Genomic DNA, 240,140 nt, shown 5'->3' with positions numbered 1-240,140 from the left:
CCAAACATTAAAGGGTCACTAAAGGAAACATTTTTTTTTTTGCTGAAATGACTGTTTACAGGGTATAGAGACATAACAGTTAACTGATTCCTTTTAAAAATGAAGAAAAATAGATTAAATTCTATCATATAATGTGCCTCTAGTTTCCCTTTCGCTTTTAAACTGATTTCATGTTTATGTGAAGTAAAGAGACCCACAGAACAAGAACAAACAAATCCAGGGCAGTGTTTTGTTTTTAAAATGAATCTGATTGGTTCTGAGGAGTTTTAGACACACAGCTTAGACCACAGTGAGAAGCTCCCATGAGAAATTTACTATGGAGCCAGAGAACCAGGAAGTGAGGATTTCAGCAAAGGATTACAGCTGCTTCAAAGCAAAAACAGACAATGAGGACATGAAATCAAGACTGCTATAAGGTAAAGCAAGCTATTTAGCCCCAAATTTTTTTTTTTGTTTAGTGATCCTTTAAGGACCGGTTCCCACTGGTGCGATGTCGGACATTGGAGTTGATTCGCACTGCAGTGCAAGTCACATGCGGCCTCTGTGTGATGCGATTTCAGCCATACCGATAGTATTGCTGAATTTGCATCGCATTTGAACCAAACTCACACAGGACCCTTTTTTTGGTCCGCAACCGAATCTGATCGCATTGGGGTTAACACCCATGCGATCCGATTTTCTGTCTGAATTTGCAGTTCGAACTGCATTGTGCAAACTGATTTGGGGATGTCATTACCTTTCAATTGGCACTCCCAACAGTAGTGTGAACTGCTGGCAGACTGCCATCGGGAGACATGCGATGCGGAACCCGCAGTGGATTTGCACAGATTTCCCACATCGCTGCAGTGTGAACCGAGCCTAAAAGCACTTTACTTCAGCTCTCACACTTGTACAGCCCCTATAGAGCAGAGCAGTGCCTTTTGTGAACCTGTTTGTTCGGCAGTACAGCTCATAACAAGCTAATACATTTTTTAAAGCCAACTTATGCCTCTCACACATGGGAGTAAAAAAATGCTGAGTTTTTTTTTTTTTTACTGATCTGAAATGAGATGCATTGTTGTCTATGGGTCATTGCACACAGCTGAGTAAAGATCAGTAATGCAGTGTTGAGTACAGAGCAGTAAAACAAAAAATAGAAAGTTTAGTTTAAATGCAGTAATTTACTCATCTGTAAGCATGTTTACGTGAGTGTATTACAATACTGGCAATAAAGAAGAATTTTACTCGTCTGTACGCTTACACACTTTAACTTGCCTAAACTTGAAATTTCTTTACACTTTTTGGCCCCTTGCACACGGGCGTCACGAGTTCCTGGGTAAACATCTGTAAATTATGACGCATGTGTGTGTTAATGTGAGTATTAGGACCCTTGCACACGGGTGTCAAAATTTATGGATGTTTACTCAAACTTGTGACGCTCGTGTGCAAGGGGCAAAAAAACTGCATAAAGACCTAAATGTTGAGTATAAGTGAGTAAAGGTGTGCAGGCATATAGACAAGTAAAATTCTTCTTCATTGCTAGTATTGTAATGTACTCAGGCCTCATGCATACTGGACTTTATAAAAACAATGGTAGCATTAGCTGTAGAATGAGTTTTTTGTGCGTTTTTTTTTTTTTTTTTTTTTCAGAAAAACTATACTCCCACAAATGCTTATTGCCATTTTTCAGAGAGCTTTTTTACAGCTGAAAAACTCTTCAAAGCCACTAGTAGTTCTAGACAGAAAATGCCCCTGTCTAAATAAAGGCCTACAGTTGTGCCCATTTTGCATACCCTGGCAGAATTTGATTTTGTGCCCATTTTTCAGAGAATATGAAACAACATTTCTTTCACTCATTGTTAGGGCTCTTTCACACGTCAGATCAGTTTTTTTTTTCATCAGTTGATCCGTTTTTCCATCAGTTTTTTGTCAGTTTTTCAATAAGTTTTTCCATCCGTTTTTTTTTTGGGGGGGGCTTTTTACATACAGTGCCTGCCGCCGAGAATGTGGTTTTAGCACGACGGCATCGCGCTGATTCTCGGCGACAGGGTGCCGACATCTCGCACTCGCTGGAATAGTAAAAGCACATTCCAGCAAGCACGTCATAGAAGCGACGGGAGATCCGACTTGGATTCCCGCCAATTCTACACGTGTGCGGCGTTTTTTATGAATCCTGAGGGGGAAGTCCCCGCCGGATTTTAAATAAAAATCCGGCATGGGTTCCCCCCTCGGGAGCATACCGGGCCCTTAGGTCTGGTATGGGTTGTTAGGAGAAAAAACGGCGTAGGGGGTCCCCCTACAATCCATACCAGACCCGTATCCAAAGCACGCTACACGGCGGGCCAGGAAAGGAGTGGGGACGAGCGAGTGGCCCCCCCCTCCTGAGCCGTACCGGGCTGCATGCCCTCAACATGGGGGTGTTGGGTGCTCTGGGGCAGGGGGGGGCGCACTGCGGCCCCCCCCCCACCCCAGAGCACCCTGTCCCCATGTTGATGAGGACAGGGCCCCTTCCCGACAACCCTGGCCGTTGGTTGTCGGGGTATGCGGGCGGGAAGCTTATCGGAATCTGGGAGCCCCCTTTAATAAGGGGGCCCCCAGATACCGGCCCCCCACCCTAAGTGAATGGATATGGGGTACATCGTACCCCTACCCATTCACCTGGAGGCAAAAAGTTAAAGTTAATAAACACGACACAAGGGTTTTTAAAATAATTTATTAGTCTGCTCCGGAGGCCTCCCCTGTCTTCTTTATTAGCTCTTTCACCTATGGGGGGCTTCTTCTTTGACGTCTTCGGGTGGGGGCCGCTCTTCTTCGCCGCCGTCTGGTTCTCTTCCACCGCCGGGGGGGGGGGGTCGCTTTTATAAAAGCGCCCCTTCCCCGGCGGGTTTCCTCCGACGTCTTCGGCGGGGGGTGGTGTGCTTCTTCCGCTATCCGGGGGGTCTTCTCCGCTATCCGGGGGGTCTTCTCCACTCTCCGGGGGCCTTCTTCTATGTTCGCCGCTCTCCGCTGTTGACTCTGCGCACCCCGGTCCTTCCTCCCGCTGTCCGGTGCCTTCTCCTTCAGCGCTGAACGTCTTCTTCTTCTGTGCTGTGACGTCGTCTTCTTCTTCTTCTCTTCTCCCGATGATGACACGTCGCCTCTTCTCGCTGCAATGACGGGTGCGCGGCTTGCATCTTACTTATATAGGCCTCACAGTCCCATCATGCTCCGTACCTACCCATGTGATACCTACCCACGTGGGTAGGTACCGGAGCATGATGGGACTGTGAGGCCTCTATAAGTCCGATGCAAGCCGCGCACCCGTCATTGCAGCGAGAAGAGGCGACGTGTCAACATCGGGAGAAGAAGAAGAAGAAGACGACGACGTCACAGCACAGAAGACTACGTTCAGCGCTGAAGGAGAAGGCACCGGACAGCGGGAGGAAGAACCGGGGTGCGCCGAGTCAACAGCGGAGAGCGGCGAACATAGAAGAAGGCCCCTGGAGAGTGGAGAAGACCCCCCCGGATAGCGGAAGAAGAAGCACACCACCCCCCGCCAAAGACGTCGGAGGAAACCCGCCGGGGAAGGGGCGCTTTTATAAAAGCGACCCCCCCCCCCCGGCGGTGGAAGAGAACCAGACGGCGGCGAAGAAGAGCGGCCCCCACCCGAAGACGTCAAAGAAGAAGCCCCCCCTGGTGAAAGAGCTAATAAAGAAGACAGGGGAGGCCTTCCGGAGCAGACTAATAAATTATTTTAAAAACCCTTGTGTCGTGTCTATTAACTTTAACTTTTTGCCTCCAGGTGAATGGGTAGGGGTACCATGTTACCCCATATCCATTCACTTAGGGTGGGGGGCCGGTATCTGGGAGCCCCCCTTCTTAAAGGGGGCTCCCAGATTCCGATAAGCCTCCCGCCCGCATACCCCGACAACCAACGGCCAGGGTTCTCGGGAAGGGGCCCTGTCCTCATCAACATGGGGACAGGGTGCTCTGGGGTGGGGGGGCCCGCAGTGTGCCCCCCCTGCCCCAGAGCACCCAACCCCCCCATGTTGAGGGCATGCAGCCCGGTACGGCTCAGGAGGGGGGGGGCGCTCGCTCGTCCCCACTCCTTTCCTGGCCGGCCGGGTAGCGTGCTTTGGATACGGGTCTGGTATGGATTGTAGGGGCCGGTATGGTATGGGTCTGGTATGGATTGTAGGGCCCGAGGGGGGAACCCATGCCGGATTTTTATTTAAAATCCGGCGGGGACTTCCCCCTCAGGATTCATACCAAACGCCGCACATGGTGTTAGCGGATCGGATGGTAAACGGATCATCCGTTTTTCGTCCGTTCCGTTTTTTTGACGGAAGAAAAATAGGGTTTTCTTCCGTCCAAAAAAACGGAACTTAACGCAGACGGATGCTAACGGACGTTAACCCATAGGGAAGCATTGCGGTCCATTAACGGACGTCCAAAAAACGGACGAACGGAACGGACGTGTGAAAGAGCCCAAATCAGTGTGTATAATTTAGTCCAAGTGGAAGTTAGAGTCCACAAACTATGGTATATACAGTTAGGTCCATAGATATTTGGAGACAGGCACAATTGTAATACTTGTGGCTCTATATGCCACCAGAATAAAATGAAAACGAAACAATCCAAATGAATGTGAAGTGCCATTACCCAAGACTGGGTTTCCTCCTTTCTGATGCTTTGCTCTAAATATATATGGACTAAACTGTATCTGAAAATTTATCAATCCTGATGTATTGACAGCCTCTCATTTCTTGAGGCCCTAAAATGCCAGGACAGCAGAAATGCCACCAACATTATCCCTTTTTGGAAAGTAGACAGTCCAATGTATTTAGGAGGCATGGTGAGTTTTTTTTATTTTTTTAAGATGTATATATTTTTTTATTTTATTTGGAAAAAGTGTTCATACCATCACCTGTGCAGTACAAATGTCATCATATAAATGGTGTGACGGTGATCAGTGACACTGGTGACAGTATGTATTTTTTTTTTTTTATATATACCGTATTTATCGGCGTATAACATGCACTTTTTTCCCTCTGAAAACATAGGATAAACAGTGCCTGCGTGTTATACGCTGATATCATGTTTTACCAATAGGGGGTGGGGATTGAGCAGTCCGCCCCAGGAGCCACCCATTGGGGGGGGTTGTCAGGCTGGCTGTCCCGCATTCCCCTTGCCCTGGAACAATGCTCCCTGTATAGTCTGAAGTTAAGAAAAAAAAAAGTCACTTGCCAGCCCCTTCTACACTGCTCCTTCTGTGTCAGTGTCATTGTAAAACAAAGCTTGTAAATATCTTTATAGCTCCGTTTTTTCTGGCTGCATGCCTCCTCCTCCGAGTGTAGATTTGATTGGAGGAGGAGAGCAGTCACATGACCTACTGTTTAACATCAGAGGAGAGCAGTCATGTGACCAGTTCAGTGGAAAAAAAACTTGGCTATTGAGGTAGATGGAAGCATCAGCTTGCAATAGGAGTGACACAGGAGGAGCAGTGTGGAAGGGGCTGACAGTGATTTTTTTTTTTTTTTTTTTTTTTAACCTAACTGTAGAGAATGCTGGCAGCACTGTCCCAGGAGACTGGGGGTCTCATGGGAGTGCAGTGTGGCTGTGTACTGGATGGGGAGGCTGTGTACTGGGGGGGCATATAGTGGATGTGTACTGGATGAGGGGCTGTGTATAATGGACGGGCTGTATACTGGGGAAGGGAGGTATATCATTTTTTATTTTATTTTTTTAACGCACACTGACCAGCACAATATAATGTTACCATACCATATCACTGGGGAAGTGATCAGGAATTTTATTTTAATTTTTTTCAATACACATCATGATTGCTTATACAAGTGAATTTCACTGTTCTAAGCAACAATTTTTACTGAATGAAATTAATTTATTCATTGTTTACTATTGTGGTTAGCCGTGATTGGCCACAGCTAATCACATAGAACCAAACGGGCTGTGATTGGTCACAATGATCATATGGTACCGATAGGGCCAATCTCAGAGATCAACAAAATAGTACACAATAATTGGTAATTTGGTATTCATCAAGGCCATTCATTGTGTGCACGAGTCATGTAATCTGCTGTGACTGGTCAGAGTGATCACATGGTACCAGCAGCGACCGGGACACTGACCAATCATCTGCTTTGTCACAGCATTTTACTGAATGAAACGCATTTATTCTGTCTGTTTTTTTGTGATTAGTCAAAGCTAATCGCTTTACAGATGGGCTGTGATTGGCCCAGTCTGTACCATGTGATCAAACGCAATCACAGCTAGCAACAGTTGTACACATTGGATGGCATGAAAGAAAGCCATCCATTGTGTACAATCATCTTGTGACCTGCTGTGATTCGTCACAGCGATCACGTGGTACTGGCAGCGGCTGGTACACTGATCAGAAACAGATCGTGAAGTAGTGCGTACTGTTCCGGGGGGGTTATATGACATCCACCCAGAGTGTCGCGTGTCCCACCGAGCTAATAGACAAATGACGGTTGAAGACAACTATCACTTTAAAATTCACAGGTTTAGTTTGTTTTGTTTTTTATCTTCCATTACAGCACATGACAAATGCAACCGGATCAGCAAGCAAATCAACAATACTTTAAAAGGACGTTTTTCTGCTGCAATGGGCAGGTTTGGTCCATTTGGAGGAGACCCATCGCTTGGAACCTGGTGGGAGGATGCTTTGCTCAGGATTCTTTCTATAGTCCAGATCGTGAGCCCCCCCCCCCCCCCCCCCACTTGCCTTACAATACTTAATGGTGGGCTTTTAGTCATCCTCAACTCCCAGTGGCCTGCCCTTTAAGGACAGAAAAGGTTGGTTTACTCCCTTTTTTAGTGCATGGAGAAGACCATTCACTACTGGAAGCTGACGTCACCTCCTTGGTGGACTGACCTGGGCTTGGGCCTGGTGTGGTTCCTTTCTGGGTATGGGATAGCTGATTTCATGTGACCAGTGGTGCCAGACGCCAAGTCCGGATGGGCTATTTCCGCTTTAACTTCCGATTCTGGGGTTTCGCAAGGGAAAGTGGGCAGGACCTTCTGGTGACTCTTTTGACCAAGTCTTCTAAGGAAGAATTCTGGAAAACAGTTTTGGGAGCTTTACTCCTTTGTACCCCCTGCTAGATACGTTATCCCAGTGCTATCTTAACTCGGGGTAAAAACTTGAGGCACCATCGAAATGCATGCAAGCTTGTAGTCAGTGCCTTGTCGCTCTGCTTGTTTGTGTATGCTATCTAGGATTGGCTTCCTGTGTCCTGGCATGGTTTGTTGTATTTAACCCTTCTCTTTTGAACGGTTATCTTGAGTTTCAGTTTTCATGTGAAACCTGGCTGTTTTCAATATCCAAGGCCTGCCACCAGCTGAGCAAAATTGTAGGCCGCCTGCTAATTCTAAAAAGTAAATGTGTAATAATGCCAAGTTGCCCTTGTGTTGACTTCTAATAATTGATTAAGGGTCGTTCTGCATGAACGTCTTTTACAGAGTTGGAAAGAGCTGTCATCTAGAATTGTATCTCTTGGCTAACCAAAAACCCTCAGGCCTACCTTAACTCATGCCACTATCCCTCTGTCTCTCAGGAGGTTTGTGCGGGATAAATCTGATTTCCAGGTTTTCCTTTAACTACTTCCGGACCATCCACAATAGATTTATTGTGGGAGGTGACACAGGCAGGCAGGACCATGTACATGCAGTCTGTATAAACTATATGTAGCCTTAACTACATACAGCGTACAGCATTGTATTCCAGCAATGGAACGAGAACTTCCCATCCCACTTCCTACACCTAATCTAGTCGGCCTTGCTCGGCCATTCAGTGGAAGCTTTGTATTTTATAAATGAATGCAAAGCTTCCTCTGATTGTGATGTCATCACCCACCTCTCCTCGGCCAATCAGGGGAAGCTTTGTATTCATTCATATAATTCAAAGCTTCCTGTGAGTGGCTGAGCAATGCCCAGCCCAACTTGATCAGAAGCAGGACAGGAAGTTCTTGTCCTGCAGCCTGAATAAAGCACTGTTTGCTGCTGAAGCTACATACTGTTTATACAGCACTCTCAGCCACTGCAACTGTTAGGGCAGACTTTGTTTTGTTCAGCAGGGGATCTGTCCACTGAGCAGAGCAGGCGGATGACAGGTATATGTCCGCCCAGTTTCTGCAGAGCAGACACAGCCCGCTTTGCTCTATGGGCAGCTGGGTGTTAAATGACTCTGCTGTTCATTTATACCTGACTGCCATGTGATCTGATCCTCTACCTTTTTTTAAAAGCAGACTGATCGTATCAGAGGTAGCCAGGTGTAGATGCACACAAGTCAGATTCCACCCGTTGGTCCATAGGGGGTGAATATACTGTCCGATCAGGTCTGTCCTATTACAGACCCTTTGTGTGAAAGGAGCCTTAGTAAAGTAAATAGTTTTGTTTGGACCAGCTTATTATTATAAGTCATTGCTATGTTTGCTGTTATTTTGGACATGTGGAATGAGCCAGATCTGTTTGTAGTGCTTACAGAGACCATACACACCTTTCCTTTAGATTTGCCAAAACCATGTAATGCCTGATTGCATACAAATTGAAATTCTTAAGGTTTGATCTCATATTATATGGTTTTTGTGACTCTGAATGAAAAAAAAACAGAAAATTGTGTAGTGTGTATCCAGCTTTAGACTGTTGTCTGATATGAATGACCATTATTGGATGTTGAGGTAGAAGTAGTCTGTAAGGGAACAGACTGTGAGCCTGAGAAGGCGGTCTGAGGGTAATAACCAGTCCAGCTAGGGCTTGGCATGGTTAAGCCTAGTACACACTAGTAGTTTTTTCTTTTCACCTGGAATAGTTGGGTCTGGTCCTGGACATATTCATATCCATGCTTCCAGAAAAAAAATTAAGTTTTCTCAGAGCACTACAGGTATTTGCTCCCACTTCTGGGCATAGATAGCCGCGTTGTCTGCGGGTATCTACGCCCCCCTGTCTTCTGGGAGACACACAGGTCTCAGAAGACAACAGGGACCATTCGGATCACGCAGCACGACTTGCACATGCGCAGTAGGAAACCAGGATGTGAAGCCGCAAGGCTTCACTTCCTGATTCCCTTACCGAAGATGGAGGCGGCAGCACCCAAGAGCCTAGCGATAGCTCAGCTTCAGGGTGCCGACATCGCGGGCACCCTGGACAGTTAAGTGTCCTTATTTTAAAAGTCAGCAGCTGCAGTATTTGTAGCTGCTGACTTAAAAAAAAATGTTGGCGGACCTCCGTTTTAAGGGCCGGATTTAATGTAAATGAATGCATGTAGGGCCGCATTCACCTGCTAATAAATGAAGATAATAATAATGCTAACATAGTAATAATAACAGTACAGGTTTACTTCACTTTAAGGTGCTTCACTAATACAGAGCACATTCACCGGGAAGGAGCATGTGGCTGGTAATTTGGATTTTACTGCCCCTTCCCCCATCCTGGCACCCAAGGGTGACTGAAGCCAGCCCTGCCAACCAGCATGGTCTGGAGATGGGGTTCCTGTCCCTAGGGGTAATGGGGTCCTTGTCCCTAGGTGAGAAGGGGTCCCTGTCCCCATCACTCCCATAGTGTTCTCTGCCCCATCCCCCCATAGTAAGTTTCCTGTGCCCCCCCAAAGCAGTGTCCTCTGTCCCCTGCACCCCCCCATTGTAGTGTCCTCTGTCCCCCCCCCCCCATAGTGTCCTCTGTATCCTCGATAGTGTCCTCTGTCCCCACCATAGTGTCCTCTGCCCCCCCCCCCATAGTGTCCTCTGTATCCTGGATAGTGTCCTCTGTCCCCGCCATAGTGTCCTCTGTCCCCCCCCCTCCATAGTACCCCCCAGAGAAACGTCAGCCGAGAGCAGGCTTTAGCCCACTGTCAGCTGAAAAGGGGCTACAGGAGTGCAGAACGAACTGCACTCCTGTGATCCGTAGGAGAAGTATACCCAAAAAAGCTTTGGCCATACTTCTCCAATAAGGAGCAGTGCTTCCCTCAGTGTAAAACTGTAAATGTTTATCCATGTTACCTGCATCAGATTTTTTGCTACGCTCCCTGCTCTCACTAGGGCAGGGTCACCTTCCTCCCATTTTAAATGCCCCTATCCATTGTAAATGGAACTACTGTCCCCCTGTAAGAAAAGAAAGAAAAGCGGGCAGCCAGCCTGACTTTTTGTCATTCATTTTTTTATTTTATTTTTGCATCTGAACATTGATGATTTCCTGTAGTCTCCAATTCCTATCTACACACACTTACTCCAGAGAGGCAGCTGTACATCATTGCTCAGTGTGGGCTGCCTACTAGTGATAACTGTAGAATATTCCTATGCAAGGGTATGTGACAGGGTGACAACACAGGCACATACATGGGAGAGGAGGACATAGCAGTGTCACTCCAGAACAGGAAGTGATTGGATAAGGAATTTCATTGCAGGATCACCACGCTGTAGATTTAAAGAGACTGAATATGGCTTTTGAAATGTCATTAAAGCCTAAGTTTACCTAAAAAAAAAAAAAAAAAAAAAAAACAGCACAAGAGACATTACTTACCTTCAGTAAGATGTCTCTTCTGCTGCTGTGTCCTCCTTTAGCTGAAATCTTCCTCCTCCGATGCCCCAACCCCCAACCCCACAGTCGTAATCTTCAGGTGTGGTATGGGTTAAAAGAACTATGGGGCTGTGACAGGCACTCCACATGAGTGCCCAACTATGCCCGTCCCTTCCTTCACCCAGATCCTCTATTTATAGAAACTGGGACTTTAGCTTCTATGAATGAAACACGATCTATGAATGGACGGGAGGTGGAGATTTCCATCATCGCCCATCCTTCATTCATAGACCATTTTTCATTTATGGAAGCTGTAGTAATAACTTCTATGACCCTAGCATCTGGGTAGAATCTGTCTGCTGCAATGTCGCAGTACCGCTAAAAATCGCAGATCACTGCTATTACTAGTAAAAATATATATGTATAGAAAATGCAACATAACTTTTGCACAAACCAATCAATATACGCTTGTGGGGCCGCATCAGCATTATGATTGCCTTCAAAAGGGCCGGTTGTATTTGCAAGATTAGATGTCCAGCGCATCCCCTTCCCATATATTAGATGTCAAGAGCCACCCCACCATCAGAAGTTGAGTCCCCCACTCTCCCTTACATCACAGTGCACCCCTCTTTCCTTATGCTGCTGCTAGGAAGAAGCTGGATGCATTGCTTGAAACCAGAAATTAGGGGTCTGGAGGAGGACCAGAGGAGGTCTGGAGCTCTCCTGCAGCTAGAGAGGTGCGAGGGCCACATGAAATGGCCTGGAGGGCCGGATTTGGCCCACGGGCCTTGTGTTTGACACCTGTGGTCTAAACTGATGAAGAAGTTTGTTTTTTTAAAAACATTTTTGGGGATATTTATCATAGCAAAAAATAGTTTTTTATTTTTTCAAAACTGTCGCTCTATTTATTTGTTTATAGCGCAAAAAATTAAAACCGCAGAGGTGATCATATACCACCAAAAGAAAGCTCTATTTATGTGAACATCAATTTTGTTTGGGTACAGTGTCACATGACCACGCAATTATCAGTTAAAGCGACGCAGTGCAGTTTCGCAAAAAATGGCCTGGTCATTAACCGGTTAACGCCCGCCGCATGTACATATACATCCACAGAATGGCACGTACAGGCATATGGGCGTACATGTACGTCCCCGCCTTTCCGCGGTTCGGGGGTCCGATCGGGACCCCCCCCCCTCGGTACATGCGGCGGTCGGTAACCTGCGGGGAGCGACCCGGGACGAGGGCACGGCTATTCGTTTCTAGCCGCCCCCTCGCGATCGCTCCCTGGAGCTGAAGAACGGGAAGAGCCGTATGTAAACAGGTGCTTCACTGTGGCGGCTGCATCGATCGAGTGATCCCTTTTATAGGGAGACTCGATCGATGACGTCAGACCTACAGCCACACCCCCCTACAGTTGTAAACACACACTAGGTGAACCCTAACTCCTTCAGCGCCCCCTGTGGTTAAGTCCGAAACTGCAACTGTCATTTTCACAATAAACAATGCAATTTAAATGCATTTTTTGCTGTGAAAATGACAATGGTCCCAAAAATTGTCCAAAGTGTCCGCCATAATGTCGCAGTCACAAAAAAAATCGCTGATCGCCGCCATTAGTAGTAAAAAAAAAAATAATAATAATAAAACTATCCCCTATTTTGTAAACGCTATAAATTTTGCGCAAACCAATCGATAAATGCTTATTGCGATTTTTTTTTTTTTACTAAAAATAGGTAGAAGAATACGTATCGGCCTAAACTGAGGGAAAAACATTTTTTATATATGTTTTGGTGGATATTTATTATAGCAAAAAGTAAAAAATATTGAATTTTTTTCAAAATTGTCGCTCTATTTTTGTTTATAGCGCAAAAAATAAAAACCGCAGAGGTGATCAAATACCACCAAAAAAAAAGCTCTATTTGTGGGGAAAAAAGGACGCCAATTTTGTTTGGGAGCCACGTCGCACGACCGCGCAATTGTCTGTTAAAGCGACGCAGTGCTGAATCGCAAAACCTGGCCTGGGCATTTAGCTGCCTAAAGGTCCGGGGCTTAAGTGGTTAAGCAGGAAAATCTTCCGGGGCTGAAGTGGTTAAACACGTTCAAGGCTCGGTTCACGTATGTTAAATCGGATGCGTTTTGACCCACATTGCATGTGAACAGGTTTTCAGTGGAGTCGGTTCACACATGACCAGGGCAGCCGCAGTCAAATTTTTGAAAAAAGTCTTATTGCGATTTTAGGTCCGGTTCAGGTGCATTTTCAAGTTAAAATTTGCACCTGAACCAATGAACAAAGCTGCACCAAACTCCTTTTAAAAACTGACTGCGAACCGCAGCCACCATGTGAGAACCTAGCCTAAATTATGAGACTTGAGTTCCCATTCACACCTGTGTGATTTTACGTGTACTGGCTGATGCATGACAATGCAGGATAGGAAGCTTGCCATTCATTTTTATGAGGCTCATTCACACCTGTGCAATTCTCTTACTTGTATCTTGGGGGAAAAAAAAGACAGGTGTTTTTTTTTTTGTGCGACAATGTTTGTTTTTTGTCCCATATATTTCAATAGGAGCGCATGAAAAACACATAAAGGGCTCATGTACACTACAGCTTTTGTATGTTTTTTATGCCAAAGATCCTAAACTCAACTCCATGTACACAAAGGCTTTTACTAGAGTTTAGAAGCTGCTGTGGTTAGGGGAGGTTCCCTCTCAGGAACATAGAAGAATCGCATTCAGGATAGGAACGCTTTGACCGCTGGCCACAAAATTGCAACACGGTTTTGCAGCGTTTTCACATGCCCAGTGGTCAACATAGTCTATGTGTAGATGAGCCCTAGACTCGTCTAAACTTTGTACAAAGAACCCTCTATTTAAAGCTTTTTTTTTCTTCCAAGGGAACTGCCATTTTTTTTATGCCCAGTGTGCATGAAGCCAAAAAAGTAGACACTAAACTATGTACCTAGCCTTAGTCGTTGGGTTTTAATGTAGATTAATATAACAAAGTGCAAATTAGAATTAAGAATGAAAACATGACGTCAGTAAACAAAACAAACACAAGAGGGCGCTTCAATCTAGGTATAGCAATTCACTAATGTAGCACTTACTAGTTAAAGTGATTGTAAAGTCTCGTTATTTTTTGCAGTGGTTTTGCACAGTGACTTGGATTCTCCTCTTCTCAGGTCCCTCTTCTGTGATCCTGGCCCCTCCCTCCTGCTGAGTGCCCCCTACAGCAAGCAGCTTGCTATGGGGGGCACCCGAGCCGAGTTGCAGCTTCCAGTGTCAATTCAGACACAGAGCTGTGGCCCGGTCTCATCCCCTTTTCTCTCCTCATCAGCTGACTGACTTTGAGAGCAGCGGGAGCCAATGGTGCTGCACTGCTGTCTCAGCTAATGAGAAGGGGAGTCCCAGGCAGCCGAGACACTCCTGCAACATTTCTGGATAGAGAGAGACCTCAGGTAGGTGTTAGGGGGGCTGCTGCACACAGAAGGCTTTTTATCTTGATGCATAGAATGCATTCGGATAAAAAAAACCTTCTGCCTTTACAATCACTTTAAAGCTGTTGCGCTGATATCCAGGCATTGGAAATCGCCCAATCTCCCTACTATTACTGTCCTATGAGGCTGCATGACCCTAAATCTGGACAGTGTTGATTAGCGCTGTGCTGATCACAGGGAAAAAAAAACTCTCTATCAATATACACCAAACTGAGCATGTGCAGAGTGCCCCCAAGGCTCTGTGCTTTCAGATGGATTGGAGACAGTAGAAGGGAGGAATCAGAGCAGGCAGTATCAAACACAATGCAGAGGATTAACCCCTTAGGTTCCACAGCAAGTACAACAAGCATGCTTTAGCGCATATAGAGACTGATATTACTGGTTTAGTAACACTTTAATCACATGGACGGCTTAGTCTCTGACCCAACTATAATTCTTCCTTTTTGTGTATGGGAGTAAAATGATGATAATCTGTTTGCTGTGTTCGGAGCCATGGAACATGTTCTGTATTATTGACACAATATATGAGGTTTCATGACTTCGCTAGCACACTGTATTGATGTCTTTGTTTTCGTTAGAACGTTTTATTGCATTTTCAATTTTAAAAAGATATGTTGGGCTGGTAGCCCTTAGTGAATATAGTGGGACCTGCAGTCAGTTATACATCCTGGGCGTTATATAGTTACAGTATCCGTTCCTCCTTTATTCCTACAATCACAGCATCTGGCAAAGAGAAGTTCTCAAAAACCAACTTCCTTTGCACCTCTGAGATGAAACTGATTACTAAGAAATACAAAGGAAGCAGATGTTGGAAGATGTGAAAAAGCAAGTCACCATAAATCCATGTTTTTTTTTTAGGAACACCTATGTTTTACCATGCTCACCAATCAATGCTGTACTATGATAGCCTCTCTTTATCCCACTGAAATCTGTCCCTATCCTCAAAGGGCTTATTGGTTGCATTAGCCTTCCAGGTAAAAGCTTTCCACTCTTGCCTGTAGCGCTGTAACTTATTTAGATCCGTTTAAGGATCTGTTCATTTTTCTTTTATCAACTAGATGCGATTTTTTTTATAGTGATTGTAAATGAAAATATTTTTTAAATAGTAAAAAAATTAACAAACGTGTCATATTTACCTGCTCTGTGCAGTGGTTTTGCACATAGCAGCCCTGATTCTCCTCTTCTCAGGCCCCTTCCCCCTGTAGAGTGCCCCCAAAGCAAACCACCTGCTGTGGTGGCACTTGTGCGTGCTTGCTCTCAAGCTGGCTCTCTGCTTGGCCCCACCTTACTGGTTGTGATTGCCAGCAGCGGGAGCCAATGGCTCTTGCTGCTGCATCTCAGCCAATTAGGAGGGAGAGCCTCGGGTACCGTGCATATCCCTGGATCAAAATCAGGCTTAGGTAAGTATTAGAGAGGGGGGAAAGGGGGGTTGCACACTGAAGATTTTCTACCTTCATACATAGAATGCATGAAGGTAAAAAAAAAAAAATTCAGCCTTTACAACCACTTTGAGCTCTTGCTTTTTTATTCCATATGACTTCCTTTTCCTTTTGGAGCAATGTCCTTACCAGTTCATAGATGCAATGGCTGCATTTGTTTGTTTTTTAGGCTTTCTTTCCTTTATTTTCATCTGGTGAGTCTGTTTTTCAAAAGAACAAGCTCTTTTGTGGATGTGGGTGACCACACACAAAAATCAACACAATAGTACACAATTAATTGTGTACAATTGCCATGTGATCTGCTGATTGGCCACAGTGATCAGTGGCCCAGGACACTGATCTGTCATCCACCGGACAAAGTGTGTGACAGATCACGCTGCAGCATGGCACAATCTTGGGAGGAAATAATAATATGACGTGTGTAGCAGAGGGAGCTTGGAAAAGTCCTGTTGAGGGTTTACCCATCTCCTAGGCTCCTCTCATACACATTTAGAGGATTTATTAATCCACATTCAAGTTCGGGTTTTGCTCCTCTCCCCTGGAGCAATTTATACTCACCTGGAACCTGCAGTCAGTGCTCTCAAACCTGGGAAACAGACAAGTTGTGTCTGGAAGAGCCGAAAGGTTGGTGTAAGCTGTAAGGCTGGATTCCCACCTATGCATTTTTAGTGCATTTTGCAAATTTGCACTACAGAACGTGTTCTATAGGAAACTATGTTAAATGGACTGTAGTACAAATCTGCAAAATGCGAAAAGCACTAAAACTGCATCCGTGGAGACTGACAAGCATTAGGTTTGCTCAGCCCGATAGTCAGGATTCCGGTTTGTGTAGTTAATTCTGGGACATGGCTAGGATTTTGGCTTTGACATTTTGCCCTGTTACTTTGTGGAACACTGTACAGCACCTGTAAATAGACTTGTAAATCGCACGAATAAACACAGCACTGTTTGTCACTACGTCACTGGACTAGTATCTGTGCCTGAAAGTCATAGCTATGACTAAGCATTGTATTTCAATGTGAAACGCGTCAGCTGTTTATTTCCCACTGTATGCTGTTTTTTTTTTGTAGTGCTTTTTCTTTTACCCAATAAAGGGCACGTCTTTTTTAGATTTACGGCTGTCCATATACATTCTCTTTCCTTCCATGCTTCGTGCATTGCCAGCACCCGTTGGTTCTTGAGTGGACACTGATTGCCTTAGGAGAGACTGCCGCTCCAGGTGAGCACACCTATCCACTGGCCCTTTGGTAGCTTCTTGCTAAAGCTACCCGCAGGCCTCCACCATATGTGAGCTTGAGATAGGTGGCCGGTACGAAGCGCCCTGGGGTGAGCACACTTTCAGGCACAGATACTAGTCCAGTGACGTAGTGACAAACAGTGCTGCGTTTATTCGTGCGATTTACAAGTCTTGGAGGATGTCCTAAAAACAGTTGATGTCTAACGCTGCACAACAGCAAACAAACACTGTAGAACAAGTCAGTGCAGGACCAAACACAGGTGCTGATTTAGCAGAATCAACAGCAGATCAAGGCTGTTCAGGAACAGCCACAGATGCGGTTTGAAAAATGAGCTGCAGAACCTTCTGGTTACCCTCGAAAGAACCGTTTTAGGCTGGCCTAAAACCCAGTGGGCAGGACTGGTCTCCCCCTTACTGACTGGAGAATCACAGAAGGCCTATTATGATTTGGAAGCTACGGGATTATGAAAAAGTCAAGAAGGAAATTGACTAGGTGTACAATACACAACAAAAGATTCCAGCGCTCAATGGGTTAGAAAAGAGTCTTTCAGTAGCAGTAATGAAATAACGTAAACAGTTTATTCAATGTTGTTCATGTGGAATCAATGATCCTAATGTCAATGCAATAAGGATAATGAGAGGGATGGGAGAGGAATTTAAAAAAGGCTTACGGTATCGCTGAAGGTCCCCAGAGCAGCAGGGCGCCAACAGCATCCATGGATGGAAGGAACCTGGCAGTAAGGGTGGCGCCAATATCCCTGCTGTGCTAAAGCCTTGTACACACTCTTAGATTATCGGACGACCGATCGTCTGTTTTTTGTGACATGCTCGTCTCATGTCAAAGTGAAGAGGTTACTCAGAATAGGAACATTTCCATACGACGGAATACAACATCAGAAGTGACATAACATGTTGAATAGATATGTATTATTTCATTTGAGCATGTCATGTTGTACAAAAAACATACTAATGAAACGAAAATCAGACGTTGAGCTTTGTCTGCCGAAAAAACTAAATCAGCTGTCGAAAGCACCGTACTAACAATCCGAAAATCGGCAGACAGCTTGTTGTACAAATTATTCCATCAGATTTTCATAGTGTGTATGGGCTTTAAACCGGGCGAAGGGCCCGCTCACTGGCGTGCTGAGGGTAGCCGGGCGTGCTAATGATTGAGAAGGGGGAGGCAGTGGTCTGCGGAAAGATGGAACTCTATTCTCCATGTGTCAGGGCCCCGAGCCAGCTGGCGGGGAATGGGGTGAAACTGCGGTCCACAAATAGATGTCAAGATTAATTTAAAAAAGGCTTACGGTATCGCTGAAGGTCCCCAGAGCAGCAGGGAGCCAACGGCCTCCCTGGATGGAATTAACCTGGCAGTAATGGAGGCGCCAATATCCCTGCTGTGCTAAATTGAACCAGGTGCCCGGCGCACTGAAGGTAGCTAGGCATGCTGGTGATGGAGGAGGGGGAGGCAGCGGTCCGCCGAAAGATGGAACTCTATTCTCCACGTGTCAGGGCGCCGAGCCGGCTAGCGTGCTGATGGGGGATGTGGTGAAGCCACGGTCCACAAGTGGATGTCATGCCGCTCTCTCCTGATGGTACCAGGCAGGTATGTGGCTGCTCCCAGGTGTGGGTAGGAGTACCCTGTGCCAGATGTGGAAGCTGAGAGGAGGGATTCAAAGCCAGGCAGGCTGGCGTGGATGGCGTGCAGTGCTGGTAGGAGCTGTAGTAGCTGGATGGGCTTGGGGACCAGCATGACCTGCAAGGTTCTCGGTTGACGCGACGACGCGCACATGCACTTTGTCAAAGTCCGAAACGCGTCATCACAGCAACCAAGTAGCTTGCGGGTCATGCTTGTCCCCAAACCCATCCAGTTACTACAACTCCTACCAGCGCTGCACGCCATCCACGCCAGCCTGCTCGGCTTTGGTTCCACACCTGGGAGAAGCCACACGCCTGCCTGGTACCATCAGGAGAGAGCGGCTTGACACCAATTTGCGGACCGCGGCTTCACCACATCCCCCCGTCAGCCGGCTCGGCACCCTGACACGTGGAGAATAGCGTTCCATCTTTCAGCTGACCGCTGCCTCCCCCTCCTCCAACACCAGCATGCCTAGCTACCCTCAGCGCGCTGGGCCCCTCGTCCGGTTTAGCACAGCAGGGATATTGGTGCCTCCCTTATTCCATCCAGGGAGGCTGTTCGCTCCCTGCTGCTCTGGGGACCTTTAGCGATACCGTAAGCCTTTTTTAAACTAATCTCTCATCCCTCCCATTATCCATATTGCATCGACATTAGGATCGTTGATTCCACATGAACAACATTGAATAAACCGTTTACGTTATTGCATTACTGCTACTGAGAGACCCATTGAGCGCTGGAATCTTTTGTTGTGTATTGTCCTCATCCATATCTTTCAGTTATGGTCGTTGTCCAGCTGCACTGGGTTCAGTTCCCACTGCACCAAATGTGATTCTTTTCACATACATATATGAAAACAGTTTAGCGCTGGTGACATTTGCTACTTTGGTGGTACAAGGACAGCAGGCCAGCAGCTGATCCTTCTAAGTGGAGAGGCCTTCACAATCGCAGATGTTCAACTTTATCCACCTGGTGCAAAAGTGGCTACAACCGGAGTCTCTGCCTGGGCCACAAATAGTAGAGTGTGTGGTCATAGATAGTTACCGGAGGTCTTTACCTATTCCACTGCAGAAGTGGGTGAGCCAAGGGGACTCCAAGTCAGCTAATAATCTGGTGGAGCTCATTGAGAGGTACTTTGCTGCTGAGAGCCTGGTCGCCATCTCTACAGCCTCACAGACTTTCCACCCAAAGCCTTGGTCTCTCCAGGCAACAGGTAAGACTGTTCCAGGGCAAGTGGGTGATAAGCATGGCAAGGAGACAGTGAAGAGGAGCAAAACCCGAGCTGGACCGAGGATTAGAAAGCTCTAAAATTGTACGAGAGGAGCCTGGGAGATATATAAACCCTGAGCTTTTCCAAGCTCCCTCTGAGACACTCTGCTACAGATAACAGTGCTCCCGCCTGGCCGTCATTTGTCTATAGGCCGAGAGGGAGGTGGTTAATAAACATTTGTGGTCATTATTATTAGGATTATGGTAGCTTGCCTATATTTTGTGTTTTATTTATAGAACCCAGCTCTTTCTGAACACCTTTTAGGTGCACTTAGTTTACACTGATAAGCCATAACATGTCCACTCACAGGTAAAGAGAATAAGATTGATTATCTTTTTACAATAGCACCTGAAAATGGGCGGGATATATTAGGCAGCAGGTGAACGTGTCCCTCAAGTTGATGTGTTGAAAGCACAAAAAAAAATAGGTAAGTGGAAAGATTTGAGTGACTTGGACAAGGGTTAGAGCATTCTACAAAATTACAGCTCCTGCTCTGCAGTAGTCAGGACCTACTAAAAGCGGTCCAAGGAAGGAAAACCAGTGAATCAACGACATGGGGGACCAATTGATGCACATAGGGAGTGAAGGCTGGCCCATGTAGTCCGATCCTAAAGAGCTATGGTAGCTTAAATTGCCGACAAAGTTATGGCTGGTTTCCGATAGGTGTCAAAACATACAGTTTATCACAGTTTATTGTGTATGGGGCTGCATAGTGGCAGGCTGGTGAGGGTGCCCATGCTGATCTGTATTCATGATAAAAAGCACCTATAATGGGCAATTGAGCATCAGAATTGGGCCATGGAGCACTGGAAGAAAGTGGCCTGGTCTGAGGAACACGAAGAGTCCAAGGTGTTGACTTAGCCTCCAAATTCTCCAGATCTCAATTAAATCGAGCAACTGTGAGATGTGCTCGAAAAACAAGTCTGATCCATGGTGGTCCCACCTCGCAACTTATGGGACTTAAAGAATATGCTACTGATGGCTTGGTGCCAGATAACACAGCATACCTTTAGAGGTCTAATGGAGTCCATGTCTTGGTGGGTTGTCATAATGTTATACTGATCGGTGTATCAAGCCCCTTTGTTGATTAGGACTGATCTGCTCTGTGTGCTTTAGATTCCTGTTCGTCCCCGCCCTCCACTTAAGCGAGTGTGTGTTTTACCTACAGGGTTCCCTTTGTCAATTTGTCTTAGAACCCGCACCAGTTTCTATTTTACCCTGAAATAGAAACTGGCATTGGTGGCACAGTTTTCTGGGTCAGGAAGTTTAGTTAATTCCCCAGTATGTGTTTATCACAGAGTTTTTTTTTTTTTACTAATCATACTTGCCACAGCAGATGGAGCATCAGACCGATGCTGCAGCTGTCCCCCGGCATCTCTGAGAACTAAGCCACCGAACACCGCCGATGGCTCGGTTCTCACTCCTCCCCATGCAGAACCATGCTGACTGTCAGCATCGCTTCTGCTTTCTGCGATCATTGGAGCGGCCGTCTTAGCGTGCCATCAATCAAGGCAGCTGGCGGATCCAGACTTGAAAGTCGGGATGACGCACTGCCTCGATTTATTGCAGTGACATCAGCAAAGAGCGGACTTCAGACCACTCTCTGCTGAAAACGGGTCACAGGAGTGCAAAATGATATGTACTCATGTGACCCATAGGAGAAGCCCAGCCTAAAAAGCTCAGGCTGGACTTCTCCTTTAAGGTTCTATTGGACAGGACAGGCACTGTAATAAAAGGAATACAAGAATATTTTAAAGCAGAGTCTTGCCTGCAAAAATAAAATAAAAGTCAGCAGCTACAAATACTGCAGCTGCTGACTTTTAAAAAAAGGACACTTACCTGTTCAGGGCACCCACGACATCCTCACCTGAAGCTGACCCGTCCCTTGGCTCTGGCATCTTCAATAAGGGAATTAGGAAGTGAAGCCTTGCTGCTTCACAGCCCGTTTCCTACCGAGCATGCACGAGTCGCGCGGCGTGTTCTGAATGGCCTCTGCTGTCTTCTGGGACAGGTGTCTACCAAAATACAGCAGGGGGGGATGGAAGAGGGGCCAGACAGACATGACGTAGATTCTTCAGCGCTCTTTTTTTCGGAAGTGGGAGCATACTGCAGTAACCCATACAAATGCAACTTTTCTTGTTTTTCTCCAAACTAAAAGTTTAATTTATCATACTTGTGTCAAAAAGACAAAACGTATGGGCTGTGGGTCTCACAACCATTTTTGGTTATAAAGTAACTTGGTAAAATTATGCCAAAATATGTAAAGTTTATTATCCTTATGTATTAGAAAACACTAAACAGGAGGGTGAAATAAGATGAATTAGGTCGTCATTTACTATTTTATTAAGTGACAGAAACCTCAATAGAGCTTTAAATGTCCAGTCACTTTATCAACTAAATCACTAGGACCAGGTCCCACACCAAGGACAGTTCTAGATCCTGGTGCGATTTGTGTGCGACCTGCATCCTGAATCAGACTGACAGCCAGTCCCAGCTGTTTTGCCTGGGTGAGAAGCTCAACCAAAGTATCTTCATCCGGAGCTTTCAGTACCACCTTGGGTTGCCCACAATATTCCCATTGCTTAAGTAATTCAGGATTTCTCTTAAGGAGCTGCTTGTAAGCGGATACCGCAGCATGTGAGCACTGTGCAGAAACTTTTCCCTTTCCCATTTTCAAATCGTTTCGGACAACTAGTACCATCTTGAACTCTCCGCCTTCTCCCATCACACTTGCTTCACTTCCTGCATCACTTCCTGATAATTTTGTTACATTCTTTGAACGGCCAACTCGACCACGCAGGCTCCAACCTAGTAAAACACCACAGGCTATTCCTGCTGCCAGCGACAGAGTTCCAGGGTTAGTGATGTAATCCATCTTTAATCACCTACAACAAAGCACACAAAACGTATTACTGAAAAGCTTTTAAATATTAGGATTTTTTCGGGATTTTGACTTAATTGGTCTAAAATGCGATCTGATCTTTATCTACGTCATAATATTAAAACAGACAGATGTTGATCGTCCACCTGCGGACACTGACAGATGTTTTGTGCACTGGTACAGATGTGATGGGGCACTGTGTCAGATGTTCATGGGACAGGGACAGTGGCGCTTGGTATACTGTGTGTGGGGATCTGTGACAGCTCTGTGTGAAAAATCATCCCTTACACACAGAGGCTGCAGATTCCCCCGTGCCCCCCTCCCCGCACTGAGCTCAGCGGGGAAAACGGTCACTGAGACACGTGTCTCCGTTTACACTGTGAAGGCTGTGATTGGACAAAGCCATCGGGCAAATCACAGCACCCATAGCCTGTTCTTAGCTGTGTGATCACTGCAGTGTGCGAAAACGCTTTTGGAGCGATGTATAGGTACATCAGCTCAGAACGACAAAGCTCCCACCCTACCATATATGTATTGTGGGTGGGTGGGAAGCGGGTTAAAGTAGAACTAAAGGCAATTTTTTTCCCCATTTTGGATAGTGAAAGGGTCAGATTTATTTTTTGCCATCTGTGTCCCATTGTGGAGATTTCTCTTCACTTCCTGTCCTATAGCCAAACAGGAAGTGAGAGGAAATCTCTGCACATTAAGGGAAATCCTTGGGGGATCCCCCGGGTCACCAGAACTAGTGTTCCACAGGGGAACATTTTCCCTCTATTACTTTTCTAGGGACAATGCAAAATTTGGGTATTTTTTTTTTTACTTTTATTAATGTTAAATAGGACAAATAGAAATAAAAACTGACAGGTGTTCTAATACTCTATCCAAAACAAAAAAAACAAAAAAAAAAGTGGGGGAGAGCTTTGCCTTTAGTTACAGTTATCCTTGAAATGACCCAGCCCTGCAGCAAGCCCCGATGTCTTATATTGACTTGTCCTCATTCTTAGAGATCTTTTTTTTCTGCAACCTTTTGGGAGCCAAAAGTGAGCATGTCTGCTGGGTCACACATTTCACAGAGCCTGCGTTCCATCAGATTAGGCGACCCGTCAGATTTTGTAACGGAAGTGACGTACCGTTACGGCCACCTTGGTACACCCAGCACTCGGGCACACTTGGCCTACAGTCTGAAGGCAGCAAAGCAGACATCTTTTTACACCCACCGAAGTATTGCATTTCACACTTATTCTTACCAGTGAACTCCACTTATATAGTGAAATTGAGTATTTAGAACGGCGTGACACTGTTTTGATGTTGAACATTAAAAGCAGTGGCAAGCCTGCTCATCTCACAGGTTTGCTAATCTCACAGAACACCGCTGATTTTAAAATTCAACATCAAAACAGTCTAATAAATTTCTAAATACTCAATTTCACTATTCAAGCTAAGTTTACTGGTAAAAATAAGTGTGAAATGCAAGACTTCGGTGGGTATAAAAAGATGTCCGCTTGGTGGACTTCAGACTGTAGGCGAGTGCTGGGTGTACCAAGGATTGCCGTGACAGGATGTCACTTCCATTACAAAATCTGACAGAACACATACCTTCTGAACTGCTTCAGTGATGTGAGGAGTTTAAGGAGGTACAGTCAGTACAGGAATCACTGCTTGCAGGTGTTCTGTCAGATTTGGCGACCCGTCAGAATTGGTAACGGAAGTGATGTTCCGTTGCTGCCATCTTGCTACACCCCGCACTCCTCCACAGTTACGATACACTGAGAAGGCGGCCAGCGGACATCTTGTTACACCCACCAAAGTTTCGCATTTGACAGTTATTTTTAAGAGGAAAACGGAGCTTATATGGTAAAATACAGTATTTGGAAATCCATCGGACTGTTTACTGTTGAATTATAAAAGCAGAGCTGTTCTGTCACATTAGCAAACCTGTGAGATCCGCAGGTTTGCCACTGCTTTTCAAATTCAACATCTAAACAGTCCGTTGGATTTCTAAATACTGTATTTCACTTTATAAGCTCCGTTTACTGTTAAGAACTGTAAAATGCAAAACCCCGGTGGGTGTAACAAGATTTCCACTTGCCCCCTTCTCTGTGTATCGTCACTGTGGAGGAGTGCGAGGTGTAGCAAGTGAACGTCACTGCCATTATCAATTCTGACGGGTCGCCATGTCCGACAGAACACAGGCAGCAAGGTACCATGGGACATGTAGTCCTTAGGAAATAGAACGTAAACGGCAGAGGAGAAGCTGCAAAGCATACTGGGAATCCAGGAAGTTGTGGGAATAGATGATCAGGCAGAACTCACAACAACATCTTGGGGATTTAGACTTTCGGATTGTCAAATACAGTTTGTATTATTAGAACACTGATGTTAGGTCTAGGCTGTGAATAAGATCTCCTTTAAGCCTTTCGTCCCCCCCCCCCCCCAATAATCCCAGCAGCTGTCAGTTAAAGACTGAATGTGAATGATAAGGTCTTAGCTAGCACATCCTCAATGAGTACCTTTTATCAGTGACAGGACGAGCATACAAGTAACTAACAGGACAAATAGCATAGCCTGCTCTATTGTACCATAACGTGTTTATATATGTTTCACCAGTGGCGTGCATACACTGGAGTACGCGAATTACACCGGTCAGGGACAGGCAGTGTGGGAAGATACACTCACCGGTAACTATCCGAACACACGTTGGTCTCCTCTCGCAGCTTCCTGGTACGCCGTCGCCTTCCAATGACGTCACGCCCGCTCATCGCCCTCGCTTTGTGTCCTTTCCTGGCACTGCCCGCCCGTCTATCGCTGCGCTCTGCTCCGTACAGCACGGTCCGGACACCGCTCGGTTATTCAGATTCCACTCGGAGGATTCCGACCACTCCGAGCCAGGCCGGTGGATAAGTGTCGGCCGCTGATGACATCATCGGGGAGGTGTTTGACAGCGCTGACGATAGTTCCGGTGGAGTGTGACCCGGTGAGTGTGACAGATCGAGAGTGAGAGGCTGCCGGTGGGAGGTGAGTGCGGATCGGGATGTGTGGGGACATGTCTGCCGTAGCAGGGACCCTGTGTGTGTGACAGTGATGTCTATTGGGGCTGCGTCATTCAGATGTCACCTCTGTCTACATGTGTGATTCTTATCGCTGCACGATGTCATCGCTCGTCCTCTGAGCACTGCGATCAGGATAAGGATGCCCATTCATCACCATTGTCCATAGACATCACATGATGAGGGAGGGGGTGACTGACACCCTCTGCACTGGTCACCAGACACTGGGTCTGTGAACAATGGGGGATCCGATGGACCCCTCCAACCCTAGAGTCTAGACACTTTATTGTGATTCGATTGCCCACAAATCCTGATGTTTCTGCTCTGCACACTGTCTAAGGGTCCATTCACATTCCTCACCTGGTTTTGCACATTGTGGCATGTATGGTTCTTATGACAATCATGTTGAATGAGCTGTCACCACATCACGGTACATGAAAATACTCACCTGTACGGTTTTCACTAACGCAGCTCATCATAGTACATAGAGTGTTCACATCAGTGCAATTTCACTGCCTATAGATGTGCATTAGGGTGCCAGTCACTCTGAATGAGCACACATATACCAGAGTGTCATTGTGCGGTGTGATCACAGCCTAAAAGTAAAGGATGTGCTGTCATTCATTCGAATGAACCCTTCAGGCGGTGGGGTGGTATAATAGGGGCAGAATGGGCACCAGCCCAGGGGCCCTGACTTCAGGCTCATAGGACTTGTTTGTTTAAGTTGCCCTTTAATTGTAGAATGCGATCACTGCGTTATGGTGCTGATTGGTTCTCTGTGATGATCTCATTCTGTGTTTGGTAATCCTTATGCCCCGTACACATGATCCAAAAATCGTACAAAAAAAAAATAGCGCTTTCGAATCGATCGTACGATAATTTGATCGTTTGTGCACTGCTTTCGATAGCCAATCACGACAGTTCATCCGATATTATCCAATGGTGCAAGCACGAAAATTTTCCTTGTGTGATACCAGATTGTGCGATTTTCATTTAATCAGTATTAGGGATGTTCGCACAGTCCACGTGCAGAGCCCACCAGGAAGTCGGCACGGTTTTGCGCTAATCACAGCCAGGCAGACATTGTCCCGATGCTCGGCTGCAGAGATCAGGAAATGTCTTGCTGCCTGTGATTAAGGATGAGCTCCGGCGTGTTCGCATAGAACACGTGCAGAGCCCGCCAGGAAGTCTGCACGGTGCTGCGCTAATCACAGCCAGGGAGACATTTCACGATCCCTGCAGCCGAGCATCGGGAAAATGTCTCCCTGGCTGTGATTAGCACAGCGCCGTGCTCACTTCCTGGCGGGCTCTGCACGTGTTCTATGCGAACACGCCGGAGCTCATCCTTACCTGTGATTAGCGCAGCGCAGTGCCGACTTCCTGGCGGGTACTGCACATGGACTGTGCAAACACACCGGAGCTCATCGCTAATCAGTACAGTTGTCATCTGAAAATATACAATACAAAAACATGACATAATTTACCATTTTTTTTTTTTTTTTTTATTCTGTCGTACGAGAATTTTCGTAACTTTAGTACCTCTTCAATATGAGATTGGCATGCAAAAAAAAAAAGGACAATCCTTCGTCTAATAATCTCATTGTGTGTACCAGGCATAAGGCTGGGCATAGATGGCTAAAAATTGCAGCAATTCAGCATGTAAGAGACTGAATGAAAATCACTGCAATCCACTGTATGGGGGGATCTTTTTCTTGGTTGCTGGTGCTGCTGTACTAACATCTGATAGGATCCAGTCACTGTTCAGGCAATCATTTTCAACAGTTTTTTGTTAAGCTGGGCGTTGCATCCAGCACCACCCGCAGTGGCTGGTTTAACAGGAATTTAGTAAATTGTAAGCCATCTATAGGGACCTTAGGACACGTACTTGGTACACTGCAAAGTAGATAAAATCACAAAAATTTCATTGATGGCGTTGACCAGTTAATCAAGTTTTTATATTATGTGTGACACATTGTAAAGCCATTCAGGCTTGTTTCCTTTCTTTGTGTTTATGTGAAGGAGTAGAAAGACCTACTAACCTTGTTGGCCTCTCTCATCAAACTCCATCCTAAAAGCCTCATACACACGATCAGAAAATCGTACAAAAAAGTCCGCTTTTCGAGGCGATCGTACGATAATCTGATCGTTAGTACACAGTTTTTGTCGGAAAGGGACAAACATGAAAATGTTTCTCGTATGATTTTCATTTAATTTGTATTGTTTTTGCCCAAAAATACAATGCAAATAGAATATATCACTTCCAAATTTTTTTTATTTATTTTTTTTGTCCGAGAATTTTCGTACTTTAGTAATCTGTTCGCTTTCGATATGAGATTAGCATGCAAAAAAAAAAATGGATGATCATTGGTCCGATAATCTCATGTGTGTACAAGGCTTAAAACTCTGGATAAGCAGCGAAATACTCCAAGGATTTGAATCCTGTACAGCCACACTCATGACAAACTGTAATTTCACATCCCTCATCTCCACTGAAGCAGCACAGCTTGGTCAAGAATACACCCCCAGCTGGTTGTTTTCCACATTAAGAGCTAACTCACATTCTGTGCGGTGAAATGGCGATCACCGCTAGGATACACAAAAAACAATTGTATTCTATGTGTCCAATTCACACTGCCGCAGCGATAAAATGCAGACGTGTTGTATCTAATCACAGCTCACTGTACAGCAGTGCAACGCATCACACTGCTGTACAGCGACTTGAATGGAGTGTCACTTTGACGCTTTAAATAAAGTTCCTACAAAAAAAAAAAAGGAGCTTTGTGGTGCGCTGAATGCACTAAACCACCCTCTGCCGTAGTCCGAACAGTCAACTGCCAGAGAGATAAACCGCTGCAATTTAAGTCTCTGCCACTGTCCATTTCGTTTGAATTCCACCTAGTGTGCTGCATGTGATTCGCACATAAACCCCCCTGAATTCCTGTGCAAATCACATGCGATGTCTATGTGGTGCGATTTGAGCCATTCATTGTAAGGGTCAACCGATATTGTTTTTTCAGTGCCGATGCCGATTTTTTCCGCTGCCTTTAAGGCCGATAGCTGATATCGGGTGCCGATATTGTATAGATTTGACAGTAGTCGGCAGTGACGGGTACTCTTTATGGAGGGTCGGGGCTCTATAAGACCACAGACCTCTCCTCTGCACTTGAAAGTATTCAAAACATCAAGCTCTGCATTTTTGAATACATTCTTTTTTTTTTTTTTTTTTTTTTTTTAAACTGGCGCCTTTAGGGTGAGAGTAATGTGGAAGTGATGTCGTGAAATCGCTTCCGGGTTACTAGATCTGAGACCCGATCGGCTTTGTTTGGGAGCCTGGCCAGCTGACAGGCGTGCCGACCGGTCACTCGGGCCTCCCGATGGCACAGGAGACCCAGGCTGAGCGGCGGGAATGGGGGGGTTGGGAGTAGTCCGGGGGAGGTCAATGCGGTGTGGGAAATGCACAGGATCCGCTGCGTTCCTCGCATCGCATTAGTGTGAACCTAGGCTAAAAAAAAAAAACCTAAGGATCGGTAAGCTGCAATATATTATATTTTAGGCTTTGTGTTTTATACCGCTTTAACATTGGTGTGTTTTTTTTATAAAAATTTGCCCTTGATAAAATGTTGCACTAGTATCGTGTGACATACAAATTTGGAACTACCAACATTTTATTCTCCAGGGTCTCTGCTTTCATAAAATATATAATGTTTAGAGTTTTAAGTAATCTTTAGGCTTAAAACTATTTTTTTTATAAAAAAAATGGCAAACCGGCTCTGGCAGATAGTAAAGTAACTTCACTTTAAAAAGTTTGATAATGTAATTATATTGATAGTGCCATTCAACATCTTGTTTCCTCTTGCTTGTACAGGCTTTGAGGAAGAATATATTGTACCCAGTTAAAACAATGACATTATGGAAGCGTCCTTAATTCTGTGTCATGTTTTTTTGTATGTGTGTGTGTGTATAGGTATGTAAACACAGCTGCTAAGGTGTACACAGTTTCTTTTTACAATAGGCAATTTGAGCTTTTTTCATTGCTCGCTTTACTCGCATTTCATAAGCCTCTATTAGCTTAAGGAACTAGATGCTTGTTATGTCTTAACAGAATGATACCTTTGTGTATGTGTATACCTTTTCCATACCTCCTTTTTCTGTATGCTTCGGAATTATTCCTTATTTCAATTTTTTATGTTATGCTTTGGATGTCAATTTTATGATGTACACTGTTACAAGATTGTATGATTTTTTTTACTTTACCTTCTTAAACAAATAAAAACGTTTGTAAACAGGAACTAGATGCTAAATAAGTACAAAGTAGTCCATTGTTTTCGCTCTGCTTTCCACCATCAGTTTCATAAGAAAGGTATATTTGGGCTTTATATAGTTATAGGATTTTCTAACATCCAATAGTAAAAACTCCATAATTTGCTGAGGGTTCAGGATAAACAATAGTTGACTGTAAAGCTGCATGCCATACTGAGCTGATGGCGGCCATATGGTGGTAATCAGATTGCGTCTGCTTACTGTGTCTATAAAGAACAATAGTGGTCAGTTAAAGGAACCCAGCTTTTCCAGCTGACTACTTCCATGAAAACAAATGGCCAGGAGTATCTGATTGATGTCCCTAATGGCAGGATGTTGTGTTCATCATCAATTATCTATAGGTGCCTTTGCTGTACAGTGAAAGCATTACTCTGCCATTATCCTCAGGTTTTTGAAGGCCAGACATCTGCCACCACACTCCAAGGGCTTGTTTAGTCTAGCGGTTGTGGGGTGGTAAAAACACACGAGTGAGACACATTTTTACACCCCTTCTTTACAGCCCAAAGGCAACAAATGGGTTATATGCATGCTGTGGCCATGATGCTTTGACCTGCCAGGTTCGACGGGTGGTACTGCTGCTGTATGTGACCCATTCAACTGACGCTCCCCTCAATGCATGTGGTTGTGCCATGGTGGTGCAGCATGTATTGGGTTAAACCAGGTGATGAGGCAGCGATATGTCTGTCAGACGTCTCTGAAAAGTGATCCGACTTGTTTTCGAGAGGTGCTGCAATCTTGCCGCATTTCTAAACCTAGCCTATAGCTGGCCATACATTGATAGGTATTTTTATTCGGCCTGTAAGCTGAAAAAAAAACTATCAGATTCCTCCATCCACGCTAACAGCACAGGTGGATGAATCTGACGCTGGTGGCTGTTCGAATGTCCAAATACTGGCAGCACTGTGGTGTAGTGGTTAGCACTTCTGCCGGGCAGCACTAGGGTCGTTGGTTCGAATCCCAACCACGGCACTACCTGCTTGGAGTCTGCGTGGGTTTCCTTCGGGTACTCCGGTTTCCTTCCACACTCCAAAGACATGCTGGTGGGTACGTTGGCTCCTGTCTAAATTAGTATGTGTATGTATGATGTGAGCTAGGGACCTTGGATTGTAAGCGCCTTGAGGGTAGGGACTCACGTGAATGTACAATATATATGAATAAAGCGCTGTGTAAATTGACAGTGCTATGTAAGTACCTAAAATAAATAATACATAAATACATGCCTGAATTGGTGTTATGCCGCTTACACACGACCGTTTTTCATGACGTGAAAAATGCAATTTTTTAAATTGGTCATTAAAAACGATCGTGTGTAGGCTCCAGAGCATTTTTCTCGACGTGAAAAATGGCCATTAAAAATGTAGAACATGCTCTGTTTTTTCATGAAAAAATTCCTGAAAAACGGCTTTAACGATGGGGAAAAAAATGCGCATGCTCAGAAGCAAGTTAGGAGACGGGAGCACTCGTTCTGGTAAAACTAGCGTTTGTAATGGAGATAGCACATTCGTCACGCTGTAGCAGACAGAAAAGCACGAAGACTGAAAAGTCTCTCACCAAACTTTTACTAACACAAAATCAGCAAAAGCAGCGCAAAGGGTGGCGTCATACGTGTTGTACGTCACCATGCTTTGCTCAAGCATTTTTTCGTTGACATGAAAAACGGTCGTGTGTACGCGACTTAAGGCCCATTTCACACAGGCGTCTCCACTAAGCGAGGATCTCTCTGCTAAACAGGCAGATAACAGGTCCGTGTCTGCTCCGCTATGCAGAATGGACTCAGTCACACTCTCCTCTATGGGGAAGTCAGATGGAAACGGACCGCCTGTCCGTTTCCATCTGATCTGCCAGACTGATGGGGAATTGGACCACCATCCGTCTGTTTTTGGTGGCAGGATCGATTTAGATGGCGGCAGATGTCGTTGCACATGTGTCCGCTGGAATCCGCCACTCCACAGAAGAGACTGACTAGCCTTAGGGCCGTGTGAATGGGCCTAAGGCTAGATTAAGACTTTTTTTTTTTTCCTGAAATTTTTTATGTTGCAGAAACACTTGTTTCCCTTTCAGTACACTCAATAAATATTGAAAGAGACCTTAAGTCCCGGTACACACAGTGGCGACCTGTCAGACAACTTATGCCCTGTACACACGATCGGTTCATCCGATGAAAACGGTCTGATGGATTTTTTCATCAGATATCCGATGAAGCTGGCTTTCATCAGTCTTGCCTACACACCATCAGTTAAAAAAAACGATTGTGTCAGAACGCGGTGACGTAAAACACAAGACGTGCCGAGAAAAATTAAGTTCAATGCTTCCGAGCATGCGTCGACTTGATTCTGAGCATGCGTGCCCACAGACGATCATTTTTTTCTATCGTTTTTTTAACCATCAAATAATTTTAAAACAAGTTCCTAGTTTTTTCACCGATGGATAAAAAAAACGATGGAGCCCACACACGATCGGTTCGTCTGATGAAAACGGTCCGTTTTCATCAGACGACACGATCGTGTGTACGCGGCATTAGCCACCTGACAAGTCCATGCAGTGCAATGGAACCATTCTAATAGGAGCAACTCAAGTCGCTCCGATTTAGAAAAAGGTTTCTATACTACTTTGGGGCGACTTACAGGTCACGCTGTGCGGGGCGCCATCAGAGTCGGACGACTTTGAAGCCGCCCCTGTGCGAACCGGCACTAAAGCCCACTTGTTGTGAAGATCAACAACATTAGAATCGGGTCCCCATTCATAATAAATATTGGACTTTGAATAGCTAACAAGTTTATGTATTTGAGTTTCTTTTCTCCAGTGATGAGTAGTAATAGTAGATGGAAATGATTTGACCCTTCACTCCCTTCAGCTAAATGTGCTGCCAGATGATTGTATTTATTGATTGTGAGCCTTTGTACGGGTTATGGAGCACAGCCTGAGATAGTATTATGGGAGATGGAGAGATTGTGCTCATTAGGGAGATTGTGTGAGTGCAACCCATAACAATATCATTTATTTGCTGCCTTGACTTGATGGCTGTCTTCTTTGTTAGCTTGCCTGTGTAATCATAAACCTGTGCAAAGTGCATGCTTTGTGAACACGGGTCAGGGTTTAGTGTTTAATGTCTTGCAAGAAGTCATTGATTAGGTGGACAAAGGTAGCCTGTGAATAGCAGTATAATTCATGTCTTTTATGCTCCAAGTAACTCAGGGCCAGATTCAGGTAGATCTGCGGCGGCGTAACGTATCGCATTTACGTTACGCCTCCGCAAGTTTTACGGGCATGTGCTCGATTCACAAAGCACTTGCCTGTAAAGTTGCGGCGGCGTAGCGTAAATCCCCCGGCGCAAGCCCGCCTAATTCAAATGATCCGGGTAGGGGGCGTGGATCATTTAAATTAGGCGCGTTCCCGCGCTGACCGTACTGCGCATGCGCCGTCCCTAAAATTTCCCGACGTGCATTGCGGAAAATGATGTCGCAAGGACGTCATTGGTTTCGACGTGAGTGTAAATGGCGTCCAGCCCCATTCACGGACGACTTACGCAAACTACGTAAAATTTTCAAATTGCGACGCAGGAACGACGGCCATACTTAACATTGGATACACCACCTAGGGGGCAGCTTTATCTTTACGCCGCGTATCTCTTACGGAAACGGCATAAATTTACTGCGACGGGCAAGCGTACGTTCGTGAATCGGCATAACGACTCATTTGCATATTCTACACCGACCGCAATGGAAGCGCCACCTAGCGGGCAGCGTAAATATTGCACCCTAAGATACGACGGCGCAGGCATGTTTAAGTGTATCTCAGTTTGAGAATACATTTAGACATACGATGGGCTTAGATTCGGAGTTACGTCAGCGTATCTGCTGATACGCCGGCGTAATTCTTTGAGAATCTGGCCCTCAGTGTTTTGATAAATGCAGAAATAATCAAGAAATTGCGCCACTTTTTTTTTATTTATTTTTTTGCTATAGGGGAGAATTTTTTATTTATTTATTTCAAGTACTTATAAAGCAACGTCACTTTACGCAGCTCTTTATATATACATAGTACATTCACATCAGTCCCTACCCTCAAGGAGCTTAGAATCTCTAAGGTCCCTAACACACATTCATACATATACATACCAGGGCCAATTTTTACACAGGATCCGATTAACCTACCAGCATGTTTTTAGAGGGTAGAAGGAAACCGGTGTACCAGGAGGAAACCCATGCAGGCACATGCAAACTCCAGGTAGATGGTGTCGTGGTCGGGATTCAAAAGTGCTAACCACCACTTTGCCACTGGTGCTGCCTATTATACTAGAGCAGATATGAAAGTTTTTACTTTCTCCCAGCTTTTATATTTTAACTCCAAAAACTGTAATGAGCAAAGCCCTAAAGAAAGTCCTAATTAAAGTAAAACTATAGGCACAACTTTTTTTTTTCTTAATTTTGGATAGAGCAAGGGAGGGTTATAACCCCTGTCAGATTGTTTTCGTCATCTGCGACCCATTGCGGAGATTTCCCTTCACTTTCTGTCACCTATCCAAAATGGGAAGTGAGAGGAAACCCCTGCAAATTAAAGTGATTGTAAAGGTTTTTTTTCTAGGGGTGCCCCAGTGTCTCTCCTGGCTCCTCTAAATCGAGTGCCCCCTCTGAGAGCCGCTTTCCCTGGCGGCACCCGTGGGGGCATGCTCACAAGTCCCACTGCTGCGTCCATTGACACAGAGAGCTGGACTTGGCCTCGCCCCCCGCTCCCATGTCACTGTATGTGATTGATAGCAGCGGGAGCCAATGGCTCCCGCTGCTATCAATCTATCCAATGAGGACCTGAGAGCTGGGCTCATGCTCGTCGCTGAAACAATCGGGTTCAGGTAAGAAAAGGAGGGTGGCTTTGGGGGCTGCAGCACAGAAGATTATCCACCTTAATGCCTAAAATCCATGAGACATTACAACCCCTTTATGGGAATTTCTTTGGGCCTTCCAGGTCACCAGAAGTCATATGTATACCTACTTAAATATTGGTGTGCTTTGTGTATGCCTTCCAGGTCTGTGCAGTCGGCTGGTTACACACGGATCCATTGCAGTTTCCCCACATTACAGGTGCAGCGCAGTGTATCCACAGTTTTCATGCGGGTTACCTGCACTTTGCCATAGACTTCCATTAGACCAGGCGGTTTCCTGAAATTGCACCAAACTTGTGCATGCTCGCTCCGAGGCCCCACTCTACGTATCCATAAGACACACAGAGCCGTGGCCGCTCTCTCCTCATTGGCTCGCTGGCTGCCATTGACAGCAGTGGGAGCCAGTGGCTTCTGCTGCTGTCTCAGCCAATGAAGAGAGAGAGAGTCCCGGGACAGCCGAGGCGCTCGTGCACATCGCTACATTGAGATGGAGCTTGTGGGTATTGGGGGGGGGGGGGCTGTGGAGAGGTAGGTGGGGAGCAGCACACAGATTTTTTTAAAGTTAATGTATAGAATCTTCAGCCTTTACAACCAAGGCCAATTTTTAGCTTTCAGTGCTGTCGCACTTTGAATGACAATTGCACGGTCAAGTAACACTGCACCCTAATGACATTTTTATCATTTTTGTTCACACAAATAGAGCTTTGTTTTAGTGGTATTTAATCACCATTAGGTTTTTTTTTTTTTGCTAAATAAACAAAAATTTTAAAAAAATAACACATTTATTCTTTCCTTTTTTTTCTTTTTTTTTTTTATAAAGCTTTGCAAATAAATAATTGTTCTTCATAGATTTAGGTCAAAGTGTATTCTGCAACATTTATTTGGTGAAAATTACCCAAATAAGTTTATATTATTTAGTCTGTGTGACAGTTATAGAGTCCATAAACTATGGTATATATCTGAAAATCAATCATTTCTTAAGGCCTGACAGTACAAATACCCCCCCCCCCCCCCCCCCCCCCCCAAAATTACCCCTTTTTGGAAAATGGACAGTCCAAGGTATTTAGTAAGACGCATGGCAAGTTTTTTTTGTTTTTGTTTTTTGTCATCGTTTTTTGGAAAATTAAAAAATAAATAAAAAATGCACTATCACCAGTACAGTGTCATCATATAACTGACGTGGCAGTGATTATGAACACTAACTGGTGACAGTATGAAAAAAAAAAAAAAATTGTATTTAAAAAGCTTTTTTTTTTTATTTACATTTGTTTTCTTTTTTTTAAGATTGTTTTTAACACACTGTGACTGTTTTGGTTTTTACACATTTGTGATTGCTTATAGCAGTGCATTTCATTGCTATAAGCAAGCATTTTACTGAATCAGTTTGTTTTGATTAGCTGTGATTGGCCAGAGTTAATCACATAGTACAGAAGGGCTGTGAATGGCCCTGTCTGCACCATGTGATCACACTGATCAATCACAGCTAGCAACACAATTATACACAATGGATAGTATGAAAGAAGCCATCAGCTGTTTACAACTGTCATGTGACCTGCTGTGATTGGTCACACAGCGAGCTGATACGCTGATCAGTCATCGACAGCCGGTGAAAGATCATGCCAAAGCATAGCCCTGCGATCCAGGAGGATGTCATATGAAATCCAGTCGTCATTTTGTTATAGGCTGAACAGGAACTAGTTAAAGTGTTACTAAAACCACAACAGTAAAATCAGACTGCATATGCAGTAAGGCATGCTTGTTATACTTACTGTGGAAGCTAAGGGGTTAATCCTAAGTGGCTGATGTTTGTACTATACAAGCCAGAGTGAAGCACCAGTAGAACTTATAGAGGTGATATTAAAGGTCATTTAAAAAAAATAACAAATTTGTTATACTAACCTGCTGCGTTCAGTTGGTTTTGTACAGAGCAGCCCCGATCCTCCTCTTCTCAGGTCCCATGTTGGTACTCCTGACTTCTCCTCTCCTATGAGTGCCCCCATTGCAAGCCATTTTCTATGGGGGCACAGATGCATGCACGCCCCAAAACACCGATCTGTGTGTTCATATGCCCTCCTCATTGGCTGTGATTGACAGCAGCTAAGCCAATAGCTCCTGCTGCTTTCGTTCAGCCAATGAGGACTCTTGTGCACATCGTTGGATCTAGATCAGGCTCAGGTAAGTACTGGGGCACTACGGGGGGGGGGGGGGGGGCTGCATAATGGAGCTGTATAATGAAAGTTTACCTTCATGCATAGAATATATGAAGGTAAAGTCCTGGATTCTCATTTCAATTATTCTTTAAAACAATCTTCTTCAATGCTTCTTTAAACAAGTCATACATTTTGAGGACGCTGGCTGCATTTTTTTATTGCAGATTTAATGTACTTTTTGCAAGTTTTGCCTACAGTAATAGTTTCCTGTTAAGATCCACATTTCTTAGTGCAGATGGAAAATGTAGCCATGTGATTGTGTGGTTTGGTTATTAGCTGATGGTCAGAAGGATCATATTCCTTGTGACTTGCAGACCTCTCTAGCTTTAAATATAGACTTCTCTAGCTGAGGGTAGGATGTCAGTTTGTAATACAGCTAGTTTTGTAATTTGTGTATGTAAAGCAGGTAGGCATTCTTGAGGACTTGCTTTAGGCTGCTTGTGCCTTTACGGTATTTTGATCTTTTGATCCTAGCGCCACTTTTAACTGTGTGTTGGGTACTCTTATTTACCCTAAATGCAAAATAAGCACAAGGGACATTACTAACATTCAGTGTGATATGTCCCTTCTGTCTCCTAGTTTGTCTGGGTTGAAACTTGGCCAGTCCCTTCTGAACCAGCCAAATCTCACTTTATGGATGGTTTATCGCCTCATCCTAAAGCCTGGTACACACTGTCACGTTCAACCCAGCGGGTTAGTACTACGATATCCCCACTGAGCTATTGTAGTCTGACAGGAGTGGCGCTTAGCCATTGGCTGCCAGTGCTGATCGGATACTAATTTCTCTTCCGTTCATGGACGGACACAGCAGCCTTTGACCTTAGGGTTATATCCGCTGGTGTACACACAGGCCGAATGTCGGCCTGTTTCTGTTGAACTAGCCGGTATTCAGCGTTTGTGTACCAGCCATCCTGCAGTGTAAATGAATCGGTTATAGATTCCTCTCTGAGCCAATCTAATTTCTTGGTCACTGGTCCCCTTGGCTCACCTGTGAGTTCTCCTGCCTCAACCCTTCAGGAAGTGTCCACCAATAGAAGATGTCCACATCATGCAGGCAGTGATGTGGACACTCGAAGAAGGACCCCAGGAAGTAAACCGAAGAAGAGAGGATGATGATCACATGACTGTGACTTTAGGCAAGTAAAATAGGCATTAGATCAAGGGACTCAAACTGGCGGCCCTGTGGGTGTCATTCTTGTAACTGTCAGCCTTGCAATGCCTCATGGGACTTGTAGTTTTGCAACAGTTGGAGGGCTGCCAGTTTGAGACCAGCAGTTAGTTACAAGGGGGTGGGAAGGAGGTTGTTTAGATCTTGGAGTTAGGGCCCTTTCAGACGCGCGGACCGTATGTCCGCATTTTCATCCATCCGTTGCGGATGAAAACGGGGCATACATTGGTCCCTATGTGATTGCGGGTGTCAGCGGATGACCATCCGCCCTGTCAGCTGCCAGCTCAGCAGGGATTTTACGGAGGATCCCCACTGAGCAAAAGCAGACTCACGGAGCGGATCATTACTGATCCGCCCGTGTGAAAGGGCCCTTAGGCTCGAGGTCGAATTCACACAAGAATGGACAGCTGCCAGATTGCTTTACCTCTCCAGCAGCTGTCCATTCTTGTCTGTGGTAGGGGGCAGTGTGGTCACATACAGCAATTTTTTTTTGTATTACAAACTTTATTTGAAGCATACAAAAAAACACTGCATATATGTCGCTGTACAGCAGCGCGATATGCTGTGCGGTGCGATTCTGTACAGCACATTGTGATAGAATGCAGCGTGTCTGTTTTTTTGGCAGCACATTGTAATGCAGCTCCAGGCTGCAGTGTAGTGTGTTGGGGACACACAGAAAACATTTTGTTTTCTGTGTGTCCTTGCAGTGGCAGGTGTTTTACTGCAGGGACACTGCACTGTGTGTGAATTCACCCTTAAAGTGGTTGTAAAAAACAAAACTAAAACAAACTTCTGTATACAGTTCCTCCTTAAAGCCCCATCACGATCCAGTGCTGTGTATGAGAGCAATGGCTCTCTCTTTTCTGTCCTTCCCCACATGGCAGATCCATAACAGTGGGAGCCATTGGCTAATCAAACTCTGTAATGAGGAAGCAGGGGTCTATGGAAGCAGGCAGCGAGCCCACACAAGTGCCCCCATAGGAAGTGGCTTACTATGGGGGCACTGGATGAAAAAGAGGAGCCAAGAGTGCTGGCAGGGGACCCGAGAAGAGGAGGATCGGGGCCTCTCTGTGCAAAACAATTACATGTATTTGTGTGGAACACAATTGGTGAAAGCAGCAAGCTGAGTTGATATATAAATATTAGGTGGCAGCACACTAGTTTTGTTTCTCTTTCTTTTTCACTTTCTTTTTCACCATAACATTGCCTTGAATCTTTGACTAGCCAATAAAAAAAATGTTCTTATTATAACCCTAATTGGTCATTGTTTATCTGTCAGTCAGCATGTACAAAGTATGTATGGTACAGTATAGGTCTGTTAGATTAATAATACATGATATGAAAGTCGAGCAATTGACACTTCACGATGAGCTGGGTCAGACAGGAATGTCTTGCCTTCATGTGGTTGTTTTCATCACAAACCAAATACCAGCTTAGCAGGATCTTCCTGTTCCTGTTATTTGTTGCCTGCTTCATCATTCGCTGCAGGGTCACAGCAAAATCCTATACTGAGTGACAGGTTTGCATGTAAGTATTCTGGAAAATGCATCCAAGCCTCATGTACATGAGATAATGGCTTGCATTCAGTATAAATTGCTCATAAATATGGGGTGTATATAGATAGTTAACTTTTTTCTATGAAAAATCCTGGAGCAGTGGGTTAAAATCTGGATGATTTTCACTGTACAGTAAAACCTTGGTTTGCGAGCATAATTTGTTCCAGAAACACACTTGTAATCTAAAGCACTTGTATATCAAAGCATACAGGGTATTAAAGAGAAGAGGTATGATTTTTTTTTTCCTAACTAGCTTCCTTTACCTTAGTGCAGTCCTCCCTTACTTACCTCATCCTTCCATTTTGCTTTTAAATGTCCTTATTTCTTCTGAGAAATCCTCACTTCCTGTTCTTTTGTCGGTAACTCCACACAGTAATGCAAGGCTTTCTCCCTGGTGTGGAGTGTCGTGCTCGACCCCTCCTCTGCAATACAGGAGAGTCAGGATGCCCACTAACACACAGCTCCTTTCTCTATCTGCAACGTAGAGAGTGTCCTGACTCTCCTGTAGCCCAAGGGAGGGGGCGAGCACGATACTCCACACCAGGGAGAAAGCCTTGCATTACTGTGTGGAGTTATAGACAGAAGAACAGGAAGTGAGGATTTCTCAGAAGAAATAAGGACATTTAAAAGCAAAATCGAAGCATGAGGTAAGTGAAGGAGGACTGCACTAAGGTAAAGGAAGCTATTTTAGGGGAAAAAAAATTACCTTTACAACCCCTTTAAAGTAGATGTAAACCATAACTTTATTATGCTTCTTGACCTTTTGGCTTAGATCAAGTGTAGTATCTGTTCTTGTCAGTCATTGGGAAAAGAACACTGACCCCCTTTCGCCAATTAGGGGGCCAGTTAGTACTTCCTTCAGGTAATTAGGAGGAGGTGGCTGGGAGCCTTTTCCTCCCGGGTTGAATCTGGCTTTGGCTTGTCCCCAATTGTAGGTAGGGCTCTCCCTACGCTTTCTAAGTTCTGATGTCTTCCTGGTAGGGATAGGGCTGTACTTGTCTGGCTGAGGGCCGGGCTCCGAAAAGAAGCACGTGGTGTATGTGCCCCTGAAAATGGCAGTCCAGGGGTGCCTTAAAGCGGGAGTTCCGCGGCAAAACAGTTTTTTTTAAATAGCATTTTGAAACGCTGGTGGTACAAAGAAATTGGTACTCACCAGTCTAATCCTCATAGCCGCAGGCATGGCGATATCCCTCCGAAAGATATTTTATAAAATATTGTGATGGACATTGCCATCTTTAGTCAGGGCACTCTGAAGCCCTCCTGCAGTATCTTCCGGGATGCGGTGAATGCTGTCCCAGCATTCACCGCTCTATCCCGCGCATGCGCAGTGTGACGGCGAGGCGCGCCGTCAACACTGCAGAGTTGCTAGGACAACGGCTGGCAGCGTCCTGAAAAGGACACTCCCCGCTGTGCCTAGCATATAAATGACCGTCACATGACCGGGTGCAGTCAGGTGACGTTCGAAATATCGCGAGATTGCTCCTCTGGCTGCTGTGTCTCGTCACCGTCCAGAGACACACGTGTTAGCTCCCAAAATCCTTTGCGGAGCTAACTGACACGCCCATTCCCGAACCCCTACAACCCGGATGTGCCTGCTCGAGATGCTGCAAAGGGGGTATGTAGATTTTTATATTTTTTAGGAACGGCCAAATCGTCAGGTACATCGGGGGTACTATTAAATTCAACAAAGTGACCTAATAGGGTGAACCTCCGCTTTAATTCTCACTGAGGGATTGGGTGGTTTGAGTTTCGGCACCAAGGCCACTGCACTACACACACTTTTTGTTACACCTGCCTCTAGGGCTGAGCCTTTTGGCTAGGACCAGAGGATTTTTTTTTTATTCCTGGATGGAGGGCCGGCCATTGTATTGCACAATGGTACTCTTGCACTTCTCCACTTTACTTCCACCTGCTTTATTGTGTGTTTGTTATGTTTTGTCCTTATTTTTGGTTGCACTGTACATGTCTTTTTCACCTTTAATTAGTAGGGTGTAGGTCCTGGGGGCCTGCCCTGAAAGTATTGGTAGGGGGTGGATATGGCCTTCGTCTTAGTTCACCCTTACTCATGGGGTCTCCCTTCAGGGGAGACCCACCCAGTACTTCGGTTGCTCTTTTTTGGCAGACCTCCCAGAGAACGCGATCCGCCTGGCTTCGGCCAGGTGGACCAGTGTACACCCTGTGCACTTTTTGTGTGCACTTTTTTTTTTTGTATAGGGTGGAGTCTGAGTGTGTTCACACACCACAGGCTTTAAAAGACAAAAAAAAACATAACTTTATTATGATTCCTTTCCTAAAGCACTGTCTATACTGATGCAAAAAATTTGTCGATCCCTGTTGTAATGTATTTGCATTGTTTTTTCGGATGACAACTGTACGATCTGGTATTGTACGAGGAAAATTTTCGTGCATGTCCGATAAAATAATATTGGATTAACTGTCATGATTGGCTCTCGAAAGCTCTGTACTAACGATCCGATTATAGTCCATTCTTCCTCGGACGACATTTTTTTCGTACGATATTCAGATCATGTGTACGGGTCATAAGAGCCGGTTCACACAGGGGCGACACGACTCTGGCCACGATTTTGCGAGGCGACCTGAACACGACCTGAGCTTGCACCACAGCGTGACTTGGGGCGACTTACAAGGCGACTACAAGTCGTCTCCAGGACAGGAGGCTTTCTGGTGGCCAATCAAAAAACAATCGGCTCTGTGTGAGGGAGGGGGTTGCATGGGAAAACTATTTTCTCTTCCTGTATTGTTGCTTCAGTTAAGACACTATCCGACTTTGGAGGCGACTTTCATTGAAATCAATGGGTACAAGTTGCCTACAAGTCGGATTGAAGTAGTACAGGAACCTCTTCTGAAGACGGAGCGACTTCAGTAGTGTGTATTAAGACGGCTCCCATTCACTTCCATTCATTTTCTCAACTGCGCGGCTTGGGACGACTTCAAGTCGGATCCCAGGTCGCCCCTGTGTGAACCAGCTCTTATACAACCTCTTAAAAAAAATCTGTTACAAAATCAAAACACCTGTGTGATTAGACAGTGAGGGAAGCAGCCATTCCCTGACTCATATGCCACTTACTCCTCCTGGGGCAGTGAAGTGAAGCCCATTTCTTGAGTCACTTTACTGGAACTGGCACGACTGCTTGGATGAGAGACTAACTTGACAGTTGCTTTAATTTGATAACAGTGGCTTCTCTCAAAGTGATTTTAAATAACCGACTTAGATTTTATCTTTATTTCCTAGACAAGGGCTGAAGATCTCCAAAACTTACACTGTGTTTGAGTTAATGTATCTGATGTGAAGGATCCAATCTCATCATTTTTGCAACTGGAAGTCATTAGCGAAATAAACTTTACTGGAGAATGTAAGTAAAATGCTGTTTTACATTGTTCAAGTGTTTTGGTTTTCTTGCTCCTCTTGTTTTTTTTATTTTTTTTTCCTTGTCTGTAATCTGTTGGTGTTTTTTCAGACAAACCTTTGTGTAAAAAATCAGAACCTCTCTCAGTGCTTACTTTTTTCTGTGGTCCCATTGGGGAGATTTTTTCTCACTTCCTGTCCCAGCGACAGCATAACATGAGGACAGGAAGTGAAGGGAAATTACCATAAGGGATACAGACAGCGATTAAAATATCACTTGTTATATTAGGCTAGAATTGGGGTTGCACCAATAGCGATAACGGTATAGTCGGCAATACTAAGCATTTGAACGAGTGTCAGTACTTGTGAAAATGTTCCCATACCTGAAACCTATTATTTTAGGTTCGGTTCTTTCAGGTGTCAGTGGGATTCCCCCACTGACAGCTGAAATGTAAAAGAAAAAAAGACTGCAATCATCGGTTGTTAGGGAGTGGGGCCACCGCGTCCTTAAAGCGGAGTTCCACCCAAAAATCGAACTTCCGCTTTAAAGGAAGGTGACCCCCTGACATGCCACATTTGGCATGTCATTTTTTAGGGGGGGGGGGGAGCGGAGCAGTGTGCAGCGTGGCTCGCACACCCGCAATGCGTGCCCGGCTGTGAAGCCACATACGGGCGCCCACAGTGACAATGCTTGCGCTGCGTAGAGGAGCGGGGCTTCGTTCCCCCGCATCGCTGGACCCTGGGACAGGTAAGTGTCCGATTATTAAAAGTCAGTAGCTGCAGTATTTGTAGCTGCTGACTTTTAATATATATATATTTTTTTAGTAGGAACTCCGCTTTAACAACCGATGAGCCATTGAGCTGTCAGTGATGTTCCCCCGTTAGCAGCTGAAGTGTTAAAAGTCCCAGCAATTGGAGTTGTCAAAAAAGCAAAAAAAAAAAGCAGCTGGGCGATGTTTATCAACAACAATGCTCAGCCACTGAAACAGAAAGATAAAAAGAAACACTGTTTCTTTTTGTATCTCTCTGTTTATTTGTCTACAGATCAAAGGGGCAAGCTTCCCTCTGCAGGTGAAGTCTGTTTTGAAGCAACCTGTCAAGTTAGTTTTTGTTTTTTTATTTAATGTTCCTCTGTTTACCTTAAGTTACTATAATCAGCCTTAATTAGCTTCCTCTTTTTCTCCATATAATTATTATTTTCTTGCTGATTTTTTCTTTTGTTGACTTCTATTTTATAAACTATAAAAATGTAAAACTTATTTTTTTTGTTTGCTTTGTTTTTACACCTTCACATTTCACATTGAAAAAGGCGCAAAATTAATTATAAACCCCCCCCCCCCTTTAAAAAAAGAGGGTTACGAAAAATGTGGTTCTGAAAAAACATGGTTTAAAAAAAAAACAGATAATATGCAACCAGGAAAAAACTGGCTTAATCACAAAGGACACATTCATTGGTTGTAAGTAATGCCCCTGTGCTTTTTTTTTTTAAAACCGAAACTTTGCTTTAAAACAAAGAAAAAAAGCTCAGTTCAAATAAATAAATGCATGTGAAAATAAAAACCTGACATGGTGATATGTATACCCCTCGAGAGTAAGCAATTTTTTAAAATACATTCATACACATTTATGAATCATTTAACAATAAATTACTCAACGTAGGGGATACTTTAGCGGTGCTGACACACCAATGTATAGATAATAAATATTTCCCGTTAAAAGGGGTAGAACATATATTGAATCAAATAAAAATGTTGGTCTTTTTACAAGTTTTTTTATTTTAGAAATGTGTAATGGTTGTTGTATACACATTAAGGGCCAGATTCTCAAAATAATTACGCCGGTGTATCTACAGATACACCGGCGTAATTCGAAAATCCCGCCGGCGTATCATTGTTTTGTATTCTCAAAACAAGATACGCCAGAATTAGGCTAGGATCCGACTGGTGTAAGTCACTTACACCGTCGGATCCTAAATGCAATACTACGCTGGCCGCTAGGTGGCTTTTACTTCGATTTCAGCGTCGCATATGCAAATGAGCCGAATACGCAGATTCCCGAACGTTTTTGCGCCGCTTCGCCGTAGTTTACGTCGTTTCCGTAAGCGTAAGGTTACTCCTGCTATATGAGGGGTAACCTTACGTCGGTCCGCTGTATGCCATGTTAAGTATGGCCGTCGGGACAGCGTCTGGTTTTTCCGTTGTTTACTTAACTCGTCGCGAACAGGGCTATGCGTTCATTACGTTCACGTCGCAACCAATGTATTTGCGGCGTACTACGGAGCATGCGCAGAGGCCTACGTTTAAGGCCGGCGCATGCGCAGTTCGTTCCGCACGGGGGCACGCTTAATTTAAATACAAGCCGCCCCCTTTGATTTACGCGGGGATACGCCGGCCCATTTAGACTACGCCGCTGCAAATTAAGTGCTTGGAGAATACGGCACTTGCTCCAGTAAATTACGGCGGCGTAGTGTTAATGGCATATGCTACGCCCCGCTCGTAGATGCGCTGATCTACGAGAATCTGGCCCAAAGGGTTTGCAGTGTTGGACGGTAATCTGCTTTACTAAGTATGTTTTTCTATGTTAGTTTTATTTGTAATCTACAATTACATTTATTTTTATTTTTACTACTTTATATTGTTTTTTACTCACATTTTTTTTAAAGACGTGCAATAAGAGAAGCAATGCTTGTCTGGCCATGTAGTTGGCTTCTGCCTGTTATGCTGGGAAGGTTGACTCCTGACCGGTGAAGCATAAATATGCGTAGTGTTCTGTGATTATAACAGCTGGTTTCAGATCTGAATATTGGAGCACACTGCAGGGATTTACACACCCTTCCTGTAAAGAGTATTAACCGTATGATATTTCAAGTTGCTTTCCACACATCCAGGAATAAATCCCACTCGATGTGTTCCAACATTTGCTGTGTTGTAATGAAGCGATTGCACAATGTGTTTTCATAGCTGATTGCTATCCCGTCTGCTTGGCTGGAGTGTAGCCAGCTTAGTCTTTCATTTATGGTGCCTCGTACTCTGAAATGCATATGTTTCTCTTTGCTTAAAGCTGATTTTTTTTAGCAAAAGGATAATTTCATTGTAAACAAAATGTATGCATGCAGGGCTAGTGTGTGATGTGTGCAGCCATGACTTTTGTGTTCTTTTTTTCTTTGTAAGATTCTCAACCTCAGCTGACCTATGAAATGGCAGAGAATGGCACTGATTGTGAGCAGCGGCGTGTTGGCGTCTCTAAAGAACAACACAATGGAAGCTTTACAGGTATGTTGTCCAACTGTAAATAACTGCTTATGTTTTTTGTCTCGTAAAGGTATATACCCTACAGCTTTGCTGGCGCTTGGAGCAAAATGATTTGCTTAGACAAGGCCACACAATCCTTTTTCAATGTGTTGTGACACAAAACTTGAAATATGTATTTTTATACGTATATAATGTTATTATTATTATTCATAATAATAGTAGTAGTAGTCGTCTTACACCTATATTTTCTGTGCTCTGCATATTTATTTACTAAATCTGGAAAATGACAAGAGGGGACATACATAAGTGTGTGCAGGGGGTGTGCCTGGCCACTAATCACTCCGTGCAGCACAGATCTCTCCTGCTGATATTACTAAAAAGCCCCCAAATGGGCCCCTTTAAAAAATTGTAAAAAAAAAAAAAAAAAATTATGAAAATAAAAAATGACTGACACTATCCACTGCTCTACTGAAAAGTCCACTGCTCTACTGACACCACCCCGCTGCCCTACTAACACCATCCATGTGTTAATATGTTTGGGGTGCGCACCCTAATGCAATGTGCCGCGCACACCTATGGTAACATAGTGAGACCAATAATGGACTGTACTTATAAGCATCTCTGAGGGACGGAGCCGTCTTGGGCAGCATGCAAAAAGCAACTATATTTTTGCTTTGTTAAACCTGCTGCTATTTTTGGTGAAATTAACACACAGTTCCACTCATTTTGTGGGAAGTTCTATCTGCTGTGATCACATGATCAGTCCCGGTGTTGGAATAGGGCAAGTACAACTGGGAAAAGTCAATCATACAAGCAGTAGAATTACATTTCTTGGAGTGTTAACCCATCGTGTGTACGAGGCCTAACCAGAGGACAACGGTCTGATGGAACGTTTTCATCGGTCCAAACCGATCCTGTGTGGGCCCCATAGGTTAAAAAAAAAGCCAACTTGCTTTAAATTTAACCTATGGATTCCTAACCGATAGAAAAAAAATGATCGTTAGTAGGCACAACCATCGGTTAAAAATCCACGCATGCTCAGAATCAAGTCGACGCATGCTTGGAAGCATTGAACTTTGTTTTTTTTTCAGCACGTCGTTGTGTTTTATGTCACCGCGTTCTGACACGATCGTTTTTTTAACCGATGGTGTGTAGGCACGACGGACCATCAGTCGGCTTCATTGGTTAACCTATGACAACGATCCATCAGACCATTCTCATCGGATGGATCGTGTGTACGAGGCTTAAGTATACAAACATACTGCTGTGGGCACAAAATAGCCATACTTAAAGAGGAAGTAAACACACTTTTTCTTTTTTTTTTTTTTCTTTTTTTAACTCCCTGCAAGACAAAGGCATAATGAGCTAGTATGCCTAGCATACTAGCTCATTATGAAGTACTTGCCTGAGACCAAAGCCCCCACAGCAGTGCTTGTTGCCCTCCTCCGTCGGCGCCATTTCTCCACGAGTTACTTTTGCATATCACGGGTCTGGCGCTGTGACTGGTCGGAGCCGCGATGACGTCGCTCCTGCGCATGCATGCGGGTGCCGCCACTAACAGCATGATCTCTGTTGGAAGCGGCATGCTCAGTGCGTCTGCACGCCGTTGTCTACTGCGCCGTAGACATCGGTGCCTTTCTTTTGCAAATATCTTCTAAACCGTGTAGGTTTAGAAGATATTTGTTGCACCTACAAGTAAGCCTTAATCTAGGCTTACATGCAGGTTAAAGTTGTCTGTAAGGGTTTACAACCACTTTAATATTTTTTATTAGTTTGCGGGCTGCAGATTTAAACTGATTGTAAAGGGAAAAAAAATTCTAAAAATAAATAACAAACATGTCATACTTGCATGCTCTGTGCAATGGTTTCTGCCTCTTCTCGGGTCCCCCGGTGGCGCTCTGGTCCCCTCCCCCTTTGCCCAGTGCCCCCATAGCAAGCCGCTTGCTGTGGGAACACTCATTCGTGGCTCGCTCCAGAGCCGACTCCATGCATGCATAAGACAGAGAGCAAGGCTCAGCCAATGACTCCTGCTGCTGCATCTTGGCCAATCGGGGGGGGGGGGGGGGGGGGGGAGACCTGGGAGAGCCTTGGGTCTTGTGCATATCACTGAATCAAGATCGGGCTTGAGTAAGTATTAGGGGGGCTGAGGGGGGAGCTGCACACTGAAGGTTTGTTTACCTTCATGCATAAAATGCATGAAGGTAAAAAACCTTCAGCCGTTACAACCACTATAACCACTTCCCTACCGCGCATAGTGATATGACGGCGGCAGGAACCCTTTGTCCCTCCGGGCTGCCCGATACACGTGCCCGGTGGCCGCGATGTACGCCAGGCACCCGCAATTGCCCGTGAACACAGCAGGTAAACACACAGATCCACGTCCTGTCAGAGAATGGGATATTTATTGTAGCAAAAAGTAAAAAAAGAGTGTTTTTTTTTTTTTTCAAAATGTTTGCTCCTTTTTTTTGTTTATAGCGCAAAAAATAAAGACTGCAGAGGTGATCAAATACCACCAAACGAAAGCTCTATTTGTGGGGGAAAAAATGATCAAAATTTCACATGGGTACAGTGTTTCATGACCATGCAATTGTCATTCAAATTATAACAGCGCTGAAAATTGGTCTGGGCAAGAAGGGGGTGAAAATGCCCTGTATGGAAGTGGTTAAATATAAAAGTAATTTTAAATAAAATAAATTACACATATATGTGTAAAATTAAATAGGTTTTATATACCTAGCATAATTTCCCAGCACTTACCTGTGCCCACGGATGATGTTTTGATCAGGGCTCTGTGGGAGCCAAACCGTCATTTCCAGGACTCCTTGTTCTTCCTTACACTGAAGATAGTTCTTGATGACATTGGTTGTATGTATGTAGTTTGCTGTAGAATACATTTGTGGCCTACCACACACCGCCCTGATGGTATGGCACGATGGATAAATGTCTGCCTGTATTTCTCAGCAGAAAGGAGACAAATTTGTGATTGACAGCTCTGGCCTCTGGCAGCAGGGGCCTCCCTGGAAACCGGAGCTGTCATTCACATAAAGATTACACAGCCTGCAGCACTGTGTAGGGCCTGGTTCACAGGAATACGCTGCTGGCTGCAGACGCGCAAGGTGCCAATATTCCATAATGGCAACCCCATGCATCTTGCAAACGCAGGTGCATTTACAGCCACCAAAATGCATGGTACTGGTGCTGCGCCTGCCTGCTGTACTATTTGAAACCAATGGGCTGCCAAAAACACACCATGCTGGAACGTGCAAAAAACGTGCAACAACCTGCATCAAGATGATGTGAACTGTCCCTAAATAATGTACCTTGTGCTGATTTTTTTTTTTTTCATTTGTGCCTTAACTTTGGCTTAAAAATTAGGTAATACAATAAAGCAAGAAGTTTGTTTTATAATTATGTTTGGATGTATCTCAGGGGTTAAAGATCTATATCAACACTAATTTCTGTAGAAGTTCTTCTGAATTTTTCATTTTTTTTTTTTTTTTTAAATGTGACTGAAAGAGGAAGCTGTGTGCAGATGACTTTGCACAAAGTGAAATAAATAAATATATATAATGCTGTCTTTGGATGAGTGGTCTATGCCAGCAAAAATCTCTTGATACCATCGTTTATTGCACTTAATTTTCAAGGATTTCATGTCCCTGAAACTCTAATGCAGGCTGTCCCTGCTATACAAATATTCCATCGGACCCAAATAGAGGATGTAACACTTCATTCTCAAGTACATGAATTTGTTATTTTGCAAGAGTCTTGGTGGTTGATTTATCAAAGGCTAATAATAGGCTGTGCACTCGGCAAGTGCAGTTGCACTTATGTCCCCCAGAAGTGAATGTGGTGAAGCTATGTTCATTTCTACCATACAATCATGTGCAAGCAAAAACATTTTTTATTTTTTATTTTTTCCTTGCACCTGTTTGGGTATTTTTTAAAAAGTAAAGCTTCACCACATGCACTAAGCTCTGGGGAGAATGAGACAGATGCACAACAAGGAGCTGATAGGAGGAGGGGATGAAGGGGAGAGATGAAAGTAGAGCAGGGCTGCGGATGACGCAGGGACGTACTCTGACCACGGTGATCAGGGCTCAGCAGCCCTGATTTTCGTGGTCGGAGCAGAGAGGGGATACAGAAAGTGGCAGGTTCAAGTCGTGTTTTTTTTTTTTTTTGGGGGGGGGGTTAACAAACACTTTAAGTCTAGTACACGCTATCTGTTTTTTCTTTGCTCAACTCAGCGGGCTGAGCGAAAAAACAACTGAAGAGCTTGGGAAGAGATCCTGTACTAACAATGTAAGTACAGTGATCTCCCCACTGAGCTTATGTGCTCTGACCGAAGAACTGCCCCCTCCAGAACAGATTAGCGCCCTGAGATATTGGCTGAAAGATCTGATCCAATGTTGATTGGCAGACCTATTTTGGTAATGCCCCTTCGGCAGAAGTCGGGCGTTCAGCTGGCTTCTGTCGGACCGACTGATGTATGCACAGGCTGAATGTTGGGCGGTTTCTATTAAACCAGCCGCTACTGCGCAATAGTAAAGTAAAATTTGCAGGCTTTACCACAAAATAAGTGGCATTTTGCTTTGTTTAGAATACAATGCATGTGTGCAAAGTTGATACTTATTTATTCTGTATTAAAACATTATTTTGGGTTTATGAAACAGAATGCTATGAGTCAATAAAGTATAAAATTAGATACTACAAGTTATTGACATTGTTGAGGTAATTTGATGACCATATTTATCAGTCTCTGTGGTCTCTATTGTTTTCAGCATAAATGTTTATTTTGTCTTGGCATGAACCTTAGCCAATAAAAGCAAGGCCTAATACTAATCTAACCCCTAAAGTAAAGCCTATGACCAATTGACCCTTGTTTTGCACACTCTCTCCTGTCTGCACGAAAATCATTCAGATCCCATACCTGGGCTCGGTTCAGGTATATGCGAATCGGATGCTTTCTTAACATACGAATCGAACTAGCTTTAAATGGAGCCGGTTCACACATGTCTGTTGCGGGGCGTTGTCCGTTTCTGAAAAGGGTCCTGTGCGATTTTTGGGTCAATTTGTAGGTGCAAATTCAAGTAAAAATTTGCATCTGTGAACAAAACCACACCAGGCTCCAGACTGCAAACTGCAGCCAGACATGTGTGAACCTAGCCTAAGTCATAGATTGCTGAGATCCTGAAACCAGCACTAACTGTTTAGAAATATCTATTGCTCTACCTTCCTTTTCCTATCATGATAAAACACACACACACTCAAAGTTCAATATTTTTTTTTGCAATGCATGGTTGTGATATGAACATCTCTCTTGACAGATTCCTCCTTTTTGAATGAGAAGAAGAGGAGGGACCGTGAGGAACGGCAGAGTATTGTTCTCTGGAGGAAGCCATTCATTACCTTGCAGTATTTTTTCCTTGAAACCCTGATAAACTTGAAGGAATGGAGCTTAAAGTATGTATCGCAGTGTTTATCAAATATCAAAAGTAGCTTGTTGACAGGCCCACCATTTTACATAACATGATGAATATTTATTGCTGTTCCCAGAGTTTTTAGATTTGTGCTTTTTTATGCCTGCAAACGACCCTTAAGGGGCCTTGCAGATGAGGCAGACTCCGCCAAGCAGATCCGTGACAGGTCCGTGTCCACTCCACTATGCAGAGCAGACATGTACACAGCCCGATCTTCTCTATGGGGGGGTCGGATGGAAACAGACTGCCTGTCTTTTTCCATCTGACTGTTATCCAGTCTGACCTGCCGGACAGATGGGGAACAGATCCCCATTTGTCCGTTTTTAGCAGATCAGGTGCCTGCGGGTGTCAGTGTCGGCTGACATCTGCTGCTCCATAGAGCGCTATGGATGGTCAGTTTGGGTCCAACCAGGCGGACCTGATCAGTCTGTCAGTGTAAAAGGGGCCTTCTTCAAAGATAAAAAAATTCATAAGGGCACTAGCATTAAATCAGTTTTCTTCTGGTTTTTATAACGTTTTTAATCCAGAAGAAATGCTGTACACCAGAGCAAAGCGTAGAAATGTAGCCTTTGGTATGTGCGGGTCTTGTGTTGGAATGGGTCACAGTAGATCAAGTTCTAAGTGCAGAAACTGAATAAACCACATTCTATCGGAAAAGGTACAATTTGTTCCTTCAGTGTCCATGGTACTTCTCTTCTTCCAACTGCTCTGTGGCTCTCATTTCCCCATTTAATTATAAAATCAGGGATAACTTGCATATAACGTTTCAGTTGACAGATGGAAAGGAGAAACATTTGAATCCAAGAGGAGTACCCTAAAATGTTTCACTCCAGATAAATAGCTAAACACAATTGGGGTTATTTACGAAAGGCAAATCCATTTTGCACTACAAGTGCAAAATGTACTTGAAATTACACTGAAAGTGCATTTGGAAGTGCAGTCGCTGTAAATCTGAGGGGTAGATCTGAAATGAGGGGAATCTCTGCTGATTTTATTATCCAATCATGTGCAAGATAAAATGCTGTTTTTTATTTTCCTTGCATGTCCCCCTCGGATCTACAGCGACTGCACTTCCAAGTACACTTTCAGTGGAATTTCCAGTGCACTTTGCACTTGTAGTGCAAAGTGGATTTGCCTTTAGTAAATAACCCCCAATGTTTACCATGATATACATAATTTTTTTAGCTCGAGGGTGGTTGGATTGCATTTGTACATTTTATGATTTTCTTAAGTATATTGCTAGCTTTGTACTGTACACAGTTTCCATATAAATGATGCAAGGGGGGCAGGCTCAAGTGGTTTTAGCAGCAGTAAAGCATTCACGGCACAGGGACACCCAGAAACAGGCTTAGAAGGTTTGTCCTGCACTTTTATTCAGCAAGGCAGCAAACATGGCATCACATCAGGAAGGCTTTGTATGATAAGCAAAAAACAACACAACATTTCTGATCATCTAGGCCTGGTTAATACAATTCCCACTGAAGCCTCGTACACACGTACCGGATTCCCGGCGGTAAAAAGTCCGCCGGGAAAACCGAAAACCGGCTCAGTAACTTTTTCCCCCTACACACGATCAGGTTTCCCGACAGGAAAACTGCCAGGAGAGCTTTGGTCGGGAATCCCGGCCATGTGTATGCGTATTGAGAATTTTGGCTTTTTGCAATATCACAGGCACATATCATTTTAAGACTTGTCGTGTTTGGTATTTATTTGCTCAACACATCCCCTTCTTTTATATTTTAGCAAATAATGGGTATTCTATTTTTTTTATACTAAAATAAATTTTAGTGTAATTTTTGCTGTTAAACAGTTGCACAAATACGGTGCAGCAAAAAATGTCAGCAACCATCTTTTTATTCAAGCATGCCTCTGACTTCTCCAGGTCAGAATGGGCTGTCAACCAATAACTGTGTTTTAATGTTCTCTCAGTTTTGAGTTGTATCATTGTTGGAAAATCTCCCCATATACAGTAAAGCAGGGCTCGAAAAAATCCGGGCGCCAGGTCGCCATGGCGACTAGAAATGGTGTCCTGGCGACTTGGCTTGGAAGGTGGCTTGTGAGCTGGCGCCATCTGGTGGTGAGCCGTTGGTATTACAAGTTAAGCATTACAAGTTAAAGCGGGAGTTCACCCATTTATGAAATTTTTTTTTTTCTCCCATAAGGTTCCTGCTCGTTCGGTCTAGGGGAATCGGCTATTTGTAGTAAAATATGAGCTGTACTTACCCGTTTTCGAGCTGCATCTTCTTCCGTCGCTTCCGGGTATGGGTCTTCGGGAGCGGGCGTTCCTTCTTGATTGACAGTCTTCCGAGAGGCTTCCGACGGTCGCATCCATCGCGTCACTCGTAGCCGAAAGAAGCCGAACGTCGGTGCGGCTCTATACTGCGCCTGCGCACCGACGTTCGGCTTCTTTCGGAAAATCGTGACGCGATGGATGCGACCGTCGGAAGCCTCTCGGAAGACTGTCAATCAAGAAGGAACGCCCATTCCCGAAGCCCATACCCGGAAGCGACGGAGAGGATGCGTCTCGTAAACGGGTAAGTACTGCACATATTTTAAAATAAATAGCCGATTCCCCTAGTAAAAACGAGCAGGAATCTAAGGGGGAAAAGTGCCCTCTAAGGGTGAACCTCCGCTTTAAACAGCAATTCTAATGTAATTTTTCACTATTTTTCACTGCCATCTTCTTCCCTCTAATTAGAACCCCCAAACATTATATATATTTTTTATCCTAACACCCTAGAGAATAAAATGGCGATCGTTGCAATACTTTCTGTCACGCCGTATTTGCGCAGCGGTCTTACAAGCGCACGTTTTTGGGAAAAAATTACACTTTTTTTAATTAAAAAATAAGACAACAGTAAAGTTATCCCCATTTTTTTTAATATTATGAAAGATAATGTTACGCCAAGTGAATTTATACCCAACATTCAAAAGCTTCAAAATTGCGTCCGCTCGTGGAATGCCGACAAACTTTTACCCTTTAAAATCTTCATAGACGACGTTTAAAAAAATCTACAGGTTGCATGTTTTGAGTTACAGAGGAGGTCTAGGGCTAGAATTATTGCTCTCGCTCTACCAATTGCGACGATACCTCACATGTGTGGTTTGAACACTGTTTACTGCTCACGTATGTGTTCGCTTCTGCGCGCAAGCTCGTCGGGACGGGGTACGTTTTCTGGCTCCTAACTTTTTTAGCTGGCTCCTAGATTCCAAGCAAATTTGTCAAACCCTGCAGTAAAGTTATGTCAGCAGCAAAAATAGTTTCTGGCCTAAAATGCACATAAATGTTCACGCACAAGATGGAAACCGATTGTATGTCTGCCTTTTGAAATGATTTATGATTGTGCTGAAATGGTTGGTTTCGATTTGTGATCATATTAAACATTCACTTTCCATATGCGTGGCAGACAGTGGATTTTATTTAACAGTTTGAGGAGAAGTATAGTGCATTGCTACATCTTATGATAACTGACACTCAGAAAATGAAGTCACACTGTTTAAGATTTGTTTGGCTTTTAAAGGTCAACTGGATTAAATAAGATTTTAATGGTACAGGCCCTTTGGAAGATCTACCAAGCTTTCATGATTTGTAACTGAATACCGAGTAGTGATTTGTAAAGTGAGCGTGTTTGTCTTTATTTCTGTGTCAGTTTTGTACTTGCTTTTTCATTCTAAAGTCCTGGGGCTTAAAGCCTTTTGTAAACAACATGGTAAACTTGCAATGAAATAAGATGCGTTTAGAATCTATCCTTTGGACTAGCACATACCCTGGTCTAATTTGTTGTAATCTGGAAGCAAAACGTGTTGCTGTAGTTGTCTTTCTAATAAAACAGTCTACACTGTATATTGGGAATTAATATAAAAATACTGTGCTATACACATAAATAATAGCAGCCAGCACTACATTCTTAACAAAAATTGTGTGAATGAGTAAAGTAAAAACAGTGCAGCGCTAAGAATCAAATGTTGAGTATGGACATATCAACATACCGTGATATACAAAATAAATTGTGATTAGCATATACAAAAAAACTCATCATCTGATAGTGTCTCTAAATAAACTGCACTGTGCAAATACCCCAGTTGAAGTCTTTGTAGACGAAACGCGTCGGGGTTGAGTCCTTTCCATTCCATGCGCCTTTTTGAATTTTATGCTTTTGTGATCAGAGGAGATTTTTTTTACTTGATGCAATACATCTTGGAATCTATGTAAAGCTTTATTCCAATTAAACCTTTCTGTTTTTTTATGGATGCTGTTAACCATAAACCTACTAAACGGTTCTGTGGTGGGTGAAAGGAGTTTTTTTTTTTCCCATCTGGGACATTGCCATCCTTATCCATATTCTCACATGCCCGAGGTTGCCTGAGGTGGCTCAGCTGAGGAGGAAGAATTGTACCACTGGCTATCCAGAGCTTTTTTATCGCATGCCTGATTTGATGCTACCTTCTGGTAAGCGTATTTAAAGGGGTTGTAAAGGTAAATGTTTTTTCACCTTAATGCATCCTATGCATTAAGGTGAAAATACATCCGACGGTACCGGCCCCCCGAACCCCTGTTTTACTTACCTGACCCCTCGAATGTCCTGCGCGCGTCCACATGATGCTCTTCGGTTCCCAGCCTGGCCGTTGATTGGCTAGGCTGGACGGATTAATAGCAGCGCAGCCATTGGATGGAGCTGCTGTCAATCACAGTGGATAACGCGGCACGCCGGGGGGCGGGGCCAAGTGATACAGTCGGCGGCTATGCCGGCCGCTGTATCACGGGAGCGCGCTCGCAAAAGCTTTCCACCATGCGAGCTCGCTCGCATGAAGGTGGAAAGCTTTTGCGAGGAGGAGACAGCCGCCAAGGGACCCCAGAAGACAGGGTTGGGAGACACTCTGTGCAAAACGAGCTGCACAGTGGAGGTAAGTATAACATGTTTGTTATTTAAAAAAAAAAAAGTTTGCCTTTAGTGTTGCTTTAATCTTCTCCCCTGGGTGGTGGATGCACACACAGAGATGACTCCTTTAGTCCTACACTCCTGGATTCCTTCCCATCAATATATAATAATGGATTAATGTTTTAATCACCAATGGGACTATATGTTGATTTACAATTTGCTCAGTGCACTTTATTTACATCATCATCTGATTGATGGTGTCTCTGGAGTTTTTTGTATATGCTAATCACAATTTATTCTATATATCACGGTATGTTGATAAGTCAATACTCAACATTTGATACCTAGCGCTGCACTGTTTTCACTTTATACTGTATATTTGTAAGATGGTAACTCCTGTTAAGATTCTATAAACAATTAATAATAAAAAAAAATTCTTTACTAGATTGTGGCACCGTCGTGGGATGGTGGGGTCATTACTGCTCCTGCTTACACTTCTTACAGTAGCGTATTATATTGAAGGAACACATCAACAGGTATGGCCTTATTTTCATTTTTTTAATCTATAATACATTATTTTAGTTGTGCTATTTTTGTAGCGTTGGAATGCCTAAATCACCCAAATCACAATTGCCCGTCCTGGCAGCATGGATCGCTAATCTCATGACAATAAGTTCCATGTTCAACTGAAGGACCCCTACCCTGTGGAATAAACAAATATACAGGTTTTAAAATCTGCCAGGATTGGGATTGGCTACCCCGAGATAAGTGGAATTAACTGCTTCTACCTGCAACATTGTTCCCCTCTTCAAGTAGAAATAAGTGCTCAAATGTGTGAGCCTACTAGCAGACTAGTGTCCAAGTACACTAGTAAAGTAGTATTAAAACCCAGATTTATTTTTAGCTTAACACATTAAGCCAAATACATTAAACATTCCCCAGTAAACTGTTAAACTTCTTACCCCCCACTTGCAGTTTACAACTTTCAATGCTGCTGGCTTCTGCTGTCTTAGTGCTGCTTCCCTGAATTTCCTGTCTTCACAGAAAAGAGTTAAAGAAGCATAGTTATTTTGGCTGTACTTTTCCTATGGATCATAGGAGTGCCATTCTTTATGCACTCCTGTGATCCGTTTTTAACAAGCAGCGGGCTCAAGCCCACTGTCGACTGAAATTCACAGTCCCAATTCAGGCTTTGAAAAGATCCCCAACATGTGGTTGGGATCTGCCCAGAAGCCTGGACTGACAGCTGTCTCAGCCTCGGTGATCTGCTAAGAGCCTGAGCCAGCCTCTCCTGCCCCTCCACAGTCCAGTGCTCCAGTGAGCGCTGGAGGGGCAGAGCAGAGAGCCGAAGACTGGCAGTCCATGGCTCTCAGAATGCAGAGAACTGAGCGATCAGCGGTCTTTGATCGCTCAAATCTCAGTTCAGAGCTAGCGGGGGACAGACGCAGCATCAGAGTATACTTTTTTTTTTTTTCCCCCAAATCCCATACTTTTCTTTTAACAGTAGACAGTGCAGTCTTGAGCCAGTCTGATAATTGTGAGGCTAAGCCTTGCTTTGTCAGTATTCAATAGAAAGGGCAGGGTCTCCAGGTAAGAAACTTTGCAACAGATTTACAATAAATGATTTGTTTATGAAATTTTGTATACAGATAAGCATGATGTCAAACATACAGAAAAAATTATTTAAGGTGTGTGTGTATGTGTGTGTGTATATACACATATACTTTTAAGAAATGAAAGTTCTGTATTGCTGTCATCAGTTTGTTAGGTTATCTTTATTTTTTCTTATGTTAGTTATAGTGCTTGTTTTTATCCGGCTTTTAACCAAATCCGTTTCACCCCAAACCTAAGCGTTATGAATCGGGTAAAAGTTCTGTGATATTTACTGTTTGCTTTCTCTTGCAGTATGTACAGTATATTGAGAAGAGATTTTTATGGTGTGCCTACTGGGTAGGCTTAGGAATTCTGTCCTCTGTGGGACTTGGAACAGGTCTTCATACTTTTCTTCTATATTTGGTAAGTTTTACGCTATTGTAATATTGTAATCAAACCATCCGCCTATACTTTTAAGTGAACCTGTGACCAGTTTATGGACATTCAAGTACAGTAGTATCTTGGATTACGAGTTCCAGAAGAATGTTTGTAATCCAAAGCACTCGTATATCAAATCGAGTTTCCCCATAGGAATCAATGGAAACTGAGATTCGTTCCAGTGTCACTGCTAGTGTATGCAGTACCGCATGTGGCCAGAGGTGGTGGGGTGCTGGAGACATACGGAAACACTTGGAGAAGCTCGGAGACCACTCGACGCTCGGAGACACTTGGGAAACAAGTGTTTCTGAGTGTCTCCGAGCGTCACCGACACACCCTACCTCTGGCCAAATGCGGCACTGCACACCCCAGAGGCTTGAATCCTGCTCGTTTCGCGAGACAATACTCGCAAACCGAGTCGGGATTAAAAAAAAAAAAAAAACAGCTTGTATTGCGAAACACTCGTAAACAGTGTTGCTCGCAATCCGAGGTTATTCTGTATTTACATATTCTTAAGAAGCCATCACTGACATCTGTAACTGAAGATACTGTGGAGTTCTTCATCCTCATATTTATAACAGCAGCACCTTTTTACTTGCACATTTTCTGCTGCTCAGCTCACAGCTAACCTCCATTACCATTAGCCTTTAAGTTTATTTAGTGCTTGTTAAGAATTTGTAAACATTTGACTGTTTTATAGTCTAGCGATAGGATCACTTTAAGGCATCTGGACATGAAAAATGAAAAAGGTTTATGCTGTATAATGGCGATGTAAATGTGGGAATGCAAGGAGAAGGATAACATCACAGGAGATTAACGTCTTTTAAAAGCCAAATTGGCAATGGCAGCTCCCTCCTTTCAACCCTGTCAGGTTTCCCTCCATAAAAGCTGTCACATGTCAGGTACTGAAGATGCACTTTGTTATTAATATGCAAGCGATAATAATCGGCAACTGAATGTAGTCTGCATATTGTTAATTACAGAAATATCTTGCCCTATTACTGCCTCTTGAAGACTAGATTTTGACTCTAAGTATATTTTGTTGTTATTGAATGAATAGTTGCTGGAATATGTCTAGCACTGCCTGGCAGCTTGGAGCTGTCTCCCAAGGGAGCTGTGTCAGTCCTATTGCATCATGAAGAGTTTCTGCAGAATACACTATTAATAATCTACTCTCTGATAGTTCACTCAGGCAAAGTTATTTTTTTTTCCCCTCCAGATATGTGTGTGTGTGTGTGTAGAAACACAAATAGGATTATGACATTTCTTTTTAAATTGTACCTTTGCCTAAATAATCAATTTTCCTTAGCACAGCACTAAACAGCCTCCCTTTATCACCATATATTACAACTGCCTGTCCTGGAGAAAATACTGTTCTGGGCTCCCACAGAGGTTAGTCAGGTGTAGTGGTGCACCTAGCCTCTAGCACCCATACTTCTCTTTTCTTTTTTTTTTTTTTTAACCCCGCTTCTCTTATCCAAATAAACTATCATGAACTTAATAGTTTTATGCATGCTGGGCTTGGGAGTAGAAATAGCTGGAGGAGAGCAGATAGCAGCAGCTGTAAAATGAAGTGTTCAATGGCAGCCTATAAAAATACCCCCTTCCGTCCCAGCATTAGTGGTCAATGGCTGTAAATCTCCACAACCCCCCCAAAATTGGAGGTCAGTAGCTGGCTGTAAATATAATCTTCCCCATCTTTTTTCCAGGTGGTCAGTGGCTGGCTGTAACAACACCTTTCCCCCCGTCCTTCTTCAGCATTGGTGGTCCGTAGCTGGCTGTAACAATAATCTTCCCCCGTTCTTCTCCAGCATTGGTGGTCCATAGCTGGGTATAACAATAATCTTCCCCTATCCTTTTCCAGCATTGGTGGTCCATAGCTGGCTGTAACAATAATCTTCCCCCGTTCTTCACCAGCATTGGTGGTCAGTAGCTGGGTATAACAATAATCTCCCCCCATCCTTTTTCAGCATTGGTGGTCCGTAGCTGGCTCTAACAGTAATTCCCCCCCCCCCCTGTCCTCCACCATTAGTGGTCCGTAGCTGGCTGTTACAATAATCTTCCCTCATCCTTCTCCACCATTGGTGGTCGGTAGCTGGCTGTAACAATCCCCCCCCCCGCCGTCCTTTTCCACCGTTAGTGGTTTGTAGCTGGCTGTTGCAATAATCTTCCCCCGTCCTTCTCCACCATTGGCTGTAACAATAATCTTCCCCCCCGTCCTTCTCCACCGTTAGTGGTCCGTAGCTGGCTGTAGCAATAATCTTTCCCCCGCCCTTCTTCACCATTGGACATCAGTGTCTGGCTGTAAAAATAATTCCCTCCTCCCTATGCATTAGTGGTCAGTCTTTGTGACAGTACCCCCAAGCCCCTTACCCAAACCCCCCCCACCCTTAGCATTGATGTTCAGTGATTACTTACCCAAGCACATGCTCCTGGTCTAATCATGCTCTCTCACACTTGGGCTGGTACTTTACACTAGTTCCCAAAATTGTAAACAGTTGTTTAGTAAATGGCATTAATTACATAGTAAGCCAGTAAAAGCCATCTAGAGATTGTGTTGTTTTCAAGTGAATCTTTGAGTCTCAACTAGCCATGACACACCATTTACCTATAAGCAGCTTGGATGATAGACTATCTCTGTGTCAGTGCCTTCAGTGGTAGAAACACGAAGACCCCTTTCACACTGAGGCGCCTTTCAGACATTTTAGCGCTAAAAATAGCATCTGTAAATCTTCTGAAAAGTTCCCCTCAAGCCTCCCTATTGTAAAAGCCCAAGTACTTTCACACTGGGGCGGTGCAACATCTTTGGGGTAGTTTGGAAGCAGTGTATACACCGCTCCCAAAACGCCCTGCCCATTGAAATGGGCAGCGCTGCTGAAGCGCCTGCAAAGTGCTTTGGCAGTGCCGCAACACAGGCGCTTTCAAACGTTTGGCTGCTAGCACGCAAACAGGAAGGAGTGAAGCCAAAGGCAATGAGACTGTGTATTTCCCATTGGTTGAGCAGGCTCTACGTGCTCCAAGCAGTCCATACAGGACAACCAACCCTGCCCCAAGCGGTGATAAAGGAAATTGATGAAGAAAAAATAAGAATGTGTCGATCAGGTCTAACAACATCGGAGGGAGAAATGGTGCCACCCAGTGGTCCAAGGTGATCAGCTCAGGCATGTGAACCATATCATTGCATCGCCGGTTAATTTCTGGATGAATCTAGAAGCAAACAGAATAATTAAGTACAATTAATAAAATGATGGCCAAAAATTGTTCAAAAGAAAAAAGAGAGAAATTGCATACATAATAAACATACATTATGTGATTTTGTACAAGGCCTTATTGGGCACAATAAGAAAGCATTGATAGATAACATACATTATGTGGTTTTTGTACAAAACCTAATTAATTTTTTTGTGTATACCAGTAGGCAAGTAGGTCATATATTTAGGCACTTGGTATACACGTATATATATATATTTTTTTTTTTTTGCACATCTTTAAATATTTTTCCCAAAATTACAGGCAGACCAAGTTGGTCATAAATGTGACAATGACTGGATGTGCATGCTTGTTCAAGGGTCATGACATAAGGAAGCCCTTGGATTGACTTTACAGACAGGAAACTAGTATGTAGAGAAGGGGAATTGAGCAGGGCCATGTCCACGTCATCCTGTGGTTAGTGGCAACTAACCAGCAACGCGTCGGAGACCTCTCACCTACTCCTCTTTTACAGTTTACCATTATCTCTGAAAGTGCAAAGAAATCCCAAATTTTGGGTTGTCCCCAGAACATGAGTAGAGGGGAAATCTTCCTTTTGGGTACACCAATTCTGCTGATACCCCAGGATTCCCTCACTTTGGAGGGATTTTCTTTCACTTCCTGTTTTGGTTTTGGGACAGGAAGTGAAGGAAGATCTCCCAAATGGGACAGCTGACAAAAAACAACAACCTGACGGGTTATAACCCTCTTAGTTTATCCCCCCCAAAAAAAGTTTTGCTTTTAGTTTGACTTACCTTGTTGGTTGTGAATTGCTGCAAATCCTTGTCTGGCTTTAAATGAAAGAATCATAATAGTTTGAGATTAGCCATCTAACAGAGGAGACATCCGGTTGGTCATGTCATGTTTTTGCTGCACCATGTGGGGAAAATTGGCACCTAAATCATGCTGTTGCGGAGGGAGCCAAGAGTCGGCACCATTAGGAGCCAGGAAACATGTGATTCTATTACATCAGTAGAGAATGCTCAAATAGTACCAAGGTGCTAGCTGTATATTTTTTAAGGTATTTACTTTGATTCGTTTTGTTGGCTCTATAACCTATAAAACCGGACGCAAAATGTACTCAAAAGCAATAGACAGCAGTCATCCTTTTAGATGTATAAAAGCTCTCATCTCTCTTGCAGTGACCATATAATAACTGAACACTGTCATAACTCTAACAGGCTAGGATCACATAGGAGCATTTCATACATTTGATGTGTTCTTGTCAGATAAGAACTCTGTTTGGCCAATAGGATTAGCGCCTTTTCTGTTTGCATCTTTACTTGGATGAGTTGAGCATGTTACCTGCTCAGCAAGGTTTTTTTGCATTGTCATGTTTACTATAAAAACCATGGATTAAAACTTTCACGTGACTTTGACCAAGCTCTAGAGCAAGGGTAGGCAACCTCGGTCCTCCAGCTGTGCTGAAACTACAAATCCCATCATGCCTCTGCCTCTGGGAGTCATGACTGTGATTGTCAGGGTCTTGTAATGTCTCATGGGACTTGTAGTTTCAAAACTGCTGGAGGTCCGAAGTTGCCTGTGGCCTTCCAGCTGTTGTGGAACTACAAATCTCATGAGGCTTTGCAAGCCTCTGACAGTTACAAGCATGATTCCCAAAGGCAGGGGCATGATGGGACTTGTAGTTCTGCAACAGCTGGAGGGCCACGGTTGAGCACCCATGCTTTAGAGAATAGAAATGTCTCATGCACATTGGGCATTTGCCCTGCTTTCCTAAATGCCGTTTGGCAGAAAAAAAAACTTTAATGCTTGTAAATGCATATAAGACATGTTTTAGACGTGTCAATCGCTTGGGCGTTCATTCATTTCATTGGCCAGAATCATTTATTATGGTGCATCCTTACCACGATAGTGCAGGTCCCTTTTCACCCATGCAGTCTGAATATGTTTTGCGAACCGATTTTGGAATGCAGTTCACTTAACATACATCGCCTGCAGCGGTTCACATGAACAGAGTGCAATTTTGATGTGGTGCGGAAAACGCACAGAAATCGCTACAAATGCCACATCGCACCTGTGTGAACGGGGCCTTTAGTGAACTACTTTCAGGCTTTTTTTTCCTTTTAATTTCTCTAGTGATCCTCCCCGTAACAGGTTCTGTTGTAGCTCGACAATTCTCATTCGCTGTACTCTATCTATGGAGAAGCAGATTGGTTATCCTAGGTTACAACGTGTTAGGACTACAGAACAGGTTTTCCTTTCATTGATGATGAGAACGCTTGAGATAACACTGAAAAGTGCATAGAACACAGGACAGTGATAGATCTGTGGTAGGATCAATGTGTGTGTTTTTTTTCTACTTATTGAACATATATAACAAAATAGGCCCGTATTCACATACATCGGCGCATACTTATGCCGGCGTAGCGTATCTAATATACACTACGCCGACGCAGCGCACAGAGGCAAGCACTGGATTCACAAAGCACTTGCTCCAACTCGCTCTTAAAGATACACTGGGTTTCCTCTGCGTAAGCCGGCGTAGGTGGAAGTGGGCGTGAGCCATGCTAATGAGGCGTGACCCCATGCAAATGATTGCCCAAGCGTCATAGAAGTACTTAAAACGAACGGCGCATGCGCCGTCCCGTGGACGTATCCCAGTGCACATGCTCAGAATCACGTCGGAACTACTCCCTAAGATACGACGGATCACTGCCTACGACGTGAACGTAACCTACACCCAGCCCTATTCACGTACTACGTAAACTACGTAAAATACAACGACTGTGTTCCCTGGTCCATACCTTAGCATGAGTTGCGCCTCCTATATGGGGAATAACTTTACGCCGGACGTGCGACTTGCGCAAACCGCGTATATTATGCGCCGGGCGCAAGTACTTCGTGAATCGGCATATCTCGCTCATTTGCATATGTGTATAGAAAATCAATGGGAGCGGCAAATGCACCCAGCGTAAATATGCGCCCACGATACGACGGCGTAGGCAAGTTGCGTCGGTCGTAGGAAGCCTATTTTTAGGCGTATCTCAGATTGTGGGCACGGTGCATAGATATGACGGCGCATAGTTCTACTTACGCGGCGTATCTCGAGATACGTTGGCGTAAGTGCTTTGTGAATCTGGGCCATAGTGTCCACTATTTTTAATGGTCTAAAATGGAGCGAAATAATATAAGTTTATTGTTAGAGTTTTCATACACTTTAAGCCTGATGACTACATTCAAGAAAATGATAACTACTACCTTATTGCCTTTTAGATATACTGGAGATTAGGGCATAGTTGTAAAGCAGTGAATGTGTTATCTACCAATCATTAATAGCCCTTTCACACTGGGGCGGTGAATGACACTTTCATATACCTATAACAAATAACAATATATAATGACAGAGTATTTTGTAAGCATCCTTCTGGTTAGTTTACCTTTTTTTTTTTTTTTAAGTAATCTTTATTTAATTTTTATATTTTTACCATACCGACAAAAATAAAATAGGAGACATTAGACCAGGGATATGCAATTAGCGGACCTCCCAGAGGTTGCAAAACTACAATTCCCATCATGCCTCTGCCTTTGGGTGTCATGCTTGTGGCTGTCAGAGTCTTGCTATGCCTCATGGGACTTGTAGTTCTGCAACAGCTGGAGGTCCGCTAATTGCATATCCCTACATTAGACCAATCCAGACAGTAACCAAGTTCAATTAGGTGGTTAGTTTATGTTTTGAGTTGGAATTGTGAACCAACAGACCAAAATGACTTTGGAGCCCGTAAATGTATTATTCAAATAATGCCATGTTTTTTTTTGTTTTGTTTTTTTAGATCAGTGTTTGGTGATTAGCTATTCATTCATCTTTTGTCTTCTAAGTAACTGTAAATAAAAAATGCTAGTAGTTGTACATTGCACAGTATTTTACATTCTGTAATATAACTCAAGTGGAACAAGTATTTACCACCACTGTGTAGCTTCTTTTAATGCAACACTGCCACCCAGTGTGATAATTTGGTATTGCTGCAATTACATTGATCCTTGTTCAGTGGTTATAAATAGGTAGATTCAGGTAGAGTTAGGCCGGCGTATCAGTAGATACGCCGACCTAACTCAGAATCTGCGCCGACCTATGTTTAAGTGTATTCTCAAACAGAGATACACTTAAACATATCTAAGATACGACGGCTTGCGCCATCCTATCTTAGGTTGCAATATTGAGGCTGGCCGCTAGGTGGCGTTTCCATTGCGGTCGGCGTAGAATATGTAAATCAGTAGATACGCCTATTCACGAACGTACGCCCGGCCACCCCGGGACATTTACGCCGTTTACGTAATGCATTACAGGCCTAAAGTTATTCCATCAAATAGATGGAATAGTAATGTTAAGTATGGCCGCCGTTCCCGCTTCGAAATTCGAAATTTTTACGTAAGTCGTCCGTGAATAGGGATTTACGTAGTTTACGTCCACGTCAAAATCAATAGGCCCGTGCGGCGGATGTAGCCGCAATGCACACTGGGAAATGTAGGCGCCCGGCGCATGCGCAGTTTAAAAATAACGTCAATCACGTCGGGTCAAAGCATATTAACATAAAACACACCCCCTCAGACAAATTTGAATTAGGCGCCCTTACGCCCGCCCGCTTTAGGCTACGCCGCCGTAACTTAGCAGGCAAGTACATTGTGAATCATGTACTTGTCTCGCTAACTTACGGCGGCGTAGCCTAAACACGCTAAGCTACGCCGCCGCAAAGTTGGGCCAATCTCTCTGAATCTACCTAAATGTCTTCCTGTCATTACTTTCAATAAAGGGTAACTCCACTCCACTGGGGGGGGGGGGATTGGCAAATCCCTTTTTTTTTTATAATATATACGTATACAATTGTGACACAAGTCCTATTTTAATTGAATGTTATTAAAAATGTACTTTCCTTTTCACTCTATATTGCATATGAAAAATGCAATGCAGTATGGCTATCTGGAGGAGCTCTGGCCTATTCCAGTTCTTTGAAATTATTTGATACATCTAACGTCAATGTATAAATTAAAGCACTGAATACACTTGTTGGAACGGCTGTTTCTTAATATAAGTGAATTACTCTGCAGTGCCACCTGGTGGCGTCACACTCCATGCTATTATGCCATGTAGTCTTTGGTTAGTGGTTTAATATGATCAGAAAGTTCCTATTATTAAACTACGTAGGGGATTTTTAATAGTTTGGTGGCTTGAGAGTATCAATTTGTAACACGTGTGTTGTTTGAAATGAATATGTTACATGTGGCAACTGCCAGCAAGAGTTATCTCAAGCCACTGAGTAAATAAAAATCTCCTGAATAGAATAGACTGTTGTGACAATGTTTAATTATAGCATACATAGTAAGCCAAATACTTTTCACTTTGTGTCTGTGTAAAAAGTTCATAAGTGTTCCAGACCAGGGTTGTTGTGTGGCTCTCTGGTAAAATGAGTATGACTAGTTGCACCCAGCTGCGTTTTATTTTCAGATTAATGAAGCTGTGGGGTCATAATTTCGTTTTTTTGTTTTTTATCCCTCCCCATGATTTGTCATCATGAGATATTCGTCTCTGGCAGCTGTGTAGTCTGCAAATAAAAATGCTTACACGGCTGTCTTTCTATCGCTCTCAGACCACTAGCACTCAATCATAGCTGGGGCCTTGTTTTTCAGCAGTTCCTATCCTTTTGCTCCAGCATGTTTTTTTTCCTTTACCAACTTTACCAAGCTTCTTTGCGAATATGCTAGAGGTCTGTTTCTTTTCTCTTTTTATTTGGTATATTTGTAAGGTGTGTGATGGCCATCAATAGTGACTACTGATTGGCTAGTGAATTATGCATACATTTGTCAGTACCTAGTAGCTATACATAAGCCCATGCTGGACGGATCCTCAGGAATAAGGAAGACAGTGCACCAGATCTACAGCTTCTCTCCCAGTTTGTTTTATTCTTTTCCTTTAAGGTCAATGAAAGCCCTTGTTGACTGCTGATCCCTGCACTGGCTTCCTATTTATTACCTAGCTATGACTAAGCACCAACAATTTATGCACTACTTTACATACTGTACATTCATATCAATCTCTGCTCTCAGAGAGCTTACAATCTAAGGTCCCGATCTAGCATACATGCACATAATAGGACAATTTAGACAGGAGTCCATTAAAGCGGGGTTCCAACCACAATTAGCATTTTTTAAATGTATGTCCTTTCATCATGCGTTTTTATAATATAAATCCGGTCACTTACTATTTTACAATCCGCCGCCGCTCTGCATAGTTATTAAAAAAAAGAGTTTTTAAAACTATGTCCACACCGTTGTCATTTTGCTTGTGGGCATTGTGAAGCCAACAAGCACTTCCTGGATTGGGGAGTGATAATTGGGTAGCGCACTGCATCCTGGGAAATGATGACACACATTTCCCAGGAGCATTAGAGGGAGATGATGTCAGGATCCTAGGTGATTCCAAAGGCATACCGTATTTATCGGCATATACCGCGCACTATTTTGCCCTGAAAATCAGGGCAAAATCGTGGGTGTGCGGTATACGCCAATACCCGCTTTCCCGCGCTGAATTTGAATACTGCGCCGGCATATACCGAGCGCAGTACACTTGTGTATCTTCGGGCAGTTTCGGCACCTCTCGCGCTGACGTCCTGGACGTACAGGACGTCAGCGCGAGAGTAGCCGAGCCTGCCCGATGATACACGAGTGTACTGTGCTCGGTATATGTCGGCGCAGTATTCAAACTCGGTGCGGGAAATGAGCGGGGAGGACGCCGTAGAAGGACGCCGGACCCGACGAAGAGGACACCCGAAGCCGCAGACGGACGCCGGACCCGACGAGGCCGCCGATGGACGCCGCGGAAGACACCAAAACTGTAAGTACAAAAAATCTTTTTTTCACAGGAATTCGGGGCAAGTTTAGGGGTGCGCGCTATACGCGGGAGCGCGCTATACCCCGATAAATACGGTATTTCGTGGGACTGCATAGCAACAGGCATTTCCAGATGAGTAAAACAATTTTTTTTTATTTTTTAGGTCTAATGAGCACAATAATGAAAAAAAAATTTGGGATGGAAACTCCACTTTAATGTGATTGTAAGGGCTCTTTCACACGGGCGGACCGTATGTCCGCTTTTTCATCTATCCGTGTACGGATGAAAAAGGGACATACATTGGTCCCTATGAGATGAACACCCGCTGACACCCGATCTCACCCGGTTCCACAATCCTCCGATTCTGCAGACGGAAGAAAACCCCATTTTTCCATCCGTCTGCGGATCGGATCAGATGAACACGGACAGACGGTCCGTGTTCATCCGATCCCCCCCATAGGGGAGAGTGGAGATCTGACAGGGCGGTCCCTGCACAGTGTGCAAGGACCGCCCTGTCATCCGGCGGCTCAGCAGGGATCAACGGAGGGATCCCCGCTGAGCAAGCGGAGGTCCACGGGGCGGATGATCACGGATCCGTCCCGTGTGAAAGAGCCCTTAAGGTACATTTTTTTTTATTTTAAATAACGGACATGTCTATACTTGCCTGCTCTGTGCAATGGAATTGCCACCCCTGTGCATCTGGCCCCTTTCAGGGCGTCGGGCGCATGAATTACAGCGGCGTTTTTTTTTTTTTTAAAGCATCTGATTGGAGCCAAAGGCTCTAATAGGCTTCAGAGTAAGGTGGGCTCGTGGTGCAGAGCACTGTGCTAGGTGTTACAACAGTGAATGAATATTCGTTATTGAAACACTGATCCTCATTCCGGCCAATCAAAAGCAGGTCTGAGACCCGTTTTTCCCGATTGGCTGAAAAGAGAAGAGTCCCAATTGGCCACCGAGGAGGAGGGAGGAAACAGAGCCACCACGATGCCCGTGGAGAGCAGGGAAAGGGAAAGCCTCTGCCAAGCAATAGAAGCTATAGAGAAGAGGTGCCCACTATAGGGTAAGTGCACCCGACCGGGTTGGGGTGGAGGGTTCTGGTACTGTTTGCCCGCCCCCTCCAAAAAAATTACCACCGGCCACCACTGATCGGTGGTGATATTTCGATGTATATGTCTGTGTATGTTATTCTTACAGCTGGTGGAGGTACACAAAATTGTATGCAGTATAAAGCCCGACCATACGTGGGTCGAATCGAGAACAAATTTTCTTTCGAAAATTGTAACTAAGAATTTTCGTTCCCATTCTGCCCCTTTAGTGGACTACAGCAACAGGCAATTTTCGTGCGGCCATCAAATTTGTGTGATCAGACGTGTCGCTGCTAGTCTAGTTTCCCATCGCAAAGTTAGTCGTCGTTTTTGGGGCCCTAACTTTACACAGCACACGTATGTGCTGTATAAAGTATGGCCGTCGTTCCCGCGTCGAAATTTGAAAATTTTTCCTTCTTGCGTAAGACGTCCGGGAATACGGAAGTACGCTACGCACGTCGTCGTTCGAAAAAATGACGTCACTTTGCGCAAAGCACGGCGGGAATTTCGAAACGGAGCATACGCAGTAGGTCCGGCGCGGGAGCGCGCCTAATTTAAATGGCACACGCCCATTTAAATTACGCGGGCTTACGCCGGAGGCCGCCAGCGTAGGTTTTCATTGCAAGTGCTTTGTGAATCAGGCACTTGCGATGAAAACTTGCGGCGGTGTAACGTATCTACGATACGTTACGCCGCCACACTTCTACGTGAATCTGGCCCCAAGTGCCTATGATATACGTATATCTATTTGGGAAAATGTTTTAAACAGCATGATAGCATTTAGAATAATGGAAGCCTGCCCCAGTTTGCCATACAATCATTTTCTAATTATAGAACATTATGAATCGTACTGTAATGGATTAAACATCTGCTGGGGTCAGATTAAGTGGAAAATAAGAATGTATAGGCAGCAGTATGCTAATGTGTCCAAACACATGAGTCAGTCACAGTACAGGAAATGAGCGTGTCATCGGTCTAGAATAGCTACAAAGCATGGGAACAAGCTCTGGTTCAGGAAATTCACTACAGTTTTACTTTTTAGTGATTTATTTTTTGTTTACATTTCAATAAAGTATTTGCTATAATTAAAAGTAGCAATTTCTAGTCCTGAGATATAGACTTGTAGTGTATGCTGCTTCCTCATATAGGAAACTTGCTCTTTCCCCCTTGATTCACTTTGTCCCCTCAGCACTGGCCCAACTTTCCGATTTCAGGGTAACTCCTTTCCCTTGCATGGTCCTGTGGAGCCTCACCAGCCAGGACTGGAACTGTGCATCAACGCAAGCACACAGCCCTGTAAAGCATACAGTATATTTGTGTTTAAATCTTTGAGAGTTCTAAGTGCACTCCTGTAGCCAACATGGGAAGTCAGGCCAAAAGAGCTTAGCCCTACTGCTCCCTTAATGCTGTCTGTGTCCTTGTTGCATATTTCTCATCACTACCTGTATGCTGAAACCATGGCCACTATGACAGTAAGTATGTGGGTGAAAATCTCTCTAAAGAAACCCCCAAATAGCATTCAAAACCTGACCTATGAATAAGCACTGAAGCACAGTGCGAAACGCGTTAGTCTTTTCCTGATTGTTTGCTGTGGCGTGTGATGTTCTGTGACCAGTTTTAATAAAAAGGAACGTTTTTGGAGTGCGGCTGTCCCAGCTTCTTCGCTTCAATTTTGCAAAACCTGACCGGGGTTCTGATCTTTCCAGCTAACCGTAAAAAAATTTTAATAAAAGTTCAGGCCGGACAATTTGTGGCAACGGTAAATCTATCTGCCATACTTTATTTAAATGTGAACTTTGGGTAAAGATGGCAGTTTATTTATAACTAGAATTTGCACATCACTTCTCCACCCCTGCCTGATATATTTTGGCATGTCTTTACCTAATAATTCAGTTAAAATTCAGCTCCGGAAGGTTTTACCCCCTTCCTCACCAGGCCATTTTTTTTGCGATACGGCACTGCATGACCTAAAATAAAAAAAAAAAAAAAATATATATATATATATATATATATATATATATATATTTATTTATTTATTTATTTATTTTACTTTCTGCTGTAAAACATATCCAATAAAAAAAATGTAAAAAAAAAATCGAATTTCTTCTTCATCAATTTAGTATTTAATTTAATTTATTTTTCATTTATTTAATATGTATTCTGCTACATGTCTTTGGTAAAAAAAAAATTCCCAATAAGCGTATATTAATATTATTATTATTATTATTATTATTATTATCATTATTGTTATTATTATTATGGTACTTATACAGCGCTGTCAATTTACGCAGCGCTTTACATATACAATGTACATTCACATCGGTCCCTACCCTCGAGGAGCTTACAATCTAAGGTCCCTAACTCACATTCATATACTAGGGCCAATTTTTTTTTTTTTAGGCAGAAGCCAATTAACCTACCAGCATGTCTTTGAAGTATATATTGATTGGTTTGCGCAAAAGTTATAGCATCTTCAAACTACGGGATATGTTTATTTATTTATCTTCTACTGTGATATTGCGGCGTACAAGTCGAACACCTAATTGATGCTTTTTGGGAACCAGTGACACTAATACAGTGATCAGTGCTAAACAATATGCACTGTTACTGTACTAATGAAACTGTCTGGAAAGGTGTTAACTTTCGGGCGATCAAAGGGTTAACTGTGTGCCTAGGTTGTGCTTACTCACTGTGGGGGAGGTGCTTTGCCTAGGTAAAGGCAAATATCTCTGTTCCTGCTTAACAGAAACACAGGATCTGTCCCTTCCCTTCTGACAGAACGACAATCTGCCTTGTTTACATAGCCATATTGTCATTCTGCCTGTGACCTGTGTATTTGGTGGGTGCTGGCAGACATCAAGTCCAAGGTACCCGCTGCTGGGCTCCCGGTGTGTAGAATTCTACACGCCGGGTGCAGGTTGCTGACGGCGTGCGCCCCAGAAGTGTCAGATCACATACTAAGTACGTGATCTGTCGCAAAGCAGGCGGTCCGCAATTGGTTAATGCATATATCTCCGGCAATGGATGCTAGATTCTTCATATCATTGAAGGAGTATGTACAGTAGGTGTGGAGTTATGTGTTTGATTTATGCACTTGAGAAAGAAATGGCTTTGCTCTGTCAAAAATGCAGTCCATGTACTTTGGAAACTGTAGATAGAAGATATGGTAACATTTTATAAAAATCACAGTCCGAGTTATTTACTTCATTTGAATACACACGCCAATGTTCCTGGTGGATGAACTGTATATACATAGGTGTAACCGCCTACAGATTTCTCTTGCCTATACCTGAAACGTTCCATTGTTGCTTGTAATATTGCATTGTTCCTAGGCATCGCTTGATCAGATGAATACCTGGTTACTTTTATCATTATAAACACTGCTTCTTACACATTCGCTAACAAAAGAACCAGGAAACATCTGAAAACAACTTAAGACTCTCAGGCCTGATAGGATTATATGCCTCTACAAAGAGCAGTCAACACTCATTAGTACCATACAAAGTGACTAAGAGTCCATTCATCATTGATAGGACCGTGTATGTGCGTGTGCTGAAAGACATCGCACTGCAAATCATGATTCAGCATCAGGGCTTTATGTATATTCTTAGAACAATGAAAGTTCTTTTGATAGCTGGCTCATTATGGAAGCAAAGCAATAGTATAACCCTCTGGTCTTTTGTCTTTGGGGGCTGATGGCACAATGACTGCAGAGATGAGTATGCCGTGAGTCACCCATTTCCTGGCAGTGGGATGCCTGGGGGCTGGGGGTTGTGTTACACTCTTTTTACCTCCTATGGACATGATTCTTTATTTTATTCTTTCATTTGCCATTAGGTTGGGAGACTGGCTTTTAACTGGTTTTACCTTTCATTTGAATTGTGCGGTATCCTTCTGATTTTATAGATAAGATATAATATGTTTAGATCAGTAGAAGTGTCCTATTTTCTTCACCCTACAGACGTATCTGAATTCTTGGTCTTTATAGGGATACTGCTGGTCCAGGCTTTTTATAGGATCCCCCTTTTTTCTTTTTCTTTTTTTAAACGCATAGGCCCGGATTCACATACATCGGCGCATATTTATGCCGCCGTAGCATATCGAATATACGCTACGCCAAAGTAGCACAGAGCGGCGAGCACAGTATTCACAAAGCAAATGCTCCCAACGTTGCGCCGGCATAATGTAAATTCGTAGGCGTAAGCCGGCCTAATTCAAAGTAGGTGGAAGTGGGCGTGATCCATTTAAATGAAGCGTGACCCCATGCAAATGATGGGCTGAACGAAGGGCGCATGCGCCGTCCCGTGGACGCAAACAAGTGCGAATGCTCTGAATCACGTCGGAAAAATCCCTAAGATACGTTGAATCACTGCCTACGACGTGAACGTAACCTACGCCCATCCCTATTCACGTACTACTACGTAAACAACGTAAAATACGACGGCTGTTCCCTGGTCCATACCTTTGCATGAGTTGCGCCTCATAGATGGGGAATAACTATACGCCGGACGTAAGCCTTAAGTAAACCGCGTATATTAATGTGCCGGGCGCAAGTACGTTCGTGAATCAGCGTATCTCACTCATTTGCATATTCGAATCGTAAATCAATGGGTGCGGAAAATGCGCCCAGCGTAAATATGCGCCAAGGATACGACGGCGTAGAATAGTTACATCGTTCGTAGGAAGCCTATTTTCAGGCGTATCTAGTTCTGTGGGTACGGCGCACAGATACGACGGCGCACATTTACACTTACGCGGCGTATCTCGAGATACGTCGGCGTAAGTGCTACGTGAATCCGGGCCATATACATTACTGTATAGTTGGTTTGCAATGCTTTTTGTGACATGTTGCTGTTTTATAAACTGTAGGACCTTATGTGTAGACTTTAGGCTTTAATGCAGCCGGAAAGCTTAAAGGCATCAAAAATAGGTCTTTGGTTAATTTTGTGGTTCTGTCTGCAATAAAGGAAACCTGTACTGAGAGAACTGCATTCTAGTTAGTCAAAAAAATCAAAGTGAGTGCAGAACTGCATACTTGTCCTGGATCAGTGATTTGGCAAGACAGCCAAGCAACTAGCATTTTTGCAAATAAACCAGGACAATCCAGCAATGCTATCATCGATGCTTCCTCTTTTCCTTCCTTTTATTTTAATTAGCTTTATTAGTGTGCACAGATACTGTTTTTTTTTTTTTTTCCTTTCTTTTTTTTTTCCGATTTAGTCTATCAGAATACATAACAAAAAATAGCCAGATCAGTCAACACAAGCAAATGTCCTGCCTAGCAACGTCACAGGAACTGCCCAAAATGATTGAGTGACCTCAAGTTAAAATAAAGTGCAGTACAAACATAGTATAATAGCATTACATCTTTTTTATAATTAATTACATTAAACATTACAACCATTAACCATATATTTGTCTGCAGTATATAGTGGGGTTTAATTTTTTTTTTTTTTTTTTTTTTAATCTCGGTACTACCTATGTTTGCACATTCTCTAGCATTGGTTTGCACATCACTGCCCTGTTCTAACTTTCTAAGGCCCCTTTCAGATGTCCGCTCCGCCTGTCCGTTATTACAAGTCCGTTAACGGACTTGTAATACATCCCTATGGGATCGCGTCCGTTAGTGGATGGAGCATCCGCTAGCGTCCGCGTCCGTCGGGATCCGGTTTTCGGACGGAAGAAAACCCTATTTTTCTTCCGTCCGGCGGAACGGAACGGATGCAGACGGTCTGTCTGCATCCGGTTCCCCATAGGGCAGAGCGGAGCTGAGACAGGGTGGTCCCTGCACTGTGTGCGGGGACCGCCCTATCCGCCGACAGCTCAGCGGGGATTCCCGCTGAGCCGACGGAGACACACGGAGCGGACCCAGAAACGATCCGCTCCGTGTGAAAGAGCCCTTACAGTAACATCTGTTAACTGTGTCTGTGCAAAGTGGATTGCACGACCACTCCAGTGTCCAGGAGGGGCTTGTGTGACCGAGTGATAATGCAGGAGCACAACCTGGGGACAATTGTCCCCCATTATAACAGGTAGTGCCTGAAAATGGCAGGATCATCATGGATTTAATATTTTTTTTATTAAATGCTGCAAATTTAAAAGGACTAAAAACAGATTTTGAATTTACATTTTATTATGATTTATATATTCTTTTTTATTTACCGTATTTATCGGCGTATAACACGCACAGGCATATAACACGCACCCTAACTTTAAGAGGGAAGTTTCAGGAAAAAAACGTTCCACAGCCCCCTGCGTATAACACGCAGGCACAGTTTACCCTCTATTTTCAGGGTAAAAAAGTGAGTGTTGTACGCCAATAAATACAGTATTTCAGGTACTTGTATTTACGCAGTACTTTACATATACATTGTACATTCACATCAGACCCTACGCCAGGGGTGTCAAGCTGGCGGTCCTCCAGCTGTTCCGAAACTACAAGTCCCATCATGCCTCTGCCTGTGAGAGTCATGCTTGTAACTGTTAGCCTTGCAATGCCTCATGGGACTTGTAGTTTTGCAACAGCTGGAGGGCCGCCAGTTTGACACCCCTGCCCTACGCTCAAGGAGCTTACACTCTAAGGTTCCTAACTCACATTTATACATACACATACTAGGCAGGATCAAATTAACCTACAATCATGTCTATGGAGATTTATTAGATCTATTAGATTTTATTAGTTTGAGTTTGGATCTTTAAAAAAAAAAAAAAAATATATATATATATATATATATATATATATATATATATATATGTGTTCTCATACCACAGTTTGGAATTTTAGTGTAAATACTTTTTTAATGCCAAATATATTTGAATTAGTAAGATCTGCTTTGCTCTTAACAGATAAGCACAGTGCAATTTAACACAATTATAGTAAAAATCCGTCGATGAGCTTGAAATGTATCATTTGATGTAATTTGTTCATATTTGGCTTACTTTACTTTCAAAGTGGTAAAAAAATGAAAGCGACAATGTATAACAGCTGTAATTTCCATCAAGGCAAACAGGATTACAAAAAATAAAATAAAAAATAAACTTGCACCACAATCAATGTGTATATTTTTGACTATGCCCTGTCCTCAGGGTCTCCAACAACTGAAAATCTTAAATACATTATGACTAGTCTCCATATGAATAGAATGTGTACTGCCGTAATCACTGTCTGATATGACTTTATGTGCCTTATACTGTTTTTCTTATTCATGGTCGCCCTGTTTTGTATTATAATAAAAATTATAAAAGAAAAAAGTCACTTGGCTGAAGTGACAGTTATAAGCAAATTACACACTTTTTATATCTTAGTGAATTAGGCTTTCTGCTGTTTATCCATTGTTCCACTACAATGCCATACATACCATATTAACATATAAAAAAAGTAATTCTCCAACAGTTTTACAGCAATTGTAGCATACTTTTACCAAAAATCATAAGCCTCATCTTTATTTTCAACATCTTCCTAAGTGTTGCATTTGTAGGACCTGTTTGGATACAAGAGTGGAACATGAAGCAAGCTGTAACAACTAGGCTACAATCATATCTAGCAGTTGATCTGTGTTCTCTTATTTGTGTGTGTGTGTGTGTGCATATGTATGTGTGTGTGTGTGTATGTATATATATATATATATATGTGTGTATATATATATATATATATATATATATATATATATATATATATATATATATATATATATATATATAAAAAATAAAATACACACCTGGTCACCACTATTTGTGAACAGTGCCCCCCCTAAACCAGTATCTAACTTGTCTTTTCTTTTTTTGCCTCGTATAATGTTTGGTTAGGCTAACTTCCTTTCTGCTCAGTTTTTTCCATTTGTTAGGTGGTCGAAATGGTTCTCTATTTGACTAAACAGTGTAACAGAAAAAGTCTTAAGAAGGGAAGTCAACAGCTCAAGCATTCATTGATCTGGGTGTTGAGAGTAGGCAGTTTTTCTCCGTTATCGGCATGTTTTCCATTCAGGTCTAGTGCACCTATATTATCACTTAGGTCATGCATTTGCCTATGGTGGTTTTTGTTTTTGCATTTATGTTTTATATTAAGTAGGTCGAGAATAGTATGAGGGTGAATAGCTTTATTTGGTGCGCCATTGGCATATCATTCTAGTTATTGGAGCTATGTATTGGTTTCAGTATTTCTTTCAACTGTCCTCTTTTATTTGATTACTATTTAATGTTGAGTTGTTCTCTTGACGACATGTCACTTCCAATATTAAGAGTGTTCTCGTACGTTTGGAATGCTAACAGACTAAACCATGTGTAATACAACTTACTATTTAGTCTAAGCATGTAAGCTTTGCGGGCGAGTCAGACAGCCTGACTTATGCCAGTCCTCCTAATGATCAGTCATTGCCTGATTCCATTTCTAACTAACTGTGGAATTTGTAGCAAATCACATTCCAGGCTAACCACAGGCTCCAGTGGGTCTCCAGTCCCAGTGTGGCGAGTAAATTTTTCTCAGGTGAGTCAGTATCGTAACTAGGATGCGTCCTTTTTGTTTAAACATGTCTACATAATATCTAATTGATTCACACATTTTGACTAATATGGGAAAAAGGGTAGAGATCTGTATGGTCGGTCTAGCCCATGTATGGCTAGCTTTGTATCTTCGAAATGCCAATGGGAAAAAAGCAATTCTATTAGGCATCTAAAAGCGGTAAGAGTGGTTTCTACAAATATTATGTTTAAGTCGTTTTTCATCACCCTGTAAATACAGTATATATTTATTTTAGTATTTTCAATAAAGGAAACCTATATTGGGATATACAGAAGTCCAAAGTTACTGACCACTTTTGGAAAATGCTACTTGCCTGACTGTCATTGGGGTCAGTGGCCAAATCAAGCATACAACTATTAAAGTCAGAAAATCTACTTGGTAGTTATAGGTCTGTGATTAAAAGTGCTACAGCCAAAAGATTAGTATAACAGCAAGGCAACCAGCATTTTCAAAACTAGAGCTCAGCAAAGCCAACCTACATAGTCTCTCTGTACAGGTTTCCTATAAAAGAAATGGGTATATAGGAATTCACCACACCACAAATTTAACCTAAGGCCCCTTTCACATTGGGACGTTTTTCATGCGGTACAGCGCTAAAAATAGCGCTGCTATACCGCATGAAAAATCATGCCCTGTACTCTTCAATGTGAAAGCCCGAAGGCTTTCACATTGAAGCGATGCGCTAGCAGGAGCGCTCCAAAAGTCCTGCTAGCCGCATCTTTACAGCGGTATAGGAGCGGTGTGTTCACCGCTCCTATACCGCGCCCTCCCATTGAAATCAATGGGAAAGCGCGGTGATACCGCGGTAATACCGCCGCAACGCGAGCGGTATTAACCCTTTTTCGGCCGCTAGCGGGGGTTAAAACTTCACCGCTAGCGTCCGAATATCGCGGTAAATACGACGGTATAGCGCGGCTATACCGTCACCGCGGGTCCGCGCCTCAGTGTGAAACCGGCCTAAATCAAAGTCAATAGTGAAATGTTGCTGGAGTCAACACCATCTTTGAAAAATCGTAGAACTCTAATGCCGCGTACAGACGATCGGACATTCCGACATCAAAACCGTGGATTTTTTTCCGACGGATGTTCGCTCAAACTTGTCTTGCATACACACTGTCACACAAATGTTTTCGGAAATTGCGAATGTCAAGAACGCAGTGACGTACAACACTACGACGAGCCGAGAAAAATGAAGTTCAATGATTCCGAGCATGCGTCAAATTGATTCCGAGCATGCGTAGAATTTTTGTGCATTGAATTGTGTACACACGGTCGGAATTTCCGACAACTTTTGTTGTCGGAAAATTTGAGAACCAGCTCTTAAATTTTTTTTTTTCGGAAATATGTTTGGGGGTTCTAATTGGAGGGAAGGAGATGGCAGCTCTATTAGCATTGCTGGTTGTCTTGTTTTGCCAACGGCCACCACAAGATGGCACCAGATCACAGAAGGAAGCATAGGCCTGCAGGAGGCCGCAAAGCTGTGGCCTCAATTGCTGGCCGACGCTATCGCGTGGCGGGGGAGGTGGGGGCGCACGGAGACACAGGATGGGGTATGCCGTGTCTCCGTGCGCCCCCACCTCTCCCACCGCACGACCACGCCGGCCGGTAATTGAGGCCAGTTGCATTCGGCTGCGGCACCTTAGGACTTGTTTACATTTTACTTTCTATTTTTGCTTTTGTTGTAGTTATTGGGATATATTATCTCACTTAATGGGACAAATCATTTGTTCTATGTGAATCTATTCATTTGCACTATATCACTATGTGTCAAATTTATTGGATTGTTCACCTTAGTTGCGCAGCTTGTTTTTTCATATATATATATATATATATATATATATATATATATATATATATATATATATATATATATATATATATATATATATATATATATATATATATATATATAAAATGTATTTTACTGTACCATTTGTGTGGTTACTTGTATTTGCTTAATCGGTAATGTGTCCAACAATCTTTGTTTTAAAGCCAATTAGCATATGAACCGACAACACATACCAGTAAAAACAAAACTATATGTATTTTTTAAATGTAGGAGCAAATACCTAGGGGGTCTATTTGTAAATGTTTACACATGTTTCACACATTTTTTTAATTGCATTAATTTGGAAAATAATGTTGATCCTAGGTGAAAATTGTGGGAATCTTCTGTGAGAACATTTAAAAATAGACCCCATAATGTAATATGGATGATTAGTACTTAGATTTTCATTACATATCTCTGTAGCATGTAGACAAAGATTTAGACTTTATACAGCATATTTCTACACTGTTACTTCCTCCTTGGGTATATTTATGGCATGTAAGTGTCAGCCTTCTTACTAGTCATATGATATATAAAAATCATGAATTACCCACAAATTGTCAAAATAAGACTTTATTTGGTCAAACAGTTGTCTATACAGGCTTTGGCAACTGGTACTTAAAGCTGACTCCGTGAGGACGAAACTGTGGCTTTTTAACTATGAACATTAGCAGAAGAAAATGTCCTAAAGCATATTCTGCTCAGTCTGCCAAAACCATAGGATGACGTTGCTCTGACTTCATTTTGGACAGCTGGTAAAAGTTGTCAAAAAGCAGGCACATGATCTCTTGACTCGTAGTAGTCTTTGTATGTGTTCACCACCAGTAAGCACCGCACATTTTTATTTTATATTTAGCAGAACGTTTCACAACTTAATAAGTTAGTCTTAGATTTTCATAATCTTGCTTGCTTACCTAAAAAAATATATTGGGCACCTTATTTAGGTTTATTTATTCTTTCTTAAGAATACCTCTACTCTATGGCCCAGATTCACAGAAAGCAAGGCACACATTATGCCGCCGTAGGGTAACCACTGTACGCTATGCCAACGCAGCGCAGAGAGGCAAGCATTGCATTTAACAAGCCAGTGCTCCCAACGCTGTGCCAGCGTGGCTTGGATTTCGAAGGCGTAAGCTGGCGTAGGTGGAAGTGGGCGTGACCCCCATGCAAATGATGGGCCGAGCGACAGACAGGTACGTATCACGGACTGCGCTGTGACGTGGACGCACCCCCCTGCGCCTGCTCATAACCTTGCCGGCACAACTGCCTAAGCTACGCCGGATCACTGCGTACGGCGTGAACATAACGTACGCCCAGCCAGACACGCGTCCAACGCACAATACGCCGGCTTGTGTTCCCTGGTGCAGACCTGAGCATGTCTGTTGCTGGGTTGCACCTCCTTTATGGGGAATAACTTTACGCCGGACGCACAACTTACGCGCATCTCGCGTAGCATCCCCCGGGCACACGCACGTTCGTGAATCGCCATATTTCCCTCATTTGCATGTTTGAATGGCTAATCAATGGGAGCGGCACCATGCTCCCAGCCTAAATGTGCGCCCACCCCTACGCCGGCGTAAGCAAGATACGTCGGCGGGGTGTAGCCTGTTTTTAGGCGCATATTAGTTTGTGGGTCTGGCGCACAGATACGACGGCGCACATTTGCACTTACGTCGGCGTAAGTTCTTTTTGAATCTGGGCCTATGGGAGTTGGAGACAGCTCTGCTCATTGTCTTAAGCCCAGTGCACACAGACCAAATGGAAAATAACATTGGGTGGTTCAATAAAAACCATCCGACATTCGGCCCCTGTGTATGGCAGCCAGTCTGACAGAAGCCGGACAGTTAGCCAGCTTCTGTCTGACAAGCATGCTGGAAAACCAACAGCCGACTGGCTCCCAATCGGCGCTTTTAGCAAATGACTGAGAGCGCTAACCAGAGTGTTCTGGCAGAAGAGGAGAGTTAAGTTTTTTTGGGGGGGGGGGGTTCCCCCATATAAGAGCACAATAGCTCATTGGGGGGAATCGCTGTACGAACATCTGATTCTTAGTATAGCGGCTCTAAGTTGAGCTGTACTCAACTAAAAAAAATTATAGTGTATATTAGACTTTAGGCTTGACATAAACTAGTAGATTTTCGAACAACTGCATGAAAGATTGAAAGAAAAGCAAGGCATCTATGGCCAATCTAAGAGGGGAGAAACAATCCTTCCTAAGCCTTACTGCTGTGTACAAGCCCTGATGTGTGGTCCTCTTTCGGAGTTGACATGGGTTTGTTGGATTGCCATAATTGTAACTTTATTCCAGTCATTTCTTTCCCTAATGTCTGTGTTATCACTGCAAACTTCAGTTTATATAGTTGGCTTGTACAGCTGCATTTGTGAAATACACAAACGTGTTTTTTTGTTTCTATCTTCTATTTTGCACTGTAAGTCTTCTGGTCTTATGACTTGCTGTTTTTCACATTCTGTTTTTACTGGCTCTGGCTCAGCTGGAATAATAGCCACCAAGACCTGTTACTGGAAGTAGAGCTGGGACTTGTAATAGGCACATTATGATCCCCTACCGGAGGCTAAAATAACCTTGTAAGACTGCTGATACATTACATTCACAATTACTTATGTTTTAGCAACAGTCTCATTCCTTTTTGAGTCTTGACTGTTTTATGTGAAGTTTTTTTTTCTTCGCATTTTGTACTACTTTTTCTTGTGCTTTGTGTTGTCGGTGTCTGTTTTGTACATTTGAATATTAACAGTCAATTCCATTGGCTGAAAATTGGTGGTTGTGCTTGGAATTTATTAGATGTTTGGCCAAAAAGTGAATTCATATAGATGACGACATCTAATCACATTTTACTCAGAGTAGCTCTTCAAGGTTCATTATTTACATATATCTATGAATTATTCCAGCTATCTGTTGGACCTCTTAATTCTGGCTATATTTTTGCCCATGTTGGCAAAGATTTAAATAACTCAGTTATGTTTTCAGAAATAACTCAATTGTGGTTGGAAGGTGACCAATAATGGCTTATTTGTACAAATTAATATAGAGAAAACAGTTAAAACGGAAATGTATCGACATGTATCTAAAAAAAAAAAAAAGCTATAGGTCATGGTGTCCTCACTTCATATCACTTCACAACGAGATTTACACATCTGGAAAACCGCGGTACGCGAATGTGATTAGTCTTTTATTAGTGCACTACAAAATAGTATATGGGTTTGGCTGGATCGACCTGGTTAAAGTTACTTAAGTAGCTCTATTTACATTGTTGTATATAAAGTGACCATTTAATATAACCGCAGTGGTACTTAAATAGGAAGGTAAACCCTGATGTGTTTTACTTTATCTATATTCCCCAGCAAAGTAAAAGCTTAATGGGTTAGTATGCATCACATACTAGCCCATTATGTGCCACTTACCTTGCAAACGAAGCCCGCAAAGCTTCCATCTTCATCCCTCTTCCTTCCGGTGGCTGCGGACTCCGGCTCGGTTCTCTCACCTCCCCAAGTGGAGAGCAGCATCTCTCCTGTTCTGCTCCTCCATGCTCATTGGAGTGCTGATTTGTGGAAGGGGGGGCAGCCATCTCAGCGGCCATTACTCTGGGTCTTAAAGGCGAATTACCTTTTTATTGGAGATGAGAGGCTAGAGAGCCCTTTTTTTTTTTTTTTGGGACATCAAGATTACGTTGCACTGCATGGTGGCCACTGTGAACATATAGCAGTCCGTTTTTTTTTTTTTTTTTTCTGCATTTTCGGACACTTCACATGCACAGCATTTATGTGTGATTTCAGATAATTCACCAGATGAACTTTGGACACTTTTTTTTCTACTTTTCTCTATTTTATAAACATGTGCACTTTATACACATTTGCACTTTACTTTATCCACATAGTGGATATTCTAGGTACTACATTCATGTTTTTGGACTTTTTCGCTAGATCACTTTATTTTTATTTGTATTTTTTTTGTACTGTAAACACTTATAGGTTTTGCTGCATTTTCAATCACGTTTATGAGTTTTAGAGGTTTACATTTATTCCTGTAGCGCAAGAGACTTTTATTATATATATATATATATATATATATATATATATATATATATATATATATATATATATATATATAATAAATCTCTTAGCGGCTTGCTGAGAGGCTGAGACTGCCATCAGTCCAGGCAGCTGGGGGATCCAGACTTCTGGGAGGACGTGGTGCCTGGACTGATCCTGGTGACGTCAGTGGAGAGCAGGCTTCAGACCACTCTCTGCTGAAAATGGGTCACAGGAGTGCAAAACGAATTGCACTCCTGTGACCCTTAGGAGAAGCCCAGCCTAAAAAGCTCAGGCTGGACTTCTCCTTTAACCCCGTCCCAGCCAGTGTCATTAGTACAGTGACAGTGTTTATTTTTAGCTGATCACCACCATTACAAGTATAAATAAATAAAAGTTCCAATATACAGTATATCCCACAGTTTGTAGACACTATAACTTTTGCGCAAACCAATCAATATACGCTTATTGTGATGTTTTTTTTTTCTCCAAAAATATGTAGCAGAATACATATTGGCTTAAATTTATGAAGAACTTATATATATTTTTTTAATGGATGTTTTATAGCAGAAAGTAAAAAATATTGTATTTTTTATTTTATTTGTTTTCAAAAGTTATAATTTTTTTTTAGTTTATAACGCAAAAGATAAAAATCACAGTAGTGATCAAATACCACCAAAAAAAAAATCTCTATTTGTGGGAAGAAATTATATAAATTTTATCTGGGTACAGCGTTGCAGGACTACGCAATTGTCAGTTAAAATAACACTGTGCCGTATCTTAAAAAATGTACTGGTCATGAAGGGAGCTAATTTTCCGGAGGTCAAGTGCTTAAGGAATATTTTATTTTATTCTGCTTTTTTGGATACCTTACTCTTGGCTTAGTCATAAACTATTGTAAGGGCTGAAAAGTCACGTGATAATTTTTGTGATCTGAATTGAGGCCGGGTTCATATATGTGCGAATTAGATGCAGTTTTCACCGCATCCAATTTGCATGACATGCGAGTGTGACCGGCTCTCAGTGGAGCCTGTTCACACAAGTGCGGAGTGGCCGCGGTGCGAATTCCAAAAGGGTCCTGTGTGTTTTTGTGTCTGGTTCAATTGCAAATTTAGGACCTGAACCCGTGAACAGGAATGCATCGGACCCCAGGCTGGAAACGACGGCCACACATACTTGGAAAATACTATAAAGCACAAAGAATAGTGAAAATGCTGGATGCATTATGTTTAGTAGTTTACCCTTTAGTGTTAGTGATGCTCCCATGATTCTGCCACCCACAAGCCCAGAAGTTTGAAAGCTTGTTTAACCACTCTTCAAAGCATTTAATAGCTCATTTAAAATCATTGAAAAAATAAGGTCAATTCCTATTGAGAAGTGTGTTCACTGTTCTAATATTGGGGTTGATTTACTAAAATTGGAGAGTGCAAAATCTGGTGTAGCTGTGCATGGTACCCAATAGGCTTCTAACTTCAGCTTGTTCAGTTGACAAAAAAAAAAAATGGAAGCTGATTGGTTTCTTTGCAGAGCTGCACCAGATTTTACACTCTCAAGTTTTAGTAAATCAACCCCAACATGTGTGCTTCGTGTCAGTCTATTTAGTTAATGGAAGTTGGAAAAGAGTGGTTAACCACTTCTGGACCAGCGATGTACCTGTACTTGTCACATGCCTATTGCTGCCACAAGGATGTTTACATTCCTTGTAACAGCAATTAAAGCAAAAAAATTTATAAAATTAAAGTGTAAAAATAAAATAAGTGAATCATAAAAAAAAACTTATTGAAGTGCCCCTGTCGAACCCCTGTGCTCGTGCGCAAAGGCAAACGTGCACGTTGGTCACGTACGCACGCAAACGGCGATCGTCTGTACATCTAAAGTGGTAACCTGTAAAGGCTTTTGAAGCGTCACCTGTGCATAGTAAAATTTACGTTGTTTGTCTTTGCACTGGTGTGCACAGTTTTAAAGCATGACATGTTTGGTATCTATTTATTTGGTGAAACATCATCTTTTATATTTTACAAAAAATATTGGGTTATGTATTTTTTTTTTTGCATTAAAAAAAAAAAAAATTAAAAATTCTCAAAATTTGCATTTGTGACTCAAACAATTTGACTGACAATTTATTCTCTAGGGCCTCTGCTTTAAAAAAATATATATATATACAAAGGGCCAAATTCCCAAAAGAGATACGCAGGCGGAACTGCTGTTCAGTCTGTGCCTAACTTTGGAAACGATCCTCAAAAGGCTTTTTCCAAAGTTAGGCAGAAAATCTGACATGTGTAAGACACTTACACGGTCAGATCTTAGGATGCAGTACCGCATCCACCGCTGGGGGCATTTCTCATTGAAATGCCGCTTTGAGTATGCAAATGAGGACTTAAGCAGATCCACAACGCTTTTCAGCATTGTGATTTCTGCGTAAGTTCCGTTTTTTGCGCAAAACTAGGGCTGGTTTTACAATGTGGAAAATTAGTCACACCTTGTAAAGGCCCATTCAAGCGACGGCATTTGGTATGCATTCCTGAGGGAGAACTCCACGGCAATTTGTAAAATCAAAACCGGCATGGGTTCCCCCCCCAGGAGCATACCAGGCCCTTAGGTCTGGTATGGGTTGTAAGGAGACCCCCCCCTACGCCGAAAATTCGACGTAGGGGGTCCCCCTACAATCCATACCAGACCCGTATCCAAAGCACGCTACCCGGCCGGTCAGGAATGGGAGTGGGGACGAGCGAGCGCCCCCCCCCTCCTGAGCCGTGCCAGGCCGCATGCCCTCAACATGGGGGGGTTGGGTGCTCTGGGGCAGGGGGGCGCACTGCGGGCCCCCCCACCCCAGAGCACCCTGTCCCCATGTTGATGAGGACAGGACCTCTTCCCGACAACCCTTGCCGTTGGTTGTCTGGGTCTGCGGGCGGGGGCTTATCGGAATCTGGGAGTCCCCTTTAATAAGGGGGCCCCCAGATACCGGCCCCCCACCCTAAGTGAATGGATATGGGGTACATCGTACCCCTACCCATTCACCTGGAGGCAAAAAGTTAAAGTTATTAAACACACAACACAAGGGTTTTTAAAATAATTTATTAGTCTGCTCCGGAGGCCCCCCCTGTCTTCTTTATTAGCTCTAATACCAGGGGGGGCTTCTTCTTCCACTCTCCGGGGGTCTTCTCCGCTCTCCGGGGGGGGTTTCTTCTTCCGCTCTCCGGGGGGGTTTCTTCTTCCGCTCTCCGGGGGGGGGGGGGGGTCTTCTCCGCTCTCCGGGGGTCTTCTCCGCTCTCCGGGGGTCTTCTTCTATCTTCGCCGCTCTCCGCTGTTGACTCGGCGCACCCCGGTTCTTCTGCAGCTGTCTGGTGCCTTCTTCTTCAGCGCTGGCTGCCTGCTATCTTCGTGTGTTAGCTCAATTACTAACAGGCAGCCAGCGCGGTCTTCTGTGACGTCATGTTCTTCTTCTCCCTTCTTCCGATGTTGACACGTCGCCTCTTCTCACTGCAATGATGGAAGCGCGCCTTGCATCCTATTTATATAGGCATCACCGTCCCATCATGCTCCGGTAGGTACCCACGTGGTGGGTGCACGTGGGTAGGCAGTGTAACTTAATTGCTGAAAGTTAAGTTAGGCAGCTTTTTTGGGAATTTGACCCAAATTTTCTAGCAAAAAATACAGATATTTACATGTTAACAATAAGTGCCAGTAAAGGCCTGGAGCTGAAATGGTTAAAGAGATGTACAAATGGTGTAGGGTACAAGGTTTAAATATTAACTTCTCTTTTATGGCGAGTAAAGGAAAATAACATCTTTGCTCAGTGTTAGGTTTATGTGATCAGTGTATTCATTGAGTTCTTTAAGTAAGTAATTATTAAATCGATTTGATTCACAGAAAATTAAACACTTCAAGGGCTGATTTTTAAGAGCCAGAGAAAACGTTCTTTTAGTGATAACCGTAGTAAAAAATGCTGAAAATTTGTTATCTGCTGTAAAATTTTAGGTACATTGGCTGCCACTCAACTGAATATATATATATTTTTTTTTACTAACCATGTTATGCCAGGAATCGGCTTGGCATTTCTTTAACATTGTTTTCATCAAACTGTCAAATGTTTTGATATCCCTTGGAAGTCATAGAGTAGACTTATATATAAAATCCATCAATTCTTTATGTAAGTGTAATCTTGAGATTTCTAAAGGAGGACTCCACCTAATTGTCAGGGATGGGTTAGCTTGGGAATGTGTAAATATATATTTAGCTTTTTTTGCCCCCTTTTGCCACAATCTGAGAAAACTAAAGCCAAGAGCTCTTAAGCCCTGTAGACACGAGCGGAATTTCCGCCAGCAAAAGTCTGATGTGAGCTTTTCATCAGAAATTTCCGACCATGTGTATGCTCCATCAGACTTTTGTTGGCGGAATTTCCACCAGCAAAAGTTTGAGAGCAGCTTCTCAATTTTTCCGACGGAAAATATTCTTATTGCAAAATCCATTCGTCTGTATGCAGTTCCGACTGGAAAAAACCCACACATGCTCAGAAACAATTCGACGCATGCTCGAAAGCATTGAACTTCTTTTTCTCGCCTCAACGTAGTGTTGTACGTCACCGCGCTCTTAACGCTCGAAAGTTCAGAGAACTTTTGTGTGACCGTGTGTATGCAAGCCAAGCTTGAGCGGAATTCCATTGGAAAAACCATCCAACTTTTTTCCGACGAACATTCCACTCCTGTGTACAGGGCATAAGCATCCATCCTGCTGTTGTGCAGAGCGTTTTGGGAGATTGTCCCATTGGCTTGAATGGGTGGATGTATTATTTTTTTACTGTGTCTTAGTATTGTTTAAAAGCATTGACTCACCAGGAAATGATTTAAGAATGCTGGCAATACTACTGCTTTGTTATGTTTTTTTAAACCGTCCAAGCTTGTGATCCATAAAACTGTGTAGGAGACTTTGTAGAGGGGGGAGACTGTCATCTGAAATGGAAAATCATTTAAGTTTTAACAAAAATCTACTTTACAAAACAATTATTTCACTTATGTTTTTCTTTTATAAACTTTTATTTACTACAGGTTTACTTGCGAATTACTGTGCATGAACTAGTAATTTCCTTCCTGGTTGTATGTATTTTTAATTCTGTGTTATTAGCCACTTTCACAACTGTCATTATCGTTAAAGTGGAGGTTCACCCGAAAAGTAAATTTTTAACATTAGATTGATGCTCATTTTGTCAAGGGGAATCGGGTATTTTTTTTTAAAACTAAGCAGTACTTACCGTTTTAGAGAGCGATCTTCTCCGCCGCTTCCGGGTATGGGCTGCGGGACTGGGCGTTCCTGTTTGATTGACAGGCTTCCGACGGTCGCATACATCACGTCACGATTTTCCGAAAGTAGCCGAACCTCGGTGCGCAGGCGCCGTATAGAGCCGCACCGACGTTCGGCTTCTTTCGGCTACTCGTGGCGCGATGTATGCGACCGTCGGAAGCCTGTCAATCAAATAGGAACGCCCAGTCCCGCAGCCCATACACGGAAGTGGCGGAGAAGATCGCTCTCTAAAACGGTAAGTACTGCTTCGATTTTAAAAAAACTACCCGATTCCCCTAGACAAAATGAGCATCAATCTAAGGTTAAAAAAAATGTTTCGGGTGAACTCCTGCTTTAAGAGAAAGTCTGACACCATTCTGATGCGTTCTATACTACTGTGATAACGTGGATTGTCCGGAGAAAGCTCCTAATGCAAAATAAATTGATATTGTAGCTTTATTAAAAAAAAAAAAAATTATATATATATATATATATATAATTTTTTTTTTGATACTTACATTGGGGAAAACTTAAATAAACCAGAAGATGGAGCTCTAGAAAAGAAGGTACTTGTAGATTTCTCACCACAAATGAATATAGAGAACTGTGATAGAAGCCCATAGGGAAGGGGTCCGTCTCCTCCCCCCCACCCTCCTTTTTTAACCTCCTTATCTTTTTTTTCTTTTTCCGTTTTCTTTCATTTTTCTTCTTTCTATTTTCTTTTTTTTTTATCTTTGTTATTTATTTTAATGGTTGATGGTATGATGATAGAAGGGTCTGTGCATGAATATAAAATTGAATGACAAACAGGCTCAAATTGAGTTTTTGTGTTTGCTTACAAAGCCAAATTAGAATTTGTGATGTTAGCATTTTATATGTGACTAAGTGTATTATAAAAAAAAAATGGTTCAATAAAGCTTAAAGCAGAGGTCCTCAGAAGAATGGAACCTCCGCTGTCCGGATTCCTTCCCACCTCTGGTGTCGCATTCGGCACCTTTCAGGGGGGGGGGGGAGCAGATACCTGTCTAAGCCCAGCATTATCTGCGGGAGTCTACACCACGTCCGGTCCCCCCCCCGCTGTCTTCTGGGAGACACACGGGTCCCAGAAGACAGCAGGGACCAGTGGCATTGCGCAAAGCAAGTCGCACAAGGCTTCATTTCCTGATTCCCTTCCCGAAATGATGGCGGCAGCAGCATCCGAGGACCGATGGAAGGTTCGGACTATGGTTCTGACATCGCAGGCACGCAGGACAGGTAAGTGTCCTTATTTTAAAAGTCAGCAGCTGCAGTATTTGTAGCTGCTGACTTAAAAAAAAAAAAAAAGACGGACCTCTGCTTTAAAGATTAAAAAAAAATGTAATAAAATTGTGAAATACCTAAGCCCCTTCTTTTCCAGAGGTCTATCTTCTGGTTTATTACATTTTATTTAATTTTTTTGGTTTGGTACAGAGATCCATGCCTGTATATAGATGAATCAGTGAATTTATTTAACCACTTCCATACAGGGCACTTATACACCTTCCCGCCGAGACCAATTTTTAGCTTTCAGCGCTGTTTCACTTTGAATGACAATTGCGCGGTCATACAACACTGTACCCAAACTACATTTTTATCATTTTGTTCCCACAAATAGAGCTTTCTTTTGGTGGTATTTGATCACCTCTGGGATTTTTTTTTCCTGCAAAACAAAAAAAAATGACTGAAAATTTTGAAAAAAATATGTTTTTTTTTGTTTCAGTTATAAAATATTGTAAATAAGTACGTTTTCTCCTTCATGGATGGGCACTGATGGTACTGCACTGACGGGCACTGATAAGGCGGCACTGATGGGCACCGATGAGGTGGCACTGATGTGGTGGCATTGATGGGCACTAATATGCGGCACTGATAGGCGGCATGGATGGGCACGGATAGGCGGCATGGATGGGCACGGATAGGCGACACGGATGGGCACGGATAGGCGACATGGATGGGCACGGATAGGCGACATAGATGGGCACGGATAGGCGACACGGATGGTCACGGATAGGCGGCATGGATGGGCACTGATAGGCGGCACAGATGGGCATTGATGGGCACTGATAGGTGGCACTAATGTATGTGTTGTACTAATGGATGCCAATCAGTGCCCAACAATGCCTGCCAATCAGTGACTCTTTACCTAGATCGGTGTTGCGGGGTGTCAGACTGACATCCTGCAACAACGATCGCTGCGATGCATGCCCCCAGGGGCGTGCAGCGGCTCAATATCCTGAGGATGTCATATGACGTCCACTCAGGATATTGAAACCACTTTGCTGACGTCTTTTTGCATAAGGCGGGCGGCAAGTGGTTAACATATATCTCCTGATTATTAGGGTTATTAGTTGCTGTGATCCAGCAACAGCCCCTTTTAATCTATAGGCAGTCTAGTTTATATGGCACACTAAAAATGACACTTCTAACTCACAACTTCAGTACATTAGTAAAGAAAAGTAGGGAAGAGCCCGTTGTATCACTCTAGCTCAGGGGTGGGCAATTATTTTTTCGAGGGGGCCACATGAGAAACTAAAAATATTTTGGAGGGCCGGGCCAAAAGGCTAAACTCAATACTGCATAAAATCAATTGTATTTCTTTATAAAAAGCAGTAAATATCATTGTTGGACAACTGGTACGAGTACTTGTTATAGACATGGCACAGGAGGGGGACAGAGGCTGGGGACATGGCACAGGAGGGGGACAGAGGCTGGGGACATGGCACAGGAGGGGGACAGAGGCTGGGGACATGGCACAGGAGGGGGACAGAGGCTGGGGACATGGCACAGGAGGGGGACAGAGGCTGGGGACATGACACAGGAGGGGGACAGAGGCTGGGGACATGACACAGGAGGGGGACAGAGGCTGGGGACATGACACAGGAGGGGGACAGAGGCTGGGGACATGACACAGGAGGGGGACAGAGGCTGGGGACATGACACAGGAGGGGGACAGAGGCTGGGGACATGGCACAGGAGGGGGACAGAGGCTGGGGACAGGCAGCCACTGTTTAATCAATAACAATTGATTAAACAGTGGCTGCATGTGATGGCACAGTGGCTGCGTGTGATGGCACAGTGGCTGCGTGTGATGGGCACAGTGGCAACAATTGATGGCACAGTGACTGCGTGTGTTGGCACAGTGACTGCGTGTGTTGGCACAGTGGCTGCATGTGATGGCACAGTGGCTGCGTTTGATGGGCACAGTGGCTGCGTGTGATTGGCACAGTGGCTGCGTTTGATGGGCAGAGTGGCTGCGTGTTATTGGCACACTGGCTGCGTGTTATTGGCACAGTGGCTGCGTGTGATGGGCACAGTGGCTGCGTTTGATGGGCACAGTGGCTGCGTGTGATTGGCACAGTGGCTGCGTGTGATTGGCACAGTGGCTGCGTTTGGGAACAGTGGCGACAATTGATTGCACAGTGGCTGTGTGTGATTGGCACAGTGGCTGCGTTTGATGGGAACAGTGGCTGCGTGTGATTGGCACAGTGGCTGCGTTTGATGGGCACAGTGGCGACAATTTATGGTGGCACAGACTCATGGGCGTCCGCTGAAACTTTTTCAGGGGGGGGCGCTTCAGCAGCTGCGATACACAGTCGCATTTTACCCTTTCATCGACCGCTAGCGGGGGTTAAAAGCTACCCCCCCACGTTAAAATTTAAAAACACCCCACTGTGCCCCCTGCATCTTTCAATATCTCTTTGTCCTACTGTGTACCCCGTCTCCACAACTGCACCTCTGGACCCCTTTACATTACACAGCATCCTGCATCACTGGACCTATTTCTATTATTACATAGTTATACAAAATTAAATGGTTCAACTCACCATAATGCAGAAACAGTTGGAGACCCGAGTGTGTCACTTGCCACCATCGCCTGCCACGCGTTGCGGATTGTCACTTGCCACGTCGCCTGCCACATGCTTATCACTTGCCACGTTGCCTGTCACATGTTGTGGATTGTCACTTGCCACGTTGCCTGCTGTCACATGTTGTGGATTGTCACTTGCCACGTCGCCTGTCACATGTTGTGGATTGTCACTTGCCACGTTGCCTGCTGTCACATGTTGTGGATTGTCACTTGCCACGTTGCCTGCTGTCACATGTTGTGGATTGTCACTTGCCACGTCGCCTGCTGTCACATGTTGTGGATTGTCACCTGCCACGTCGCCTGCTGTCACATGTTGTGGATTGTCACCTGCCACGTCGCCTGTCACATGTTGTGGATTGTCACTTGCCACGTTGCCTGCTGTCACATGTTGTGGATTGTCACTTGCCACGTTGCCTGCTGTCACATGTTGTGGATTGTCACTTGCCACAGCGCCTGTCGCACATTGTGGATTGTCACTCGCCACATCGCCTGTCACATGTTTATCACTTGCCACGTTGCCTGTCACATGTTGTGGATTGTCACTTGCCACATCGCCTGTCACATGTTGTGGATTGTCACTTGCCACGTCACCTGTCACATGTTGTGGATTGTCACTTGCCACGTCGCCTGTCACACATTGTGGATTGTCACTTGCCACGTTGCCTGTCACACATTGTGGATTGTCACATCGCCTGTCACATGTTGCGGTCCGGATTGTCACTTGCCTGCTCCAATTGTCCCTTGCTGTGTCCCAGAGTCAGGACCAGGGTTGTCAGCAATGTCAGGCAGCAGAGAAATTATTTAAACTCTCTAAATTCCCGCGGTGCCTACACAGAGAGGAAGGGGGCTGCTGGGCGGGCAGTGAGAGATGATGTAATCTCTCTGCTCCCTCCCGCTTAACAGCTCGCTGATTGGCCAGCACTAGCTCAGGCATAGACACTCACCAAGCCAATCCGCCCAGCCCACAAGCTCTCTCACCTGACACCCGTCAGCGGAGCCGCCTGCACTTTTGGCTGTCACTCGCCCGCACACTATGTCACTCGCTCCCTCACCAGCCCACCCAGCTGCCCACAGCCTGGCCTGCTAGCTCTCACCCATCCACGGCACTCACCGGCCATCCGCTGTTAGATTTCAGGGGGGGCCGTCCCGCTGACAGGGAGGGGGAGGGGGGGGCGATCGGGGGAGATATACAGTGCAGACAGCTCACGGCTCTCCTCTCCCTGTCACAGCGCCACGGCTCTATTTACCAGAGAACTCTGCAGCGGCGCTGTGACAGGGAGAGGAGAGCCGTGAGCTGTCTGCACTGTATATCTCCCCCGATCGCCCCTGTCTGTCAGTGGAACTAGCTCTAATTTCATTCGCCGTGATGCCGCCTTGTTTCCTGCCGAGAATCATGACATTGGCACTGGTTTCTAGGGGGGGGCGAGAGCCCTCCCTTGCCCTGTAGACACTCCCCCTTGGACGGATCTGTCCAATCGCGAGCAAGGGGGAGTGTCTATGCGACTCCCCCTTGCTCACGATTGGACAGATCCGTCCAAGGGGGAGTGTCTATGCGCGGCGGGGAAAACAGCTGTTCAAACGAACGCTGTCTGTAATGTTCCCCGCCGCGGTGATTAACGTGGCGGCGGCGATTTCGGCGGCGGCGGCGGGGGGGGGCCGGATTAAAAGGCCCGCCGGGCCGTATACGGCCCGCGGGCCGTAGTTTGCCCAGGTCTGCTCTAGCTGAACTTTCTTTCCTGCTTCGGATCTCCTTCAGTCCATCTAAAGAGGTGTGGCCAACCAACAAGTCTTTAGCCAGCCATACATGGATCGAAAGTCGGCCAGTTCAGCAGGAACTCCCCTATCTACATAGAGTGTGTGGATGGGGAAATTTAGTCATTTTCTTTCATGCAATCCACTGGTTGAACAAAAAAAAATTACTTGTGTATGGGTTGCCCTTATTTTTTTTATGCTTTAATTCAGATTTTTCATAAAAAAATAAAATAACAAGCTGAACCAAGCCCCCAAATTAATGCCCAGTTGGCCCATTTTCTGTACTTGAGTATTCATGTTCTGTCCAGGGTTGACAATTTTATCAAATGTGGTCCTCACTTTTTTCAGGCTTTGCTTGTGGCCTGATGGTAAAGCGGTTGTAAACGGCTGGACATTTTTCTTTTGTAATGTCGTACTTATACAGGTTGAACTGGATGGACTATTGTCTTTATTCAACCTTACCTCTTATGATACTATGTCATAATGTGCTAGTATGCATCGCATACTCCGGCTCTGTGACTGGCCGGAGCTGCAATGACATCACTCCCATGTATGCGCATGTCAGCCGCCATTTGCGGCACAGGGCTCTGAAGAAACGGCACGGGTTGCCGTTCCTTCAGAGCGCACGGTTAAGAGATCTTTACACTATCTATAGGTAAGCCTTATTATAGGCTTACCTATAGGTAAAAGCAAGAGATGGAAGTTTACTTCCACTATAAAGGCATGGAGAGCACAAAGAGCTATGTTTAATTCAGAAATGTGTTTTTCTGAAAATGCATATGTTCTTTTTCCAGATATTGTACTAAACTCTATATTCATGTTAACACAAATCCCAGAAGTCAAGTATTCCATGTACCTAAAAATATTGCTGTCAACTAACACAAGACCATTATCTTTGGCTCCCTTAACTGTGGCTGTTGGCTTCTAGTTTTGGCAAGCGTCCTCCAAAGTTGTTTGCGTTTTCACTCCTATGTTGGCTCCAGTTTAGGACATGTTGATGGCTATTATTTGCATGTTTGTATGTGAGCAATTTACATTGCTAACTCCGAGCCAGATTCACAAAAGAGATACGACGGCGTATCTCCTGATACGCCGTCGTATCTCTATGTTAGGGCTGTCCTAACTATGCGACCGATTTGTAGAATCAGTTACGCATAGCTAGCCCTAAGAGCCGACAGTGTAGTTGTCCTAAGCCATGTTAAGTATGGCCGTCGTTCCCGCGTCGAAATTTAAAAAACAGCGTCGTTTGCGTAAGTCGTCCGTGAATGGCGCTGGACGCCATTTACGTTAACGTCTAAACAAATGACGTCCGTGCGACGTCATTTAGCACAATGCACGTCGGGTAATTTACCCGACGGAGCATGCGCACTACGTTCGGCGCGGGAACGCGCCTAATTTAAATGGTGCCCGCCCCATTTGAATTGGGCGGGCTTGCGCCGAGCGCATTTACGTTACACCGCCGCAAGTTTACAGGTAAGAGTTCTGAGAATCAGGCACTTACGCTGTAAACCTGCGGCGGTGTAACGTAAATCACATACGTTACGCTGCCGTGGAGCAACGTAATTCTACGAGAATCTGGCCCTCCATCTTTATGTGGCCTATGTGAATGGTCCACACTGCAGTTAATTTGAGCAAAGCTATCTGTTTTCTTCTGAAATCATGGATTCAATTCTTTCCTGTTCAGTTTAAACCTCTATGTTAACTGGTAAATGTAATAAGCCAGCAGTTTCCACTCAAAGTAAAAGGTTTTAACTCTCCTGTCCCTCCCTTTCTTACTAGAAGCATGTGCTATAATAATTCCAATTTGTATCTACTAGCCAAATCCGATAATGTCATCTATAAACTATGGGGGCTTCTGGCTTCAAAAATGTAGCTGTAGGTAGATTTTGAACATATATATATATATTTTTTTTCTTCTTTTTTTTATTTTTTTTGCATCTGCCTTCATTCGGTTCACACTATGAACAACTTGTGAATCGCACAGGAACTGCACTGCGTTCCTGTTCAATTCTCATGCTATTCAGTGTGGTGCAGTTTGAGCCCAGTCATTTTGAATGGGCTCAAGTTGCAGCCCATCACACTAAAGTCACACATGCACCAATTTTGGAACCATGCTGTGCAACTGGATCTCATAGTACAAAAGTACCATGTGATCCAGTTGCAGCGTGGTTGCACTGCATTTGTGACCTGTGTTTGGATTGACGTTAAGATTGCACTGACGCCTGCTGCCAATCGCAAGGGCAGTGCGATTTGAATGCGGTGTTGGAAATGCGCACTGATTGTGGGATTTCCCACACCGCATTAGTGTGAACCTAGGCTTAATTGGTTGGCTGTCCATGTTGAGCTGGTACAATAATTGTTAAAGATTAGTGCACTATTAGTGTAATACTATTTTATTTTCTTATAACACCAAACATCTAGTAAATGGACAGTGTTTGTTGCTTAAAGAACAACTCCACTAAAAACATTTTTTTTTTTTTTTTCAATGTAAACTGGTAACCTAACATACTCCAAGTATTAAGTCAGAAAAACGACAACCCTTATTGGGAAAACAAGGGATTTCCCTTGGCGATAAACATACTTATGTTTATGGGGTTGTCATGGCTCCAGTAGTCATACTCATTGAATTGTGAATACAGAATTGTGTGTGGTCAGTTTTCCTCAGCTGTTAATGGTGGGGGCTGATACCCAGCAATACTAGAACAGGACAGAAACGCACGCTAAATAATTCTAGACGTCTGGTTTAGTTGATCAGCTAGTTTGCATATTAGAAACTGAGTTGGGTTACATTTAGAGATGAGAAAGGTTAGGACATTGTAGTCCATCTTTAAAGCAATTTATTTTCTTCACCAGCATTGGACAAAAGCCATGAGCAGTGAATGAATGCTATGAATCATTCAGCCTGTACATGGTTCACCAATGCTTAATCGGTGAATAAAAGTCTACTTCCGTTTGTTTTAAAAAAACCCAGTTATTACCCCACTTTCTTATCACACAGCATACAGAAGGTGAAACCAATGAATTATTATGGGCCACGTTTCAGAGACCCCCTTAGCCTGTCATGTGCTACTGCTTTCCATATACATAAGTAGTCTGGGGGGGAGTGGCTAGTGATGGAGGTCAGGACTTGGCTATTGACTTTTCAGAAAAGGACTCTATTTGCTTATCGTGAAACTTTTTTATCTTCTTAGACTGCATGTTTTAGCAGAATTTGTGGTTTTTCAAACGGCTGATGGCTTGGATTAAGTAGGTACCACGATGTTGACATGCATGGGAATGGAATGGTTTACTTCAATGGGGTTGTAAAGGTTCTGTTTTTTATTTTCTAAATAGGTTCCTTTAACCACTTAAGACCCGGACCAAAATGCAGGTAAAGGACCTGGCCCCTTTTTGCGATTCGGCACTGCGTCGCTTTAACTGGCAATTGCGCAGTCGTGCGACATGGCTCCCAAACAAAATTGGCGTCCTTTTTTCCCCCTTTTTTTCTTTTGGTGGTATTTGATCACCTCTGCGTTTTTTTTATTTTTTGCGCTATAAACAAAAATAGAGTGACAATTTAAAAAAAAATGCAACATTTTTTACTTTTTGCTATAATAAATATCCCCCAAAAACATATAAAAAAATTTTTTTCCTCAGTTTAGGCCGATACGTATTCTTCTACCTATTTTTGGTAAAAAAAATCGCAATAAGCGTTTATCGATTGGTTTGCACAAAATGTATAGTGTTTACAAAATAGGGGGTAGTTTTATTGCATTTTTATAAAAAAAAAATTTTTTTTACTACTAATGGCGGCGATCAGCGATTTTTTTTCGTGACTGCGACATTATGGCGGACACTTCGGACAATTTTGACACATTTTTGGGACCATTGTCATTTTCACGGCAAAAAATGCATTTAAAATGCATTGTTTACTATGGAAATGACAGTTGCAGTTTGGGAGTTAACCACAGGGGGCGCTGTTGGGGTTATGTGTTCCCTGAAGTGTGTTTACAACTGTAGGGGGGGTGTGGCTGTAGGTCTGACGTCATTGATTGTGCGTCCCTATATTAGGGAACACACAATCAATGACAGCGCCACAGTGAAGAGCTCTGGGGACTGATCGCGGGACTCCAGCGGTGATCGGGTCCGCGAGTCCCGCGGTCCCGGAGCATCGGACCGGGTCGCGGAAACGCGCGCCCGCCACCCACCGCTGGGCTTTATACAATCACGTACAGGTACGTGATTGTGCCTAGCGGTGCCATTCTGCCAACGTATATAGGCGTTAGGCGGTCCTTAAGTGGTTAAGCTAGTGCATTGTTGGTTCACTTACCCTTTCCTTTGATTTCCCTTCTAAATGTTTTTTTTCTCACTTCCTGTTCCTCCTCAGTAAGCTGTTCTGGCTGACTAACCCCCTACCAGATTATGGGGGCAAGCTTACTGAGGAAGAACAGGAAGTGAGAAATTCAGACAAAGAAAAAAAACATTTAGAAGGGAAATAAAGGGTAAGTGAACCAACAATGCACTAGCTTAAAGGAACAAAGCTTTACAACCCCTTTAAAGCATAAGTTAATTCAATGCTTTACAGGCTGCAGTGTAAACAAATAATAAATGCACATTATTTTACAAATTACCTGCAAAAAGATGTGCATTTATTATTATGATTTTTTACAAAAGGTCACACCCTGTATAATTTCAGCATCGTAATATAATCTTTTTGGCAATCCAATGTAAGCTTACTTGAGAAAACGCCTGTTAGGTTGTAAGCGCTGCCTGTCTGCTGTCTTTCCACAACTTCTTGGATTCCCTGCATGTTTTGCTGCTTCTCCTCTGCTGTTTACTTTTCACTTCTTTGAACTATATATCCTGTGGTACCTTTCTGCCTGCATGCAGTGATTCCTGTACTGACTCTACTTCCTAAAACAACTCCTTCTCAGCACCTTTGTAGTTCAGAAGGCAGGCTCTGTGAATACTGTGGCACAGCAGTGCCTACTTTCAGGGCAAAGTGAATATGTGTTACAGAATTCAAGAAGTAGAAGTCTTGTGTAAACTTATCAATGATTAAACCTACTCCTACCTCCATTCTGTACCCTTTACTAACTGTAAAGATGTAAATACCTACCTAATCTACGTTCGCTCCTTTCTCTTTACGTATTTTCTCCCCATCCGCCGGCTGCAGGGCAGAGGAGAGGGCAGCGACACCGGCTACAGTGCCTGGGTGGCGACGTCACCCATAGACTTACTATGGGGCACCCATTGTCCACTGTCTCTACACTCCCCTGAAGCCGGTGCTAGGAGTCAATCACGTGATCAGACCAGAGCACCCTTAGATTAGATACGTAGGTACATCTTACTTTTACAAGGTAGTTAGTATAGAACTTACAATAGGGGGGTTTGCAGGTTTAAATGTAGCTAGGTTTAGACCAGATTTCAAGATTGTTCAAATCAATAGGAGTTTAAGCTAGAAATATTTTAAACACAATATTTTAAACACAATATAGAAATTTAATATAATGATTTTGAAATGTGACCATAGCTACACTTTTTAAAGCAAGGTTTATGTAGATCCCATCATAATTTTTTGTGATCATATTTTGTAGAACATATCCTTTTGTTATACAGTGTTATAGGGTTGTGTATATAAAAATTCTAAATTTGCTTTGTTTCTTATCTTATCAGGGTCCACACATAGCTTCAGTGACACTTGCTGCTTATGAATGTAACTCGGTCAACTTTCCTGAACCTCCTTATCCAGATGAAATTATATGTCCAGAAGAGGAATCGGTAGAAGGTGCCATTTCATTATGGACCATCATATCTAAAGTCAGGCTAGAGGCCTGTATGTGGGTAAGTGTAGTCAAAATAAAGCTGTAGAGGATATATCAGAAAAAATAAAAACTCCCCGTCTGTACACGACATCTCTGCTTGGTACAAACAGTGTGAAATCTGGTATACTAGCACATTATGACATTACTTTGCAGGGTACAAAAAAAAAACATCCAGCGGTTTTCTACCACTTTAATGGAAAACTGACAGCAAAATGTATGGATATGATGCAAAAGTTTTTTTATAAAACATGGCACAATGGGCCTTCCACTTTTTGCCATCAGATTTTGATCAAAATCTAACAGAACAGTCGCTCACAAGATCCTGAATTGGGTTTTCGACGTAATATTCTATGTGTTCCGGGGTGCTCATTCCCTCCCCTCCCCTCCCATTCTTATTCTATTCTCCTATCTTGTTTTCTTTTTCTCCTTTTGTCTTCTATGTAGCAACTAATGCTGCTTATTACTTGGTGGATTAGACTTTGATTTATGGATACAATCATAACCTTGTAGTTATTTGTGGATGCCTCCCAGCTTATAATTATGTTGCAATATCTGTGACTCTACCTATGCTACTTGCATACGAACAAGTTGTAATTTTTGGAGTTTGTCTACCCTGATTCTTCTAGACCAGGGGTCTCAAAACTATCTAAACAAAGGGCCAGTTTACCGTCCTTCAGCGTTTAGGGGGACTGGACTGTGGCCAGTGGGAGTAGAAAGTGCCCCAGCGTCAGATGCCCCATCAATGCCACATGATTGGTTTTAGTTTGAGAAATAGCGCTCTATTGTTGGTATCGGTGGAGGTAATAATGCTGTATTGTTGGTATCAGTGGAAGAAATAGTGTAACATTGTTGGTATCAGTGGGAGGAATAGTACCCCATTATTAGGGCTCATGTACACTGTATCTCAAAGAAGCTCACAGAAGCTGCTTTTACAGGCTTTTGATCTTTTTTTAGTTCTCATATTCTCTGCCTGGAAACTCCCCTTAATGTTAGCCAATGTGTCCATGCACACTTTGGCTTTTTTCAAAGTTTACAGGCATAGGCTCCCCGAAAAAGTGCAAAAACACACACACAAAAAAGGAAAAATTAGCTGAGGGGCGGGTTTGTGATAAAACATATGGTCAAAAAAGCTCAATAAAAACCTGCAAAAGAGCACAAAAAAACATAAGCTTCTTCAAGCTTTTAGGCAGCAAAATAAAAGCTCAAATGCCCGTAAAAGCAGCTTTTTCTTTTTTTTTTTTGAGCTGCAGTGTGCATAAGCCCTTATGCCTCGTACACATGATCTGAATTTCCGATGGAAAAAGTCAGACGGAATTTTTTTTATCAGATATTCCGACTGTTTGCCCCATCTGACTTTTTCCTTCGGAAATTCCGTTTGTCTGTATGGAACTGTGATGGAGGAAAAAACACGCATTCTCGGAAACAATTAGACGCATGTTCGGAAGCATTGAACTTAATTTTTCTAGGCTTGTCATAGTGTTGTACGTCACCGCGTTTTTTGACGGTCGGAATTTGGTGTGTCCGTGTGTATGCAAGACAGCTTGAGCGGAATTCCGTCGGAAAAACCTGTCTGAGTTTATTCCGACAGAAACTCAAATCGTGTGTACAAGGCATAAGTGTCAGTTGTGGATAGAATAGTGCCCCAGGGGCCAGATAGAGGCATGCAAAGGGCCTCATCCCCGTCCACAGGGCCGCAGTTTGGAGACCACTGTTCTAGACAAGAAAAAAACAAATGAGAAAAAGTTGTCGTCTGTATATTGCTTTTGAGGGATTTACTACTTTTCCCTTCTTGTAGGTTCCAACTACCCACCAGCATCATTCCATTTGTTCAGTTATTTTAATAACTGTGCATCCATTATCTCAATTGGATATCCATAATCATTAAATATAATGCTGATAGAAAAGTTTTGTTATTGTGTTTTTTTGATTCTTTTGGAGTAATCCTTTAGTTTTTTGCTGTAGTCTTCTTTTTCTTATATAGAGTGTATATAGATTGTATATTGAAAGTACCGTATTTTCCGGCGTATAAGACGACTTTCTGGATGCAAAAAAATGCATCCAAAGTTGGGGGTCGTCTTATACGCCGGGGACGATCTCCGTGCTGCGAGAGCGTCAATGATTTAAAAGCCGCTCCTTCTCCTCAGAGTGTTCTGTGATAGGCGAAACACAAATCTTCCCAGCAGCGCCTCTGTTCTGTGTTCCTCCGATTACAGATGCCTTCTCATCCTCAGACGAGTTGAGAAGACGTCCGTGATAGGCGGAACACAGACCAGAGGCGCTGCTGGGAAGATTTGTGTACCGCCTATCACAGAACACTCTGAAGAGAAGGCGCGGCTTTCAAATCATTGACGCTCGCAGCACGGAGACTGTCACCGCCTGCAAGTCTATTGAGAAAAAAAGTGAGTGATTGCACTGTTTGCAGTGATTGCACTTGGGGGCAAGTGATGGCACAGTGGGGGGTAAGTGATGGTAAAGTGAGGGGCAAGTGATGGCACAGTGGGGGGTAAGTGATGGTAAAGTGAGGGGCAAGTGATGGCACAGTGAGGGGCATGTGATGGTACAGTGTGGGGCAAGTGATGGCATAGTGAGGGGCAAGTGATGGCACAGTGGGTGCATGTAATGTAATGGCACAGTGAGGAATGTAATGTAATGGCACAGTGAGATTTGAAAAAGCCTGTTTCTGTCAGCGGTTCAGGCTACCCCTCAGCTTCCAGAAAGACTAGTAAGAAGGGGGTAGTCTTATACAGTGAGTATATCCCAAAACCAAAATTTTTCCTGGAAAATTAGGGGGTTGTCTTATACGCCCAGTCGTCTTATACGCCGGAAAATACGGTATACCTGTATGCATAAATAAAGTGTTAAAGTACCTTTTTAGACTGGTATAGATAGATGTATGTCTCATTGTGATTCTTTTCATGTATCTATTGCAATTTTGGTTTATGTTTTGTATCACTTTGGCTTTTTATTATAACTCTAGGGTGCTGGCACTGCCATTGGAGAGCTGCCACCATACTTTATGGCTAGAGCTGCCCGCCTTTCAGGAGCAGAACCTGATGATGAGGAATATGAGGAATTTGAGGAGATGCTGGAACATGCTCAGACAGCACAGGTGGGGAATGGCAATCATTTATCTAATTCTCTAATCCTACATATTTTTTTGTGCATGAATGGCAGAACATTCCTAAAGATGTCAAGTGTATATGCTCACCCATGTTTGCGGTCTTTTTTAAAAATATATGTTTCGCAATGTTCTACCCTGTTATAATTGATTTCATTACTCATTTTCTAAGGCATGCAAGTTACCATAATATGTGTTTTTGTCAACACGCATACATCAATTTTAGCATCTTTGAAGCATCCATGGGCCATGGTGCAACACCTAAATCTTCAATGTCAAGGAAGAACAGATGTGGATCAGTGGAGTGCAGTAAAATGTACGGTTTACTGCACACTTCTGTAACGCACAATAATGCACAGTGTTTGTATGTTGAGATACCATTTATTTAGAATTGCATTTGCACCACAACATACTTGCTAGGCATTGAGGTGTGCTGTGTTTATATATATATATATATATATATATATATATATATATATATATATATATATATATATATAAAATTAGTCTTGTAAGTTTTTTTTAAAGTTCTTTGTCACATGTTGGGTCATCAAAGTGGAACAATGCTCACCTCAACTTCCAGCATCTGGCTTCTGGCTCTTGATCACCAGCCGCTGTCATTGGGCGGGTGGGGATGACATCACTCTCGCACACGCTTGGAAGTTCAGACAGATTTGGCATTGCCGAATTTGCGCAGTAAGCTGCTTGTCCATAAAGACATGGATGAGAGAGTTTGGGGTGGAGGAACATGACTGGCCTGCACACAGTCCTGACCTCAACCCGATGGAACACCTTTGGGATGATTTAAGAGTGGAGCCAAGCCTTCTTGTCCAAAATTAATGCCTAACCTCGCAAAATGCACTTCTGGAAGAATGGTCAAACATTCCCATAGACACACTCCTAAACCTTGTGGACAGCCTACCCAGAAGAGTTGAAGCTGTTATAGCTGCGAAGGGTGGGGCAACACAATATTGAACCCTATGGACTAAGACTGGGATGCCATTTAAGTTAATGTGTGTAAAGGCAGATGTCCCAATACTTTTGACAATATAGGGAATGTAATGTAAACATTTCAAAGAAATATATTCTGGCATTAATACTGGTTTTGTAATTCATATTTCATTACTTTTGGAAATCAACATCTTCTGTATTAGTAATGTTATTATTACAGGTTAAATTGCAGTTACTTTTTTTCCTAAGCCAGTCATGAAGACATGTAAAGTGGCCATTAAACCCTAATTTATGACCGCTTTTATAGGGCTGTAACTGACTTTAGGTCTTTAGTTTTGACACAAGTGTCTTTTGAAAAGCTTATGAAAGTGTTCCAAGCAGTCTTTAGAGACTCTGCTCCTGCAGCTTTAAGGAGGTACTGACCTTGTGTTGGCTTTTTGGTATAATCACACTTACTTTATACATATGGAATTATTCTCTCTTCTCATATGCATTGTCTTTGTTCATGGTTTTGTTTTTCAACTTTTTTTTTTCATCCTTCCGTGCATTTCTGCTTCCCTGCCAAGTGCTTTAGCACTGTGCATGCTACTGCATTACATCTGCCAAATGTAAAATGACCTGATACTTGCATCTCTCTGCCAACATGATATGTGTTAGTGGCTACATGCACTGGGCCAGTGCCAGCTTTGTCTGCAATATCCCTTTTGTCCTGTTTACTTCCACACTAGATTACAGGATCACCATGACACAATGTCTTTTGTCTGTGTTTTACATTTTAAAATGGGCCTTTTGGGAAGAAAAGCAACCGTGTTTAAGAACGCATCCTGTCTGATTCTTAATGTTTTTCTTAGCCAGTCATAAATTATACTTTAGTAAAAGTCTATTGAACAGTAATTCTTAGGCCCCTTTCACATGGACGGATAGAATGATGCTTTTAGCTGCGGATTTTCAAGTTATCTGCCGCAGCTAAAAGCATGCAATGCTTTCCTATGGCCCCATTCACACACTGCGTTTAGCTGCGGTTTGGTGCAGATAGAAAAAATAAAATTGACTGCGTCCAGGAACGATTTGGCGCAGCTATCTGCACATAACTGCGGGTAATCGCAGTGCACTGTGTCAGCTGCGTTTGGTATGAATCTTTGGGGGGTAACTCCATGCTAAATTTTAAATAACAAAACCGGCATGTGTTCCCCCTCCAAGAGCATACCAGGCCCTTGGGTCTGGTATGGATTTAAAGGGGAACCCCTACGCCGAAAAAAACGGTGTGGGGGTCCCCCCAAAAGCCACACCAGACCCTTATCCGAGCACGCAGCCCGGCTGGTCAGGAAAGGGGGTGGGGACGGGCAAAAGCCCCCCCCCTCCTGAACCGTACCAGGCCGCATGCCCTCAACATGGGGGGGGGGTGCTTTAGGGCAGGGGGAGCGCCCTGCGGCCCCCCACCCCAAAGCACCTTGTCCTTATGTTGATGAGGACAAGGGCCTCTTCCCAACAGCCCTGGTTGTTGGAGTCTGCGGGTGGGGGGCTTATTGAAATCTGGGAGCCCTCTTTAATAAGGGGGCCCCCAGATCCCGTCCTCCCACCCTATGTGAATAAGTGTGGGGTACATTGTACCCCTACCCATTCATCTGGAGGAAAAAGTGTCAAGAAAAAAAAGTAATTTATTAGGCAGCTCCGGGAGTCTTCTTCCAACTTCTCTGGTTCTTTTTGCCTTCTGTCGAGCTCCGCCGCTTTCTTCTTCCAGCTCTTTTACTAGCGGTGGCCCGGTCTTCTCCCTTCTTCCGACTTCGGGGGTCTTCTTCTGACTTCTCCGCTCTCTTTTCCCACTCTCCGGTTCTTTCTGCCTTTTGCCGGGCACCTCCGCTATCTTCTTTCAGCTCTTTTACTAGCGGCGGCCCGGTCTTCTGCGTCGTCTTCTTCCATCTTCTCTTCTTCCAATGTTGACTCGACGATCTCTCCCGCTGTAATGCCGTGTGCGCACCGATTTATATAGGCCTCTTATGACGTCACAGTCCCATCATGCTCCGGGTGGTAATGACATAAAGGGGCGGGGTCACCGGGTGATATCACCCGGCGACCACGCCCCATGCCTATATAAATCGTTGCGCGCCGCGCACCCGGCATTACAGCGGGAGGAAGCGTTGTGTCAACATCAAAGAAGAGAAGAGGAAAGAGGATTACGGAGAAGACTGGGCCGGAGCTGCCTAATAAATTACTTTTAAAAACTGTGTAGTGTGTTTTTTTTTTCTTGACACTTTTTCCCCCCATACTCATTCACATAGGGTGGGGGACCGGGATCTGGGAGCCCCCTTATTAAAGGGGGCTCCCGGATTCCAATAAGCCCCCCGCCCGCAGACCCCGACAACCAACAGCCAGGGTTGTCAGGAAGAGGCCCTTGTCCTCATCAACATGGGGACAAGGTGCTTTGGGGGGGGGGCGCAGGGCACCCATTTGCTCTGGAGCCTACACATGATCGTTTTTAATGACCAATTTAAAAAATTGCATTTTTCTCGTCATGAAAAACGATCGTGTGTACGTGGCATAAGATGCTGGCCTAGAGATGACACACTCATGGTAATCTTGGTGCCTTCACAATAGTTTCATGTTCTTGGCTTTGGGAACACGTGTTGTCACACAGATCTGCCTCCTGCTGTTGCATCTTATTTTCAGACCTGCCCGAAAATCAGTTCCACAACAGTCCTAATGAGTGACCTTTAGGACCAATGAGTGCTTGTTTAATGCAATTTGGTAAAAAAAATGTGTCAAAATTGCACATCACTAAACTCGCATGAGAATCGCAAAGCACTCACACAAAAATCACACTTGAAATTGCATTTAAAACTCATCACACTAATGTGAACCAGGCCTAACTTGGAAGCTAGATTTTGGATTGAGCTTCGGTTTTGTGTGCACATACAATATCCCCCAAAAGTGAGCACACCCCTCACATTTTTGTAAATATTTTATTATATCTTTTCATGTAATAACACTGAAGAAGAGTGTACAGCTTGTATAACAGTGTAAATTTGCTGTCCCCTCAAAATAACTCAACACACATGCATTAATGTCTAAACCGCTGGCAACAAAAGTGAGTACACCCCCTAAGTAACAATGTCCAAATTGGGCCCAAAGTGTCAATATTTTGTGTGGCCACCTTTATTTTCCAGCACTGCCTTAACTCTCTTGGGCATGAGAGTTAAGGCATATATTTCCTTTCTATTAATGCTGTCTCCAGCAAATTGCTGTTAACTACAGTGTCTCTCTTGTGTGCTCTGGATTTTAATCCGGTCATAGAATGAATAAAATGTGTCCGGTTTGGCAGGAACCAGGTGAATTTTGATCCATCTATAGGCAGGCTGGTTGTATCAAAGTTGATCTATTGATTAAATCTGTACAACCAGCCATTTTTTTTTTCTTGCCTGATCACTGCCGGTGGCTATAGTCGCTAGCAGTGACCATTGTATTCTGCCAGAGGGGAGGGGGGGGGGGATTTACAACACAATAACACTGCAGGAGGGATTCCCCCAGGAAAACTGACTGTGTTGCTGGGGAATCTAGACATTTTCTTTCTGGTTGAAGGAAAGAAAATGACGTATTGTATGGCCTGCCTTAGTCTATTGGTGATTAAATAAAAAAGAGGAAATACCCCCCCCCCCCCAAATAAGGGACACAAAATGTAATTAAACAGATTTTATAGTAGAGTGCAAAGTTTAGAACCTATGCCAGGATTTTTGGGAATTAATATATACTATCTGTGTGAGTGTCAGACGGGACAGAAAGTGACGGTAAAGCTCTTCCACCAAGTCACAGCATTTATAAGCGGAGAAAAATCTACTCAAGGCGTTCGACAGCATGTAAAGCATGGCAGAGGTTCTAACCCTTCCTAACTTTAGCAATTTAAAAAAAGTATCCTTTCTTCATGGCAGGGCTCAACAATCACTTAGCCACTGGGTGGTAGCAGAACATTGACTGTGTTTTTGAAACGGTCATTAGGTATTTTCTTATGTTATTGATAATGGTAGTAACTTTTTTTTTACATTATACAATGACACTGTGTTTTTTCCTGAGCTATGAGTAAGCATCTCAAGATGTGAAACGCGTTAGCCATTTTTGTCGTTGTTTTGTCCACTTTTTGACTGTATTATGCTGGATTGCGTTTGATTTCATACAATAAAGACGCCATTTAACAGAGTGCGGCAGTCCAGGATGTGTTCTTACCATGTGTTTTTTTCTTTATTGAGAAATGTAACAGTATATCCAAATGAAAGCAGAACTCGAGACGAATATCAATATTTTTACCTTCTGTATGCCACCCATATTGTATATCTACTGCTTATCTATAGGACTGTAATCATCCACAAAGTTCCATAGAACGTGTCTTCCCCGGACACCATGGTAATGATAATAGTCCATGTGGTAGATGAGTTGAGGAAAATATGACTGCTGAAGTTGTGTGCCCTTGTTCACCTCTCTTCCCCCAGCCTGCTGATTAAACAATGAAGGAGCAATAGCACACTAATGAGGTCATCCCCATGCTTTCTCCTTCTGTAACAATTTTGGAGCTGAAGAGCCTTGACTAGTTCAGAGCGCTGACCCTCCCTGCCCAGTGTAAGTGGGGCTGTGGAGATTACAGCATGGTGAAATAATACACATTCTGTTTTTTTTTACTAGCAGCTATTTCAAATACGTTGGTTTTACATGCATACATATATAACTAGATTGAGTTTGTTTCTTTCTGCGGTTCCACTAGTACATATTGAAGTCATAAAGTGCTTCAGCTGTATGTAAACTGTAACAATACATTTCAATTATTTGCTTCCTTTTGGGATGTTAAATATAGAGTCGAAGGCATATTATTACTGTATTTGTCGGCATATACCGCGCACCACAAGCTGAGAAGGGAAGTTTAGGGAAAAAACGTACATTTTGGATGTCTTGCCCGGCGTCCATCTGCGGCCTTGCGCGGGGTCCGTCCAGCCTTGTCGGTGTCCGTCTGGCGTCCATCGGCGGCCCTGTCCGGCGTCCGTCTGCGGTGTTGCGCGGGGTCCGTTGAGTGTTGCGCGGGGTCCGTCGAGTATTGTGGGTGTGCATCCGCACCTTGCCCGGGGTTGCGTTCCGTTTTGTGTTTGAATTTGGCGCGCTGTGCAGAGACGGATTTCCTGCGCACTCGGCTTCTCTCGGCTTCTCTCGGCTCCTCTCACGTGGCTGCGGGCGGAGCCGAGCCTAGCCGAGTGCGCAGTACACTCGACTCGGACAATGTCGGAGACAGCGGGGATCGACGTATATCGCGCACCCACGATTTTCCCCTGATTGTAAGGGGGAAAAATTGCGCAGTATACGCCGATAAATACGGTATATCTTTTGGACAAGTGCAAAAAAAAAAAAACTATTTATTCAGCCAAAATTCTTGTGAGCTGATAACTTCCTGTGCTCTATGCTTTGTAGTATAATGTAGATTTGTCCCTGTTATCCCTGTGGACTACAAAACACCTCCCCTATTATGGACTACAGAGAGAGGTTTTATATAGTTCTAACAATTAGGACAGGAAGTGTGTTAATGGCACGATTACCGGGTTAAAATAAAGGTAAAAGAGTGAAAAAAAAGAAATCAAATGCAGCCAGCACATATAAATACAGGTAAGTATCATTTTTTGTTCTTGGGTTTAGATGGGCTTTAGGCCTCATGTACACTGCTGCTGGTAAATGGACATTTAGGAGCAGTTGGGCATTTTTTCAACTGCTCCTGAACTCTCGTCTGTTATCTTATTAGTACATGTACACTGGGTCGTTTACAGTCATTTAGAGGCTTTTTTTTTTTTTAAATGAGTTCAGAAGCTGAGTTTAGATGCATTTCCAGCGCCAAACGCTTCTAAACACGGTAACTCGCATTTAGCCGCGTTTCGTTTACAGGCGTTTATTTTTGGCTATTTAAAAAAAAAAAAATATATATATATATATATATATATATATAATATTTGTTTTTCTTTTCCAAAAACTGTTTTAAACGCAAATGCAGCAAAATGCCGCTAATTGTTGCATGTAAACGTGGAAAAACTGACGTTTTAATTTTCAGTCCATATATGACTGGCTTAAAACAATAATAAAGGCTCATGTGTTTTATAAAACAAACAAACATGTCATACTTTCCTGCTCTGTGCAGCCCCAATCCTCCTTTTCTCGGGGTCTCCCGCCGGCGCTCCTGGCCACCCCACCCTCACCAAGTGCCCCCATAGCCACATGCAAGCTTACTTCTGAGCCCCCTTTCTGTGTCCATAATACACATCCGAGTCCCCACAACCTCCTTACTGGCTGTGTCTAAGCCAATGATGAGGAAGAGACCCGGGAGAGCCACTGCTCTTGTGCACATCGCTTAAAGTGGTTGTAAAGCCTAAACATTGTTTTACCTTTTAATGCGTTCTTTGCATCAGGGTAAAAAAAATATATATATTTAGGTGCCCCCCCACTTTTTTTACTTGAGCCCTCATTCGATCCACTGCTGTGCGTCGTGCAGGTCTGCAGCTCTTCTTTTTTTTTTCACAAGAAACTGCAGCTCTTCTTTACCCTTATTTCCGGGGCACACGAGTGCCCCCATGGGAATGGGCACAAATCTTAAATATAATGTCCATGGAGACCCTGGTTTTTACTGATAGGAACAACCCTAAAGTGACCCACCAAGCCTGGACTTGCTAGGTTGCTCATAGAGATTCTGACTCCTTCCGGGCCCTCACATGAATAAATTAATTCTCATCCTCTCATATAGGGAAGGCATATACTTCCAATTTCCCTATCTTTTATGGCTCCACCATTGTAGAAGAGACCCCATCTTTAATGAATTCCCTCTGGGATTGTCTGGCATATTAAGGCTTGACCATTGTCCTAATAAACCCGTTATTGCTTAACCCCTCCCTTTTGATTTTTTCTTCCCCCCCCTCCCTTTCTGGTCCCCTCTCCCTTTTTTCTTTCCCCCTACAAATAAGTGTAAATATAATATAAGAATGATCACACTTAAAGTGGTTGTAAAGGTTTGTTTTTTATTTTTTAAATAGGTTCCTTTAAGCTAGTGCATTGTTGGTTCACTTACCTTTTTCTTCCATTTCCCTTCCAAGTGTTATTTTTCTTTGTCAGAATTTCTCACTTCCTGTTCCTCCTCAGTAAGCTTGCCCCATTAACCGAGGCGTTCTGGCTGGGGATTAGTCAGCGTGCTCGCCCCCTCCCTTGGGACTACATCCCTGCGGGGAGACACTGTACACACAACGTCTCCCTGCAGGGATGTAGTCCAAAGGGAGGGGCGAGCACGCCGACTAACCCCCAGCCAGAACTCCTCGGATGATGGGGGGGGCAAGCTTACTGAGGAGGAACAGGAAGTGAAAAATTCAGACAAAGAAAAAAAGCACTTGGAAGGAAATTGAAGAAAAAGGGTAAGTGAACCAACAATGCACCAGCTTAAAGGAACTTATTTAAAAAAATAAAAAATAAACCTTTACAACCCCTTTAAAGCTGGTTTGCAGAAAAAGGTGTTAGGATTAAGTACTTATGCAAACTGTACATTTTCTTCAACAAAAAATAAATAAATAATGTTATGTGTTTAAATAAAAATAGAACAATTTCAGTATGGCTGAAAGATTTGGTCCGTGATCTGAATACTTTTAGGAGGTGTTTTTTTATGTTTTTATGTTTTTTTTTTTTTTTTTAAAGCTTCATTCTGTCTAAATATTTTTTTTTTAAAGATATTGACTTTTCTTATCTGCTGTTCCCAGTGAAATGGAAGCTGCTCCCCTTGTTAAATCTTACATTTGTGATACAATAATAAAAAATTGCAGCAGATGGAGAAGGTGTGCATGATGGGAATCATGGCAAAGCCAGGTTTCAATTGAGTTAACCACATTGTTGGTGATCACAAGAGATATAACAGGGCAGCGACTGTTAAGTAGCGTCCACCCATAACGGGGAAAGCCGTTTTAGTGGGTTGACCATTATATAATATACACATGTATTGAAGAAGAAAAGCTTTTTGTATGGAGACTAGGTTCAGATACTGGCCTCTGTGGAAAATGGTGTAGGACTGCCACACCTCAAGCCTTGCTACGCACTTTGTCATGGTTGTCCTGGAAAAAGCTAACAAATAAACAGCACATGACGAATAAGTACACTATACATTACGCACAGCTACCGTGTACCAAGAGAAAAGTGCCTTTGAATGGAGTGTGCACAGTGAATCATTAAATAAGTAAACATACTTTCCTTAAAGGGAAATGTTGGGTGAAACACATTTATTTCCTTTTACCACCTATTTTTTGCATTAAAAAGAAAAGAAAGAAAATTAAATCAGTGTTGGATTAGAAATGGATAAACCAGGGAGGGCAAATTTAATGCCAGTGACCAGACAATAGAATAGACCATGCTTGTACCTAAAGGGCAACTATTGCAAAAAAAATATATATTTTTATAGCTGAATATGGTTAATACATATAATGGGAGTATTCACTATATGAGCTCATTTGTTATTTCACGTGTCTTTATTTATATTTTTTCAACATTTTCATGAAGACCAAGCTGTCCAGCAAAAGTGATGGGCTTGGACAAACTATAGCACGGTCAGAGGTGGTTACTATATTACATTTTTTTTCGATATGATTATAATATTCTTCTACAAATGGCTTTTATAGGGCTGACCAGGCTGCAGGCCTCTGAGACAAAGTTTAATAAGTAGTACATGTAAACCTGTATGGAGTTGTTGTTTATCCTTAAAGGGGTTGTAAAGGAAAAAATGTTTTTTCATAATAAGCATCCTTTACCTGCAGACGTTCCTCTTTTCACTTCCTCATTGTTCGTTTTTGCTCAGAAGTTGCTCTTTTTCTTCTCTGTTCTGTTTACTTCCAGCTTGTCTGATTGTTACTCACCACCGTGATGGGAGGCTTTACTGCGGTGGTCAGTGACGTGCTCGCCCCCTCCTGGGAACTACATCTGTGCGGCAGGACGCTCTCTACATGTTAGAGACCTCAAGGAGGTGTGAATTACTGGGCGTGCCGCAATGCATACTGGGAAATGTAGTTCTTACATGAACGAGCGATGCAAAATTTTTTTCCTTTACAACTCCTTTAACCACTTAAGGACTGCCTAACGCCGATATACGTTGGCAGAAAGGCACGGCTGGGCACAATCGCGTACCTGTACTTGTTTGTTAAATGCCCAGCCGTGGGCCACGTGCCCGCGGCGCTCGCCCACGACCCGGTCCGAAGCTCGGCGGCTGCAGGACCCACGGACCCGATCGCCGCCGGAGTCCCGCAATCGGTCCCCTGTGTGTAAACACCCCTTCCCAGTTCACAGTGGCGCTGTCATTGATCGTGTGTTCCCTGATATAGGGAAACACGATCAATGATGTCACACGTCCAGCCCCGCCCCCTACAGTTAGAAACACATATGAGGTCACACTTAACCCCTTCAGCGCCCCCCAGTGGTTAAATCCCAAACTGCAATTGTCATTTTCACAGTAAACAATGCATTTTTATAGCATTTTTTGCCCATTTTTTGGTCCCAAAAATGTGTCAAAATTGTCCGATGTGTCCGCCATAATGTCGCAGTCACGACAAAAATCGCTGATCGCCACCATTTGTAGTAAAAAAAATGTTTTTTTTATAAAAATGCAATAAAACTATCCCCTATTTTGTAAACGCTATAAATTTTGCGCAAACCAATCGATAAATGCTTATTGTTTTTTTTTTTATACCAAAAATAGGTAGAAGAATACGTATCTGCCTAAACTGAGGGAAAAAAATGTTTTTTTTTATATATTTTTGGGGGATTATAGCGCAAAAAAAAATATATAGATATTTTTTTTCAAAATTGTCGTTATATTTTTGTTTATAGCGCAAAAAATAAAAACCACAGAGGTGATCAAATACCCCCAAAAGAAAGCTCTATTTGTGGGAACAAAAGGATGCCAATTTTGTTTGGGAGCCACGTCACACGACCGCGCAATTGTCAGTTAAAGCGACGCAGTGCCGAATCGCAAAAAGGGGCCTGGTCCTTTACCTGCATTTTGGTCCGGGTCTTAAGTGGTTAAAGCCGAACTCTGGCAGAAATCTTTATGACAAGAAAAGTGCAAAGCCCAGACAGTTTCCCCATAGAGGTGGATTAACGGTGCTCCTGCTCAGAGAGTCTTCCCAACACTAATGGAACATGGAGTTATAAGGTGAGGAGCCGGAAACTCATTCTTACGAAATAGTCGCTTTATTACATCGAGTGGACTGTACAAAGTAGCCACTGTACTTTGTAGACTCCACTCAATGTAATTAAAGGGGTTGTAAACCCCCTTGTGTTTTTTCACCTTAATACATCCTATGCATTAAGGTGAAACAACACCTTGCAGTGTCTGGCAGCCCAGCCACCCCCCCTCCCGGTTTACTTGCCTGAGCCCCGAATTTCCATGTGCGTGATCCCGCGTCGCTCTCTTCACGGCTTCTCGGCTCTTCATTGGATAGATTGATAGCAGCGCAGCCATTGGCTCCTGCTGCTGTCAATAAAATCCAATGACGTGGCCGCTGGGGGGCGGGGCCGAGTCATACACTCCACGTCTATGGACGCCACGTGTATTAAACAGGAGCGCGCCCGCAAGGTAACCCCCTTTGGGAGAAAGCTTCCCAGAGGGGGTTATCTAATGCGGGGAGGAGCCGCGAGAGCCGCCATGGGACGCCAGAAGGGGAGGATCAGGGTCACTCTGTGCAAAACGAACTGCTCAGTGGAGGAAAGTATGTTTATTTAAAAAATAAATAAAAAATGTAACCTTTTAATATCACTTCAAGTCACTTTTTTGAAAAGATGAGTTTCCTGCTCTCCACCTTATACTTCCACTTATTTTTTATGTTTTACATAGCTATACCTGCAAAAGCAGCCAGCCTGAAGTCATCTAGCAGAACTTAATTTTGTGACTAAAGTTCCACTAAAAAAAGTAAAAAAAAAAAAAAGTAAAAAAGGAAATGTATTCAAATTAAATAGATTTCGCTACACATCACATAACAGTTATGGTTATCCCAGCTTCTGACATTTTTGATGACAGCATGGCCTAAATGCTTTTGTTACATGTAATAACCACTTACAGTAGGGTTATGAGTAGCCTTTTTAATTACTTCATGATAACTTACAGCTAGTATACATGGGGCATTTGTGTTTGGTTCTGACATTACTTTTTTGGGACATTTTTAAAGGCTGTAGAATGCAGTGGCTTTTGTTTGAACTGTATTTTTTGTGTCAGGGCACATGTGCATGTATTGTAGATTTTGCCATACATATGCCGTACATCTTACTATACAATGCGTACATTCTTTTATTTAGTCATACAAGTCAATCTGCATTCATCCCAAATACCTGGCAAGCTGATCTCTAATGCCGCGTACACGCCATCAGTTTTCTCATTGGGAAAACTGTCATGTTTTGGACGAGAAAACCGGCCGTGTGTAGGCTCACCAGCAGTTTTCCCGACGAGAAAACCACAGAGAATCGCGACAGGAAAATTTAGAACATGTTCTAAATTTTATCGTCGCTAATCGCAGCGTTTTTTTTTCTCGGCAGGTTTTCCATAGGAAAAGACTGCTAGGGAGCCTACACACGGCTGGTTTTCTCGACCAAGAGAAAACCTGTCAGGAAAACCGGCCATGTGTACACGGGGAAAAGGGACCAAGCCGATCCTCGGTTTTCCTGTCGGGTTTCTCGGCTGTGTTTTCACCGCCGAGAGACCCTATCGTGTGTACGTGGCATAAGGCTCGGTTCACACTGCCGCGACTTGGTGCCTGAATTGTGAGTCAATGAGAGCTGTCTTAATCAGCATTACTGAAGTTGCTCCGACTTTAGAAAAGGTTCCTGTACTACTTCAAGGAGACTTCTATCCGACTTATGCCTATAGACTTCAATGGAAGTCGCCTCCCAAGTCGGACCCTCATCTATATTTATGTGATTTGGATCCGACCTTACAGGAAGATTACCCAGGCATTTCCTGAAAGTCCAATCAAGTCACTAGCAAATTGCCAGTAAGTCGCCTGGCAAAGACGCACCGTAAGTCGTGTGACTTTCAGGTAGCGGCAGTATGAACCTAGCATAATGCATCCTTTTTTTTGTGTGTGTTCAGAGTCTGAAGCCTCTGTTTACATGCCCTAAAATGTTCAGTTTATTGTATAGTTATAGTTATTATTATACATGATTAATATAGTGCCAACAGTTTGCACAGCGCTTTACAACATGAGCTAGTTTATTACAGAAATCTCCCAGTTAGCCAGTTTATTGGAAGGGATCACCAAATTCTAATTTCTTGATTTCTGTGTCATCTAGAACATGGAAAAATGTACGTTGTTAAAACTTTTTTAAAACTGGAAAGTGCAAAATATGATGCAGCTGTGTATGGTAGCCAATCCGTTTTTAACCCCAGCTTGTTCAATTAAAGGGGCTGTAAAGGTTCGTTTTTTATTTTCTAAATAGGTTCCTCTAAGCTAGTGCATTGTTGGTTCACCTACCTTTTCCTTCAATTTCCCTTCTAAATGTTTTTTTTTTCTTTGTCTGAATTTCTCACTTCCTGTTTCTCTTCAGTAAGCTTGCCCCCCGTCATCTAGAACAGCTTACTGAGGAGAAACCTGATGTGAGAGATTCAGACAAAGAAAAAAAGCATTTAGAAGGGAAATTGAAGGAAAAGGTAAGTGAACCGACAATGCACTAGCTTAAAGAGGATGTCCGCTGAAAAAAAAAATATTAAAAGTCAGCAGCTACAAATACTGCAGCTGCTGACTTTTAATATCGGCACACTTACCTGTCCTGGAGTTCAGCGCCGCCCTCAGCAGAGGACGAGTGATCGCTCGTCACTCTGCTGCCCCCCCCCCCCCCCCCGCCATCCTCGGTGAGTGAACCAGGAAGTGAGGCGCTCCGGCTTCACTTCCCGGTTCCCTACGGCGCATGTGCGAGTTGCGCTGCGCCTGCTGATTGGCTCCCGCTGTTCTCTGGAAGCCGAGTGTTCCCAGAGCACAATGGGGGGGAGGACAGGAGGTGACGTCCTGCCCGCAATCTGCCTGTAGACTGTGGCCGGAAGTGGATGCAAATACCTGTCTTTAGACAGGTATCTGCACCCCCCTCCCCCCTGAAAGGTGTCAAATGTGACACCGGAGGGGGGGAGGGTTCCGATCAGCGGGAGTTCCACTTTAGGGTGGAGCTCCGCTTTAAAGGAACCTATTTAGAAAATAAATTACGAACCTTTACAACCGTTTTAAGCTTTGACAATAAAAACTGGAAGCTGCACCAGATTTTGCACTCTCTAGTTTTAGTAAATCAACCCAATGAGATTTTTATTTTTTTATCCCATCTCTGAAACTGTAAAATGTTACATGGGAAATTTGTTTTTTTACAATATGTTACCTCTTTTATTAATGCTTTGTATAATGTGATAACATGTGCAATTTATGTATTTCCATGTGTGTCATTTTTATTGGTGGTTTAGTTATTGCTACAGATTTCAGGTAATCGGTTTGTTTCATTATGTATAGTGAACAGTTAAGTGTTTTCTCATATTTTTGTTAGTCTGTTCAGTTCTCATTGCGGAAACATTATTTCTGATTGGTTACCATAGGTTTTAACACGTTATTGTACCATATTATGAAATCCGTTCATGTATGCTTAAATTGTCAGCCCATCTAAATCTGTTTGAAATAGATGGTTATTCAGCTTTATTGTGAAGGAGCACAAATAACGGAAGTAATATTAAGTCGTATGGATTAGTTGGTGGAATTATCTGGTACATTTAACATTTTCAGGTAACTGATTTTTCATGGCAAGGAATTGGATTACACATTTTATCTCTTTGATAATATCTGCTAAGGTTCCAGCTGTAACCAATGCACAGGGCGAGTTAATCCTTCTGTCTGCCCTAGTTCCTTTTGTAACCCTGTTCTCCAAATGAAATTGTAGTGATCTTAATGACTAAGAGGCCATGCACTCCCTGGGTGTCAGTTGCTGTCAGGACCTGTTTTTGACTCTGCTGAACCTATTCTGGTTATGGTTTGTCTGGCCCATCACATGACTTCTCTGAAAATTCCCCCTCCTCTCTATTTCCAGTAAACTGTTTGAACAGGAGTGACTCAGAGTGAAACCATCTTTCCTTGTAACCACAAAGCTTGTTAAAGAATTTGTCAACGTGGACTCTAGAGGGCTGATGTTGACGTGAGCTGGAGCTGCTGTGGCTTACACTTTGTTAGGAGTCCCATCTTGTGATCTGTAATCGGACGAGCGTTACATGTCTGGAGAGCCTCAGCTCCCTGTAGGCCAACTGGCTACACAGCTCATAAGCACACATCCTTCTAGTGTTTCCTAAAGGTAGTGTGTAGTCAGCTCATCTTTCCCATCGTTTGTTTTACAGTTAGGACATTATAAACCAAACGGCAGAAAGCCTGCCTCATCACCACCACACCCAGCTTCAGCTTACTACAGGCTACATCTTTTACTTTTCCCACCCATCTCCTCAGCAGAGTGAGATGTAACCATTACGTAATGGTGTAACGTTCGGTCAGAGAGAATAAATTGCTCCGACTTCTTCATTCAGTGGTAGAATTACTTGTAGAAGTCTCATTGTAAATGTTCAAGTACTGCATCTCTGTATATAAAGTACTGTTGAGTACAGATTTTGAATTCATCTGCACCCGAGCCATACTCATAACGTGCTTTGTTAGTAAAGGAGATGAGGAAAGGGCAAACAATGAAACTGGCATGAGAGCATTGCACATAAATACTTTAATGCTAAGTTTGCAGGGCAGCTTACACTCAGCCAGCTTTCTTTAGAGAGAATCTAGGTGGCGCTACATCACAGAATATAGTAAATTAAGTCAAACTATATGCCAGTTTGAGATGATAATCATGCCAGTGTATTATAGAAAAAGTATAGATTTAAAAAATATATACAGTAAAACCTTGGTTTGAGAGTAACTTGGTTTGAGAGCGTTTTGCAAGACAAGCAAAATGTTTTAATACATTTTGCCTTGATATACAAGCGATGTCTTGATATAAGAGTAGCGTCATGTCACAACTGAGTATAAAAAAAAAAAGAGGAGCCTCTAGGTGTAGCAATATGGTTACATTTAATGAAGGTACAACATTTAGCAACTTATTGCTACACTTAGAGGTGCCTCTCTTCTCTTTTATACCCTGTAAAAAATGCTTTGATATACAAGTGCTTTGGATTACAAGCATGTTTCTAGAACAAATTGTGCTCGCAAACCAAGGCTTTACTTTAAGTAAAAATAGCATAAAATAGTACTAGTAGTAATAGTACAGACCCCCCCATTCTCCACAGACCCCTCAATTCAGCACAGATGGACCCCCCTTCAGTGCAGATCCCCCCTTCAGCACAGATTGACCCCCTTTAAGCACAGACCTCCCCTTCAGCACAGATGGACCCCCCTTCAGCACATACCCCCTTCAGTACAGACCCCCCTTCAGCACAGATGGACCCCCCTCCTCCCATCCGATTCAGTACCTCAGATCAGCCATCAGTGCGGCACAGGCAGCAGGTTCCCTCCCCCTGTGTACACATAAACACTGGAGGGGGAGGCGGCTTCACTCTGCTCGCTGTGCCTGTGTGACATCCGGCCCGGGACTGCTCAGACAGCCCTGCAGCCGCGAGACTCTTCAACACCTTCTAGATTTTCCAGCGGGGGGTCAATTGCCCCCCCCCTTGGCCTATGGAGCGGATGCCCATGCCACAACATGATGCTACCACTACCATGTTTTACAGTGGGACGGTGTGTTTAGAGTGATGTGCAGTGTTAGTTTCCTGCCATACATAGCGTTTTGCTTTTAGGCCAAAAAGTTCAATTTTGGCCTCATCTGACAAGAGCACCTTCTTCCACATGTTTGCTGTGTCCCCCACATAGCTTCTCGCAAACTACAAATGGGACTTCTTATGGTTTTCTTTCAACCATGACTTTCTTCTTGCTACTCTTCCATATAGGCCAGATTTGTGGAGTTCATGACTAATAGTTGTCCTGTGGACAGATTCTCCCACCTGATGTTGTTGCTCTAAATAAAGATGGCCTAGGCTATAAGAAGATTGCCAAGACCTTGAAACTGACCTGCAGCACGGTGGCCAAGACCATACAGCGGTTTAACAAGCCAGGTTCCATTTAGAACAGGCTTCGACATAGTCAAACAAAGAAATTGAGTGCACATGCTCAGCGTCATATGCAGAGGTTGTCTTTTTGGGAAATGGACGTACAAGTGCTGCCAGCATTGCTGCAGAGGTTGAAGGGGGGAGGGTCAGCCTGTCGGTGCTCAGACCATACGCCACACACTGAAGCAAACAGTTTTCCGAAGACAAGCACACTAAGGACATGAATTATTGGAACCATGTCCTGTGGTCTGATGAGACCAAGATAAACTTAATTGGTTCAGATGGTGTCAAGCGTGTGGCTTGGCAACCAGGTGAGGAGTACAAAGACAAGTGTGTCTTGTCTACAGTCAAGCATGGTGGAGGGAGTGTCATGGTCTGGGGCCGCATGAGTGCTGTTGGCACTGGGAGCTACAGTTCGTTGAGGGAACCATGAATGCCAACATGTACTGTCACATACTGAAGCAGAGCATGATCCCCTCCCTTCGGTGACTGGGTCACAGGCTAGCATTCCAACATGATAACGACCCTAAATACACCTCCAAGACGACCTCTGCCTTGCTTAAGAAGCTGAGGGTAAAGCATGTCTCCAGACCTAAACCCTTTTGAGGGGCTTCCTCAAACGGATGGTGGGGGAGCGCAAGGTCTCTAACATCATGGAGGAGTGGAAGAGGACTCCAGTGGTAACATGTGAAGCTCTGGTGAACTCCATGCTCAAGTGGTTTTAGGCAGTGCTGGAAAATAATGGTGGCCACACAAAATATAGACACTTTGGGCCCAATTTGGACATTTTCACTTAGGGGTGTACTCACTTCTGTTGCCAGAGGTTTAGACATTAATGGCTGTGTGTTGAGTTATTTTGAGGGGACAGCAAATTTACACTGTTATACAAGCTGTACACTCACTACGTTACGTTGTAGAAAAGTGTAATTTCTTCAGTGTCACATGAAAAGATGTAATAAAATATTTTCAAAAATGTGAGGGGTGTACTCACTTTTGTAAGATACTGTATTTAGTTTGGAGAAATATGACCCGATATAAGTGCACATTCAGAATGCTCCCCTGCTCAACACTTTTGTAGAGGACTGCAGAGAAAGGTACACAAGGTGGTGCGCTCATTAACATTTCATTAGATTAGTTCCAGGATATGAAAAGCTTAGAATGAGTCAGCAAGAGTTAAATGCATTCATCTGTCTCCAGTGACAATAGAAATTATGAGTTACTGACAGGCTGTCGTTTGTTAAACCTCTGTATGTTGGCTTTGGAGTGAATGCCGTTTTATTGGCATTGTTCTGGTGGCCTGTGCACCTGTTATGTTTTTCATTGAGAGGTGCTGACCTACAAAAAGCTGCTTTGAACTTACTGAGAATTATTTTGTCATCTATCTGTTGCATTCCATAACTTCAGTAGCTTCATAATGGTTTGGATATTTTAATTTTCTTCATACTTTTAGATAAAACTGTGATAAAATCATGTGACAAGCCAACCTTTATTTTAGACATTATTATTATTATTATTATTATTATACATGATTTATAGTTTGCACAGGGCTTTACAATATAAAGGGAGGCGATACAATTACAATACAATTTCAAAACAAGAGGGCTAGGAATATCCTGCCCATGAGAGCTTACAATCTACAAGTAGGTTAGGAAGTAAGCTTTGACTCCCCTGGAAGTGCAGCCCTACTCACTTGTACTACATTGTGTGTGACAGCTAATAAATAAAGTGGTTGTAAGGGGAGAAAGTTGTTTTTGTCTTAATTCATTCTGTGTGCAGCAGCCCCCCTAATACTTACCTGAGCCCCATCTATCCAGCGATGTCCACAAGTGCCTCGGCCATCCAGGACTCTCCCTCCTGATTGGCTGAGACACGGCAGCAGCGCCATTAGCTTTTGCTGCTGTCAGTCAAAATTTTGTTAGCCAAAAAGGAGAGGGGGGTGGGACTGAACCACAGCTTCGTGTCTGAATGAACACTGCAGTTCGCAGCTCAACTCGGGTGCCCCCATAGCAAGCTGCTGGCTTTGAGGGCACTCAACAGAAGGGAGGGGCCAGGAGCTCCAGCCAGGGACCCAAGAAGAGGAGGCTCTGGGCTTCCCTGTGCAAAACCACTGCACAGAGCAGGTAGGTATGACATTTTTGTTATTTTAATAGAAAAAAATTAAATGAGAATTTACAATCACTTTAGGTTTTGGATGTCTGAGATGCAGTTGACAGCTACATCTGTCACAATTAAACATACATCCTTGTTCTCTTATTAAAGGGTTGGTATTGGACAAACGGCTACAGTGCTTTCTATCAAACAATTTTGTGATTGTAAAAAATAACAAATATGTTATACTTACCTGCTGTGTGCAGTGGTTTTGCACAGAGCAGCCCCTCCTCTTCTCTGGTGCCTATTCTGTGCACCTGGTCCCTCCCTCTTGTTGATTGCCCCCACAGCAAGCTGCTTGCTATGGGGGCACCTAAGCTGGGCTGCAGCTCTGTGTGTCCATTCAGACATGGAGCTGTGGTTTGGCCCCGTCCCCTCTCTCTCCTGATTAGATAACACTTTGACAGCAGAGGGAGCCAATGGTGCCTCTGCCAATCAGAAGTAAGAAACGGCCGAGACACTCGTGGACATTGCTGAATAGATAGGGCTCAGGTAAGAATTAGGGGCTGAGGGGGGCTTCTTAAAACAGAAGGATATTTACCTTAATGCATAGAATGAATTAAAATAAAGAACCTTCTGACTTTACAACTCCTTTTAAATTTTAGCATGCAAAAAAAAAAAAAAAAACAGACCATCATTTGTCCGATAATCTCATAAGAAATGTAATTAAGTATGGGATCTCTGGATTAATTCTACTGACACTACTGACTCTTATATGAGATGTAATATCTCCATGTGTTTTTTTTTTTTGTTTTGTTTTTTTACTGTCTGTTGTCATGTTGCTGCTCTTTTCCTTATTTATATTCTGCTGGACTCATCATTATCCTGGTTGTTGTTTTTTTTCATACTTTTGCAATGGGTAGTCTACTTGTCCCAAAGTGCTTTTTCCTAGTTTGTCCCCCGATGTACTTCTCCTTGTCAAATTTTACCAAGAGTGAGAAGCTGTAGCTGTACTTTTACTTTTAGCTGTCTGTTCTTGTGGTTTGTGCTACTATGTACTCTTTGGGCCTGGGAATGCCCAATAGGCCCTGTACCTACTTCTTATATACCTTATTAAAGAGAAGTTATAAAAATGGTAAAAAGTTTGTGGTCAGGGGGTAGAAAAATCGTGAATCGATTGGCTGTATGGCCAAACAGGATTTTTTTTCATCGGAAAAAAAATAAAACATGTTCCATTTCTAAACTCCTATGGAAAAAAGTCAGATAGGGCTCACACATGGTCGGAATATCCGATGAAAAAAATGTCTGACTTTTTTCATCAGATATTCCGATCGTGTGTACAAGGCATGAGTCTCTCCAGTGGCTGCATAAAGAGAAATAACAACCCGACAGGGGTTCAAATCCTTCCAAACTATTCAAAACGGGGGGGGGGGGGGGGGGATTGTCTATAAAAACATGTTGTAGAAGATTTTAGTTATGATTTACATATACTTTAAACATGACATTTGCAAATAACATTAAATCTTTTCAAAGTACACGGAAGCATTCATGGTATTTAACAACCAAGAACTGTGTGTATCTCACCTAACCTCATCCTCCACCTTTTCCTGATGGTTAGGTAATTGGTTTGTTCAACCAGGTTCAACATTTTTGCGACCTCTTACTGATGAACAGGGTCTAGTATTAAGCCACAAAGCTAATTGTTTTACATCTAGGTTTCTTGTTATGCCACAGAGCACTCACAAGAATTTTTCTGCAGCAGATTGCTACAGCAGGAGACATGCTCATGGCATATATGACTATAAATGTGATCATTTACTTACTTATTACACTATTACAAGTGATGGGTTGCTGCACATGTGCATGGGTCTGGGTTGGGTCTAGTCTCCCTTGACTTGTCCATGCCTTACAATGAAGAAAAATTTGGAAAACGTTTCTAAACTAAAAGAAATACACTTATTAACACTTATTTCCAATGTCCCTACAATGCACATTACCACATAGGCTGGATGGATGACACTAGCACCTAGATCAGAGGTGTCAAACACAAGGCCGTGGGCCGAATCCGGCCCTCTAGGCCATTTCATGTGGCCCTCGCACCTCTCCAGCAGCTGCAGGAGAGCTCCAGCCCTCCTCTGGTCCTACTCCAGACCCTTACTTTCTGCTTTCAAGAAATGCATCCAGCTTCTTCCCAGCAGCAGCATAAGGAAAGGGGGATGCACTGTGATATAAGAGAGCGTGGGGGACTCAACTTCTGATGGTGGGGTGGCTCTTGACATCTAGTCTAAGGGGAGGGGATGCGCTGGACATCTAATCTTACAGATACAACCGGCCCTTTTGAGGACAATCATAATGCTGATGCGGCCCACAATGAAATGGAGTTTGACACACCTGACCTAGATCATTGTGTAATTGGGGCCAGCCATAGATGGAGTGATGGTCAATTAATTCCCCAATTGACACAGACAGTGTTGACAGGGAAATCCCTCCCACAGAGCTATTGTGTTCTCCCTGTGGTGAAGCTGTCCCCACTGGGAGAACACAGTGATTATTGATAGGAGCTATAACAGCCACTAGCAATCATCGCATATAAAATCCGGCAGACTGGTTGTATCCTGAATGGAAGCAAAAAGGTATGGACAGCCACACTCCGATAAATGTAAAAAACAATACACAAACAGACAGAGAAACAGACAAACAGAGAAACAGCAAACGGTGGGATGATATAGCTGACACGTTTCACATTGTTATACAATGCTTAGTCGTAGCTAGTAACAACATAAAAAACAATCTCATTTATAGTACTCCAAAGAATAAAAGTCATGTGGTAAGTCCAGTCTATGATTGGTCCAAACTGATTGCAGTAATCCCATACATCTGTGGGTAGGCACAGCGGAGAGAGACTACACCCATTGAAACCAGATAAAAAGGTATTCAAAGATCAGCTGACAAAAGGCAATTTTTTTTATGATAAATGAAAAAAAGTAAAAAACGTAAAAAATGTTTTTTACTTTTTTTCATTTATCATAAAAAAAATTGTATAACAATGTGAAACGCGTCATCTATATTATCCCACCGTTTGCTGTTTCTCTGTTTGTGCAGTGTTTTTTTACTGGATTAAAGGCTTTTATTGTTTTTTACATTTATCGGAGTGCGGCTGCCCATACCTTTTTGCTTCCATTTATGCTTCGTGCATTGCCTGCACCCATTGGATCTCTCTGAGTTCAGACTCGCCACCGAAGTGCACTCATCTGGAGCGGCAGTTTCTTTCCCCTACTGGTTGTATCCTGGTTGATCGATTTTAACTTGGGCACATTCAGCCTGCCCACACATAGTTCAAATCTCAGGCAGTAATCGGATGAGATTTGAACCATCTATGGCTGGCTTAAGTGATGGTGTGTCTTCCATTCATTTCAAGCGATTTTAGTTGTACAAGAGCGTAAGTGGATTTTGCATGTGCTGTTTTGACTGTGTTATGACTATATGGCATGTAGAGCACAAAAAAGGTTGTCATTTGAAATGGTCTTTATTTTCCTAACGGATGCAAGAAAATTGGCTTTTTACCGTGGCATGTTTCTTATGGTGCCTGGTGTCTTGCCTGGAAATGTATTTTAAAAGTATTTAAATATACAACAGATAACAACAGATATAAAGAACGAAAACGGGATGAAAATCGCAAGGAGGGACGTTTATCCTTGTGAACTACCATATTTATCGGTGTATAACACAGTGCGTGTGTGTTATACGCCAATATGTTTTTACCAGCGGGGGGGGGGGTGGAGATCGGGCGGTCCTCCCCGGGTGCCACACAATGGGGGGTGTCAGGCCAGCCACCCGCCTCTCCTGACCCTTGGACAGAACTCCCAGCATAGTCTAAAGTTAGGAAAAAATCACTGCCAGCCCCTTCTTCTACACCTCTCCTCTTGCGTCACTCTCGTTGTAAAACAAAGCTTCTAAATACCTTAATAGCTCTGTTCTTGTCGCCCGCTCTACTCCTCTGAGTGTTGCTTTAGATTGAAGGAGGAGAGCGGTCACATGGCCATCCATGAAACGTCAGAGGAGAGCAGTCATGTGACCGGGTCAATGAAAGAACGTAAATATTGAGGTATTTAGAGACTTTGACTTACAATAACGCTGACACAGGAGGAGCAGTGTATGAGAGGGTGGGGGATGTGTATTGTGGGGGGCTGTGTAGTGTGCAGAGGGTGGGGGGCTGTGTAGTGTGCAGAGGGTGGGGGCTGTTTAGTGTGCAGAGGGTGGGGGGGCTGTGTAATTTTAGTCAACTAAAACTAGTCAAAAGTCTATGACTAGAACTAAAACATTTGCAGAAGGCTAAAATTGGACTAAAACTAAATTGAAATTTCCTGCAAAAATTAACACTGCTGTGAACAGTCTGGTTTTTGGGGATCTGTCAGAAAGGGTGACAAAGGTGTGACCTTCACCATCAGACTATACAGTTAAACCTTGGATTGAGAGCGTTTTGCAAGACAAGCAACATTTTAAAATAAATTTGGACTTGATATACAAGCAATGTCTTGATATAAGAGTAGCGTCATGTCACAACCGAGTATAAAAGAGAAGAGAGGCGCCTCTGTTCTCTTTTATACTCGGTAGCCCCTGCAATTTATCACATTGCTATAATCTTTTTACATGGACTATAAACTGAAGGACCTATGAATAACTGGTTGTGGAATGAATCATTCGAGTTTCCATTATTTCTTATGGGGAAATTTGCTTTGATATACAAGTGCTTTGGATTACAAGCATGTTTCTGGAACAAATTATTCTCACAATCCAAAGTTTTACTGTATAATGAAAGCACCAGATTATTTTCTGCTTAATGGTAGACAGGCCAGATATTAAAGTGTAAAAAAAACCTATTCAGTACATCTTTCTTATACTGCATATTTCCCAATGGTTTTTTTTCTCTTTAGAAACACTGAAATTATAGGAAAATACCCATTGATCTGGCAGACATCAAGTGAGCTCATAACGTGCTGTACATCTGCTAAACTGAAATGCCCACCAACATTATTAGCCCTGCCTAGATCTATTGAGTGTACAATACTGCAGAACATCTTACCTTATGTTATGAAGATAATAAGAGGGGCAGGTTTTCTGTAGTCCAAATCAGGAGAGCAGTCGGGGATGACAGCACTCTTCTTCCATAGATACAGAACAGTGAGTGTTATCACCTTAGGACAGGAAGTATGTTATTGGCAGGATCGCCAGGTGATAAAGCAAAAAAAAGCGAATGCCGCCACATCTAAGAATTGGTAAGCTGTAGTGTATTCGATTTTTTTTTTTTTTTTTTTTTTATGCTTGATTTAGGTATGCTTTACATATTTTGTGGGTTTTGTATGGCAAGTACATGTAAAGATTTGACTCCAGTCTTCCAAACACCAGGATATTGAGATAATTAACCCATGTTTCTGTGTTCTCCAGACTCATAAAACCCACTGAGGTCTATAAGACATTTACAGGATGTCTAAGAAACATTGAGTCATCTCATTCAATAAGAAAACATTAAACGCTTCAACCTCAGTTTTTACAGCTTAATTGATGCCTAGTACAGAGGGATGCATATGCTAGACATGATTTTATGTTCTCCATCTGTGCAGGCTGTAAGCAAGTTGTTTGCTGCATCACTGTCTGCACTGTCATAGTTTCAATAGTATGGCTGTGATCTCACTTGATAGTATTCTCAGCCCTTAAACTATTCCGTCTAGTCTGCGTCCCAGACTGTGTGTTGTGGGAAAATAATCCGACTTAAATAAGATTGACAGAAGAATTCTAGGACAACCTGAATGTATGCTTTACAATAGTTTATTTGGTATAACTTTAACATCATGCATGCAATTATTTCTAAAGCATTGTAAAATACATCATTACAGGTTTATTCCTAGTTTGTAAATAAATATATAACGTGAAGCAGTGCAGCGCAAACATTAAATAATGATATAAAACAGAAAAAAGTCCATAAGTGAAGGTGTAGAAGAGAAATCCATATAAATTTCATGTAGTGCGGGTTCAAAACAGGTGACCAGACAGAGATCCTCCACCAAGAAGTAAAGATGGCCTCTCACCTCATAAATTCGACCTTCAAGTGGTCACAAAGCATAGTAATCAATCTCAGGTCCTAATGTTAATGGTCAGAAGGTCGCTTGACAACTCCAGATAACAATGGAAGGCCCATAGATAACAGCAATGTGATGTATATGGAATAAAAAGAGGAGAGAGATCTAATGCTCTCAGTAGCAAAAACGGTATTTATTTTAAAAGATAATAGCAGTACACTCACATGTAATGGCACTCTCAGCCGAGTGCAGGCACACAGTTGGATAACACTAACAAGCGTGTACAGCATACAGCGGCAATCGCGGGTGACGTCATACGCAGCTCCTCCCCCTTGTACGCGTTACGTCCCGTGGGCGGGACTTCCTCATTGTAGGGCAAAGAGATATTTTGTTTTTGTTTATTCCTAGTTTGAGTAGAGCAGACATAGCCTTGTTAATTATATTGGTTTATATTATTGAACCATATAGCTATATCTAGCTCACATATATTAGTTCCAAGCTTATTAGCCCTTATTGTAAGACCTAGAAACCATTGTTTCTATGAGATAGGGCTTTGACTTAATTATCTGATATAAAGATGTGGATTTCATGATCCCCCAGTAAAATACAGTTTATTTTTGGATTGAGCTATTCGGTCCAACTCTGAACAGTTTTATTTTTATTTTTTTCGTTTCTTAGCAGGGGTTTATCCGCTTGCTATCTGAGGCAGTCTTTTACATGTTTCACATACATGTTCAAATCAGCATTTTTTTGCTATAAAATAACTTGGAAGCCCCAAACAATATATATTTTCTGAAAGCGGAGGCACTGGAGAATAAAATGGTGTATCTTGCAATTTTTTTTTTATGTTGCATAATATTAGTGCAGCCATTTATCAAATGCAAATTTTAGGGAGAACGACACTTAGGCCCCATACACACGATAGAATTTATCCGCGAATACGGTCCAGTGGACCGTTTCCGCGGATAAATCCTCTCGAGGATTTCAGCAGATTTTAATGCGATGGAGTGTACTCACCATCGCATTGAAATCCGCGCCGAAATCCTCTGGCAATGACGTGTCGCGCCGTCGCCGCGATTATGACGCGGCGACGTGCGCGACGCTGTCATATAAGGAATTCCACGCATTCGTCGAATCATTATGACGCATGCGGGGGATCCCTTCGGACGGATGGATCCGGTGAGTCTGTACAGACCAGCGGATCCATCCGTTGGGATGGACTCCAGCAGATGGATATGTTCTGCATGTCAGCAAATATTCGATCTGCTGGAATCCATCCCAGGGGAGATATATCCGCGGAAACAGATCCGCTGGCGTGTACACACCATAGGATCTATCCGCTGAAACCCATTTGCTGGGATTTATCTGCGGATGGATTCTATGGTGTGTACGGGGCCTAAAACAAAACACAAACACAATATAATGCCCAATTTTTGGTAAAAATCTAAAAGATGAGGTTGTGTTGAGTAACTCAATACCAAATAAGTCAAGACTCAAAGTTACACACACCTGTGATTTGGTACCTAAAATTCTTTACTGGTTATTGGTCTAAAGTTAACCTAGAATTATTGCTCTCACTGATGTTCCCGGGCAATAGCCCATATGTGTAGTGCAATCACTGTTTACATACACGTGCTGGATCTACACTTGCATTTGCGTGTATGTCTCCCGGGGACAGGAACCGGAGTGTTTTTATTTATTTTTTACATTTATTTTATTAAAATTTATATTTTTACACTTTCAATTTTTTTTTCTTTTAATTTTATTGCTATTACAAGGGGGCTAACAAGCCTTCTATGTGATAGCATTGCACAGGGGGCAAGTCCCTTTTCTGGAGACATCAAGGATCTATTCGACCCTGCCCTCCAAAGTAGCTAGTCAACAACAGACTGTAGTAACCAGGGAATGACAGCTTTGACATTAGAAGGGACGAAAACCTTATAGTTTCAAAACCTTATAGTTCTTAGGTTCATTAGTCACAGATGAGATTGGGGACCGGATGACCCTTGAGTTTCTCTGTATTTAGCTATCCTGTCCAGCTAAGCAGTCCCAGTATTCGCGGAGGAATGGGAGAGCCCAGGAACTACCGTGGACGATGACAGATGGGAAGCTCCACTTGTAACTATGGTAAATGTGATCAGGTGGCCGTAGAGCCCCCCCCCCCCCCCCCCAGATCACTTTTACTGAACAGCAAATCGCCAAGCTCATGGTTGCAGTTGTAGCCATGAGCTTGTTTTAACCTCTTCCAGGACATTTTTATAAATTCTATGGACATCAAGTGGTTAAAACGAAAAAGCTCTGGTAACAAAACTCCCCTTGTCTCTGGAGCTGTCCCTCAAAGTAATTCCTTATTACAAGATATCTTGGAGCTTCTAGGCTGAGTGACATCCAGTGGCATTTAACGTGAAAGAATGAAGACCTGGCTGTAAATGCAGGGCATCATGGGCAATACTTAGGGGTTAATATGATGACCTACACTCAAATGATATGACGAAAAGAAGTGTAGATGTCTAGAAATGTTAAACATAATTTTAAAAATGCATAACATACTCCTTGGTGAAAGGCGAATGGACAGTAGCAGCTGAATATGAAGTATGAGCATACTCAAGGTGTATTTTTAGCCAAAACTTTCTTTTCGTTTTGGATAGGAAAGTATTAGAAGCTGTCAGGTTTATTGCTATTTGGGCTCCCTAAGGGTCACCATACACTATAAATCTGATTTGTACAATCTTCTTTAGATCTACCATCAACTATGTAGTGCAAGAGCCTGCTTGATTTGATACAAAGTGAATTGATTGTTTTGATGTGTCCTCCAATTACATAATTTTGGTATATCTAAAAATACTGTACAGAGAATTTTATTGAATTGTGTAGGGTCACCCCTCACTTTCAGTTTCCCCAGGGGGGAAGTAGGGAAAATCTGCAACAGGGACAGCGACAACAAAGCTGACAGAGATTCTAGCTTTCTTCTACTGTGTGTGTTGCTGTTGAAAGCTTTCACTGCGAAAGAAAGTAAGGGGAAATCTAGCTGGCATTGCATTGGAAAATAGTAAAAACATGTCCATAATTGACTGTTGCTAAAAAGATTAAACATAAAAATTTCACCAAATTCATTAAGCCAAGTAAAAATTCACCTAGAGATAAAAACAATAAGCAAAATTATTGGTTTGCACTATCAAGCAAAGTACTAATACACAAGTAATACAACTTAATAATATAAGAATATTACACTTAAATCACAATGTGAAAATCAATTAATCAAAAGTGTCCAAAGATGATAATTTAAAGCGGAGTTCCAGCCTTTTAATGTTTATTAAAAGTCAGCAGCTACAAAAAGTGTAGCTGCTGACTTTTAATAAACAGACACTTGCCTGTTCCACGGTCCAGCTCCTCTCTTCGGCGCCTCCATCCACACTTGAGTCACGCAGTGCTCCCGGAGTGGACAGGCGATCTCCTGGGACCCGTTGCATGTCCCAGCAGATCGCCTATAGGGAGGGGCCACTTAGGGGCAGAGGAGGAGTTGCCTAGGCAGTCCCTGGGTGGAGGTAGGAAGTGGGACAGGAAGTCCCACTTCTATCGAAGCCCCCACTCCCCCCAAAAAAATTACATGCCAAATGTGGCATGTAAGGGGGCGAGGAGTGCTCAAAGTGTAAGTTCCACTTTTGGGTGTAACTTCCGCTTTAATAAAGTGCACAAAATCAGTCCAAATAAAAGGTGATTGGTGCAAGACATTTTTTGAAATACATGTGTGTGTGTGTGTGTGTGTATATATCTTTTATACCCCTGGATGATGTCCTATTGGACGAAACGTGTTGGGTTGAGCGGTGATGGAATCACACATGCTAGGGTGATGACTGTGCTGATTTATTTACATGCCTGATTTTATCTACCTTGTATGAGTAGCATTTTTTTTCATACATTGGTGAAGTTTTACACTACTACACCATGGGTTCCTTCCTTATCTCTCTATTCCCCTGAGCTGCTTCTGTGGAGTGTTCTGGGAGCCCTTATTCTGTGTCCTGGAGTCTGCCATCCATCCATCCATCCATCCCAGCAGGGATCTCCCCTAAAAAGAGCAGCCAGGCCTCCCAGGCCTTACCATCAGGTCTTACCTAATGGTAAGCAATTTGTGAGTTGGGTGTGCACCCGGGTGTGGAGTGGCAAATGGTTACATAAGAAGATTGGGGTGATATATACACATTTATTTCAGGAATTCTCTTGTAATGATCACCTTTTATTTGGACTGATTTTGACCAAATACTTAATTAAATGATCATCTTTGGACACTTTTCATTAATTGCTTTTCACAGTAATTTTTTTGCAATATTCTTATGTCATTAAGTTGTATTAATAGTTTATTGGTACTCTGCAACACACATATTTTTCTTATCTGTATGTGGGAGTTCAGTAAGTGCTGCTGTCACTATCTTGGTTGACGTCTATTAGTTTAATATGGTTGTTAGTTTTCTGACACTGAGTACAATCAATATTTATTTTTCAAAAATTAACTTATTTACTTGAATGAGGTGAAATTTTGGTGATTTTAATTATCCAAAAGTGTACAAACTAAAATCCTTTTTTTATTTTTATTTTCAATTTTCACGTTGTTTTAACTCATTCACTTTGAAAGTGAAAATGTTCTACTTTTTACGTAAATCTAGGCCTAAATGATACATATGGGGTTGTTTAATAAAGGCAAATCCACTTTTCATTACAAGTGCAAAGTGCACTTGAAATTGCACTAGAAGTGCACTTGGAAGTGCAGTCGCTGTAGATCCGAGGGGACGTGCAAGGAAAATAAAAAACAGCATTTTAGCTTGCACATGATTGGATAATAAAACGGGCAGAGCTTCCCCTCATTTCAGATCTACCCCTCAGATTTACAGCGAATGCACTTCCAAGTGCAATTTCAAGTGCACTTGCAGTGCGCTTGTAGTGCAAAGTGGATTTGCCTTTCGGAAATAACCCCCATATTGATATGCTTACCGCTTGTGGGGCCACCGTATGTGTTTTTTGGACATTGCCGTTACAAGAAATCGAATTGACTTAAGCGTCAATCTGTGGGTCAGGGCACTCAAAATGTAGAATGCCAGATTATTCCCTTTAAACACACCATTTTTTTCCCTGAGGTCTTCTTCCTAGTCACATGGCATCCTTAGGTCTCCTTCCTCTTCTCCTCATGTTGATAGTGGGTGGTCTTTAATACTAAATTGAGCATTGACGCCATTATGACTATGCCTGGTATGCTATGAAATTAGTAACGTTCCTTTAGCACATTATAATGTGGCAGAGTGGGAATGAGGTGATGTGCTTATAAATATTCAGATGCTTGTTCGATTCTGATTTCATTACTCATTAAAAAAAGGAAAATGACAGACCTCTTTGTCTTGTTGAACTGAAATGTCACATTTGTGGAAAACCCACTTGAACTCATGCTTCAGCTTTTTCATAAAGAACTAACGGTTCACAATTCACTAGTTTGTTTCTTACAATTTGCTTTGCAAGACAATGGACATTCAGTAGCTTTGAAGTCGCAATTTAAAACATGGACATATGACGTTGTCTCTAAATCGGCACACATTAACAATAATATTAGTCATAATATGAACATTTCAGAAATGTTTAAATGCAGCGGGGACCATTCTTGTCTGTCTCATTTAATTGCAACAGCTCTTGCACTTTGCTGCATGAAAATGCACATCAAGTAAAAATCTCATTCTTTTCTATGTGACTGTGGTTTAGTGTAAAAGATCCTCTAAGGTAACTCATTCACACTTATATGTACGCACTACCATGTGTGCTGCATGCACACGGAAAAGTATGGAATGTTAAAATTACCATTGGAAAGATTCTTAACATTAAGAGATCTATTTATAAAAAAAAAATGTCTAGCTGTTGGGCAAAAAAAAATGTCCTGTGGGCTATTTTCTCTTCTGAACGAATATTCTTTTTTATTGGCAGTGGTAAAATACTGCAAAGTTACCAATGGTTACATTTGTTTATTCCCTCTGGCGTTCATTAGAACTGTTATATTGTATCTCTTGTTACAAGGTGGTTGTATTTCCTGTGCCTCTCAGTTCCTTCTAATGGCCATATTGCATTAGCATGGCACTTCTAACAAGTTTTCCTGATGCCAAGAGAAAAATGGCGATGGGAGGGACCTCCAGCTGATTGACAGCCTCAGCTCTGTGCCTGTGTGCTGTGTGGAGGGGGTGTGCCTTTTCCCTCCAATCGGCTCTCAGAGTTCTTCTTACTGAGCTCCACAGATTATAACTTTGGCTCTCTGCCCCCCTTTTCTGACAGCTCAGACAAACTTTATAAATTTTGCATTGTTTCATCTCTGTGTAACACCTGAATCCGGTCACTCCACTGGGTGTAAGTGAGGGTTTACACCCACTTTAAGAACAGTGTAAATAACACTCATAAATGAAATTGAAAGTAATATAGTAGGACTTTTAGACACACCTCTGCCTATATAATCCTGCAGTTTGACCTTGATTTGGCTGACATAAGTGCAGAACAATGTAATGTTTCATATTTCCATCACACACGTTCCTGGTATAAGCTCTCAGAAACAGGGTGCTGTCGCAACAACCAGCTGGATACTGGTTCAAGTCACAAGTTAGATATTTGCCAGCACACCAAGGATCAGCACAGAGTGGCGTCCAAACGGGTAGTTTATTGCATGATTACAACACAAGAAGAGTGCAACGTTTCAAAGTTACGTCAGTCATGTGATAAGTGTGGGGTAAAAGTGAAATTAATTTAAATAACCATCAACCAATCAGAAAAAGAAAACCACAGCTCCTCCCACCCCCAGATAGGTATGACATCACAAATCCCGCCAAAAGACAAAACAATTAGCATAGTTACACAGATCAAAGAAAGCTCCATATTAAAGAATAAGTTCACCTTTTGGAACATGTTGCATGCTCCACCTGTTTTAAGGGTGGAATATGTAACCTGTTCCAGGATCTGCACCCGCACACCCAATACCCTTCCCGGCTCTTGCTGTCGCAATTTAAAAAACAGCGTGGCTATTCCATCAGTCATCATCCAGATATCGTTTTTTAGAGCCGTCAATTCTGAGCACAATATTAATGATCATAGTGGCTGTTCAGCCTCTTTATTGTTCTTAGTGGCGACTGGAGGGGACGTTCCCCCTGCCACTCTCTGGTGCTTCTCTGGGGCTCTTGATTGGGGACCCAGATAAAGACTCTGCTGGCATCGGAAGAGCGGCATAGAGATTTCCGAGGGACAGATGGTCCCCGTGATCTCTATGATCCTCGGAGGCCCGGGCGTGACGTTATGACGTCACATCCGGGTCGCACAAGTAAACAAAGATGAGATCTCGGCTAGAAAAGCATCGGATCGTCAATTTTCTTTTCTTTTAAACCCCACATTTCTCTATAACGAGGACCTGTCACACACCATTCTATTACAAGGGATGTTTACATTCCTTGTAATTGTAATAAAAGTGATCAAAAAATATATATATATTTTTTCAAAAAAATTGCCCTGAAAAATTACTGTGACATAAAAAGTTGCAATGACCGCCATTTTATTCCCCTGGGTGTCTGCTAAAAAAAAATATATGTAATGTTTGGGGGTTCTGAGTAATTTTCTAGAAAAACAATTATGATTTTTACATGCAGGAGAGAAGTGACAGAATTTGCGTGGTATGGAAGTGGTTAATATTCAAAGCAAACTCACCAATCCAGCCATGTCTCTAAGCTTTATTTTGTTGAGAAATATCCTCCCCCCCAGCATTTTTGGCCATGGCCATCTTGAGTAAGGGCAAATTATTCATGTAGCATTTACTTTCTGGGATCCATCTGCCCTTAGTTCAAGAATGCATGCAGGAGAGTGTGCTTAGCTGAGAAGACCGCTCCTCCTCTCCTTCCCTCCTGGGATGTATGACATCATTTGTCTAGGCAAGGAACCAGGAAGTAACTGAAGAAATGTTAAAAAAAAAAAAAAGTTTAAAACAAGTAAATGTGACATACTTTCCTATTTACTAATGCTAGCAGTATGAGGATTAACAAGAATTAATGGTGATTGTTAGCATGAACTTCTACTTTAATATGAAATTACAGGCTAGTTCATTTTCACACTCTCTAGACTTTCTAGACCTACAAGTTCACTGATTGTTAGAATGGGATTCTGGCCAGGGAATTTTTTTTTTTCTAAACAAAACCTATAATGGTGTTTAATCACCTTTTTGTTCTGAGGAATGAATATAGAAATCAGTGATTTAAGTATTATAAAATGTATATTTTGGTTAAATTGTCTTGGTTGTACTTTCACACTTCTTCCCTATCATGTATATTCTCATTTTTATCTATATATGAGTCATGCTTTATATTTTATTCATACAGTCTTTGTATTGTTTCTATTACTGGGTTATCCTTAAAAAGACAAAAAGGGCCTTCCAGCTGCTCTTCCGCCTCTGTGACCTTTGCAGCCTATCACTGCTGTAGAAGAAATATTGTACAGTTTGGCTGAAGCCCAAAAATTCTTTCCTGTTATGGTGCCCAAATCCCTTCCTTCATCCTGAATATTTTATTGCGTCTGGGCAGTTGGTCACTTGTACAGGAACAGGTGTGCGATGTTTGCTGTACTTTCCTTAATGACCATTATTTTTTCAGATTATTGTTGTTGAATTTCATCCATATTTACTTCATCTAAAGACGGTTTATTTTTGAAACCTTTCCTTTTTGACAATGATGTAGTTCCAGAAGAGGACTTTTTGTTTTCTAGTTTTACACTGAATCTTTTTTTGGGAGTGTACTGGTAAAGTTAGTCACAGGAAAATGTGGTTTTGTGAATGGATTAAAGGTCCATCCATGCCTTATTATGATATACCTGGTTCACTTAGGTATTCCAGGAGTAGATTCTCCTGACTCTCACTTTGCAGCCATTATATCCTAACTGGGTACCAGGGGATCTTGAGTCTTATCGAGTTGTATCATCTAGGGTTTTGGTGTTATTTGTTCTCTTTAGTGCCTCCATCTAAAGAGGTCAGAAAGGTAAAGAAGGTGAAAAAGGGGCTCCACCAAAAAGGGGAAGCTCCACTTGTCTGCCTCCCCCTCCACTGCCCCATTTAGCACCTTTTGAGGTGGAGCGGGTACCTGTCCTGGTTTTGGCAGGTACCCGCTCCCGCTTCCGGCTGAGATTGCCATTGCAAACTCAGCTTGAATTTCAGCCCCCCTCCTCTTTCCCCTGCAGCCTGCCCAATCAGTGAGCGCAGCACGCTTTGCACATGCACTGTAGGGAACTGGCTGTGAAGCCGCAAGGCTTCATTGCCAGATTATCTTGGTGGAGATGGCGGCGGCAGCACCCGACTGCCGATTGAAAGACTCTGGTGAAGACGTTGTTGAATTTCTGGACAGGTAAGTGTCCTAATATTAAAAGTCAGCAGCTAAAGCATTTGTAGCTCCTCTTGAAATAGCCAAAACTTACATTGGGCTTCTGTAGCTACTTGGCTAGAAATCACTGGGTGAGTCTCCGTATCCAGGAGCATCTCCCAGAACTTCTTCTGGATTGCAGCAGCCACAAAACAATTATATGGTGATGTAATTGTGTTCTAGTGATAATGTTAGCAAAAAATCTTTGGCCTTCAGGCACACTGCCGGGTTACACAAAGAAAAGGAAAACACACCAAGGCAATTTTTTTAGATGTGGTTCATGGAATACCATTTCAAAAACTACCATTTCTTGCTAACACTTGGGCCAACCATAGATGGTTGCAGGAAAGAAAATTGTTGATCCCCTCATCAGCACACTCAGCGTTAATGGACGAATTCTTCCCGCTGAGCCATTGTGTTCTCCTGGTAGGGGGGAGAACACAGTAATTATTGCTTGCGGCTATAAGAGCATGTAAAATCCGACAGGCTGGTTGTACCCAATTTGATCAATCAGTCAACTTGGTTACACTCAACCTGCCCATACATGGTTTGAATTTCGTCTGGTTGCTGCTGAACCACGCCGAGATTCGAGCCGTCTATGGCCGGCTTTACTCGATGTTGTGCAGGATGGGCAAAGTAGTGCATTTTTTTTTTCATCTGTAAATTGGTTCGAGGAAAGCAGATTTTCACCTTTCATTGTTCTAGGGCAGTGATGGCGAACCTTTTTGAGCCCGAGTGCCCAAACCGCGATGCAAACCCACTTATTTCTTTCAAAGTGCCAATACAGAATTAAAACTGTAAATTATGCTTTCGGTTACTATACATTACTGCCCACCATTCAGTTACTATACATTACTGCCCACCATTCAGTTACTATACATTACTGCCCACCATTCAGATACTATACATTACTGCCCACCATTCATTTGCTATCGGTTACCATACATAACTGCCCACCATTCGGTTACTATACATTACTGCCCACCATTCAATTGCTATCGGTTACCATACATTACTGCCCACCATTCGGTTACTATACATTACTGCCCAACGTTTCAAAGTCACGTCAGTCATGTGATAAGTGTGGGGTAAAAGTGAAATTAATTTAAATAACCATCAACCAATCGGAAAAGAAAGAAAACCACAGCTCCTCCCACCCCCAGATAGGTATGACGTCTCAAATCCCGCCAAAAGACAAAACAATTAGCATAGTTACACAGATCAAAGAAAATGTATGAGAAGAAGGGGTTAACAAAATAATGCTCCAACACTACCTGTTTGTTGACATGTAAGATTTGAAATTGTGTATTATGGGTCACTGTACAAACAGACACCACTCTGTGCGGATTCTTGGTGTGCTGGCAAATGTCTACCTTATAAGTGCAGAACAGACTTGTCTAATATCTATACATCTCTAGTTATTTTTCCATGCACTCCCGAAACAGTGGCGGCCCGTCCATTGAGGCGCCGCCCCCCCCCCCCCCCAAAGTCAATGGAAAAAAAATTATTTAAACATGTCCCTTTAAATAAAAAAATCGAAAAAAGGTCCTTCCGTGCACTGTGTCTGGGCGCCGGGCACAGTGCGGTATGAGTAGCACCACGTCTGTGCAATCACGAGATTGCAGACGTGGCGCTACATTGGCAGCAAAAAAATGCCTTTGTGGCTATGCCCATCACGCCACAGCTTCCGGTGCAATGGACTTGCACTTTGGCCGTGCGGGTGCACGGCACCCAGTATATTTCTGTGCCGTTGCCGACATCAGGAAGTGACGTCGGCACTTTCTAGCCCAAAGGGACGCACCTCCGTGAGCCAAGCATGGAGGTAGGTAAAACATCTCAGAAGCAGTTTCCCCCTGTTCGACTCTGCGCCGGCATCCCCCATCCACCCACCCGCTCATTAAGTTGTTTTTTAAGGTTTGGTGGGTCGTCAGAAATAGCGTCCGCGGCACCACTCCCCCCCTTATTCTCTTCTTTTAGGCTGCGGAGGAAATAACGTCCGGAATCCCCCATTGAATCACCCCCCCCCCCCCCTGCGCTTATTAGCTTGTTTTTTTTACAGATCGCGGAAATAGCAGCCGGATTAGACACCCAACCCCCCCTGCTTATTACAGTTCTTTGATTATTGTTTAGAGCATGGAAACCAAATGTCCCCCCACCCCTGCTTATTAACTTTTTTTTTCCTAAGGTTCGGCGGAACTAGCTGGGACACTTGCATTGGTCCCAGCTAGAGCAATACCTAAATTTTAGCTTTAGGGCTCAGTCAAACCATACATGCATTTTTTTTAATGTTCAGCTACAAACAGCCCCATAATAAGTGGGGGGATGCATTATGGGGCTGTTTGTAGCTGAACATTAAAAAAAATGAATGTATGGTTTGACTGAGCCCTAAAGCTAAAATGTAGGTATTGCTCTAGCTTGGGACCAATGCAAGTGTCCCAGCTAGTTCCGCCGAACCTTAGAATTTTTTTTTAATAAGCAGGGGAACGGACGGACGACATTTTGGTTTCCATGCTGCCATTTTTGGCGAACATGAAATAAAAAACTGTTAATAAGTGGGGGAGGATGCGTTATTTTTTTTTTTAATGTCTGACGAAAATAGCGCCCTTATTCCCCCCCCCCCCCAGTGCAGTCTGTTAATCTCATGCAGTCAAAATGTCCCCAGTATGGTAATATTGTGCAGTATGTCCGCAGTCTCTGGTAATATCGTGCAGTATGTCCGCAGTCTCTGGTAATATCATGCAGTATGTCCGCAGTCTCTGGTAATTTTGTGCATTATGTCCGCAGTCTCTGGTAATATTGTGCAGTATGTCCGCAGTCTCTGGTAATCTTGTGCAGCATGTCCGCAGTCTCTGGTAATCTTGTGCAGTATGTCTGCAGTCTCTGGTAATCTTGTGCAGTATGTCCGCAGTCTCTGGTAATCTTGTGCAGTATGTCCGCAGTCTCTGGTAATCTTGTGCAGTATGTCCGCAGTCTCTGGTAATCTTGTGCAGTATGTCCGCAGTCTCTGGTAATCTTGTGCAGTATGTCCGCAGTCTCTGGTAATCTTGTGCAGTATGTCCGCAGTCTCTGGTAATCTTGTGCAGTATGTCCACAATCTCTGGTAATCTTGTGCAGTATGTCCACAGTCTCTGGTAATATTGTGTAGTATGTCCGCAGTCTCTGGTAATATTGTGCAGTATGTCCGCAGTCTCTGGTAATCTTGTGCAGCATGTCTGCAGTCTCTGGTAATCTTGTGCAGTATGTCCACAGTCTCTGGTAATCTAATGCCCATTTAGAGTCCTTCATTACTAACAGTGTAATTTTTTAGTTTGTTTGCACCGATCTATAAGGCTGCGCTATATACCATGATTTGTGATGCTGGGGCTATATAATCTGTCCTGTGATGCTAAGATGTATACTCCTGACACTATTGGTAGAAGCAAGTGGAATACAGGGGACGGAGTGGGTGGATTCTATAAGAGGTGTGGCTAATGAAAAGTGGGAGGGGCCAAATGTGGAGGGGCGGGGTCTTGCACCCCCCCCCCCATCCTAAAACTTCACCACCTGCCACTGCTCCCGAAATATGTATCAGATTTTAGCTCAGATTTTAGCTCCATAATAAAGAATAAGTTCACCTTTTGGAACATGTTGCATGCTCCACCTGTTTTAAGGGTGAAATATGTAACCTGTTCCAGCATCTGCACCCGCACACCCAATACCCTTCCCGCCCTTGCTGTCGCAATTTAAAAAACAGCGTGGCTATTCCATCAGTCATCATCCAGATATCGTTTTTTAGAGCCGTCAATTCTGAGCACAATATTAATGATCCTAGTGGCTGTCACAGCAGCTCCGGTCCTGACAGAGGAGAAGAAGGCTCTGGAACATGGTAAGTGCAGGGAACAGCCGAGCAGAGCACACTCCCGCTCGCCTCAATACAGCTCAGCCACGCTTTCATCTCTGCCTGCATCTTCTTGTCAAATGTGGCGGGCTGCAAGAGGAGGGCAGGTTACAGCGATACTGATTGGCTGAGAGGCGGTGGTGGGCGGAGCAGTTATTAGAAGTGTGGACGAGACGGCTTCTATGATTGTGCTCGTCCCCCCGGGCGCTTATTGTTTGTCACTCCCACTCGGGCACGTCACCGCTAGCCCACAGAACTATGGGAGATGTAGTTTTTGCGGTGCGGTGTGGACGATTCGGCGCTTCACTGTGTGATTTCCTCATTTCATGGCTTGCTCACAGAAAGGGCTCGCCGTGCCGGCAGCGGCACACGTGCCACGGGTTCGCCATCACTGTTCTAGGGACATGCCAAAAGCCACAAGCCAATTTGACCTATTTTTCACAGCATATATGGCATATGAAAAAGAATGATCTATCTTTAGCAGTGGATTCAATTTATTTCTTGATTTGCTCAGTACTGGAGTTCACGGCTGCTGCAGTACTTTGTAACCTATAAACCTGAAGTGATCTCTAGTAATTTAAGTCTGTTTCATGCTCACATCCTGCAATCAGGAACATTTTATTCCACTGAGCTAATCATTCTCTATGCAATGGAGGCAGCAGACAACATTTTACTGCTTGACCACAGACAGCTTTTATCCAGCAGGCATGTTTGATTCCATTGTGCTGTCTTGGGGAAGGCAGTAGAAATGAAATATTGTCCATTTCATTTTTTGAATACTTGGAGCATTTGTATAAGGAAAAGTATTTTCGTAAGCCCTGGTAACTTAGGATTTAACCATTAGAAGCAATTTCCCATAAATGTAGTGGTGGAATGAGTTTAAGGGGGGGGGGGAATTACTATTTGTATTTTCTCATTTTCTTTCGTAGCAGTTTGTGGTTTAAAACCACCACTTGGTATAAAAGATCTTTGTACATATGAACAGACCAGCCTCACACGGCACGATAGGGTCATTTCTCAGAACACTTATTTTATCAACCAGAATTTTGGCTCATTTCTGGTTTGAAAATTAAGCTCCTTTTCAGGAAACCTAACCATTGGTTTTCTTACGTCATAGCTGTATGTTTATAAATTATTTTTTCACTATTAGGCAATGGGGAAGTTGAAAAGAAACAAACTGATCTTTCAAACAAAAGATTATATCTGTAAACTCTTGGGCAGCGTGGTTCCTCCAAGGAATTTTTTTCTAATGGTTGTTTTATTCATAATGTATAGATTATTAATATTTTAATATAAAATACCTGACAGCTGAAAGTAAAGATCTTTTTTTTCAGCAATTAAAAAATCGGGACAAAAATGGCATGGCGTCAATCTTCCCCGCCCCAAATCCATACCGGGCCCTTCGGGCAAGGTAAGGGAGTGGATAAACAATCCCCCCCTCCTGAATCATACCAGTCCACATGCCCTCAACATGAGAGGGTGCTTTGGGGCAGAGGGGTCCCCCCCTTTCCCCCATGTTGATGGGGACAAGGGCCTCTTCCCCACAACCTTGGCCCCCAGATCCTGCCCCCCCCCCATGTGAATAAGTATGGCGTACATAGTACCCGTATTTACTCACCCAAAAGAATGTGTAGTGTAAAAAAAGACATTAGACTGTTTTTGACAAGTCCTTTATTTTAAAAAAATTCCCCTTTTTGGATCAATCGTCAATCATGAAGCTCGCCACCACTGCCAACTCAAAAAAAAAAGTCCATTCCCAACATCTGCCAGCTCTGCCACCTGACCGTTCTTGAATAACTAAGGAGTTGTCATTTAAAAAATTCCAAAATCTAAATATTGGGCCAAAGAGGATTTAAAATTCAAACTGGTTCAGCAGGGACCATTCAAATTTTGATCAGTGTGGGGTCCTCTCTATTTGACAGAAGTCAGTTGTTAGATTGACTTTTGTTGAATGGACCTGTTGAAAGACTTTTCTCAATCAGTAGCTGCAGCCGCTGTTCAGTTTGAGCTCTTGCCTCTAGCCAAGATGTGCTCCTTTTGTGAAGTGATGTGGATAAGGACCATTTGTGTGCCCTTTTTATTCTTTTTTTGATCTGTGAGTGGCAGGTTTATAGCACACACGGAGCACATCGCGGAGCACATCGCGGAGCCCTCTGATGTGGCCTGCGACCTCCTGCTCTCTGGTGGAATAGAATGCTGTTATTAAAGGTCAGTTTATTACTAAAATCACAGTGTATATATGGGCATATCTGTTCTGCAGTGGTTACTTGACTGTTTTCAAACTGTTCTTCAGATGTAGAGCAGTGCACCTGCGGGTTACCTGCACTGAAACATAGACTTCTGTTATTACCTGCGAGTTTGGTGAGCTTTCTGAAAGTGCACCAAACCTGCATAATATAATAGAATTTTTTTTGCAAAGTGCAGGAAAGCCAAAGGTACTTTGCGTTACACCCATGATGCAGGTAAACTGCAGTGAATCAGTGTGAAAGCAGCCTTGGGCCCCTTTCACATGGTCAGTCCAACCCAATTGGAGTCTCCATTCACCTCTAAGGAGTGGCAGATGTAAACCGTGTCCTACCTCCAATCCGGAAAACAAAAAGAGTTTAGTGGGCTTTGTCTGTGTCCACTCTGCATATGCAGAGAGGACACAGACCTGCCTGCCGCCTGCTCCGCTCATTGGGGCCCACGGTTACTGAGTTGTTTTAAGTGGCCCTCATGCTTCAAAAGGTTGGGCAGCCCTGCCTTAAAGGAACAGCCGCTTTAAATTTGGCCAGTTCCGCAAGGACCGGACAAATTTCAATCCATGTGGGCAGGAAGGCATATGAGCAGGGAGGCTGAACTTGATCTACTAATCGACTTATGTACAAACGCCTTGTCAGATCTTTCCCACTCGATCAGCGCCAGTGGCACTAATCAGTGTATTCTAAATGTTGGAAATAGCGCAGTGAGCATTTCCCCACCCACTTTGAATGTGTTGATGGGGGAATCGGGTCAGTTTTTTTTTTCATTCAACCCACTGGTTGCACAAAAAAGAGATAACTGATCTATTTATGGGCTGCTTTACCCTATGGGCCATCAGAGGACTGATAATAGGAACCCACTGGTTAATATCTGAAATAAGGGGTCTGTGGTTTTGCATGGTGCAGCATGTTAAGGCTGGATTCACACCTATGCATTTTTAGTGCTTTTTGCATTTTGTAGATTTGCACTACAGAACGTGTTTCATAGGGGAACCCATGGTAAATGGACTGTAGTGCAAATCTGCAAAATGCAAAAAGCAATAAAAATGCATAGGTGTGAATCCAGCCTAACAGATACTTAAAGCGGGGGTTCACCCGAAAAAAATGTTTTAACATTAGATTGAGGCTAATTACGGGAAGCAGAATCGGGTGTTTTTTTTTAAATCAATGCAGTATTTACAGTTTTAGAGATAATGTTCTCCGCCGCTTCCGGGTATGGTCTTCGGGACTGGGCGTTCCTATTTGATTGACAGCCTTCCGACGGTCGCATACAGCGCGTCACGAGTTGCCGAACGTCGGTGCGGTTCTATACGGGAACCTACGCACCGACGTTCGGCTACTTTTTGGAAACTTGTGACGCGCTGTATGCGATGGTCGGAAGGCTGTCAATCAAATAGGAACGCCCAGTCCCGCAGCCCATACACGGAAGCCACGGAGAACAACTATCTCTAAAACAGTAAGTACTGCATTGATTTAAAAAAAAACACCCGATTCTGCTTCCCGTAATTAGCCTCAATCTAATGTTAAAAATTTATTTTTTTGGGTGAACCTCCATTTTAATTGCAGGCTATGTGCTCATTGTGTTTGCAATATTTGAATTACAATTACATATACAACATATGCATAAATTAAATCTTGCATGTAAAAACAAGATTTATATTAATGGTACCTGACCTCTCATTGTCTTTTATTTGAAGGTTCAATTGTAACCTCCATGCTTTGGTTTATGGCCATCAATCTATTAATGTAGGCACTTGTGCCTATATGGGTGTGTATATAGTTGACCTTCCCTGACTATTGTGAGCCTTGTTAAGGGTAAACCATATTCATAGTCTACAGGTGTAGTTGGGTCGAAGAAACCCATCATGGAAAATAGAATTATCTGAAAAAGAGAAGAAGAAATAGGGGGGAGGGTGTTCATCTGATCCTTTGGATAGCTTGTAGTTTGTCATGTTCCAACTTACATTATTCGTTACTAATGCTAGCCCTAGATTATTAGTTATTTTTCCATTCAGCCAGCGGCCTGAACAAAAAAAAACAGATTCATCAATCCACACAAGTGAAGTGGATGTAGGAATATCCCCCCAGGACTATACTGATCAGCTGATTTGGCTGCAGATGATCGAAAAAAGTTTTTCAACATGATTAACTTCTGTCAAGTAGGATGGCCACACACACTGATTGAAATTCAGCTATCTGAATTTTGATCGATCTATGGCCAGCTTGAGTCTAGAGAAATAGTGGGCTTTTTTCAGGTTTTAGCAATGGCTATTTTGGCTAGTTGGTCCAGATATTTGGAAATTCCTTGAATCTGTTTATTGAATAGCCTTTCTTTTGTAAATTAATATTATGGATAAATTAATGGGTAACCATGTATCCAGAATCTCTACCTTCCTCATGTCTGCCTTGTATGGAACATAGTTCCCAATTGCATGCAGCCCTGTAAACACATGGGAGAGGTTTGCAATGCGATTTTTTTTTTTTTTCTAGTTGCCACCATTTACCACTACATCAAGGCCTATGAACTTAGGAGCTTTCCTCTAATTTCTTGTTTGACAAATATTGAATGCTGTACATAAATAATAAAGGGGACCCCACCTTCATTAGGGATATAGACAATATTACCCAAAATTGCACCCCCCCTCCTCCTCCTTCCCTCGGCGCTGGGCCATTCAGAAAGTGCAGCACTCTTCGCACATGCACAGTAGGGAAACGGCTGTGAAGCTGCGAGGCTTCACTGCCAGTTTCCCTTAGAAGCAATGGCGACGGCAGCACAGGAGAGCCGATAGAAATTAGCTGAATCGCTGGACAGGTAAGTGTCCCCCATATTAAAAGTCAGCAGCTGCAGTATTTGGCGCTGCTGACTTTAATTTTTTTCTTAAGGAGGCTAGGCACTCCTCTTTAAGACCCCTTTCACACTGAGGAGTTTTTTAGGCGGTTTAGCGCTAAACATAGTGCCTAAATACCGCCTGAAAAACTGCCCTGTAGTCTCAATGTGAAAGCCCGAGGGCTTTCACACTGAGGGGATGCGCTGGCGGGACTGCTCCAAAATTCCTGCCAGAAGCATCTTCGGAGCGGTGTGATACCGCCGGCAAATCGCCTCTGCAGAGGCGCATTGTGGGCGGTATTAACCCTTTTTCGGAGGCTAGTGGGGGTTAAAACCGCACCGCTAGCCGCCGTATACAGCGGCAATTCCGACAGTATAGCGCAGTGATATGCAATTAGCAGACCTCCTGCTGTTGCAGAACTACAAGTCCCATGAGGCATAGCAAGTCTCTGACAGCCACAAGCATGACACCCAGAGGCAGAGGCATGATGGGACTTGTAGTTTTGCAAGAGCTGGAGGTCTGCTAATTGCATATCCCTGGTATAGCGCTGCTAAAAATAGCAGCGCTATACCGTCAGCGCACCTCCTGCCCCAGTGTAAAAGGGGCCTAATGCCCTTTAACAAAGTATTAGTATGGATTACCTAATAAAAAAAAAAAAGCTTGATACAAATTTAAAAAAAGGTCATTACAGTAAATCTTTTTGTTTAGTATGGGTGGAAATTATTACAGTTCCTGTTGTGGTAAGTGGAATCACAGAAGTATTTATTTTACAGCTAAAAATTCTATCACCAGGTAAGGTGTCGCATAGGACCAGAATTTCTAAGGGCCAGTTCACACCACAAGCAGTCCGTGCATTTTTTTTCTGCATGGAAAGTAGGTTATATTGTTTTTAATGACATAGTTCACAGTGCTTACAGTTCCAGAAAAAAGGTAAAGCATGCTGCATTTTTCCTGCACTGGACTGTACTGGAACGCTGAAAAAAGCATCAAAATGCACCGTAACGCACTGGAACACAACTGTCCCTATTTGAGGTTTAAAAAAAGGGGGGGGGGAATGCACTGGACTGCATCAAAAACGAATCAAAACCTTGCATGCAGAAAAGCATCTGGAATGTATTTGGACTGCATTTCTATGGTGTGAACTGGCCCCAAGGCTCCGTTCACATTGCCATGATTCTCAATAGCGGAAAATCACAGGATGCCTGTGCGTTGCCCATGGATTTTCATAGCACCACAAACGTGGCACAATTTTCCCATGGGAAGCCTGTCGCCCAAACCCCAAAAAAATACAGGAGCTTCTTTTGGGCAACGGGTGTCCCACAATTCTATTTGCACGTTTTTACCGCGATTATTGCCCCCATACGCCTAGATGTAAATGGAGCCTAGGAGATCTATTTATTTTACAGCCATTTTACATTTGAAGTGTTTTTTTTTACATTGAAGACCATGGGGTAGGGTTACTAAAAGCAAATTGGCTGTTCATTTGTCCCAGAGCTTAGTGAATGCAGTATAGCTGACTTCCATAATACAATCAGGTGCAAGAAAAGTGCTTTTTTTTTTTTTTTTTTCATGCGTGTGATTGGATATACGGTACTTTGCAAAGTAAAATGTCACCACATTTACTAAGCTCCCGGGGAAAATTCCCTTGCAAAGCGAACAGTTTATTTGCCATTAGTAAATCAATCCCTAAAGGTCAATTTATGTATATAGCTTTATCTGAATAGCTGCGTCTGCATACTTTAAATATAAAAAAAAAAAAACTGGGAACACTGACCCGTAGGTATTGATCAATATCTCTATTTTGGCTAATTTTTAGTAAGCTTGTATAAAGCATTGTGTTGGTAATAGGACCTTGAAATCCTAAATTACACTTTTTAAGGTGATGTCTTTTTCTAACTTCTGCACCAGAACCAATAGTAATTGATTATTTTAAATCACCGCACAAGCTGTCTTTTATTTTCATAAAAGTTATTTTTTAAGGGTGGTGGGGAGGCTATCAGTTCATGCAGAGTTAAGTTTATGACTAAGGGGTAGAAGTATTTTAGCAGCGTGAACAAAAAAAAATAGAACACTGTGTTTGCAAAGAAACCAGGTAACTTCTCTGCAAAAAATTTAATACATTGATTATTACATTGACAGGTGAATCTTCTTCTTTCCTACTAACTTAATTTTTTAACAGACTAGCGAAGTGGTATATTATTTACCTATTTTTTTTGTGTGTGAGTTTTTTTAATGAAATTAGGTTGTTTTAGGAACATATCTAATTCCAAGATATGTTAGTGTTCATTTTTATTTAAATTTAATTAACTGGATTATTTATTCTAGAATAGGGTTGATATAATATTAACAAATCAAGTCACTAACTCTCTCTAAAGCTAAACTAATGAATGACTGGTAAATGTAAAGTCATAAATTACAAATTAATAATAGGTGAAAAAGTATAACATTAAATCTAATAATCATTATTTCTAGGACTTGGGAATGACGATTTTTTAATTAGTATAATTATGTATTTAGGCAACATTTTCAGCACGCGTTATGTTTGTTTTTAGTATATCTGAAGTAAGGGCTTCTTTTTTTATGTTTTATATTTGCAAAGTATATAAAAAAATAAGAAATCATAAAACAAATGTTTCAGTCGGGTTTGTATTGGTACTGATTATAATTAGGAAAAATGTTACATGTTGGTGCTTATTCCATTTTTAGATTTCTGTGTGTAATTTAAGACACTAATTAATTGTGTTGAAATTGAAATTATTCTTTCATTTTCACCAGTTCACATCGATTTCCTTTAATCAATCAGTGATATAAAAACTGAAACTCTGTCGCAGGGGTTTTCCAAATTTCTTACCAAAGGTTATGTTCATTTGCACAGTCCACCTATAGGAAACAAAACAAGAAAATTTGTAATACAACCTAAAGCATTTGCTCATTCACAATTAGATGAAGCTGAGAAGTTTTATTTTTAAGCTTTGGATATACACAGCATGTAGTTCTTTTTAATTTATATAAGGTCATCTGTGCATTGTGCTCTTTCCTATACCCATGCATAAATTGCTAATTTTGTAGTATAATAAACAAGCCACCTTTTTTTTATTATTTTTTTGTTGCAAATTGTGTTAGCAATACAGTTAGATACACTGCTTTTACAGGTATTAATCTAAGCTTTTTGTGTTCAAAGCTGTAATGTATTTGTTGTAATTTAAAAATTTAGCTGATTTAGGACAAAACTACTTTCTAAAATAACTGATTTAGCTTCATCCAAATTGATTGTGTTGTATTTTTCATATTGTACTAGTTTTTTTTATACAATTCGTTTAAGCAAAAGTGGTCAAGCATGTAGGAACTGTAATATACCTCACAAGAATAAATTTAAGTCACCAGAAGTGAATGAAAGAGCTGTTTAAAATGTTAGCTATAAAAGCAGAGAGAAATCCTTCAAGGATGCGGAAAATCTTAAAATGTGTGTGTGTGTGTGTGTGTGTTTGCATATGTATGTGTGTGTGTGTGTGTGTGTGTATATATATATTAAAAATATAATTATAAATTATTCCTCGCCCTTTTTTTTATGCATATTTTATTTTACATTTAATCAACATCTGCATTATATTATTTAACCTTTATAGATCTATATGTTTTCACAGAGCTGCAATTTTCTGATATTTACTGACAATCTTTTTTTAAACCACCAAGTTTTTTTTTTTTTAAGTGTGTCCTGTTGTAATGATGTGCATATTTGTAGAATTTATACGAAATATAAATACAAAACCATGTCATATTAAGATTTTGAACAATTTAGTAATTGTACTTGAATGTCTGGTTTTCATCTTTTAGCTTTTCGGTAAATTTTATATGTTTGTTCTAAGCACGATTTACAAAAAAAAATAAAAAATCTGTACAACCTTATAGTCCAAAAATATTAATATATTATTTTGTTTGATTATTAATTATATTACATATGTGGAACTGCACATTCGTTCAAATTAGAGTGCTTTAAAAAAAAAATGCAACAATACAATAAGAGTTTAAAAAAATATATGGAAACGTATATATGTATCTGTAAATATTTTAACATGCTTTTAATGATGATTTATTTTTTATACTCACTAGTTTTAATGCAACTTGTTTTATACATATTCTTAGATTGTAAGCTCTAACAGGCAGGATTCTGATTCCTTCTGTATTGAATTGTAATTGTACTGTCTGCCCTTATGTTGTAAAGTGCTGCGTAAACAGTTGGCGTTATTTAAATCCTGCGCAATAATAACACATTTTTACATTCGTAGTAGATGATTTTACCCAATTTCTATGTTCCAGTTTACAACTATATTATATTTATATCAGCTTGGTGTTTAATGTATTGGTCCCTTATAAATTGACTGTAATTGCTGAATCCAATAATTGCAAAGATAGTTTGTAAACCTTAGTTCGAAATTGTCAGAAGGCAATGATATTTTGTGTGAATATAAAACATGTTCATGGTGTTTTATATTGGAACTGGATGCAAGTGTTAATATATTATAAACACAATTAATGTGCCTATGTTATAAACAGTGGTTAATTACCAAATCATATGCATAGGTGTCTTCTCTCTCTCTCCATGTTGTATTGCTCTCTGCTCTAGTCTGCTGCTCCACAAACGCTGGCACCATCTCCTAGTAAGTGTCATCCTTGGACAGCGTCTTCTTCCAAGTTTTACAGGCCAGTCCATTGATAACACAATGCTGCACCTGCGCACATTGCGTTAAATCTATCCCTGCTCCCCCACACTAAAAATTTAGTTTACTGCATCCGACAAATGTCAGGATGAAGATCCTGCTGCGCGTGCGCAGTATGAAGAGAATAGGAGTCTATAGATAGACATCAGCATTTTTCAGTTGATTAAGACACATTGGGGGGGATTTACTAAAACTGATGCACACAGAATCTGGTGCAGCTATGCATAGTAATCAATCATTTTCCAAGTTGTATTGTCAAATCTTAATTGAAAAAGCTGATTGGTTACTGTGCACAGCTGCACCAGATCCTGTGTGCACCAGTTTTAGTATATCTCCCCCATTTTGATGATTATTTGCACTTTCTCACCATACTTCCCATACAAATGCATTCTGTATTACTGTTTAGTTTTAATACATTACCCTATTATAAAAATAAGTATTTTTAAAGCTTTTTACATTCTGAAAGTTGAGCAATATAATGAGTTTCTGAAAACTGTAGCAAAATTGGAGCTGTTGTCCGTGGCAACCTGCTGCATTCCATCATTCAAAATGAAGAACATTGATTGATTGCTATGGTCATTGTTTAGGACAGTGTGTTGATATATTCTTTACTTCCCGAGTTTGTGGCTATAGAATTCTATTATCATAACTGTGCCCTACAAATGTTTATACTGTTCTGATATATTTGAGTTCCTTTTTTACAGTAAATACAACTTTGTTTTAATATTGACTGCTTGGTTTGAAGTGCATGTGTATATGTGTCACATATATATATATATATATATTTATATACACACACACACAGATATACAGATCTCTCATATCATGTATCTCACTTTCCCACTGATCCGTGGGAAAAACGCATGATTTTTTACCACATTTCCCGTGCAGTTTTTAAAGGACATGTGACTCAAAAAAACAAGTTTTTACCACGGTTTTAGCGCATTTTCCATTGCTTTCAATGTGAAGGTGCGTTTTTTTTTTTAGTTCCCCAAACCTGCTCCAAACAGGATTTTCTTTTCACTGCAGCAGAAGTACGCCACCCCAGTGTGAACACATAAATTAATTTTTAAGGGAAACATTTTTCTTGAGCTTTTCAGGCGCTTTTTTGAAGGCAAAAGTGCTTGAAAAACTCCTCAGTGTGAAAAGGCCCTTAACTGTATTTTTCATAGAGATGTATGTATGCATCATGTCAGACTGTCTGTCTAAAATTATGTGAAGTTTTCTTTATTTAATGTGATTTTCTTTATCTTTTAGGACTTTGCATCCCGAGCCAAACTTGCTGTTCAAAACCTGGTGCAGAAAGTAGGATTCTTGGGGATTTTGGCCTGTGCTTCTGTAAGTTTTTTGAGATATATACATTTATTGTTTATAATGTTTAAAGAAGTAGACTTTCACGTAGGTTGTATAATTAAGGTTTAATGTTTATATATCTTAAAGGGATTGTAAACGCAAATGCATCCGACAATACCGTGCCCCTCCCCGATTACTTACCTGACCCATCGAAAGTCCTGCGCCGTGAACGAGCAGTCTTCTCGGCCATCTTCCCGGCTCATTCATTGGTTGATTAAAAGCAGCGCAGCCGTTGGCTTGTGCTGCTGTCAATCCCATCCAATGATGCGGCGCCCCGGGGGGCGGGGCTGAGTGATACAGTGAGCGGCTATGCTAGTGCATTCAGTACCTAGAATAAAGTGCATTACAGTATTAACAATTGTATCCAGTAGGCAGAATTAAATTAAAGCATATCTAAAACCAGAAAAATTACTATATTACAGCTCACAACTATCTTTGGATGTAGTGGCTGCATTTATTTTTTTATTTCACTTTGTAATTCTGAAAATGCTATGCTTCCTGTCCCTTTTATTGTTCCATTATATCTGTCACCCAGGGTGGACTTCAAAAGTATCCACTATTGTTCATCTCCATTACATGGTGGGTTGATTGGACTAAAAGTGTGGGAATACTATTGCGCTGTCTGTCACCCATGGGTGTGGAGGGTGATAGGGAGGGCTATAATCGGGTCCAAAAGGTATATATGGATATGAATGCCAAAAGGTAAAGAAGATAGGGCTGCTCCTCTAAAATAGATCCCAAGTTACCTATAGCACAAATCTAAAATAGATAGAAGGATGTGCACCCATCTAACTGTAGGCTGTAAATGCAGTAGACTAAAATTAAGAAATTATGCACTCACTGCTGTGGCAGAAAAAGGTGGGCGTATCGATTGTGTAGGCAGGTCTCAGTGAACTGGCTTCTCCAGCAAAGGTGGGCAGTCAGGCGGGCGGCTGGTCTGTGTGGCAGAAATCTGCAGGCAAGCAGCTATGTCCACAGAGCTGGGCCAGGATGCTGGTGAACTGGGCGGGAGAACCGTCAGACTATCACAGCTGTGGTCCTAATGAGTTGGATCCTCTTGCATGGTCCGGCAGGCTAACGACTGGTCTGTGAGGTAGGGACCAGTAAGCAAGTGGCTGTGTCTGCAGATGGGCTTGGGTGGGGTAGCTGTGGAGGGGACCCAGGATGTAGATGGGCTTGGGTGGCGTAGCTGTGGAGGGGACCCAGGATGTAGATGGAATTGGGTGGGGTAGTTCCAACTTCATCATAAAAAACGATGTTGCCCACACACCATAGTTTTTTCAAAAATGCTCTAGCAAAGCGCGGTGACGTACAACACGTACGATAGCACTATAAAGGGGAAGTTCCATTCGCCTTTGGGCTGCTTTAGCTGATTCCGTGTTAGTAAAAGACGATTTGCGCTTTACTGTCTGTTACAGCGTGATGAATGTGCTTACTCCATTATGAATGGCAGTTTTACCAGAACGTGCGCTCCCGTCTCATAACTTGCTTCTGAGCATGCGCGGGTTTAAAACGTCGTTTTAGCCCACACACGATAATTTTTTACAACACAAAAAACGAAATTTTCAAAAGACGGAAAACGATGTGAAGGCCACACATGATCATTTTAAATGACGTTTTTAAAAATGTCATTTTATTTCATGCCAAAAAACGACCGTGTGTACGCGACATCAGTGTTGACATTTATATCCATCAGAGAGGTTTTGTCATGGAGCCCTAAGGGGAATCACTCCATTGGCTCACGGTACTGCTAAAAAAAAAGGTCCTTAAAGTGTATTTCCACGTTTGCAGCCAAATTGGGATAACTACTATACCTTTATTTTTGGTATGCTGTGTGAGTGGGAACACATAAATATTTAGTGAGGTTTTATCAAATTTGACTGGAAATACACTTTAAGTGCACGTCTTTTAAACATTATGGGCCAGATTCACAAAGAGATACGACGGTGTATCTCCAAATACACCGTCGTATCTCTGACTTAGACCCGTCGTATCTATGCGACTGATTCATAGAATCAGTTACGCATAGATATGCCTAAGATCCGACAGGTGTAACTGTGTTACACTGTCGGATCTTAACTGCAATTTAAAAATGTCCGCGGGGGGCGTTCTCGCTGATTTACGCTGAGAAATATGTAAATCAGCGAGATACGCCAATTCAAGAACGTACGCTGGCCCGACGCAGTGTTACGACGTTTACGTAGCGGTTTTCCCGGCGTATACTTACCCCTGCTTCTATAAGGCACAGCCAATGTTAAGTATAGCTGTCGTTCCCGCGTCAATTTTTTTTTTTACGTCGTTTGCGTACGCCGATTCTCAAACGCGCTAGACGCGAGTTACGCTCAAGCCGAAACCAATGATGTCCTAGCGACGTCATTGGGAGCAATGCACGGCGGGAAAATTCGCGGACGGCGCATGCGCATTTAAATCAGCGCGGGGACGCGCCTGATTTAAATGCTACACTCCCCCTAGCCGCGGAATTTGAATTCCGCCGGGGGATTTACGATCCGCCGCCGCAAGTTTGGAGGTAAGTGTTTTGTGAATTACCCACTTGCCTCTCAAACTTGCGGTGGCGGATCTTAAATCACATAGGTCACGCGGATCTAAAGATCCGCTGATCTATGTGAATCTAGCCCAGAATCTCCAATTCCTAACAAAGTGTGATTCCTGTATAACATACTCAATGATCCATTCTTGTGTTTTTTTTAACTGTTAGAGATTATATATGTAGTGTATATAGTACAGGCCATTTAGCTGACTAATAGTAAAAAATTTATAATAAATCTGTGAAAAATAGACGTAAAGCCAACGGTTTAGTTTGAAGAAAACCCTCATAGTCCCAGTTTATATACTGTTTAAGAGGGTGAGTGTTGCTTTAGGACCAATTGGGTATGAACTTGTTACTGATTTTGGCGTTTCTGGTTTTGGAGGATATTTCCACTGCAAATAGAAGTTGTAATTCTACATTTATAGCAGTGGATTATACACTGTTCTATGTAAACAGTAATATGCCATTGACATTAGCTCAAATTCTGACCACTTTATAATATTTTTTTTATGTTTTTTTGTTCCTAAATGTATAAATATACACTGATCAGCCATAACTTTATGACCTCTAAAGCTTAGGTGAATAACATCGATTATCTTGTTACAATGGCATCTGAAAATGGGTGAGGTATATTTGGCAACAAGTGAACATGTTGTTTATGAAGTTGATTTGTTGAAAGCAGAAAAAATGGACATGACAGTTTGTTGTGTATGGGACTGCGTAACCACAGACTGATCAGGGTGCCCATGCTGTCCCGTGTCCACAGTCAAAGCACCTACAATGGGCACATGAGCATCAGAACTGGAACATGGAACAGTAAAAGAAGGTGGCCTGATCCAATTAATTTTTTACATCATGTGGATAGCCAGGTGTGTGTGCTACCTGGGGAAGAGATGGCACCAGGATGCACTGTGTAAAGAAGGCAAGCCAGAGGAGGCAGTAAGATTCTGTGGGTAATGTTCGACTGGGAAACCTTGAGTATGAGGTGTTTTCTTGGCCCCCAAATTTTCCACATCTGAATCAAGTCGAATGGGATGTTTTCATGTAAACAATGCTGTAAGTGAACTCAAAAGCTTCTGTGTAAAGGTATTTGCATTGCATACTTAGTTATATATACGTCATATGTAGGACATTTACTGGAAGTAAACAGTCCTTAAACTAAGAGGTTGTAACCTAGGATGTAAGCAAATTATCCAGTTCAGTACAGGCTCTGTATTTGTTTTAAGTTAGGCATTCTTTCCTTTATCACTAACACATTTTCAAGACTTGAGTGTTCCTTCCTCTGGTGGGTAATTGTATGCTTTTCTGGTACGTCTGCACTAGATCGATTTTCATTGACTGCACATGTTTAATACTGCTCAGGAAAACTTCTAGAAAAGATGTAAAGATGTGATGAACAGATACTCCTTTAAAATTATACTAACTGAAAGGTGCCTCTTCCTTGTATAAAAGTTGGGGGGGGTAGCATGGGGCATCAGTCAGTTAGGGGTCAACGGATTCCATAGGTGTCATCTGTACTGGCTAAATGGTACCGTCAGGTCTTTTTAGTCTTGAGGGAGAGAAGAGGATCTATGTTGTTGGTGTAATGAGACGGGAGGTGACATCAGTCGAAGGTGGTAGTGGGATGTTTGTGGGGTTCATCAGATCAGGGCAAGCAGAATACAATGGTCTCATCAGTTGAGGGGGTACATTTGGTCTCATTAGTTCAGGGGGCAGGTGGGTTGCCTAACCGTAGTTTTAAGAATTCAGGAATAGTAATGAAGGGGGGAGAAATCTTGATGTATTACTGTATATTTCGACATAATGGGGTTGATTTACTAAAGGCAAAAAGACAGTACACTATGCAAAGTGCAGTTGCCCTCTGCAAGTGCAGTTGCTCCAGAGCTTAGTAAATGAGTTAAGGCTTCACTTTGCAAAGAATACCCAATCACATGCAAGGAGAATAAATAAAAAAAATGCATTTTTGCTTGCACATGATTGGATGATGGAAGTCAGCAGAGTTTCTGCTCATTTACTAAGCTCTGGAGAAAGTGCGCTTGCAGAGTTCAACTGCACTTTGCAAAGGGCACAGTCTATTTGCCTTTAGTAAATCAACCCCCATGTGTTTTGTATGGTAGTCTGAAATCATGGTGAAAATTGTGCAGAAGAAAAATATGGCCAATGGGGTTTGGTGTCCTTTTCCCTGACCTTACAACCTTTATAGGCAGATTCCAAAACATGAGTTTAATTGATGCTTGAAACTGTACACATCAAGTACAGTCTACTGCACCAGTGTAGCATTACATCTGCTGTTAAAGGCTTAATTAATGTGCATATTTTTGCAGGGAAAAAATGTGCATGTATTCATTTTTTTACACAGGATTCTGCAAGTATTGCACCTGCGATCAGTGGATTGCGGGTGCAATGTTAGGCTCCTGCACAGTTTTCTGGGCTTTTACGGCTTTCGAGTGATAAAGCTGGAAGAAGAGTGAATGGACCACGAGTGAGCTAATCTGTACACTTGTAGTCCAGAACTACAATACTGTCTGCTGCAATGGAAGGCGGGACTTGTCGTTTATTCATTCACAGATCCTTGTGATCCAATTTTAAATGCGACAGTGGCTACAGGGGAGAGAAACCCCTGCTCACTGTCATGGGGAAAAGAGAGGGGAGAGGCTGGAACACGTTAGGTTACACTCTAAATACGGGTATAACATAACGTGTTCTAAAGGTGAACCTATCCTTTAAGGACAATCCTACCTACACCAATTTCATTTTGATATATTCTTATGAGTCGGGATTGTTGTCGGAACCATTGGAACATGCGCTGCCTTACTTCCTCTTTGAATAACTATCACAATAGCCTGGGAAGAGGCCAATAAACTTAATCACGAGTGATTAATAGTTTAATAGCAGGCACAGTGGTAATTTTTACCATAATATATTTATAAGGGGGAAAAGGGGAAGGGAGGGAAGGGAAGGAGGAGGGAGAAGAAAGAAGGGAAAGCAAGAGAAAGAGGAAAGAGAGTAAAGAATAGTCACAAGGGGCAACAGTGGTCCTTTGGAAGTAGGATGGTGGGTTTTCCCTCTCCGCTTTCTTCTGGGGGTATAAAAAGAAGAGAATAGATGATTTAGGTAGAGGGAGGGGACGGAGCAGACATCCCCCATCACAATGAGGGGGATCAGGAGGAGGGGAAGTGAATAGAAAATTTTCTTCCCTTTGTTTTTTTTTTTTTGTTTTTTTTGTGGGGGTAGGGGTTAGGGGGTAGGATAATTGATAAGTTACTAATATGATAATTGTAGACTTTCCCTGCAATGTTCAAGTTTAATATGTAAATGATGGAACATAAGAATGTAAAATGTTGGATGGAATATTGTTAATAATAATAAAAAACTTTGATAATAAAAAAAAAAAATGTTCAGGAAACTTGAACAACTGATGGCAAAGGAAATCAAATCATACTGGGATATTCATTTTCTATCTGAATACATATCCCTAGCCCATATTCCACGAGGCTTACGGATTAAAAAATTCCCGTCATCTGAACTTATAAAAAAAAAAAAAATAACTTCTGTCTTTTTTTTCTTCTCTTTTTTTAATGCAAGATGCACCCTTTCTTATATCATCCATCAAAGTGCAAAACGACTTTTCCTGCCCCCTTTACCTCTTTATAGTTGTGCAGTGGTTTTACACTTTCACATTATCGCTTACCATTTAATTACATTTGGTGTCATGGTAATATCTAAAGCTTTCTTTGCCCAAGACCAGTATTTACTTGACAGTAATTTAAAAGGAAAAGTTATATAGTGACTGCATGTATACAGCATTATAAAGAAATGTATGTTGTCCTTGGTATGATCAGGAAGTTTGATACAGGTGGAGTGTGAACTGGCTTGTGACATGTGTCCACACTTGTGCTTGGCCAAGTTGTTTGGAGATACTCAATCTGAGCATTTTTGACCAGCTTTAGGGAGGGAGAGCTTTCCTGGTTTTGGTGAAGGCTGTCTGGCAATCATGTGCACACATAGATGAGGACAGAATATCACTAATATGAATTGCTTCATGTAGAAATTAATAAAATCTTTACCGATAGTTACATCTATAAATTTTCAGAAGACTTCAAGAGACATAGTAATAGAGTGCAGGGAAAGTTCAATACATGAAAGCTCAGTGGCTTCCACAAAAACCTTCTCTCCTCCATCCATCTATGACAACATCACAGAAAGTGGAGTTGTATCCTCTACCAAAGCTTTTTTAGCAATATAAATCCTACTACTTATGCTGCATATAAGTTTTGTCATTTCTCTAGATTTATTCTTCTAAAAAAAGAATTTCCAGCATTCCTCTGTGTTTTAGGGAAAGTTTTAACGGGGTATAATACACGCCTAATAATACTTAAGATACTAAAAAATGAACTGCATTGACCTGGGTAATTGTGTAGTTGAATTGTTGATGCTTTAACATTGTTCTCATTTTTTTTCCTTCCTAGATTCCCAATCCCCTATTTGACCTGGCAGGAATAACATGTGGGCATTTCCTTGTTCCCTTCTGGACTTTCTTTGGAGCCACTCTGATTGGCAAAGCAATAATTAAAATGCACATTCAGGCAAGTTCATAATTTATTATATCTGTGTAAATGATGTGCCTGTTTAATTGTTGATAGGCTGTTATGTGTGTTGCATGTACCTGCAGGCAGGTCAATATAGTACAGATCTTACTTGCAATATTGCAATGTTGAAACAAATAAGTATTCAGTTTGTTTTGTGTCTTTACTTAGTAGTTAAAAAAATAGAACAATCTAAATGTTTTCTCAGTTCATAAAGATGTACTTTGAATACTTGTTCTTAAAATAGTTTTACCACTTATAGTTCTCAGGAAATTTGTGGTTAACCTTGATATTTACCTAAAGTTTTACCATATTCAAACATCTTTTAACTGTTAATGTATGGTATCATATAAAAGTGCTATGTACACTGTGTACTCCAAATAGACACTAGAGGGGTGGTCGAATTTTTGTTGGTGCAAAAGTTATCAGTTGGCCAGTGCCTCCACAAATATTCACCTAAGGACTACCATTTGTGTTTAGGCCTGTGAAGCAGGGCAGAGAGTGGGTGCTTCAGACATCGCCAGTACTTATCGTAGTCAAAACTTTTGTATTCAGAAAGGTTTTTCTAACCTGACCAATCTCTATTGATCAGATGAGTTTTGACTGTCAGCAGTTTAAAGGTAACTTTCATATTGAAAGCTGACCATGCACATTATAATCTGATTTATTCAATCTCCACTAAATCTACCTGTGACATATGGCACTCTAAAGGGTCGTACACATGGGCCGAATATTGGGCGGCATTGACCGGTTCAATAGAAACCGGTCGACATTCAGCCCATATGTACGGCAGCCGGTCTGACAGAACTGACATTGGTTGGTGATATTTGCTTTGAGTTATTACTTTAGAACACTCCTCTTCCTTCTGTGCTGGCAGACCAAAAAGTAACTAGAGGAGGGAGGGCTAAAGAGCAAAATGCCTGCACAACAGGAACAGCTGTGTACCCCTACACCTAATTGTGACACATGCTTCCACCACCATCTCACCCCTTCCTCCTAGCTATGGCATATTTTTTTCCTCCGGCACCACTTTGTCTCCGCCTTACTGCCCAACGACCAACTACTATCTTTTTATTCTATGTATTCTCTGCTTTCACAAAACATAATATTTTGGAACTTTTAGGCTTCATGCCCACTGACTTTTTAAAAAACGGGCTGTAAAGCTAGTACAGTACAGACGCCAGGAAAATAGCGGAATTTTTAACACGATTTTTTTCGTGTTTTGCATTGAATTCAATGCACGTTTTGCCTCGCTAGTTTTCAGACGCATTTTTCTTTCTCTATTCAAAATCAATGGTTCCCTATGGGAGCCCATTGATTTGAATAGAGGTCGCACCAGAAGTCGGATCAAGATGATCCGACTTGCGGGGTGACTCATGTGCGGAGAATCTTGAAGGGGAACCCCGCGAAAATTAAAAAAAAAATTGCCTGAGGTTCCCCCCAGGATGATACCAAGCCATTCGGTCTGGTATGGATCTTAAGGGAAATCCCCCACACCGAAAAAAAAAACGGCGTAGGGGTTCCCCTAGGGTCCATACCGAACCCTTATCCGAGCACGCAGCCCGGCAGGTCAGGAAGGGGAGTGAGCGAGCGCCCCCCCCCCTCCTACACCGTACCAGGCCACATGCCCTCAACATGGGGGGTGTTGGTGCTTTGGGGCAGGGGGGGCACTGCGCCCCCCACCCCAAAGCACCTTGCCCCCATGTTGATAGGGACAAGGGCCTCTTCCCGACAACCCTGGCCGTTGGTTGTCGGGGTCTGCGGGCGGGGGGCTTATCGGAATCTGGGAGCCCCTTGTAATAAGGGGCCCCCAGATCCCGGCCCCCCTACCCTATGTGAATGAGTATGGGGTACATCGTACCCCTACCCATTCACCTGGTGGAAAAAAAATGTCAATAAAAAAACACTATACAGGTTTTTAAAGTAGTTTATTAGGCAGCTCCGTGGTCTTCTTCCGACTTCTCCGCTCTCCGGGGGTCTTCTTCTGACTTCAGGGGTCTTCTCCGCTCTCCTTCTGCTCTCCGCGCTCCCCGGTTCTTCTCCCGCTCTCCGGTGCCTTCTTCGGGGCTGGCCACCGCTATCTTCTTGCAACTCTTTTACTAGCGGCGGCCAGGCCGGTCTTCTGCGTCGCCTTCTGCCATCTTCTTTTTCTTCCGATGTTGGACGCAAATATAAAATATCATTGTTTGCGGATGACGTTCTCCTCACCCTAACAAGCCCTAATATCACCCTCCCCAACCTCCACAAACTTCTTGAGGAATATGGGTCCCTATCAGGATATAAGGTTAATCCAGCTAAATCGGAAGCCCTCCCACTTAATCTCCCCCCGCGGAAGTGCACCGCCTATCGGAAAACTTTTCATACACGTGGAAGTCCCATGCCATTAAATATCTGGGGGTATTCCTCACTCCCCGATATGAATCTCTATATGATGCTAACTTCAGACCCGTGTTTGCATCTATACGATCCCTATTGACCAAATGGAGACATTACTCAATGTCTTGGTTTGGACGCATTGCCTCGGTCAAGATGAACATATTACCTAAACTCTTGTACCACATTATGATCCTCCCGGTGCCTATCCTGTCCGCCCAGCTTAGGAAGCGCCAGACTGACCTCCTAAATTGTATGTGGAATTATAAACGGCACCGAATAGCCCGCTCCATAATGTGTGCCTCCCGAAAGGACGGGGGTTTGGCCTTCCCACACCTCCAGCGCTACTATTATGTAACACAACTAACGGCTATAGCTTCCTGGGTTACCCTTCCGGCCTATAATCGCTGGACTCAAATAGTTACAATTTGGCTAGCCCCCATCCACCCAAACAGCTTACTGTGGAATACTAATGACAATGTCCCCTCCACCGCCCTGCTACATACTATGAACCTCTTACGCACTATTTGGAGACAACTAAATCGCAACACCCCCCTACAATCTGAGGCCTCTTTGGCAACAACTTTTCTTTACAACCCTAAACTTCCCGACAGCTTAACCTCCCAGATGATTTTCCCCTGGCTGCAGAGGAATCTTTTTCATTATAGACATTATTGCCCTTCGACGAACTCAGGACTAAACACGAACTCCCCTGCAGCGCCTTTTTTGGTTACCTCCAAATCAGACACTACGCTCTTACCATCACCCCCACCCTCCAATTCTCTAAGCCATCCCCATTTGAACGCTTAATCTTATCAGGACCTACACAGAAAGGGCTTACTTCCGACATATATAAGCTTTTAAATTTCTATGATATGGTCGCCCGGGGGAAACATAGCTATATGTGTAAATGGGAGTAACACATTGGAGAAAAGCTAACCCTTGAACAATAGGCCACCATATGGTCTTGGGCAGCCAAGAGTTCTATGTGTACTCTCTACAAACACGTATAAGGTACTTTTCCACTTGTACCTGACTCCATCACGCCTGCATGCTGTTTCTTATACCCTTTCCTTGCTCTTATCCTCTCCTCTCCCCCCCTTTCCTCTCTTTCTTTTTATTACTTTTCTTTTGCTCTTCTCTCTCTCTTTTTTTTTTTTCTTTTTTTTTGAATAGCGGGATACGCAAATGTAAATCGCGGACCCTATTGATGGTCTGTTTTGTGAGAGAAGCCTGCGCTGTAATTACTTTAGCGCTACCTCTGTCTGATACACAGTGCTTTTCCTTGTTGATCCATGTCTGTGGTTTGTGTGTTCATTTTGTAATACGTAGACCTCCGTGCCCATTCCAGAGCTGCTGGTGTCTACTAATTCCCTTTTATTTCTTTATTGTTTTGTTATTTTGTTTGTTTTAAACCATTGTATGATGCATGTTGACATCCAATAAAAATTGTCAATTATAAAAAAAAAAAAGAAGAATGAGCAGAATATAAAGTGAAATAAAATTAAAAACAAAATACCGTTTCCTTATTTTGAACCTGCTCACTTCACATTGATAAGCTTTACAATAGGCCAATGATTCAAGAGGGGGGAGGGGTTGGTTGAAGAAACTGGGGAAGGAGTAGAAAAGAGAGAAGAAGAAAGGAGAAAAGTTACCTCGTGTACACCCTGGGACACAGACGCATTGCAATCAGTTATAGGGCCTGTAATAAAAGCCCCATACAAAGGCTGCTACAGAAAGGGTTTCTTTATGTAAGCCCCTCCACATTGCTGTTATACTGCCATCTGCTGTCCCAGTGTGCTCAGGACTTCATAAAAATAGTCCGAGTATCAACTCTTCCTGTGGTACATATCTTCCACCTCTTGGACTTGCAGTCTTGACTCTTTTGACTCACTTAAGATTTTCGATACTTGGAAGCTTGTACCTAAAGCTTACTTTCCGACTTGGTATATTTCCGTCTCTACCTTATATGCCCCGTGGATGCACCCATCGAGGGACCACCAGCCATATAAGTTTCTATCTCTCTGCTAACTCTATATTCCTCATCTTCGCCCTGAAGAAGCCCCACGGCGAAACGTGCGTTGGCGACTTCGGAGGAATGTACAGTGGTCATCTACTGTTGATGAATTTGTGATAATTTTTTCTTGAACTTATTTATTTTATGTATATTCTGTTTAATTTATTTATATGCTATTAAATTATATTTTTTTACAAAACCATACTTCCTTGGCCTTAAAGTCTGACCATCAATGTCCACTTGCTTGATATTGTTTCTTCCTTACAATAGGCCAAATTATGGGCCCTGCCATTCACTATGTGAAGCACATACTAGCCAATGGCTTGTCAGTTCTTTCTATTGCAAATTTCTGGTTTAACAGAACAAATTTTTGCTGAAAACAAAAACTAGCAAATCTAAAATATACTGATATTACTGTATGTGGCTAGGTTCACACTGCTGCGAATTCAAAATCGCTGTAAAATAGCGATTTTTACCGCGATTTCCCGGCTGCGTTTTTTGCCACGACTTATGGACGCGATTTCAGGGAATGCCAGTCTATAGAGCTGAATTTGCATCGCACACAGATCAAACTCGCACAGGACCCTTTTTTCCTGCAGCTTTTATGCGCAAAGCATTGATGTGAACAGCACTAATGGAAAACAATGTTATTTTAATGACTTGCGAATTTGAGCAATCGCAATGGCTCAAATTCGCAATAGAATTTGCAGCAGTGTGAACCTAGCCTGTATATAATATATTGTAGGTAGATACATATATATTGTAGGTAGTACTGAATGTACTCATAAATATCAAAGATATCAGGTGGCAATAGGATGTCACAATTCAGTGACATGTTTACTTCAATTCTTTACTTCAATTTTCAGGTTTAACAGCATATCAAACAAACAGTAATAAAAAAAAACTCTTAATAGTCCCAGAGCCCAGTGTAATACTTTAGCAGCGCTTTTCTAAAACCATCGTTTGAAAGACCTCTATATGTAGTGCATATAGGAAACAATAATGGTGCAGGTAAACAAGATGTCATTGATCATAATATTCCTTAGCCAGTGCTTCTTTCACCAGGGGATAGTCACCACGTGGGGGGATGTTCTCCCCTTTTGGGGATGCACTCACCAAACTGTGAAATAAAATCAGCATGGAACAATCATCTGCATCTGTCCTGAATATTGCACTCTCCATCACTTGCTTTCACTTGTTCAGTCAAAACCGCAATACCATATAAGGAAAATAAATTCATATATTGCAGTACCATTTAAAAAGTTTATTAAAAACCCCACAGGTACCCCTTTTACAAATATGATCTCAAAAGATCTCAAGCATGTATTATGTTTTTGTGCCTGTGTTTTGCTCCGGTCACCATGACAATGAAGCCGTTCTGTTATCAGTACGTCTTCAGACTTCCTTGTTCCTGGTCCTTGGAGCGCTCACAGTGCTTCCGGTCGTTCGATAGGAGTCACGCCCTGACGCGTTTCATCATTGGCTGACTTCGTCTGAGGGTGTGACAGTCACGCCCTCAGACGAAGTCAGCCAATGACGAAACGCGAACGTCCGGAAGCACTGTGAGCGCTCCAAGGACCAGGAACAAGGAAGTCTGCAGACGTACTGATAACAGAACGGCTTCATTGTCATGGTGACCGGAGCAAAACACAGGCACAGTAACATAATACATGCTTGAGATCTTTTTTTCTTGGGGTACACATATTTGTATAAGGGGTACCTGTGGGGTTTTTAATAAACTTTTTAAATGGTACTGCACTATATGAATTTATTTCCTTATATGGTATTGCGGTTTGGACTGAACAAGTGAAAGCAAATGGTGGAGAGTGCAATATTCAGGACAGATGCAGATGATTGTTCCATGCTGATTGTATTTCACAGTTTGGGGAGTGCATCCCCAAAAGGGGAGAACATCCCCCCACGTGGTGACTACCCCCTGGTGAAAGGAGCACTGGCTAAGGAATATTATGATCAATGACATGTTGTTTACCTGCACTATTATTGTTTCCTATATGCACTACATATAGAGGTCTTTCAAATGGTGGTTTGAGAATAGCGCTGCTACAGTATTACACTGGACTATTAAGAGTTTTTTTTATTACTGTTTGTTTGATGTTTCACTTTTTTTAAGCAGCTGCTTGATATTGTATATTCACATTTCACATCCTGCTGCCAATTATCTTTATTGCTTACTCCTGAGTAGTGCTAATTTGTAGGAAGGGCGACACTAGCACTTTTTTTTGGATATTTAACAGCATATCTTAAGAAAATATTTTTGTTTTTTGTTACAGCACATTCGGCATTTTAATCAAATTATACTCATTGCTTTTCCAAGTCTGACACCACTTAGTGAAGGATGTATACAAATAATTACACTGCATTATTCTGTATAAAATGTACTACATTAGACATTGTATCCAAACGATTTTCAAAATTCCTATTATTGCTATAGTAAATTTTGTATACTTGATATACTAAACTACACAACATAGCTTGCACATAATACTTTATCACTCTGGGCAAGGTACTAAAGTACATAGGAATTGGGTTTGAAAATCGGATAAAAAACTTTGCAAAAGCTTACAGTATTAAAAATTGTACAAAAGACCAATTGAAAAAATGCAAAAAAAAAAAAAACATTGTGCAGAAATATAAAAATGTATGCTGTTTTGTAAATCCCCTCTAATTCCAGATGATGTGCATGTTACAGCTGTGCCTTTTTAGATCTTTTTTTAGTACTTCTGTGAATGAATTTTGGTACTGTTTCAAGCATATTCAAATTCACTAAAATGTCAGATGCCATTTTCAGATATTGTTACTTAAAATATCCACTTTGCCAAAAAAAGATATTTTGTGTATTGTTAAAACGATTGTGTATTTTTCATTGTTTTATATTTGAAATGTTCCTGTATGCATTGCAGGCACACAACACTTGATATTTACAGTGGTGCATAACATTCTTAATAAGAGAGATTGCCTGGTTCTTATGTGGGTATTGGAAGATTGTTTTGAAAATGTTGCAATTTTTTATTTTTTTTGTTTACTTCTGAATATTTTTAAATGCTTCTTGTTAAAAAATGTTATTTTATTACAATCAATTTTTTTTTTTTTTTTTTTGTCATGCAGTGTTTTTGTTTTTAACCTTATTCAAATGATATCATTTATTTACTTTCATATGATCATCATCATAGCATACTCCTCTAATATCATGATAGTCTCTTTATCTTTCAAACTTTACTTGCCATGAGCTAGTGATTCGGGTCTTGTAGGGCTTTCCATAAGCTCATCTGATAGTCCGAAACACATCTTGCAAACGGAAACTGTCCAGCAGTTTTGATGAGCCCTGTATGGTAACCTTTGTATAAAAAACAGGGAAATAAGTATTTAGTACTGTTGCCAAATAAATTAAATAGTTGAATAGAAGATCACGGTGGGTGCTGGTAGTACAGGAACTAATTTGAACTTGGGCAGATAGGACCCTTGGTCCTTTTTTTCCTTTTTAGATATCTGTCTGTCTCTGACTATTCACTTTACCCTTAATTAATTGTATTATTTTTTGGTTTACAGAAGCTATTTGTAATCATAACTTTCAGCAAGCACATAGTGGAGCAGATGGTGTCGCTAATTGGGTAAGTTACAGAGTAACAATTGACTCTTACCTATCTGAGAGAACAATGCTGTTTAGCTAAAAAAATATATATATTTGTGCTCTGTGAAGATGTGATTTTATCAGTCATGTTTCAGTATTACAAAAAAACTTTCTTTTGTTGTCAAGTCCAAAGGCAACCCTTGACTCCGTATGTAGTCATCTTGAATATATTTTACTACTCTGGGAAAAAGACACGACTACCGCATCTTTTAACATGTCATTACGTGATATATCATTTTGAGTCACTTTTTCATTATAGCCTTACCTGAGACTCACCCCATAAGCTACACAGGAAGGCAGTTAGAATGAGCTGATAGAAACATTTTAAGCATTGGTCATCCTTCTGTTCTTTGGAGGCTTGTCCATGAATCATTCTGCAGTCATCCTTTTCCTAATTCAGGTGGTTTGTCTTTATTTTCTTCAGCACTTGTAGGCTACTGTGACTCTAAAGTGTTAAATGGATAAAAAAATTCCGTCACTTTATTTAACCCTCCTTTAAAGATATTATAGTTTGAATTGCATATAGACCAAATAGTTTATTTGGCTCAGCCTTGTTAAAAAAGTGGAAAGTATTATTGTCCTTGTAGGGAATTTTTTTTTAAAGCCCTACTTATGATGGATAGCAGACACCTCCAAATATTTTGTGCGATATCCTGTATAACTCTGTGTTCATTGTGGAGCATGGCCTATGTTTTAGACCTACTGTCTTGCCACGGTGTAGGTAAAGACAACATAGGTTGAGTACTAAAGTGAAATATGTTGAGGTGGTGGACAAACCACATCTAAGTCTTCAGGAAAAACAAATATTTAGAACTTGACATTTAACCTTTTATGCAATAACTTATATTACTTGATTTTTTTATATGAGATTGTGTGAAGCTTTATATATTAGTTTGTGTGACCCCCAAAGATCTGTGATCATGGGGATGATACATTAAAAATAGGGCACGCAGTCAAACACAGTCCAGATGTCCTGTTCAAATTCTAGACCCAGTTCAAGTCTAACAGCAGCAAACATGAACTTAAATAAGCTTGCCAATGTATAGGTTAAATTGTGGTGGTACTTGTTGAATTGTTGGCATTCTCATGACCATATTTTCAGCCTGTGGTTATGACTGTTTAAAGCAGATCTAAAACCTACTTCCTTTCTAACGGTCTAGGTCCCTCACTAGCGCCAGCATTTTCTCCCTGGGTGGCACTCTTTAGGCATCTTCATTGGCCGACGTGCGATGGCCTAAATCCTGCGCATGCACAAGACACAGTCATCCCAGCACACAGGAACTGTGCTGGTAATGTAAGCTGAGCTGATTGCAGTCTGTTGTAAAATGCATTCAGTTCCGCTTTAAAGGGATTATTGCCCAAGCATTGGAAGTAGGTTAAATTGAAATACAGTGGGGTTGATTGACTATAACTGAAAAAAATAAATACAAATCTGGTGCAGCTGTGCATGGTAGCCAATCGGCTTCTAACTTCAACTTGTTCATTTTAGCTATGACAAAAGAAATAAAAACTGAAAGCTGATTGGTTTCTATGCAGATCTGCACCAGATTTTGCACTCTCCAGCTTTAGTAAATAAACCCCAGTGTGTACTTTGCATGTATCAATTTCTCCTATATACATGTTAAATTTTGAAACTCCTCATCATGTCAATTCAACCGTCCGAACTGATATTTCATTTTTTATACTTGCTGGAAAGTTATACACCACCGAGGAATTTCCTAAATCCCTAAGGGATTACCGGATCTGCACACATCCCGCACTCGTCTTTTTAATTATTTTGTTTTATGGAATATGCCACCGTAGTCACTCGAAAATACAAAGGGGAAACCCTTTCATCTAGGCAGAAATAGAATTTAGGCAAGAAGAGCTCAGTGTTAAAGTATCCACGGCATATATGAAGCCTGGGCAGACTTGGCAAACTCCAACTATAACTAAACTAAAATATTAAGACTTGCAAGGAATATAAAAGGGTTCCTAATGGCAACCAAAATAATTCCCACTGTAGTTATTCCAGTGTAAATTAACCATCCTGTTGGCATTGGCAATGCCACTTTTTTCCATGCTGCAGTATTTGTAAATGACCCCCCAGATTAATAAATAATTTGTAGATGCTGCACCTTTTCTAAAAGATTTTATTATGTGATTTATAAATTGTAGTTTGTACAAAAAGGGATGGAAAGGAAGTGGAGCCTATAATCTGATGAAATAATATAGTAAGGCTCTGCAATGTCATGAATGTAAGCTAGATGATGAGATATCGGTAAAGGACAATTTCCTAATAAGGCTTGGGAAGCAAGTGTGAGTGACACGTACCTCGATCTGTGCTCCTTTGTTAGATTCATTTACTAGTGAAAGTTGTTCTCCTTCTTTTTTTTTGTTTTTTTTTTACTAGTGAGAGTTTTGGATAAGGCAGCAGTTTTGCTTTTTAACTTAAGAGGTGGCTTACAGATTCCATTTTCCATACCTTTTAATTTTAATTCATCTTTAAATGCGGGATAGGCTGAACACCATTCAACTATCGAAACCTTTCACAGTATATGGCAAGAATGTATTCATATTCCTCTGCATTTCCTGGCCACTCCCTTTTATCACATTGCTGAACTGGGTGACACTCACGCACAGTCACTGTGTTGCACAATTGCATGAATGAGATAGTTTTCCACCCACGCCAAGTTAATCTTTGCTCTGAATGATAGGCTATAGTCACAGGACACGTCTCATAGTGTTCTTTGTGACGCTGGTGACAGCAGCTATACTTCAAAGAAATGCAATCTTTTTTTTTTTTGTCTTTTGGATTTGAATATCTGGATTCTTTCCAAAGGTGATGCTTAGTCCCAACTTTCCTATGTAATGTTATTAGAATTATGGTAACAGTTTAGCCGACTCAGTATCTGATCAGAATTATCATACAGTTTCCTCATAATCTCCTTGTGGATTTTCCACTCTAGGAAATCATTGGCCTTTTACTAAAATTTCTCCTAAGAGTCTACCTGTGGGGTCACAGAGACACAAATTATATTTGTCTGTATCATGTCTTGTTTCAATCTTTGCTGTATTTTATTTAGTTGAATCCTAGTTCTGTTATGACTTTGTAAAGAAGTTAACCCCTTTTTTTTTCCCCAAAGATTTTTTCTTACCTAAAAATTAACCCTTTTTTATATATATATATATATATATATATATATATATATATATATATATATATATATATATATATAATATTTTAAAATAACAAATGGTAATAAAAAAAAACAATGCCTATGCTTACCTGCTCTGTGCAATGGCTTTGCACAGGACAGCCCCAATCTTCTTCGGGGGTGCCCCGCTGGCACTCCAGGCCTCTCCTCTTCATCGGGTGCCCCCACGAAAAGCCGCTTTCGCTGGGGTCACCTGTGCAGGCTCGCTCCTGAGTCGCGCTGCTGCGTCCATTTTATTAACAGCAGCGAGAGCCATTGGCTTCTGCTGCTATCAGTCTGTCCAATGAGGAGAAAGACAGCGGCTGGAGCTGCTGCGCTCGTGCTCATCACTGGATCTGGTCGGGCTCGGGTTAAAAAAAAGGGGGGTCTGGGGGAGCTGCAGCACGTTTTTTTTTTTTTACCCTAATGCATAGAATGCATTAAGGTGAAAAACCTTGAGGCTTTACATCCACTTTAAGACTTCACTTTAAAATAATTGTTTGATGAGTAATGCAGGCCATATGTGATTAATTTTCTTTTATTTGAATTTTCATTAAAAAACGTATTGATTTCACATCCACACATTCAAGGTGGATGGAAGAATCCCTCCTATTTTATAGTGTGGAGGCTTCCCTGTTTGAATACATGCATCAGCACCGCCACTGATCAAGCAACAATTTTCCAACGGGTTGGTTGAGATATTGACTTCAGTACAATATCCATAGATGGATCAAAATTCTGCCAGTCAATGCTGAATCAGCTGAATTTTGATCAATCTATTGCCGGATTAACTGAAAATATTGGCTGCCCGTGCAATAAGAAACACAAAATGTTTGTGTTCTTCAAGAGACGATAAAGAATCAGAATTGGTTCCTGTTGGCTAGAGAGCTCTCTCTCATATTAGCTCACTCTCTCTATATGCAGATTTTATACACCCATTTGCATTTGTTCCAGCTTCCTGCTTGGAGAAAGGACACTCCTTTTCCACAAATACTCTGCTGAGAAAATTATTTTGACTTAAGCTACCCATAGATGAATTTGTCAGGTTCAGCAGAGACCAGCCAAATCCTTGTATGGGCACTGTGGTTGTACAGTCGATCTACTTCTTTATAACCACCTTAATTGGAAAACTTTCTTTCAATCAGTGCTGATCTGTGTATTCTGATGGCATGGAAGTCTCATTGCTATCAGAATACAATGACACAGCAGGGAGGATTCCCCTATCTACCTTGAATGCGTGGATGGGGGAATGGGGTCAGGGTTTTTTTTTTTGTTTTTTTTTTTTTCAACTCATTGCTTGAATGGAAAAAAAACTGACCCAGTTTTTGGGTATGTTCGATTTTTACCATTTTGCAAAAAGGCGCAATTAAAAATTTACAAATTCAGCAGATTTTTTGCAGGAATTTTGTAAAATTGTGTGTTTTTATTTGCTAATAATGGTTTTAGTGTATTTTTAGCGACAATATTGTATTGACAAAAATTTGCGCAAATACCGCTGGACCTAAAAAATCAGTAGCACCTTCTTTTTATTCTAGAGGTTATATGCTTTCAGAAAATATATAATTTTGGTGGTCTTTCACAAATTCTGAAAGCTGTGGGGGAACAATGAAAACCTTCAGATTTTTTGAGAAATTTGGTTATTTACACTTTTGCAACTGTTCGATTTTCAACAATTCACCAATTTAAAAGTTACAAATATTTGTAATTTTGTAAAGATTGCTGTGTTTTTATCTGCAAAAAATTATGTTGTTAGTGGATTTTTAGCAATAATATTGTTTTGATAAACATTTGCGCAAATATCGTGGGATCCTAAAAATGGGTAGCACCTTTTTTTTTTTATTCTATTGGTAATTTGCTTTCAGAAAATATAGGGTTTTGGGGGATCTTTTACAAACTCTGAAAGCTGTAAGTGAAAAATAAAAAAGCAAAGGAATAATTCAAAAGCTGACAGGCGGACCAGATCAGACAGCCTGACTACAAATCCCATCATGCCTCTGCCTCTAGGAATCATCGCTGTGATTGTTGGGGTCTTGCAATGTCTCATGGGACTTGTAGTTTCAAAACAGCTGGAGGGCAAGGTTGCCTACCCCTGATGTAGATGATGCTTTGGAGTCCTTGCCTCAAGTCTGGGCTGTTTTGGCTGCAAGAGGAGGGGGCCTACTCAAAAATGTTATGAGCCATAATGTTATTACTAGTCAGTGTATATACATACAGTGTGCGTGGAAAATTATGTCCAGGTAATGAACATAAATGCAGTCATGTTAGCGCTACAAATTAAGTAAGTAGTAAAACCCAACCAGAAACTATGAAAGCACTATAATTTGACCACTACTTGCAGCTTGGTCACAGTAGATGCAGCTGAAGGCTCAGCAATGTAAATAAACATTGTCATCTTGCTTTCAGATTTGTGGCACGCCCTCTGCAGACCCACGCTGTGGTTGGACACAGCACAATTTTGACAGCAGGTCCCGGACAATAATTTATGACTGAAACCTGCTGATCGGCTGTGTTCAATTAGCATACTGTCCTGTGTATACAAACACAGAGCACTAATCTGGCTGTTTCTTGCAGGGAAGAAAAACAGCCAGATCTGTGAACAAAAGCGGCACATATTACACTTGTTAGGCACACATTTAACCCCTTGATTGCCCCTCAATGTTGGCCCCTTCCCAGCCAATGTCATTAGTACAGTGACAGTGTATAGTATTATCACTGATCACTTTATTAGTGTCACTATTGATGTCAGTGTTAGTCAGTTAGTGTACCTCCCAGCGAAGGCCTTATATATCTATAAGTCGCTGATCACCTCCATTACCAGCATAGCGTCATAGCTGTGTAATTCCAGTGTATATATACTGGACCTTCAGAGCGCATGCACCGGTGATGTCACTGGCTGCATGCAGGGTGAATATCTCCTAAACGGTGCACGTTTAGGAGATATTAATTTTACCTACAGGTAAGCCTTATTATAGGCTTACCTGTAGGTAAAAAGGCCCAAACAGGGTTTACAACCTCTTTAAAGTAGCACAGTGCTTAATAGCAAAAAATGCTCTGGTAATGAAGGGCTTAAACCTTCTGGAAGTCAAGCAGATAGTAAATAACTATTGAAATCTATCCACAGACCTCTGTTTACCAGCAAAATTAGATGTGCCCATGTGGTTTCCTTCACTTCAAGGGAAACTTTAGCATTATTAGAATAGAGAACCCTAGTGAGTGTGTCACTCATTATCCGCTGTTCCTATTTTGACTGTGAAGATTCTGAACATTCTTTTGGTTCACATTTATTCATTCAGAAAATGCTCTGCAATTATTTAAATTGTAGCTCACGGTATTCTATTACATTTCAAATTAGTTGAAAATGTTTTAAACACAACTTTGTTTTCTGGAATTATATAACATTTTATTGCCTCATTAAAGACATTCACAACAGTTTATTCAGCAATAAATTTTGCCTGTAGAGAACCTCTTTACGCACCCAACCTACTCTCTTATTTTCTGCATCCAAATACAATTCCAGAGATTAGTCATATGCCAGAGAATAGTGGACTGTATAATTTCTTGTCTTGCTGTGAAATTTAGGGCAATAGAACTGTTTGTTCTGTGTTAAAATTATTAATAATTGAACTACAATTACTGGTCCCATACCAGAGGGTAGGATGAGGCTGACACTTCCCTCCTCCCTTTGCATTTCTCTTGCCATTGCTTATCTTGGGAAAGTACAACCACAACAAACTGTTGGGGAGCCAGTGAGTACATGCACCTCAAACTTTGTTGGAGAGCCAGTAAGTACACTCACCTCAAACCCTCAGTGAGTACATCTAACAAAAACTCTTTTGGAGAGCCAGTGGGTGCACCCAACTCAAACTTTATTGGAGAAGCCAGTGAGTACACACGCCCATCTCTGTTTCCATGTCGTCCTGCTTGCTAAGGACAGCATTGAGTTGGTACTGGAGCCATTCGGTGGTGACCTGTAGTGGCGGGACGTCGTCTTCCACCTGCGCTCCGTTTTGGACACCCTCTCCCTCAGCTTATGGATGTCTTGATGGATTAAGAAAATGTCCACTTTGACCTGCTCGATTTTTGGACGTTAGGGTCGTCTGACACAGGTAGACGGCATCAAGGATGCGAGTGGTGTCTCCTGAGGGCGGGCCGTCTTCCCCTGAGGCTGGTGTGGCGCCATCTTCCCCTGCCGCGCCCCACTCCTTGTGGCGGTACTTGTCAAGTTTTGCCAGCACTCCCAGGACACGCTTCGGTGGCTACATGATTCCTGGATGTTCACCAGGAAGTGCAGGTAGTTTATACCGTGTAACAGGATGATATAGCCCCAAAGGATAAGGTTTAAGGATAACGTGCAGCCGGAGCTCTCACTCTGCACTCCTCACACCATGCAGCTTCAGGCCACGCCCCCCACCACATTAATAGACAGCGAGCACACCTATAGTGATAAGAGTAGGCATGGTAATATCCCTTTAAAAGACTGATTTCCTGAGTATAGGTAGATGTAGATCTTCACAAAAGCTATGATTAAGCACTAATTTATAGTGCGAAACGTGTCGGCTGTTTTATTCCTGTGTAGCGTGCTGTGACTTATAGTGCATTTTTCCTTTTTTAAATAAAGACAACCATCAAGCTTTTTTGGAGTGCGGCTGTCCATATTTTCTTTTTCCATTTGTTGCCTTGTGCATTGCCAGCACCCTTGATGTCTTGAGACAATACTGATCATCCTAACACAATACACCTGGAGCGGTAACTTTCTTTCTTTTATATCGATAAGAGTGGTGCCAAAAAACTGATTGCCTTGTGCTTGCTACACGTTTAGCATTGTACAATTTATAATGGCATCTATTGATAAATACAGATAAATCTCAACAATATTTATTATTATTGACAACAAGATTAATATTATTCTTAGTAGTATTATTAAATAATTTTTACATAATGATGATTAAGGTTTGAAGAATACTCTAAAACGTCATTTCGATAGGTTAAAGAGCTTGGAGACCCAGGGTTTCAAGAAAGCTGAAAAAAACCTCATATAAAAATAGTCTAAGCATTTGCATTGTCCTTTTTAAAAGCAGATGTTTTTTAACAAGTAATGCTTTTTACGCTCTAGCTGCTCACTTTTGTGTGACCGACATTAGGTACTTACTGTGACATGCTAATAACGAGTAGAAATGCATGTAACTTGTCAAAGTAGTCTTACTGGGTAATGTAATCCCATGCTGCTGTAACTACATTTCATGCCTGCCATAGATATTCTGAAACCCTCGGCATGCAGTAACCCATGTCGTATGTAGCATTGCAAGAGTTTTCTGCACGCTATTTATGCAGATATACAGATAGATGTTTTTCCTCTATTTGTAAACCGATTGTCCCCTACCCTCAAGGGATACACAGTTTGGGAATTTTAAACTCTTGATACTGTGAGATTTTAATCACTTGCTGGCAGTCACCATTCAGGCTTTAGCAACACAGGGAATTGCTAAGAGTAGCAATTGATCACTAAACAGATAGAAGAAATGGCTCCCTATGGAATAAGCTACAATGGGTAGTGTAGTAGTGATCAATCTTACATGAGCAGGCAATGCTTTAATCATGTGCATTTGATATAAGTCAGTAAGACAGATCTTAAAGTGTATGTGAGCCATTTCTTTGTTAAATCATGCAGTGTACAACCCCTATTCCAGTTGGGACAATCTGTAAAATCTACATAAAAACAGAATGCAATATTTTTTTTATGATTTGCAAATCTCACTAACCCTATTTTCTCTTCATATAAGAACAAAAGATGATCAGGACAGCTGCACTCCAATCCAACGTAACTTTAATGTAAAAAACTGGAAACAGGCACTACAAATCACAGCAACGGAACCTAGTACAGCTGACACGTTTCACACTAACTTCAGTGTTTACTCATAGCTATGCGTAAACACTGAAGTCAGTGTGAAACGCGTCAGCTGTCCTAGGTTCCGTTGCTGTGATTTGTAGTGCCTGTTTCCATTTTTTTACATTAAAGTTACGTTGGATTGGAGTGCGGCTGTCCTGATCATCTTTTGTTCTTATTTGCCATGTGCATTGCTAGCACCCTCAGTTCCTGAGAAGGAGATTTGCACCCAACAAGACCTGCCTGGAGTGCAAAATTTTTGTCTCTTTATTTTTTCTTCATATTAGAAAACATCAAATGTTTAAAGTGATTGTAAGGGATTATTTTTTTTTTTAAAATAACAAACATCTCTATACTTGCCTGCCCTGTGCAATAGATTTCTCGAGGTCTCCCCCAGTTCTGCTAGCTCCTCCTCTCTTTTCCGTGCCCCTACAGGAAGCAGCTTACCATGAGGGCCCTTGTGTGTGCTCGCTCTGGAGCCTCACTGCTGCTTCCTTTGTCACAGACAGCGGGACTAGGCCCTGCCCTAAGCTCCTTCGTCACTGGCTTTGATTGACAGCATTGAGAACCATTCCCCAGCAAAGCCAGCGAGACCCAGAGGTGAGGGGCGAGAAGAGAATGCAGACAGGTAAGTAAAATTGGTTTATGGGCAAAATACATGCCTAAACATTTTTTAACTTAATGCAAGAAATGTGTTAAAGGGGTTGTAAAGCTTCGTGTTTTTTTTTACCTTAATGAATCCTATGCATTAAGGTGAAAAAACGCCTTACAGTCACCGGTCCCCTCGAGCCCCCATTTTACTTACCTGAGCTCCGAATCTTCGTGGGCGCGATCCCACGTTACTTTCCCTCAGCTCTTGTCGGCTCTTCATTGGATGATTGATAGCAGCGCAACCATTGGCTCCCGCTGCTGTGAATCAAATAAATGATGCCGAGTCATACACTTGGCGACTATGGTCGCTGAATGTATCACACGGGAACGCATCCGCACGGTAACCCCCTCGGGAGAGAGCTGTCCAGAGGGGGTTGGCGCTTGTGGGGAGGAGCTGCGAGAGCCGCCGTGGGACCAAAGAAGAGGACGATCAGGGCCACTCTGTGCAAAACGAACTTCACAGTGGAGGTAAGTATGACATGATTTTTTTTTTTTTTTTTTTTTTAACAAACCTTTAGTATCCTTTAAGGTAAAAAATGTTTACAGCCACTTTAAACTGAGAAAATGTAACAATTTAAGAAAAAAATTAGGCTATTTTTAAATTGATGGCAGCAACACGTCTCAAAAAAGTTGGGACATGGCTATGTTTACCACGGTGTAGCATCCCCTCTTCTTTTAACAATACTTTGTAAATATTTGGCAACCGAGGAGATCAGTTACTGAAAGTTTGGCAGAGGAATGTTGTTCCATTCTTGCCTTATATAGGATTCTAACTGCTCAACAGTCCTGGGTCGTCTTTTTCTTATTTTTCATTTCAAGATGTGCCAAATATTTTTAATTGTTGAAAGGTCTGGACTGCAGCCATGCTGTTGTCATAGATGCAGTATGTGGTTTAGCATTGTCCTGCTGAAATATGCAAGGTCTTCCCTGAAAGACATTGTCTGAATGGGAGCATAGGCTGTTCTAAAATCTGTATATATCTTGCAGCATTGATGGTCCAAGCTGTCCATTACATACGCACAAATGCACCCCCATACAATCAGAGATTCAGGCTTTGGAACTAAGCGCTGATAACAAACCAGAAGGTCCCTCTCCTCTGTAATACAGAGGATGCTGCGCTCATAGTTGCCAAACAGAATGTCAAATTTTAAGTCATCGGACTACAGAACAGTTTTCCACTTTGCAACTGACCATTTTAAATGAGGGTTGGTTCAAAGAAGATGGGGGCGTTTCTGGATTATGTTCAGGTATGGCAGCTTCTTTGCATGATAGAGCATCATCTTGCATTTTTGAACAGCATAACCAACTTTGACAGTGGTCTTTGAAAGTATTCCTGAGCCCATGCAGTGATGTCCTGTGTGCAGAATCATGCCTGTTTTGAATGAATTTCGGCCTTGTCCCTTGCACACAGAGATTTCTCCAGATTCTCTGAATCTTTTGATTAAATTATGTACTTTAAAGTCTTTGCAATTTTACATTGAGGAACATTATTCTAAAATTGTTTGCCAATTTTTAGAAGCATTTTTTTACAGATTGATGAACCTCTGCCCATCTTTACGTCTGATGCCGCGTACACACGATCATTTTTCAGCATGAAAAAAGAATGTTTTTTAGCATGTCGAAAAAACGAAGTTTTCCCAACTTCATCATTAAAACAACGTTGCCTACACACCATCATTTTAAAAAAATGATCTAGCAAAGCGCGGTGACGTACAACACGTACGACGGCACTTTAAAGGGGAAGTTCCATTCGCCTTTGGGCTGCTTTAGCTGATTCCGTGTTAGTAAAAGACGATTCGCACTTTTTTGTCTGTTACAGCGTGATGAATGTGCTTACTCCATTATGAATGGTAGTTTTACCAGAACGAGCTCTCTCATCTCATAACTTGCTTCTGAGCATGCGCTGTTTTTTTACATCGTTTTAGCCCACACACGATCATTTTTTACAACCCGAAAAACAGCATTGTTTAAAACGAGGTTAAAAAAATGCAGCATGTTCGAATTTTTTTTTTTGTCGTTTTTCAGAACCTGAAAAATGATGCGATCATTTTAAATGACGTTTTTGAAAAACAACGTTTTTTTTCATGCCGAAAAATGATTGTGTGTACGCGGCATGAGACACTCTGACTCCAAGATGCTCTTTTTATACCCAATCATATTAATGACCTATTGCAAAATGTTTTTCCAGTTCTTCCTTGTAAGTACCACTGACTTTGTCAGCTTTGCCCTTCACAACTTTTTTTTTAAAGTGTTCCTGCAATCAATTTCCAATTTATGTACATGTTCTTAGTTTACACATTTGACATGTTTTCTATTGTGAATAAAATATGGGTTTATGAGATTTGCAAATCTGTGCATTCTGTTTTTATGTAGATTTTACACACCATCCCAGGCTGTTCTGCCTCTATTCAGAGCTGTATCACAGGGTCCAGGGTGAATCCTTGGGGTTGATTTACTAAAACTGGAGAGTGCAAAATCTAATGCAGCTGTGTATCGTAGCCAATCAGCTTCTAACTTCAGCTTGTTCAAATAAACTTTGACAAAATAACCTAAAAGCTGATCGGTTTCTGTGCAGAGCTGAACCAGATTTTGCACGCTCCTGTTTTGGTAAATGAACCCCCCTGTGACAATTGTGACTTAAAAAGTGCTGTGCTATTAAAAGCAATATACATTAAAGTGACATAAATACAAATAGTATATCTTACACAAGTACATAAATAATAATGAAAAAAGTCAGAAGAGTGTAAGTGATAGTCCCCAAACAATGGGTCATGGGTGACATCAAATAGTCTCATATGATCGAAGAAGGAAAACCTTTAATCTTGCACAAATAATAGGGTAGTCCAAAACATCAAGAGTGCTCTGCCGCCTTATGTGCAATACAACTCTTACCAGAACTAGTACTAGTGGACTATTTAAATATAAAAAGAGTCAAATGCGCATGGATATCAATATGGTCTCCGCTAGGATAGGAGTGCCTCCTGGGGGTAATCCACTACATCCTCATTGGCGTCTCATTCATGGGTATAGGTATTCAACCATGATGATGTCACCACTCATCTCGTAATCAGGAAGTGGCCTGGCGGACTACCGGGACCATCTTTTTTCAGATAAGAGCTTATTGTCCTTATTGTAGGTGGTAGGTACTTTTTTTAAATAAACTTTTATACATGGTTTTACACTATGTGGCCTTTCCGGTTCTTTTCTCATGTTATGGTTGAATACCTTATGTCCATGGATGACACGCCTATGAGGATGTAGTGGATTACCCAGAGGAGGCACTCCTTTCCTAGGGAGGACCATATCAATATCCATGCACATTTGGCCCTTTTTATAGTTAAAGAATCCACTAGCTCTGGTAAGAGTTGCATTGCACATAAGGTGGCTGAGCACTTATGATATTTTGGATTATCTTATTATTTGTGCAAGATTAAGGCTGGGTTCACACTATTGCGAATTGGATGTGGGTTCCCTGCATCCAATTTGCAATAGCAGGAGATTTTGACCGGCTTTCTATGGAGTCGGTTCACATATCTCTACTGCAGCAATTTGCATCGGAGCCCTATGCGTCTTTTGGTCCGTTTCAGGTCCAAATTCAGTGAAAAATTTGGTCTGAAATCGGACCGGAAATGGTAAACAGGGACGCACCAGACCCCTTCTGTGATCCCCATGCAAAGATAGTGTGAACCCAGCCTAAGGTTGCATTCACATCTGAGAGTTTTTGGCTCGCCCCAAAAAAACACCCGACAAGCAAAAACACATTAATTTCAATGGCACCTGTTCACATCTGAGCATTTTGTCACCTGAAGGAAAAACACCTGAAGCTCAAAAACGTACATGAGCTTCTTTTTGGGCAGATTACAGGCGTTTTTCTGCTTCTTACCTTGGTAACCTTTTGACCTGTGCAAAATACGGTAAAAATCTTGGTAAAAGATAGGGCTTTCTGCCTGAAAACGAAACACTCAGGTGTGAATGCAGCCTATAGGTTTTCTTTCTCCAATCATTTGGGACTATTTGATGTCATACTCGTGACAAGGCTGTGTGGGGGCACATTTCAGCAGCAGTTTCGCCACATAAAGTACAGGCACACTGTGCACGTACTTCCCAGGTACAAGACAGGGATGCAAACTGACCCCGTTAGAACAGATCTGTCCTGTGCCCAGGATAGTCAGGAGGAAGCAGGAAGGAGGTGTTAATGAGGAGGACTGGCAGGATCACCAGGTAAATAATGTATTTTAGTGTTTTCATTTTAATAAAATGGACTTACTAAGTGTGGTGTTTGAGACAAATGAAAGTAATTATTTAAAGATTCACATATACTTAAAAATATGCTTGAAAACCGTAACAGAATATGCATACAGTATGCAGTATTATTAGTCCCAAGTGTTATTGCTGTTCTTAATTTATTGCTCTGCTTCTTTCTTCTTTCATTATATACTTTGTAACTTATGTGGTCTTGGCTTTACCAATTATGTCTCGATGATGTAAGCATAGACGAGACATACTAAGACAGCTTACAGGTCTGATTACTGGAAAGTAAGTAAAACCCTATTAACTGGCAAAAGAGTGCTGCTCAAAGAAACAACTGGAAATATTCTACAGTGAATAAACCGTTGACGGTAAATTACAGTACTTTTTTTCCCACTGTTTAAACATTTTTTAATTTAGTAGCACAGTCTGAGAAAAGTTTTTTTTTTCTTTAAGCCTTTGCTCTGTTGGAATCACACGTGCCATTTCATTGAGAAATGCCAGCAGCTTATAATGTTATTTATGAGCCTCCATGCTGTTCTCACAACTGAAGTGCGTCAGATGCATACTCTATTACTAGCAACATATAGTATTTGTTCTAGGCAGGTTGCTTTTTCATTGAACCTCTAAGCAATTTAGAATTTCTCTGTCAACTTCAGTGAATTGTTGAAATCACTGTAAAAAAAAAAAAAAGGTCAGTACTTGAAAATATATCAACTTAATCCCAAGACGGAACAGGCAGTGGGTGAGAGCACATGTAATAGCTTTTTTTGCATCCTATATTTTCCAAAATGTTTATTCATTTCTGTGGCTTTGAACACCTAAATGTTAATAAAGGAACCATGTAGCATTGCTTCTCAAAAAAATAATGTCAATAGATTGGTTTGTTGCAGGGAGACAAGGTGCCAATAGAATTTGGGGTTTTGGTACTGCTGAGACTGACTGTCACAATCAAAATGTGCATTAAACTTCAATTTAAAAAAAAAATACATTTACCTCTAATTTATTCTGGTGTGTATTTGTTTACAGAACCATGAAAGTTTTTTTTTTTTTTTTTTTTTTTTCCTGCCATGTAAAATAATCTTGCCAAAGACCACATCACCTCACTCCTTTACCCTTATGCCTCGTACACACGACCGGTTTTCCCGATGAGAAAACTGCCATTTTTTACATTGGTCGGGAAAACCGGTCGTGTGTATGCTCCATAGCCGTTTTCCCGATGAGAAAACTGCCTGCAAAAAAATTAGAACCTGCTTCATTTTTTCCCGTTGTGTTTCTCGTCGCGAAAACCGCTCGTGTGTATGCTTTTCCAAGGGGGAAAAAAACGTGCATGCTCAGAATCAAGTATAAGACTGGAGCGCTCGTTCTGGTAAAACTAGCGTTTGTAATGGAGATAGCACATTCGTCACGCTGTAAAGGACTGAAAAGCACAAGGCTGAAATTCGCAAATCGTCTCTCACCAAACTTTTACTAACACGAGGATCAGCAAAAGTAGCCCAAAGGGTGGCACCATTTTAATGGAACGTCCCCTTTATAGTGCCATCGTACGTGTTGGACATCGCCACGCTTTGGTCGAGCATTGTTTTGACTGAACGTGTGTATGAAAGGCAGGCTTGAGAGGAATCGCGTCAGGAAAAACTTGGGGTTTTAGCATGTCAGGAAAACCGGTTGTGTGTACAGGGCATAACACTCTTAAAAGAAATAGGGAGGCCACTATTGCTGAGCATTTTTTTAGAAATATTATTTGCCTGGCTGTTGATGCAAAGACATCCGTACCATTAGTACTTTGTAAGTCATTGACCCAGCACAACATTGTTAATCAGGACTTCTCATTTCACTAGCCAAATGCTTGTTGTGAATCAGTAAATCAAACTATTGAAGCCAGACGGCCAGACTTTTGGCAGTTTTATAAGGAGGTCAGCAAAGGCAACCTCTGGCATTTATCTCTATACCAATAGACATAGGATGGCAGTCTCTTGTTTTTATTCAGATCAGGCAGCTGTTTAATGTCTGTGGGACAGACCCAAGTTGACACAGCAGATATCATGACATGGTTGGATCATGATTGAATGCCCAACCATTCTCTCTCGTATCTGTGGTCAGCCTTAAGCTATATATTGTATATTCATTATTTTAACTTTTTTTTTTTTTCTATCTCGCTAGTTTATTGTGCATTGAACAAATATAATTACTCTTTATGTCTGTCATTATGCTTATTTTGAAAAAAGAGGAGAATATGGGATTCCCGCCCAATTGTAACTACTGCAGTACTCACCAATATTGTCGGGGGGTGCAATCTGATATGGAATATGACAACAAAAATAAAATAAAAAATAAACAGACTGCTGCACACCCTAAAGAGTTAACTACAAAATGTATTTAAAGCTATAAGCTATATCAAAAAACATATATAAGGCATAAAAACATGGTCCCCTAAAAATTGGTGGACCTACCCAGATAATTCCTCATAAGCAGAACCCCAATAGCGGCATATACTGGTAACTGAAAACAAAATCGATTCTCCCGCAGGAGGACCGAAGTATATGGATGGCCCACCCTCCACAAAAACACAGACACCCCCCCCCCCCTCAATGAAGAGCCCAATTGCTAACTAAAATTACCTCTGATGGTTCCCACACAGGACAGTGGTTCCCTGTAATTACAGGTGATAATGTCCACTGTCTATGTGAGGAAACGCAGCATGGAATGGCACCTGAAAAGGGACATGAACAAACCACATAAATGTGGTAAAAGTATACCACCACTCAACTCTGATGGCTAGCTAATAGCAGACACGATAGTAAATGAGAGTACCAGAGGGACAAGGAACCTGTTTGGTAGTTTGAAAGTTTTTCCATAGAAATCACCATGTCAAACAGGTGTAACCTCCATATGGATCTGATCTCATTGATTCTTAAAGTTATTGGGAGACATAAAGAAGATAACAAAACGCTGTAGATATTTACAATGTTATTCACCAGAGATGCAATTAGTAAGGTTGCAAGTATATGGTCACAGTTAAAACGGATTCCCATATCATACGGGTATAGTCCATTCAATCATAGTAGTTGTAATGTAGAAAGCTGTGTCCATAAAGCTGTTTGTTATATTGCTAGCAGCTGTAACTCATAGAGGAACTAAATCAATCCATAAGATTTGTATCCACAGTGTTGGGTAGGCAGCTTGTGGGCAGACAAGTAGTATGTTGGTTATAAGAAACAGTGTTTGCAGTAAAGTTTCAAAGCAATGTAACACACAGGTTTACTCACTGTTAGGCCGGGTACACACGAACAAACATGTACGGTGAAAGCGGTCCGTCGGACCGTTTTCACCGTACATGTCTGCCAGAGGGCTTCTGTTCGATGGTTGTACACACCATCGTACAGAAGTCCGCGCGTAAACAATACGCGGGGCGTGTCCGCGTCATCGCCGCGGCGATGACGCGGAGACGTGGGCGGGCCTGCCATTTAAAGGCTTCCACGCATGCGTCGAAGTCATTCGACGCATGCGAGGGACGGCGGGCGCCTGGACATGTACGGTAGGTCTGTACTGACGACCGTACATGTCCGAGCGGGCAGGATTCCAGCGGACGGTTTTAAAACACGTCCAGGAATATTTGTTTGCTGGGAAAAGGCCCGGCGGGCAAATGTTTGCTGGAATTCGGCCCGCTCGCGCCCACACACGACCGAACATGTATGCTGAAACTGGCCCGCGGACCAGTTTCAGCATACATGTTTGGTCGTGTGTACGGGGCCTTAGTTGTCACAAATAGCTTGAAGTCGCAGCTATTCCATTCAGTATGTAGTCACAAGTTGCTCAAAGGGATTGCAGCCAATCCATCCATCTGTGTATGTCCACAACACTGAGTACACTGCTCATTACTAAAATAGATGTCCGGTGAAATGATAGTAAGTGCTGATATCCGGTGAAAGGCACTGGTTGATGCCAATGTCTGGTGTGACCGTGGCTAGTGCCAATGTCTAAACGGGATATTTAATGAAATAGTGGTTTCCAGTCTCCAATCCAAAGGGCAGCTCAATGCAGAGCGTGGTGGTTATCTTCAGTATAGACCATTCATGTCTCCATGTGATGTCTTCCAATAGGCTGCATAACAGCTCAAAGTGTGAATATCACTGAGCTAAAAAAGGGGGGGGGGGTAGCAAAGCTCAACATGTATAGGGGGGGTGCTGATCCCCAAGAGTTTACATGTTTCGTTCCATGTCTCTCGGAACTTCGTCAGAAGTGGTTTGTTCATGTCCCTTTTCAGGTGCCATTCCATGCTGCGCTACAGTGGACATACAGTGGACATTATCACCTGTAATTACAGGGAATCACTGTCCTGTGTGAGAACCATCAGGGGTAATTTTAGTTAGCAATTAGGCTCTTCATTGAGGGGGGGTGTCTGTGTTTTTGTGGAGGGTGGGTGCGCCATCCATATACTTAAGTCCTCCTGCGGGAGAATCGATTTTGTTTTCAGTTACCAGTATATGCCGCTATTGGGGTTCTGCTTATAAAGGAAGGTCCACCTATTTTTAGGGGACCATGTTTTTATGCCTTATATATGTTTTTTGATATAGCTTATAGCTTTAAATACATTTTGTAGTTAACTCTTTTTTTTTATTTAATTCTCTTTATTACGTTTTTTTCTCATGTATAAAGTTACATTCATAATGTTCTTTTTACAAGAAATTTCTCATTCCCCGCATATCATAACCTTATGTATTTCCCCATTGATTTATTTAACCTACCACCCCCCACCCTCCTCCCACCCTTATTCTCCAGTTTAATAAACATAATTTTGCACAGAGTGTCCTATTCTAAGCAGCCACGGTTTCCAGATTTTATCAAATTCCTTGATATTTCTTCTCTTAACATAAACTGCTTTCTCTTTCCATACTGTTGCTGTCACTACATTAGTCCACTCACTTATTGTTGGGGGGTTTACTGCTAGCCATCTTTGAGCAATTTGTTTCCTTGCCTGAAAGAGGCACCTTAATACTGCTGTTATAGTGCTCACCATCCCACCTCTTTCCTGTAGTTAACTCTTTAGGGTGTGCAGCAGTCTGTTTCTTTTTTATTTTATTTTTGTTGTCATATTATGCTTATTTTCCCATTAAAAAGAGTAGATATGTATATAAAATTAGTATCTTCTTTAAAGAAAGATATATGGATGACATGGTCAAATTGTGGTAGTGTGAGGGTGCACCCCTGTGGACCTCTGTACCAGTCAGCCTTTTAGACATGTGCTATAGCACTCTGCTCATTTCTGTGGCCCATGCCACAAAGGAGAAGTCTCCAGGACTGGAACTGAGGCTGAAGGCTTCAGCAATCTTTTAGTTTTCCAACTCTTTTAGCTCCCAACAAATGCCACACCAAACCTGGAGAGCTTGCGACATGCTGCCGGCTTCATCGGGCCATATTCTCACCCTCCGGCTCTCAGTAGCACATGAAGGGATTTTTCACTGGCTTCTTTGGGAGTAAGCAGCTCAGGCTCCTCCTCACATGCTTTGAAGATAGACTTGGCTTCCCTGAGCTCCCCTGGTAGGCAGTAGAGACAGTTCTTTCATTGACAGGCTGTGGACCTTATACTGGGTCCAGTGTTTATTATGGAGGACCCTGGAATAAAAGTAACACTTGCCTCTATGCCAATGAAAAAGGATTTTGAATCCTGTACTGCTCATATCAATCATATTCACTTTACTGCTTAAATCAAATGAAGAGCTTTGGGGAGATTAAAAACTCAATCAGAGCACTTTAGACTTGGGTTGCCTCTGTTGAAGCAGACCAGACCACATTTTGCCACAAAATTGCTAGCCTTCAGATGGCCAACAAGGACAGAGACAGCTGGCCCACACCCCAAAACCACAGTCACAGAAATGTTTAACATTTTCTTTTACCAACCACCACCACAGTACAAAATTCAACTAGACCCAGTTCAGAGTATAGGTGCTGGGGCCCTCTGACTCTACTATACCCAAAGACACCCTGTGCAGGGTTAATTTCTACACAAATTCTACACAAATTCTACACAAAACCATTATAGGGACCTATAGATTTTGATTGAGCATCTGTACATGTACCGCCAGACCTTTCCAAGTGTACACTCCAGAGATGCCACATGCTTAAACCTCTTCCGTAAAAAATGCAACATGCAGGAGAAACAAGTTTCCCGGTTTTTTCCATTTTCACCTACAGGTCTGAAAAGACGGTCATACCTTAACACTGCACTCCCTGCAAAAGAACAAGACATATTCCAGATACTGGTTAAAATCCCAGTGCAGATTCCTGACTGGACTGTGCTAGAACGGATGCTACCTCCTCCACCTCAGCTTCTGTGATTGCAATGAGCACTTCTGAGAAATATTGTCACCAAGGTGTCTTCCGCCTGACCCTCACTCTTCAACGGCATATGGTATGAGCAGTTTTCATGTTTGCCAGGCATACAGTGGGTATAGAAAAGAATTACCTCCTTTAAAATAATCAGATTTTTTTGCTTTGCAGCCTAAAATGAAGACATACTCAGCTCTTGTTTTATCCCACTGTATTTACTAGTGCAACTTCTAACTTCCAAGTGAAAAATATAACACCGACATGTCAGAAAAAAATGAAATAAAAAACAGAATCACTGAGTTGGAAAAAGGATCACTCCTTTTTGTCAGCATTTTATTAGATCACATTTTGCTTTAATTAAAGCCTTTTGTCTGTTGGGATATGTCTCTACTTTGCATATCTAGACTTTGCAATATTTGCCCACTCTTCTTTGCAGAACTGCTCAAGTTCACTTGGAAGGTAAACTTGCTTCCCATTGACAACTTTCTGGCAGAGGGCAGCAGATTTTCCTCAAGAATTTGATGGTATGTTTCCCCATCCATTTTCTTCTATCCTGACAAGTGCTCCAGTCCTTGCTGCAGAGAAACACCCCCATAACAGGATATTTCCACCTCCATTTACCACCACTTAACTGTAGGAATGGTGTTATTTGGATGGTGAGCTATATTGGATTTCAGCTGGACATAGAGTTTTGTGTTGAGGCCAAATAATTCCACCTTCAATGCACCTTGATGATTCTGAGGGCACATGGAAAAAGGTATTCTGGTCAGATGGAACTAAAATGGTTTTGGCCTCAACACCAAACGATATGTCTGGCAGAAATCCAATACAACTCACCATCCAAATAACACCATAACTACAGTAAAGCATGAAGGATGTTTTGGGGTTGCACTAGTAAATACAGCTAGATAAAACAAAAACTGTGTCTGTCTTCATTTAAGGCTGCAAAGCAACAAAATGTGATTAATTTAGAGGGAGGTGATTCTTTTCTAAACCAACTGTACCTGGTTGCATTGGGTAGAGATGAGCTCAGGTGTTCTCTGAACTCATCTCTAACCTAAACTCCAAACTCTTTTTTTTTTTTTTTTTTTACTGCAGTGAGCTGGGTGCCTGGTTATTCCAGGGGCTTGGGTTACAGATGAATTTGGAGAATGCTCAAGCTTATCTCTACTCCCTTGCTACCACCCACTTCTCCCGCTCTATCTCAGTCCTCTCCAACACCGCACTTACTGTTTACACTTGACTGAGGTTTCTAACCATAGACCTACTAGAAAAATATAGTGGCTGACACATGAGATGTAATCTAAGTTTTATTGAGTCATTGTATGTTACAGAACAGAATATAAATGCTTATCGAAGTAATAAAAAGTACATAGTGTACAGTTGTCTATTATATATATGTGTATATTGTATAAATTGAGTTGCAGTTCAGTGAGTAAAATAAGTATTTGATCCCCAAGCAACACATGACTTGGTACTTGGTGGAGAAACCTTTGTTGGCAAGCACAGAGGTAAGACATTTCAACAGGAGGGATTTTGGTCCACTCTTCTTTACAGATCTTCTATAAATCCTTAAGGTTTCTTGGCTATCACTTTACAGCTTGAATTTTAGCTCCCTCCATACATTTTTTATAGGATTAAGGTCTGGAGACTGGCTAGGGCACCACATGACCTTAACCACGTAAGGGCCAAAAGATTTTCCCCTCTTAATGACCAGGCAATTTTTTGCGATATGCCTCTGCGTCACTTTTACTGACAATTGTGTGGTCGTTTGACACTGTACCCAAACAAAATTACGCTATAAAAAAAGAAAAGGACCGACAATTTTGAAAAGAAAGAACAATATTTTTTGCTTTAAAAAATATCCCAAAAATAAAAATGTCTTCCTCAGTTTAGGCCAATATGTATTCTTCTACATATTTTTGATGAAAAAAAAATCACAATAAGTGTATATTGATTGGTTCGCGCAAAAGTTATAGCGTTTATAAATTAGGGCATTTTTTTTTGTTACTAATCATGGCAGTGATCAGTGATTTTTAGCAGGATTGCGACTTTGCTGCAGACAGATCAGACACTTTTGACACTTTTTTGGGACCATTGACATTTATACAGCAATCGGTGCACCGATTACTGTATTAATGTCACTGGCAGGGAGGGGGTTAACACTAGGAGTGATCAAGGGATTAAATGTGCTACCTGGGAGGTGTTTATAACTGTGAGGGGTTTGAACCCCCTAATCCCTTTCTTCCCTTCTCCCTATTTTTTTCTCCTTTTCAATTCTGTATTGTGTTTGAATTTACTCGGTATGTTGTGATTTGCTCTTGTTACACGCCTAATGGTTGTTAACCACGCTAACCACAATACTTGAAGGATTAGGTTGGTGGAAGGACAGACAACTGTCCTTTTCCCTCTCTCCTTTACATTCTCTGTGTTTATTTTTTCCCCCACATATGTAGCTTCTATAAAACATAGCAGTTCTGTGATACTATGATGGCTGCGATATTTACAGTGGTACACTTTTGGGAATCTTTACTTGCCTCCGTTTGAGTTACTGGAATGTGTTTTGCCCTTACTTTACATTTATTTGTTTACTCTGAATATTTTGTATTTGTGTTGTGTTATTGAGCAGTGTGAACAATGCACACATCAAATGCTTATTCGCTGTAAGTTTATTCCTTTCTGTACAAAAACCCAATAAAAATTATTAAAAAGAGAATTTTTGTACTGTCCCTGACATGACCATTGGCTTTTCCTTCTTTTTATTATCTTGCTGATTCACAGGGTCCTCCTTAGACTCCCCACGCCCCCTTATTTCCCATACCCTCTCTGTCTTTGGCTTCTATTGCCCTTGATTCCTCCTTCAGCCTCCTCTCTTCCTCCCTTCTATTCCCTCATCGTGTGCGTATCCACCTATTCTGACTTGGCTGATATATGACTGCAACTATTATTTTCTTTTCCCTTGTGGAATATGGTATACAATATTTATTACTTTGAACCTTTTGGCTTACTTAGTAACAATGTAAACAACCACTTAAGAAATTCCTTGTTAATATAATTTTTTATATTGTACACCAAATGTGCCTTTGCTTACTTCGTAAGCAAATACCTCGATGGGATGTGATCTGATACCACTTTTCTTTATATGTCTTATGATCTGCTGTTCTCTGAATGCAGTATTGTCTGTGTACATATGCAATAAACATATCTCTGTTAAAAAAAGAAAACTAGGGAATCGGTAAGCCTAGTTCTCTGTATTTTCCTGAGTGTCCTCAGAACAAGATGTAAGGGTTAATCACCCCAGTAGAAGAGGCAATAAGACCCAGGCAGAAGATCTAACGTGTCACCCTTATATCCAAATCTGTTGGCATTGCAATGATAGTGGAGCCATTTTCAGGCATTGATGGGGCAGGGTGAAAGATTTCCTGTTCCTCAGTCTGCTTCAACAGTGTTTATGTTGCTAGTGGCATACTAAACCCCATTTGAAAGCAGTATAATTGAGATAGAAACCTTGAATCCATAATATAAATGAATTAAATAAATACTGGCCTTTTAAGTGTGTGCAGGACGCCGGACACACGGGTGTATGGGAAGCATGATGTGCTGCAATCACTGGGAAAAAATAAAATAATGGCCCTTTAGTGTGTGCAGGGTGCCCTTTAGTGTGTGCATGCTGCTATGGGAAGCATGACATGTTTGCAATCACGTGATTGCAAACAATAAGCTCTATTGGCGCTGAACTCTGCACCCAAAACTCAATTTACGATTCAAATCAAGTTTTCTTCTTTTTTTTTTTGATGGACACTGTGCCGGTCCTGAGGAGCTGCGGGCAGGAGTTAGGCACGGCTACGGCCTAGTCCGCTGCGTCCGGCCTCGCCTAAAAACTCCTGCACATAGCTCCTCAGGAGGACCGGCGCGCTGTCAGCGTCGGCCCTGGGGAGCTGCGGGCAGGAGTTTTTAGGCGAGGCTGCGGCTTCGGCCTAGTCCGCGGCATCTGGCCTCGCGGACTAGGCCGAAGCCGCGGCCTTGCCTAAAAAGGTGTCTTTCTTGGAAATAGGTGTAGGTTAAGGAGATATTTCTTGGACCTACAGGTAAGCCTTAATCTAGGCTTACCTGTAGGTCAAAGTGGTCTGTAAGGGTTTACGACCACTTTAATGGAGCCTTGTACTGCTCTTAAGCCTCATACACGCAATCTGACTTTCCGACAAAGACGCTCCGACGGACGTGTTTTATCGGACAATCTGACCGTCTGTATGCTCCATCGGACAATTGTTATCAGAATTTCCACGGACAAATGTTCGCTGTGCATGCTCTCAAACTTTCCGACAACAAATGTGTTTCATCGGATCATCTGATCGCGTGTACATCGGACTAAAATCCAAACTACAAACATGCATGCTCAAAACAAATGCTAAACATCAGACAACAGTAGCAGAAGTTGCCCAAAGGGTGACGGTAAAGAGATTAAAAACTACCTGATTTGGTGAATGTTGGCTGAAAATGTTCTGCCGTGTGTATGCATACCAAGTTTACGGCCAACGCCCCTTCGGACAAAAAGACACGGAAAAGTCTGATGGAAGTCCGATCGTGTGTGTGGGGCTTTAGACCGACTTCACACTGGGGCGGTTTTCAGGCACTTTAGTGCTGGAAGTGGCCTCTGCTAAGCACCTCCCATTCATTCCAGTGTGTCTTTTCACGCTTTGGCGGTGCACTTGCAGGACGTTCCCGAAAAGTCATGCAAGAAGCATCTTTGTGGCGGGTTGGGAGCTCTGTATGTAGTGCTCTCAAAACACCCTGCCCATTGGAATAAATGGACAGCGCTTTCAAAGCGCCTTAAAGGACTTTTTACCCTTTTTTGGGGTGTAAAAAGTGCCCCGCTAGCGGCCGAAAAACAGAGCAAAAGCGCCACTAAAACAAGTTACGCTTAAGCACTAACGGCTGGCACTTTCAGTGGGAAAGCAGCCATACTGTCATATTTTTCTTCCCATATGATGAATAGTTTGTCTGTTCTGAAACCATAACAAGAAAGCACTTTTTTTTTTCATGTTTAGTTTCATGATAAAGAAGAGCTCCCAATAAGCACTATTGCCATCAACACTGGCCAGATATTAGTCTCAGTTCTTTTGAGGCACACCTAGATTCATTTGAAAAAAATATGAGCCAAGCAGAATATGAAATGTGGAGAGAAAAGAAAGCTTTGATGTTGCAGATGCTTCCCCCACTTTGCTGTTTTGTAAGTTGGCTGTGATGTAGTGGCAACAGTGCCATCACTATTTTGTTCAGGGTCTCGCATACAAGACTGCATGCTAACTTCCTTTGCACTGCCAGTAAATGAAATGTTCTGCTTAGGTATTTTAACAGCTCCTCAGAGTATCCTTCTTTCCCATTAAGCCTCGTACCCACAGTCGGACATCCGACAAACTTTTCTTTGGATTTTTGTCCGAAGTGATTTGTCCAGTCACACCCATAGCATACACATGCTCTGACTTTTCTGAAAACTTTTCTAAAACTTTCCCAACATCACGTGGTTTTTCTGCTCTTTACCTCCACCCTTTGGTTAACTTCTGCTATTGTTGGTTGATTTTAACATTGGTTCTGAGCATGCGTATTTGCACTTTGTACAAAAGTCCTATGGCTTGCTGTACACACGGTCGGACTAGGCACCATCGGACTTTTGTTGACGAAACACGAAAAAGTTGGTCCAATGGAGCGTACACACGTTCGGACAAATTTGAAAACTTGTTGATTTTGAAGTTTGTTGGTCGAAAGTCCGACCGTGTGTACGGGCCTTTAGATAGATAATCCTGCTGGGCTTTATCCAGTCTGAATACCTTTTATGCTGTTACTTTGCATTTTCTGTACCTTTTTTCCATTGCTTGAATCAATGATCACTGCCCATAAGATATGCTCCAAGCTTTGTATCAAGCCACAAAAAAAAGTAGTCTTTGTAGCGGTAAATTCTTTCAGGTGTGTAGCTTTTGTTTTCACCCTAAAAGTATTGTGTTTTTGGATTCTTTGTTATCCAAGATAACAAGGTGAGCTTGGGTCCAGATGGTAGAACTGTACCTTGGTATATCTGTTTGTGGTTAATAGAGGTTCAGTCTTCATTGGAGTCCTAACCAAGAAGTGAAATAGTTATGCAGCTGTTAGTCCAGTACAAAAGGTTTCATAGTATGACAGAGACAAGCATTGCCAAATACCTGCCATTTGTGTGAACAGAAATTCTTAGTCAATTTCCCCTCTCTAAAGCACATTTCAGGGTTTTCCCTTACATGAATAATGCGGTATATGGTTTCCTGGTAGCTTGGTACTGTAAAGCTCACAAAAAAATGTGTGCTTTTCTGCATGCAGCCTTAATGCGATACTCATTTACAAGAAAAAACAAACGAATTTGAATGTAACATTGATTTGATTCAAGCGGAATTCTTTTAAGCAAGTGTGTATTTTAGAATACTGTTGGCCTTCAGTCATGCAACAGGGGGTCCTGGCCATCTTCCATCACTCACTCTTGAATGAGCTGATACTGGTGGCAGTGGACAGCTAGCAAATTAGAAATATCAGTCTACCTTGTTAAGATTAAGTATGGCCTCACAACGACTGTGTTAATAATGAGGTAAAATATATTGGGGGTTTTATTTTCTTCACTTTTTGGTTTTAAAGCTTCTTCGTGCGACGCTTAGTTGAAACTCATGTGAATAGAAAAAGTAAACTGTGACATCACCACACACAAAGTGCACTGAGGGTACAGTATGGCCAATGTTCTGAAGAGAAAATACCCATAGCCTTGAACCTCCCAAGTGCGCAAGTATCCTGACAGAGGCAAGGTACATCATGATTTAATCAGGCCTCCTTAGGGACCAGCCAAGGCCGTTCTGTCTAGTACATGGGTCTTCAAACTATGGCCCTCCAGTTGTTCAGGAACTACAATTCCCATCATGTCTGTGAATGACAGAGGTTTACAATGCCTCATGGGATGTGTAGTTCCGCAACAGCTGGAGGGCCGTAGTTTGAGGATCCCTGGTCTAGTACTTGGTGAGGGTCATTCCTGAAGAGAGACCCCTCCAGATGGGGAGAGGCAAATTACTTAAAGGCCACAGAACCTCCCCCAACATCAGAGAAGCTCCCCAATGACCTGCACCCTCTGTGTGAAAAAAAAAAACACAAAAACAACACACTTGCAATGTAAGTACTTGCGACATAAAAATGTTACAACAAAAAAAAGTGCCATGTGCAATAGACAGCGGGCCTTTCAGCTCGTATAAAATTGCCCTGGCTACACCAAAGGCACTGTGCAAGAAAAGGTGACGTGACCTACTGCCAGTGAAACCCCAATTGTGTGGTGCAGCCCATAAGTATTTTTCTGGCACCTCTGGGACACACCCCCCCCCCCGAGGGGCCCATCACCGGGAGCTCCATGCACCTCCCAGGCAAGACAAAGGCAGCCCCATGCAAATCAGGGAGGCATTAGAACTTAGGGCTATGGAGAAGAGTAAAATGGAAGGGGGTAAGGGAAGTTAAGTAAAAGAACTGGAGGAGGGGGGAAGCAGATAGCTATAAGCTTTCTGATCCCTCAAACAGAGCAGAAATCAGTGGAAGAGAACTAAAACCAAGTTCTCCAGAAGTTTTTAAACGTTGGTTGCTATCTGTCAGGTTAAATCGTTCAGGATAGTTTTTCAAATGTCCTGGGTGCATTAATCCTTTGCAGAGGGTCAGCCTAGGGTTAATTGAGGAGGGCAGGTACTTCCCCTTGAGACCTGCTTATTGTCAGCTGGGCTGAAAGTATCAGTGAGGAGTTGTGTGTAGAGAGAGAGACCTAACAGTGTGCTGTGTCAGAGGATCCATTGCTGGATTGTGGCCTGCTGGGGTGAGGTATACTTTATAAAAAGACTGTTGCTCTGGTTAGAGCGGTGTACTGTGCACACCAGCCTGTGGGTACAGAGATTGAACTTTTTACATACGTGCCCCTGTATTGCAAGACAAGCCTGACGTTGTTTCTTCTGCTTTGTTTTGACGTTTTGCTGAATAAAGCTATTTTTGTTTTACTGGACTGTCTGAGCCGGCTGTTCATCCCCCTGATCCCCTACACCAGGGGTCTCGAAACATTCTAAACAAAGGGCCGGTTTATTGTCCTTCAGACTCTTGGAGGGCCGGACTTTGGGCAGTGGAAGTGAAAATTTTCCTGGCATCAGTGGGAGTAAACCTCTGGTATTAGGGGGAGGAATAGTGCCCCATTGCTGTTATCATAGGGAGGAAAAGTGCCCCATTAGTGGTGTCAGTGGGAGAAATGGTGCTCCATTGTCGGTGTCAGATGGCAGAATAGTGTCTCATATCATTGGGAGGGATAAAGCTCCAAGGGCCGGATAAAGGCAAGCGAAGGGCCGCAGTTTGGAGACCACTGCCCTACACCTTATACAGCACTGTGAAGGTTTTGTGCTGGTATCACTTTATCTACCCACTTCTATGCTTCAGTTCAGTAGACAAGACATAGGCTCAATTCACAAAGCTTTAACACAAGGATATTGATCTCTATTTTAGAATATTAGATATTAGAATAACTTTCAAATCTCAAAGAACTTGGCATAAAAAAAATATATATTTTTTTTTTTTCTTCAAGGATCCTTATGCTAGTGTTTTGTCTTCATGAGTTAAGCCTCTTATAATTCTTAACATGCCTTATAAGAAGGCTTGTGTACTGTATGTGTGTTTGTGTGTGTGCTAGATGAAAGACAGAAGCACCTGGGTCTCATGTTTCTCTCCAGGGCATTGCAACCTAGATGGGTGAGTCAAGCTATTGAATTCTGAGGTCCATTCTGAGTCATCCATAATGGGATCCTGCTATTGGTTCAGCCTCAAGGAAATGGTTGGTTAAATAACATGAGAATCTTTATCAGAGCAGGAAATGACAAGTCATTAAAATACTAACCGTTGGTACTGGTGAGATCACTGCCTGGAAAAAAAAACTGTTCCAAAGTTCACATTTTCACACAGATTGAATGATAGTGTGTCTGTATAGAACATGTCATCAGTGTCTTCACATAGAAAAAGAAAAAACTTTGTTTAACTCCTCTGTTACTCATAGTTGTGATTATGTGTATTGTGGGACACAAAGAATTGCGTATAACACACACAGATCAGAATGGTGGCAAAATTACACCTGGCGTGTGTGTGATATATGTATATACACAGTGGATATAAAAAGTCTGTTAAAACATCAGGTTTCTGTTATGTAAAAAAAAATGAGACAAAGATAAATCATTTTTTACCTTGTAATGTGACTTATAAACTGTACAACTCAATTGAAAAACAATCTGAAATCTTTTAGGTGAAGGGAAGTAAAAATAAAATAATGTGGTTGCATAAGTGTGTTCCCCCTTACACTAATACTTTGTTAAAGCACCTTTTAATTTTTTACAGCACTCAGTCTTTTTGGGTATGAGTCAGCATGGCACATCTTCATTTGGCATTATTTGCCCACTCTTTTTTGCAAAAACACTCCAAATCTGTCAGATTGTGAGGGCATCTCCTGTGCACAGTCCTCTTCAGATCACCCTACAGATTTTCAATCAGATTCAGGTCTGGACTCTGACTGGGCCATTCCAAAAGTTTAATCTTCTTCTGGTGAAGCCCATTCCTTTGTTGATTTCGATGCATGCTTTGGGTCGTTGTCATGCTGAAAGATGAAGTTCTTCTTCATGTTCAGCTTTCTATCAGAAGCCTGAAGGTTTTGTGCGAATATGGACTGGTATTTGGAACTGTTTAGAATACTCTCTACCTTGACTAAGGCTCCTGTTCCAGCTGAAGAAAACCCGTCCCAAAGCATGATGCTGCCACCACCATGCTTCACGGTGGGCAAGTGATAATCAGTGTTTTTGCACCAAACATATCTTTTGGAATTATGGCCAAAAAGTTCAACCTTGGTTTTATCAGACCATAACACATTTCCCACATGCTTCTGGGAGATTTCATGTGCGTTATTGACAAATTTAGCCGGGCTTGGATGTTTTTCTTAGTAAGAAAAGGCTTCCGCCTGACCACTCTACCCCTTAGTCCAGACATTTGAAGAATACAGGAGATTGTTGTCACATGTACCACACAGATAGTACTTGCCAGATATTCCTGCAGCTCCTTTAATGTTGCTTTAGGCCTCTTGGCAGCCTCCCTGCCCAGATTTCTTCCCGTCTTTTTATCATTGTTGGAGGGACGTCCAGTTTTTGGTAATGACACTGTTGTGCCATATTTTCTACACTTGTTGATGACTGTCTTCCATGTGTTCCATAGTATATCTAATGCCTTGAAAATTCTTTTGTACCCTTCTCCTGACTGATACCTTTTAACAATGAGATCACTCTAAGGCCTCGTACACACGGGCCAGAATCTCGTCAGGGAAAAAACGTAGTTTTTCCTGACGAGATTCTTTGCAAGAATCTCTTGCCGTCCGAGTGTACAAACAGTCCTTTCTAAAGAACTGTGGTTCTTTTGAAAGGCAAGAACGCGGTGACGTCATCGCGTACGACGAGCATGCACTCGTCACATTCAATGCCGTCGCCGACATCTTGCTTCACCCTACCTATGCCTTGGAAGCTACCGCGCATGCGTCAGTCATTTCGAGCATGCGCGGGTTTCCACAGCGACAGATAAGTATACACACTCTCGGGTTTCTCATCGGGAAACAGGCCGACAAGAATCTTAACGAGAAAATAGAGAGCAGGATCTCCATTTTTCTCATCGAGATTCTGGCCAGATTTCCAGACGAGAAACCTGAAAGCCTCGTACACACGCTCGATTTACTCGGCAAGAAAGCTCTACCAGCAGTTTTCTTGCTGGTTCTTGCAGAGAAAACCGAGCATGTGTACGAGGCTTCATGCTTTGGAAGCTCTCTGCAGACCATGGCTTTTGCTGTAGGATGCAACTAAGAAAATGTCAGGAAAGACCTACTAGAACAGCTAAACTTTATTTGGGGTTAATCAGAGGCACTTTAAATGATGGCAGGTGTGTACTGACTCCTATTTAATATGAGTTTGAATGGGATTGCTTAATTCTCAACACAGCTACATCCCCAGTTATGAGAGGGTGTGCACACTTATGAAGCCACATTATTTTTTATTTTTACTTCCCCCCTAAAAGATTTCAGTTTGTTTTTCAATTAAGTTGTACAGTTTATAGGTCACATTAAAGTTGGAAAAAGTTCTGAAATTATTTATTTATCATTTAAAATGTTCCCCTTTCTGTTTATATTATCTTTGCTCATGTTGTAGATCGGATTAAAAAAGTGATCCTCTTTGTCTCCTTTTAAACATTCAGCTGGTGTGTGAAGCTTCGTACACACCACCAGCAGGTTGAACAAAAAATAAACAGACAGTTCGGATCGGAGCCGCTGTACTAAAAATCCAATGTTAGTACAGCGATCTTCCCTGCTGGGCTGTGGTGTTCTGATAGGGGGCTGGGAGCTGGTTGGCAGGCCTTTTTCGGACATGAGCCTTTGACAGAAGTCGGCTGCCATACACACGGGCCGAATGTCAGCCGGTTTCTATTGAACCAGCAATCATTTGGCGTGTGTGTACTAGTCTTAAAAATTGTATTTGAAAACATTCCCTTAATTGTATCAGTTAAGGACTGTTGACTATTGTAAAGATACTGATAACTGTATTCGTGAAGCTGCCAAAATAAGATCTCTCCAAAATTCGGCTCACCCAACAGACTATCACCTTTAACCACTTAAGGACCGCCTCCTGCACATTTACGTCGGCAGAATGGCACGGCTGGGCACGTACAGGTACGTGCTGTGCTATTGTCCAGCTGTGGGTCGCCCGCCCGCGACCCGGTCCGAAGCTCCGGGACCCGATCGCCGCTGGAACCCCTTGATCGGTCCCCAGAGCTGAAGAACGGGGAGAGCCGTGTGTAAACACGGCTTTCCCGTTCTTCACTGTGGTGGCATCATCGATTGTGTGATCCCTTTTATAGGGATACATAATTGATGATGTCACACCTACAGCCACACCCCCTACAGTTGTAAACACACATGAGGTCACACATAACCCCATCAACGCCCCCTGTGGTTAACTCCCAAACTGCAACTGGCATTTTCACAGTAAACAATGCATTTTAAATGCATTTTTTGCTGTGAAAATGACAATGGTCCCAAAAATGTGTCAAAATTGTCCGAAGTGTCCGCCATAATGTCGCAGTCACGAAAAAAATCGCTGATCGCCGCCATAAGTAGTAAAAAAAAAAAATTATAAAAATGCAATAAAACTCCCCTATTTTGTAAACGCTATAAATTTTGCGCAAACCAACCGATAAACGCTTATTGCGATTTTTTTTTTTACCAAACATAGGTAGAAGAATACCTAAACTGAGGAAAAAAAAAGTTTTTTTATATATTTTTGGGGGATATTTATTATAGCATAAAGTAAAAAATATTGCATTTTTTTTCTAAATTGACGCTCTATTTTTGTTTATAGCGCAAAAAAATAAAAACCACAGAGGTGATCAAATGCCACCAAAAGAAAGCTCTATTTGTGGGAAAAAAAGGACACCAATTTTGTTTGGGAACCACGTCGCACATCCTCGCAATTGTCTGTTAAAGCGACGCAGTGCCGAATCGCAAAACCTGGCCGGGTCCTTTAGCTGCATTTTGGTCCGGGTCTTAAGTGGTTAAAGCAACCCTTGCACTCAAATCCAAGTGGATCCAAGGGATACGACGGCGTATCTACTGATACGCCGTCGTATCCCTGTTTCTATCTATGGAACTGATCCACAGAATCAGTTTCACATAGATAGACAGAAGATCCGACATGTGTAAGGGACTTACACTGTCGGATCTAAGGATGCAGTACCGCAGCCGCCGCTGGGGGCATTTCTCGTCGAAATGCTGCTTCGGGTATGCAAATTAGCACTTACGGAGATCCACGAAGCTTTTACGCTTCGTTTTTTCTCCGTAAGTATTAGTTTGCCGTCGCAATATTAGGGCTACTTTTACAAGGCCTAAACTGTTTAGGCCTTGTAAAAGTAGACCCTTCTATCCCGCGTCGCCGTCTTTTTTTTTCAAATTATTTTTTTTCCCGCCGCAACTCGTATTTTTTTTTTTTACGCCCGTCGCGATTCTCAAAACCCGGCGCAACGTAAAACCGCGCAAAGGGAAAATGACGTCGTGAGCATGCGCAGTACGCCCGGCGCGGGAGCGCGCCTAATTTAAATGGGACTCGCCCCATTAAATTAGGAACGCCTTGCGCCGGCCGGATTTAAGTTACACATCCGAAAATTTCTAGGTAATTGCTTTGTGGATCGGGCACTTAGGTAGAAATTTTGCGGTGGTGTAACTTAAATTGAAAAAGTTACGTTGCGCCGGGTTTTTGTGGATCTGGCCCTTAGTAACAGGGTTGCTTTAAAAGCCCACTACCATGAAAATGATTGCCTTCTGATACAGTATGCACTGAATACATGAGTCTAATGTTGTGGTAACATAATAAACAAAAAAATGATTGGATCTTTATTACCAATTTTAGATTATGCATATCTCCCTCAAATTGTGTACTTTTTTTGCCCTGTTAGGGAAAGGACACCCTCAGCATTGCTAATCCATCCCCTTACAAAATTATCATCTGCAATTTAGCACTTACATTTGTATCTAAACTAACTGCTAAGAAGCCACTCGTAGTAGCCTCAGTGAGGACTACTACAGGCAGTGAATTAAAAACGGTACACACAATGAAGAATCAACCACAAATTTCCAAACTTAAATCCCAACTTTTTTTGTACGTTTTCTTTTTAACCACATCTTTTGCATGCTTGATCATTCAGTATATCAGCAGCACTGAAATGCAAAGGTATTTGTGACCCATTTCACTCTTGAACTTGAAAAGAACACACAGCATGTATGTTTGGAACACGTTATGTTAACTAGTTAAAATTTAGATGGAAATATCCATCTACATGGCTCATCAGCTTGGGCTGTTATATTTTAATATTTGCCTCTCACTTTAAGACATCTTTAATTCTTTAGCCCAGGTACACATATTTAACCTTATACCATATTGATTTAACATTTTTATTACCAAATATTGAAAGAAAATTGCGTTGACCTTATTTTGTGTTTTTATAAAATATTTTATTTAACAGTCCATTAGAAATTCATCAATGATAAAAATTGTTAATTATAAAAAATAATAAAGTTTCACATTTAATCAACTGATTCGTGTACAAGATGTTTTTACAAGTTACAAGGATAAAAATAAAATAAAAATTGGGGGATTTTATCAGAACAGCATATACTGTATATTTAAAGATGACAGCAGATAGCGATATTTTCCAGTACACTGCTGACTTCCTCCTCAATAACCTTGTAGAACCGTGGTTCCCAACTTCAGTCCTCAAGTGTGCTCAACAGGTCATGTTTTCAGAATTTCCTTTACTGTGCACAGATGCTTTAAAGGCTAGGTTCACCTTTTAAAAAACAATAAATGCACATGTTCTGCAGAAAAAAAAGCATGTATTTTAATTTTTTTGCAGAGGCCTGCAAAGCACAACAGGCTTTCTGCACTTTTATGCTTAGTACACAAAATCCGAAAATCTGATGAAAAATACCACTTTTGAATCAAATGTGTAATAATCAGATCGCTAGTACACCGCTTACAAGTGCCGATCATGGTCGTTCAAGCAAAATTTTCCGAAAAGACAAACGCAAAAAAAAATTCTCGTACGATACCAGAATGCACAATTTTTGTTTTAATTAGTACAAGATTCACCCCCCCCCCCCCCAAAAAAAAATCGGAACATCAAAACCCACATACTCAGAAGCGTCAATATACAATACATTACAGTACAATACAACACATTACATCACTTCTGAAGTTGTATTCTGTCGTACGAGAACTTTTGTAACTTTAGTAACCTCTTTATTTTCGATATGAGACTAACATGCTGAAAGAAAACATATTCTGATCATTTGTAAGAGTCCATTATGAACTACAAGTCCATTTGCGGAGGGAAGATGTAGTCTGTGAATGAATAACGTGGTATGCGGGTGGAGCACCGCACAGCCACACCAATTTTAAACATGACAGTGGCTTGTGGGGAGAGGAACCCTGACACATTGTCACAGGAGGGGGTGCTCTGGGGATGGGAAAGGGGTGCTTAGAAACATGTTACCCCAACAAAAATAGGTAACTTGTTCCTAAAGGTGAATTTAGCTTTTTATTCAGTGTCCATGGCTTGGAATTAATGACAGCCATTAGGGAAATTTGGTTGGCAAACTGTAGAAGAAGAATGCCAGTTGTCATGTTGCTGTCTCTTGCCCTCCAATGGCACCTTACATAGAGAAATAGGGTTCCTTGTTACAAAAGTCTGATATGTCAGTTTCTTTAAAGGTGGGGGGATTTCTTTATGTATATTTTTAATGTTCTTACTAGATCTTTCACATAATGGTTATTTTTGAAATGGTGTAATGCTGTTTAATCTAACTTCTTCATTATGCAAAACATTGGGATCATCTTAATCTATTTTGTGCTAGATTTTTTTTTTAATGGATGTCATGCATAACATTTTTCCAATTTTTTTAATAGAATTGCTGATATTGCTTTTCTCTTGGTAAAGTGAAAGCAGGCAAAACTAGTCTGCATCTTTTGATAGAATGGAAGTCCCAAAAGATATTGAATGTGTGTGTTCCGTATGTGTGTGTGTATATGATATATATATATATATATATATATATATATATATATATATATATATATATATATATATATATATATATATATATGTGTGTGTATAATATATATATATATATATATATATATATATATATATATATATATATATATTATATAATATATATAATATATATATATATAATATATATTGTGTGTGTGTGTGTGTGTGTGTGTGTGTGTGTTTGTGTATTTTAGTTACATATTATATGTGTGTGTATATGTGTATGTATGTATATATATATATATACTTCTTTTTTTTATCATTTCCAGGTCTCAGTACAGTTAGATCACTCTTCTTGTGTTACATAGCGTTTAAATATATTAACCATATATACCATACTTTGTTCTTTTCTAAAAGCTTCTAAAAAATATTTTGCAACATTTCCTGATTAATGGCTGAGCCCCTTTATTGTTATATCCTAGCGATGCTCTTAATTTAGTACAGATTTTGAAACTGAGGGACAAACAAGGGTTTTAACACTTTTATTCTTAAAAATTGTATTTGTGTGTAAAAAGGATAAATTAATTGCCTTGATAAATGCAGTCAGACCAGAAAACAATGCTATAACAATTATAAAAAAATAAGTTGAAGTGATAATAAGTGATATCAAACAAAATGTAGTAGTTTTATGTTTTAGAAAAAAAATATGGTGAATTTATTTACATTGCCAGTACGCCTTGTGGTGTCTTCTAATACAGTATGCTACAGAGAAGGCATTCTAGTAAAATAATTATTTAGAAGAAAATGTAAGATGATTTAAAATATTAGAATCTATCATTCCCAATGATCAGAAATAATGTAAGTATCAAATCATGACTCTTAATTTTAAATTTGCATCAGATACACCAGTGCCGAATACATTAAAATATGCTGAAATTTAACTCTTAAATACAATTTTTTTTTTTAATAGGCTGAAATAAGTAATCGGGTGCGTAGCTTTTCTCTACTGTAGACGCAAAGAGAATTGTGGCTATAAACCTAATTATTTGGAGATATTGAACCTGAACTTTTAGAAAGCAGGCAACAAATACTATAAATGAGATTGTGTAAAATATGTTTTATAAAAATGTGTAAAATATGTTTTATTGTATAAATATATTTTTTTTGGATTACACATAAAATCAGTTATTACATTGGACATGCTGAAATTTATTCTCCAGTGATGAAGATTATTCCAAACATAAAGCAAAGGAAGCGTTTGTTTAAGACATAACATTTTTTACTAATAACTTTCCATTTGTTACAAGTAAAATCTTCTTTTTGCAGATAGGCACCAAGCACATGAATGGAAAGTGAACGTTTTTACTAAAATAACCTTAAACCTATTAGAGTTTTACCTCAAAAGCCACATGCTCTGTTTGCTTGAAGCTGCTCTAAAACCTCAGCATAAACGTGTGAAGTCACACTTTCACTTGACAGCTTGTACTCTTCATATGTTTGAAGGCAAATATACTTAATGGTTAGTGGCACTGTTCTAAATTGTTTTGTGGAGTAAGATGTCAGTAAAGTGGCTGAGCAAACATTTTATGAATGAAATACCAACCAGATACTATATTGATTAGAAAAAGAAGTTAGAAAATTAGCAATATAGTGTGAAACAATACAAGCAGAACAAAATGTGTCTTAAACTAGTAGGGGAGGCTAAAAAGAGATTCTAATTTATAACAAATTAACAGAATAATCAATGATCAAGTATTTGTAGATATGTATTGTGGCAAAAATTGAGCCTAGCCCCATAGAGCCTATAGTTTTATTTATGTTTTAAACTATAATAAAAATGTAATATAGTCTTTACCTTTGCAGCCGTGTGTAGACTAGTCATCTTAGGGGCTAACACAGTCATTGCACGACATCAGCATCTTGCTCATACTCTTAGTAAAAGGGTTCCCAGAGTGATTTGTTTTCCCAGGATAATCATCAATTCCAGCCCTGTCTGATGATTCAACTATTTGCTGAAATTACTAATCTATAGCAGGAAAGCATGACCGATCATGGTAGCCCTACAATTTTGCCATGAATTAAATATTTATCGTTAGTCTTTTATTTGGATGGTTGTGCTTTGTATGGGTTCATATAGAGAAGAAAAATAGTTTTGGAAATTAATTAGGGGTTACTGAATAAGCATATATTTTTCCAAATTATACAAATGGTTATATTAAAAATAACATATACTTAAAAAGGTAAGCAGATGATACCAAGTTATTTCCTTAAGCACATAAAATAATAATTTACTGTATGTGCATATGTACATTTAACTATTTTATATATATATATATATATTAAGCTCTAACAATCTCTAACAAGCAGGGCCCTCTGTTTCCTATTGTATTGTAACTGTAATGTCTGCCTTCGTTTTGTAAAGGACTGCGCAAACTGTTGACGCTGTGTGTATGTATATTATTTTATATATATATATATATATATATATATATTATGCACACATGCGTCATGCAGCTTGATGAGGAACATTGTTTTGTTTGAAACTGTGCAGTCGCTTAATTCAAATTACCTTTTATTGTATATTAAGATTTGAAGTAAAGAGAATATTGTAAAGACCGGGATTGCATCTTTCATTTATTGATATGTGTCTGGTGGAAAATTGAAGAGGTCCACATTTGATGTGATCTTATAAGAAGTACTGTAGCTGATTCCTCCTGTATTGAATTGAATTGAATTGTAATTTTACTGTCTGCTCTAACGTAAAGTGCTGCGCAAACTGTTGCGCTATATAAATCCTGTATAATGGTAATAATAATATACTGGCTGCTCAGCAGAAGTGTCCCACCCTGATTTATATTTATATATATATATTAGGGCTGTTACTGATCAAAATGTTTGTGTTCGACTAATCAATTTTTTTTTAATCGATTAATCGACTAATTTCGATTAATTATAACGCACATACAGATCCAACTACTTTTAGCTGATCTCCTTGCAGGCTGATTCCCAGTGCAGCTACCAACCACTAGAAAAATGGATAGCAGGATACAAAAAACGCACAAAGACAGCGCTCAATGAGAATAGCATTAAAACTTTTATAGTCTTCAAGTAGGTAACAAAATAAATATTGCACTGGAGATAAAATCGATGTAGCTACATAAACTGTAAAAAAGGTGCGAGTAATACCAAACGGTAGCAAAAGCAGTCATAAAAACATGTAGCTAAGTATGATACTGGTATAAAAATGTGTACAACGATACCACTGCTGAATCCAGATGAGGAGGGGCTAACATCAGTCCGTCGGCATGTAGATGTCCCGTGAAGGGAACTATCGCAACTCCCAGTGGATGGTTGTAGAATCCCAGGTTGATAGAGGGAAGTGATAGAGGGAAGTGTAACAACCCTTGCGTGTGGCAGATAGTAAGGTCCCGCCGGCATGCAGATATGAAGGCACAGCAAAGGAGCCCTTCAGATGGACACGGCAAGCCCCGCCAGTGTCCATCACATCACCGGATCTCCGACGGAACTCCCTGAAGACCAGGAAGCCAGCGGAGAGGTGAGTACCGATCAAAAGAATTTTGATCTATCGAAAAAATTAAAGATTAATTTGATGAATTAATAGTTAATTTCCACAGCCCTAATATATATATATATATATATATATATATATATATATATATAGATATATATATAGATAGATATAGATATATAGATAGATTTTATATATATAATGTATATATATGTGTGTGTGTGTATATATATATATATATATATATATATATGTATATATCTATAGATGGATATCTAGATAGATAGATAGATAGATAGATAGATAGATAGATATCTCTATTTATCTATCATTTTTATTCATATATTTATCATGTCTACAGAATGTTGTTTTTCCAGCTTAAACAAGGTCCTAATCTTGGAATTGCGTTTTTTTTTTTAAAAAAGCTTCCATGTAATATCTTTAGTTCCAAACTGTAATAATGTAAGCATTATTAATCAGCTTAATGTTATCATCATGTGCTTTTTTCAACAAGAGATCTGCTTTAAAAAGTGCAAGATTGGAGCCCATCTCGTTAGCCAATTTTAATAATGAATATTTCAACCTGTGCTGTGAGTTTGTTCCATGCACTTACTACTTTCTGATTCAGCTATTCGTACATCGGCATATCGCTGTAGGCAACCCTTAAACCGGTGTCGGTGTGTGAAGTGTTGGCTGACTGATGCTTGTAATTATGTAATAATGGCTATTGTGTTTTATCCATGTCCTTATATACAACAAGGTTGTTGCAGGACTCGGGAGGGTTCACTTAATTTACTAGTTAAACTGCAGAAGAAATGAAAATCATTACAAAGCACAATTGCTTACTAATGTAACCAAATAATGTAATTGCGATGCAGATTCAGAGTACTTGCTTTGTTTCGCTTTTTTTTATCAGTGACTTCTGACCAGCAGGGAGGTCCCTTCAGAGCTAGCTAATCCGTTCTTTTGCAATAACATGACGCATTCATAAGATTAATAACTCTTCCAGTGCCAGAGGAAGACATGATGTATGGTAAAACACCATGTTCTGTTCTGTCAGGCTGTTAAAGGGTTAGGATACTGAGCTTTTTTTTTTCTTTTTTTTCTCCCCTTCTTCTTTAAGGAAAGGTACGCCTTTCTGAACACTAAAGGGGCGAGTTTAGAAAAGGGTGGGCAGTTTCTGTTTCAAGTGAGGATGACACAAGCACCACTCATTTCCTTATTAATCGGTTCAAACCAGTTCTTACAGGAACCGCTGGTGATAAATGTGGGAGTTCCCAGAAGTCATTCATTTGGTTTTCTGCACTGCAGCAGTGCACATAACCCAGCTAAGAGCTTCCCTCACTGTCCTTCTGAGCTGCCTTCATATCGTAGCATGCCACATTCATATGTTCCATCCTGAGTAAGTACATCTCTAACTGCTTTCCCTTTCCTCTTCTTCTTCTTTTTTTTTTCTTTTCCTTTTCTTTTTTTTTTTTTCTTTCTTTTTTTTCTTTTTTTTTCTCCCGGCTTGAAAATGGACCCAGGTCTGTTCCAAGTATTGGACCTTCTCTGCAAAAGCCGTTCCAAGAATACCTAGAGGCTCAAAGAAAGAAACTTCATCATAAAGTAGAAAAAGGAGCCCCACAGGTAAGAACACTGCACTTCTGTATAGGGGGTACTAGTCTTGTCAGCCCATGCAGCATCACGTGTTTGTTATTAGAAAATGTTGTTTTATGTTGTTTTATTGGAACATAATCCCTTTTCACATTCATTAGTCAACAATTGCACTTTTATTTTTTCTATTTCCTATTTTAATCCATGTGTAGTTTTTTTTAATAGATCTTTATTTTTTCTATTACAGTCACTGTTAAAATATAAGTGTAATAACTACTGATTTACATGCCCTGACAAATGTTTTTTTTTAAAATATATATATATATATATATATAATTTACATTATATTTATTTTTGTTTATTTTTTCTATATATATATATATATATATATATATATATATATATATATATATATATATATATATATATATATATATATATATATTTATATAGGTGTGTATATAATTTGTTTTATCTAGAGATATATATGTATATATTAAATATATCTATATATTTAAAAAAAATATATATATATACAATTTAGCAAATACCGGGCACATGCAATCAACAGTTATTACAACAGCCATTGACAAAAATGTATTGATTACCCTTTTGTACTAGCCTACAATATAAGACACTTTCCCTTGTGTTTTTCATAGCTATCTGAGATTGGAGTCATGTGTCAGTATAGAAGCTACATTTTGCTACAAGCACAGCTTGCTGTTAATCCCTATTTATCTGGAAACTCATCATAGACCTTTGCCACTAGTGATCTAGAGCCTGCAGGTTGTCGGATAGGTAGATCACAGAATTGAGCCACCGTTGAATATATATATATCTTCAAGTGGTGGACAGAATTTTCCTATAACAGTGTAACTGACGCCTGAAACTTTTTTATTTTATAGTTTAACACTGCCTCCTACTGGACAAATGGCACTACATAAAAAAAGAAAACGTGATAGCTACTAGGTCTTGGTACCTTGTAAGATAATGAAATGATTGAATGTACAGTATAGCCAGACTTTGAAATCGTGAGTCTTTTGTGTGCTTTGGTTAGTATAGTAGAGATAGTATTCGTACATACTGACATTAGGGTTTAGAAAAGACAGTATGTACCAGTCTGGAATGAAAAGGCAGCTAACATGAGTCAGTATTTAGACACACGAGGTGGGGCATGTTTTGTTATTTCTTCCTATAATGATTTCACCATACTGCATTGTTGTGCCTTTTATTTCTACAGAGTGAAAACTGGTTATCATGGGCATTTGAGAAGCTGGTCATCATTATGGTGTTCTATTTCATTCTTTCCATCATCAACTCTATGGCACAGAGCTACGACAAGCGTGTTCAACAGAAAAAAGTATCTGTTGAGAAGACAAAATAAGGGGGAAGGACTCTGGGAGTAAATGGGCGGGTGACACAAAAAAGACAAAATGCTACTAAGAACCTCATTTGACCTGATTAACCGTTAAAATGCAAAATTGGCAATTTAAGCTTTGGACATTTTAAAAACAAAATCATTTTTTTTTTTTCAAAATCATATTAAATTATTTTTTTCTAATATTTTTTTTTCACACTATAAAATGGTAACCATTTATATACTGTGGATAAGAGTCTTTGGCAAAATAAGGTAATGTATATCCTTTTCTTTTTTTTTTTTGATCCTCATAGTATTTTATTTACAAACGGTTTATCCTTTTCTTAACATCTCATTTTTTTTCTCTCTCTCTCTTATGGTGAGTTAGTTTTAATTTCTTTGTAGCCCATATCTTGCCACTCAGGGTACTGTTTCACAGTATTTTCTTTCTCCCATGTTTTTGGCCAAGAAAATTTGAGGCCTTTGTTTTCCTCTGTGTAGCAGCACTAATGGGTTGAATAAATAAGGGACTATTTGCCTGTATGCTGCTTGTGTCTATAGGAAAGCACAAGGTGAAATTTAGAATTTCTTGACTGATAACTGTGGGAGCATGAAAACCACAACGTCACGGTACACCTAAAGGGTCTGTGGCCTTTAGACTTTTGTGGAACTACATTGTTTCATGCAGTGCTGGAACCTGTATTTTACAGCAGCTAAAGTGCCATAGTTTACCTACTGTAGCTTATTTCATTGAAAGCAGGACAGGGTGTTGCAGTGCATCACCTTTTGGACTGTTCTAGTTGGTGTGAAATAAAGTCAAGTTGTGACTTTCGGTGTTTACTTTGACTGGACGAACCAATTGAAAGTGCTGTTCAGACTTTTGTCATATGACTAGAGGGAGACATTACCACATTGCTGTGCAGTGTGCTCCCGTGACCCTGTAAAACTGAAGACCTGTAGAGTTCTTGACAAGTCTGGTTTGCACATGGACTATATTACGGCATGATGGCCTAACTTTTGATAGGTGCCCTGCTAGTCTACAATTTCAGGTGTCCAGTTTACTTTTTTGCTAATAAATCGCTTGTCTGTAACATTATGGGAGAGATAAGGAACTCAAATCTCTAACACAGGCTTTCAGTTTGCGTGGGTTAAACCATCGTTAACCATCTATTAACTTTTAAAAAAAAGTTCTGATAGTCTTGGCAAAGATAATGCAATGCTGTCTGCCCGGCAATAATTGGAGGTAGGAATTGTACATTATTCGGTGCCCTTACCCATTGTCTTGGTTTTGAGGTGCTCATTGAAATCAGTGAACACAGTTGGTAACCGTCCAGTTCTTTATAAGCTGACTTGCTTTTTTGTTTTTGTTGTTTTAATTCTGTACTTATAGAATGGAACGTTGAAACTGAACTTTATAAAGCCACCTTTGATCATTCCAGAACTTCTCGTGTCTGTTTTTTACCCACCCTAAGTTTTAATTTTCATTCTTTCTTTGTGATATGTGCTTAGTTTTATATTTCTCTTGCATTGATTCTTTTGTCCACTCCACCCACGTAGCTGTTGGACCAAAGTTGATTGCGTGCGTGTTAATCCTCCCTGTAGAAAAACCTTTTGTCTGTGATTTCCCAATCACTCTTGCCTTGCAGAAGCAGGAAGAAGGAAGTGTGTATTTAGCTCTGGCGCTGCCTTTACTGCTGACTTAATATTACAGCTGGCTTCCTAGAAAACGTCTTCATGGTTCCACTTGTTTTCCTGCCAAGCCTGAGTCATTGGCAGCTAAGTTAACTCTTCAGAGCACCATTTTTCTTTCATTACATTTTTAGGTTTCAATATTGATTTATATAACTACTATGAAGTTTTAGATTATTTTTTAATTGGTAATTAGGCTTCATTCCACGTTTTCCTTTTGGCTTTATAAGATCAGGCTGCAATATAATGTTGCTCCTTAAAGGCAAATATAAAAGTATTTTATAACATACTAATATTTATGCCCACCCAAGAAAGTGCCCCCATACACTGATTGGTAAGGCCTAGTTTACTGAAGATATTAATTCTGGGCTCAAACTTTGGATGGCTTAGATCTTTAATGGTTTACAGGTTTTTAATACAAGTACCAGCTTCTAATCCTTGGCACTCGTGCAAAAAAACTGACATCATGCTGTACTTGAATGGTGTCCTGGATGCTAGTATCCATCTGAGGGAATCAAGGGGTGCAGGGTCACAGTGGACTGATGTTACTGCCATCACCCAGTGTGAAGCAATCGCCTAGACCTTCTGTATTAATGATACCTTCACTAGTAGACTTTTTGCACTCTGGCTGAGCACCCAGTAGACCTTTTCATGCCCCTATTTAGATCGCAGGGTTACAAAGGTTGTCTTACCATGTTAGATACCTGGGAGCAGCAATCTGCACTTGCAGTTTTTTTCTTTTGATTTATTTAGTGAGCAAGGTTTTATGGTTACAGACATTTGTCTTTTTAATTATTTTGAATGTCTTATATGTTTGGCCATACAGGTTTATAGATGCAAAATGTTTAAGATCCGGCTGCTCTACATTCAGATCTAGGCACCTTCTGGCTGAGTTCATGTTGCTGACTCATCCAGAAAATGTAATAAAACATCAGATCTTATCAAAGCACTTTATCACTTAGCCCTAAAGCTAAGGTTGTTTTACAAAGAGCAAATGAATTCCAAGAAAAAAAATGTTGTATTATAATACGTCAAAGTAACAATTATAATCTCATTATTCTGTTTAGATCTGTTTCATCATACATGTATGCCATGTGTCATTTCATTACGCATACATTGCCATTCATTTGTACTAATAACGTCACTTGCTCAGCCTGCCGGAAAATGCAAGTAGTGACCAATAGGCGCTACATGCTGGTACCAACACTTTCCCTGTACCTGTTGGCTGCTGTCTGTGGCTGAAAAGGATCTCCTGTCCCCACTTTGTGTTTTGTCAGTCTTGAGATCCTTCTGTTCTCAGCAGAAACATTCCAAGTGAATGAGTCAACAACTAATGACGCATGTGGGACCGTTTTGCAATCGAGTTCCAGCTTAAAAAGTTCACAAGCATTATCGGAAACAAACAGCACAAAAGTACACTGTGAAGTACAATACTAAAAACTATAGACTTCATGGTAATAAAATGTGCTCTGTTTATTTGAGTTTATATGGATATCGCCTTATATTGATACTGACCTTGAATTTGTATATGTGGAAATGTCAGTGGTGTGCTCTTTTTAAATTGTAACATTGATTTAGTGATACTATAATTCTTATTCCACACTGTAGCTTGTATTGATTGACGCTGGTAAATGCAGATAGTGGATGATGGTGAATCAAGAGCGTTGCAGTTTTCAGTTTGGTTTTCTGCATAAAATTATACACTGATTTAACTGTTTCCAGACAGACGATTTACTCTTGCATGTCTCACACTGTTCTGTCAGCAGCTGCACTGCTGTTAGTATATGTGAAGAACAGAGTAGTTACAGCCCCGCCTCTCTTTATGAATTCATTCATAAAAATAGGGGGAAGGGGGCTGGGTTGCAAGTCAGATTCATTTTATGAATCCATATGTGGATAGAATAGTAGAGGCAGACAGAGCATGTATTACCATCATCATAGATCTCAGGGGCAATTGAGGTATGTAGAAGCATGGTATGTGTTTTTTTTTGTTTTTATATATTATACCCCTTTTTTTCTAGTGTTAGATAAAAGTTAAAACATTTTTTAGCAGGGCTCTGTTGACAAATTCAGTATGATATGTATTACCCCTTCAATATATTATTTGAATATGTTAACCCACAATTCAGTTTTCAGCATCACAAGTCACAGCCATTGTCTTCAGAACCATTGTATCTTGCCTATTGTGTGTACATTGCACCTTCATCTACCGTCGTGACATCTCCATGGCTCTACCATCCTGTCGGATAGCTTATCAGACTGATGTTGACTGTTGGATCTCATGGCAACAACAGTCGGTAGGCTGTCTGACATTTTGGTGTCGTTCACCTGACCAACCTTGTCTTGATCATAACTGTGTTTTTCGTTTTATGTCCGTAATAATGAAATGCATTTCCACCAAAGCCTTTTTCATTGAATTTTTTTTTTCAAATGCGCACATTTTTCTTCTTTTTATATTCACTTTTTTTCTAAACAGAATCGCAACCTCATACAGTAAGATAAGTAGTTGGTTAAAAAAAATAGCATGCCCATAATTTGGTATATATGTTTAGTAGATGCAATAGTTGTGAATAGTGAACCTTGCTTTGGTGACTGTTTGTTGACTAATAATGTAAAAAAAATACTTCAAAATGCAGTGTGTGCCAACTGATTAAATAAATGATCAGTCTTGTAATGTATATGGATGCAGTTTTTGGTGCTTGTTTAAGCCCAGGTACTACATAATCTATATAAAAACAAATGAGTTTATCCTAGAAGTCCTGTGGTTGCATTTCATTTGCTTTCCCAACACAAGTGCCTCTGTTGCTTTGTATATTTTTGCACACCATATAGCATTTGACAACACCCCCTTTAGAAAATGTTGAACATATCTTTATAGGTGATTATACTTAAAGTGGAAGTAAACCCCCCTATCGTTTTCAGCCAAGGAAGCTGCCATCTTGGCCTCTGTTTATTCTTCAACTACCATGATGCTGAACATGTGATCAGTTATGACACCAGCCATTGGATGGTTTGACAGTTTGGTTGAGAGCACAAGCAATGTGACAGCTATTCCTGCATGTTCCAGGAATGTAACTGTTCTTTGAAATGTTAAATCCGTTTACTTCCGCTTTAACAGTCCATGAAAGAAAACACGTAATGTAATTGTAGTCTAGTTCCTAGTTTTGTGATAAACATTTATTTTCCAATATTTTTATTCAGAAATATTTTAACAAGTACAAGATCAGCAGTTAACATTGTAATAGGAAGTAATTGTACAATAACAAATCGGTTATGGTTCGGTTGCATCACTGACAATATTATGAGAAACATTTCTAATAGTGAATGGATTTAATTTTCTATTCATAGATCAAATGGATAAGTACATGTGTTAATAACTTTAGATGATGGGACTACACTGCATAATTAATTAATTATTTTTTAGCTCTGTAGTCCCCCATGGTTGCCAACATAACATTTTGAATAGCTTATTGATTTTTCTGTATTTTCTGTAAATATAATACATTATATAAAATATTTATAACGTTTCTCCAGCACTAGAGTAATAACTTATTTCACATGCACTTTAAAACATACCTTTTTGAAACGTATTTAATCGATTTTTTGATTTCAAAGTTCTTTATTAAATTTATAAGATCCCATGTTTGTGTTTGAAACACTGAAACACTAAAAACAGAGCTTATTTCGGCACACAATAACACAGAAAAATTTGTAAATAGATAATCCGAGATGCTTATCATATTGCTTGCATGTTTTAGCTATTTGTCTCAAGAGTTTAGACAAAAAAAAGTAAAAAGGTATACTCTTCAACATACCCTGCCAGTATTTATTATTTCAGTTAAGGTGGGCACAAACCTCCTCAAGGGAAGGTTGGAGCACATGCCAACTGTTGAGAAGTGGTCTTGTTTTTGTGGTTTCAGGCATTAATATGCACATTCAAATCGCTTGAGCATGCATATTTATGCCTGTGGAGCAGAGTGAAGGAAGCTTAGCCAAATACCTTCAGGACTGGCTTCTCTTAGGTTTTTCCCTTTAGTTGTTTGTGTCATCAGCCGTCACTCTTACAGCTAGATTCCTCAGTTCTTCTATATCATGAAGAATCCACCAATGGAGAGGGACACCATTGTTTTGCTTTTGATATAGCTGTTTTCATTGCACTGAATTGGGAATAGGTTTCCTTTGGCATTCCAAAAGATATAAGAAACCAACACATGACTTAACTGCAACCACCTAAAAGTTAAATGTCATCTTCGGTTGGAGGTGACCTTTAATTTTATTGAGAATAGTAGCTTTATTTATATGTCTTTTTTTTTTTTACATAAACAAAGAGATTCTTCAGCTCTCATATAGTTTGTACCTAATTTCTTTGCACATACTTCTTGAAAACTGTTTATAATGTATTTTAGCAGACTGTAAATATCTAACCTGTGTTTTAGTTTCACATTATTCATGGATAAGCTGAATTTAACCAATGTATTCTTAATCTGGGAATGTTTTTCTTTTGTTCTTTTTTTTTTTTTAATTTTTTTTATCAATAAAAGGAGAATTCCAAATATAAATCCTCTGAGTGAATTTTTTATCATCATTGCATGCAAGTGTATTTTTGATTCTGCTAACTGATTACTGTGTCCATTTCTGGTTAGGAATTAGGTTGTGTGGCTGAAGGTGTGAAGTTAGGTAGAATATAGGATTAAAGGGGTTGTAAAGACAAAAATATTTTCCTCTTAAATTAAAGTCTGACAGTAGCTGATAAAGTAAATAGTAATGTTTTGCATTATAACTAGTTTGATTCCTGTTGAAATCTAGCTGTTTTATTCACCTCCAGCACTCCTGAATCGTTATTCTCACTGACTTCCTGGTTTGCGGTGCACATTCATTCTTGCTACATCACGGCCTAATGGGAACTACAGTTCCCATCAGGCTTAGCCTCCATTCCTGTGAGGGATAAGAGAGCATCTTCACGCAGGGCTATAGTCATAGGGAGGGGGTGAGCACACTCTGATTTCCACCCTGCAAAACGGCTCAGATGCTGGTGGAAAGCAAGAAGAGGAGAGACAGGAAATGGCATTTTCAAACCTGGATTACTGTATTTTGGAGGTCAAAAGGGAAAACGAGGTAAGTGATATTTAAATGCTCTAGCTTACAGCAATCAATTGATCTAATAAAAAACTAACCTTTAATGTTCCTTTAATGAAACCAGTACCTGTCAACATAGGAATTACCTTACACAGGCTTGCAGCACACCTTAAATACACTGACACAGGCTTGCAGCACACCTTAAATACACTGAAATTAATTATTGTGCTGTACTTTTCAATAACTTATTTAACAAGACCCTGGTCATTTTTTTATTTAGACACAAACGTGTCTAGAACTCCGATTGCCCGGCCAAATCACATCAGTATTCCGACAGAATTCCTTCAGAGAAAAATAGAACATGTTCTATATCTAAACTCCGATGGAATTCATCAGAATTTCCGATGAAAAAACTCAGATGAGGCTACGCACGATTGGAATATCCGACGGAAAAAGTCAGTCTGACTTTTTCTATTGGAAAATCCGATCGTGTGTACGCGACAATAGAAGCAATGTTGTGGTTACATTAAATTCCTGCATGTCATGCATTTCGTTTTAGAAAAAAAATTAGATTTTCCTGTGGCATATAAAACAAAGCCTCCATGTGTTAAGGTGTTGGCCCAGCTTCCTAATGACCTCATCACAACACTTTTTGCCATCTCATGGGCAACCAGGGTCTTGCAGTGTATACCTTTGTGACTTTAACCACTTGGCCTGCTCCTCCACACTGATGTGCCAGTCTGAGTTTTCCAGTACAAATAAGAGCACAAGGTTGGCTGAATCCAAACTGAAAAGAGTGAGAAATGATGTCTTCAGACAGTGGCGGCCTGTCCATAGGGGCGCCCGGGCGCCGCCCCCCATCCCCCAGTCAGTAAAAAAAAGAAAAAAATGTTTTTTAAACCTGTCCCTTTAAAAAAAAAATCCAAAAAAGGGCCTCATATGTGCACTGTGTCCGCGCGCCGGACGCCGGGCACAGTGCAGAAAGAGTAGCGCCACGTCTGTGCAATCACGGGATTGCAGACGCGGCGCTACATTGGAAGCCAAAATATCCCTTTGTGGCGTTCTCCATCGCGCCACTTGCTTCCGGCGCGATGGACATTATGGTTATCGCCGAGCGGGTGCACCCGCTTTCAGTGTGCACCCGCTCGTCTCTGTGCTCGTTCCGACGTCACTGGCAATTGCTTCAAGTCGCTGCAAAATCGCACCAAAAAATTGTGGCAGAATCTTGCGACTTTCAGGCTAATGCAGTCTGAAAGTTGCACAATTCTACTGCAATTTTAATGCGATTTAAAGCAATGCCTGTGTATTCTGGAGGTCTATGGACCTCAAGTTGCATCAAAGTGGGACCAAAGTAATGCAGGGACTACTTTGAAGTCGCACAGATATGAACGGTTCTCATTGGAAATCATGGGGTACGACTTGTCATGCAACGTTTAAGTCCCAAGTCGCAGGACAAGTAATGCCTGCAGTCTCTGGTAATCTTGTGCAGTATGTCCGCAGTCTCTGGTAATCTTGTGCAGTATGTCCACAGTCTCTGGTAATCTTGTGCAGTATGTCTGCAGTCTCTGGTAATCTCCTGCAGTATGTCCGCAGTCTCTGGTAATCTCCTGCAGTATGTCCGCAGTTTCTGATAATCTCCTGCAGTATGTCCGCAGTCTCTGTTAATCTTTTGCAGTATGTCCGCAGTCTCTAGTAATCTCATGCCCATTTTGAGTCCTTCATTACTAACAGTGTCATATTTTAGTTTGTTTGCACCGATCTGTAAAGCTGCGCTATATACCATGATTTGTGATGCTGGGGCTGTATACTCTGTGCTGTGACGCTGAGCTGTATACTCCTGACATTCAGTGGAAGCAAGTGGAATACAGGGGACGGAGCGGTGGATTCTATAAGGGGTGTGGCTTATGATAAGTGGGAGGGACCAAATGTGGAAGGGCGGGGTATTGCGCCCCCCCATCCTAAAACTTCACCAGCCGCCACTGTCTTCAGACCACACTTAGGCCGGCCATACATGAAGCAAATTTCTGTGGTTGCAGGAAAGAAATCGGCGCAATTCTCCCATCAACACAGACTGTGCTGGCAGGGGAACAGTGGGAAAAAAAACATGATTATTGCTAGCGGCTGCAGGCTGGTTTTACCAAAGTCGATTCATCAATCAACTTGGTACATTCAGCCTGCCTATTAACGGTTCAAACCATGTATGGCTGGCCTCCCCTTCCCTGATGCTGGACCATAAATATAGTTTTAGATGTAAAGGAGGATGGTTCCATTCAGGTAAAATAGCTTTAACCCCTTCCCCCATTCACTTCCCAGCCCTTTAAGAGATTCTAAATGCTGATAGTCAGAGGCAAGCATTCTGATCATGTGACCACTGTGATTGACAAGCTCCCGATCGCAAGTATAAATCGGGAGCTTTCCGGTACCTATTCCTATTGCAGGGGATGCCTAAAATCTGACTTGTATCTTACTGCAGACTTCTGGGAAATTCAGTAAGCCAATCACACAAGCAGCAAATGACTGGGGGAGTTTAATACACCTATATGTATTACCTAAATGCAAACAAATTGAAATAGTCCTTTCCGTTTGCATGAAACTGGGCAAGACCTTGCACTACCTAGTTGATGTTAGATCCAAAGAGATTGTACAATTAGATTGTATCATATATGGCTATCCTATAAAAAACTACAAAATCTAAGCTTGAACTGAGGCAGAGAGGCAAACTCCTTCCCACCACCTGGAATAACCCTTTTTCATGTCTCTACATTTCAAAGCTCCTGTGGTTTTACTTTGCGAATGATGGATTTGTATGGCAATAGGGGATTAAGTTTTAAACGGTGGAGTGTGAGCCAAATCATTAACCCTTTGTGAATGATGTATGGGGAAAAGCATAAGCCAGAACATTTCTTGCTACCGCAATCAGATTTCATTTACAAACATGGACTGCCATTGAAAGCCGATTAGTTGCTATGTGATTTTTCCTGTATCATGTGCATAGATACTACTTTATGATGGGTTCACATTATGAATCGCCTAGGAAGGGGCACCAATTTCCTGTGCAATTCACATGCGATTCACTGCGGTGTGATTTGAGCATATTCACTTTAAATGGGCATAAATCGCACCAAAGTAGTACGTGCACTACTTTTGGAAACGCACTGCAACCACATCTCAGGGTAGCTTTGTACAACACACTGCATTTGGGGCATCGTTTGCATTGCACTGGCACCCACTGCGGATCGCAAGGGCAGTGCATTTTTGATTCAATGCGAGAAACATGCACAGATCGCAGTTTTCCCCTCACCCCATTCTAGTGTAAACTGGTCTCTCTCTCTCTCTCTCTCTCTCGATCGATCTTTCTCTCTCTCTCTCTCTCTTCTGTATAGCTGCTCACCCTCCTGAACTTCTCCCATATTTCATTTCATATGCAATCCCAATAATACAGAATTCAGATACAGCCAGGCATCTTGCACCTAAATTGACAGCCCAACCTACTTCTCTCATGAAAGAATCGCTTAACCACTTAAGACCCGGACTATTATGCAGGTTAAGGACCTTGCCCCTTTTTGCGATTCGGCACTGCGTCGCTTTAACTGACAATTGCGCGGTCGTGCCATGTGGCTCCCAAACAAAATTGGCGTCCTTTTTTCCCACAAACAGAGCTTTCTTTTGGTGGTATTTGATCACCTCTGCGGTTTTAATTTTTTCCGCTATAAACAAAAATAGAGTGACAATTTTGAAAAAAATTCAATATTTTTTACTTTTTGCTATAATAAATATCCCCAAAAAATATATAAAAAACATTTTTTTCCTTAGTTTAGGCCGATACGTATTCTTCTACTTGTTTTTGGTAAAAAAAATTGCAATAAGCGTTTATTGATTGGTTTGCGCAAAAGTTATAGCGTTTACAAAATAGGGGATAGTTTTATGGCATTTTTTTTACTAGTAATGGCGGCAATCATCGATTTTTTTTTTCCGTGACTGCGACATTAGGCCGGACACTTTTGACACATTTTTACGACCATTGTCATTTTCACAGCGAAAAGTGCTATAAAAATGCACTGATTACTGTGAAAATTACAATGGTAGTGAAAGGGGTTGACCACTAGGGGGCGCTAAGGGAGTGATTCTTACTGTAGCAGGTCGTGACTGTAGGTGTGACGTCACTGATCACGTTCCCTGTAACAGGGAACAGACGATCAGTGACACTGCACAGAGAAGAACGGGGAAGGTGTGTTTAGACACACCTCTCCCCGTTCTTCAGCTCCTGTGACCCAATCGCGGGACAGCGGCGGGAATCGGGTCCGCGATTTGCACGACCACGGAGCTTTGGACTGGGCCGCGAGCGTGCAGCCAGCAGGGCGCGCGACCCACGGCTGGGCTCTTAAAGGCGACGTACAGGTACGTGCCTGTGCCCAGCCGAGCTATTCTGCGGACGTATATCGGCGTTAGGCGGTCCTTAAAGGGGTTGTAAAGGTTCGTTTTTTTATTTTCTAAATAGGTTCCTTTAAACTAGTGCATTGTTGGTTAACTTACCTTTTCCTTCCATTTCCCTTCTAAATGTTTTTTTTTCTTTGTCTGAATTTCTCACTTCCTGTTTCTCCTCAGTAAGCTGTTCTCAATTACTTTCCACTGCTTGGATAATGGTGGAAAGCTTATTGAGGAGAAACAGGAAGTGATAAATTCAAACAAAGAAAAAAAACATTTAGAAGGGAAATCGAAGGAAAAGGTAAGTGAACCAACAATGCACTAGCTTAAAGGAACCTATTTAGAAAATAAAAGACGAACCTTTACAACCCCTTTAAGTGGTTAAAGACCCCCCACCACATATACTGTGGTACGGCGACTCTATTGCGCGAAACAACATACCTGTGCGGTTTTCATGCAATAGATAGGAGGAGCCGATGTGCGTGTCCAGCAGACCCGATGTCCGTTGGCCACCCGCGATCTCTTCACAGAGAAGCAGAACAGGGATCTGCCTAACAGGGATGAAGATGTTCCTAGTAATCAGGAACAGCGATCTCTGTGTTATTCCTGTCAGTACCCCCCCCCCCCCCCCCACAGATAGACCCCTTTCACACTGAGGAGTTTTTCAGGCGGTACAGCGCTAAAAATAGCGCTGCTATACCGCCTGAAAAACTCTTGCCCAGCAACCTCAATGTGAAAGCCGGGGGGCTTTCACACTGAGGCGATGCGCTGGCAGGAGAGAAAAACATCTCCTGCTAGCAGCATCTTTGGAGCGGTGAGAGGAGCAGTATGTATACTGCTCCTTCCCATTTAAAACAATGGTAATACCGCCTGCATTGCGCCTCTGCAGAGGCGCATTGCGGGTGATATTAACCCTTTATCAGCCGCTAGCAGGGGTTAATACCGCACCGCTATCGGCCGAATCCAGCGGCAATTCCGACAGTATAGCGCCGCTATTTTTAGCCGCGCTATACCGCCACCGCGCCTCCCGCCCCAGTGTGAAAGGGGCCTTAGAAACACAGTTAACCCTTTGATCACCACTGTAGTTAACCCCTTCCCTGCCAGTGTCATTTATACAGTAATCAGTGCATTTTTTTGGTAGTACTGATCACTGCATTGGTGTCACTGGTCCCAAAAAAAGTGTAGCTTAGAGTCAGATGTATTCACCACAATGTCGCAGTCTCACTAAAAATCGTTGATCGACACCATTGCGAGTAAAAGCTATAAAAAATAAATAAAAGTCCTTAAATCTATCCCGTAGTTTGCAGTTTGCGCAAACCAATCAATGTATGCTTATTGGGATTTTTAACAAAAATATGTAGCGGAATACATATTGTCCTAAATTTATGAATAATTTCTGGGGGGATATGTATTAAAGCAGAAAGTATTTTATTTTATTTTTTCAAAATTGCCAGGCTTCTTTTGTTTATGGTGCAAAAAAATCAAATACCACCAAAAGAAAGCTCTATGTGTGGGGGGAAAAAGGACATCAATTTTATTTGGTTACAGTGTCGCATGACCACGCAATTGTCAGTATAAGTAATGCAGTGCCATATTGCAAAAATGGCCTGGTCATTAAGGGAGTAAATCCTTTCCGGTGCTGAGATGGTTAAAGCCCAACTATAGCCAAAAATGTTCACTTAGATAGGGTGAGGAAATATTGGAACCTCGGGAAGGACAGTTGCAGTGCATAGAAATTAATGAAAAGTTACATTGTATGAAAAAATAAAAAAAAAATAAGAAAATGCACCTCCAGCCACAGTCTACACTTGCTGTGCCATAAACTACGGTGTTTTGCAATGCAGGAAGATATCATACATTGGGAAGATGCATTATTGTACATTGGATGTAATGTTACTCATTTGTGATGCAATGTAACAAAATGATGCCAGTTACTAATGTGATGGATTACCACACACCACACTAATTTACTGAACCTATGTTACCAGGCTCACTACTAGAGTGTCATCTTATATGGAAGGTGTTCTGTTACAGAAGAATATGACAGACAACTTCCAGGTGCTGCTTTTTCCTCATCATCCCTGTGATGGAGCAAAATCTTCTCCGCATCCTAGAAGCTTGTTAAAGCTAAACTCTGGACAGTTATAAAAGACACAGATTAATGCAGCGCTATAAAAACAATAAGATAAACTGCTGGCGCAAAAGACTAGTGCATAACAAATGTAAATGGATATGGACAGAGGATAGATCTAAACAACAGTCACTGTTCTTTAGTCCATATTCTAATATGTGGTAATAACCAGTCCTTTAAAGGAGGATAGGAGAGGGATAGGAGGATGGTAGGCGGCAGCTGTCCTCTAAAGGCCTTTAGAAGGAGCAGAAGGCTCCGAGTGCGTAGCCTAGATTCTCAGTGGTTTGCCTCATACTGTCCTTCCTCTGGTGCTCTCTCTGGTTCCACTTCCTGTGATGTCATCGTCTGTGTTCCACGCTGGTTCTGGCTGGCTTCCTGATCACTACAGGATGAATTTCTACACTCTTCTGCCCACCCGTGAGCCTGGATGCACCTGAGACCGGACCGCACTGTGACACAGATGAGCCCGTTTTTTATACAGGTTTGTAAGTGCATTTCCTTTTTAACCCAATAAATTGTGACCAACATATTGCACTTAGGTGGTGCTTCCTATTTTGTTCCCCAATGCAGCTCTAAAATCAAACCCATTAAATGTGTTTTCTTAATGCAGCCAGTGCAAGTACCTGGTACTTGCCCCTCCATCCGATCACAATGATTCCGTCTGCTGTCCAGGCCCCCCTGTTTGTCCAGACCCACTACAGGAGGGCTGGTGGTCCCCCCTATCAGCGGCCCTGTCTACAAGCCTCATGTATTGTGTTCCCAGTTTGGTATTGTCTTCTACAGCATATCCCCAGCCAAAATGGGGCATAGTTCACACTCTGACCCCCATTTCCTCTGTTTCTGAGTCTTCTCAAGTGTTAAAATCTATTGAACATTATGTGGGGCCATTTGGTGATGTCAGGGGCATTTGAGGCTCATAAGTTGACAGCCACTGGACAAAGAGATGAGCTGATCAGTGTACTGCTTCTCTTTTCCCTGCCCAGTCACAGGGTTGGGAGTATACCCAAGTGAAACTGCAGCAGAAAAGGATCATGTTGGGCAGTGCTGTTTGTCAGAGCCAGGGATGGACTGGTCATTGGGACTACAGGGAGTTTCCCAGTGGGCCGGCTTCAGTGACAGCAGCCTGCCGCCCCCCTCCGCTCCTCTCTCTCCCTCCCCGCAGCGCTCACCTGGGTGGAACAGAGAAGCAGGGGGAGGACCAGAGGAGCGGGGGGATGACAGAGTCGCATGGGGGAGGGGACAGACAGCTGACTCAACAGCTATAGCCTGGGAGTTTCTCACTTCTGCCTAATCTTGTCCCATAAGAGGGGCACCAAACTGATTCTTTGCCCCAGGTGAAATAATGTCTAGCTTCCCCACTGGTACTGCCTATAAGAGTACCAGTACCAGCCGTTCTACTCTAATAAAGTAGAATGGCTAGTGGCTATTGAAGGGGGAGAGGGGGCTTGGGTGGGTGGGGGGGGTGCGGGATTTGTCCGGCCGCCATGGGAGAGACCTGTCAAAGTGGGCCAGTCTGGATGAAGTCCAGGGCCAAATTTTTGTCCCAGTCTAGCCCTGGTCAGAGCTGTGTAAATATCAGGACAAATACTAATCCTGTTGGCAGGTAAAACGGCTCCCATACATGTATTTAATTTGCGGATTTACTTTTTTTGCCTAGAGTTCAGCTCTAGGTTGTAAGGCATCTCTGAATAAAGGAAAATAACAAAAACTCAACGACTATTGCGGAAATAAGACTCAAGGTGGTGTGATAGTCCTTATAGTATCTCATATCATACCTTATGGTATGACATAAGATAGTCCCCTTTTGTGATGTTTTTCTTCATTTTTCAGTCCTGGTGACAGTGGTCTCCAGGAATAACAGACAAAGTGATGCATAGCAATACAATCCCAACAGTGTTGAAAAGCCTTCCTCCTTCCATCCAAAGCTTCAAAAAAATATTTACATCTCCCTAAACATGATTTTGCTGTTACATTTTGTTCTCTCTGATACAGTCTTATGTCATAGTTTGCCGCTACTTTCTCTGGAAATTTTTAATGTTGACATAAACCGCTTTATTTGCTACTGTGTATGTATAATTAATATGTGCAAAGAAGGAGCATTCAGTGCTGTATACTCTTAGGTTTCAATGTAAACCTCACCTATTTAGAAAGGCACAATGCAAAGCTATTTATAACTGACCTTGTTATCCATTATTATGTATGGGATCCTTCTTTGAAGTCTGCTCACATTTGCATTTCTGGGTGTGGTTGGGTTGCACAGGTCAATGTTTGATTTGGGTGTTCAGCTTCTGAAATTCAAATCAAGCAACTGTAGGTGAATTACATGTCCTATAATATGTTTCACAGCAGAAAATGTTTGATGGAGTGACGTAGGGATACCCAACCCAGCGCCAGGATAGGTTCCTTGGACTGGTTTTACGTAATTCTTTACTGCTTTGTAGTGCAAATATATATTTTGCCTATAACACCTCGTCATGTTCTGGGATCTGCAATAATTCAGGACTTCAGCAGCTGTGGACAGAGGCTGTTTTCATAATTTGAATTGTAAATTTAGAACATTGAATAGGAAGGTTTATTCCCCTTCGTGACCAGGATTTTTTTTGAGATCCACACTGCATTAATTTAACTGAGCAATACTGTGTGTGCCATAAACAAATAAAAAAAAAAAAAATTTGGAAAAAATAAGTAAATACTTTTTGCTATAAAACATATCCAATATTTTTTTTTTTTAATTATTAGAAGTATTCCGGAGCCCATGCAGTAATGTCCATCACAGAATCATGCCTGTTTTTAAAACAGTGCCATCTTAGATCACGGGCATCCAATATTGCATTTTAACCTGTCCCTTGTGCATTAATCTTGTGATGATATCATGTACTGTAGATCAGTGGTCCCCAGCCTCTTTGGCACTGGGGACCGGCGTTGTTGAAGAAAATTGTGCCAAGGCCTGGGGGGGGGGGGGTGTATGTGCCTTTTCGCGGGCAATTTATCGGGGCAATGGCTGGTGTTAGCGCTTCAATCATCCTGGCACAATGATTGATATGGTGTCAGGATGATTAAAGCGCATTATTTCTATTATTACATTGTAATATACAATGAAATAGTTCAACTCACCATAATGCAGAATGTGCCAGAGTGTCACTCGCCACGTCACCAGCCACCAGATACGGATTGTCACTTGCCACATCGCCTGCCTTCATATGCAGCTTGTCACTAGCCACGTTGCCTGCCACCAGATGCATTTTGCCACTTGCCACGTCGCCTGCCACCAGATGCATTTTGCCAATTGTCACGTTGCCTGCCACCAGATGCATTTTGCCACATCGCCTGCCACCAGATGCAGAGGGTCACTTGCCAAGCTGCCTGTCACCAGATGCATTTTGTCCCTTGCCACATCGCCTGCCACCAGATTCAGATTGTCACTTGCCACGTCACCTGTCATCAGATGCAGCTTGTCATTTGCCACCAGATGTGGATTGTCACTGCAGTGGTGGCAGCACAGGTGTGCACATTAGTTCAGAGGCAAGCCTGGAGTAGTGGGTAGTGACTAGTGAGGGAGAGCAGCGGTAATGGGGGGGGGGGTGCTTTGCAGTGTTAATGGGACATCTAGGAAACAATTGTTTTGTGTGTGTCCTTGTGGTTAAGGATGTTTTACATTTACAGTAAAACATCTCATCCCACATAGTGTGAATTCAGCCTTGTAGGTGTATGCCCAAGGGAGACATTTTTAAAAGCTTTGCCAGTGTGTAATCACTTGAAGGTAGCATCCTACAATCCAGCCTGTGTCTTGTACTTGCCTGTAAAGTCAGTTCTTTGTCTTCCTCTGGATCAAGCACAGGTGTAGGGTTGTGAGCATACAAAGTCTTTTTTTTTCTTCTCCTTGATAGACCAAAGCGTGTTTTTTTTTTTTTAACAGCATTATAGCAGCCCCGCTGTGAGCGGGGAAGAGCGGCGATGCAGGCGGGCGGTGAGAGATGATCTCATCTCGCTTCTTGCTCGCCTTAGTATAGGGGCCCCGCTGTGAGCATGGGACAGCAGTGATGTGGGCGGGCGGACGATGGGAGATGATGTCATCTCTCTTCTCGCTCGCCTCAGTGTAGGGGCCGCGCTGTGAGCACGACACAGCAGTGATGTGGGCGATGGGAGATGATGTCATCTCTCTGCTCACTCTGCCGCCGCACATCAGGCAGTGTAGCCTTCGCGGCCCAGCTGCAAACAGGCTACGGGCCGGCAGTGGGCCGCGGCCCGGGGGTTGATGACCCCTGCTGTAGATATATGTAAAGTCTTTGCAATTTTATGTTGTGGAACATTATTCAGAATTTTTTTGATGCAGCTTTTTACAGATTGGTGAACCCCTGCCCATATTTACTTCTGTAACACTCTAAGGCCCCGTACACACGAGGAGACATGTCCGATGAAAACGGTCTGCGGATCGTTTTCATCGGACATGTCTCCTGGGAGCTTTTGGTCTGATGTGTGTACACACCATCAGACCAAAATCCCTGCGTACAGAGAACGCGGTGACGTAGAAGACACAAACGTTCTCAAACACGGAAGTGCAATGCTTCCACGTATGCGTCGAATCAATTTGACGCATGCGCTGGATTTCGGGACGCTGGTTACATGTCATAACCAGCGGACATGTCCGATTAGGTGTACTAACCATCGGACATGTCCGACGGACATGTTTCCAGCGGACAAGTTTCTTAGCTTGCTAAGAAACTTTTGTCCGCTGGAAACCTGTCCGCTAGGCCGTACACACGGTCGGACATGTCCGCGGACCAGTTTCAGCGGACATGTTCGACCGTGTGTATGCCGCCTAAGATGCTCTTTTTATACCCAATCATGTTACTGACCTGTTGCCAATTAAGCTAATTAGTTCAAAAAATTCTTCCAGCTCTTTGTTAGTACCACTTACTTTGCAAGCTTATTGTTGCCCTGTCCCAACTTTTTTGGAACTTTGGAAATGGAAAGTTGAAAAAATTACTGAAGGTCCGCTTTAAACAAAAAGGTAAAACATTGAATCATAGTTCACAGAACATATACACCGAAAACAGCTACCAAAAGTTGAATTTCCAAACCTGAGAATTTTTCCACAACTGAGCCCTTTGGGAGGTCCAAGACTTTCTCCCCAGAAATATGTCTTACTGCCTTTTCTAATATAAAGCAACACGTCTATATTTAAGGTTCCTTTAAAAATAGCTTCACTGGATTGAACATCAATTAAACTACGTGTGAATAGTCAGTTGAAATGGTTTTCATTTATAATCTGCGCCAAATAGCTTTCATCTTGGTGAGCTTAAGAAAATGAATGAAAGCATTACAGCCAATCGCAGTCCTTCTATGAAATCCAAATCATCCAAAAGGCACTCATCCAAGTGGGTAAAGGGAGATGTCATTTATGTTTTATTGTTGCATGATGAGCACAGCAACTTGTTTTCATAGCTGCAAGTACTTTTACTGTAACAGTGCTTGTATTTCTGCCAAAAACTTGTCCAGTACAAAGCTGTTGAATTTAGAGGGTTTATATAAGGTACTATATTGTTTTACAATCTGATTTGTCTGAAACACAACTGAGGTCATTGTATGCTAAGGTTAATAGAGCCGTTTTAGCACAACTCTTAAAGTATCTGTCACCTGTATACAGCCATGCATTAAATCAATTTCTCAAAGGACAGCTTAAAGCTGAACTCTAGGCTAACAGCTAAATACACATATGAAATACAGTACATTTATGGGAGTTGTTATGCCGAAAAAGGATGTCTATTTTTTTCCATGTCTTAAGATTGATACAGCCTTAAGCCTAGTGCAGGCCAAATGTTGGGAGACATCGACTGGTTTATTAAAAACTGTCCGACATGCAGCCCGTGTGTATGGCAGCCAGCCATTCAGCCGGCTTCTGTTGGACGTGCATGCTGGAAAACCAGCAGCCAACCAGCTTCCTATCAGTGCTTTCAGCCAATGGCAGAGAGTGTTGACCGGTGTGTTCTCACAGGGGGGCTGCCCCCCTGGCAGAACACAACAGCTCAGCAGGGGAGATTGCTTTACTAACATTGGATTGTTAATACAGTGGCTCTGACTTAAGCTGTCAATTTATTTTTAAATAAAAAAATGAATGAATGGTGTGTATTAGGCTTTAACACGGCAGAGTCAGATGGATGAGACCTTTTAAGCTGGCCATACAAGGATCTAAATTCAGTGGTTCAGCAGGGACTGGCCGAATTTCCATCCCTGTATGGCTACTGTGGTTAAACAGAAGTGGACCTACTGATCAACTTCTGTTTTACCGTCCTGTTGAAGAAAACCCACTTGATCAGCGCTGCAGGCTTTAGCTGTATTCAGGCGGAGGGGGAGTCTCCCCACTGTAAAAATATAAAGACAAGTGGAATGTGTGGATGGGGAAATTGGGTCAGTTTTTATCATTCAACCAGCTGGTTGAACAAAAAAAACGGACCCATGTATAGCCAACTTTACATTTAAGAAGTACAGTAGTGTCCTCTCTCCATCCCCAGCCTGCAAACTTGACACTGGTCGGGTCATTTCCCTGCCCATTCTGCTCTCTCCTCTTATCAGCATGTTCTTTTTCAACGCCTGATTGGCTCCCATTTTTTTTTTTTATCCCTCCCTCTCAAAGGCTGTATAGGGGGATAGAGGAGGCTAATACCAAGTGCATCTAACTTCAATTAGCTGCAAATACATTTAATAAGTAGTACAGAGCTGTATTAATTTGTCTTTCTTTATTTCTTAAGTTTTTGTTTTGTTAGATCTGCCTGGAGTTCAGCTTTGTCATCTTAAACATAACTAAAGCTCAACACGCACATTACAGTCTGATTGTGTAATCCACTTCAAATCTACCAACAAGAATGTTGTGCAAGAGGATGCCTGATTGGATACAAATTGACTGGATAGATTAGATTGCTCCTTATATTAAATTGTTTTAGTAGATCTAAAGCTAGTCATGCACTGTAAAATCTGACTGTAAAACTTTCAAAATATTTTACAAATAAATTGGATTTACACATGAAAATGCCTTGATCTAAACCATTCCATTGTAGGTCTGGATGTATGTTTAGGGTCATTGTCCTGCTGGAAGGTGAACCTCCTCCCCAGTCTCAAGTCTTTTGCAGACTCTAACAGGTTTTCTTCTAAGATTGCCCTGTATTTGGCTCCATCCATCTTCCCATCAACTCTGACCAGCTTCCCTGTCCCTGCTGAAGAAAAACATTCCCACAACATGATGCTGCCACCACTATGTTTCACAGTGGGGATGTTGTGTTCAGGGTGATGCAGTGTTTTCTGCCACACATATCGTTTTGCTTTTAGACCAAAATGTAACATTTTGATCTCATCTGACCAGAGCACCTCCTTCCACATTTTTGCTGTGTCCCCACATGACTTCTCACAAACTGCAAACGGACTTCTTATGGCTTTCATTCAACAATGACTTTCTTCTTGCCACTCTTCCATAAAAGCCAGATTTGTGGAGTGCATATACAGATGTCCTGTGGAAAGATTCTCTAACCTGAGCTGTGGATCTCTACCGCTCCTCCAGAGTTACCATGAGCCTCATGGCTGCTTTTCAGATTAATGCTCTCTTTGCCCAGCCTGTCAGTTTAGGTGGACGGCCATGTCTTGGTAGGTTTGCAGTTGTGCCATACTCTTTACATTTTCGGATGATGGATTGAAAAGTGCTCCGTGAGATGTTCAAAGCTTGGGAGATTTTTTTTTAAAACCTAACTCTGCTTTAAACTTCTCCACAACTTTATCCCTGACCTGTCTGGCGTCTACCTTGGCCTTCATGATGCTGTTTGTTCACTAAGATTCTCTAATAAACCTCTGAGGGCTTCACAAAACAGCCGTATTTATACTGAGATTACATTAGACACGGGTGGACTCTATTTACTAATTAGGTGACTTCAGAAGGAAAATGGTTTCAATAGATTTTAGTTAGGGCTATCAAATAAAGGGGGCTGAATACAAATGCTCACCACACTTTTCAGATATTTATTGGTAAAAAAATATATAATTTTCCTTCCACTTCACAATTATGTACCACTTTGTGTTGGTCTATCATATAAAATCCCAATAAAATACATTTACCTTTTTGGTTCTAACATGACAAAATGTTGAAAATTTCAACGGGAATGAATGCTTTTTCAAGGCACTGTATATGCTGCTTTGTAAGGAGCCAGACCTGGTTTATCACATGGTTTTCATCTAAATTTACTTTCCTGCCTAAAGTTTCCCTGCTTCTGATTGTAATGCTAATCGTTCCCCAATGGTCCTGGAAACAGTATATTCTGCTTAGGGTTCACAGTGTGCCAGGACATTTGGTTCCTTGTAACACTTCCCAATAATAATTACCAAGTGATGTGAGTTCAAACTTTTTTTTATTTATTTAATCCACAAAAAAAAAAAAAAATAAGAAACAAAGCTGCAAAAATGCAGATTATTCATACTTTGTGTTCTTGAAACACAACATTCAGGGAGTGATCATGTGACCAGGACCCTGCCCAACTCTAGTTGGGAGACAAAACTCGAAATGCCTTGTACACGCCACTGGTTTTCATGACGGGAAAACTGATTTTTTTTTATATTGGTCGTGAAAAACGGTCGTGTGTATGCTCCCTAGCAGTTTTCTCGACGAAAAAACTGCCCCCTAAAAAAATTAAACCAGCTCTCTTCTTTCTCGTCGTGTTTCCCATCAGTTTTTTTCTCGTTTCGAAAAATGGTCGTGTGCATGCTTTTCCGAAGGGGAAAAAAAACTTGCACGCTCAGAAGTATGAGACGGGAGCGCTCATTCTGGTAAAACTAGCGTTTGTAATGGAGATAGCACATTCGTCACGCTGTAACAGACTGAAAAGCACAAGGCTGAAAAGCGCGGATCGTCTCTCACCAAAAACTTTTACTAACCCGAGGATCAGCAAAAGCAGCCCAAAGGGTGGCGCCATTTGAAAGGAACTTCCCCTTTATAGTCCCGTCGTACGTGTTGTACATCACTGCGCTTTGGTCGGACTTTTTTTTGCATGAACGTGTGTATGCAAGTCAGGCTGGAGAGGAATCACGTTGGGAAAAACAATGGCTTTTTGCACGTCCGGAAAAACGATGTACAAGGCATTAGGCTGCTTTCACACCAAGGCAGTTTTCAGGCGTTTTAGCGCTAGAAATAGCCTCTAACATCTGAAAACCACCTCCCCATTCGTATCACTGTAACTTTTCACACTGGGGCAGTGCGCTTGACGTTCTGAAAAGTCCTGCAAGCAGCATCTTTGGGGCGGTTTGGGAGCTCGTATACACCGCTCCCAAAATGCCCCTGCCCATGAAATGAATAGGTAGCGCTGCCGAAGCGCCTGCAAATCTCTTTGGCAGCTCCACAACATGGGCACTTTTAACTAGGGTTGTCCAGATACCGATACCAGTATCGGGACCGATACCGAGTATTTGCGGGAGTACTCGTACTCGCGCAAATACCCCCGATACCTAAATAGAATACTTTCCCCCCCTTTCCCCCCCCGCCGCTGCCGCCGCATCGCGCCTCCGCATCGAGGGACATGGCTAGAGGGACATTGCTGCATATGTGAGGGACATGGCTGCATATGTGAGGGACATGGCTAGAGGGACATTGCTGCATATGTGAGGGACATGGCTAGAGGGACATGGCTGCATATGTGAGGGACATGGCTGCATATGTGAGGGACATGGCTAGAGGGACATGGCTGCATATGTGAGGGACATGGCTGCATATGTGAGGGACATGGCTAGAGGGACATGGCTGCATATGTGAGGGACATGGCTAGAGGGACATGGCTGCATATGTGAGGGACATGGCTAGAGGGACATGGCTGCATATGTGGGGGACATGGCTGCATATGTGGGGGACATGGCTGCATTTGGGGACACATTTAAAAAAAGTATCGGTATTCGGTATCGGCGACTACTTGAAAAAAAGTATCGGTACTTGTACTCGGTCCTAAAAAAGTGGTATCGGGACAACCCTACTTTTAACCCTTTCTTTGGCCGCTAGCGGGGTTAAAAGCACCCCGCTAGCAGCCGAAAAGCACCACTAAAACAATGGTAAAGCGCCGCTAAAACCAATTCAATCAATATCAAATCAGGCCGGCCCTTGCACTACATACCGTGTTTCCCCGAAAGTAAGCCCTACCCCGAAAATAAGACCTAGCGATACTTTCCAGGACGGCTGCAATATAAGCCCTACCCTGAAAATAAGCCCTAGTTTAAAATGCTTGTAAAGTCCTATAATCCACTCTATTACAGTATTATATCATGTACAATGTGTGTGTTTCTGTAATATAAATGCAGGGAGGAGAGCTCCGCCGGGTCACAGAAGCGCAGAGCGGTGCTATAACGAAGGTATTTGGCACAATTATATTACATAAACACACACATTGTACATTATATAATACCGTAATTGAGTGAATTATGGGATTTTACAAGCATTTTAACTTGGTTCACACTGGAGAGAGAGGGGGAGAGAAGACAGCTCATTACATGGTAAGACCCAGGGCTTTTTTTCAGGGGGAACTTGGGGGAACTCAGTTCCACCACCTTTGGCTCAGACCCTTTGGTGCCTGCTCACCACAATCACTTGTAAACACAGAAGTCTGGTTTCTGTGTTTACAACTGACAGCTTTGTAACCCCCTGAACTCTAAACTCTGTATGTAATGCAATTCTGGTATTTAATGCCCCTTTAAGACCCTTCTACTGTTTGTAAAATCTGAACGGGTCGTGGTTGAGTTCCTGCATCTATTTTCTGCGAAAAAAAGCTCTGGTAAGACCTACCCCGAAAATAAGTCCTACTGTGTCTTTTGTTGCCAAAATATATATATAAGACCCAGGCTTATTTTCGGGGAAACATGGTAGTTGATGGTAGATCTAAAGTAGATTGTACAATCAGATTGTATAGTGTATGGTTACCTTCACTGTTCCCAACTGATTTTGAGGGACTGTCCCTAATTTGGAACAAAGTCCCTCTGTCCCTTTTTTCTCCTCATTTGTCCCTCATTTTGTTCTGATTTATATAGTTGTATATAAAATGCACTCTTTTGCCTTTCAAAAATATTTCCCAATGCTAATCCTTTAATCCAATTTCCAAAAGGCTCCATTTGTAAATGTCAAAAGCCAGTATAAAGGAATAGTAGTGGTAAAAAAAATGCACTTGTGGGTTTACCTAATCATTTTTTGTATAATTCTCCTTTAAGGGGGCGTGGCAGGGGGTGTGTCCAATGCTTAAATTGTTTTGCTAATAGGTGTCCCTCATTCCCAAAGGTTGGGAGGTATGACTGTATTACGGTGACAGAGAGTAAAAGAAAATCTGTAACAGCACCCACATGGATATTACCATTGAAAATGTATATACACAGTATCTCACAAAAGTGAGTACACCCCTCACATTTTTGTAAATATTTTATTACATCTTTTCATGTGACAACACTGAAGAAATGACACTTTGCTACAATGTAAAGTAGTGAGTGTACAGCTTGTATAACAGTGTAAATTTGCTGTCCCCTCAAAATAACTTAAAAGGTCACTAAAGGAAAACATTTTTTTAGCTGAAATGACTGTTTACAGGGTATAGAGACATAATAGTTAACTGATTCCTTTTAAAAATGAATAAAAATAGATAAAAAACAATCGTATAATGTACCTACAGTTTGGTTTCGTTTTTGCTGTTGTTTCCTGGTTCTCTGATGTACAGAGCCAGAGAGCCAATAGAGGGCAATGATGGATTGTAAAACGAAACTGGATTGGTGCTGAGGGGTTTTAGACACACAGAGCTAGATTCACCAAGGCTTTACGTCGGCGTATCTATTGATATGCAGCGTAAGTTAGAAGCTAGCTAGATACGCCTGAATTTCAGCTTCCTCCGACCGATGTAAGTGTTAGTACGCCGTCGTATCTAGGGTGCATATTTACGCTGGCCGCTAGGGGCGCTTCCGTAGATTTACGCGTAGAATGTGAAAATGAGCTAGATACGCTGATTCACGAACGTACTTGCGCCCGCTGCGCCGTTTACGTAAGGCTTACGTCCGGCGTAACGTTACCCCTGCTATATGAGGCGCAGCCAATGTTAAGGTATGGACATCGGAACAGCCGTCAAATTTTACGTCGTTTACGTAAGTGGTACGTGAATGGGGCTGTGCGTAGGTTACGTTCACGTCGAAAGCATTGCGCTGACGTTTCTTAGGGAGTATATGCGATGTGATTCTGAGCATGTACGAACGGTACGCGGTACGAATGGCAATTCATTTACATGGGGTCACGGCTAATTTAAATGAAGCACGCCCCCTACCTGCCTATTTTGAATTAGGCGGGCTTACGCCGGCCTAATTACACTAAGCCGGCGCAACGTATGGCACGGAATCTTTCACAATACTGTTCTGGGCTCCCTGATTTACGTCGGCGTAGCGCATATGAGATGCGCTACGTCAGCCAAAAGGTACGCCGCTGTACCTGAATCTAGCTCACAGTAATCACACCTCCTTGATTAGTGTGGTTATCAGGAAACAGACAACCAGGAAGTGTCCAGAACAGAGAGGAATTACAGCAACATCAAAGCAAAAACGAACAATGAGGACATGAAACCAGGACTGCAGTAAGGTAAAGGAAGCTATTTAGCTAAAAAAAAAAAAAAAAAAACTTTAACACACAGCCATTAATGCATCGCATAGTAGCCCATTATGTGTCACTTACCTGAAACCGAAGCCTGCGATGTCCCCGCTGGCTGGAAGTGTCCATCTTCAGCCCTCTTCCTTCCGGGATCGTAGACTCCGGCTCTGTGACTGGACGGAGTCGCGTGACATCACTCCCGCACATGCTGCCAGTCACGGCATGACCCCTTTCTAAAGTGCGCATGCACCTGAATTTCCCTCCTTCTACTTCCTCTTTCTATTTCCCCCCCAATTCTTTTTTTTCTCCCTTTTTTAGATATAGGAACATAGGGGGTTATTTACAAAAGGAAAATCCACTTTGCACTACAAGTGCACTTTCAAGTGCAGTCACTGTAGATCTGAGGGGGACATGCAAGGAAAATAGTGTGCTAACCTACCTTCCAGCCAGGGCTCCATTTCAGTTGAAAGAACAAAACCTCCCGTCGGCTATATTCTCACAGTCGCAGCACCAGCATCTGTCAAAATATCAAAAACAGTGACTGTATCTGATTGGATGCAGTCAATGTTCGGCCAACAGTTTCCTACTCGACTTATTTGACAAAATTGAAAAATCAACTCTTGATGAGCTGGGTGGTGCTGACAGGGCCACCCATGGTTCAATTCTTGGCTGATTTAGCAGGAATCAGCCAAAATTCAAACCATGCATGTCAGGTCATGGGAAGTCTGGGAATATTTATACTATCAAAGCTGGAATTTAAGTCATTAGTCTCATCTATATTTGTCTCATGAATCTATGCTGTGTGAAGATATCCTTAAAACCAAAAACTCTTAAATAATGTATTTGCAAGCAGCAGAAAATGAAAAAACAGCAGCTGCCGCAGCAGCAGCTCACTCCCGCAAATTCACCCCTCTGATGCTTGATACCGCTATCCGCCAATAATCAGACTTGTCTTGATAAGCCCCCGCTGCATAGCCATTCACTGGCTAGCTCAGCTTACTGATGCTGCTGCTCCCCCCCCCCCCCAATTTTTTATGCAGCTGAGAACAGAGGGAATGTGATAACGTATAAAAAAAAAGGAACAAAAAGTATTTAGATTATTTCTTTATATTGATACAGAAATGTGTTTGCCTTTCATTTCTATTATAAACTGAATGGGTTTATAATAGAAGGTGGTCGTTTACAATCCCTTTAAGGCATGGGTTTCCAAACATTTCAATACAAGGGCAACATTGTATATTTTTTCAAATATTTGCCATCGTAAAAAAAAAAAAAAATCTGTTTTAAAAATGAATCAAATTTCAATGAATAAATAGGTTTTTTTTTTTTCTTTTTGTAATCAACGTAGTACAACAGTAAAAAAACACTTTAGTAAAACATTACAATAAACATCTGGGTCCCCATCAGAGTGGTTACATCCTGGCCTTTAGGAATCCCTCCTTACATCAGAGTACCCTCTTACATCCTGGCCTTTAGGAATCCCTCCTTACATCAGAGTACCCTCTTACATCCTGGCCTTTAGGAATCCCTCCTTACATCAGAGTACCCTCTTACATCCTGGCCTTTAGGAATCCCTCCTTACATCAGAGTCCCCTCTTACATCCTGGCCTTTAGGAATCCCTCCTTACATCAGAGTACCCTCTTACATCCTGGCCTTTAGGAATCCCTCCTTACATCAGAGTACCCTCTTACATCCTGGCCTTTAGGAATCCCTCCTTACATCAGAGTACCCTCTTACATCCTGGCCTTTAGGAATCCCTCCTTACATCAGAGTACCCTCTTACATCCTGGCCTTTAGGAATCCCTCCTTACATCAGAGTACCCTCTTACATCCTGGCCTTTAGGAATCCCTCCTTACATCAGAGTACCCTCTTACATCATGGCCTTTAGGAATCCCTCCTTACATCAGAGTACCCTCTTACACCCTGGCCTTTAGGAATCCCTTCTTACATCAGAGTCCCCTCTTACATCCTGGCCTTTAGGAATCCCTCCTTATATCAGAGTCCCCTCTTACATCCTGGCCTTTAGGAATCCCTCCTTACATCAGAGTACCCTCTTACACCCTGGCCTTTAGGAATCCCTTCTTACATCAGAGTCCCCTCTTACATCCTGGCCTTTAGGAATCCCTCCTTATATCAGAGTCCCCTCTTACATCCTGGCCTTTAGGAATCCCTCCTTACATCAGAGTCCCCTCTTACATCCTGGCCTTTAGGAATCCCTCCTTACATCAGAGTCCCCTCTTACATCCTGGCCTTTAGGAATCCCTCCTTACATCAGAGTCCCCTCTTACATCCTGGCCTTTAGGAATCCCTCCTTACATCAGAGTCCCCTCTTACACCCTGGTCCTCATGAATCCCTCCTTACATCTGGGTCCCCATCAGATTCCCCTCTTATGTCCCCATCACACTCTGCTGGAGTCTTAATATGAGCGTCACACTCTTCTGGACGCTGAACGTGGGCCACGCACTCTTCTGGAGTCTGAACGTGGGCCACGCACTCTTCTGGAGTCTGAACGTGGGCCACGCACTCTTCTGGATTCTGAACCTTGGCGACGCACTCTTCTGGAGTCTGAACCTTGGCGACGCACTCTTCTGGAGTCTGAACCTTGGCGACGCACTCTTCTGGAGTCTGAACGTGAGCAACGCACTCTTCTGGAGTCTGAACGTGAGCAACGCACTCTTCTGGAGTCTGAACGTGGACCACGCACTCTTCTGGAGTCTGAACGTGGACCACGCACTCTTCTGGAGTCTGAACCTTGGCGACGCACTCTTCTGGAGTCTGAACGTGGGCCACGCACTCTTCTGGAGTCTGAACGTGGGCCACGCACTCTTCTGGAGTCTGAACGTGGGCATCACACACTTCTGGAGTCTG

The 240,140-nt window shown here is 42.0% G+C and overlaps 2 protein-coding genes and 1 non-coding gene across 4 annotated transcripts; 2 read left to right on the top strand and 1 right to left on the bottom strand.

Moving 5' to 3' along the window:
- Positions 1-21,837: 21,837 nt before the first annotated feature.
- On the bottom strand, positions 21,838-25,329 carry PTRH2 (peptidyl-tRNA hydrolase 2). The gene is made up of 2 exons (XM_040336941.1): positions 25,143-25,329; positions 21,838-22,470 (listed from the first exon to the last, which is right to left on the bottom strand). The coding sequence occupies exon 2, from the start codon at positions 22,458-22,460 to the stop codon at positions 21,945-21,947; it is 516 nt and encodes a 171-aa protein (XP_040192875.1). The 5' UTR covers positions 22,461-22,470; positions 25,143-25,329; the 3' UTR covers positions 21,838-21,944.
- Positions 25,330-25,352: 23 nt separating this feature from the next.
- VMP1 (vacuole membrane protein 1) lies at positions 25,353-212,758 on the top strand. Of its 2 annotated transcripts, none has more exons than XM_040336940.1 (13): positions 25,353-25,440; positions 42,900-43,020; positions 46,184-46,285; positions 51,589-51,724; positions 57,067-57,157; positions 58,527-58,637; positions 100,794-100,961; positions 103,920-104,051; positions 153,636-153,716; positions 160,749-160,865; positions 168,823-168,884; positions 209,894-209,996; positions 211,204-212,758. In XM_040336940.1, exons 3-13 carry the CDS (start codon positions 46,210-46,212, stop codon positions 211,345-211,347), a joined length of 1,221 nt encoding a protein of 406 aa, XP_040192874.1. In that variant the 5' UTR covers positions 25,353-25,440; positions 42,900-43,020; positions 46,184-46,209; the 3' UTR covers positions 211,348-212,758. The 2 variants fall into 2 exon arrangements, with proteins under 2 accessions (XP_040192874.1, XP_040192873.1); XM_040336939.1 differs by having other exon boundaries at positions 25,385-25,481.
- LOC120929997 lies at positions 40,394-40,591 on the top strand. The gene has a single exon (XR_005747565.1). It is a non-coding gene; the product is annotated as a U2 spliceosomal RNA (small nuclear RNA).
- Positions 212,759-240,140: the final 27,382 nt, after the last annotated feature.

This window comes from Rana temporaria, chromosome 2 (genome assembly GCF_905171775.1).
Source record: "Rana temporaria chromosome 2, aRanTem1.1, whole genome shotgun sequence".
NCBI lineage: Eukaryota > Metazoa > Chordata > Amphibia > Anura > Ranidae > Rana > Rana temporaria.
Note: the sequence above shows the minus strand (reverse complement) of the source record. Positions and strands in the feature narration are given on the sequence as shown.

Excerpts from the sequence above, each read along its gene's own strand:
- VMP1 (XM_040336940.1), top strand. The coding sequence starts at position 46,210 with ATGGCAGAGAATGGCACTGATTGTGAGCAGCGGCGTGTTGGCGTCTCT. Across the intron at positions 57,158-58,526 it reads TTGAAGGAACACATCAACAG|TATGTACAGTATATTGAGAA; the intron begins GTATGGCCTTAT and ends TTTCTCTTGCAG. Across the intron at positions 168,885-209,893 it reads CAGATGGTGTCGCTAATTGG|GTCTGTTCCAAGTATTGGAC; the intron begins GTAAGTTACAGA and ends AAATGGACCCAG.
- PTRH2 (XM_040336941.1), bottom strand. The coding sequence starts at position 22,460 with ATGGATTACATCACTAACCCTGGAACTCTGTCGCTGGCAGCAGGAATA.